Consider the following 288,358-nt stretch of genomic DNA (forward strand, 5'->3'; position numbering starts at 1 on the left):
GCATTTGTAGTTGGCCTTAATGTGTATTACTGGTATGACACCCAGATGTAAGCTGTTGTTACGGTTCATTACTATCCTAACCGTCAATTTCTTCCGCAGTGACAAATGGCGCCGAGGTCATGCACAAGAAAGAGTTTAATGGCACGATTTGTCTCCCGCTTGCCTACACTGCTGCAGCGGGTATAAGCTGTCCCCGGCCGTTGATGCTGCGACCCTTACTGACTGTGAGTAGTCATTCTTTTCGAAGTTCATTTTTCTCGCCTTATTAAATGGCGATGGCTACCATCAGAGTAAATAAAAATGAGTAGGTCATCGTCATAGAAACGTTTGTATGTGAGTGCGCGCCAATACGTATGCAGCGCGTACGCACTCACTGACGATGACCTACTCATTTGTATTTACTCTGCTACCATCCAAGCTTCGATTTGCGCTCCGTTTCCCCGACACGCTTCTACGACGTTCCGCTTCCCTGCTCCGCTGCTTCGCTCCGCTTCCCGATTTTGTATGCACTTAAAATAATTTGTAACTCCCTGTCTACTGAAGAGGAGCAGATATTTTAAGCAATTCTATTGGTGGATTCTTACCTCGCTCACCACTTCACCATATTATGACTCCTTTAGACAAACAGCCTAATCTGTGCTACATCCAATTAATAATTATTATTCTTTTAGTAGCACAAGAAGTCAGGTTGTTGTTACGGTTCATTTCAAAGAAAAAATCCCATGGCCTATGTACCTACTGAATAAAATATTTGAATTTGAATATTTTTCTCCGCAGTTACAAATAGCGCCGAAGCCGCGGAAAAGAAAGGCTTGAATGCGCGATTTGTTTCCCGCTTGCCTACACTGCTGCCGCGGGTAGATGATTCCGGCCGGTGGTGCTGCGACCATCACTGACTGTGAGTAGTCATTCTTTTAAAACCCGGTCCGTGAGCACGTAGAATTTTGTCCAATGACCCATCTACCCATCCTTATCGCTCGCGCGTAATTATATTGCTGTCGCGACTGTGCGACGCCCGCCCGCAGTGAGTGTGCGAGCGCGATAGCAACATAATTATAGGTGTACCAGAATCTCATGGCAAACAAAAATATTGGAAAAGTGTGTTTTTCATATGGCAATTGTCTATGGTTTAATTGTCACCTGTCAAAGAAAATTATGAAATCTGTCAGCCGCTGCAAAATTTTTGTAATCTCTTCTTGACTATTTGTTATTTTTCTGAAAAAGTCGAAAAAGTTCAAGCAACGCATATTGTTTTCAATGTGAATTGTAAAATAAGGCATAATAATTCAAAGTCAATCTTTGATTCTAAAGCGCGTCGTCGAGTTGACAGTAAGTTGGACTGAAATGTTTTGATACATTTAGTTTATTACCCAACTGCTTCAGAAGGAGGGTTGTGTTTTTTTATATTATTCTTACTTAATAGCTGCTTTATCGGGGTTTTCAGGTATATCTCACAAATTGGTGCAGATGTTATGACCATGTAAAGAAAATTGAAAAAGATTTCATCAAAGCAAGATTGAATAATGGAGAAGTTTCCATTAAATAAACTTGAAATAAATATAAGTAAAACTTATAATAATTGTGAAATAATCATGAAAATATCTCTACAAATAAATAAGTTACAGGGCCCTAAAGTTGCGCATAACTATTCACGCCATTTTGATCGGTGTATTCACGACAGTCATTCGGAGTACAAACAGTAAATTACCCCTGATCCAGCCAGTGCTGTTGTCAGGTTCATTTTTTTAAATCTAGCAGTTTTTAATTTTTCAGCTAGGGTCACTCAAGATTCTTTCTTAGTAAAATTTTGTAACCTTTTTTCAAAATATCCCAGACCTGGCCATATACAAAAAGAACGGCACCGCCTATGTTTCAGTTCCACGCGAAAAGTAGGTAATATAAATAATTTATTTCTCAGACATTTCTTGATCGATTTAAAAAAAAAACTTCACCGTCTTTTTAGTTTTGGTATATATTTTAATCCCATTCAGAGAAATATAGTCTTTTTAACATCAGGAACTTCTCCATTGAAATGCTGGAAGACCAATTTATTTACAGTACCTCTTTATCTTGATCATCTGTCTATTGAAGAACAAGAAATGCAAGTGGAGTTCTTAGAATCGCTTTCTAGTTCTGAATGAAGTGATAAGTTAAAAGTATGATGCATAATAAAATTTGTTACTTAAAATAATATACGATTTATTTAATTTCCAAGACATTTTCCTATGTTAAAAACCTGATGTCTAACAACATTCTTCATACACATACCTACCTAAAATGTATATTCGTACTTCATGTTCATTAATATTAAAGTAATAAAAGTAAAAAATTAAACAGTATCAAGATCGTTTATTCCAATTTCCCCAGTATTGCTCTCAACAAAGTTTATTTTCCCTATTTGCCATGAGATTCTGGTACACCTATACGCGCGAGGAATAAGGATGGGTAGCTAGGGGTCATTGGACAAAATTCTACGTGCTCACGGACCAGACATTTTATTCTTGGCTTGGCTTACCAATATTTAGCGCCCTCTATTTACTTATAAGCAACTTTTGTGAAGCGCCATCTATGGTTCTTCCTTTCTTACTGAACTACCGGGAGTCGGGACAAACTAATTCTTACAATGCACCATAGATGGCGCTACATCTGTGCGTGCTGCTTTCTAACGATCAGTAGCCATTAAAACAAGATCCTACCTACTGCGTGTGGAAATACAAATACCAACAATACCGTCGCCAGAGTTTTTCTTGCCAACAGCTTTTTTATTCGATTAACAGCTTCCTTGCTCTGCATCCACGCTACGCATCCTCGCTCCGCTTACCCGCTCCGCTTTCTCACTTCATTTCTCCGATAAACCCGACACTCCGTTACCCCGCTCTTAGATTTGTACAAATTTAACTAGTTTGCAGCTCCCTGTCCATTGAATTATCATTATCATCATCATTTCAGCCATAGGACGTCCACTGCTGAACATAGGCCTCCCCCAATGCTTTCCATGTTGATCGATTGGTAGCGGCCTGCGTCCAGCGCTTCCCTGCTACCTTTACGATGTCGTCGGTCCACCTTGTAGGTGGACGTCCCACGCTGCGTTTTCCGGTACGCGGCCTCCATTACAGAACCTTTCTGCGCCATTGAATAATGTATTGTATTACACCCAGATGTAAGCTGTTCTTTTCCTAACCGTCATTTTCTTCCGCAGTGGCAAATAGCGCCGAGGTCGGGGTTTTCTCGGGGTTTTTGAATAGCGATCATTCAGTTTTTACAGTTACATTAAGTAGGGCAGGTGACCCGGTTTTGGCCATTTTAAGAATTTTGTAGACTTTGAGGCTATATCATTTTACAGTTTTTGTTATCACGGACTTATTTCTTGTAAAAAGTGATTAAATATATTTAGATCTAGCCTAAGGATACATTTTTTTTCATAATGATTCAATGGAAAAATAGTCCTGTAGAAAAGAAAAAAATATGGGAATTTGTGCCATTTTTGGCCAGCTTTACCCCATTTCTGGCCACAGTCATGTGCCAGTTCTGGCCATCAAAATTCATCAAAAATAAAAAGCAGATAATTCAAAGTAATAAAAAGTTTATTCGAAAATAGCATATTTTACGACCATTAGTCTTTATTTAGAGAAAAATAGCTAACATAATATTGACGACAAATCTATTATACTTATAATAAATCTGTAAAGAGGTCAATTCTGTACATTAAATATAATATTTTCAAAATAACTAGGTATCAGGGGGTGATTAGTGATCGATACTGATGCCAAAAATGCAATCAGTAAAATTTTTGTCTGTCTGTCTGTCTGTCCGTCCGTCTGTATGTTCCTTATAGAAACAAAAACTACTCGACGGATTATAACGAAACTTGGTAAATTGTTCTTCATACTCCTGGGCAGGTTATAGTATACTTAGGAATTCCCACGGGAACAGGAATTAGCGGGAAAATCCTTTTGTATGAAAAATTTAAACCGTTTAAGATAACCGCTTGCAAATTTCAAGCGTCTAACTTAAAAGGTTTAAATTTTTCATACAAAAGGATTTTCCCGCTAATTCCTGTTCCCGGTAGCATGCAGGTAGCCAGGTACCTTAGTAAACTTAAAGCTTAGTTACAACAGGATATTGCAAAATTCCCACGGTTACGGGAGTTAGCGGGAAAAAACATTTGTATGAAAAAATCTAAACCGCGTAAGATAAATGAAGGGGGTAAAACGGGATCCACGCGTACGAAGTCGCGGGCGGCCGCTAGTATGAATTATAATATCTCAGCTTGAATTGAAATTACAATTAAGGAGATCAATATTAACCTATAGTATAGGTTTTATGCGGTGAGTACTGGAACAATTTTCTTTTCACAACACCGATTTTTTTTAGTATTTGGTTTCGATGGAGGCATTATAATCGTAACTCTGAAAATGAATAGATTACTTATATCAAAATAGCTAAGTAATTAAATTGAAAAATCACGATAAAAACTAAATGGCCAAAAGTGGGGTTCTACGTGCACCACTTTTGGCCAGTCATGTGGCCAAAGATGGGAAAATTCAATTATTCTGGCTCCATTAGTGGCCACCTCTCATAAACCCACTTAATAAACAAATAGCGATAAAATTTCATGAGAACCACTTAGACAGTGTATTCTTTATTAAGGATTAACATCAACATTTAAAAAAATAAGAAGGATTTAAAAAATAATGATTGTTTACTCACCCGCTCGCCTTAGCCTTTTTGCTAAGACTTAAAACAATTGACGCTTCTCAAAAAATAATGACTTGTTGGATTGAAGTGAAGCTTGACACATCAAAGCTGTTAACGCTATCAGTGTTGCTAATATTAGATATTTTTATTCCCGTAAACCATAGAGTAATTGTCTTTGCCTTAGTTATAACGATTTGAAGTTCTAAATGGCCACAAAGGGGTCGGTGGCCACAACCGGGTCACTTGCCCTACGGGATCATTACTGCCTACCAATCTGCTTAGCTCATTCGTATCAATAATATACAGGGTGTCCCGTAATGTAACGTCAAGCCGGAACTGGGTGTTGAGGCAAGTTGTGCTGGTTATCAGAAAAATATTAAAAAAAATCTATGTGGCATATTTTAAAAATAATAGGCATTTAAAAAAAATCAAAAAATTCTACTCCAGGTGACGGTCCTTTTGCTCGTGTTGCCACAAATCTTCACTTTTTCCAAATTTTTTTTTTTGTTATGTAACCCTGAATAATGCTTCTCTAAATTGTTATCAAAATTACAAAACCAGCTGCTCCAGCTTGGATGAAAAAAATACATTATTCCCAAAAAAAAAATTCAAAATAAAAATTTTGCCTAGTTTAAACTGACTGTACTGAAAAAAAAATGTACTACGCGAGTGTGGCAAGTGACGTCATAATTTGGCGCATTTAGTAAGAATTCCAAAATGGTATAACACTTGGTAAATTTTTGCTATAATTGTCGACAATTTTTGGTTTTTTGGAAATAGTCCCGTTTTTAACTTTATCTACCTTGGTTAAAAATTATTATTCTAATGTGCCCAAAATTCACCATGACAGTAATTAGTAGTTGACATACTGTGACAAAAGTCACCCGTGCGCGCGCGCCTTTACTACCTGCTCTGCCTGCACTTGTACTTGGTAACAGGGATAATAAGGATATGAAGTTTCGGTTATGGATACGGTTACGGATATTAGAATAATATTATACCGGTTTCGGTTACGGTCACGGATATGAAATCATTTCAGATTATCCGAAAGTCTCGGATAATTTCGGTATCGGAATTATTAGAATTTCAAAAATGTAGGTATAATACAAATAGCAAGATGCTGCGTGAGCGTGACCCACATAGCTACTTTATGTACCAACTAAGACGACACCTATGTATGATAAAGGTAAAACAGGCTGGCATATTAGATGGTGCCAGCGAATGCCAGACAAGTTGGTAACAAATATTAAGATTTAAGGTACAATTCCAAGACGGGCCGCAGACCGCAAACTGCAACCGCAAACTGCAAAACTATGAAATCGGCAGCGCGGCATTGCAGCTGTGGCGTGTATACTGCAGATTTCATAGAGTTTTGCAGTTTGGCCTTTATCCGAAACTATCCGTAACTTTTGAATCAGTTTCGGTTATGGTTATGGATATTTTTTTATTTCGGATATCCGATAGTTTCGGTTACGGTTACGGATATCCATAACATCCCTGCTTGGTAAGATGGCCGTCTCCGTCCCGCTCATACCTTTTAAAATGGCTTCTCCACCTCACTTAAGCCAGAAACTTGAATTTTGGGCACATTAGAATAATATTTTTAACCAAGGTAGATAAAATTAAAAACGGGATTATTTCCAATAAACAAAAATTGTCGACAGTTACAGCAAGATTTTACAAAGTGTTATACCATTTTGGAATCCTTACTAAATGCGCCAAATTATGACGTCACTTGCCACACTCGCGTAGTACAATTTTTTTTCAGTACAGTCAGTTTAAACTAGGCAAAATTTTTATTTTGATATTTTTTTTGGGAATAATGTATTTTTTTCATCCAAGTTGGAGCAGCTGGTTTTGTAATTTTGATAAAAATTTAGAGAAGCATTATTCAGGGTTACATAACAAAAAAAAAATTTGGAAAAAGTGAAGATTTGTGGCAACACGAGTAAAAGGACCGTCACCTGGAGTAGAATTTTTTGATTTTTTTAAAATGCCTATTATTTTTAAAATATGCCACATAGATTTTTTTTTATATTTTTCTGATAACCAGCATAACTTGCCTCAACACCCAGTTCCGGCTTGACGTTACATTACGGGACACCCTGTATAACTATGTAGGTACTATTTTATGTAATGGAAATCCTTGGGAGAGGCCTTTGTCCAGTAGTGGACGTCATAGGCTGAAACGAACGAACGAATACCTACTATTTTATAGACTGAGACTGACCCTTGAAAAAGAGGCTGACAAATAGTTACTGAGATTCTTGCGCTACCTTTTCTCAGTACTGGCACATTAATGTCTCGAAGCAGTGGAAGAGTTAATTTTGGGACGAGTAAAAGTGCTTTTTAGAAGTCTACTTACAAAAATAAAATTAGTTTTATGAGTTTATTATGTTTCTGTGAAATATTAATACAATGAATGTGGGCTACACTTAGATTAAAACGGTTTTGTTATACATAATTATACTTACACTTAATACGCTACCAACCGTGCGATGTGGAAGTCATTGGGGGAGGCCTATGTTCAGCAGTGGACGTCCTATGGCGCTATGGCTGAAATGATGATGATGATGATGATTATACTTGTGTTTTTATTTTGTACCTACTTGTTTGTACCTTTTTATTTCTTTCTTTTAATACAGAAAGTAATAAGAGAATAGTTACAAGAAAACAGTTGTTTTAATGGTTCATTTCTAACCATCAATTTCTTTCGCAGTGATAAGTGTGTTCGTGCCTTCATTCCTGCCGCGGGTAGCTGATCCTGGTCGCTGATGCTGATTGCTGACTGGGGTGAGTCTTTTTATTTTTATCAATGTTCTTGTTTTATTTACGGCTTTTTGAATTTTTATTATTATGTGTTTACAGGTACGGTTTTATTTTAGCTACTTTAATGTAGAGTAGGTAGGACATGTGTGTTTTTCAGTATTTTACAGGTGTTTAGGCGGCGTGCTTACTATGTGTGTGTTATTTTTAGCATTTACAGGTCCTTTAGGTTCTAAGTTTTTTTAACAGGATTTTTTTAAACTGGAATAATTTTTACTTAGCAATGTAATATTTTATGATTGTGCATTTTTGCACTGCAGCGTAAATAATACTCATACTGACTTTATCTAAAGTGTTTTCTTATCTATTATGTCTAATCAGATAGACCTACGACCTAACTGCTACCGTTAAATAATTCGGATTTTAGACTTGATAATTAATTTTGTCATCATGAAGTAAATCTGAAGTCAGCCTATTTTATGAATATTCAAACGTACCGTTGCTAATAACAGGAGCGATTCATTAGAATAGGTATAAATTACGTTCGCTGTGACAGAAGACACACGGCCCCATCGGTATAAAGCCTCAGATACACGGGGGAAGTTTGTCGTTTGGCCTTGTAGATTTTCGGCTTACGCGACATGATACGATGAAAACCGCGATCGTGATCTTTTAAAGAATCTAGCCACAAAATATAACAGAAGGTAAACTCATGTATGTACTTCGCTTCGCATACCTGCGCTCGGCCGTCGCGCTAGGGTTGTCTTGTCATGTGTTGCGTTTATTTCGTTATGATAGAAAAATTAAACTTTTAATACTATGAAAGAAAGACAATAACAGATATCCACATTATCGACGTAAATTATGTAGATATGTTTAGTACGTTATTATTATAGTAATAGTTTGCAAACAAATACACGAGAAGGAAGTAGTATGACGTAGTATGTAGTTGGGTGGTTGACACTATTATCCAATAATTCCTAAAAATTGGTAGTTTAAAAAACGAAAATTTAGTTTTTAATGTTGAGTGTAAGCAACTATCTACTTAACAAATGTTATAATACCCCTTTTTTTTGTTCACTCATTTTCGCACAAAAAAAATAATTTCACAAATGCGTGAGCAGCGTCACTCAAGCGAACGCAGTCGCGCCTCGCATTCGTCCGAGACAGTCTTGATAACGCGTACGTGAGCGGTGTCTATGTGTGCGTGGCTCGAGCGCGCTTAGTATGGAGTTTACCTTCTGTTATATTTTGTGATCTAGCTGTCTTTTGATGGCGTATGTTACCGTCGCATTTTTGTAAGAAAATTACGATACAATTATTTTCAGCCGCTTAACTTTTTATCAAATTGTTCTTAGTGTGAATCGCTCATGGTGAATCGTAACTCCGCTTCATTTACGAACGTAGGTAGGTACTCTTACTTTACTAAGCCGTAAAAGTTTTCTTCATTTCCTCTGTTTATTTAGGTATTAGGTACATACACAAAATGAACCCCTGAAAATTTTCCTACGATATCTTGTCTGTTTCATTAATTTTAATTGCTACGAGGAAAGATATTGTTCGATTAACCATATTATTGGCTTTCGAAAGGACGGGAATGCCATAGTCTGGGTACTAATTCTAGATATTTAAAATAGATCTGTTCACTCCAATGCGTGCTAAGCTTTAATCTAGTAAACCAAAGCTCGTGAAATAGGCACTGGAAATTTGCCGTAATCTTAGGTATTCATCTGTAGAGAAGATAGATGATGTTCAGTTCAAGTCAGCCGTGTATTAGGATATTAGATTTACATTTCAGATTAGTGCCTTGTTAGGTCTTTGTTTGACGCGCGCGCTTAATCCGTAGACTAATTCGGTACTTGATGTTATGTAAAGCTCTTGTTAATATACACTCAACATCAAATAAACCGCACCTTCCGCGACGCGAACTTTAAAGATTTTCTTCTGACACAATAATGGTATCCCAACAATATTGGTGTTATTTGAAAGCCCAATAAATGTCTTTAAAGAAAAATACATTTCATTTCTAAATAAATGATTAAGATATACCATAAATGTGACTTGAAAATAGACCTCACTTTGGGCTCACCTATGGGATCAATTAGACCAATTTTTATGGTTATAAAACCAAATAAAGATCTCACGTGTCCTCTTTAACAGAAGGATAGCGATTAATCCCAACTTAACAGTTTTATAATCATAAAAAATGGCTATAGCGTAACTAACTATTTTTTGAAGAAGTGACTCTGGATCCTTGTAAAGACACATTTTTGGGGTAAAAACCTTTCCTTTAATGATATGAAGTTTAGAACTAGGCATTCAAATGGTACCGATGTTGGTGGGAAGTGGGGATGCATAGGGGAGACCTAGGAGAGTTGTGACAGAGGTGAGTTGTGACAAGGACGATTTCTCCTTACTTAATATAGTAGGAAGCTGGTAAAAACGCTTGTTTGTCGCTTTTAAGACGCTCTTCTTGACTAAGTACCTGTGGGCGGCGCTAGAGGCTCGGTTACGTAAATATGACGTCTGTGTACTAAAAAAATGCGAAAAGTAAGTTTTTCGTCAAAATTTTATTTAAGTTTATATCATGTTTTAGTATAATGTGCACTGTTGTGTTATTTTTTCTTAAGTTGCATGGTTATTCAGGTCTCAAAATGTATCACTGATATTTTGTGAGCGCATCCTGTTTAGAAAATAAAAATTATTATTCGAACCAAGTCGTCATTTTAAACACATAGGAGAGTTGTGACAGCCTGTCACAACTCTCCTAGCTTACTTAATTTTTCTGATGGGCCATTTCCACGATGTTTTTAGATGTTTTTTTGTGTGTTAGTAGGTTCATAATTTGTATAATTGCCTGCTGCTACTTTTTTGATTCTGAATGCCTAATAAATATACATGAATGCCATATAGAGGAACTGCTTGTTGGAGTCGAAATATAGGACCTAGCTTATGAAGTGATTAGGTTAAAAAGGGTTAAGGTTTAAAATAATATGCTGCCTTCTGGGTTTACTTCATAAGCCTCTTTCTTCTTAATATATTTTATCTTGAAAAGTTTAGATTGTAAGAGGTCGCACTCTTACAATCTAAACTTTTCAAGATAAAATATATTAAGAAGAAAGAGGCTTATGAAGTAAACCCAGAAGGCGAAGCTCCGTCCATGGATTATACCACCGCGACTATTTTATTTTTACAGAAGAGGAAGAAAATATATTAAGTGACTATATTAGCTAAAAAATATAATTAAAAAAATCCAGTGTGGGAGAAAAATGAAAGCTGGAGAAATGTGGCTCAATCTGTGTAACGACATCCTATAACTATTTGTTTTAATTGTTACTTAAGGATGATTAAAGTACTTTTTTGCAAAAAAATCATATTTGATTGAGTATTATGGTATTTTTATGTCCAATAGATGAAATACAATGCTGTCACAACTCACCTCGGTACCTGTCACAACTTACCTCGGTGCTAGGAGAGTTGTGACAGAGGGAGTGGTCTAAGATTTTGGTGATTTTCTTAGAAACCCTAATACTTTAGTTAACTTTGGTGATTGTTTTGAAAACAGAAGGAACGGCGCTACATTAATTTGTATGATTCATAGTTGTGGAATGTTTTTTGAGCGAGATATGGCCCCTAAAGTAAAAATTGTCACAACTCTCCTAGGTCTCCCCTACGTTTGATAAGTGCTTGTCGCGGGAGGTGCGATTTATTTGATGCCGAGTGTAGTTAATAAGTAGGTACTTAGGTCGCTGTATTCGGGACCGTTTGGTTGCTTTGTTGTTTCTGTTAAAAATAAACCATCCTTTTTATACTGGGTCTTGCCTAACGACACGAATCGAGGAATATTTAATATCACAATGAATATTTTTTGTAATAAGTTAACAATACCCTACTCTCAAGGTCTGAAGCATATCCAAATATTGGAAAAAGTCTTCAATATAAAAAGGAATCCCTAGTGTACCCTTTTTTAACGAGTCTAACACTTAAGAAACATTAATAACTGTCATTTCATTTTAAGAAAAACCTCTTTTTTTCTCCCGCTGGGAAAACTTTAAGGCTCACTCAAACTTTACCTAGTCTACCTAAAGGGATAGGTACCTTTCCTTGGCCATTAATCAATAAGTTTTAATTCGCCCATATAGCGCAGGTGCAGCACTAATATCGATATCCAGGGACCGGGTCAGGTGTCCCCGGGGAGCCTGTCCTTAATTGCGGTTAGGCGCTGGAGATATACATTTTTCACTGTATTGGTTATTTTGGTTTTAAGTACCTACTTAGTACTTTTTGGGTTATGGTTTGTAAACAAAAAAGGGATTTATGATAATGTTTGAGGTATCTGAGTTGCTACGTGAAAGCATCGGTCTGACTTAGTAATAGATCAATCCAAATACGGAACCCTAAAAAGGGGAATGAAACAAAAATGACTGACTTAGTAGGTTGATGCTTATTTCAAACGTTCATTTATTGACAAAAATTACTTGCTGTTTTTGCGAAAAAATCTGTTCATTCGTTTCATAATAAGGCAAAGGAGCGAAGTTCGTGTGCATGCCAGAACGGCCCTATAAATGTTTCTGTACCAGTTATACTTTATTACGGCAATAAGTTCGTAATTGCGTTCGAAGTGGAAATTTTCAAGGAAACTTTGCCTCAATATTTCTGGGGCCGGTCGAAAAGTAATTAAAGACGCACGTAAGAGGGTAATTTAATACTGAAACAAATTAAAAGTACAACGAATGGACCACAAAGGAATTGAGGGCGACTTTCGCAAACCTTTAAATTTAGGGTAAGCACTCCAATTATTTGTAGTTTTGTGTAGGTTTCTCCATTTCTTGCTAGCGATCATTGTAGGAATGAGACTGATAATTACCTACTCCTACCGACTCATGCATAAACATCGAAGTAATGAGATGAGATTACATTAGTATGATTTAGCGAATAGGATTGAATAAGAACATAATTATTGTCAGTAAACTTTAACTATTTTAGTTTTCTGTTAGAAAAAATTCTGCGGTCACATTTGGTGTACAACAACAATGCACCAAAAGTATTTAAAAGTATTTTGGTGGTGCTTTGACGAGAACTAGGGCAATTACCCCACCCTGTTTGCCCAATTACACGCGTCGGATAACGCCTGCAATCGAACAAACAAACAAACTTCCACAATTACTTGAAGAATACGGCCATTATGACAATTGAATTAATTCGCGGTCCCGCCCAAAAACGTCTCGAACGATCTACGTTCTAATTTTGTTTAAATTGTTATTTAAGTAAGTTACTGAAGTTTTGTTTATTGTTTGTCTCTTGTTGTTGTTGTTTGAAGTATTGTTTGTTGTACTTATTCTGTTACGGTAACCATGATCGCCTTAGTGCAGATACAAATGTGGGCTCGCGTTTTGTGGGTATGGTTACGTTTTTGCTTCGGAAAAAAAATCTAAAGTTGTTTAACGAGAATTAGAAGATGCATCAATATGCATACCTCTGTATGTAGGTTTATTTTGAAATAGAAATACTGATATTTTTGTAACCTTTTAAACTTACTGCAATAGATCCCGCATTGCGTATGTTCCACGAAAATATAGCGACTGTATCGGCAATTTCAAATAAAAGCGTAAAATAAATCAAAAGGCCAAACTTTAAATCCTAAAAATAAATAATAAATAAATAAATCTTTGGACAATTTCACACAGCGCCAGCTAGCCCCAAAGTAAGCAACTTAAGGCTTGGTATTTCTGCTACAGTAGGTATTTCGCGCTGTCAAAATCTGCGCGCGCAATACTTCGCCGAAGACAGCGCGCCAAAGAGCTCTCGCGACTACACAGTATAGAAATACGCAGTTGGTTAGGTTAGGTTGACTTCCTTCCGTTCAAGCATCACACTCACAGCACTTTCTAATACAAATCATATCCAAGTGATACAAATTAAAACAACTTTCAAAATTTTTGGGAATATATTTTAGAATCGAATAAATACAGTGTGAGTCACGTTAAAGTGTACATATGAAAATAGATGAAACTAGACCTATTTTTATCGACAAAAAAGAGGTCAAAAAAATTTTGAGATTTTTTTTTAATGTTTTATAGAATTTTTTTTCTTCTAATTACTTATTGTAAAGAAAACGTAATAACTTTTAAACTAAGCGGTATATCCTGATAAAATTAAAACAGTAATAATGCTAAATAACAGGCGATACTAAAAAAATACATACAATACACAAAAAATGCCAACAAATAATAAAAAATGATACTTTTTGAAAAAAATCTGCTTAAAAATTCGTGTTTTTTTGGTTATTTGATAAATTCCTCCAAAAAATGCCCCTATAACAGGTGGTTTTTATTGTTGTGTATTATTCTCTATCGTATTACCTTTGTAAAACCAAAAATTGCATGTCTCTATCCCTATCACAACATTTGCTATGATAGTTTGAACAAAGGCCTACCACAACATTATTCTCCTCTACAGGTAGGGACAATTTTAATTTTAACTAAAATGCTCATTTTACTTCGAAATCTTTTGTTTCTACTTGAAATCTAACTTGTCTTTATCAAAATTACAAATCTAGAGCCATTTTCAGTTTCGTTGTTAACGAAGCGTTGAATGGCCGGTTCCGATACATAAGGCGGAATCTAAAGACATTGTGACCAACTACAGGCCTATATCAATACTCCCTACACTAGGTAAAGTTTTCGAAGCCTTAACAACACCAAAGATACAAAATTATTTCAAGAAATATTTGTCTGATAGTCAACATGGCTTTACTTCTGCTAGATCCACATGCAGCAATTTAGTGACATTTATCGAAAATACTATAGAGTCGGTGGATTCCAACAAACAGGTAGATACGATTTATACCGATTTTAGTAAGGCATTTGACAAGGTTTCACATTACGTATTAAAGCAGAAACTGTCCGCCTACGGTTTCACAGGTTCTTTTCTTAAATGGTTGGATTCTTACTTGTCTAACAGGCATTTTTACGTGGTAGTCAATGGTTATAAGTCTAACATCTTTCAAATAACCTCAGGTGTACCTCAAGGGTCACATCTGGGACCGGTTCTATTTAACATCTTCATCAATGACCTGCCCGAATGCTTTAGTCATTCTACGCCATACTTATTTGCAGATGACCTTAAATTAACACGGACGGTGGAAAGACTGGAAGATGCCTTACTGCTCCAAAGCGACATTGACAAACTGCTATGTTGGTGCGCAAACAACGGCATGGAACTTAACATTAAAAAATGCTCACAAATTACTTTTACCCGGAAGATTAAACCATTTGTTCATAGTTACTCCATGAACGGTTCACCCCTCAATGTAGTTGATATTGTAAGGGACCTAGGAGTCCTGATTGACAGAAAGCTAACATTTGTCCCATACATCGATGCAGTCATCAAGAAAGCGTCAAAATGTTTAGGCTTTATAATGCGAAATTCCAAATCATTTAGGAAAGCAGAAACTAAGATTACTCTATTTAATTCACTGGTACGTAGTTTGATTGAATACTGCTGTGTCGTGTGGCGCCCTCATTATGCTGTACACAGCCTCAGAATAGAGCGAATACAAAAACGCTTTCTTTACCATTTAGCTTACTCTGCAGGCATTGCCAAAAGGGTTGATGGATATGCTTCACGACTCGATTACTTTAAAATAAAAACTTTAGAGAGCAGAAGAACCATTCATGACATATTATTTTTGTCTAAAGTCCTAAATGGTAATATTAACTGTCCAGATCTTCTATCCAAATTTAAATTCAGAGTTCCCACAAGGTATCCCAGAAATCCCATTAATTTTCTATATCCTCCTTTCCGTAAGACGGTACTGGGCTTTAACTCACCAGTCCCGAGGCTCTGTAAGCTTAATAACAATATTAATGGGGATATAGATATTTTTTGCACCTCTTTGAACAGGCTTAAATACCAACTTCATCATCTAAATTAATGTTGATGAGCCTCACTTTTTTAATATTATATACAGGGTGACTGGAACTGAACCCGCCATAGCTAATACGCGTATAGAGGAGGTCATTTGCTAATTATTGAACCTTACTTTCTATGGCTAAAGTTTTCTAGTTTAGGAGATATGTCAATTTTTATACTTTTTTCAGATTTTTCCGAAATTTGACCTAAAAACTGCTTAATTTTTTTTTCTTGCATGATTTTAACCGATTTTTTTATTTGATACTAATATCGAATAAACCTTTAGTCAAATAAAATAAATTTCAGATCTAGATAATGATTCAATAACTAGTTACGAGCCGCCAAAGTTCAACAAAAGTACAAACCACGATAAACAATTCAAGTTCGAATTCGATTAAAAAAAAAACTAATGGTGATAATGGATTGCCATTGATCTTAAAAATAGCTCTACCTTCTCTCCTTTCCAATGATATATCACACGTAGTAATTAGATACTGAAATTTATTAAAAATTCAAAGTTTATGGAAGAAAATGGAGTAATAATACGAAAATTATCCATACAAAGTTTCTTCAAATATCTCATATTTTCTGCTATACTCCTTTTCATAACTATTTTTATGTGTTTTTTGAAAAATGAATTTAAAAATAATAATCACATTATGAAGAAAAGAGTTTAAAAAAATTCAAAACCAACTTTGTATGGATAATTTTTGTATTATTACTCCATTTTCTTCCATAAACTTTGAATTTTTGACAAATTTCAATATCTAATTACAACGTGTAATATATCATTGGAAAGGAGAGAAGCTAGAGATATTTTTAAGATTATTGGCAATCCATTATCACCATTAATTTTTGTTTCAATCGAATTCAAAGTAGAATTTTTTATTGCGGTTTGTACTTTTGTTAGACTTTGGCGGCTCGTAACTAGCTATTCAGTCATTATCTGGATCAGAAATTTATTTTATTTGAATGAAGACATATTCGATACTAATATCAAATAAAAAAAACTGTTGAAATCACACGAGAAAAAAAATTTAAGCAGTTTTTAGGTCAAATTTCGGAAAAATCTGAAAAAAGTATAAAAATTGACATATCTCCTAAACTATAAAACTTTAGTCACAGAAAGTAAGGTTCAATAATTAGCAAATGACCTCCTCTATACGCATATTAGCTATGGCGGGTTCAGTTCCAGTCACCCTGTATATATTTATTATATACACCTTTAAAAGTGTACCGTGTCAATCTTTCATGCATGCAGTGTTTACCGTACTATTATTGTGCACTTAGTTCTAAGTTATTGTTATCTAATTTTTTGTAAGCATTGGTGTAACAATTATTGGTAAACCAAATAAATAAAATAAAATAAAAAATAAAATAAAATGGCGCGCCCGGAGAGGCTTAGTTCAAACGATCATAGCAAATGTTGTGATAGGGATAGAGACATGCAATTTTTGGTTTTACAAAGGTGATACGACAGAGAATAATACGAAACAATAAAAACCACCTGCTATAGGGGCATTTTTTGGAGAAATTTATCAAATAACCAAAAAAACACGAATTTTTAAGCAGATTTTTTTCAAAAAGTATCATTTTTTATTATTTGTTGGCATTTTTTGTGTATTGTATGTATTTTTTTAGTATCGCCTGTTATTTAGCATTATTACTGTTTTTATTTTATCAGGATATACCGCTTAGTTTAAAAGTTATTACGTTTTCTTTACAATAAGTATTTGGAATTATTAAGAATTATTTTATTAAATAACATTAAGAATATCCGTTCCGGCTGATTTACACGCTGCTTTAATCATTTTATTTGATATTTTATCTTCGCCCGATGCTTTGTTTAAGGGTAAACTATTTACTATATCGTAAAACTCATCAAGGCTAGGAATAGAAGACACAGGCGACTCAGGCAGCACCGCAACAGCATCTCTGACATCCCGATGATAATCGTTATCGTCAGACACACTATCGTCGGGTATAAGCGCGTTAAGAAGAGCACCTGTTGTTTCCTCTACACCCACCGTATGAGTGTTGTTAATTTTTATGTTAGAAATATAAGCAATATCTAATTTACGGTTAGCTTTGAATTCATGATATATCGGAGACCACGGACCCTCTTTTTCTAATCTCTCGACTGTTTTCCGCAGTAATACGCCCTTGGCTTTAGTTACAGCAGCTCGATAATGGGACCTGGCAACCCTCAAAGAACATAAAGCATTTTCATATGCATCCCCAGTAACATTTGCCTTTCGAAGTGTGTTAAGCTTACGGCGAGCCCGGCGAAAATTTTTCCTAATTTCTACCAGCGATTTATTCCACCAATCACATCTACGTACACCTCTAGTTGGAGCGCGACCAATCGCAACATCTGCACAATACGTAAAAGTATCGGACATAATTTCTGCACTATCAGTCGCGCTCAGGTCGGCACGAGTAAAATCTTTAGCATGAGACGCAAAAAGAGTACTGAAAAAAGCCCAGTCGGCCCCACGACATTTATATCTATAGTTGTTGCTGCACTCATTAACTGTGTCTTGTCGCGACATTGGTTTAAACTCGTACACTATCAAGCCCCTGACAAGACAGAAATTTGGTAAAATGGTCCTCATGACTAAAAGGTTAAGAACCACTGCTCTAGAGACTCAATACTACAAGGATACACATGAACTCCAGTTTTAAATCCGTTGATATCTGCTGCATCTTCCATGTTTTTGGCTATAAGATTCTTCTATCTTACGGGTTAGACCTTTAGCTACAGACCTTAGACATTATTTTTGTGAAAATTCTTACGCATGGTGGAGGAAGGGACGCTCTAGACACTCAAGTCTACAAGGAGTCACATCAACTCCAGTTTTAAATTCGTTGACATCTGCTGCATCTGCCATCTTTTTGGTTAGAAGATTCTTCCATCTTGCAGCGTAGACCTTTAGCTACAGACCTTAGACAGTATTTTTGTGAAAATTCTTACGCATGGTGGAAGAAGGGACGCTCTAGACACTCAAGTCTACAAGGAGTCACATGAACTCCAGTTTTAAATCCGTTGACATCTGCTGCATCTGCCATCTTTTTGGCTAGAAGATTCTTCTATCTTACAGCTTAGATCTTTAGCTACAGACCTTAGACAGTATTTTTTATTATTTATTTGTGTCAGTGTGCTCTTCTAAAGAGTGTAAGACGATTGTATGTAGGTACTATTAAAATGTAATTTTAACTCATTGGTTTTGTCTCATATTTGAGGAATGTACTATGTATCATGAGTAGAGTCTTCGTTTAAAAGGATGCGAACGATTAAAATTTCAATAGGAAGACAAAATTGATAATTCTTAATTATCAAAAATTTAAGCTTTCTCCAGTAACACTGATATTATTATACTGTGACTCATCAAAGTCATCATTGTCAAAAATATTGACAAATCGCGAACTGTCACGGCCAAAAAACTGACACGCGTCCGTCCTCCGTAAGCGCCACCGCGCGACTGATTGAGATTGTCCAAGCCGTCATGGACGATTTTTTCCACATTTTTTAACATAGCAACTAAATAAGACGCAATATAAAAATTTCATCCGTTAAAAGCCCTCAAGTTATTTCTGAACTTTCGTTTAGTAAAAGATTTAGAATCTCAAATCGCTTATTTTAAAAATAAAACCATAAATAGAAAACGAATAGAGGTAACTTTGGGAATTTATTCTATCGAGTCAACTTCATCAAATCGTGTTTCCATCCGTTAATAGCCCTAGAAAATATCCTCAACTATGCCCAATAAAAATTTTAGCCTTTAATTTTACTGTTTAGTACCTCAAAAATGAAAAATGAAAACCTCATTTTCGCCATTTTCTCTGCTACCCGGCCTTAATGCTTGTGTTATTGTAACACCTTTTTTTGGCAAGATTGAATACTTACCGATTTCCACAAACAAACATTCCAACGAACCGTAAGGTCACATATTACAAAGTGCGCAGTATTTCCTTTGTCACTTGATTGTGTCATTGTTAGTGATTCACTGAGTTTTGATTAACTTCTATTAAAATTAATTACATTGTTTTGGTACACAGAGCAATAAATAACCTCACTTTTTGAATGTCTCCGTTTGACAGATCAATGCGTTACGTTCCATTCTTTTAGTATAGAAGAAATGTATAATGAAATTAAATATTCAACACTAAATTTTTTTAAAACTTAATATTTAGGCTCTTTAATTTAAATTCTAGCTATTTCTAGTATTTTCCTCAATGTTTATATTAAAATAACATTGTAATGTATCTTGATCGATCATGGGTTCGGAACGTTCTAGAAATTTGACATATTCTGAGCGAAACGAAACGCGCGGGAGACGGTCCGAATACTGTGAGTGACGTTTCTTCTGTTTCTAAAAGTTAAATAAATTAATTAAATTTAAATCGGAGGAGCAGTTTTGTGAGTTCTCATATCAAGATTATTCAATAAGAGGCTGGTTGACTCAAATAGAACTTATTAGAAAAAGAAATAAAAAATAAAAACGAAGAAACATTTTTATGGTTTGTTATTGTTGGGTTCGATTCGGACCACAAGTCACGGGTGATGACCGGCGCTTTTTGGAGTGACCTTTTCTTTGCTCGACCGGCCGTGCGCTTGGACGGAAGTTCGTTAGTGTGTGGTGTTGTGGCATTCTGAGTCGGCCCTAAATGTGCCATTCCCAACTCAAACGGGCAGGGCACGCAGATTATTGTTGTTGAAATAAAGGAATTCCGGTTGGACACCGAAATCCCGCTGTACGCCGATTTTGTGGACTCACTGCCACGTGCTGAATTTTATTACTGAAGGTAAGCAGGTCCTATTCCAAGGATTACCTTGAGTTTCTTCTTGCTATTTTGTTGTTTGCATTGGCGGCATTGTTAACCAATGCACTTGGTTGTTATTCGCAGATTGTGTGTGGTTGAGCAGTGCTCGGTGGCGAGCCTCTGCGCTGTTGCTGTCTGTTGTTGATGTTGCTGACGTTGCCTCCATAGCAGGTATGTTGTGGTTTCTTTCTCAAACTCATTCGCCTCTCCGCTGAGTTAGGATGAATTACTAGAAACTTGGCACTCGGTCCCGGGCTACCCTACTTCATAGGTTGGTTCCGTTTTCTATTGAGATTGTCAATTATTTTAGTTTACCTTGAAAAAGTAAATTACCCACAACGATTACATTTTACCAAAAAGTAAATTCCTAAATAAATTTACCATTGTGATGTATTATCGATGAATTTTATTGTGTTAACTATTTTTTGTTCGCTTTGTGAAGGTCGATGATGTAATAATTACAATGATTACATTTTACCAAAATGTTACCTTCTAAATCGATTTACCAGTGTAATGAATTACCGATTGATTTTGCTGTGTTCACATTTGCTCCATCCTCGAGAGCGATGGATTATTGTTTTTAAATTGTTTATATTATTATGTATGTTGCCTTTTGTATAATATAATTTTTTATTGTACAATAGGAGGTGTATGGTACCGGCTGCTCTGTTGGCACCGGCTATCAGGTGTTTGGCACCGGCGGTCCCGCAGTGCCGGACGCTTGCTGCGCCCGACGGGTGCGAAGGGGGTTGAGCCGAGTGGTGATATTAGCGCGCTGATCTTAGTCTAGTATTTTTAGTCTGTACCAACCAAACGGCCCAACGACCCATCCCTTAATTTTTCTTTTTAAATATTTGTGTCAATCACAATAAATTGTTGTCAATTTAAATATCTATTTTTTTATTTTGCTCCGGCAAAAATTTCTTATTTACATTATGGGTGCTAGCTTAACGGATATACTACTTATATACTTTTTTTTTAAATACATACATATTATACATAGTCACACCCAGACCCGTCACAGAAATTAAAATTCATCATTTCAATTTCTGCCCGGCCGGGAATCGAACCCGGGACCTCTCGGCATAGTAGTCCGTTCTGAACCACTACACCAAACGGCCGACAAAAAAGGGATATTTTGTTAACATTTCCACGAAACCACTTTCTTCTAATCACTTTCGCCAACATAGCTTTTTTGTTTTCGGAGAATTTGCTAGAATATAAATTCACCTCTAAATGAAAAGTTTACACCAGTTTCGAATGTGCTAACAGTGATAAATAAATTGGGTATTTCTCACTTGATCCCGACGTAGACTGAATTAACGTTCGTTTGGCTCAAACTTTTGCGTGTAAACAAATTAACTTACCCAAATTGGCTGATTTAGCCAGTAGAAATTACCCAATAGTGATGAGAAACCAAAGTTTTGCTATCGACAGATTTTGTTCTTGGGGATAAGTAACCAGATATTCTATGACTTTAATTTTTAATATTAATAATGATTTGGTTCTGTGATCAAATATTAGTTTGCTGACATTTTTCTACGAGTATATGGATTTTAACTACAATCATTATTTTTTTTTTCATTTTGACTAGTCACGGCTTAAATAAATATAAAAATTAACACTTAATAAAATCGACATTATCGGCGATCTCTCAGTATTGAGACAGCTCTTGACCAGCTAATGTTTAAGTTTCTTCTGGCAACTTTGACTTAAGTAACGTGTAACAATTATAATGAAACCACAATCTCAAATATGTACCCAAAAACACTGTTACTTGGTACAATCGGTATAATATTAGTTCTGAGATTATCGATACTCGATACTCACTACTCAAGTTGCAACACTATACCTAATGTTGTTCTAATTTGTAGTAGAATGGAGTATGAAATTGGCCATTACAGAACTAATAGCTCTAAAAATAGCTCCAAAAGATTGGCAGATTGGATGTGCAAGCGTCTCGGAGTTAGCTTGAAGTTGCGCTGTTGTAGTATTTCATATTATGGCAGTAATATTTCAGAGAATCCTATCTTGTATTAAAAATTAAAGTATTTATGTCGTGGTCCTTAATTTTAGAGCTATTAAAAATACTCTAATCATGGCATTTTCAATTTTTTCAATGTGTGTTGGTTTTCATAAATAAATTGCATAAAATACTGTACATCACAAGATTCGCTGAGGGCATAAACATTCTGCGGAATAAGTAACTAATAAATAGGGCAAGGCTGAAAAACGGCCTCTTTACCTAATGCATATCAGGCGGTTTTAGCATAAACACTGTAGGTAGTAGTACGACAAAAGAATCACGAATTCTTAAACAACTCTCCAAGCAACATCTGTAGCTCATTCAATTTGAATTTATTTGAAACAACAATTCCTTTGATAAATTGTTTTTAATCCGAACAAAAACGGGATTATTTTGATCCAAGGGCCTCTGTAATGAAATTAGTCCAGGCTCGAAAGTGTTGGACTACAAAAAGATCTGGTTGTAAAATTAGGGATCTGTTTTTTGTATAATCCAACAATTCGGCCGCGGCTAATTCCGGGCTGGGATCTTTCCCTTTTGTTTCAGTCACAAAGTGAGGCACTTTAAAAATCCCTTTTCTTAGCATGCCAACTAGGCAACAAATGACATTCAATTAATTATAAATAAGATAACAATTAATGACTTGGCGACTGCGCAACTAAATAAAGTATCTTAAATATACGCTCATGACATTAATGACCCTGTCCGTCACACAACACTTTACACTCACGGAATTCAACCCCGTAACCAACTCGAGTTGTAGCATCCTCATAGCACACCCGCCTATTTGTAAGGATGTCATATTAAAATACAGTTAATAGTTCCTAAGCCGTGTGGTGACGGCAGAGTAGAATACATTTGTCACCAACCCCTACTCTTCCCGCGGGTGTCGTAAGAGGCGACTTAGGGACTACACATCAAACAGAGAATGGGCAGCAGCGCTCTCTGAAAAACATCAATCTTTTAAACTGCGATCTCCAACCCGCCTGCCTAGCGTGGAGATTATGGCAAAACCCTCCACTATAGTGGAGGAGGCTCATAGTCCAGCAGTGGACAGTAAAGGGCTGTTGATGATAATAGTTCCTAAGTTTCATAAAGCTAGGTATTTAGCTTCAGTAAATCAGCAGGATTCATTTATTATCCAGAAATGATCATAATGACAGTGAAACAGGAATAATCAAACGGTTATAATAACGAGCGATGTTAAGTCTACTAGCGTCTCTAATCGACTATTCGGCTCTCTCTGATGGAGGTCCTGAATATTCTATCATGATTAAACTCGAGGCTCCAGTGACGCGATTCAATGGCTTATTGAAGCTAATGGCTTATTTATTAAAGTCAATAGCTTATTTATTCAAGCAAAAAGCCTGTGTAAACGTTGGCCAGCGTTTGTAGAACTCTACTTTGAATTTCAAACGCACATTGAAATTAATTCTAAGGAGTTTTTGTTGCTGCCGATATGAATATTTCCTGTTACTGATTGACTGTTACAAAGCTAGATAGGTATTACATGGTATCCTTCCGTTTGGCCAAATTACTTTTCGCCAAATTTCACTTCGCAAACAACTTATCGCCAAAGTTTCATTTCCCAAATAAACTTTTAGCAACTGTACTTTTCGCAACTAATTCATTTGGTCAAATTATCATTTGGCCAAATTTTACTTGGCAAATGTTTATATAGCAAATGTTTTATTTTGCCAAATATTATATCCCAAATAATTTGTTTGGTCAAATTGACACTTCACATACTTACCCACCGTTTCAGATGATCATGGTTTTTGCATTGCAGAAAATAGTATGGTTGCAGAAAGTAGGTATTGCAGAAAATAGTAGGTTAGGTTAGGTTAGAACAGTGCCGCAAGGCCGCCGAGCGCTAGAATCACTTCTATTGTTAATGAATCATTTGGAAATTTCGATAAAAAGAATGAAATATGAAAATTAATTTAGAACAAATTTTATATTAACTACCCACTAAACAAAATAATAACCACAAGCTAATTTGTATTCCATTTTATGCACCAATCAAATTATTTTGTAAATAGTTTATCGTGAAATATTTTTGCCAAATGAAACATTTGGCAAAACATACTTTGCCAAACAATAATTTGCTAAACAATAATATGCCAAAAACGATATTTGCGAATTAAAAGTTTGCAATAAGTTGTTTTGCCAAATGAGAATTTGCCAAATGAAAATTTGCGAAACGTTGTTTGCGATGTGATAATTTGGGAAACGTTTTTTGGCCAAACATTAGTAATCCAATATGTAGGCTATTAAAACAAGTGGTGAGAAAAATCTGTGCCAATAGGCACCCGCTCAGCATTTATCGTGACATGCTCAAAAGGGCAAGTCATGAAGCTGGTCTTCCGCGGACGCCCTTTAAATTTTAGCATAATGGAATAAAACATAATAATATAGCATAATGTTATATCATGTAATACGGATTACTTATGTGTTTTTGTTGTTTTTTTTTTGTATTGTGTCTTTTTTTTACTGTGTCAATAAACCTTTTCTATTCTATTCTATTAATTTCACGCATTATCTATACAGATCAACGAAAAGGTCGATGCGATTGAGATTCCGCGTGCACCAAAATAAAAAGATTAGTCGTTGAACTTTTCGAACTCTTTTTTATTAATTTTTTACTGTGTAGTTATTATTTTAAAACAAAAACGCAACCTTATTAGCAAATTGCGGAATGCGCTTTTCATAATAACCGATGAAAATATTTCAATGTTACTCTTCTTTTTTTATTTTTTTATTCATTTGCATATAATTTTTGTTCAGTTTATTGTTTCCCTTTTTGTTTTAAAATTCCTCTATATGAATCCGCGGTTTGAATACCTACTTGGCTTCATTTACTACGAATGTAACTTGAAATTGTTAAAATTTTAATACCTACTCGTACCGAGAATAGAATGTTTTAATAATTGGTTACGCGAAATCTTCTTCTATACTTATAATAAATCTGTAGAGAGGTCAATTCTGTACATGAAATATATTTTCAAAATAACTATCAGGGGGTGATTAGTGATCGATACTGATGCCAAAAATGCAATCAGTAAAATTTTTATCTGTCTGTCTGTCTGTATGTTTCTTATAGAAACAAAAACTACTCGACGGATTTTAACGAAACTTGGTACAATTATTCTTCATACTCCTGGGCAGGTTATAGGATACTTAGGAATTCCCACGGGACCGGGAATTAGCGGGAAAATCTTTTTGTATGAAAAATCTAAACTGCTTAAGTTTTCGTGGAATTATTATTCTGTTTTAATGTGAATATACCTATCCAAATAATTGAACTTACAATTAAATTAATGTATTTTGGTTGCATTGCAATTGAAAAAAGTAGTTTTAATTGAGTTGACCAAATAGTGACTTCACTTTCTTGTATTGCCATACAAAATCTATGGGAGTTTCATTTTGACAGTTTTAAAAATAACGTCAATTGATTGGTGGTGTCAACACGTCTATTGCCTAAGCTTTAAAGTATCTAAATAATAACTACTTCTAGCGTAGTTAGTAACTACTCCGATGCACATAGCTTTCCTTCTAACTCGGACTGCAGAGTTAAGCTTGCAGAATCTTTCAACTAGCAGTGCTAAGCACATATTAATAACTTGAAACATCCAGTTAATTGGGTGAATTCTGCTTCGCTAGAACACTCTCGTCGACTTTACGACTTTATCAAGGCGAGATGCACCGACGGCATTGAAGTAATTAAACCCACTAAGCACTTTATAATTCACACCGCTCAACTGCCAGGATATTACGTCCTTTAATTAAATTGAGCTTTCAGTTGAATCAGATAACTAGTTTTACTGCTCGTATAAAAAATGACCATTTAATTAATTAAGACTAGAGTTATGATAAATTAAAGCAATCATGTTTTACTATTGTATAATGATCCCAGATAAATGAGTGATTGTTAAGAAAACATATTGTCGAGATTTTGTTTTTTTCAGTTAGTCTATTTAGCAACTATCATTCGTGTTCTAGAAGGTAGCTTATCACTCGGTCACTCCCAAGAAATAATAAGGCTTAGATTTGTCTTAACCAATCATCTTACTAGCTTAAATGTATTTATGTTTGGCTCAGTTATTATAGGTACTTGTGTAGTTTACAACACGGGTCTAAGAATCTCACTTTCGCATTATCAATAAAATACTTATTCAATTTTCCATAAAGTGAACGGGCTCATTAATATACTCATTTAATATTTCTTACTGAAAGCTTATCTCCTTACTCCTACTTAACTTATTCAATTCGAAATTCTGGAAAACTCCAAGATGGAGATGGAGAAAACGCCTATCAATCTTATTTACCATTTAGCGATACAAGATACACAGGTCAAGTTCAGTATTTTACAAATTAAGCCCTTTCTTAATCCAGTAAACCGATTACCCTGAATATCGAATTCATAGTCAATCATTAATCCGGCGATTATAATAGATTAGCCCAACCCTCATAACCGATGGGGCATCACTTGAATTAAACCAATCGCCTCTTTAGTGATGTCAATATTAATCAAGTAATGTAGGCTTAAATATCGGCGTTTTTAATTAGATAAAAAATATCGATATATCGATCTTATTTCAGTCTGGTAGAGCGTTTTCAGGCGTTTGTGCTTCGTTGCATCGACTCGGTGTCTCATATATTACACGAACATTAGTGACTTTTTATTTAACATGAATACGTCTATCAATACCTGAGATATAGCGCCGTAGATGCTGAAGTAATGAAGTACTCAATACTCAATTCTTTATTGCATCCATAATGTAAATAAAGTAAATGGTAGTAGTTTGACAGCCTGTGATATAAGGTTACTCATATTCACTACAAGTTTAACACTCCACTAATAAACCATCCCCTATTTCATCTTAAAAGTTTAATCGAAATTTTCAGTTGCGGTTAAAAAGAATAGTTAACGCTATTACTTGTAGCACATACAAAAACTCGATAGCAATTTTACCGATAGTTCGTCATCACTAAGCCACCGGCGAAAGGGATTTAACTTAAATAGTAATGGAAAATTCATGGCGCTTCGAATGTTCGATTTGAAATTTCAATGGGGGTAACAGCTGGAAAGGTAAGCACTTGGTTGGGTGCATTTAGAATAAAAAGTGACAAATTTTTCGTAGAATATTGTACAAAACTGTTTACACTACGAGCTCGGGATTATCATGAAGAATTATTTAAAACGTTTAAATAAACTTAATTCGTTCATACACTCAATTAAAAATAAATGGCCAAGCTCTAGCTTTTTCAGGGGAACTCTTACGTTTTTACAGACTATTTAAAATATCTGTTTTTACACAGTAACCGATATCTTTACTAATGAAATTAGGAACGAATGTTCCTTATGCTAGGCTTATTTGGTTGATAAACCGCCTGAGTAAAATTAGCCATAAACCTTTTTTGGATCTCACTCAGCACACTGTTGTCAAGAGTCATCATGACCCGCACTGGGTTGATAGAGCATGCTGTGTGTCGTCATCACATTTTGTTGTTGCTGATATTCTTTTTCCATGAAGTAACTAGTTTATCATCACTAATCTTCTGCTTATTATCCCTACTGTAGTTGCACGTGTTGTCCATGCTCATCTACCATCGAAATCGTGCACACACCATTGAAACACTCGATATTTTGCGTGTCCTACAACTATTGAAATACCATATTCCACAAAGTTCTATGCGTTTAAATCGTCCCAACGAAGTCTAACGCCGGCCTCAGCTCGGCAGCGTCTTGCAGAGACGATAAGACGCAACTCCGTGAATAAAATCACAATATTTTAGACCGCGCCTCACTCGTAATCTTTCCGAGAATACTTTAGAGTTGCTACGATGCTCTGAAATAGTTTTGCTATAAAACTGTATTGCATATTTGGGAACAACGAATTTTCCGCCATTCATTTCAGTACAAAGTCTGCTAGATCTAGCCTTATTGCATCTTGGTCTTCAAGCTTTACTTATTGAACACACTCTTGCATTATCACAGATTGCAATATGCCTTAGGTCATTTAACTACATTTCAACCGTAATAATTTACTTATAAATTACATCATCTTGTATTTTATTTTCACTCTTTTGCTGGACTTCTGCCATTCGATTTCAAACTCTTACCATCAGTTTATTTAAGCTTCTACCGTATTGATTTAAAATTATGTGTGAAATATTGAAACACTCGAAATCACTCGTACGTTACATGCACGGCACAAGTTCGCCGAGCCACTCGTAGTTGTGAGAGGCTCGAAAGTCCTCAAACGAGAATACAGTTTTACGTAGCATTGTGTTTACCTGCGACATAGTAAAACATAATAGTAATACATATTCTCATTAGCGAGTAAATTTTGTACAGCAAAAGATCAGAGCAAACCTTTTTCTGATACCACGCGATTACTTTAACGTTTTAGCTACATAAATAAAATATTAATTTACCTACCACCTACACGAAATATTAATTTAGAAATGAATAATAAAGAAGATTTTGACTCCGCTTGGTTTACTTACGTATACCTAGGTACAAGTTAGAGATATACTGTTATTTTTTACTGTGACAGAGACTTTCGATGGGATTAGGGCTTCGTCTCAATTCTATTTGCATTTTGAGTGCGATGCTGCAAGTTTGATGCTGCTATTCTGTTCTGCAGTGTTCTCTATACCTATCGTAAACGTTTGAACGGGAACTGAATGAATCTGAATGACATTTGCTATCTCACTTGTTTGTTAACTAAGAGTAGGAATGAATAAACCTATTTACTTAATTCTTAACAATTTACTGGAAAAAACGCACTAAATTCCCTTTAGCTAAAACTTAAACTGCATACTTAGAGCCATAAATATTTAAATAATTTTACAAACAGCTTACATTGGCAAACAAAGATTTAAAATTTATTGTTGATTTCAGTTGAGATCTTTCACGTCTTAAAACATTTCAGAAAGTTACTGAAACGATGATAAAAGTCAACTAAAGTCAAAAACTACGTGATAGTTATTTAATAATGTAAGTATCTGCTACTGAAATTATAATTAATATTAAACTGCTGTTACAGAAGTTGAAAACTTTTGATTAACTTTAGTTTTAAAGTTTGATAATCTTATAACGCCCCAAAAATTATTTAAGGTTATTATTTTCATGGCAAATTAGGTTGACAGGCGTTTAACCTTTGTTGAACAATACAGAAAACAATTAAAAAGTGATTTATAGAAATAATCTCATCTAAGCTGAACATTTCTTTCTTTGAATACAAAAGGAGTGTTGGTGATATATTGATGAATTTGTACACTGCTTATCAATGTCTGTTTAGTTAGAGCAGTCACCCGGCTAGGGATTGCAATCCAGCGGCGTTTTCAATCCAGCTGGATTCTTGCTGGATTGACCTGAATCCAGCTGGATCCAGCGCGGATCCAGCAAAAAGTGGAACGAAAATAAAAAGACGACATTTTGAAGTCTTTTTTTAAAATTTTAAGTAACTAGCTTTCCGCCCACGGCTTCGCCTGCGTGAAAAAAGGGCTGTGTTTAGGGTTTTCTTGGAAATCATTCGAAATTTTCTCGCCGTAAAAACCATCCTTGGACTTCAACGAACATTAAAAAAAATGGTCCAGGCGTTGTTGAATTATACGCTTACCAACACATTTTGCGATTCATTTTTGTATTATAGATTTGTACTTCTTACGATAATCTATGAAATACGGCTCAGTAACTAATAATCAGGAGGAAACAGTCTTACAAATTCTTTTAAAATTAACTACGAAAAGGACCGTAATTTAATCTGCAATCTATTTTTTGTATCAATAGAAGTTACGAATGGAAAATAATAATCTTCTGCGAAAATTAGGCAGTTTATAATCTGACAACAGGAGACTGACCATTTCTTTTTCAATCCTCTGGAAGAAAGACAAATTTTATCTATAGTCTTACCCAGGGATTCCCAATTTTTTTTTGCCAAGGAACCCTAATTGATTATACTTTTCCTAGCGGAACCCCTGTACTACTCCGCCCGCACGCCCTGCCCCTCCCTTGTGCGTAAACAAGTCGGTGCGCGCGAACAACGTCGGTCACGAAACGTGGGATAATATTTTTTACGGAACCCTTGCGGCCTTTCCACGGAACCCCAGGGTTCCGCGGACCACCTTTCGGGAACCGCTGGTCTAACCTCCCAACAGCACAGAACTGCATATGTAGCCGGCTGCTGAGAATGCCCTTTGGCCTCTACACTGGTCGGTTTAGGGTCATTAAATATTCATACACCATAGATAAATGTTCATCTCGCACTCCTTCGTAATCTAATTGACCACTTGGCTTTGGCTTCTGTTTATTATAGTTCTCCTTCTCTCTTTTAAGTTCCATCTCAAGCTCTTGCTCTAAAGTCATTTTCTGCGTCATCATTTAGTTAGACCATTCTCTTCTAACTCCATGATATCTTCATTTTCTTGCAATGGCTCTACAATATTTTGTTTATTTACTCGTTTTAACAAAGTTTTCATCTCCTGCCGCATCGCATTCTTTTTTGGCAAAGGAAAATAGACAGATTTTTTAACTGCTTTTTCATACTTTTTTGGATTTATCAAGCACACAAACGTACCAGTAACTTCAGAGAGGCGCCGTTCAACGCACACAACAACAGAACGGCAACGTCACCGCGCTGTTTTGGAAATGGCGGCAATTAGAAACTAAGCAACAGAAATTTATACGTTTGCGGATACGCATCGCTGGATCCAGCACTGTATGCTGGATCCAGCATGTTTAAAAAGGCGCTGGATCCAGCTGGATTGCTGGATGCTGGATCCAGCAATTGCAATCCCTACACCCGGCAAGCGAAAGGTAGTGAGTTCAAGTCTTTTTGAGGCAGTTGATATTTTCAAGTGGAAAATCATCCTTAACAATATTATGTAGTTCTGGTTACATCACATTTCTGCGGTGGTAGTAGCCGAAACGTCAAGCCGTGAGTACATAATGTAACTCAGTCATAATGTCGCGTTGAGACCCATGTTAGTTTCTATTTTAGGTAAATTTGTTTCAAGAGGAAATCTTTTTTCGGATAAACTTACGGCATTCTATAAATAGGCCTCACAGAGTAGGTTACAAGTATAAATTACTTGTAATACTTAGTTTCGACATGTCCATGCCTTAGCACGCCCGGAGGCATTACGTAACACTACTTTGAGGCCTGGAATCAAATAACCCCGCCAACCCTCATCAGGAGGCTTTAACCCCGAGCTAGTGTTGACAGCTACTTCATTGGCGTTTCATGATTAAACAATATCTAAAAGCAGGCTTCAATCACCTCGACATAGGTCTGAAACCTGACTCATGTAACCAAAATGTAGAGTTATGTCCTAATCAGCTTTGAAACAATTATATTCTATTTACTTTTCCTATTCGTACTCGTAGTATGTAATTATTTCAATTAGTAGTCGCTACGATAAGTCGAAGTTTTTGAAGTTGGTTACTTTTTAAGGATTCCAATGCCCCCGTTAATTAGCAAATAAGGCACACATTTTAGCGATGAAAACTTTTTCAACCAAGAAAACAGAGGTAGTTAATAATCCCTTTTTGTAAAGGGTTGCTTGTTTAGCCCGGTGGTGTAATTACAGTAGGAGGCGACATCTTGCAGACTTATTGTGCGCGTTGATGCTGTTGTGACGTGGCTCACGAATTGGAGATGAAATACAAAATTTCCAAACAAAAGTCAGTGATACTCGTGCTGTATTACTGTTTTTGTTTCTTTCATCCAACTGTTGTATCACCAAAGGTTAGGTACCGATAGTTTTCTTCCTAATTTTGGTGTGATTCATGTGATTTTACTAAAAATACTTACCAATTTTAATATCAATCGCCAGCCAAATGCCCGTATGTTAAAATTTTGTTATTTGCCTTGTATTTTCTTTATTTTTCCAAAGGATTATAACGCGTCTAGGTATGAAAATCTAAGTATTTTTGAATAAGCCTATTAATCCAAAATGTGCTAGAATTAATAAAATTTTCACATGAAACTTGCAGCTAAAATTCGTTACATTTCTTGAACCGTGCAATCCACAAAGACAAGCAGCTGTTATTAAAATTGTTACGTCCCACCAGCGGTGTAGTAAATATTTAAGCAAGCGCCAAAAGGATAGTTTTAATTAGCCAACGTTTAATGTAAGTTACGGAGCTTTACGCTACATGTTTCCGGATGTTAGCCATGAAAAACTGTCGAAAATTTCAGCTTTGAAAAGTGTTTAGTATGCTCTAAATACACTCGTCGTCAAATAAATCGCACCTCCCGCGACAAGCACTTTTAAACGTATGCATCCCCACTTCCCACCAATATTGGCACTACTTAAAAGCCTAGTTCTAAACTTGATTTTATTATAGGAAAGGTTTTTACCCCAAAAATGTGTCTTAAGAAGGATCCAGAGTCACTTCTTCAAAAAATAGGTAGTTACGCTTGAGCCAACTTTTATGGCTATAAAACTGTTAAGTTGGGATTAATCGCTATCCATCGGTTAAAGAGGACACGTGAGATCATTATTTGGTTTTATTACCATAAAAATTGGTCTAATTAATAACAGAGGTGAGCCCAAAGTGAGGTCTTTTTTCAAGTCACATTTATGGTATATGTTAATCATTTATTAAGAAATTGAATGTATTTTTCTTTAAGGATATTTATTGGGCTTTCAAATAATACCAATATTGTTGGGGTACCATGATTGTGTCAGAAGAAAATCTTTAAAGTTCGCGTCGCGGAAGGTGCGATTTATTTGATGTTGAGTATAGTTTTCAAAGCGTGAAGCAACGACCAACTGGACCGAGGAAATTAGTCCTCTTTTGGAAAATCTGTTTTTAAAGTAACTAGTGGTTTAGGTTCCAGATTGCACTTTTTTTGGTAAATATCAATAAAAAAAATTTATTACGCTAAGGCTGGCGGTGCACTGATCTTACCTAACTTTAATAGACGTCAAAAATTTGTCAAATTCCATACAAAAATCACTGGTTAACGTAATAGGCTTCATCAATTTTCATCCACACAATGTCATTAGTCATTGTTGGATTGTAAAAAGAGATTGTATTCTCGTTTAGTATAAGAGTTGCCTCTTCAAATAACACAGTGTTTTTGTTGCTAGCTGTGCCACATTTCAGAGGTGTAATCTCCCGAAAGTGGGCTGTTGGCGTTATAAAGCAGTTTGCTAGGAAGCCTGGCTATGTACTTACGACGAACACCGCACAGGATATTACAGTACTCAGCTCGCTAGGCTTACATCTGCATTAATTTGTAGTTACAACTCAAAGATGTGTGGCTTTATTATTGTGTCCTAATTACACGTTTTAGGACGTTCAGTTGTTTTTCGTAAACTCTTGGAACCCATTAGTGGACCATTAGGTGTCGTACGAGACCGCGGTAATAAATTTATTTCTGTTTTCTCGATTCGCTGTTACTTAAAGGATTAATCGATTACTATGTGGATGTCTTTCAGTAAGGATTATTGTTACTCGTGTTGTTTCACATTAAATTTTTACAATATTCTCGCAACAACATTTTCCCATCCCATGCTACGAAAAAATATTTTTTACATTCATTTAAAGAAATTAAAGCGGGAACCAAAAACGGAAGTGAAGCAGGTAAATTCTTTTCTCTGTCTTTTAAAAATACTTTTTCATTAGAAAAGGCACTTGAGTATAACTTTTCATCCAAAAAAACATTCATTCGACCTTCTTAGAATTGAGGACTACGCAAAGTAAAACTTTAGTAAAAAGGTTTATTTTTAAATCACCCAATTATATTTTACTGCCGTGAACTCTCGTATTTTCAGTTTCTGCCAACATTTACAAAAACGAAAGAAAGATAAGACACCGTTACAGAGAAATATGTATTACCCACATATCTTATGGTCCTGACATTTCAGTCAGTACTTACTTGCTCGAATCTTGGTTGTAGTTAAATTGATGTTTCGTAATAGGCACGTTCATACTCTACGTTTTGGTCGCAACGCAAAGTAACGACGTAGGTAACACAACAAGATGCCACAGAGTTAAGTTTGATAGAAAAGCTGCCAAACAATCTTGCCAGAATAGCAATTTGACTATTCTCTATGCTGTAATTATAGACCACGTCATATCGATATGTGCTCCAAAGGTGTTCTCATCACCCGAGCAAAGTTACAAAGTCTCCAGCCATCAGTCCGCGCGGGCAGATGCTTCCATAATATATGAGGCGGCGGGCGCCATAAATTCCCCGGGATAATAGTGTCATAGCGGATATTTATAGGGTGTCGCCGACGTGAAAAATGTTATAGGTGTTCGCGTTACCGCTGATGTATGTCGATTGAAAAACAATAGGTGAGCCTTGGGCCGATATTTGTCGTCAAACATCGAATAACATTGCCTAATTAGGTGTGGCCATTTTGCAGAGATTTTTGAAGGGTTTCTATTCTTCTTCTTCGATGCTACACTCTTGGCAGAGTGGTCGCGGTCGTCACACCTGGTTTGGTGTCAAGCTTCACAATCCGTCGCCATTCCTCCTCCTCGGGCTTCTATCACATTCTTTATTTTTGGATTTGCACAAAATAATATGTGAAGCAATACATACATAATTCATTATATCTCGTCATTGGTTATATTATCTATCATTGTGCTTAAAAATTAATGAAATTGTCTACACGTTTTAATACATTTATTTCTATAAAAGTTCGAAAGCTTAAATACATACTTACCTGTGAAGCTATATTTTCGTCCTAAACAGATTATTTATTCGCACCCCTACAGTTGATTGGTGGGCCGATGTATTTTAGGCACGTCCGATCTGTCAATCTGTTATCCGTAAGCCATTAGAGTGCTGATGGAATGCTTTTGGAATTTTTCGTGGAATAGCTCTAGTGGTTAAAAAATAAAATAAGCGGAAATTGATGCAAAAATTTATCACCAAAACTTTTCGGTAGGCGTGGAAGTATTTTTTATGCATAACAAGGCAGATATTTGACCGCAATCGCACCTGGTGTTAAGTGAGATGCAGTCTAGGATGGTATGAATAGATTTAGGTGTAGCACCCAACTCGATGTAACTCTTTATCCTCTAGGAAGTAAGTATTTTTAAACTTACAGTTCCATAACTGAACCACCTCATTTCCCTCTTCGACTCAGTTATTCTTTTCCGAGTCATCTGTTACAAGCAACTTGTAGAATGTTTTAATTTTATTTATTTTGGAATATTTCATTAATTTGTTTCACACTACGTATACTTAATAAGCATTAAAAAAAATGATCTATATTTTTAAGCTCAACTACGTAACAAAATAAAATAATAATTTGTAAAGTACTCGTATAAGCTGTTTCAAGGAAATCTTGTTAGTTATTATCCTCCCTAATGATTTCGGAAAGTTTCTGAGCAGTTAGGTAAACAATTCCTTGAAGTAATGAATAAAATTTCATTCAGCTTTCTCATAGCTTCTAGGAATTGATTTCATTAAAAATGTATTTTTATCAGAATTAATGAATTTATTTAATTTGATAAATTTTAATTAAAGTAATTTAAATGAAATAATTTCCAGCACCAAGGATAAAGTTTTTCGTTGCGATTTTCTAACCTCGCTGGTTTTACATTAGGGTAAGTCCAGGATAGATGCCCCACTTTTTGAAACAGCTCTGTAACTCAGTCAGTAAGTTTTTATCAACAATTGACCTTAATATCTGTAAACTTTAGTCTTTCGTCTATGATATTACTATAATTATTTTAGTTTAAGTTATACCGATTCTGAGTAAATACCATTTTAATTGACCTCTAAAAAGTGGGATAGACGCCTAATGTGGGGGATAGAAGACTCACTGTATGATTGCTTCAAAGGATAGATGCCTGATGCAGGGATAGATGACTCGTTAATACAGTTTTTTAATTCTAAGGATCAAATGCATTTTGAAATCAAACAAGCCAAGTATTATTATTTAAGATTGTTTGTTATTAAATGAATTAAAAATGAAATTTAATATTTTTTATTAAAAATAGTACATCCACCCGAAGTCGGGTAAAAAGGTAATTCGATCAGAAGGGCCTCTATTTATTACTTTCCTAAGGTTAGCCGTACTACATTCTTTTTTCTTCTTACTTGCTACTTGTGACAAAAAGATCAGGTTAGGATAGATGCCCCTAGGTGCATGGGACATGGCCCTAAGGGCATCTCATCATTCATCATCATCATTTCAGCCATAGGACGTCCACTGCTGAACATAGGCCTCCCCCAATGCTTTCCATGTTGATCGATTGGCAGCGGTCTGCGTCCAGCGCTTCCCTGCTACCTTTACGATGTCGTCGGTCCACCTTGTAGGTGGACGTCCCACGCTGCGTTTTCCGGTACGCGGCCTCCATTCCAGAACCTTTCTGCCCCATCGGCCGTCAGTTCTGCGTACTATGTGCCCTGCCCATTGCCACTTCAGCTTGCTAATCCGTCGGGCTATGTCAGCGACTTTGGTTCGTTTACGGATCTCCTCATTTCTGATTCGATCTCGCAAAGAAACACCAAGCATAGCCCTCTCCATAGCACGCTGTGCAACTTTGAGCTTCTGTATAAGGCCTATAGTGAGAGGCCATCTATACCCAAAAAAAATTAGGCAACTATCCTTTTAGCATAGGATAGGTGCCTTTTTTAATAAAAAATATAATAACATTAAAAATCGAATAAAACATAGCTATCCCGTCTAATTTATAAGATAGTCTATCAAATTATATAAAAATCTGCTTCATTTTACAGCTGACAAAAAAATTATCCATTAAAAGATACTTACCAATTTTATTTCGACGCTCGCTAAGGTTTGGCCGCGGAAGATTTTTGCTCTCACTGGCTAAACGAACGCACTCTTTGATGGTTTGCGAGGCTCATAGTGGTACGGGGACCGGGGTCCCTTTCTATTATACGTACAATAACTTTAGGCTAAGTTGCTTGTAACATAGTGTACTTAAAATCGCGGCACCTATCCCACTGGGGCATGTATCCTGGAATTACCCTAAGTGTGTCTCAATTTTAATAAGATTCGAACGGAGGACCTATGATACGAAGTCTACATTTCAACTGATGGACTATAGAGCCTTCTTTCCTTTCCTGAAGAGGCTGTGTCATTTACCTACGTTTAAAAGTAAATTTATACATAAGCTATTTCACGCACCTACGCCAGGTCATAAAGTCTGTCACCAAGCTGCCACGCTCGTATGAATAATGTGTTATTCTACTATCACTTCATACATTTAAAGCGGTTGCTCTAGTTTCGGCGGGCATTTAAAAAGTGTTTGGCACACCTATGAATGCATTGGCGCCGGTCATGTTGAATTCACGCCTTTTGTAGACGATGCGAGGGAACAAATGGGGCAAGAGTGAGTCAGGTCTGGCTAACATTTTGTTTTACCACCTTTATGTAACCCGTGTAAAAATTACTCGTTCATTGTATTGCTGTGGCTGGCTGTGATAGATAACCATTTCTCCTACTTCTTGAAATCATGCAACTCTTTAATTAAATTACTTCAACAACGAAGACTAAATATATTTTCGCAAATCACGAAGAAAGATACTTAATAAAGTTATTTTGCTTCTCTAAAACTAACCCATTAAAGCAGGACGATGTAGTTAAATTAAACTTTTTGTTGCCACTTCGTGACGCGCTGTGTTGCCGCAGAAAAGCCACAAGAGTGAACTGCACTTAAGGCGATTAGAGTCCTCAATGACCTTGGGCGTTTGACCTTCACGCCGCGCGAAACACCCGCGCACCCCGCACGAAAACTCCGATTTGACACCGATCAAAATTACACGGGCATAGGTAGATACAGAATAGAAGCTCTTTTTTCATGACATTACTGCCTATTATTTTAAACTTGAATTGATGAACCTTGATGTCGGTATGTATCATTTAACTCAGGCGTAAAGGTATTTAATAAAAATAACACAATCCATTAACATTTTGTACGGGATATTTTTTTTTATTTTATTAAATTTTTCGTAAATTTTCTAATGTTTTTGTCGGTTCAGCCGTTCTCGAAATTTGAACATGTAATATGTAGGTAACTTCGGGTGGAATCTTGCAAGCTGAATTTGTTAGACCAACTTCCTGACGACAACTGTAGGTATTGGAACACATAGTAGTATTGTCAATGGTTTAAAAAAGCAAATGTTTCATCTTTTGTCTATTGTCATTCTCCTTGTGTCACTTATGAAGAATAAACTGAAAATGTGTGCCCACTTGTTACTAGCGTTCTTTTAAAAGAACGCTAGTTTTTACATACATATTTTTTACTAATGTGGGTAGTGTAAACAATTTTTATGTGCAACATTTGAAAGATGAGGTGTGTCGCAGTACTGTCCAAGTCTTAAAAGTACACTGACGTAAATAACTATAAAGTTTTGGAGCGATTGTTTTGAGATAAATTTATCATGACTAATTTAAGCTAAGTGATAGAAAAAGTGAATTCCGTAACAAGTGGGTTAATCTCGTCTTTTTATTAGAAATCCTTCAACAGCTGATTGAGTTAAAATTTTGGATATACATGTAATTCGGATGAAAATGCAATATTGTGATGACATGGAGTCGATCTGATGATAGAGCTGGATTGCCAGTGGCCCCATAGCAACTCCGGGATTAAACGATTCCATCGAGTTTAGGCTCGTTTGATTTGTATTTATTTATTTATATAAATATAAGTAAGTAATATTATGTAAGTAAGCTACTTTAAAAATCACGAGTACCTACCTACTTCAATTCTCAAAGGCAAACAGGGTCTGATGATGGAGCTGGAATGTGGCCGTAGGAATAGGCTAGTTTCTTAAAAAAAAACACTTTTAGTTATTAAAAATTACACTATCAAAAAATATTGGACACGGGATATTTTTATTTTTCAACAAACAAGTAATTACGAAGTTATGATGCGATGAAATTCCACGTGACGTCACAAATCGCAACAATTTTAAGCACGCCTTAACGTCATGGGCCTCTTCTGAACTTTGGCGCGCTTTATCTCTTTAAATTTTCATAAGTTTAAAAAAGTGAAAAATACATTTAAAGTATTTTTTGGTAAGTTGCCCGACGGACTAATTCAAACTCTTGCTCTACCCAGGAAACATCCCTATTCTTCGAAATTATTACGGGCTACATAACGAAAAATCTTTGCTACTACGCCGCAGCAAATTCCGCATCATAAAAAAAAAAATTAAAAGGAAAAACCTTTTTTTTAAAACAAGTTTTTGTATGCTAATAATTTTAGTTTCATGACATGCTCCCAAAATTCATCATCTTATAAGAGGATTTCAGTTTTTATCGACGAAACTTTTTAATTATTATAGCCTATAGGTACGTTTCATGGTTAGGTAATTTAGGGAAGTTTATTTGCACTTAACATGAAAAATATGGTATCAATGTACTGTGTACCTATGCACCTTCAGTGGCAACAACAAGGTCTATTGAGTACCTCTCATTCTACTAAAGGCATGAAATAAATTAATTTTCACCAAAAATTAAAACCAACTCCAAAACGAATCACCAAAAGGTAGGCTGTCACCGACTCCGAAAATATCAATCATGATATACGGACATTTGTAATCAGTATCCACATTTTTTTAATAAGCTCTTTAGAAAAATTTATCAATACCACTTTATCTTATTTTTTTTAACTGTGGTATTTTCGCGAAGAAACATATTGAAAATCTAATTCTAAATGGCCCATTTGCGCCGAGCCTAAGTATGAAAAATATAAATTTTTTTCTTCACGTAAATCGATTAAGTTACTGATTCTGACTCGCTCCTAATTTGGATACTGATTGCAAAGGCCTAGTAAATAAATAACGGAATATATTTTTAAATTTTACTTATCTAGTGCCGTTTTTTTTGGAGTCGATTTTTTTACACTAAAAGATTCTATTTAGGTAGATAATAGCGTCCGAGCATGCCTTAATTCAATCGTATCGTCTGACTGAACGTGCTCTATGAACAACTCTGACATAAAAACTATTGTCAAACAAAGACTAGGTTGCACCATCTTATTTTAAATTTGACAAAAGTCAAAAATCTGTCAAACTCCATACAAAAAAATACCGGTTATCACCAAAGCTACGGTCAAAGTTAGGTCACGTCAGGTGGTGCAACTCAGCCAAAGAAAAAATTCATTTTGATCGCTAATGTCAGTTTGCAGCGAGTGACACAACCTCCCCGTCTGAAGGCCAGCGGCCGACTGCCGCCCGCACCCCGCGAAGGCCCCCTCAACAGCAAAACGTTCGGAATTTATCAAAAGTAAAATTTATGAATGAAAGTAATGTTCGATTGTAAAACGCAACGTGTCATTTAAAGATTAAAGAATTCCTAATCTATTCGTGCAAAAATCTTTTAAATTAATATAGCCGTTTTGGAGGAGTAGGGAATTTAAGTAAAAAATCGATGTCCCGTATTTATTTTTTTAATCCAAAACAAAGAGACGTAGCGAAAATTCAAACGTCACAAATGTAGTCCTTGAACTGTTGTATAACATATATTTTTTTCAACTATTTCTGTCCAGCAGTAAAAGAGGAGTAGGCTTTACAAAATGCCCATTTGACGCGGATTGAGGACTCTAATCGCCTTAAATTTTTGCGGTTACACATCTATTTACTATTCAAAGGGTTTGTATACAGAAAAATAATAATATTAACGCAAAGTGTATAATGTAAAAAAAATATTTTGATATGATGTAAAAATTATTTCTACAATTGATTTAAAATTAGGCAACTCAAGGTAGTTCTCGTGCCTCGTCTTAAGGCAACAATTTGCATGTAGCTATATTTCAGTTCTGCTACAGTCATATACACAGCAACGTTACCTGAGGTTACTTGGATTTTTCGCCATCCTACGGGCCTCCAATAAACTGGCCAGTGTGGTCGCCCCAAGCGAAGTCCGACAAAAACTAAATAAAAGAGTAATAAAACAGCTCATACAAACCGCACTGCGCCTACCGCAACGGGAATGAATTTTAATGCAATTCGGAGACACGCGCCGACTTTTCAAACTTTTTTGTCGTTACAGTTATAATGAAAAAAGACAAGTAAAAGTATATAAATGTTCTTTGTGATGAAGGACTGCCATAATAGGGATTTGAGTCAATGAATTCGGACATTGAAAATATCAAAGGAAAATACTCACTTGAAAAATGTTGCCTTCTAAAGTTCTAACACGTGTAGTCCCTTAACGGTATTTTGGGTTGTAATTTGTCATTACATTCCGAAAGTTGTTAATACTTTTATATATTCCAAAACCAACTAAAAGTGTATAAATTCGGCTTTACCGAGCGGCTAAAACTTTTTAAGAGCGCCTAAAGGTTCAATCTCGTGGCCCTGCTTTATAATATACCATCAGATAATGAGGCAAGGATCCGGTGCACCGGCTGCCGAAAACTCACTTCAGGTGAAATATCAGTATCTTAAGCAGAGGGTGGTCAATTTACATTTAAATTGCCCGGACACTCCCGCGCCCCGACTTAGTGCCCACGATTTACGGCGGCCGTCACTGCTTGATACTTTTTGTGGCCTCATTTTACTTTGAGCACGTTTTATAGGTAAATACTGTGAAGTTGAGCCAAGTTTTATTCATTTATTCAAGTTTTATATCCCTTGAATTTGAATCGGTTGAATAAGAGCGGCCAAGCGATTTAAAAAGCGTTTTCATCAGTTTTTATGGTGGTTCTTTAAGAGAGCGAACTTAATTCTAAAGTCAAGGTAAACGCAAAAAGTTTGTTAATATGATTTTCTTGTACGATAAGATGCTGTGTTACTTTATAAAATCTCTCTTTCTAGTCTTTACCTATACTTACTTACAATCTTCTAATTGAATTAGTAGAGTCCATTGTGGTAGAATCACAGTCTTTAAAACGACTAATTAATTATGCTGGCATATAATGATTGAAGCTCAAAATACCAGATACTAATAAAGGTATCTAGCTAGAATATTTTTATTTCATTTTTAGCGTTAAGAGTCGCATCTCAAACTAATTTGAAATTATAAATCACTTGAAAAAATCGAACTGCCTAAGGCGGGAATTGAACCCACGACCTTCCGCTTGCCGGGCGACTGCTCTTCCAACTGAGCTACTTAGACACTGGATGAACCCGTCGAAATTTTCAAGTGTAATACGCTGTTACGGCCAGCGTTTGTTTCATCAATGTTAAGTATACCTACCCTACATCTTTTCAAGTGATTTATAATTTTCAAATTAGAATATTTTTGTCTTAAAATATCTAGAAGAAAAACAAACTTGCACCGCAATACTCAAAACCCAGCGCAGTCAACCAATGTGTGTCAAGTCGTGGAAACACGAACTAAGCACAGTGCGACAAATCGAGTGCTCATCAAACATTTAATTTGCAAATTCAAGATGGCAGCGAGTGAAACGACACCGCTGCACTGTCGCTATTTCCGCGTAATATCCGCGCCGGCCGCGCGCGTCCGCTCCCGTCCGCTGCGATCGCGTGCGAGTATGCCAATGGAACTAGACAGTAGGGCTTAACATGGTAATACTAATTGAATAGAGCAACGATTTAATGGTCTGTAATGTTTCTACTAAAGCTGGAATCATAATCGTCATTTTCGTATCAAGAAGCTTACTAGTAAGCTTAGCTTATCGCAGTAGAACTTTATAATTATTTTCAGCGACATCAGTTAATGACTTTCCGTAAATTAATAATATAAATAATCTTCATCATCATCTTCTTTTCATCATCATCATCATCATTTCAGCCATAGGACGTCCACTGCTGAACATAGGCCTCCAATGCTTTCCATGTTGATCGATTGGTAGCGGCCTGCGTCCAGCGCTTCCCTGCTACCTTTTATTTCCTTATGTTTGTAGTTTAAAGGACATCACATCAAACTAAACACTGTGGCATCTTATCCCTGCTTATGGCTGCAGTACGCTTTTGCTACAATAATGTATAGTCTGATGTGTACGTGGAGTCTGTACATCACTGCGTTTTCAATGCACATAAAAGAACGCATTCCATTTGCATTCCGCATAGGTTGGTTCACTCGTACGTAATTTCCTGTAAAATTGATGCCGTCCGTACCACCCATATGGTTTGAAAATAGCTCAGCTCATCTTATTTGCCTCAATTCAGTTGTAGAGCGCGCCACAATCGCACGCGTGACGTCAGGCGCAATTTCCGCTCAATATCCGCGGATCCGTGCGCGTCCGCACTCTGCCGTGCGATCGCTCGCGAATCACTGATTAAATTGTTTTACTTCGAAACTTATAATAAAGTTTGGAGCTATTTTTAATATTATGGAATTTCGATAAAAATATATGACACCAAAAATTCGAGTATTCTGTCACTGAATTCTGTCGATTAACTAATTATTACAAAATGCTTTGCGCTTGCAGGGTTTGTAAAATAATGTGTATTTTTTTAATCGAGCATACCTACATTCCTACAACCTAGAGAAAATATTTTTGAAGCATTCGATTTCCAAGTTGTATAGGAAATCATACAAATCTTAAGCTATTAGCTTAGATAACTAACTCTTACTACCTTCCTATCTTCTTTCATTCAATGTCTATGAAAGCAGTATTTAAGAAGCGATGTACGACTGGACGTGTCGGGTATCCAAACTGTCCTTATTTCTATCATTTTATTAAGACTTTGTGCAGAAGACGTTGCCGTTACTGCCCTAATACCCCATTAAAAGATTAACCTACCCGACCTCGCGTACAGCGGCCGCGTCGCGCGGTGCGATAAAATAAAAAATTCAAGTCGGTGCCTTCTTAAGCTCGGATATCGGTATCAGAAAACTTCTCCAATATGAGACCATAAATCCTCGTGTTCGTGTTGAATGTTTGGCCAAACTTCTCCTGGTTTACAACTCGAGTACTTTTCACTTCCCAAGAATTATGATGCCATGCTTTATGCGACTACGAGGTCGAAATCGTTTTTGGAGTACACTTTCATTTTATGTGACTTGCAATTTGTCAGTTGGATTCCTATGGTGTGCTTTATTATATTCACAGCTGCTATTTATTTTATTTCAACTTGATTATAATTTTGTTCACGGTGTTTTCATTGTTCTTTATTTAGGAGTCTGTCCAGAAATCGGTGATGTCTAATGAAAAAACTGAAAGATACTTCAATGCTAATAAATCACTCATAGTTAGATACTGACACTACTAATAATGATGTGTAATGTGAAAGAGAAGAAATGCAAGATAGACTAGCTTAAAAATTAATTATACTGTGTGTTTACTAAGATTTTAAGTGTTTTGGATACTGTGCATTCTAGTTGGTAACATCCATCTAAATGCTGCAATCACTATGCAAAAGTAGGTAGGTTCGTACTTAGCTAATTGAGATCGGATGTATTTTGAAAGCACATCCGATATTAGTTCATCACTAATGGCCCCCATCAAGCGAGGCAATTAATCGCCCATTGGAGCCCGTATAATATCGGCAGATGAAAGGCCTACTGCACTAGAATTGCAAATGGCCGCCGGCGATCGGACCCGCTAATCGCTGGCTAGACTGCACGCCAGTGTTAACCTGAAATTTGCTTCTGTAGCCACCGCTACCATAGGTCCGAGACTGAATGTGATCTCTTCCAGACATTCATTTATTGAAAATGAGATAGGTTACTCGTATTATCTTGTGTGATGCTCCACGCATTTGCATGGATAAATAGCACTGAGGTTGAGACTCCCAATAAATACTTCAGTAGAGTTGTTCATTTAAAAAAATATAGTTATGAAAATAAAAAGTGTCGATAGACTTAATGGGCAATGTACGAGTAGGTAGGTGACTCGCTAAAGCACATATACATATAATATTGTCTCTTTGTAAAAAAAAAACTTTTTGGTATCTGTATCGCAGGTTGTATCGAGTCAGCTCTATTAATATCATGTTAATGAATACCCGGCAAAAGCACACAATAAAATTTGATACTAGTGTACAAAAACAGTAACAATAGTAGCTTCACCGTGGAACAATCGAACTGATTGCGGCCTGTCTCGGCTGTTATACCGCCATCAGCCCGCGTGCCACGTGTTACGGCTTCGATCCATGCATGCTACGTTACTTGCTGCTGAATTTACTTTTTTAAATAAAACTTAGCTCGTGACTGAATTCTGCCCTCCCTCAAAAATTTTGTCTGACTACGTTGTAATTAGGTTAAAAGTCATGACTGATAATATAAGTCTGAAAAGTTTTGGTGTTTTAAAAAGTTTTGTTAGGATATATTTTATGAAACCTAATATTGATCAAACCTTAGAGCTTTGCCACACTGGCGGATTACAAGCGGTTTCAACGCGGAGTGGCGGCGCGCGACTTTTTCCAAGCATTTTGTCGATTCGCGGCGTGCCCGCTGCGCCACCGCTCCGCTTGCAATCCGCTAGTGTGGCAAGGCCCATTAGGTATCGTAAAAGAAGTATTTTGCATCAATAAAGGAGCTACTTCTAAGATCATGTTCGAATTTAATGTCCTTGAATAAATCCAAAACAATTCTAAACGTGACTTCGAAAGAATCTGTTGTCCTACTACAGACCGCTTGCTAAAGTTTAGATAAGCGACACTGTAGTTCTGAACGATCAGGTCTCAAAGCTCTCTGGTAGTCTGATCGTATTTGGAATAACATTGTAATAGTTCTATGAGTCCACTGCAACGTTCTTAATCACATAGTGAGTGAAGTAGGTATAAAATAGTTTGATAAACAAGTAGAACCGTTTCGATTTTAGTCTATTTCATTTTAATAGTAGTGTAGTAGTAACCCACTGACCGATCGCGGAATCTTATATTCATAACGGCCATAAAATTTCGCGCAATAACATCTGCGAGTGCGGGGCCCGCGCACCTACGATCGCAGTAAAAACTTTACTGGCTATAAAACTAAGCTTCCCGAAATTACGGCATTAGCCGAGACTGCCGGTCACTGATTATTACATGACCTCGCAATAAAAGAGTGGACCGACCTTACAAGGGATTTTGTACATCGTTATTTAGTGGGATATTCTGGGCTATTTTTGTAATGTTCAATTTCGAGGATATGGGGCTTTCATGTTATGATATCGCTGAAAATAATAGTAAAAACAAGTGCGAAATTCCAATAAGTAGGTAGCCGTAGAAAGGAGATACATTTTTGTTACGCGAATAGCGCTGTAAGCAAGTTTTACATGTACCACTTAGATACTAAATCTTGCTATTTACTCACCATTTATTCTCTAAGAATACCTTAAATGAATTTATCTAGAGAGGCAGGTAAAGTGAAAACTCAATGTGTCTAAGTGAACGTTACTAAGCACGCGAGTCTTACGAAGCACTTCGTACGCAGCGGGAAGCGCTCGTTATGGGCTTTCTTCCTCGCCGTTGTAACGCTCGCTAATGCGTGTACGGGGAAAGTGAAAACTAATGCATTTGAGCTAGGACACCCTTAGCGCGTGCAGCGAGAAAGCTTTGAACAAAGCACACACTTTTATCATAATGCTTTCTAAACTTTATGATAGGAATATAATATTTTTTGGACATGGAATATCTACTGTATGGATGGATATGGTTATACGTTTTAGACTAGGTTAATTTTCCGCGGTTGAATATTGCTCAGAATGAAATTCATAATTTTAGGATTGATTTTTTGATTATCTCTTGAGACAATTAAAAATAAAAGATATTGTTTTTAAGTTTATTTCTAAGATTATCCATGGACCGAGCTGGTCCATAGATAATCTTTCGATTCATTTAGTTCCCTATTTCACCATTACTAATGCTTGGTATGACTCGTATTTGCCCTTCGTTATCATGACAAACAAGTTCTACAAACATTAACCCACTGATTAAAATCAACATCGCTGTCTTCACGAAAACAATTAGAGCGCCAGACTGCACAGAATCACGCAACCAAATCTTATTACTTTAAATAACATTTGTAATTAGTAAATGCTAATCCGGTGATAAATAAATTTAATCAAACAAGCGCCCGCAATCCGGCGTTATCGAGGAAATACGTCGAGATCTCCGAAATGTTGTGATTAGCATCCAAATATCCAAATGCAAGGGAGGCACGCGATCACGCCCCATATGAACCGGGAGCTTAAAGCTCTGGAATTAAGGCCAGTTCAGACATCGGCGACCCAATCCGTGTAATGGGCCCGTTCCGATGCTCACTATCTATGTAACAATCCATCAAGTTCCTTTATTTGTTAATGGAAAGGGATCGTACATAAATTAGTAGACAGGAAACTGTTTGTGTTTTTTTTTCGGCGTGGAAATGCAAATGGTCTTAATGTTTTCGTAATAATATTAATAGTAGAGATAAAGAAAACTCTTTTTAACTTCAGTTTTTGATGAAGCAGGACTGTCTTCAGCTCTTTTATCGTTACGATAGTAGGCATTTATCTGCGTATTATATATTACGTATTGCGTTTAAATTAATTTTAAGCAATTTCTTTGGATACAAATAGAGAACATTTTACTTGAATAGTAGTCACATAGCCAGCGAGTGATAGTTGCCCTCAAAAATTACACACACGAGCAAGTGTACCCCAGCCTTTACATAAGAGAAATAATAGGCAGGCGAATGACTTCCGGCGTTCGTGCCCGATGTGCCACGGGCTGATACCCGCAGCCATTACCAGAGTAAATACAAATGAGTAGGTCATCTTCATAGGAACGCACGGGCGCGGTTTGTATGTGAGCGCGCCAACACGTATGCGGCGCGCACGCACACACTGACAAAATTTAGCGGTGATTAGCGGTGAGGTGCACCGAATTTTGTCAGTGTGTGCGTGCGCGCCGCATACGTATATTGACGCGCTCACATACAAACCGCGCTCGGTGCGTTTCTATGAAGATGACCTACTCATTTGTATTTACTCTGCCATTACTCCATCGCGGCGGCCGAATAAAGCACGGGTTCATATGCATTCGCTTATGTGTATATTGTACGAGAACTGCAATTTAGTGCCGATGTTACAGCATTCACTAAAGTCCTGCCAGGTTTCTTGTGATTTACATAATATATTATGTAAATATTTTGGATTATGTGTGGAAGTTCAAAGTTAAATTAACTTCAATTGTGGGTTTAGTTTGTTGTATTGCATTTTCTAATTGCTTATTTTGTACAGTATACATACGAGTATGACGTGTGCTTGTAGTCTATCAAGACGGAACATCAATCATAATAAGCTCGGTATTACCCTTTTTCAATAGCATTCTGCCGTTATGTACCTTTGAGTACGAATACATACATTTTAGTATTTCGTGTTGCTGCTGAGCAAATATCTTGCTTAAATCCCTACAAGTAAATATTTACGTAATACCTGAAATAATTGTTAGGTCACATAAAAGATGCTTAGCTATTAAGGAAATTGCACATCTATTTTACACTAGTGTTTCTTAACTAAGTATTGGAAGCAATAAAAGCTAACAGATACTCGTAGCATTCACATACATTTTGTAATGGCTATAAATAAAGTAACTAGAAGCATGCATTTCGACTGTCTGTGCCCATTTTAAATTAAAACGTACATATTTTGTTTCACTTCTAATAGATGCATTAAGTGTAGCAAATAACGCTTTCATAGCTCTTATTGTACCTACTTTATACAACAGAAGCCTATGTAAAGTTATGTAACTCTTAAATGGGCGACAATAAAATTACATAGGGCCAAATCGGCACTCCAGCGCAGGCTTATGTTATTAACGAGCTGGCTTATGATGGATAGTAGTTCCATAATAGAGCCACAATTCAGAAGGTTCAGCAGATGTGCCTCAGTTTGGTGGTTTCTGTTAAATAAAAAACGTCATCATAAGTTTCCCCATGGAACTGCAGGATATCAAATTGTATTTATGAAAATTCAAGCTTTCCTAGTGGACGCTGCATTATGTATGCCATATGTATGTGATGAATTTAAATAAAAATAGTTTAAATTTAGCAGACGCAGTTTTATTGCAGAGAGATTACCACAGACAACAAGATGGCGACATAGAGCGATTTGTCTATTAACTAGAGACGTATCTACATACTAGTGTAGATCTGCTGAATCGGTAAATAGGGTTCAATATTAATAAATACAACACTCTCACCTAATTTGAACCCTTGTTCTTAAAACATAACTACTTTAAAGTCAATACAAATAACATTTTGCATCTAAAGTAAACTTAAAGACATATTAATAACTCTCACCAAAAATTAACAGTTTTAGTAATGTGCAAGTTTCATAACACCAATTTTACTTCTAAGATACTGAAACTTGTCTCTAGGTAAAGCTTTAGTGAATACATCAGCAAATTGCTCCTTAGTACAAACATAATTGAGATCAATTTGTTTCTCTACATATTTCTCCTTTATAAAATTATATTTGACATCGATGTGTTTACAACGCTTATGGTAATCAATATTTTTGATTAAACAAATTGCACTTTGGTTATCTATATTCAAACAAATTGAATCCTGATTGAATTTACCAATATCTAATAACAGTCTTTTCAACCACAAAGCTTCTTTTGTCGCAGAACAGGCGGCCATAAATTCCGCTTCAGTGGTGGAAAGTGCAACGCTTTGCTGACGTTGTGTTGCCCATGTTATTGCTGCGCCGTTTTTGATAAACACATATCCCGTCAACGACTTTCTTGTAGACGTGTCTTTAGCAAAATCTGCATCACAGTATGCCTCTACTTGGTTCTGCTGTGATGTTTTATAACACAAACCATAGTCTTTGGTTTCTTTCAAGTATTTCATTATTTTCTTGACAACATTCCAAACATACAATGAAGCAATATCTTACTTATGCATCTGGCAGTGGTAAGCAGACCAGATATCTACTCACCAGACTGAGTCCATACATAATATCTGGTCTGCTTACCACTGCCAGATGCATAAGTAAGATATTGCTTCATTGTATGTTTGTAGGACTTGTTCTTCTTGCATTTTATTCATTCTCGCTTTAGATCTTGTAATAACTCCTGACATAATTTCTGTTTTATCTATATTTTCTTCAGGTTTATATAGAGAACATTCATCTGAACAGAAATCATTTGAATCATTTTTTGTAGTATCAAAACTTTCAGTTGTGTCATAATCAGAAATGACAGTGTCATTCATGACAGTTTCTTTACTTTTTCTTCTTGAAGCCGAATCCGATAAAGGTTATATTACATAGTCTTGTTTAACTGAGTTTTCTAAAAAGACCACATCTCTGCTTATTAATACCTTTTTCGTTTTGGGGTCCAGAAGCCTGTATCCTTTAGTCTGTTCACTGTATCCAACAAATATCATTTTCTCTGCCTTTGTATCCCATTTCTTTGATTTTTCTTTTGGAACATGAACCAATGCTTCGCAACCAAATACCTTCATGTGAGTTAGAATTGGCTTTTTACCGCTCCACATTTCTTCCGGTGTTGCAAAAGACAAAACTCTTGTAGGACATCTATTTGTAATGTAGGATGCAGTAGATATTGCTTCTGCCCAATACTGTTTTTGAAGTTTTGCATTTAACAGCATACATCTAGCTCTTTCCAGCAATGTACGGTTCATTCTCTCTGCTAAGCCGTTTTGTTGAGGCGTGTACGGAGCTGAGGTTTGATGCAAAATTCCAGATTTCTTCAAAAAGTTTTGAAACTCATTGCTTAGATACTCTGTACCATTATCTGAGCGTAAGATCTTTATAGTCGAATCAAGTTGATTTTCAGCAAACGCTTTAAATTCTTGAAATTTTTGAAATACTTCTGATTTCTTCTTTATTAAGTATACAAAAACTTTCCTGGTATAATCATCAATGAAGGTTACGAAGTAGCGAGCACCTCCAAGAGATGGTACCTCCATTGGACCACAGACATCGGAGTGAATAAGTTCTAGCTTCCTTTTTGCTCTTGAACCTTCTGAAGGGAATGGAAATCTTGTCTGTTTTCCTTCCATGCATGATACACATGTCACTTTATCTGCGTTTTCTAATTTTATTCCAGTACTTTCTGACATTTTCTTCAAGTCTTCAAAGTTCAAATGTGCCATTCTCTGATGCCATAGATAACAATCATTTTCGGTAGTAGCAGATATGTATGCCAAAGCTCTAGGTGTATTTAGCCTGTACATATTGTTTACTTTGGTAGCCGCCGCAACTTGTTTCTTTGTCTTGTTTAGTACTTTACAACCTTGCGTGTCAAACTCTACCTTACAGCCACTATTAATGATTTGACCAACTGAGAGCAGGTTGGTAGCCAGATCTGGAATATACAGCACATTCTGTACTTGGATGGTTTCTATTTTACCTTGCGTATTGACCACATTCAGATTCACCTTACCACAGGCCTTTACGGAGAGCTTCATGTCATTGGCCACTCTTATTGTGGAAATCGGAGGTAGAATTTCATCATACAGTAGGTCACGGTGCTTGGTCATATGCATTGACGCTCCAGAATCAATGTACCAGTTACTGTCGTTGTTTGTGGATGCAGACAACACTGCGACATAACCAGAATCGGAGTTCTCACTTGATTTTGCGTCTTTCTTCTTCTTGTTTCTACAGTTTTTGCTTATGTGCCCATATTTATTACACACAAAGCACCTTGGGCCTTTACCACTTTTATTCTTATCGAAAGTTTGACCTTGTTTGACATACTGCGCCTGATTCCCTTTGTTTTTCACAAACAGTGCACTGGACTCAGAGTTTCTGACATCTTGCAGAAGCTTAGTCTTCACGGAATCGGCTGTTATTCTTACACCAGAGCTCTCGAGTGCCATAATCATCGGCTGATACACTTCGGGCAGGCCAGCGAGTAATAGAGTGCCAAGCCACTCGTCATTCACTTCAAACCCGATGTTTCTTAGCTTGTGTGCGGAGGTCATTATTTTGTTCACATAGTCTTCTATGTTCAGACAACTTTCAAGAGTGGTTGTGATCAGATCTCTTAGCAATCCAACACGGCGTGTCAACCCGTTATCATCGAACGCTTTGGCGAGGTTATTCCATACTTCTCTTGCAGTTTTGGCCTCTTGAATATGTACGTAGTTGATAGGATGTACAAGTAAAATTATTTTCGATTTGGCCCTTGTGTCAAGTCTGGAATCAACAGGCTCCTTCGCCGTTATACAGCACCAAAGTTCCTCATGTTCGAGATATGTTTGGACTGCGAATTTCCAAGTGGGATAATTATCTCGTCCTGTCAGCTTTTCGATTAACGCCATTGTATTATTTGACGACATTTTTGCTGAATTTTAAAAATGGAACCACGTGAAATTTTTTTGCAATATTTTTGCGTATTTCTCACTTTGCTAACTGTTAGACTATTTGTATTATTCTACTGTTCACTTTTATGCAAAAATCAGGTGGCCTGGGCCCATAACCTGATGAATTTAAATAAAAATAGTTTAAATTTAGCAGACGCAGTTTTATTGCAGAGAGATTACCACAGACAACAAGATGGCGACATAGAGCGATTTGTCTATTAACTAGAGACGTATCTACATACTAGTGTAGATCTGCTGAATCGGTAAATAGGGTTCAATATTAATAAATACAACAGTATGCCACCAACTAAACTGAAAACCAGCGTCGGGGCACGCGTGCATGCACGCGTGGCTCGATTAATGCTGAGCGAGCGCCTTTTTGACACAAAATATTCGTGTATAGTTTTAAGTTCCTTTGTTCTATTTTTTCTTTTTGTGTCAAATAAAGTTTTTCTTATTTTATCTTATCTTATCTATATTAAAAAAACTTACGGTTAATATTGTTACCACATACTTATATCGCTATTGTTATGAATTAATGGTAATTTTACAATGTCTGAATCTTTGTTAAATACGTTTCTTGCACCAAAACCGTTGAATATGAAACGCTATTTAAAATTCCCCATAAACTAGAGTCAAGCAAAGGGTAGTCTTAAAACATATCCAGGTTTTTGATCGAGTGTTCTGAATTTACTTCCACTGGGCTAGTGGCAAGCGCCCGTTTTTACCAGGCTGTAATTTATGTAGATTGCCCGGGCAAAGCAACTGGAAACATGAAAGACTGACTTGTTTGGCTAAATTGGAGGTATAAATTTTGTGGGTTTTATTATGCACTTCATTGTTTAACAGGCAGATTTGGAGAAAAACAATTTTAATTCGACTGAGGAAATGGACTCGAATTAGCCTTACATTTGAGATAATATCTTAATCTCATAGAATCAAATACACAGGACCGCAAAGAAAAAGGGTCAATTAGAATAAGTATGTTCAAAAGTCTTATAAGGTACTTGATACAAATAAGGCCTACCTAACTTTGAACGCTTATATTTCAATAAATATTAACGCCAATCAACAAAAACAAGGTTAATTAACTTCTTCCATCCTTTAATTTTAGCAATATTACAAAAAATAACACAGTTTTTAACTAAATCTATTCAAAATAAGCAAATTACGAAACCACTGATTTTGGCTTTAATAAATCACCTACACGGAATAAGGCCTATATGATTCAAATGCCTCTAGACCTTAAAATTGAGGTTGTATTAAACAAAATGCGGTCTTATAACATTAAACACGTCGATTGGTTTGCGTTATCAAAATTTTACATTACTAAGTAAACAGAAATATACTGTATATCTCTCGATAAACTTAAATTCCACTTATTAAGAATTATACATAAATTATAGATAAAATTAAATATTCATAGTAACAAAGTAATGATTCCTTACATATATTATTAAAAAATATATCAAAAACAAACAGTATTATTTTTTTGTATAGGGCTTATTAAAACACCGTGTTCGAATAAGGCCTACACATAAAACCTTTTAAATAAATCAGTTTAGGAACATCATTAAGTCTTGAATTTTTGTAAACAAAATGAGATCTCAATTTTTTTTAGAACCAGGGCATAAAAAGGCTTCTGAATCATCTTTACGAACTCTTACACAATCTTTGTGATACCACCTAAAGCAGTTCCTTATGGTCGCATATCTGCTACTTTGTTTTCGAGACAGGTATGATAATACCAGCTTTTATTCTTCTTTCCTTTAGAATTATACATACGGCTTCTTTTCTTATTTTGTATTGGTTTTGTATTTTTTTTCTTTTTTTGATTGATTTTCGACACTGTTTTCTTTTTCTTTTCTGTATTGTTAGTAACATTCTTATTAAATAAACATTTTGTTACTCTTTGGCTCATTTAGTTTAATGAATTTGTCCATAATCAGGTGTTAACACAAGTATCTAATATGGCCTACCATGCTGAAATAAGGCCTAGGCCTTATTAGATGTCTCGCTCTTGTTGTCTTCAAAAACTTACAAATAATGCATTTATAGCCAGTAGTACAAATTAAGGTAATTATTAGCTAGTAAGATATATTTAGAAACGATTACTAAGAAAAGATTAATCTAAAACAGCGTCATTTTACCGAAAATTTAAGATGAAATCGCCGGATTTTTATAAGCGAGCACGAAATCACCCACCACCTTAGAAGAACGCGTGTCAATTGGTGCTGGGATCGTGGATCGGGACGCTCTTGCACTCTATTGGGTTATAGGGCATACGAGTACGTGTCCTTGAAGTATTTTCCCGGTTGGATTTATTTATCTGTGTTTTCTGATGTATAGGCCTTATTAGAACGTAGGCCTTATTTGTATCAAGTACCTTAATTTTAATAAATCTACACTAATATCATAAAGAGGAAATCTTTGTTTGTTTGTTTGGTTGTAATGAATAGGCTCAAAAACTACTGGACCGTTTTTAAAAATTCTTTCACCATTTGAAAGCTACATTATCCACGAGTAACATAGGCTAAATTTTATTTTGGAAAAAATAGGGTTCCGTAGAATATGTAGATAATGTAGTCCACGCGCGCAAAGCCGCGGGCGGAAAGCTAGTGTCATATAAATAAAAAAAGTAGTTTTTCCAGTATTTTTTCTTTCATAAAGCTAGGTCAGGTACTTTTGAAGATTTAAAAGAGTTTCTAACCAACCCTATTTTATTGCAGTCCAGTATAGTTTTTAATTTTTGTCACAAAATCCCTTTTTGTAGGTTTGTGACCTCAAGTTATTATAAACTGCACGGTACAAGAGAAGATTAGCTACGTAAGCTAAATAAGACCAGTTGTTCGACTCGAGTAAATTAGCTCATGCTAACGAACTTTGCAACTTGCATAGTAATTATCTCCCGACCGAACCCTACTCGATTAACTTGGCTAAACAACTCGATAACTAGTTTGATTGTCGTGGAACAACACAAGTTAAATAGCTATGTTTAAAAGATAATTATGCTCTACAACTTTCTACGATTACCTTTAAAATAGCGATGGGTAAATACTAACTTCCTGTAGGCCTAAGATACGCGCCGCGATAAGCTTTTATCGCGCCATTTTATCGGTCGATTTTCCGCGATATCATTTGTCGTTTAAAATCATGGGTAAGATTTTATCACGGCGCGCCGCGCATCTTAGCCCGGCTAGTATCCTTATCATTTCCATTCGAATTTAAGATTATCATTATTTTATTGATTTCTAAAACTGTGGCAACTAAGTAAAAAATACGTAAAATTGAAAAATCACGTAAAATTATTTGTATAAACCTTTCTTAGATGTAATTTATCAAGCAACCTGTTGTAATTTATAAAGCCACCGGTGTCCGTAGACTATTGATTTTTAGTGCCTACGTAATTCTATCATCTATTTTGTATGAATCACGCTTCTTCAAAGGCATTTATTCCGCGTCGTCCCGCGTCTCCGAGCACACAATGTGCGTTATCGGCCGCCTTTATGTAAGACGCCATTGTTCTTTCAAACAATACCTGTTTATAATTGAATGTCGCCCGCGTGTGGAAAAATTAAACGGCGTATTGAGCTTTATTTGGAAAGAGAAAATACCTATTAAAAGAGAATAAACCACTCGTGTTGTGCTTCGGTGCTAAACGATTTTAGCACGGCCACAAAGCCGCAAAGCATATTCATAGAAATTATTCAGTCATCTGATATATTATTCAAATTGGTGTCGGAGATTAATGATTTTGCGATTGTATCGATGCTGTATCGCGATTAGTTGGCTGTTTTTGATTGCAGTAACAAAGTCCTATGTGCGGCTTTTTGCATTTAAAAACTCGGTATTTTGAGTATCTAAAAAGCTGTTCATTCGTTCACGTTTATAGTGAGCACTGTGATGTATTATTATCACTACACAGATTTTTCGAAAAAACGTTTAAATCTCCGATGGCTGAGCATGCAAAAAGCGGCTTATTCACCAATACTCCAATACTCAAAACTGCATGTCTGCTGAAGGCCAAAATGTCATATATTCCAAAGCCAAGCAAAGCCACCGCATATTTAAGTTTATGCCTGAAGCATAAATTACGCAACTATTACAAAGTAAATGTCACTGGAACACCCAAAAACGTCTTAATTTACTCAACAAGATGGAGAGATACGGTGCGCCTTACCGAAATACGCGCGTTTACGACCGCGCACCTCCTGTACAGTCAAGCTCGTAACATCTACAATCGATTTTAAAAACAAAACACAAAATTATTCACAAATACCGTCTGTATGTTCACATTTTTAGGTAGACCTGTAGACTGTTGTTTCTTATAGTTTAGGTTGTTGCTTGGAAGAGATGATTTTCTCTTTCTCTGGCTATAAGACCGATTTATTTGCTTAACCAATACTTAGTCAGCTATTTCGGTTTATGTGGTGTGCACATAGACCTATACTTCTCTTCAATAGATAATAATAGTAGTGAAAATAACATCCTGTGCGTACGACTATTGCCGGTGAGTGTACAACGCAATACACAGCGCGCACTTCACAGCGCTATAAAACATTTTACAAGTGATCCCGCGCTCTAAGTGCGATATAAAATTGTCGCACTCCTTGTAAAGTGGCTTTTCAACCGACTTCAAAAAAGGAGGAGGTTCTCAATTCGACCCGTATGTTTTTTTTTTTTTTTTTTTTTCTATGTTTGTTACGCGATAACTCCGCCAATTATGAACCGATTTGAACAAATCTTTTTTCGACGTATAGGTAATACCTCAAGGGTGGTCCCATTTAAATTTAATAATAGAAAAAACAACCCCCAAGGGTGGAAAATTGGGGATGAACTTTTTTATACGCAATATCTCCGCCGATTATAAATCAATTTGAACGATATTTTTTTTGTTGAATAGGTATTATCAAAAGGGTGGTTTCATGCGAATTTGAAGAAAATATTTCACCCCCAAGGGTGGAAAATTGGGGATGAACTTTTTTATACGCAATATTTTTAATTTTTAGTTTTTTTTTGTGTTCACGCATTTGAAGTCGGTTTTATTTTTTTAAAAAGTTAATTATTGTTAAAAACATTCTAGTTTTGCTGTAAATCTTTGGGGAATATGAGCTTCGGTGCTATATTTTGCGGAGTTTTCTTTTAGGATAGTATTTGTGTTCAACAGGTTAACAAACATTTTGTATAAATAATAGCCTTTAAAATGTAGAATTTTAAATTGAAACTTAATTAATTGGGTATACATTCCTTTTGGATTCAAACAAAATTAATTGGAGAATGAAAGTATGTTTTAACGAATGAACTGATATTAATTAATGCGTTAATATTTTATTAAAATACTCAGAAAGGCATTTTGTTAATATTTTTTTAATTTCAAACACGTTTAGATATTATTCTATAATTTAGACTATGGCCTACTTTCACTACTTGCTAATAAAGACTTACTTTCACTTTATAACTTTACATACCAGCTAACTTTCTGGACTTTACCAGGAAGACTAGAGCAGCGTAGCCTAAAACTGTTGAGCTAGTGATTTCCAAATTAAATTCCTGCTCGTGCAGTAGTGTACAAAGATGCGGTCCAATCTGTCGGCAAATTAAACTGGATTGCAAACCCGGAGCATCGCTCAAAGACTGCAGATGTAACTTGTCGTAAACATTCCTAATGTCTTGTTCACCCATCGCAGGTATTCCAATTTGCAACAGAAATGCCCTATCCAGAATCCCGATCCTTGTTAACATTAGTTTCAGATCCAGAACAGAACTGTTAAGGTTTAACTTATAAAAAAGGTAGATGCAGTAGGTTCCTTTTTCGACAGGGTCGTAGTGGAAAAGTAATGAAAACACATTAGAATGAGCTTATCTAAAATAGGTACCTACTTCACAATTTACGTGGTGTTAAAATTCACTTTGGAAAAGTCAAACAGTGTATAAAAGAAAAGTTATTTATAAAAGAAAAACATTTATTTTGGTTCGGACATAAATTCAATTTACACAATTTGTTTAAAGGGTTTTCGTTTCATAATTTATTTAGGACACGAAAAGCTTCAAAACTCGAGTTTGGCGAGTGAAAACCATTTCATTTATAAAATAAGTGCCATTTAAAATAGTAGTCGAGGTTCAATAATAATCGTAGAGTGATCCTACCGTATAAATACTGCGGCTCCTAGCTAGGTTCAGCTCTGCGGCTTTGTAATATTGGTGGCGGGATGGATGGCTCCAATATCTTGCATTCTTGGCTCCAATACTAAGAATTTGTATTTCACCTTTCATATCGGGATGTAGTTTCGTCGATAAATCTTTTATGTACCGCTGCAGTCGAATGCAAAGTTTCGGATATGAAGGCTACAAAGTATGTTTGCGTTTGCATAAATTGGAAAACGCGGTTCAAACGCTTTATAAGTCGATCTGCTTTGAATTTAGATGAGCATGATTAAAATTGCAATTTTATTGTCGATACTGAAATGACTAATTGTAAGTTAGGATTGGCCCAGTTTTAATTCAATTAATGGTGGGTGTAACCTTCGATGCTGGAAGCTTTATTTCTGATGGAGACATTAAGACACTTGCTACAAAATTCTTACCTTGGAAAAATCTTAAAAAAAAGTTTTCTTAACTGTGTTTTTGTACACAGTTCCAATTACAAACGGCACAAATCCAACCTATTCCCAAATAGTCGAACCCTAAAACATGGTCGAAGAATAAGCGCAAATAATCCTTCAGTTGGGCCATTCGGGCCGGCATTACGTAATCCGAAAATCCCTCCGGTGTCACCACGGGTTGTTTATGCTGATCCTATCCTGGGAATAGATTTTTTTGCCAAAGCCAGTGACGTGCAATAATACTGATCTATTTACTGATACCGCGGTGATAGTGCACGGAGACATTAATATAGGTGGAGATATAATCGCAATCGAAGTTTCATTGATCCGAGCTGCGCCTGTGGGACAATGAAGCATCAAATTGGTTTCAAGATTGTGACAGCTTTGCTACATATCTGAGATCTGTATCAACAGACGACAGCAAATCAAACTAAAGCATGTGGCATCTTATGTTGTTTGTTTTAGTCTAGAATAAAGATGCTCTTTTGGAATAAAAATGTATAGATGTGCTATAAACTGCAGGCACACTTTTGTCTCAATCAATAACTGGTGTTGTTGTAGGTATTGTGTTAATAGATTGGGGTACCTAAAACCTAATTTGTTAAATACTTTCGTTTATTAGTGTCAATAACTTAGGGAGCAATAACTTTAAAGTTTTGAATTCAAAATCATCTTACAACGATACTAAAAGTGTACCCATCTACCGACCCATTAGCAAGAACACTGAGTAATTAACCCCATTAGAGAGGATCCGATCGCGCCGGGATTTATGTCTAGCCAGAAATATATTGTGCAAGGGAAGCCTAGGCGGTCAAGCCGCTTGAACTAAGGCTGTAGAAGAAAAATTTTTCTAGTAGCAAAATTGTCTGAGGCAGTCAAAAATCAGCTACGAATCTATGAATCTACTTATTTCTATTACTTTAATGCTTTCGAATAATTTTACGATAACCTAATACTCGTATGACGATTCTCTATTTCTGAAAAATATAAAAGCTATATTATGTCAAATCAAGTCAACCAGTGTATGGTCAATTAATTAATTCAAAAACATTAAAGTCGCTTTGTCTCCTGATTTAATTGGAACAAGCCTCTACAAATCTAAACCAAACATAGAATATTTCAGGTCTATTAGTTGATTGGGAGAGTATTTACTCAGGCTATTTCTAGCTTGATTTTCCTCAATTATGGAAATCAAATGTTTCTATTTCTGGCTTTCAATTTTATTCTAAGTTAATATAAACATTCCTTGTGAATGTAGTGAAAAAAAATAATTTATTGATAAAGAATTAAATTTTCTCCTTACTTTGATTATACTTAGACCATGATTTTATCTGCTTACACCCTGTCCATATTTCATTTCCAATCACCAGTGTTATTCGATAGCTCGTTCAAAAATAGATTGTTCAAACACCAATAACGAATTCAAATTAGAAAATCTTTCATCTTCGACAGTCTTTCAGACAATTTTTCCTTTTTCTCTCATCGTAGTAACAAATAAACAACCTTGTTTATCCAATTTGTCCTGTCTTCCGTAAAAATGGTTATAATTTCCCTTTTGGCTGCTATTTTAGACGTCGACCCAGTGTACATAGATCAAGCAGACTCGCCCACAATACTACTCTGCTTATTGGTGTTATTTTTAAAGTTCATCATCATCATCATCATCATCTTAGCTATAGGATGTCTACTGCTGAACATATGCCTCATTATTAGGTGTGGGACGTCCACCTGCAAGGTGGACCGACGACATCATAAAGGTAGCAGGAAGGCGCTAGACGCAGGTCGCTACCAACCGGGCAATATGGAAAGCATTGGGGGATTTTTAAAGTTGCTATTTTCATATTATATTCTTTGCGTACCTACTACGCGACGGAACTAAAAGCTTAAGCTGAACCCATTTCGAGTTGAAAAGATTACTTAGTGCCTACGTGTGGTGAACTAGCGCAAGGTTTAACGCTACTCAGTCGGTACTCTGCGTTAACTGTAGGTAGGTTTTTGAAAAAGTGGCGAAGGGTTTATTTATCAGTATGGCACGGCTCAATCAGTCTTACGGCTTAACCACATAATGACTCTTCTTTTTGCATAATATGAATGATTTAAACCTACAATGCCCTATTCAACATGACAAAAATACACAAAGTTATTTTTACATTGTTTATTTTGTACACATACCACACAGAAACCCACTGAATCTATTCCAGTATTGCATGTTAGTTCGGAAAACAAATATATCACTCGTTTGTGAAACACTTCCGCAATTCTCGAGCGATAAAGAATTCATGGCTCCGAAAATGATGCATCGCGTGACTTTTAATCTATATGTGTAGATTCGTTTATCATTTTTTTGCTATAGCTATTTTTACTTACTAATAAAGACAAGCAGATTAGGAAACTTTTATTTCCATGTTATATTAAGCCCCTCCGCAGACTATAGACTTTTTGTCGGCCAATAGTTTGGTCAGGCCGTTAATCAGTAAGAGCATGTATGGAAGTGCGCACATTACACCGATTAAACTATCAGCCGACTAAAAGTCTGTGGTCTGCAGGGAGTCTAATTAGTATGAACATGTATGGAAGTGGTAATATTACACCGATTTGGCATTGGCTCATTCTTCATAAAAATTAGTAGCTAAACTATCGGCATCGGCCAACTAAAATAATTAAAAGTCTGTAGTTAGCAGGGTGTCATATTCAGACTTATTTTTTGTAAGTAGGTACTTTGTCACAAAACAAATGTTAAATCGTCTCCAACTCGTTAATACCTATCCCTTTAGAGTAACAAAGCGACACACATTATGTTTCCGGGCTCAATTAGAACGTGGCAGCCATGGGAATTGTTTGTAAGCCTGCACATCTACGTTTTAATGAATATTAGTGCTAATTCAGAACACATACGAGTACAGAGTTGAAACACTTTATTGAAATTGGAGCCCTAATTCGGAATTTGTTCGATAGAGTTCAAGATTGTTTGCATATTATGCATTAACTTCTATTGAAGTAAAGTTTTATACATGCTTTTCTTTTATGTATGTTTTCTTAATTCTTAGATACAAAAACCACGGTTGGAGTTGTTATTTTAAACACAGGAGCCAGGCCTGTCTCACTCCGCGCGGTACATCCGATAATTACCTACAGCGAAGCGCCCCGCCGGCGGGTATTATATCAGTCGAGTGTCACGCGCGCGCTCGTCAGGACGCTGGCGTGCGTTGTAGTATGATTATAATTCTATGATCGAAGTATTATTTAAAAATGGACATAAAAGAAAGAAATATTGTGCGGCGTTCGGGTGTTCAAATTCGAAAAGTAATCTACCGGATTCATCTTTTTTTTCGCTTCCCAAAGATGCTGAAAGGTATGTTGGCCAAGTGGGTAATCAATAATTCCTAGGATAGTATAGGAACCTAACCTACTATGACTACTGCTCAGAATGCGTCACTGCTGGACAAAGGCCTCTCCCAAGGTTTTCCATAATGAATGCATACTTACCTACATACGTACCTCATTACAAATAAGTAGATTAATATTTTTTCACTAGACAGCAACCCTAACAGCGTAAGAAAAGTTCAGAGGCACGCGATAGAAAGAGACAAAACTTGTAGGTGAATAAAATTGTAGGTACGTAGTGCTGTGCGAGCTGAATTCCACTGTATCGCGTCGTAGCAAGACTCGCATTTATTTAAATCGTCTTGCGGAGTAATCCTTCTGTACCTGTACTATTACTTATTCTGTGCAGGAGCTAGCGATAAATTTAATTATACACTGCTTAGCAAGCCTCTCGCACTCACATGAACTGTCGCAGACACGTTAATTAAGGCCGGGTAGCAGAGAAAATGGCGAAAATGAGGTTTTCATTTTTGATTTTTGAGGTACTAAACAGTAAAATTAAAGGCTAAGATTTTTATTGGGCATAGTTGAGGATATTTTCTAGGGCTATTAACGGATGGAAACACGATTTGATGAAGTTGACTCGATAGAATAAATTCCCAAAGTTACCTCTATTCGTTTTCTATTTATGGTTTTATTTTTAAAATAAGCGATTTGAGATTCTAAATCTTTTACTAAACTAAAGTTCAGAAATAACTTGAGGGCTTTTAACGGATGAAATTTTTATATTGCGTCTTATTTAGTTACTATGGTAAAAAATGTGGAAAAAATCGTCCATGACGGCTTGGACAATCTCAATCAGTCGCGCGGTGGCGCTTACGGAGGACGGACGCGTGTCAGTTTTTTGGCCGTGACAGTTCGCGATTTGTCAATATTTTTGACAATGATGACTTTGATGAGTCACAGTATAATAATATCAGTGTTACTGGAGAAAGCTTAAAGTTTTGATAATTAAAAATTATCAATTTTGTCTACCTATTGAAATTTAAATCGTTCGCATCATTTAAATCGCGACTCTACTCATGATACATAGTACATTCCTCAAATATGAAACAAAACCAATGAGTTAAAATTACATTTTAATAGTACCTACATACAATCGTCTTACCAGGCCTGTTCATCTCCGCGAGTTTGCATCGAAAACAAAACACGTACGATGGCCCACCTACAGGATACTCTTCGACAAGGCGTCACATACGAGCGAACATTGACTCACGCACGCGTATTCTTGTGTATGATGGAAGAAAATAAAGAAAATGGTGTACTAAATACTGTGCAGTATTTAACTGCCTAAATAATAATAAAAACACAAAATGTACTTTTTTAAGTTGCCTCAAGACACTGAGAGGTAAATAAGTAGTTAATAGTATTCATGATAATTCATGCTAAATCATGTTATTTCCTCCGCCATTTTCCGCAGTTTGGCACCTCACGTCACATCATTTTACCTAAGTCAGCCCTATAGATTCGGCGCAGTGCCGATCACTGACGTTTGTCAACAAAATGATGCAGAGACAGGCTAAATTACACCATATTGTTAATGATATTGAGCATACATTTTTTTAAATACCTTCGCGAGGTAAAACTTCTGTACGTAGTACTTATTAATATTCTGTGGTCTTACACTCTTTAGAAGAGCACATTGACACAAATAAATAATAAAAAATACTGTCTAAGGTCTGTAGCTAAAGGTCTAAGCTGTAAGATAGAAGAATCGTCTAGCCAAAAAGATGGCAGATGCAGCAGATGTCAACGGATTTAAAACTGGAGTTCATATGACTCCTTGTAGACTTGAGTCTCTAGAGCGTCCCTTCCTCCACCACGCGTAAGAATTTTCACAAAAATACTGTCTAAGGTCTGTAGCTAAAGGTCTAAGCTGCAAGATAGAAGAATCTTCTAGCCAAAAAGATGGCAGATGCAGCAGATGTCAACGGATTTAAAACTTGGAGTTCATGTGACTCCTTCTAGACTTGAGTCTCTAGAGCGTCCCTTCCTCCACCATGCGTAAAAGTTTTCCAAAAATACTGTCTGAGGTCTGTAATAAAAGTCTAAACTGCAAGATAGAAGAATCTTTTAGCCAAAAACATGGCAGATGCAGCATATATCAACGGATTTAAGACTGGACTGGCACCACCTTGCAATGTCATCCTCTCATTGTTATCTGTAATGTAAATTATTTTTAAAATGTATTTAAAAAATAAAAAATGTTCGTTTTATTATTTCAAAAATCTGACCTCTCAACTCAACTACACTACACAAACACCTTTGTTCGCAACTGTACTGACGAAACCTCGATATTATACCGTTCATTTAAGATGGCAAGCTTTTTGCTACGGTAATGCACTCCAGGTAACCGTGTGTGATGCTTATAATTGCTCATAGTGATTTTCGATACAGAGCCCCGTATAGCCTGACCAGGAACATAAAAACCCTGGCATAGAGGCGCTTCAATTGCATTTGATAGTGCAACACTGGGTACAGTCGTACCTGTATTAAATTAATAGGCTAACTTTATGTATCAGGATTCAGGATTATAGACTTATTTAATATTTTCATAAATTAACAAAAAAATATTATATTATAGGTAAACTGGTTTAAATAAATTAAATGAAACCATCAATCGAGCAAGTAGGATTTTATAATTATTCATCAATAATCAAATTCTGAACTTGAATATTCAACTACAATGTCTGCTCATGAACGCTTCAAACTCGGTACTTCTTTCCCAATTCCATAAAATTCAATACTTACAAAGTGACAAAACACTTTAAAATAGGTAGTTGAAACAAACCACAGCTAATTTTCATAGTTGACTGTACTATACGATAAACATGTCAGTCAATTTGACAACCTTTGTCGGAAACATTATTCAATGAAAATATTGTCCGAACCCTTAGTATTTCTCTTCGACAAATACTTTAACACATTGTGAACCACTTTTCTTTCACGACTATAAAAAGATTTTAGCAATTTAATTCACAAAATCAATTGCGCACATTTAAAATAAAGTTTGTTTACACTTTGACAGCAATAGACTGACATGCAAGGTGACATGTCAATGAAGTTTTCAGTTACTGTTGCCATTAAAAGAAATTAGTACCATTAATTTTCCGCAACATGGCGAGGGTTTTTATGTTCCTGGTCAGGCTATACATACGTTATACATAAATTATGGAAAGAAAACACCCAGACCAATACAAACAAATATGTATGCAATTTTAGTATGATATTTTTATTTATTAATAAACAAAAAGACTGAACAAAATTGATGCGTGTACTGATTAATGTAATTAACCACATGCTGCATGCAGCTTTGTGAATTGCAACAACTATAATTTATTATCCAAGCTCTAAATAATCGCTAGTACGAGTAACTGATCATAAAATGTTTTTCCAATCGCTCAAGCTCCCGAGGATCTACCGATAGGTCGGGTGACGTAATCTTGAAATTCTTTTAGCCGGCGCGGAACTTCCGGAAGGTCGGGTGACGCCACGCCTCTTTGAACCGTGTTTACTTTGGCAGTTATATTCTATATTTATTCGATTCTAAAATATATTCCCAAAAATTTTGAAAGTTGTTTTAATTTGTATCACTTGGATATGATTTGTATTAGAAAGTGCTGTGAGTGTGACGCTTGAACGGAAGGAAGTCAACCTAACCTAACCAACTGCGTATTTCTATACTGTGTAGCCGCGAGAGCTCTTTGGCGCGCTGTCTTCGGCGAAGTATTGCGCGCGCAGATTTTGACAGCGCGAAATACCTACTTTAGCAGAAATACCAAGCCTTAAATCATTTAAATAAAAATCTTTTAGTTTATTAAGTGTAGTTAAGAGAGTACTTAACAAAGTTACAGTGCATTCTCTCATTTCGCCTGAACTAGGTTGGAAACAATATGCCAAGTTATAAAGTAATATAACTTTAGGATTGTTGATGCATTCAGCGTTAGGGGAAACGAGGACACTCTTGAACGACTGTTCATTGTTCATATTTAACTTATGATATTGTAGAAACGATACTATACTAAATTAAATTCATTAAGAGCCATTAAACACCCATTTTAATACGAAATACGCAATGAAATAGAGAGGCCACTTCGCTGCGCAAGCTTAAAATTCGAATGAGATTTTTTACGTTTTTCCTATGCGGTGTTAGCGTTGCCAGACTAAAGAAAAAAATCGGTCACACCACGAATCCGTAAAAATATTTTATGCATTATTCAGAGATAGATTTTGAGATGCATGTTACTGAAAATTTCTTTTTTAAATAAAGGTATATTTTCTCTTTACAAGATGACTCTATTCAGTTTTTATATTCTATTATTTTTCGTGAAAAGTAACTAAAGCTTGTAATGTACCTATTTAGTCTGAAACTTTATTTTCAGCTTTAAACTTAATTCGGGTTTTAAACTGTCGACGCGACGTTATTTATACAAGAATTTTTACAGCTGGCTAATAGGTTAATGAAAATATTAAGCTGAAACATTAAAGACCTGAATTCAGAGTAAAACATCTTTATTGGTACAAAATAAGTGAATGAAACACGAGGACGCCACCTTGCTGTAAACTGAAATATATTTTTTTAAGCAGAGCCTTATTTCGATTTAGATACTTTAAAATCTAATTATTATTGGGTACTGGAACAGCTAGGGACTGGAATTCGTTGCCTGCTGCTGTCTTTCCCGAAGACTATAATCCGGGCCTTTTCAAGGAGAGAGTGAATAGGCACTTAAAGGACAGATATGCACCATTCTAGACTGCATCCCACTTAACATCAGGTGCGATTGTGGTCAAATACCTGCCTTGTTATGCATAAAAAAAGAACTACGATACTTACAGAAAGGTGTCCTATTCTGGCATATTATAAGAGGCAAAAAGCTATATTTAGGTATCTATTTTTGTATTTAACAAGAAACTTATTCAAAGTTTGAAACTTGTTAAGTCTATATTTAGTTTCCAGCGAAGGTATTGAATAACATTTTAAATAAAGAAAAGGATACCGTATTTAGCTAACCGCTCAACACCCTTTGTTGATCTTAGATTTAGTTTGAGATGTTACAAGAACAGCATAAGTTTTACCTAACTTCTTAGTCAGAGCTAGTTAATAAAGTGTTTTCCCTTCTTTGAAAATTCCGCTAGGATTTTCTTGCTAAAAGTATTCTTATTCAATTTATTTGTACTGTAATTAATTAAACTGCACAACAACTACTTTCAGGAGTTATTTCATTCGCCTCCCTTTGTAGAGCCATAATTTTACGTTTTACTTCGCAAAAATATTATACACGAGATAATTTTATTGCATTTTCTTTTACTGCTGTGGCTGTTTTATCTAAATTAGTGTGTTAAATAAAAACACGGAAAGTTTTAAAAATTAAAAACAATTTCAAAGTGCTTATAATTATTTTAATGCTTTGAAGTATAAGTATGTAGGTTAAGACCCAGTTTACGGTTTGTGCTGTGTTTTTATTTTTTCTCTAATATGAATTCTTCTTCTTCTTCTCTCTTATCTGTCTTTAATCATTTATGTTTATTTATGTTAATCGCGAAAATATTCTAGAACCTACGAGCAATAACCAACGTTACTCCCCCGGATAGGATGATCCAGTTATAGCGGCCAATTATTTTAAAATGGGGTCAAAGCGCGGCTTCCATGGCGGATCGTAACGAAATCACTTGATTTTGAGGCAAAATGCCGCGGACCGATACGCCGGAAATATGAAACTAAAATTGAAAATATGGATGAAGTGGTCTGCGTAATCCTTTTGAATAACCTTTGGTTGCCTATGATGTGAGTGACATTTATTAAGAGAGACCTTTTGATGTATGATAACGTTTTTTCGACGGTCACGCTTAGGTATAATGAAATACATCGCTTGTTCCCATCAAATCACATCGTCACTTTAACAGAGTTACTCGTTTCGATGTGACTCGTTGGTAACAATCGAAATACACAAACAGTAGTAGCAAATTGCGAGATACTTACCTACATAATTACCGATTCCAGAATTTTATAACCTATAGTAGGTAAGCGTTGTTTCAGTTTGTTTGAAAGTGACGAGAGATATTATAATTCTTTAGCAAGTCGTTAAACTTTGAAACGGTTTTACGGTATTCAGCTTCTAAACTAGATTCTAGACTTCATAAGCAAGTTATTGAGTACGAGTCACTGCACGTCGCCGCCATAAAACGCATGCTAATGCCGCGGCTAATCGACTTTATGAAAAATTCCTCGCGCCATATGAAGTTCACTCGAACGTGGGAATATGGTAGGTAGTATTGGTGCGGATCTCTGTCGTTAGCACATCAATAGCTTGGTTTTCTGTTGGATAAAATGTGAGTCAGTTGGCCTGATTGACAATATACTCAGACCTATATTAGAGGAGTGTTATGTGTTGATTCGGTTATGTGCTGCGTTTTAACTATCTAAAAATTATGTACCTATTTTAATTTCTTGGGGGGCTAATAACATAGCACTAATAGGGTAACTTTCTAGTAGGCATATTCTACGCTTTGTTATCTTGAAATTTCGCCAATAACGGAAGCTTTTGTTATAAAGAATAAATAGGATTCGAATTTAATAATTAATAATTAATTTTTTTCAAGCTTGTACTAGTGTGAAAACTCAACATGAGTTTTTTATACCTTTTCTTTAAGAAAGTGATTTTGCTCATTAGTCATTGTTATTATTGAAGTAAGAAAATCGTGTTCTATAATTTGTTGAACTTTTCCTTTCGTGAGTGACCCAGTTAAAATGATAAAAAGCCACAATCAACGAAATTATAACAGTCGAGTGGACATCTCAACTTTCCATTTAAGCTTTGGCCAGGAAATAGTTTGGCAAACAGGCGGCACAAACGTTTGAGACAAATGTTTGCCGAATAAACACCGCTCCATGGAGTTCTGCCGGAATGTTTTTGTAGCTTGCTTTTCACTGCAAAGTGGAAATTATGTCACGAAGTTTGAATTAAAGAAATGATGGTGAAACTCCGCACCATTTTACTTTTTGGTGTGTGAAAGTAATTTTGTTTGAAAGTAATTTTCTGTACTTACATATTTGTGTGATAATTCTAAATTATTATAAAAAAGCATAGCGTATAAAAAAGGTTTGTGCCTGTCTCCCTTCGGGTAAATGATATAGGCGTGTTAATAAATGATTACCTGAATTTGATATACTTAATATGCAAAATCGGATAAAAATGACATTAAAATAATTATGTGGTGTAAAATCATTTTGTGATCTAAATTACTACTACAGATGCTTTCAGCGAATCGTAACCATAAGTACAGCAAATAATACCTACTTTCTTTATTCTTTGTACAAAAGCAACTTTTGAGTGTCTGAGCTAGCAGCAGCTTGAGTAAATGTTTACAGCAAACGATTGTTCCAGCTCGAGTGAATCTTATCACTGAACAATCCATTCCTCTGTATAGAGGTAAGATAACTATCCTGAAGTTAAGTTTGTACTGTAAAAGCTATTTGGAGTGTACTTATTTAGGAAATAGTAGTGGAACTTGTGTGATATCTAATTTATTTGTGACCCACATCGGCTTTGTATAAAATTAATTAAAACTACGATAACTATTATCTCTACCATCGTGATGCTCAAAAATAATTTTACTTATCAATTTAATTCAAACCGCCACCATGACACCTACTCGTGGTCGTCTAAACATTATGAACTTTTAAGTACCTTGAAAAAATCGAATTGCCTAAGATGGGAATCAAACTTTCGCTTACCGGACGACTGCAATTAAAAAGTACCCATGCACCAATATGATAGTAAAACACAAACAGACAAGTTCAATATCATGTTCAATGTCGGCCGTTTGGTGTAGTGGTTTAGAACGGACTACTATGCCGAGAGGTCCCGGGTTCGATTCCCGGCCGGGCAGAAATTGAAATGATGAATTTTAATTTCTGTGACGGGTCTGGGTGTGACTATGTATAATATGTATGTTAAATACATACAAAAAAAAAAGAAAAAAAAAGTATATAAGTAGTATATCCGTTAAGCTAGCACCCATAACACAAGCATTAAGTTGCTTACTTTGGGGCTAGCTAGCGCTGTGTGAAATTGTCCAAAGATTTATTATTATTATTATTATTAATAATTGAAAACAAGTGTTGAATAGTTTCACAAACAGCGGGTGCAGTGTGGAGAGCTTCCCGCAAACAGTGTCGCTGCCTGATGTGTCGCTCGCCTCCTGAAATAGATAAATGCTTTGCGTTAGTGTTGGGACATGATTGTGTATGTTCTTATAAAAAAACAGTGGGATAGTCGTCAGTTTGTAGTTTGATTTTTTATTCTTCAATGTTCGATTCACACAACAGTAAAGCCACAGTTTCGTTAAATTGTTCGCTCAGTTTAGTAAGTTAACAGACCGGCAATTACGGAGGTATCACTAAAGCTATGGAGCTTTCATGGGAACAGAGTACATACATGTGTGAAATGAATCACTGACACAACACTGAAGAACTGATACTGAACTGTGGCTGATAGGCACGAACTTTACGTCTGGACTTTAATAGGGCGTTGAAACCAAACAGGTTGAGTGATCCTATTTATATTAATTACTATCAAGTTCGGTATTATTGGAAATAATAATTTGAAACAGAAAATCTTTGATGAGGGATTCTCTTGAGCAGAAAGTGAAAGCTTTAACCATTTAAGTGTTAATTTATTTGTCACTAAAATAATACCTTTGAAATTGCGAATTTCCAATTAAATATTACAAAAACGATTTTCCGTAGAACGACGCCACCTGGGAGGTGTCGGGAGTAAAATGATTACGTTATAAATGACACAGACGAAAATGAAGAGCTAATCAATAAGAGCCGGGACGTTCATTGCCCTCAAATTAATTTATAATAATTTATATAATTTGTTAACTTATCGTTATTCAGCTTATTTTTACCTTCAAACCACAATGACTACTCATAATGCTACGAATACAAAATACGAATTTTATTGTAGTTATAAAATCATATTGATGCGGGATTAGGTACTCATCGATGAAGAAGTAGTTCTGATACTTTTTTGATCGAGTTGATTTTGCTGAGCATAACGAGGCATCATCGCTTTAAATTCAATTTATGAACATCATTTAGCAAGTATTTGTGCTTTATTACTTCCACGTGGTTGTCAAGTGAGCTGGCTGTTCTGTGCAGGTAGTGCAGCGCGGTGTATAACACAAAGGCGTCGCGGGAGTAATTAATGGACGCGCCATAAATTGATATAAATAGCCGCAGCGGACGTCCCGCACTTTGCGCCATTTTTAACGGACTTTCGGTAAACCCCTGTTTGAGAAATTATGGAAAGACAATTCTTCGAAGGCTATATGGTCTCTTATTAAGCACTATACGTGATGGAGGATGACAGCGACAAACGTTTCTATGGACGGCTAGACGCCATACGCTAATGTCAACGTCTGAAGGAAACCACAACAGTACATTTCTACAGCAAGCGATATGGCGCGGTCTGCAGCATTTATAGGAGACCAATAATGCCTTAAGGTTTAGCCAAACCAACGCGATCACACGCGATCAGTCGGCGTGCAGCGATGGCGATCAATGCATTAAGTCTGATCGCCATCGCTGCACGCCGGCTGACCGCATGTGATCGCGTTGGTTTGACTGAATCTTTAGGCTGTAGACTTGATGATGTGCTCTACATATTAATAACACGTGTCGCGCTTCTGTACACAAATGACATTGCCCAGCCCATACGAGGTATATCAGACGAAACGCCAATTAAGTTAGTGCTGTTCACACCCAAGGTGACCCAAAGCTATTACGCTTACAACCCACACAATTACACATTCGCGAAAATGACAAAAATTGACACGGTCATACCTACAAATAAAGCTAATTTAATAGAGCACTATACCACTACCTATAGTTGACTGTCAAACTGTGTTGCAGCTTAGTCACGTTTCACGTCAGATACTTATTTCTAATAACAAACTAGTATGTAATATCGTGAATTCGTGATCTATTTATCTAAGAACTAGTCTGCATCAAGATTCCAACTGTAGGTTATTGTATCCTACTTGAGGTAAGTAGTACTACAGAGTATACCTTTGAGTCTGGACTCATAGATATTCGAGTATTATGATTATATAGGTATACCATGACGACAGAAATCCAATATGAGGGTGAAAGTGTCATGTCTAAGCTCTACAATTTAAAAGTGATTTTTTATGCGACAACAGAAACTCCCATTAATGTGATCCATTAGCGATCCCTGTTAAGTCGTAGTGGCGTGATTGATGCATAATATAAAGTTCCTAATGTCTTGTAACTTGTAAGCCTTGACCTTCCAAAGTCGTAGTCTATGTAAATCTAGTCAGGCAGGTAGCACAGAACAAGTTTTTTGTGAACCCTAATTTAACGATTGGCAAACTTCTAAAGTCAGCATTGGCTGACAATGCTGACATAAATATCTACATTACCTTTGTGCAAATAAGTTTATTTCGCTTTGTGAACACGCTTACGCATTTTTAAGTAAAAATCGAGTTCTAGTACTTTTCTTTTTTTTAAATTATGGCAAACTTTAATAAATATTCATTTGAACATATTATTCATTATACCTTTGGATGACATTGTATAAAGAAGTTGGCTTACACAATATTTTATGAAAAATGAATGTTAAATCCACCTCTGTAGGTTTCGCTTACATCATTATGACAAAATGGCCCATCCTTTGATGTTTCACTACATACAAATTTCTGCCTCTGATGAGGATAACATATTCTTAGTATTCATTATGTATTTTAAAAAAAATGTCGATAGAATTTACATTTTCTTAGTGATGTTCTAATATACCTTCTACTTTTTACTTTGTAACTATTAGCACTGAGAAACGTCAGTGTATATTCTGTATTTATAGAATACACAAAAATATTGCGCTATATTGCCTAGTGCGAGAACCGCTACCAACACTTCTTCACAATCCACCATAGCATGTAATTAGCTTAAGACTGTCATTCCGTTTTCTGTAAATCTGTCTTGCTTAAATAAAGATTTTATTATTTATTATTATTATTATATCATTCCACTTTTAATCTCAGATCAGACGGAAAGGTAGAGATGGAATATCAGAAGTTCTCGAACGCTATAATAGTGTCTGAAATAGGGATAGTTTTTTATTATATTATCTACTTCCCGCGTTCAATATACAAAATAATAGAGAGCCAGAAATAATTCCACAATATTGTTAGTATATCATTTGATGTATTGATTCCCCCCGTATACATGACACGATTGCGAGGGCCTATATTTCACGGGCTCGTCTGCTGAATATTTGACCGCGTCCCTCGTTGGATGAATATATTACGTGTGATCTACTTTATTTATGACTCGCTACCTAAGTTGTTAGTGATAAGAGCCTGCTAAGTCCAGAAACTTGTTAGACACGTGCCACATTGCTCTCTTCAACTTAATCTTTAGGTTTCTAGCTAGATATTATCCTAATAATTTTATGCCAATTTGATTAATTGCTGTGTTTTTGTGAGATAAGTAACTTATTCATTTTCAAAAGTTGTAAGTGATAAACCTCTTCATAAGGAAGGTAACTGTCTTATGTACCCACTCACCAAGGGATCTCTGAATATCACTTATGACTGTTTATTATTCATTATTCGTTCTTACAAGTGAAATATCAATTTCATGTTATAAATTAATGAAATCATTTTAACCATGCTCAGTGTGGCGATATTATTTACCAAACCATTAAGCAGAAAAAAGCTCGTTAGAAAATAAAATAATAAACTAGTATGACACGCTAATTTATTCGCCTAATACCCAAATACGGAAACAATACTCAACTCCGCCTTGTTAGCTAATGGGACCATAAAATATTGTATGTAACTTGTATCCCTGGCCATTAATCATCATACCCTATTATGTCGCCATGCTCGAATAAATAACAGCCCTTTCACTGTATCGTTGTACCTATTCGGTCGAATAAAATGTCGTGGACAAAAATCATACACAATTTCCTAACTTATCTTGTTTGTCGAGTCTATTTTGATCTTCACAAGTTATAATTTGTGTTTTGTTTAAGCGGATGAAACTTACTTGTTTAAGATATAGTTTAAAATAGGTGGAGGAAAATGTTTTTCTCTATATTAGACTCAAAAGCAGAAATTCCTGGTTTGCAAAGCAGATCAAAAGCCAAAGTCAATCGGAAATAAAGCGTGTGCCTGTCAATATTATCTAAACAACTGTCTGGAAGAGATCGCTTTATAGCGATAAGACCGTCTAAAATATAAATTGACCGTATCTTTTCTTTATTTCTTTTTCTGGTATACAATAAAGTGTGTTCTATCTATCTATCAATGAGAGAAAATGTTCCCTCAATTAGAATCTCCTGAGTTATTCGAGTGACGTCAGCAGCTGTATAAAACAGGAGGACAGTAAACAATGTAATCAAGCAGCCTTCTCTGGAGACCCGAACATGCCGCGTGGTCACGATCCTACTGCAGTGCCTCTCAGCTCTCAAAGCTCGTTCCGACTAACTTCAAGCTATCCAAACTTTGGGATAACTCTGCTATTCTGCGACATGACCGAAACCAAAAGAACAATTATTATTAAACATACTAGCTTTTGCCCGCGGCTTCACCCGCGTGAAATTTAGTTTGTAACAGATCGTCATCAATTATAGCCTATATGTTATTCTGGGTTATAAACAATAATACTGTAAAGTTTCATCAAAATCCGTTCTGTAGTTTTTGCGTGAAAGAGTAACAAACATCCACACAAACTTTCGCATTTACCTATAATATTAGTAGGATTATTTGTAGTATAAAGTAGAACCAAGATTTAACTCTCGAATACACAATAACCTGATTGTAGATTAGTTTCAGCATTATAATTCTGTAGTTTCAGTCATAAGCGTGTGGTGTACTTTTTTTTTTTAACTTTGGACAATTTCATACAGCGCCAGCTAGCCCCAAAGTAAGCAACTTAATGCTTGTGTTATGGGTGCTAGCTTAACGGACATAATACTTATATGTATACTTTTTTTTAAATGCATGCATATTATACATAGTAACACCACAGTTAAAATTCATCATTTCAATTTCTGCCCGGCCGGGAATCGAATCCGGGACATCTCGGCATAGTAGTTCGTTCTGAACCACTACACCAAACGGCCGATTTGCGTGTGTGTAATAGTCTATGTTGCGAGACGATGACTAAATGAATGAAATCTGTTCTGGCTAAATTAAGATACCTTTTCGTTCCTTTGATCTCCATGTTACATGACTTAAACTGATTTTCTTTTGATCACAGCTATAACGTGGCGTAGTAATCCTACTCCTTCACCCATCTTTCATAATTCATAACAGAGTACTTAGAAGCATATGATATGCTTATTCTCGGGTGATACATATTCGTTAATCGACATTCGGAATACAACAGATTGCAATCACGTCCCGTGGGCTCGGCGAATGGGGTCACAGATATCGCTGTACGAGGCATTCGCATTATTTAATCAACACGTGTGTGGATCAGTCTTTGACAAACTTTGGTGTTTTCAAGCTTTAGATGCATAGTTAGAATTATATTCTAGCTATGGGATTAGGTACACCCAAAAATTTTATTGATAAACCTTTGTAAAACGCTCTTGCCAAAAACCGTAAAAATCATTGTACGGACAAAGGACACATACATAGTCATTTACGAGTAGTAACAGATACTTTTAAGTAAGAGTAAATGCTTATTTTATCACATTTATACAATTGAACGAATGAAATAAATACTTATTGAAAGTAAACATTTTATTTCCTATTATTACCCTCAACAATCCAACACGCATACTTGTGCGGTTTCCTTCACACTACCCCACTGTTTTCTTTAGGTTTCAGCTCGTAGGCGAGTCTGAGCGCGTACCCCATCAGAATTCCAATTTATACGCCACGTAATCTTTAAGTACTATGCTAATGTTACAAGTTATTTCACGAAAGATAATAATAATAATAAGCAGGGCAGCTTTGTGGCGAGCTGTTGGTGAGTAGCGACACCACGGGGCCAGTTGTTAATCCGAGTGCTCCCGAGAGTCGGTCAAGACCCTCGTCTTCGGCTTGCCGAAGTGGAATCCGAGAGGGTCTGCAGGACTTTCACCTCTGGCTTGCCTTAACCGGCCGGCCAGAGTGGAGTCGCTAGAGCTATATGCTCCAGGGGTGGAAGTGTTAAAGGGCATAACGCCGCGAGTAACCTCGGAGAAAGCGCAGCACACCTCTCTACACCCCTGAGCTGGCAGACGCCAATGTTGCCCCTCAGTCCGGTCTATACGACTCATGACGCCAGGGGGGGCCCATTTAGTCACTGGCTAGTCACCGCCTGCCATTTTTTCAGTCAGAGACTATGAACCAGGCAGGTGTCCCGTAGTCTCCATCCATAGCCCAGCAACCAGTCCCTCCATCCTTCATCCATAACCCTAGTCCATTCTCCAATAACTGCAATAGCTCCTGTGCACAGGCTGGGGATGGTCTCTGGCTACATCCCATGATATAGTCAGAGACTAGATCCAGCATGTGCACCACTTTCACTTTTGTCGATTATTTTGCGCTTAAAACGGCCTCTACGTGTTGGACCTGTATCCCCACGCAAGCCTTATAAAGGACCGGGCCACTTTTGACCCGTGAGCTCCAAAGCGTACAAACATAATAATAATAATAAAATCTTTATTTGGCACGGGACAAAAAAATGACAATTACAAGTGTAAAAAAGTACATAAAGAAGAAAAAAATTAAATAAATAAAAAACAGTAAAATAAACCAGCCAGACCAGTAAAGATCCCGAGCCAAAAAGGCGCCCGCTCAGCGATATTCGGGACTTATGTGAAAGTCCCGACGCTGATTTTCAGCGAGTACCCTTCCCTAGGCCTCGGCTGTTGGGTGGGACCCAAACCGCGTCCGCCAAACAAACTAATTATTAAAAACTTTAATAGGATAATAAAGAGCGGAGAGGGGATGCCCAACAGTCGAGGCCCTGCGTGGCGCTCTGCTGACATATAAACAAACAATAAAAATAAAATAACATTACAGACACTAAGCTAAAGACAAAATCAAGAAAAATACTAAATTAAGAATATGTAAGTGTGTTGTGTGTGTGCTCCTGAACGTGCCATCAATGCGTTAGTGTGCGTAAGATAAGACAGCTTTCTATAAGTAATATGCTAACGTTCTTATACGCGACTGAAATATTTATAGACATAAAAAATTCAGCCTTTACTCACTGTTCTACAAAATAACGGCATCGAATCATAAATAAGAATAATGCACAAAAGGAAATGTAGCCAAGACGGTACAGTAAACTATAGTGTAGTACGGAGTACCTACTATTTAGTATAGTAAGCTATAGTGAAAATGGGAAAGTTTGAAGTACGAAATGCCGATTGCTGGCGGGGATAAAAACTCCTTGAGTGGGCTCTACATACACTATTTAGTAGTACAACTAAAAATACGTAAATGTGGTCACAGATCGTCAATATTTCAGTACATTGAAGCTGTATTTAAAAAAAACATGTTTCTGGTCCAAATAACTTCGTAGTCAACTTCTGTTTCAATACTTATTCACTTCCATCTTGAGAACTCGCCAAAACTCCAACGAATAGTCCATGAAGAATAAAATCATATAATCATCGGGACGTTCTCGCCGATATTCTATTGGCAAAGTCCGGGAGAGTTATGAATAAATTATTTTCCACGGTCCCCGATTTTAATTTATTGTTTGTAGTATTGGACCTTGGAACGCTTTTAGGTTGGCGTATTTAAAGAAAAATACAAGGGTCTAAAAATATTCTCTCAGAGGAGGAAATTTCTCGAAGTATAATTTGGTAAAGTTTGTACGGTTTGTTTGAAAATCCAAATGTTAGTTGGGAACGCGAGTCGGCTTGAAAATTCGCTGTTAAGTCGAAAGTCCTTTAAGAAAGGATTCTATTTTACTTTTGTTATCTTTGTTTTGTTACGCCAATTGGAAAATGGTTATGTAACGTAAAAAGGCATGGCAATAAGTTTTAATCTATAAAAATAATATTTTGTTATTATAAACAATCTTATGAGAAAAAGTAATCAGAATAATGTTATGGTACATTTGGTGATCGCTTCACTACATCTTTAAGTTACTTCTTTAATTTAACTCTTTCTGTTTGCATTACTATTTATTGCTTTTCTCTGTAATAAAACATGTTGTCCATTTTGTTTTCATAAAAATAGGGTCAGACTCGTTATGAAATGCCACTGCGATGAATATAAGCTCCACAGCTTACAGGCGTAACCCTACGCACTTCATGTTCCATCATGTTCAAAATAACTTGTTGTTAAGGCAATTTGTTTGCAACTTTGACCGGTCTGATCCTGTCCAAACTACTTGGGCAAACAACCGGCATTACATGTGGCAAGGAATCGCTTTGAATGGTGTCCTTGAGAAGCTGTAGACACTGTTGGAGATTTAAGTTTATGAACATACCTTGTTAAATGTAACAATATTTATAATGCACTAGTGGATATTTGAAGCTCAATGTCACTAGCGCTTTGGAAGTGATTAATACCTCATCTCGATTTGGTAGAGTTCTCGACCTCCATGCATATTTTGTGAGTAGGTTTGTTTGTCGCTTGATGGAAAAGTCCCCCAAAGAGCCCCTTAAAAATCCGTATACATTGACACTTTAAAAGTGTTTGTGTGTTGCCCAATCCCGCTAAAGTGATAGCAGAGTAAATACAAATGAGTAGGTCATTATTAGGTCATATTGGCGCGCTCACATACAAACCGCGCTCGGTGCGTTTCTATGAAGATGACCTACTCATTTGTATTTACTCTGGTGATAGTATACCTTGACACTATTTTACAGTTAAGTCCAAAATACCCCATGTTTGGAATAAGATCATTGCCTTGCAGGCCATTATCGGCTAACATTACTTGTACTTTATCGCTTGTACGTGTTTACTGTAACACTGGTGTAAGTTAGTAACGCCACAGTGTGCCGTACATTACTCATAGGCTTACAGTGTAATTCCACTAATGGCCGCATCGAGCTGTAGATCAGCTCCTAAGTCCAAAGCTCTGAAAGGCTTGGCTTAGCTTGACCTCTTTGATTCCGACCTATCAGCTCACCTTTGTACAAACAAAATTACTTGCGGATATCTTAGGATTGCTAGTAGAGTAGTTCTCACTAAACTACTCTGAATGGCATAATGTCTTAAAAATTATTTAGTTCACCTAATAATTAAGCATGAAGCTTACAAACAACACAATGACATCTTGTTTTGTCCAATTATTTATTCGCTTTCAGCGCTAAGCACTATTGAATAATTCGCTCAGAATTGCAAATCAGGCATCAAGTCGGCGGGTAGGCTGACAATTTATCGCAACTATTTAGCAACCGTTCTCCGGAGGGTTGATTAATTTCGTTATGGGTTGAGTTCTTAAAATCCAACCCTTAGCGGAAGTTGTGCCTTTTCCAGCTAAAATGTGGCCGTTTCCCGCCTCCGCTGAACCTTCCCAGTTTTTGCTGACTGCGCCCGGCTTTAAAGTCAACTGTTTGGAAAACCGCTATGGCGATTCCATTGGGAACTGAATCGCTTCAAGTTTTGTTTTTGCGAATTCGGAAAATGTAAATTGAAACATGCAAATCTTGTTAAGTGAATGAAAATAATTAATCGAGCGCATATTTAAAACTGAATAATTGCGTAGTGTTGGTATATTTTAAAATAAATAATGATAAATGTGAATCCTTTTAAAATTCAGCGACTTTTTATCAGTAATGGACAGAGCATGATGGTTATAATTTACCAACTAAGAAAACCATATTAAAATAAATGGACTAACGGCCGCCCGCGTGGATCCCGTTTTACACCTTAGGGGTGGAGTTTCGTAAAATCCGTTCTTAGCGGATGTCTTTAACATAATAAGGAATCTGCCTGCCAAATTTGAAATTTGTAAGTTTCAGACATCAGGTTTGCCTGATAAACTCTTCTATTGTAAGAATTCTGTCTCATTTTATTCTCTATATTCTATTTCTACTCCAGATAAATTATTTGCTATTAATTCTAAAACCATTTCACGAATACCTCGAATTCTTGGAATTGCAAAAGAAAACCTTATAAAAAGTAATTCTTTCCTCATTTCTTTCATAAATTATACTCTTAAGAAAGAGCAAGTTGAAATATATTCCGGAATCAAATCACAGAGTTGTAAGTGGTACAAAAGTACGTAATATTTATCGCCATATTTCTGAAGCGGCGATACAATATATCTTACAGCCAACAGAGATGGAAACAGTAGGATCAATTTGCGTTAATTATGAATGCATAACTATTACTTATATAACGCGTTCCTCCAAAACTCCTGACCTGATCGCATAACGCACCCAGTGTGGCAAATCATTTAAAAGAATGCTTTTGTAGGTGTACGTACTCAAATAACAAAACTTATCTTTCGTTAGTTGTGCCTATATCGTGAAAAACCAAATTGATGAAATTTCAGTAGACACTTAGACGTGTTTCATATTGTCATAACCCAAATTATATGATACGAGTATCAATAAATTAGAAGAAAAGTAGCTTACTTTACCTGCCTCTGTTGTAGTAGATCATAGTTCAAGGAAGTGTTGGAACAAAATTTAATACTTCCTCGGATCCATCTTCGCACTAAATCTCATTTCATTTACAAACTCTCCAACTTTCTTTCACTAGTTTCCATGTTTTCTTTGCAAATAGTTGAAATGTTGTTATTGCACTCGTTTGTATAATTTATCGAGCAATTTGTTGTGTTGCAGCGAACGTTTTGCGATACGCTCTACCTATTTATCCGAATAAAATATGTTATGAGTTTGAACAGTTTCTATTATAAAAAAAACTTAAGAATGTAGCTGGCGAAACTTTGACGATAGAAGATTTTTATGAATTTGGTGACACATTTTACTTTTCCCTGAGTCGGAGAAAAAACATTGAACCTAGGTTACTCAACGGCCATATTTTTTTTTGATAATACACAATATTTCTTTCCATAATAGCAGTAAAAAGTCGACCTTTAAATGGAGGATTTCCTAGCAATTGAGACAATGTGTTCTAAATGAGTCGGATACTGATGAAAAGTGTATCCTACCTAATCCCGCAATTTACGCGATTTGTTTGGAGATTTTAAACTTAATGTCTACATTTTGTTTGCGTCTTCATTACAGAGCATTACGGTGATGACTTGACTTGATGAGCCCTTTCAAAGATTATGATAAATGTTTGAGGTACAAAGATCTTATAGTTTGGTTTTCTGCCTATTATAAACCTTTCTTACATGGAGTATCTGTAGCTTTACTATGGGTTTACACCAAACGCACCAGCTAGATAGTTTGTAAAAAACTTTTTTTATGCAGAACAAGGCAGGTATGTTCTGTCTAAGATGGTACATAATATTTGCCCTGTAAGTGCTTGTTTACTCTCGCCATGAAAAGGCCCGGATTATAGTGTTCGGGAAAGACAGCAGCAGGCAACGAATTCCAGTCCAGTTAACTTCTGTCGATTTTAGTTTTTGAAAGCAACCGTCAGGAGCGCTGTCAATCTGCCATATGTCATACATTTTTACGCAGTAGCTAGCGAGCACGCTCAACGTAAACTCATGGCAAGCGTAATTTAATGTCTTAAGTATGACGTTGTTACTAATTTCAACACTTTGGGTAGATAATTACATAACGCCGTTTTTGCCATCTTCGACATACACATTATTCAGTCTCTAGAATCCATAAAGCATCTATGCAGTCTGTGTAATAAGTTATTACCAATAACCGTCTCCATCAGCCACTAAAGAAACCTCGTCGGCGGCGCCGCTCTGATATTCTGCCTACGCGCAAGGTGTCCTTAGTCTAGTCTTTGTCACCCGGCAACCCTTACCCGGCGGCCGCTCAACTTCATTAACTCTTGTTTTCTGTCCACTTTGTTGTATAACGTTGACGTAACATTGACGAAGATGTAGGAAATTCAATTTAAATACTTGGGTACTTGCTTGTTTCGGTAAGTTGTTAGAAATTATTTGTTGAATTAGAAAGTTGTTAATATTTCAGAATATGAGTATTTCCAATGAAATTTCCAAAAACTAAAAAAGCGTTTATTGTTTTCGCAATGCGACGAATTATTTACAGTTTGCGTCGCGTGTAAACTTGCAAAGTTTATTATGTTAATGGCTCTTTTTCAATTTGAATGTAAATCCGACGCGGAGCGGGAGTCGCTAGATGCGCATTGTGGCTCAACTTGTGACATAGTTCCTAATACAATTACATCGCTTCAAACTAATTTCATTTGTCTATGAGAAACAATTGAACAAACATTTATTTCGTGGATTCAATCGCTGCTTATTGTTTCTGATTTGATTGAAATATCTTCCACCTGGTTAAGTTTCGGTTTATCAACGCGCCATCTGTTGAATATATAAAAAAGTAAGAAAATTTAACTTTATGGTTTATGTTTGTTATGGCAACATTGACGGCCATTTTTTTTTATTCTAATTCGTCTTCTTGCGTGTGTCATGTATATCGAAGTAAATAAAACAAATTTTCTGTTATTTCAAGAACTGATTTTCATTGAAGAAGCCTATATTCCAATAGGTTATGGGCCCAGGAGATTCTGGAAATAGAAGTACAGACGAAATAAGCAAAGAAAAAGTTAGAATCGTGTATGAGAAATCTTTGGCAAAATAACCTCAAAATGGATTCCATGCGGGCAACGAATTTTGAAAAGTTTGATGGAAACAACTTTCGCCAATGGAAATTTCAAATAAAGTGCGCTTTGAAGGCTAAAGGAATAGATATCTCGAAACCAAAACCACATGGAGACTGTACAGAGTGGATGAAAAGCGATGGCATGGCAATGTTCATTATAACTTCCTCAATGGACTTCAAACAGATTACACTTATAGAAAATTGCGAAACTGCATTAGAAATTATGTCTAAGTTAGAATCCATATATGAACAAAAGAGTGAACTGTGCAAAATGTTAATACATGAGAAATTTTACCAGTACAAGATGTCACCGGGTGACAGTGTAGCTCAACACATATCAAAAGTGGAAACCTTAGCTAAACAACTAAAAGAAAGCGGTGAATCCATCAGTGACATGGCAATTATCACAAAAATTTTGGGAACTTTGCCCTCCAAATATAGAGCACTGCGACAAGCTTGGATGTCGTTGGACCCGAAACAACAAACTGTTGTTAATCTAACTGCACGTTTATTGGACGAAGAGGCGAGCTTAGCAGGTGAAGAGGAACAAGAAACAGCCCTCCTTGTTGCCAATAAGGGGTGGAAAGCAAAGCCCAAACAAAATAAACCAGTAGCGAGTGAGAGCAATACAACTCAGAATAATACAGCAAATAAACATAGATTTGAATGCTATAATTGTGGAAAGCGGGGGCATTTTGCTAGAGAATGTCGTGCTCCTAAAAAATCCAAGAATAGAAAACCTCAGCAAGAAGGTGCAGATATGTTAGCATTTTATGTGGAGAGTAATTCATGCAATGCTGAAGAGAATACCTGGATTTTAGATAGTGGTGCCTCTGCCCACATGACATATAGAAAGGATTTCTTTCTGGAACTAACTGAATGTAGGCAGAAATCATTGACACTTGGAAATAAACAATCTGTGGAAGTATCTGGTATTGGAAAAGTTATGATACAAAGATATGTCAATGGACAGTGGGAGATCAGTGAACTGAATGACGTGTTGTATGTTCCAAGTTTGAGAAGAAACTTATTCTCTGAAGGTGTGATAATACGAAAATCCTATTCTATTGTAAAGAAAGACACAAGTGCCCTGATTTATAAAAACAACAAAGTAGTGATGAGTGCAATTATTAGAGAAAATAATTTATATGAGTTGAACATTAAAACAGTGGTTCCTGATACATGTAACTTAGTTCAAAATAATCAAAGTGATATGAAAATGTGGCATGAAAGGTTAGGACATATTAATCTAAAACAAATTAAAAACATGAGTGCAAATAGTGTTGTGCAGGGACTGGAAATGATTGGCAATGAACAAGGCAATTTTGTGTGTGAAGCTTGTGCATATGGGAAGCAATGCAAGTTCCCATTTCACAAATCTGAGCGAGGAGAACTACAGCCAGGTGACTTAGTTTATAGCGACGTCTGTGGACCTATGAGCATCCCATCTATTCAAGGTATGAGATATTTCTTACTTTTCAAGGACGCTGCAACAAGTTACAGGCATGTATATTTTATTAAACACAAAAGTGATGTAATGGAAGCCTTCAAGAAGTACAATGCTATGATCAAAAATAAATTCATGCACAATGTCCGTATACTACATACTGACAATGGAAGAGAGTATGTAAATCAAGTTTTTAGGGAGTATCTGGAGCGAGAGGGGATAGTTCATGAGCGTACTGCACCATATACACCCGAACAAAATGGTCGAGTAGAACGGGAAAATCGTACCATAGTAGAGAGTGCACGTTCAATGCTGTATGCGCGAGACGTCCCATTGGAGCTGTGGGCAGAAGCTGTACAATGTGCGACATACATATTGAATAGAATGTCCTCCAGCCAGACTCCAAATACAACAGCTTTTGAACTGTGGAACGGGATCAAACCTCAATTAGGACATGTTAAGGTGTTTGGCAGTATCGGATATGTTCATGTTCCAGATCAAATGAGAACGAAGTTGGAGAAGAAGAGCAGAAAGATGATACTTGTTGGTTATGACAACATGAACTACAGAATGTATGACATAGATACAAAGAAAATAACAATCTCAAGAAATGTTATGTTTGACGAACATCATGTGCCAAGCACTAGGAAAAATATTGCACAAATAAGTATTGTTGATGATGAATTTTCAAATGAGAGTGAAACACAAGAATCGAATGGGAATGATACTCTAGTTGACAGCCCGTCAGCGGAGAGTGAAGACAGCATGATGAGTTGTACCGCTGATAACAGTGATGACCCGGACTATGAACCATCTCGAGAACTAGAAGACTCAACAATACGCACAATAAATTTAAGACCACGAATCAATAGAAACTATGAAGCAAATCTCGTAGAGCTTTCATTGCCTCAGACCTATGAAGAGGCACTGAATAGTCCACAAAAGGATGAATGGTCTAAGGCTATAAAAGAAGAATTGTCTGCACATAAAGAAAACAATACCTGGACTGCGGTCAAAAGGTCTGGTCAACGAACCCTTACTACAAAGTGGGTTTTTACTGTAAAGAGGAATGAGAATAATGAAATTGTACGCTATAAGGCTCGTTTATGTGCACGAGGTTTTAATCAGATTAAGGATGTTGACTATCAGGAAATATTCTCTCCAACAACCCGTTACGATTCAATAAGAATTATGCTTTCTATTGCTGCAAAGTATAACTTAGAAATTCAACAATTTGATGTAAAGACTGCTTTTTTAAACGGGTATCTTGAAGAGGATATTTTTATAGATATACCTGAGGGCTTGTCAATTAAGGGTGATTTTGTGTTAAAATTAAATAAATCGCTGTATGGCTTAAAACAAGCATCTAGATGCTGGAACAAAACATTTACAGATTTTTTGCTTAAATATGGTTTTGTTCAATCTCAAGCTGATAATTGTATTTACATAGGAATTTTTGATGGGACTAAAGTATTCTTAATAATTTATGTCGATGATGCCCTTGTAATATCTTCAAATAAAAAAACTTATAAAAGAGATTTTAGAATATTTAAAACAAGCTTTTAAAATCAAAGAGTTAAAGTTCAAGTATTTTGTGGGCATGCAAATAGAGTGTATGAATAACAGTATGTACATTCATCAGGAAAATTATATTAATCAGATTATTGAGAAATTTTGTATGAGTAATGCAAATCCTGCCAGCACTCCAGCAGATGTCAATGTTATTATTTCAAAGAAATTGGATGAAACTGTTGTTGACTTTCCTTATAGAGAGGCTATAGGTTGCTTACTGTTTCTGAGTTCTGTCTCAAGGCCAGATATTTCATTTTCTGTCAATGTATTAAGCAGATATGTAAACAACCCAAGTCCACAACATGTAAATGCTGTTAAACGTGTAATTAGATATTTAATTAAAACTAAAAATTTGTGTATAAAATATAATGGAGAAAGCAAAGGTCTTGTTGGGTTTTCAGATTCAGATTTTGCAAATGATATTGATACACGTAAATCCACTACGGGATATTTGTTTATGATGAATGGAGGACCCATTACATGGTCCAGTCAGAAGCAGAAGACCATTGCTCTTTCCACTACAGAGGCTGAGTTTGTAGCTGCCAGTGAGTGTGCTAAAGAGATATTGTGGTTGCAGCAGCTATTGTCAGATTTGGGTGAAAGTTATGACTGTATCACATTAAATGTGGATAATCAGAGTGCAATCAAATTAATTAATAACCCTGTTTACCACAAGCGTACCAAACATATAGATGTTAAGTATTACTTTATAAGGGAAAAAGTTGAACTAGGTTTAGTTAAAATTAATTATGTTCCAAGCAATTGTCAATTAGCAGACATTTTGACTAAATAAAAGCGCTGCCCACTCAAACTTTTGCATATCTCAGAGATCAGATTTTAGATAGAGTTGAATAATTTTTTTGTTTGATATTAGTTTGAAGGAGTTAAATTTTAGTGGGAGTGTTGAATATATAAAAAAGTAAGAAAATTTAACTTTATGGTTTATGTTTGTTATGGCAACATTGACGGCCATTTTTTTTTATTCTAATTCGTCTTCTTGCGTGTGTCATGTATATCGAAGTAAATAAAACAAATTTTCTGTTATTTCAAGAACTGATTTTCATTGAAGAAGCCTATATTCCAATACCATCAAATAAATAAGTTTCAGTTCAATCAACTGTAAAAACATTTGACTGCTTAACTTCTACTCAATCGTAAAAAAATACAGTTCTATTGAAGGTGAAAAAGCTCACCGATAAATAAAATGAACACTATTTCACAGAGCTTTTTGATGAAATACGAGTACATGTGAGATTGAAAAATATTTTAGTAAATTTTAGTACGTGTAATGTTAACTGAATTCAAAAGCTGCTTTTTTTGCAAAACATAACAGTTAGGATTAAAACGGCGTATCTAAAATAGACCAAAATGTACATCCCGAACCTTGTTTTAGACTTCTCTCGCGTTTTACGCGGCTTGTTACTTCGCTTCCGTGCTTCCGCAGCGTGATCGCTACGAGTTTTTCAGCACGAAATTATGTAGTAAATTCGAGTTTAATTCCTTTATATCGAGGCAACACCAGCCGAGTACAAGGCCGCAGTGTTGGTGAAAACAGTAGGTTTTCTACCATTTTCAAAAATGATATTTATTAATAACTTTGATGTACGTCCGTACATACATTAATACCTACTACAGTCCACGGTTCCATGAATGTACGCGCTACTTACTACACTATTAACCGATCGTATGCTAAGATTCCCTACTGCTCTGCTCACTGCTTGCGAGAGGTTAATTCACATTTTGCAGTTTTTTTTTTTCAAATCTAATAGCACCTTCTGTTCTCTCTCTATACTATACCGAACTCGATGAATTTAAACTTACCTTTAACGGCCCAAGTTCTTTCCTCCGTCTTAATTTACCGGTACCTTGTAAAGCCTATCTTAGCGATAAAAGTATCTCGCTTTTTTGTTTCAAATTGCTGTGCATTTAAAATTAAAGCAGTTGTTTTTTTTTTTTTTTTTTTTTTTTATCCACAACGAGGAAGCTCTTGACCTGTATCTCACCTGATGGTAAGTGACGATCAGGCCGAAGGTGGAAGCGAGCTTCACCCGGAATCCTCAACCACGGAGGAACTGGCTATCTTACCTCTAACTGCCGGAACACAACAATGCTGTTAACATTGCTGTTATGGCGACAGACTTAGGTAAGATGGTGGTAGCTAGCCAGGCGGACTTAGAACAAGCCCTACCACCAACCAAACCGAACAGAAAAATCTGCCCCCACTTGGAATCGAACCCGGGACCTCTGCGTCTGAAGCAGGTGGTCTTACCACTAGACCATAGAGGCGGTTAAACGACCGGCGACCATAGTTGTATTTTACGTTACCTACATAATTACTACTTAAAATAATCTGATACAAGATGCTTAAACGAATTTATTGTGTAAAACTTTTCTCTATCTCCTGATAATTAATGATGGTGATACATTTTATTACTGAATTTTTGTTCGGGGTAATTTTCAAATTATTTATTTTAGACACAACTTTAAAAAAAAAACTCTTCTTTATTTTGAAATTAATATTCATTTCAGTTCCAGTTAAACCACAAGGCTACGCAATTTTCCATTAAAAGGAAATTGTATGTAAATATTATGTTAACAGTATTTCATACTAACTTAACCTTCTTTTCTTACAACAGGACCCTTAATGGATTCATCTTTCCAGCACAATCTGTCATTTCAAATAATCTGGATTTCACGACTCGCGACATAATTCCAACTTTCATTTGCATAATAATTTTTATCGGAGCAGCTATTTGCGCATAGATCAGCAATCGCTCAGTATTCCAGCGCCGACGCCGATAATGACGTTACTGCATAATATTTTTTCTCAGCAGGTCACCGGGTCACGGTGAAAATATTTTTGCAAAATGTCGAGTTGTTTTTGAGTTTCATTAACTTCTAAAATGCTTTAGAATGTTTTCGTGAGGCATGAATGAGACATTTTGGTTTTGTCAAAGAACGTTATAACGTACCAGGGTTAACATTATTACAAAAAAAAAGAATGTAGGCAGTAGTCCAGTACGTATCGTTCGTTCGTTTCAGCTGAAAGACGTCCACTGCTGGACAAAGGCCTCCCCCAAGGATTTCCACAAAGACCGGTCCTGCGCCGCTTGCATCCAGGTACCTCCCGCGACCTTCACCAGATCGTCGGTCGTACGTAATTCATCTTTATTCAAATTGGATAGGAAAGTGCGTTTTTCAAATCGAGTTGATCTGGAATCAAAATTAATAGGTATACGTAGCTTTAAATAATTTTAAATTTTACGTAGGTACATGTGTAATGTAATGCGTCGACGTAACTGGCAAACAAACCCGGTAAATAAAATTTGTTTATGATGATGATTTTCGGTAATAGACATAAAAGTCCTCCGCGTACATAAAATGGCATTCACAAGCCCTTTTAAGTAATACAACTCGACGTTACATTTTGCGTACTTAATGTTACCCCTTTCTAGAAGCCATAAAAGTCCGTTCTATTCAGAAAAACATCCTGCACAACTGCTTGTTATTATCGCGCATATATTTTGTAATAACATTCCTAAATATACACTCGCGCAATCCAGCGCTATTAAACGAAAAACATGGCGTATATTTTTTAATAATTTGACACGCAACCGTGAAGCAGTGCCGCTGGAAAGTGGCCAAATGCATACACTGTATTGTAAGTAACGCTTTGTGTACGGTTTAGAAATATGGAAGCTGTCAAGTGTGTGTTATTTTGATCGTATACCTACTTACTCTTTGACAGAAACTATAGTCTCATAAAACTTAGTGAGTGACTACTGTGACTAAGGCCTAGAGTTACATACAATTGATTAAATTAATTACATAAACAAGCGATTTTGTTAATTGTTTCTTATAATTACTAGCCATATGTGAACCTGTCACACAATAATCCGTAAGCTACCAATTATTGGTATTAATTTGAAACGTTCTGTTATGTATAAATAACTTCAAACAAGAGTTACGAGTATAATTACTGACACAGATTGACTTTTTTTCATTTAGCTGCCTTTTTAGGCTTTTTAAAATTTAAATTGTATACCTAGGTACCTAAGGTTCATCTACGAAACCTAGTTTTTTTTACACAATCGGCAGCATTGATTGTCATTGAAAGTGTGTACTACGAACTACTTCTAAGATATTATCGTGCTCCAACGAAACATAATAAACTGTTGAAAGGGTGAAAGGGTTTCCATCATTTTACTTTTATTGCCCTGTTACGTTTCTCTTACGTGAGTTCCTTTTGAAGTTTTAATGCAAATATTTTATTAAGAATATACGCGATAAAGCTCTGGGAACAAGAGTGCAGTGAGTAAACAGAAAGGTATGAAAACTAAGCCGATAAAGGGGAACTACCGTAAAGTTGAAAGCAAAATAAAAACGGAAACCGTGCGTGTAACGTATTTTAACATGAAGGTTCTGTGTTCTTTTTTTCTAATTTCTAAACTAAGCTCTTTGAAGCTTTAATTAGGTATAAGGACAACGTGAGTAAGAAAAAAATGCTTAAAAATTACTTACCATGAGTTAGTTTTTTGTAAAAAATTTTGCTAAGTAGGCTGTATATTTTACTGTATTTTAACTCGAGATAAGCTGTTTATTTTGACTTTACGTCGACTGTATCCCTGGTCAAATTCAAATATAAAATCAAAGATGTTTTTGTTCATAATTAATTTCATTTCCCGCTTTAAGGACGACTACACAAAATTTGTAGACAATATTTTGTCCCCAATTGGTAGCGGAACACCGAAAACGAGGCAGCAAGTACATCGAAGGGGCGCCCTAAAGGGGATTTATGTATCGAACTTAAAGCACTCCCACGCGCAAGTTAAGTTACTTCCACGAAAGGGCTGGCGTCAGTGGCCGATACATTTTTCATGGCGCATTGTTCGAGGAAATTGACTGAATGCAAACACTGTATGAGGGTAACAATTTCCCTAAAAGTCAAGTTGCGAAAAAAAAAAAGTCATTTACAATAAAACTTTTATTTAAGCACCTACTTCTCGATCTCAACCTTTTCCGGTTACAGTTGAATAAGAATCCGAGTAAAATCTTGGCTTTTATTCTTAATAACTGAAAAATGTAGGTAATAAGAATAAAACCTGTACTAACAAAAATAGAAACAGAGTGAAGTCGTTTGTTCATTAATATCTTTTAGTAATGGAAATTATTTCAATATGTTTGAACTTCTGTATAAACTTTTGCTAGGTCAAAGCTACACCGTGGCTACACGATACTTAAAGAAGCCTTCATCCGTTCAGGTTTAGTATTTATTTTACTTCTTTTTAGGCTAGTTTCTCACGAAGGACAATAAAGTAACCGTTCTTGCATATTTTATCGACTACTTTAACTTTTTGGAGGTCAAGTTGATAATTTTTAAGTTTAAAAAAGCATTCTGTTACATCGAAATAGTCAAGCAATTGGCCGCCTCAAATTTTGAACCAACTATTGAGAAATTAGCCCAAGAAACGAGGGACCTTTGCACTACCTATAGCACGCCATCGATCTAATTCAAAACATCCTACTAATATTATAAATTCGAAAGTTTGGATGGCTGGATGTCTGGATGTTTGTTACTCTTTCACGCAAAAACTACGGAACGGATTTTGATGAAACTACAGTTTTATTGCTTATAACCCAGATTAACATAGTAAGTATAGGCTATCATTTATAACGATCTGTGACAAACTAAATTTCACGCGGGTGAAGCCGCGGGCAAAAACTAGTTTGTCTTTAAATAGAACTTTGTTCTAATATGTAATCTTAGCTTTACGTCTCGACACGCAATACTTCGATACAATTTAGCCATTAGCTAATTCGAGGCCCAAATCAGACCCGACCGAGATTTACCTTTCTGGAAAGGAACTCCCGTAGTGTTCCTAATTTGGGGTATTCGGCCTTCCATATAACTCGATTAGCTAAGATATCGGCATGGATTAAGCTTTGAACTTGAATGAGCAATAAACGTAGGTATATACTAATTGATAGTATCAGGCGTAACTTTGCTAAGTAATTTTATCTACATATTTTAATATCCACCTACGCTACAAGAAATAGTTAATACAGGGTGACTTTGTTATCAGTATCCAATTTTTTTTAATAAGCTCGTTAGAACAATTTGACAATACAACTTTATCGTAATTATTTTTAATTGTGGTATTTTTCGCAAAAAAAAATATATTGAAAGTCTAATCCGCGGGTGCCCATATCTTAAGTTTTAAAGGTTATTGCTTATTTTCGCTCACCATTATGTCTATTAAGCTTTGCAGTTAACTGTTTGTACGTATTTTTCCATGAACGAAGCAAATTTTCCACGTGAGTCAATTTGGAAACCGCGCGCAGCGGATGAAAATAATTAAATATGAAAAAAAAAGTTTTGTTTTTTTTTTACGTAAATCAATTAAGTTACTGATTCTGAGTCGATCCTGAAAATTTGGATACTGATACAAAAATCACCCTGTATCATGTGTTTTTTTATGCCTTATTTTAATAAAGCTCGGCTTAGCCTAGGCGTAGACCATAGATTTTTAGTTGGCCGATAGTTAGGCCCGATTTTAATTTGTATGAAAGTCAAATCGGTGTAATGTGCACACTTCCATTATATGCCCGCCCATACTGATTAACTGCCCGACTAAACTATCGGCTGACAAAAAGTTGGTGGTCTGTGCCTAGGCTTATCAAATTCAAATTTAAATGATTTATTTCTTGAAATATAATTATTAATTTTAGGTCAGATCAGTCATAAAAGACGATGGTGCTTTCTATAGTCAGGCGAACTAATAGCAAACTCTAGATGTTATTAAAAGTTGAATTTCTGCGTAGCCTACAACTGCTTTATAACATAAATTATGATCAGACCTTGATAGTACGAAAACAAGAGCTGAAGTTTGTTTGCCGGCTGATCCGTAATCAGGCGTCTAGACCGGATCCAATAAGCAGCGATTATTGCTTCTACAGGATTATCTGCCCATAATCGAGGCATTACAACAGCTTTGCCGATAGTAATGATATATGTATTGAATTAGACTAGACGAATTACGATGTTTCTGGGGTAATTTATGGTGCCAAATTATATTCATGTTTTTTATAAAAAAACGACGCTGAAAAAGTATAAAACAAGATTTTCAGAATACTAAACTGAACAAAGTTGCTAATGTAGTTGCATAGTAATTTTCATGTTTGGAAAAACACAGTCGCACGTTGTCAAAGTGCTACGGTAGGTAGGTATATGTAACGTGTGACTACGCCTCTTATTATTTGTACTATTTTGGTGTTAAAGTGTATTTGTGGCGCCTAATATTAACAAAAGTTGAATTGATGAACTAATAAGTAGAATTTGTCTGTCACAGAAAAACAATATCGCGCGCGTATTTGCTCACCGTTTAGACCTACCCTGGACTACGACAAACATTTTAAAACCAAAATCAGCTCAATCGGCCCAGCCGTTCTCGAGTTTTAATCAGACTAACGAACATCAATTCATCTGGGGGCACGGCAGTGCCCCCGCCAAGTCGAGCGCGAAGCAAACACTGCCGTACCATCTTTACTGGAACCATTTCGCCGCATTTTCAGGCCTCTATTTGAGAACCTCTGGATAAGACCAGAACGCAGAAATTTTTGTCATCTAGTAAGCTATAATCACATACTTAAAATCCAAAATTTCAAGTTTGTAGGTCATTTAGTTCCGAAGTTAAGCGAAAGCAAAGTTTCGCATTTACGACACTCACTCACTCACTCACTGATGATCATCAAAATAGAACTAGTACTTCCCATTAACTCAGAGAGCTGAAATTTGGTACAGAGTTAGGGTTTAATGACTACATAAAGGGAAAACTATAAAAACTAGGAAAATCGAAGATCTGGAGTAACACCACATTCATAATCAATACTACTAGCGCCACACCGGCACCGTGGTGTTCGCCTGTACCGCTCATCGCTAGATGGCGTGGCACTTGTTATTAAAACAATTTCTGATTCGTTGTCCATTTTAAAGGTCGTTGAGTTTATTTGTGTTTAATATCGTAAAAAAAATGTCGATGATATTAAAAGAAAAGACGCCGGCGTTAAATAATTATGCCAAATTTCTACAAAAAGAAGTGAAATCCCACCAAAAACATTCTGTAAAAAATTAGCCAAGTCTCGATGGAGCTGCCTGTTTATCTCTAAAAAGTAATGAAATCTTAGACAAAGTCGTGCCAAGTCTATGGTTCCTTACTGCGATTTCTTTATTATTATATTTAATGTTGTGTGACTTGGCCGTTGAACAATCTTTATTAAGATAATCATACATAAGTATTATTGAAATACGCAGCTTTATTAAGCCTACAATTGACTGGTTATTGAATCAACGTTTTCCAAGTGCAATTTATTTTCCATCGTCAATGGGTAGCGATTTTGGCGACAAATTGGTACAATGGTGTCATGGAGCATCTGGTTTGGTACCCTTCAACGGCCAAGTCACACAACATTAAATATAATAATAAAGAAATCGCAGTAAGGAACCATAGACTTGGCACGACTTTGTCTAAGATTTCATTACTTTTTAGAGATAAACAGGCAGCTCCATCGAGACTTGGCTAATTTTTTACAGAATGTTTTTGGTGGGATTTATATTTATATAGATAGATAGATGTGAGTACAAAAGACTTCTATTAAATACTCGTACCATTAAGTATGTACCCATAAAAAACCCACACGCTTTGCTTAGGCAAACGTAATTAATCTGATTATCATCTTATCGCTGAAGCGAGGGTATTAATGACGTCGTTACAGCCGAATCAGGTCCCATCATTGACTTGTCAGGTGCTGAGTTATCGCTTATTTGCGCCAGCGGCCTGGATGCGGATCAGTGTGATGTGTGCCGTAATGATTTATTGACGGACGCCTAATTTATTGCCACAGTAAGCAGAAACACATAATATTCGATTATGTATTTAATATTCGCGCAGCGAAGGTAAACCTAATGTTGGAAATTAAAACCAAGTAGGTACGAAGTAGGATACGTACTTTGATTAAACTCAATACCTACAAGGCTTGCGACTTGGTATTATTATTTTACATGTTAATAAATAGAGATTATTCTGAAAATTACACCAGATAGAATTAAATTGTTGCAATGTACAATTTAATTTAACTTAATCAAAACTTTAAGCATGCATGCATGTACCGTAGTTATCTTTACACATTATCTATTTTTGCTACTTATGAAAATAACTATAATTCCGGTCCAAAATCAGCAATCTCAACTAAGTTTTAATTAAATTTGCCCGGATCTGTTTAGTTGTAGCTACATTTGAAGCTAAAATAAAACAGACAGCTCATTACATAACAATTTAAAATAACGTGGATCTTAACAAGGCTGTCACATCAATCTCAATTCTATGTATTTAGTCCCAAAGAATATTATGTAGTTGTAGATCTTCCTAATTGCTTCTGTTACCAAATAAGTAGGCATTTTGGGCTTACCATGAATCGTTATGGCCTCTTCAAAAAGTCATTGTCTCTTCTAATGTAGTTCATAATATCAGACGTTATATTAATCGACGAAGGAAGCACCTTTTGAACAGGTGACATTGACAAAATGTGCAGAATTATCACTATCAGCTATTTGATTAACCCACTTCTCGTTCCCACCGCTGCAAGCTGTGTAGCCAGGATCTACAGCTTGACCGCCAATAAAAAACCAATAAATGAAGGTCAAGTTTGTCCCAGGGGAAACTTAAACTGTCATTGGACCCGCAACGAAATTAATCAGAAGAACATAGAAGGAGTTTGAAGTTAAGGTTCGACTTCTTTCGATTGCATTTTATTAGACTGAGGTGTCTGTTCTCGATGAACTACAGCACCCATTCCATACTTTGAATATTCCCTCAGCACCGACTGCCGAAACAGCCAACTCCGTTTGTTAGCCAGACATTTACTAGCAAAATTCTAGGCTAAGCTTCAAACAGAATTACCCTGAGCACTGGAACGGTATGTGCCTCCATTATTATAACGCGCTGAATGCTAACTCACACGTTTGCTCATGCAAAATTAAATCGGCTAAAGGTGAATCCGCGTTAAAGCTTCGTTAGATAATTTTGTAGATTTTAAAGATTCTGTGTAGCTAATTAGGTAGGAAATACCTATGGAAATTGTCCGAATATTAAAAGTGGCCGATGTCTTTCATAAGCATAGTTTTGTTTAGTTATCACCAAATGGGTACACACTTTATTCCTCCATTACTCCACGAAATTAAAGGTGCTTTACACATTCGCATTATAAAGGCTTAAAAAGAAAATATTGGAAAACTTCGCACTTGCTCGTACTTACCATATTTGACCTACTAACTAACAAAGGAATCAAAGGAAGTTGCCGCCGCAGGTATAAACGAGCCAAAGAATTTACAACTTGTAAGCAAACAATGCCGGAAGGTTGTGGTGGGAATGAAAACGATACGGGTGATTGTTGATAGCGGTGCCGCTAGAAATACTCCTACATATTACACACAGAAACAAATTATATATTTTATCGATTCTTTAATCCTTTATTAACACAAAAGCTAACACGAAAATAATTAGGCTTGGTTACAGCATTTTACTTTAACTTTAACAAATGTTAAAAGTATGGGAACTCCATCCAAAAATACCGATTATGTCACGGTTAAAATAAGGTGGTGCAACTCAGCCTTTTCAATAATAGTACGAGAGCCCACGACCAAAACCATGTGTCATAGCAATACGGCAAAAACCCTATAAAATCGTTAGATTGTATGATTCTGAACCCGACTAGGTGTGTAGTAACGGTCGAAAGTGTAGCAACTGAGTAGGAGGCCATTTCTGCTGTGTCAAAAAAATAAGACAGTCGGTATTATAGCAATACGTCTGATAGTGAAAATGTACATAGATTCTATAATTGTATTACGAAAAAGTTTGTTTTCAGACATTTTGCGCGTAGCATATAGCCTGTGCGCATTTTTGAAAATGTCAACAAATTTAGCCGACCTGTATCATAGCAATACGGATAATTATTTTTTTTAACTTTTCGTATTGCTGCCATGATTACCAAAAACCTGTTTTCAGACACTTTAAGTGTATCAAAAAGTTGTATGATAGAGAAGGTGCTACACTTAATTTGTCTGATATAAATTTTTTGCACATGTGGACAACTTATTTTATCATGTCCAACAATTTTCAGACATATTGCTATGATACCGATCGGTAAAATTTGTTAACATTTTCAAAACGGTCTCAAAATTTAATGCGTTCACATTTCCGTCTGAAAATTGTTTTGTTCGCATCAAATAACCAAAATTTACTAATAAAAATGATTTTCAGACGTATTGCTATGAGACATTTTTTTTGTCTCATTTTTAATTTTTTTAAGTGATTTTACGGGTTTGCGCTACACCACTAACGTCTGAAAATAATGTTTCCGGTATCTCAGAACTATCATTCAACTACAGTCTGCAAATCAGACATATTGCTATGATGCAGTTCGGTAAAATTCTTTGACAATTTTGAAAATTCGGTCAGATCAAACGCTACGCGGAAAATGTCTGATATTGGTATTTTCGAGTTCAGGATAATCGTATCTATCGATTTGATGCGGTTTTGGCCGTATTGCTATGAGACAAAAATTTTGGTCGTGGGCTCTCGTACTATAAGGTATAAATCTGTCAACTAACAATTTTTTTTTAAATGTCCTTCAGCTTTTGAATAGTTACCTAAACGTATTTTCACAATACATACCTACTTACATGTATAATAATAGACTCAGTGACCAAATGACTAAAAGATTAATGTTAAGTCTCTCTTAAAAAATGTAGCGTTTGAAACAACGAAATACGTCAATGTAAGCACCCATGTTTTCCCTGTAAAGTTAACTGGTAGCATCGACGTCCCATGGTTTAAGTAGCCGCTGCTTTGACAAGTTTGACGGGTGTACTGGCAGCTATTATTGCGGCGAACGTTTAATTAAAATTTTACTTTAACGAGGTAAAAACTTCCAGTTCGGTCCGTGGAGCAATTATACTTTTTGTTTTGATGTTCACTTGTTAAAAGAACTTTGTGAAGTATTTACATAATTTAAACCATTTTTTTGCGTTTTGTTTCTGGTTTTTCGTCGGCTGGAAAATGCGTTTATCGCTTTAAAGCCTTTTATGTTTTTTGTAATTTTTGTAAGTTTTTTGTAATTTAACCGTAAATATATTAATTTCTATACCAACTTAATATTTTCATTTTAATTTTCGTTTAAAAGTTCGGTGAGTGTATACGCGTGTCTCGAATTTAACAGTCTCATTTTACTTTAAATGCTATCAGAATAATAGGCACATTCATTAATTTATCACAATGCATGTTTTATCGAGGAGGATGTTTGCAGAAAACTTTCGTTTCTGCAAACATTTATCTTGAATATAAATTTCATCGTCGTTATTTACTCCGAAATAAGTATCTGTAATTTATTTTGAAATAAATTGTCTTTCGTAATTTTATTCATCTCAGTAAATTAAAGATTCATGCGTAAAGTTCAAATAGTATATTCAGACAATGAGTATTTGGCTAGTGGTATCTTAAATATTTTGTTCATTTCAGCCAAATAAATTTGTATTTTTATGAATTAAGTAAGAAAGTCCTCAGTAAAGTGTCTCCGTTTCAGGCGTGATTTCTTTACGTTTGTAGCGTGAATCGTAGGAAATAAACGACGGTTCTCAGGATGAAATCACCTTGTTGTTGATTGGTTACTCTTACTACCCATAAGAATACCATGCTGCTCATATTGCGTGGCACAAAGAAATGGGCTTACTATTTCAACGTATATTGCGACGGTGGTGTCGCACGTCGCTTCGCGGATTCACGCGTATTATTTACGGCGGCGGCGTGAGGCGGCCGCCATTTTTCAAACGCCGGCAATTTCAGCGTGAGCGCTGCAGACTAGTTTTTTCAGCGGGTGTAGACACCGCTGTTTCAGTTTAAGGGGCCAACTAAAAATAAGTAACTAATCAAAGATCGTAGCGTCTTATTCTATTGCTAGACTATAATTATAATTAAATCTAAGGAATGTGGATACGGTGGAAGATGAAAATCTCTTACTATTGATTTTGAGATCTCTTTCTCTCTTCAATCTTTAGTAGGTTCTATCTACCTACCTACTTATAATAATTACGCTCTACGTAAAAGTATCGACGGATAGGCGGAGAAAATAAAAATTATTCGAAAATAACATAACTCAGTTACCGGTAGCCTGCACGTTTATGTTATAAAATGGAAAAAATGTATTAAAATTCCTACGTTATTCCGCGGAAACCTTAATCCGTTGACTTCCAAATCTCATCATACAACAATTTGAACACATAAAACGTTAATCGCGAGAGTGCAGTGTGTAAAGCACGCGTATTAAGGTTTAGCCAAACCAACGCGTGCAACCCGCGTGCGCGATGGCGATCAAGGCGTTTGAGTCTGATCTCCATCGCCATTGTGCACGCCGTGTGCAAGTTTCACATGCTCCTAAGTCCCAAAATTCCGATTTCGGTCTACCATGCGCCGGCTGCACGCGTTGGTTCGGCCGAACCTTTACTGCGACTGCAGCGGAATCCGGGTCAGCTGAGGCTATGAAAAAATTCCGGACACCAGTTTATTAAGACTGCTTTTTATGGGCAATCTCTTTTAATTGCATTACGGACGTCTAGTTTCTTTAAAAAGCGGAATGTTAACTCAGAAGTTGACATTTATAAAGATGGCTTAGCTCGGACGTATCTTTAAATAGACTGAGGTTTATTTGATAGAAATTGTGTGTTAATTGGATTAGGATATGCATTTTACTTAAATTACTGTACTTATATTTTCTACATTAGAGGATACCCATTTCTATGTGCAATTTTAAACCCTTCGATAGATCTCTTTTCTTTCATTTCAGAATTTAAACTTCAACAAAACACAATAAGCGAGTAATCTTTCATTCAAACGGTTTTGCAGCTAAAAGTATTTTTTACTAATCCTATACGGAACCCTGCTAAACTTTCAGAGTCGCTGCAGCATTTTTTGTCTTTATTTAGATCGTGTATGACAAATGTTACTTAATTTCAGTATTTTTATTCTTGTTTCAAACTTGTAACGCGTGGTTCATCTAAAATATTTTTGTTTACACTTTATAGCATACAACTAAAGTGAAGATTGAAGCTATGGGCTCGTTAAAACTGATCAATTAACGTCCATGTAGGTAGGTAAACCAAATCTCTTTTAGAAAGATATATTTTGTGAAATAATTTCTATTTAATATTTTTAAAAGGTCGAGTATTGGTTCGTTACTTGAATTAAACTCACTTTTTTCAAGTAGGTAAAATGCGTTTCCTAAAGCGACTCGAACACTAGCGCTCAAGGACCAGCAAATGTAAATTGCGAAGATAAACCAGTGCTCGCTGTGTTTGTGCCATACGCGACATATTTGCCGTAGAAATGAGCAAATATTGTCTAAGCACACCTGAAACACACACTGGTGTATCCTGAAATAACCTCTAAAACAGTGACATAAGACACCTCGTTCTTTAATTAAGGACTTGCTATGATTGATTGTTGTTCTCTATTGATTAATATCGCCCACGGTTCAATGACGTTCAAATTGATTGAGTCGTTTCTAATCATATAAACCAGATATCAGAAGGCTTATTTGCTCTCAGTGATGCACAATCGTAGCTTTGTCATGCAGATAACGGTGTTTAATTGTGACTAATAAGCAGGCTCATCAATCAATTGAAGCGAGTAGGTATTATTATATCTATGAATCCGAACCCATGAATATGTTCACCTGTTACGTATGTGTTTAGTTACAAGTAAGAGTAAAATAAGCTTACTTTTAATTTTGTTTTTGACACAAATCCCCACCAGATTCAGGCCTGGCATTTCTTGCTCCTAAATTATTTCTTCATAACATACACATTACTTAATAATGTAGGTACGAGTATATCACATTAGCATTCATTCTAGCTCCACTCGAACGGCCAAGACAACTCAATTAACAGTTATGAATATATTGAATCATCTCGTTTGAGTCCGTATGTAACTTGTAAGGTGCTATGAAACTTCTATTCTGTTTCACTTTGGTCCATTCCCAAGCCGGAGAGCGGAGGGCAGTGATAAAGCTGCAGCTATTAGTTTTTTACGGCGTCCATCGCGACACGAGGGGATAATTATCACGAGCGCCATTCCCGTAAAAAATGAGCGGATTTTAATGAAAGTGTCGTTAATTTTTTATGGCCGCCACTTAACGGGTGAAACTGTGTCCGTTATCATTTTTTGGTGTTAAGAAACTTTTCTGCAGTTTTCGGCTGCTTAATTTGTATTTTATTAGTATACTCGCGTATTACAGTTTTGTATAATAAATTTATAGGTAAACGGAGAACTCGGTACGGAGTATGTTAGAAAACTTTGTTAGGATGAAAGCCCTGTTTTTTCTTGTGTGATCCCAGAATTGTTTTAGTCATAGTTGGAACGTATTTTATTTGCCATTTTGCTTAGATTAAAGGTCATAAAAATAATCTTCAAAGAAAACATGAACATCTTACAACTTCAAGTAAATATGGAGTAAAGCGTTGAAATACTATTATAATTCCGATAAGAGCCACCTGTGGACCCATCACAAAGGATACGTATCTCGTATAAAATAGGTGGGTTGATGCTTCTTTGTTTTAAACCGCAATTTCACCCTTCATAAAATATTTTTATGGTAAAATATTTTCCCCGGGGACATTCTTAATTAAGTGCGGGATAGGATCATATTTTTTTACCGCCGATATATTCGAAAGGTCTATAACTAGGTCGAGTAGGCATTTTAAACATTGGACGGACAGCTGACCCAATATTATTTTAAATTCAGTGTGGAAAATTATTTCCCGTGATCCTGCTAAAACTTTTTATAAGTCTGATAAATAAGTTAACCTACTTTAACTTTTACCCAAAAAAGTTGCTGATCTGTTTATCTTCATTTTCATACTTACTAAGTATAAGTACAAGCTACACCAAAATAACTAATGAAGGCTTTACCTTAAGTGACTATTTGGTGGCTTATAACGGCTGTATAAAGCAATTAACAAACTGTTATGTGCAACCCACATAATTTATCAATGACCTTCTGAATTAAGTTAACATGCTCTGTGGCTATGAAATTACGCACCCAAAGCATTTTGCTCACACAAATGGCTGAACAGACCAGATAATTTACTTCTGTAATAAAAAAAGCTTTTATAAATGTTGTAAATACTTCTTTTTAATATCTTATTATAAGTTTTTGGCACTTGTTCCATAATCATAATTTCAGCCCATGGAGCGTGGCTAACCTTGATTTTCCACTTTTTTATCCAGTTACTGGTAGGCTCTGCTTGAGCTTGATTGTGTACAGTTCATTCTTATCGTCATAAGTACACCATCTGCTCGTTACAAACTTACATCACAATCAATTTTTCGTTTTATATTAATTAATCAGCCGATATTTAAATAACATCGCTGACATTTCCTAGGAAGTCGTCAATAATCAATAGGTAGAGTTTTCGTGTAATTTTCTTTATATAATAAAAACTTAACTGAGCATGACTGTACTCTTTATGAGCGTATTCTAATAAACTGACCCATCTCTCCGGAGAGTAAGTCATAATTAAGTGTTTATACAAAGATGAAACTGATACAGGCCGTCCTTATTACGGCACCTCTTTATTGCCCGCGTTAATGTTGGGATAATTAACGTTTTTGGTCCCGCTTACGGCACAGTGTAAATAATGCAATATACCATAGCTCGACCTAATTAGGATTTAGGGAAAAATATGTTACTTCATTAGTAGCTGAAAATCCGTTCGCTGAAACAATTTGGATTTAGTTTCATTGTACTAGAAAAAGATCAAATTTTTTTATCTAAAAAAAAGAATTGAAAGAGCGATAATAATAAGACGATTTACATTTCCTATTACAGAGCGAAAATCTTATAATTCTAATTACAAGTATACCTTGATAATAAAATCATCCTAATTAGGGCAAGAAAGTAGAGGTCTGAGAGGCCCCCGGTAGTTGCCTTAATTGGGCCGTGCCAAACACCTGTGCACCGGAGTAATCGAGGTAAATCTTGCTCTAATATGAAGTAAGTAGTAGTTTTACACCCGTATTCACAAACATTGCGTGCTTAAGTGAAACAGCAACGCTATGCGAAGTTGAACCCACAGCGTTGAATAGAACTCTGTGATTGGTTCGTGTCCTGTTCGGAGTGACAACTCCGCCACTCAAGTATTGTCTATGAATAGGTTTTTGGGACCCTGTGCGTCCACATGCAATGCCTCATAGTAATGTTTGTGAATGCGTGTGTTACTGAACTTTAGTCTAGTGTGGTGTTAAGTTTTGACTACGAAATCGCATTATTCCCTTAACATAATGAAGTTTGGCCAGAGAAATGCTGTGGGAATTACTTTTACGCCCGTTATTAAAGTGTTTTGGGAACTATAAAACATTAATGTTGGGATATCAAAATGTTACGGAGTTTATTGCTTTTGTGAATTTCAGGCGCGAATACTGAAATTCTAACACGTTCAAATGATTAAGTGTCTTCAAAGATAATAATGGAGTAAACAAAATTTTAAATTTAGGCTCTTTATTAAAATGATCTAACCACTTTAAATAAGATATTGATGGCAATTGCTCTTCCAATGAACGAATTTCTTTCCAAAATGTTGAAAACACTATACATAATATTAGTATTTGTGTTGTAGACTCTAGAAAAATATACCTATACTTCAAGTCGGTATATTCACAGCGTTGTTGCACGAAATAATGCAGCCGATATTTTGCAATAGCAAACCATTAAACGGCTAAACTCTACATTTTAGCGCAGTTTAGGTAGCGAGCGCTACAACATTTTTATTTTCAAGCAATTTGCATGAAAGCAACAGAATTTAAAATTCCATTCCATGAAGTTTACGATCTTGCGTTATTTACCTAAGCCACTTATTATTCAGGCACCTTCATGAAATTGAACTTAAGGGTTATTACGGTGTTCAGTGGCGGAAAATAAGCCTGCTTTATTATTTACTTCCGTGCTGGGGGCTGCTGGCTGATCTAATGATCTATGCCATTAAATTATTTTGGTAATATACGTGACATAATGGCCATAGCAAGTAGAATTTCGTGTGACAATACTTTGTTTGTTGCTGTTGTTGTTTCAGCACAAAGGCCTCCCCCAAGGATTTCCACAAAGACCGGTGACAATACTTTAAATAAATATACATATTACATTTTTTATGTACACTTTGAAAGTATTTGTAGACAGAAAGCTTGTCTCATGACTCATCCATAGCTATTTTAAAATGCACAAAATGCAGTGTTGATAATACAAACTGACCAACAAAAAACTTTGCCACTTCGCCTTTATGTAAGACCTTACCAGAATAAGAACCATCACATTGCTTTATTGGTGTGGTTGATCTGCTGAACTCGTATCTCACAGGCAGAAAACAAAAAGTTTGTATTAACGGAACTGAGTCTTCTGGAGCACCTCTTACTATGGGTGTGCCGCAGGGATCAATATTAGGACCTTTGCTATTTCTTATTTATATTAATGACCTTCCTTACTTTGTAAAAGATCTGTGTGATATTGTGTTATTTGCTGATGACACATCTCTCATTTTCAAAGTTGATAGAGGTAAAGTAAATTTTGACGATATTAATGATACACTCTCACAGGTTCTACATTGGTTCACTGTTAACAACTTATTGTTAAATGCAAATAAAACTAAGTGCATTAAATTTAGCTTACCTAATGTGAGGCAGGTTTCCACGCAATTAATGGTGAAGAATGAACCATTAAATAGCATAAATTCCACAACATTCTTGGGAATCACTTTAGATGCTAAACTTCAGTGGGGTCCTCATATTGAAACTTTGTCAAAAAGGCTCAGTTCGGCTGCTTTTGCAGTGAGAAAGATAAGGCAATTAACTGACATTGAAACGGCAAGGCTAGTATATTTTAGCTATTTTCACAGTATAATGTCATATGGCATATTGTTGTGGGGCTCAGCCGCGGACATTGAAACTGTGTTTGTACTGCAGAAGAGAGCAGTGCGGGCCATTTATAACCTTGGACCCCGATTTTCCTTGAAAGAATTTTTTAAGGAAATTAACATACTGACAGTAGCTTCACAGTTCATTTATGAAAACCTTTTATATGTTCGCAAAAATATAGAGCAATTCACGAAAAAGAGCGATTTGCATAACTTTAATACAAGAAACAAAAATAAACTTGCCGTTCCAAATTTCAGACTGCATAAGATTGGGAATTCATTTATGGGGAAATGTATTAAATTATTTAATAAATTACCACAAACTGTTGTAGAACTACCCATTCATAAATTCAAAGCACATATTAAAAGTACCTTAATGAAAAAGGGCTACTATAAAGTCGATGATTATTTAAAAGATAAAAATGTTTGGGATGCGTAACTGCCTAGCTCGCATAAATATTTATAACTATGTATTTTAAAAACCTGTAAACCTTTGAAAAAGAGGCTGACAATAGTGTCTGAGTTTCTTGCGCTGCTTCTTCTCAGCACTGGCCCATTTATTGTCCTGAAGCAGTGGTAGGGTTAATACTGGGACGTGTAAAAGTGCTTTTTTAAAGCCTACTTACAGAAATAAATGAGTTTTATGAGAGTTTTATGAGTTGGTGTGCTCCATGGAAGTCGAACTGCGGACTTTTGAGCTAGGAATTCAACTCTCTAACCAGTGGTAAACGGAGGCTTATTATTAACTTAATATTCTTCCAGCTCAGTGGGCGAGGTAGGCCCATTTACATATCTTAATGCGATTTCTTTCGCATCCCCGCGTCAAGGTCCCGTTTGCTCGCTTCAATTTAACCCACGCGTTTCTGTTAATGTCACAAAATAAGAAAGCAAATAAAGTCTTTTAAATTAATACTCGTACATGACAAAAAGCCAAGGTACTGCACGAGTCTATTGCCGCAATCTATTCAGTTTTACTAAGAAGGCGACATAAATATTATTTGGATAAAATATCATGCTATTATTCTTCTACCTGTAAGCAGGTTGTTACAACTGAACCTCTGCCCTGGTATCAAACTTTTGGAGTCATTATAAGCGTCTGACATGGATTAATCGGTCTGGGCGGCGTTTATTCCTTCGAGACACGTAGTCATATTTTTATAGCATAACTAGCGGCCGACCGCGACTTCGTAAGCGTGGATCCCGTTTTACCCCCTTTGAGGTAGAGTTTCGTAAAATCCTTTCTTAGAGTATACCTACGTCATAATATCTACCTGCATGCCAAATTTCAGCCCGATCCGTCCAGTGGTTTGGGCTGTGCGTTGATAGATCCACTATGTCAGTCAGTCAGTCAGTACTCAGTCATCTTTGAGTGATATACAGTGTGTCCGGGCATGTAGTGATCAAACTTTAAGGGCGTAATCTATGGACAATTTCATCGATGAAAATACTTCAAATTTGGGGCCTGACCCATTTCTCGAAAAATTAGATCGATTTAAGTTTTTAATTTTTAGTTTACATCTCTTCTTTAAAAAACAAGTGAAAGCGTGGGTAGCTTAACATTAATAGGCAAATATTTTATATCATGCGATAGCCAATAAAATTATCTATTAGTAGAAGAAGAAAGCAGACACAAGTTTCATACATTTTATGGGAGTAAGAATGGATTTAATTAGAAAAATACATTACTTTTTTCACTTCTTTTTCAGTTATTTTCCAACACAAGAAAAACCAGGTCGTTAAGATATGTTTTATTTGCATTGTATTTTTAGTATTTGAGCTATTCTACAAAACGAATGTAAATTTATTAGTCTACGTCTATTAGTTTCGACGTAATTGTTGAACAAAAATACCCCTTCCCAGCGGTTTGCATAGTAATAGGAATAGGTTGTGTGATTCTTTTAGGCAGTGCATTTTCGCATGTCGCGTGCGCTATGGAAACCGCTGGGAAGGGGTATCTTTATTCAACAATTACGGCGAAACTAATAGACGTAGACTAATAAATTTACATTATTTTTGTAGAATAGCTCAAATACTAATAATACAATGCAAATAAAACATACCTTAACGACCTGGTTTTTCTTGTGTTGGAAAATAACTGAAAAAGAAGTGAAAAATGTAATGTATTTTTCTAATTAAATCCATTCTTACTCCCATAAAATGTATGAAACTTGTGTCTGCTTTCTTCTTCTACTAATAGATAATTTTATTGGCTATCGCATGATATAAAATATTTGCCTATTAATGTTAAGCTACCCACGTTTTCACTTGTTTTTTAAAGAAGAGGTGTAAACTAAAAATTAAAAACTTTAATCGATGTAATTTTTCGAGAAATGGGTCAGGCCCCAACTTTGAAGTATTTTCATCGATAAAATTGTCCATAGATTACGCCCTTAAAGTTTGATCACTACATGCCCGGACACACTGTATATTTAGTTAGTTTGATGAAGACTGTTATATCCTAACTAAACTATGAAGAAATACACAAGGTGTTGTAAGTCATAATATAGGACCTTGTGAGATTCCAACTCTAAGCACTAACCCTGGAGGCGTTCAATTCAAATGTCTGCTTATATTGTTGCATTTTCATGACAAATACGGGATACAATCCCTGATTGGTACCCTCGGGATGTTTTAACGAGAGCACCTGCAGGAAAAAAGCATTGATCACTATTGTAATCCACAATGAAGCGCAATAAGAGAACACTTTCATTTCTGAGGGGAACAGTCGTTTGCAGATTTTATATTGTTCTGCATTGAAATGTCGCATTCATTTTTTTGGTTATCAAGTTTTAAGTGAGCTTCAATTCTTTTAATTTACGAGAAGTTTTTATTTACGTTTAATTCAGGCAGTTCACGCTAATATTGATCCTTATAAATATTTATACATTTCAAAACAATTTGGTATAATCGTAAACATTGGAAGTTTCCATCTTTTGTTCACGAGACAGTCGAATACAAGCTTAATTTGAAAGCTTCAGAGCTTTCAAAAATATATCGTACATACGCTTCTACTTCTGTTCTACCCTGCAAAACGATTTCGATTTATTCAGTTCTTTACGTCTCTCTTACTCATTTTTAGTTGCCAGTGTAAGTAAAAGAGACAAATCAAGAGGATGCATTAGAATTGTTGTACGTATTAGGCACCTCAGCGGCCTAAGGGCGTCGTTTGTTACGAACTTGGCGCCCTTGAACAGTACAGCTAAGTAATTGCGGTGCTCCCGAGCCTATGATATACGACTGCTGTAGTTTATTCGTTGTCAAATGGCTTTATTGTGATTAATGATAAACTAGCTCTATACAATTTTGGACACTAGAAAGTTTTTTCGAAGAATTTCTATTCTGTCTATTCACGTGATATCGCTCACAGCAAAAAAAATATCATAATGGTGTTTCATTATTGATAGATCCTTTCAACTTTTTTTTACACTATAAAAGCGAACATAATTTTGTGAATAGCTAAGTGCCATGGAAAGGGCCTACGTACTGAATAAACTATTTGAATTGGAACTTGTCTTCACGTCACTGAAATTCCGCCCTAAAGGTAGAAAGAGTTCATAGAAAGAGACACCATTTCCCAGCACATTCGCATGAGCATCTTTAGTTAAAAGAAGTTTGTCCTAGACGTTGCTAATGGCTCTTATAGATAGTTTAATTTTATAATCACAGTTTTATCGGAATATCTAGCGCGCTGGAGCTAATTGAAACAAAACTTTAATGGCCACTGGACGAACTTTAGCCCCACTCCGGTATGAATCGCAGCGTTTAGCCGCGCCTGCTCTTTTATCGCTGGATTAACAACTTTCTGAAGACTTCGTTGAGTGGAAGAAATGGTTTTAATATTTAGTTAGGAATTATCCTAATTAGTAGCTAGATATAGGTACTGAAATGAAAATGAAAATGAAAAAATAGATTTATCTAGATACTCACTGCATTTTCCTTAACATATTATAATAAGGTTAACTTAGTGTCTGGCCTCTGATCATCACCATCAACTGTGCTAAAAAAAAAGGTACCATCAGCCTGAATGGACATGGCGCACAATTTTTGTTGAAGATGCCAAAAAAAACTACAAAAAATTTGAATGAATACTGTATTTTTACTTTTTTGATATCTTTAAAAATGACTGAAATATTCAAGCTCAAAGTGCGCTCTTTCGCTAGGAGCGATTTTCCGCGCGGATTTTGAAAATGTGACGTAGTAACATGAAAAGCTGCATGTAAGATATTATCTGTGTACAATGGTTAGAATGGTTAGTAGGGGAGCCGAAGCGGGGATTTCGGGACTTACTAAAGAGTGACAGCACTAACATTTAAGGAAATACTTTGTACCTGGTTGAGTACCTCTAAGTATGATTTTTAGGGTTCCGTACCTCAAAAGGAAAAAACGGAACCCTTATAGGATCACTTTGTTGTCCGTCCGTCCGTCTGTCAAGACCCTTTTTCTCAGGAACGCGTGGAGGTATGAAGCTGAAATTTATATCAATTACTCAGGTCTACTGTCCCTTGAAGCTGTGAAAAAATCAAACTTCTAAGCCAACGCAATCAAAAGATACAGCCGTTTATGCCGCAAATTTTCGACACTTGCAAGGGAATCAAAACCTACAGGGTGCTTCCCGTGAACTCAGAATCTTGAAATTTGGTACGAAGCAACGTCTTATAGCATAGATAAAGGAAAAAATACGAAAACCATAAATTTTTAGTTACATCACATAATATATATTTTTTTAATAATTTTAAACTTACTACCCATTTCCTCATAAACGCGTAGAGGTATTAAATTGAAATTCATACCAAATACTCAGGTCTATAATACCTTTAAGCTGTAACAAAATCAAACTTCTATGTCAACGCAATCAAAAGAAACAGCAATTTAAGCTGCATATTTTGAAACTCGCAAGTACTCGCAAGGGAATCAAAACCTAAAGGGTACTTCCAGTCGACCTAAAATCTTGAAATTTGGCATGAAGCAACGTTTTATAGCACACATAAAGGAAAAATTCCGAAAACCTTAAATTTTTAGTTACATTACAAAATATATATTTTTTAATAAATATAAACTTATTACTTTTTTCCTCATGAACGCGTAGAGCTATCAAGTTGAAATTCATATCAAATACTTAGATCTAATTGCCTTTAACCCGTGAAAACCAAACCAAACCAAACCTTGAACCAGATTTCTAAATAGTGACTAAAAAACTTAGTAAATAAATAACTTTAATAAAAGAACTTTCGCAAGTCTGCTGCAAGGCTAGTATAAGTGTTTCAGTTATATTATAGATAAATGATATGTGTTAATATAAAATAAAGGATTACTTGAACGATAAAGAGATCTTTGTCTTAAATTTATGCTCCTCCATCTTTCCCGATTGTAATGTTATGAATTTCATTTTGCAATAAAAATACCATAGTTATGACTCGATTGTCGTAATGAACGAACTTTGTAAACCTTGCAGGTTTGTACGGAACCCTCGGTGCGCGAGTCCGACTCGCACTTGGCCGGTTTTTTTTATATAAAACGGCATTAGTTCTTATGCCTCTCACCCAAAAAATACCTAGATTAAGCCCGAATTTGAGGCCGCAGCCAAACTTTGAGTGACGATGGAAACTAGCCTAGATGAAGGACACATGAAATTGAACTTCTGCTTCTTCATTGATAAAGACTTATCATTTACCATACCTTATCATTTTGTATTCCATTTTCAAGTCACTTTTTTTTCGCTTACTGTAAAACAAAACGTGGGATTGTTTTTAAATAAATAAATAAATAAATAAATAAATAAACCTTTATTGTCACCATAACAAAAAAAATACAACTTTAACACAGCTTAACAATTAAAATTAAGGTGACAAGGGCATCCGGCTCAGCGTAAGCTGTACGGCACTAGGTCCATGCAGCGCTGGTTTTCAGCCGGTGCCAGTCTCCTGCACAGTAATACAGCGTACATAGGTAGGTGCAGTGATATAAAAAAGAGAAACAAGATTAAAATAAAAAACCACACATTTTTCATCACCAGTCTCTAAGCCTCTCCCACACCGTCACACCGTCAGCTCGTTAAAACAAAATAAAAAACAAAGGAAGAATCATTACCTATATGCGACTTCGTTCAAAATTAATTGTTTTTGAATAAGCGATTCCTTCATGGAAGCTTTAAAACTTAGCAAACAATCTTTGCTTCGCATGGGTGGAGGAAGATTGTTCCAGATCTTTGATGCCGCATATTTAAAAGAACCTTTAAAGCCTTGTGTCCTGTGTATGGGTATACACAATTTATCTCCCACTCTGCCACGAGTGTTCAGACCATGTGCGTTCTTTGTCCACTCAAGTTTCTCGTAGAGGTAATGAGGTGTATGACTTTTGACAATTTTATGCATAAGAGTCATAAAATGTAATTCTCGTCGTGCTGACATCTTAAGAACCCGTTCCTTATTAAGGTAAGGTGTAACATGAGAACGTTTTGGTATTTGGAAGCAGAATCTAGCGCAAGCGTTTTGAACACGCTGAATGGCCTTCTCAGTCACAACCAGAATGCGAGGGTGATAGACTACGTCACAGTAGTTGAACTGGGAAAGAATTAAGGAGTCTACCAGTATAATCCTAATCCGTACGGCCAAAAAGTCTCTAATGTGGTATAATATTTTGAGGCGATAGAACGCGCCACGAATCTTAGCACTAACGTGCTCGACGAACCTCATCTCTGAGTCCAACATTAGACCCAGATTCCTTGCGACATTTACGCGTTCCAACCTCTCATCATTAATAAGGATAGCCGGATTATTTTGACATATTTGCCTACACTGATGTCTCGAACCTAAGACCATAAATTTTGATTTCGTGGGGTTGAGTACTAAATTGTTTTTAGCTGCCCATTTAAAGATGCTGATCAGATCCTCATTGAGTTTTAATTCGGCTTCTCTGATGGGGGCGTCCATAAATTACGTGAGACAATTTTGGCCATTTTTCAACCCCCCCGCCCCCCTTGGTGAGATTTGGTGAGATTTTGCCTGACCCCCTCCCCCACCCCCCTAATCTCACGTGATATTTAATAAAATGTCTATTTTGCAATGTCTATGCTTCGAGTCTATTAGATTTATATGAAAAAATCAGTAACCCAATGTCGTGCCACGCGCAGTGCAGGGTTCCGTAGCTTCCCGTCGTTTAGTAAGACAAGCAATATTGCTTCAACCTAGGACCAGTTTTTTGATTTATAGTTAAAATAACTAATTGTTAAATTTTGCTACTAATGGTTAAATATTAATAAAATGTAAACTAATAGTTAAAAAATGTACTAAAAGTCAGGTTAAACATTGTTATAATTTTTTTTTTTCTGTTATTTAACCACTTGTCATTTGACATCTGTCAAATTTGACTATTGGTTACTTTAACTACAAATACATAATATTTTCATACGTATGTAATGTCATTTTTTAGGGTTCCGTAGTCCTGAACCCTTAGTTTTAACATGTCTGTCTGTCTGTCCGAGGTTTCGCTTGGAAACTATTGGTACTGGGGAGCTGTAATTTTGTGAAGGTATTTATATTAATCACGCCGACAAAACGGTAAAATAAAATGTTCATAAAAAAAATCTAGGGTAGCTCCACTGCATGTAAAGTGGGGATGAATTTTTTCAAGGAAAACTATAACGGTTAAGATACATTACTTAGTTTAAGAGTAATAGTCATTTGACTCATGTATTATACAATTTCTTAAGCAGTAAAAATTCCTTAGAAGAAAATATGAAAAGTGACTTTAGATGAAGTAATTGCTTGCTTCTGAAATATATTGTGGTAACGACAGACAAGTACGGAACCCTACACTGCGCGTGGCACGACACGCACTTGGCCAATTTTTTACGCAATAGCGATGCCGACGACGTTTTTTTTTTAATTTCGAATTTTCTTAATTTCGACATTTATTCTGCATCTTTAGTGTTCACAAATGCAGATGGAGGCATTTTTAGTTTAATTTGATTAGACGGTTTAGAATAAATTGTCATTATCATCAAAAAAAATATTTTTTTTTTTACTTCAATAACCCAGTTTTCTGGCAATTTCACTCTATTTCTTGCGGGAAAAATTACGTGATATTTTCCGAGACCCCCCCTCTCCCCTACGTGAGATTTAGTGAGGTTTTCGTTGACCCCCTCCCCCCCCTAAAAGCCTCACGTAATTTATGGACGCCCCCTGATGTCAGTTGGTTTAAAAGATGTGTAAATCTGAGTATCATCAGCATAGAGATGCAGCTTTGAATGTTGCACACAATTCAGCAAGTCCGCCGTAAAGATGATGAAGAGAATTGGACTCAGAATTGAGCCCTGTGGTGTACCTCTTTCCACTCGTTCAATATTTGACCTGATCAAAAGTCCATTTTTGTCCTCCAACTCAACAAACTGCCTCCTATTTGTCAAGTATGAGTGGAACCAGTCACATGCAGGCACCGAAATACCGTAAAACCTGAGTTTGGCAAGTAGTAGTTCAGCACTCAGACAGTCGAAAGCTCGAGAAAAGTCCAAGAGCACCAGAAAACTACCCATTCCCAAATCGGAAGCCGAGATGATATCATCAGTGAGTTGTAATAGCGCTGTAGCCGTACTATGACCCTTGCGGAACCCGGACTGGACCGATGGTAAAATTTTTTCTTGCTCTAAATATTTAGTCATCTGTTTGCATACTACCCTCTCTATAATTTTGGATAAAACAGGTAATATACTAATTGGCCGCAAATCCTTATATTCCTGCACTGAAGATCCTTTTGCTATGGGTTTTATTTTGGCCAGCTTCCATGGCTCAGGAAACACTCCAGTAGTGATTGATTTATTAATTACATGGGTAATAAAAGGCAATGTAACTGGAAGAGTCATACGTAACATGTGAACTGATATTGTATCATGACTAGCAGCACCTGTTTTTATACCAGTTATAGTATTTTTCACATCTATTTCAGAACAAGTACTTATATTGAAAATACCTTCACCGAATTTATTTCTCTGGAAGAACGTCATAGTGTCCTGATCAACGTCAGAATTTCCCGGTACATTCAAGAAGAACCTATTTATCTCGTCAGGTTTGTGTAGGTCACCTGGGATTATTACCGAGCTCTCATCTCCCAATAGAGAATTACTCTTTAAATTTTTCCACATTTCATTTGGATTATTCCTGTTTTTATTCACATAGTAAGTGAAAAATGCAGCCTTTTCCCGTCTCAAGGTACTGGTAACCAAATTTTTTAATGTCCTATAATACTCCCATTTAGAGTCCTCCCCTGTCTTACGAGCCCTGGTCAGAGCTTTATCTCGCAGTGTCATCATTTTCTTAATGTTGTGAGTTATCCAAGGACAATTTTTATTTGCATTTGATTTTTTGTAACGCAGTGGTGCATGTTTATCAAATAAAATTGTGATAAGCTCATTGAATTTGCTAACCATCGCATTTACATCTCCACAATCATAAATATCTGTCCAGGGTAGGTCGTGGAGATCAGTTATAAACGAGCGTTCATCTATACCTGCCAGAGAACGGGCCAATACATATCTGGAAACGGGCCTAGGTTTACATATCCTCAGTTCTGTCATTACTAAAGCATGGTCACTGAGTTGAGGATTGTGATGTACAGTACAATTTTGGACCAGAGGTGGACTATCCGTAATTACAAGATCTATAAGAGTGGAAGAAGCATCATTTACTCGGGTAGGTTCCCCAACTATCTGTGTCAAGTTATGTCCAATAAAGAATTCTTTTAAATCTTCCGTTTGTCTTCCACGTCCCAAAAAGTCAATGTTAAAATCCGTTAGAATAAAAATGTGTTTACAGGATCTGAATGCGTTAACCGACTCACCCAAATCCTCCAAAGCTGTTTTATATGGAATCGATTCTGGTCGGTAGGCCGTGCCTATTGCTATCTTCCCAACACCTGGTAGTCTTAACTCTAACCACATTTGTTCCAGGCTCGATGCCGGATGGGATCGGATTCTTATTTGTAGGTCTTTTTTAATGAAGAAACCAACTCCTCCACCCCTAGCACCTCCCGACCTTGACTTGTGTTTCAAGGAGTAGTCTGGTAAGACTATGGTAAACTTATCTTCTCCTTCCTTGAGCCAGGTTTCATTTAGTGCCAGAACATCAGGCTTATGCATATCAACACACGCAAATAATTCATCCCTCCCCGTATTAAGTGAACGTACATTTAGTAGTCCCAATTTTAAATTATAATGCCTCTTACGAGTCATTGGCTTGACGGTAGAGGAGGAAAATGAGACAGATTGTGTTAAATTTCACCCAGTAGTAGAAATAAAAAAAAAATAAAAAAACAAAGATTTTACTATTCTTTAGTGTTTCTGTGTGATGAGAGATGCATGCCAAAATGAATACATACAAAAAGAAAAAAAAAGTCACAAAACATCTAGTAACATTATTATCTATAATAGGTACCTATCTATTTATAAGAGGCTAACAGACCCGATAATGCCCTGAAACATTTGGACACTGGAAACAAAATAAAATAAAATATATCTATGATTAGTCAAACAATAACTTTGTAAATATTTTGTAAATTAAATAACACATAGCAATTTTGAAAGTTTCGTTTTTAAGTAGCTTTAAGTCTTTTGTAAGTAGAAAAAACTTTTAATACAACGTTATCTCAAAAAATAAAATCCTAATAACTTCCCTAAATATATTCAAACAATATTTAAAATTAAGTTTATGATGCCGCCATAAAGTTTAGTTAATCAAATTGGTAAACATTTTACATTAATTTAAACAGTCATTGAAGTAATATGAACTATGTAATAACATTATTATAACTCATTGAAAGTAGGTACTTTAGTTCCAGTGTCTTCCTTCAGAAATTCATTTTTAGAAATTAGTTGTGGCGTTACATTCATAATAGCTACTCGTAGGTACTTAGCAATCTCCACTTACATAATATTATGTAGTTCGAGCACTAAAAAGAAATAACTCCAGTATGTACCAGTAATTACCCCTAAAACAAAAAAAAAATGAAATAAATAAATCTACCTATTCATTTAGTACGTGTACTTATACTAGTTTCATTTTCATTAAATATCTGGTTTAAATCTCAGGTCTTTTAAACGCACATCTGAACGATGTCTGGTTTTAATTTCTTCAGTTACTCCGTGACCATAGCGCTTGCAACAGTGCCGAAATATTAGAAACTCAAAACTAAGGTACATAGTAGCAATCCCGTCAGTAATAATAATAGGAAAATGTCTTGAAAAATAAGTAAATCGTATATTACTTTATGTAACTAATTTTATTATGTATCATACTTATAACTAATCACTTCATTCAGAACTAGAAAACGATTCCAAGGATTCCACTTTTCTTCAATAGATGATCAAGATAAAGAGGTATTTATTATAAATTGCTCTTCTACCATTTCAATTATTCTATCTTACATCTTACTTGATGAAATCTTTTTCAATTTTATTTACATGGTCATAACATTTTCACCATTCCTCTGCACCAATTTGTGAGGTACACCTGAAACCCCCGATAAAGCAGCTATTATAAGAATAATATTTAAAAAAACCCTTCTGACGCAGTTATAGGTAATAAACTAAATGTATCAAATTTCATTCCAACTTACTGTCAACTCAACGACGCGCTTTAAAATCAAAGATTGACTTTAAATTATGCCTTATTTTACAATACACATTGAAAACAATATGACTTGCTTGAGCTTTTTCGACTTTTTCACAAAAATAACAAATAGGCATGAAGATATTACAAAATTTCTGCAGCGACTGACAGTTCACTTGATTAACTTTGACAGGTGACAATAAATCCATAGACATTTGCCATAATATGAAAGACACACTTTTACAATATTTTTGGTTGCCATGAGATTCTGGTACACCTATACCTATCATTTAATGAAAAGATAAACTAAATTTTTTCAGCACAACGAAAATCAGCTTTGGCGCGTAGCAATGCAACGTGACAACTGCAGTACGGACTTCTTTATGCGTCCACTACACATACAATAAAATTCGAACTATCGCACATTTTTTCTTTTTAATTCTAATTCAGTAAAAAATGTTTTTGAAACCTTCATTCAAAATTCAAAAGTTATTATCATATGACAGAACTTATGACCAGACTATGTACATTGAATAAAATATTTTTCTTTTTATCATCAAGCTTAGCAGTCTAATAAGTTACTATGACACTCGAGTTAATCCACATTCAGCACCATAGCCTCCCCTTCTACAAGGCCCTCTACAAATGTCAAAACGTCACTTAACCCTTTTAGCACCAGTTCTTTTGTTTTTGAGAAGATGTACCCAAATTTTTATATCAATTAAATTATAGTCCAGTCGTTTGGTACAAATTAACGTGGTTACCTGGAAAGTGTTCCGGGAGTTTTGAAAATTGGTGATTAAAATAGATTTCGCTATGCTCTCTGTTAATCTGTTAGTTAAGTGTGATTGCCGCGCTCGTTGCGAAATTGGAAAAATGCTGCCTTAGAGAACATTTTTTATAGTTACATTATTTCCTATTTCGTCGTTACAGCCAAATGACGTTCACTGCTGGACAAAGGCGAGAATCCTTAGGGTTTTCCATAGGTTTTTCATAATGAACAGTCCTGCGCTGCCCGCATTCAGGTTCTTCCCGCGACCTTTACCAGATCGTCGGTCCACCTAGTAGGAGGCCTGCCCACGCTACGTCTTCCAGCCCGTGGTCGCCACTCAAGAAATTTTCTGCCCCAATGGCCATCGTCTCTACGAGCTATGTGTCCCGCCCACTGCCACTTGATTTTAGCAATTCTGCGTGCCATGTCCGTCACTTTGGTTCTCCTGCGGATCTCCTCATTTCTGATTCGATCACGCAGGGAAACCCCGAGCATAGCCCGCTCCATCACCCTTTGGGTGACCTTGAGCATTCTTATGAGGCCCATAGTAAGCGACCACGTTTCAGAACCTTAAACTTTCCTATTTATTTCACGACTAGCTTTTGCCTGCGGCTTCACCCGCGTGAAATTTAGTGTCACAGATCGGCATAAATTATAGCCTATATGTTAATCTGGGTTACAAACAATAATATTGTACAGTTTCAACAAAATCCGTTGAGTACTTTTTGCGTGAAAGAGTAACAAACCTGAGACACAGGAATCTTCCTAGTTCAGGTATAAACCCACCAACATTCTTACTTTTTGTTTTTCCTGATTGTTTGTTATCATAATATTATCTGTTATGTTGGTGAGAAATAAACATTACTTTACTTTATTTTAAACTTCCAGACATCCAAACTTTCGCATTTACCTATAATATTAGTAGGATACAATTATGACGTAATGTTGAAACAAACAAGACAAAAAAAAATTATACTTCAGCAACGCGAATTTTTATATACTTCAGCATATTTAGGACACCCGGCAGCGTGTCCTGCCATGATCAAAGAAAAAAGAACTCGCAATTTAGCAGGTACATTAATTTGACTGTTTCACAACTCTAAATCTATTTAAGTTACATTACATGAAATTTATCACATTTATAAAAGCTTCTTAGCTTGTCTATGTCCCAAAAATTATAAAATTAGTTGTCAAATGAAAAAAGTAGTTGTCAAAAACCTTTTTAAGGCGGATTTTTTTCAATAAGGCGGGCGCGCGCGCGGCTATAAACGAGGTCACAAAATTCGGAAAGAACATAGCGAAATCTATTAATTCACCAATTTTCAAAAATTCCGGAAAACTTTCCAAGTAAAATTAACAAATAACTGGACTATTTACTCGTTATTGAGCATAGAGACACAAACTTAATTATTTTTCTAGAAAATTTATATTTAAGTGCATAAATGTAAAAATGGCTTCATATTGCACAAAATTGGCAATAGGTGGCATAATAATGGTTACTTTTTTAGCGCCTAGTTTGAAATGGGATTGAACGATGACAACTAACAACAGTTGTCAGTTAGGTAAAATTTTATTTTAGTTGGAAAAAGACAAAAAGTGGTAAATGGGTTAACGTGCGGGGGCTGCAAAATCATGTTGTGACGTCACGCGCGAATATTGGAAATTTTTGAAAATTTTAAAAAGTCCGTAAACTTCTCGAGGCTCTATCTTCGGTAATACTGGATGGATTGAGGTGAAATAAAAACTAGTGTAATGTGTGTGATCTAAACTTTAAATTAAGTCATAATTTAACTTAATATTACAACTTATGCGTGTTGTCCATTATCTTGATTCGAATTGCAAAGACACTGACTCTCTCACACAATATCTTGATGCAGCGTAAAACGCTAGGCCCTCACGTTAAGGTATCCTTTGTGTAGAAGATATTCGTTGAGACAGCTGACAATTTAATTTTGGTATACTCTGCAATAAAAATGTTACGTTAAATTATTCAAATTGTGGAGATGGAATTTGCAAGGTGAATAGACTGGCAATGGGCGTGTTCAATCTGAAATTCATGATAGATTTAATTTTTGAAATAATTTATTTCAAAGAATAATACAAAACTGTGATAAAAAATGCACAGTTTATCTTTGATTCTTTGTGAAATGGATTTTAATACTTTGAGGTGACAAGCAATCTGTTTTCTGTCCTTACCAGCACATTTAATGATCATAATTTATGCAGATGGCGTTGAGGGCCAATACCTGATATGCCTAAAAATAGATTTATACGTTTTTCATGCAAATATGCTATTTAATGTGTCCCTTGCTGGTTTGGAAGGACAAAAGGTTTATTTCGTTACTTTTTGTGATTTTATGTTATAATTTATGTACAATTAAATGCTGTTGAAATATTGTTAAACAAATAAAATAAATAAATAACTTAAAGAGTCAGTCACATGGCTGACCCATTTTCGTAGCATAATTGAAAATTGAATAAACTTGTTCAAACTGTAGAGAGATCCAATTTGTAAGTTGAATGGGCCGCGGTTATTGTCCAAATTTGGTTATGCTATCTTTAGAGATGATCAAAGGATCTCATTTCTAAACCTACAAAGCTTAATCTCACGCTATCGTCTCTATGAAAAGCACAATTTGTATAAGCGCTTTATACTTTATAATATGGATATTATCAGAAAATCAAGTTCTTGTTATTTATTAATCATATTAGTATAAAGCGCTTATAAAAATTGTGCTCCAGACAATCTCCAGATTGTCGAACTAAATAATAATAAAAATGGATTTCCCCGATTTTATATTGCTTGGTCGTTTTTCCTTTTCATTAGGTACTTAAATACAGAAAACACAATCACTTTACTAATCCCACGTAAAGCTAGGCACCAACAGGAAGTACTCGGTATCTCACGCGCATCTTCGGTTCAAGTTTATTTGTTTCTTTATTGGAACATAAAGCGTTCCGCAGGTTATAACTCCTGCTAGAAGATTAACGCGCCCACTCACGTGATTTATTGCAAATATTTTTTATAATCTAGACTAGACTTAGACTTTATAACTGTTTTTATACTTAGTCAAAACAAATCAATCAATTTGTAAATATTTAGTCTATGTAGGTAGGTGCATTATTTGTATTATGTAATTATATTTAATTTTGTCAATCAAGCTCTACGTTTGCTGATAAAAATTATCTTAGTCAAATCTTCAGAACTTGGCATTCGTCTAAGATGTCAATTCTTTTTTTAAATCTACATACATACCTTCATATTCATAATATATCCGGCTTAACTTCGCGTTTAGTATTAGATAGGTAGTTTACTAATATTGGTTTATTAATATGCCAATCACAAATGTTCAGCACCTAGCGCTTACAGAAATTAATATGCTGATATTAAAACTTGCTCTTTCTGGTTAGCGCATTCTGTTGCAGCACTTTGTGTTTATTGTTACAAAGTTGAATACTTACTGACTTGGTTGATTTTTGTTCCAACTTCTTCTGCAATGTTATTACTTTACGCCTTTGTAGTACCTACTTGGAGTGGGATTGTGGGTGAAATAAGGACATTCTCCTACACCACCCACAATTCTCACTCCAAGTAGGTACAGATTTCTCTAACTGATGTAGCCTATTTCGGCAGACATGTTTGACCTATGCTATGTCAAACGTTTAATTACTTACTTGACAACGGTTATTAATTACCGATGTGATAAATTATTTGACCTGCTCAAACTCCGTACAGACCTACATGCTACTGATACATCACTTCATCACCAGCTCAACTTAGTTTACTGCTGGACATAGGTTTAATTAAGACCGATTCTTGTCTAAAATTCTATTTTGGATCTCGCCTATACGAGTATTGGTAATCTATCTTGGTAGAATACGTTCTACAGCCAGGGTCACGCCCAATATTTTTCCGGGACAAAAATATTTTAATTTATACTTGACATCAAACGCCTCACGTCTGATTCAATGCAAGAAGTCAAGAGCAACCCAAACATTAGCATTTTGTATCAATATTCATGGAGGTGTAAGGAGCATTAAACGGGCTCTTTGTCACGGGTGTTGATGAATATCATTTTATATTCATAGGACTTGTTTGGGGTGTATCGCGTTTGAATGTCTGCCTTAAAATGAGGGTTTTTTCCAGTGAAATCTCGTCATATGCTTGTGTATTTTTTAGGGATGATGAGGAATGAAATAACGCGGTCCTTGGCAAGACAAGTAGATTTATGTAACAACAATTAATACATAGTTTAGAACGTTCATTCTAAAATATTGAGTGTAAATTCTTTTCCGCTGTAGCCTTAAGGGTTTGCTACATTTGTTGCGTTCTGCGGTTAGCGGTCAGATCAAAGTGAACAGAGCCCGCATCATGTATGAACAACATTGTCAATCTGTATACATTTTGTATTGATGCGATCTGACAGTGCAGGCACGAGCAAAGAACGCAAACTGACAGGTGCGGGGCGCGTTCATTTGACCTAACCGTAGACCGCAGAACGCATCCAATGTGATAAAATTAAATGATTTAACGTTTAGTTTTGGACAGAGTTTAGAATCCAAGCATTGTTTGTCATCATCCCTTATCATTAATTTACTATGACTCACGCAAAGCCCTCACGAATCCAACGAGGAAGTGAAATTACAAACAGAGTTAATTAAGAAAATGACTAGAAACAGAGTTTCGGAGCGCCGGAGTTTTTCACTTCTATAAAAAACAAACCGTGGAACTGTCTTAACTAATGGCAAAGTTGTGTCGGCACCTATAGCCGCGTTCTTGGATTTCTGTTTTTTTAGAGATCTGTAGGCAAATCAATTATTAATGTAGAGGACAGTATTTTTAGACGGTAGAATTTGGAAGTATTGCCCTCAGTCATGAAACGTTGAAATATTAACACTTAATTTTACATCTAAATTCGATTTGACATGGTTAAAATTATCTTCATCAAAGATAATTTCATTAGTAGTATATGTATTTAATGCTCTTTTAGTAGATGTTTAGATCAGTAAGTGCATTTTTCCCCAGTGGTTATTGTAACTTACTTACAGGGACAATATATTTTATTTTGTGGAAATTACATTTTTTTAAGCTTGTACACACGCGGCATTTCATTGCCATTTCTTCCTCACAAACTCTAAAAACCGACTGCTAAACCCATTCAGCAGTTTGTAATCCTCTACCAACAGACATTTTTGTTTTCGTACGGTTACGTACGGAACCATGACCTTCTTTCAGGTGAGGCACTTACCACCAGGTTAACTAGCCCGCCAGGGTTGAGCTTAATCAAGTTTGCGACTATTCCCGGAATACCTCGGACCGACGCTATAATGCCGCGGGGACAAACTTTAAATTTCTTTCCACCTTGTCCCGAAGGTCAATGTATGGTTCAAATGACAATTGAATTAAGTTTACCTAATTTTAAATTATAGCTATATTTGAAGTAACAGCCAGATCTAATTTTCTTCGGTTGTAGTTCGGCAATGCCTTTTTCGCTACTATCTGATAAATTAAAATGAACTTATTGTTCCCTACTCGTTTTCTTCGAACCAAATAACAAAATACACTGTATTTTATTCGCATAATAGCAGTATAATGAGGCATTCGATACGATTTGAAATTATAGATAAGCTCATAAATACTGTGGCTTTAAAACAATGTCCCAGTTATAGATCCAATTGGCTTTTCGTAATAGTTTGATCCTGATATTCAAATACCCCACTGATTTAAATATTAGTCCAATTTGACAAATTACTACCTACGAAAACGAAATAAGGGGTCTATTCGTAAAGACGATGGCTGAAACTTACTCAAAAATTAGACTGATTAGAAATAAATAAAGAGGAGAAAACCTTACAAAAACTTTCATTATTACTATAAATTTTAGATCATTCACTTGTTTATTGAAACTCTAGAAATTATACTCTACAGTGCAACTAAAACTAAGTTTTCTTCTCAATATTATGTGACCCGTTTCTTGAGATCATAGATACTAGGATTTAGAGCCTCAGTCAGAACTTTTTAATTTGATACGAAGCAAATTATTGACAAAAAGAAACACTCGTTCCTTTGTTTGAAAGTAGCAAAAGTTGTTAAAACAAACAACTTTTCTGGATATAATTATCGTGTGGCGTAGTGGACCCCCGGGTAGCTAATTCAGTCGGGGAAATAATTAAATACAGATTACTTAGCTGATTGTTAATCGAACTGAATCCACAAACTCATTTGCGACACGCAAATTGGTAATAACATTCAAAATTAACTAAGTTTAACCGTTGCTCTACTTATAAAATATTTGGTTTGGACTTTTGTATTAGTAACAGCATTATACAATGCCTAAAAATTGAATAGGCTCCGAAAGTACTAGATTGATTGGAATTTATTTTTCACTATTACAGTCTTAAATTTTTTTAAACTGTTATTATAAGAGCAGATGCCATTTTGGTATTTGTACCCGTTCTGTTGTCTAGTTTTATTTATTTTATTTTGTACTTTCATCGAATAAACACTTTTTTTTCTTTCTAATTTTTTTTTTAAATATCTATTTAAACCATTCGCAGCCGAGGCGAGCCGTTAGGCCCAGAACAGACGGTGAAACGCAACTGCGACAAAACTGCAACTTTCTGATGATTCTGATGAATTGAAACTGAAACTTTCAAACTGGTCGCGTCATGTGTGGTCTCTCAACGGACGCTATGGCAGAAACTTAGATGCAACTCAAAAGTAACTGGGTATTTCTCATCGCCACGGTTCTCATCGTCACCTTCGTGGCAAATTTTATTTCTGACTTATTTCAACTTTTTGTAAACAAAAATTGTAGCGCTTGATGTGAAGAGTGTATTCTCAGTAAATCAGTCAAATAGTGAGTCTCGTTTGGAAGCTTTAACGTTTTGAATTTTTTGATGCCACGAAAGTGATTCTGTACTTCACAGCAATATTTTTTTCAAACTTTAGTACTGTAAATGACTCTTAAGTGTTTATAAAACATATATTTTGTCTTATTTTCATAGATGAATAGCAATAACATAGTATAAATAGGTACCTACTTAAATACAATATAAAATTTTACCGATAACGTCACCTACTAAGTTACAAGATTCTACGCAATTGGTTTTAAGGGTGATACTGGTGGCATTCTGAAATGCTAAAGAAGCAAAAAAGGATTATCAGTACCTCAATAAAAAAGAACTCTAACTGATTATCAGTCCCTCAACAAAAATATATTTTTATTGAGGCCAGAGGGCCTCGTATTTTTGTTGTGCAACTTTTAACTCAAATTTCAGATTAAATTTATCTTACAAACAGATACACAGTCACATATACAGTCATACAGACATACATACAGTCATACAGACAGACAGACAACAAAAATACGAGGCCCTTATTTTTTTATTGATGTACTGAACTCTACTTACCACGTATAATTTATTAGTTATTAAAATATTGTAAAAACATAAACACCAGTCACTATATTTTAAAATAAACCAAAGCAAGAAATCACTTTCGTGGCCTAAAATCACCTTCGTGTATAAAACACCACGAAGGTGATGCCACGAAGGTGACGAAAATTTTAGTTTTTTATGAATTATCCTTAAATTTGAATTTAACGGTTCAAGTCGAATACTACACAAATAAGCCTAACATGTTAAGTTTTCAATAGCCTAAGTTTCAATTAAATTGTTTAAATTTTAGAGGTAGAAAATATTGTTCAAGCAAGCGACGGTATGTCTATGGATAATCACAAAAAGTTACGTATTTTTTTCGCGGAGCGACGATCGACCTATCTCACCTCCCCAATGGCCGGAGCGCGACTGACGTTAACCGAATAGAACGCTGTGATTGGTTGCTGGTGTTCGGTTTAACGGCAATCTTGTATTATTACTCAAAATTTTAGGAAACTAAAATCGTGTGACCAACGTATTTCGCTTTCTCAATTCGAAATAATTATAAGAAGATATTTTTTTGACTATTGTGTGGAAAGTATATTTAATTACGATGATTTTAATATATGCTACACACAAATTGAATGAAAATTGTGAATGCAGTAACCAAATGTTTCATTGCAACCGAAGGTGTGACACGATGAGAACGCGAAAAATGACCCCGTTTTTTATCGTTTCATGTGATGTTTTCGTATTATTTTTGCTTCTATTACGATAAAATTTATTTTGTATGTAGCTAAGTAGATGTTTTATAATCTGATATCAAAGTTATTGTTCTAACTTATACCGTTTATGAACTATTATTGAGTGACCATCAAATTTGAGTGAAAATGAGAAGTACCCAACTAGCAGTTGCAGTTTCGTTGCAGTTGCGTTTCATTTAAGGCATATGAACTGAAAATAAGTAAATAACTAATAAATCGAAGCTATTGCACATCCATAAACAAACCTTTAAACTACACTTACTGAGTATTACTAGTATTGCGGCTAAAATTGTTCCTGATGCCTTTTCGCATAAGTTCGCTGATTGCGGGAAAATTCGCGTGGGATTGTGTATTTTGTGTCGTACACGATAAGGTTGATTATGGTAATGTGCTGCAGTGCAGTCGCCCCGCTATCCTTCTAATGAGGCACTCGCGTCCCGCGGAGTGCTCTCCACGCTTTATGTTCGTAATACGCTTTTTGTTGACAATTTCGAATGAAACTTCGCAATTTGTGGAGCTAACGTGGAAATATTTTCACTTCTAAGGACTCTGTGATTAAGGGAATTAAAGGTTACTGGGGCATGCGTTAAATGCACGCATTTAGAGAGAGTGAAAGTACAGGAGCGTTTGGAAAATAAATAAAATTATAGTTTTTAAATGAACTGCGAAGCTTACAAAGCAGGGAGCTTTCGCTGCTCTTACAATGTTGAGATTGCCAACGAGATGGACTCATACTTTTATTTGAGCCGTTTTCCTCGTCTTCCTTACTTTTTCTATTTTATTTGTTTATTTAAATCTATCTAAAAAAAGGTGTCAGTAAAGAACAACGGGGGTCTTTTGCCGAAAAGTATTGAAAAAAATATTTACACACTCTGTACTTAACAAGACTTGTGGGTTAGAGTACTTGGAATACTTGATTTAAATGCAAATAAAATGGGAAACCGAGAAAAATACAGACATTAAGTTTGTTAAAATATGCGCATACGACTTTGTACTTATTTCAAACAACATTTATAACTGGTTTCCATTACCACGCGACGGAAATAGTTACCGTAATGCACAGAATGCGAATATATCTTCATTTCCATGTGTATATTAATGCCGGAAACGCTGAAATAGAAACCTTTTAACGCAGCTTATGTTTCCAAGACAAACGGAGTTTAAAATTGTTTACGTAAATATTGTGGACTTGTTACAGTTTGTGTAGTTTATTAGTTTTTTGTATCAAACGCATTACTAAACACCAGCAAGCTAAAATAAAATATATTTTTTGACTATCCATTCAAGGATACTAAAACAATTTCTACTTAATGATTTAATCTTTTCTTCATTGCAAACCACATTCATAGAGACTTTCAAATATTTTTACTTAAAACTTATTAGAGAATTTCTACAAAAATTTCCTAGAAAATTCTTCTAAAATAAACACAACCAAGAATAAACCTCGCAGCCTAAATGCAAACACGTCCTCTTTGAGTAAAAGGTCGTCTTTTTATTTCAGAATAATTATGTTGAGAATAACCTCCTCATCAGCAGTTATACAAATCGTAGTTACTTCAACGAAATATCTTACACTAGTTTTAAAAATTATGCTGTCCTTATAATGATTACCTTCTAGCTTTGTGCTCGCGGCTTCGCCCGCGTGGAATTTTTCGGTTTTTCATAAACCTATGACACTCAGAAATAATGTGGTTTTCTATTGGTGAAAGAATTTTTAAAATCGGTTCGGTGGATCCCGAGATTACCCCTTACAATTTAACAAGTAGGGGAAGCCCGGGCAGCACGGATAACTTAAGAAAAGTGGCAAAAAAACCACATAAATATGCAATCAAAAACAGTCTCTTAATTAATAATTTGTATCTTAGGTAATTATCTTTGGAATTGCAAAGAATAAACTTAGAAACTTAAACAAATTCTACAATAAAGATGTCATTTAAAAAAAAGTTCCAATTATCCATTTTGCCCGACCCCCCTGGGCAAGACAGATGTGTACAGTAATAACTGCTTTAATCATTGCAATCATCACAATAATAACTGCCTATGCCTGAATATAAGGTACAATCCTCGTGTGGCCACTTTTTGCATTGATTGCACTCTATCCAATCCTCGGTAGGTGGTTCAGTGTATTCTTCTGAGCACACAACATAAATATTTTGTTTTCTCTATCAGATTTTTGTTTTTGGTCATTTTTCCTCTTGACAAGTCTTGTTTGGAAGTTCTTGTTTTCAGATGTGTGGTTTTGTTAGGGCCTGCTATTCAGTTATGGCTGTCTTTACCTATTCGTTTTGCCCATATCCGTCTTGCCCAAAGCACCAATATTTAAAAGTTGTGTACCCACCCATTAAATTTCTACCGGTGAAAAAAAGCAACACACACAAATTAAACTTAATTTAACATGCAGTTAACTAAACAGAGTCTATAAGTCAACACTTAATACGTAATACAAGAAATCAACACACATACCTTGCCAAAAATCGTAAGAAAACAGCCAAAAACTTTTGATTTCGAATTGACAAAAAGTTCATGCATGTATTGTTTTGGTGGAACTATCATGGCGTAGCTGTGTTGCTGTTTTACAGACCCGCAAACGTCCAGTAGCGCCATGTGTTGTAAGGTTTTTAGTAAAATCGATTATTCTTCTTACCCACATTATGCTTCTTGCCCGGGCTTCCCCTATACAAACACACAAACTTTACCTCTTTATAATATTAGTATAAATTGCGTCTTTAAATTATCGTCTTGAATTTGGGATATTCGTCAAACACGGTTTTAAAGTACCAGCACTAATCGCGTAGTGAATTTATTCTCACGGATAAGTTTGCGTTGTTTTATGTTTCGTAATATTGTAGAGCTGGCTTGTGAAGTTCGGTGACGGGATTTTGTTTCCTGACGTAGTGGCGACATTAGAAAGCTTTTATTCTGTGACTGAATATTCCTTGAAATAATAACGTACCATTTATATTGTTGGACATAAAGATGTTTATTTGGCCATTTCTTGGATGTAAAACTGTAAACACCAATAAAGAAAATGACATAAATCCGGTTACTAATATAATAATACCGTTTTAAGTAAATGTTTGTGGTAGGTAGGTACCTACGTAAATAAGTTTGTAAAGGTGGTGAAGGAGATATCTAAAACGAATGCTCTGCAATTCGATGATTCCAGGAAATGGTCAAGGCAAGTGATTGGAAATATTCTTTAATCGATGAAAAAAGTTATTAATTGATTTGATTTGAAGTTATCTTCCAATAAGTAAAATTTTATAAAAAAAATAAAACCGACTCCAAAAAACCTACACTAAAAAAAGTAGAAAAATAATTAATAATTACCTACTTATTTATTAGGACGAATTATTAATATTTATGTAGGTATACCATGATTGATACTTCTGGAGTCGGTGCCAAGATTATGAAACATGTAAAGTTTGCCTGCACCGACTCCAAAAGTATCAATCATGGTATACCTACATAAATATTAATAATTCGTCCTAATAAATAAGTAGGTACCTAATTAGTAATTATTTTTCTACTTTTTTTAGTGTAGGTTTTTTGGAGTCGGTTTTTTTTTTTTTTATAAAATTTTACTTATTTCTTGCTTTTTAGTTAACTATTTATTACCTTGATGTTACCACTGAAGGTAGGCAGTACATTGAGACCATATTCTTAATGTCTAGTGTAAAATAATATTCCCTACAAAATACAGGTTACCATAATATAGGAAACCTAAAAAGACCTTAAACCGTCAGCCCACCTTAAAAACCTGAAAGAATACAACTGTTGGTCTATTTGTACTTATAATATTTAAAGAATTATCCTACAACTCCTAAGCATTAAGGAGTTGTACCTACCATGACCAGTTTTTCTTCAAATTCGCATGAAACCACCCTTTTGATAATACCTATTCAACAAAAAAATAATCGTTCAAATTGGTTCATAATCGGCGGAGATATTGCGTATAAAAAAGTTCATCCCCAATTTTCCACCCTTGGGGGTGAAATATTTTCTTCAAATTCGCATGAAACCACCCTTTTGATAATACCTATTCAACAAAAAAATAATCGTTCAAATTGGTTTATAATCGGCGGAGATATTGCGTATAAAAAAGTTCATCCCCAATTTTCCACCCTTGGGGGTTGTTTTTTTATTATTAAATTTAAATGGGACCACCCTTGAGGTATTACCTATACGCTGAAAAAAGATTTGTTCAAATCGGTTCATAATTGGCGGAGTTATCGCGTAACAAACATAGGAAAAAAAAAAAAAACATACGGGTCGAATTGAGAACCTCCTCCTTTTTTTGAAGTCGGTTGAAAACTTATTATCTTCTGAAAAACAAAGTCGGAACACACGCAAAGTCTAACGTCATTCTACCGACCGTTGAATTGTTTATAAACGTCACGCTTTTGTTAAAAGCCTTTTCTGAAGTGCCGCTTAATTGCCTTTTTTTTAAAATTTTATAACACTTGTTTTCAATACACATCATTTAAGTCCAGTCCGCATTTTTAAACGTGATAACAGCTTTGACTTTGCTGAAATTTAGGTAAGACGTTATTCCAAACTGATTAGATTTTGATACAACTGTTTTCAGATAAAATTGAGATAGTAGGCAAATAAAGCAATAAGAAACCTCCACTGCTACGAAGCTTGTGATTTACAGCAAGTAAAGTAACTAAGTGATTTCAACATGGGTACCTACTTTTATAATTAGGCAACATAAACTTTTGCAGATTGCTCTCAAACTAAGTTACTGAGTTTAAAAAAAATCAGATCATATTTTCAGTTATTAATATGGCTTTTACCGTAGGATTTGAGTAAGTAATTAGAAATATTCTGATCACTCACTCACTGTAAGAAAACTATCAGCTTCACCGATCCATTAACTTCACTTACTTACCTTTCCCAAGTCGTGTCAAAGGAGATAAGCCCTCCATACATCTATTAGAACATAGCGGCCGCTTTATTATGCTGATTGAACTGACCCCTGTAATGGAATTCAATCTGCGGCCAAGATACAGCTGTTTGAGCCACTCCAATACGGAAACGAACACTAACGGTATTGAGCAAGCGAAACTATTTGCATTGCTAAAACAATAATACCTATCCATCAATATTATTCTGTGTTATGAATTGTCAATTAGTAAATTTGAAAGCCTAAATAAGAGTGTTTTGTTGTAAATATCGTGACTGTGAATCAATTCATAGTCAACTGACTTTTGATAGCAGGTATTTAAAATATATCTATGCTAATAAATCTTAAATTTTCTTTTCTGTAAATATAACTTTGTTGAACGCTATCTTGACACAAAGAACTTTAAAAATACGCTTCAAAACTAGCTCAACAGCATCGCTCTTAAACTATGAACAACTTCAAGAAAATTTTGTAACTGTTCTCAAACAATGTGGAGCATGAATAAAATAATAATTCTGAAATAAGAGGCGCCTGCTTACATGAGTCGCTTGCTTTTACATTATCCAGCTATTCGAACTTTTAGCTCAAACGAAGCACGGCTCTGAGACGTCGTCTAATGAGCTTAGACAGCGATACGTGATATAGCGTTATTAAGAAATCTTTTAAAACTTCTAATACTTCTTCCTGATTTAATGAAAATTGTAAGTAAAAGTAAATAACTTTATTTTAATCTCTATAACATAATACTATTACCAGTTAAGAGTAAATGATAGGATCTTTTATAACGCTTAATACTCCGACCTGTTCAGTAAAATGTCATCAAGATAGAACTCTTCAGAATAAATGTGAGGTTTTTCAACAATGTATGTCTCGTCTGAAAGCATTAATCATTTGACAAAGACTTGACCTTATAATGAAGATGGTAATGTCAAAATAGAAAGTAACACAGAAGAGACGCCGCATCCGGCACGTTCAAGATTTTTAAAACAATTTCAATTGTTAGCTAATTAGTTGTTTACGTATTGTTAAAATATTGTGAAATTCTTTGACATCAACACTATCCAGTGTTTTGAATGGATACACACATTGCTACAACACGAAACACCATACAGCCATGTGTATAATTCAGTACCTGAACTAAGCTTATCATTGGCTTACTTTAATTTAGCCTGTTGTAGGTAGTTGAAGTGTGGAAATTGTTGTTGAAACGGAATTTGTATCACGTCAGCCGAAGCTCATTAAAGCGAGTAGGCTCCCAGCTAAAAAATGTTCAGTTAGATAATACGCGAGTCAAAATAACGAAAACTGTATTTTTTATAAAAAAAACTTTACTTTCTTACTTTACAATAATAATGTTACAATTGTTATAAACTAAGTACTGTACTATGGCTAAGGCTACTAGTTGGATGAATACTGAACGAAGAATGACCACGGATCGTGGTTGTAGCTCCTATTTATAGGAGGTTTGCGGCAGCGCCCTGTTTGTGGAATCTTCCAGTAAAGTCCACGGTGTTATGAATTTCATAACGACGTCTTTGTTCTTATTTTTAATGTCTGCATTGTTGTGGCTGGGTTGACTCTCCCCCCCTAATTTTGAAGTCCGAAGATTTAAACAAATCTTGGATCTTAAACAATTTACAAGAAGACACTGCAACATTAATATGATCACTTATTTCTTCAGTCATTTCATCAGAACACTTCACTTTAACCGTTTGACAACTATAGGCACTTGTATTTTAACACTTCCGTTTCACAGGTATTTCCAGTCATCCGTTTCGTAGACTTCAGCTTCATTATTAGCAAGTACCTTCCGCACTAAAGGATGGGTGTAGGTAGGGAATTTTTTGGTAATGGGAACAATTTTACCTTATTTTAACCTTTGATTTAACACAAAAATGATTACATTGTTAATTGTTTGTTAATTAACTTTTATAAGGTTCAATGTCCTTTATATCACTATAAATTAAGAGATCATTTGGGACCAATACAATGATTTTACTTGTTTATAACTACAAATACAAATTAATTCACATTTCTTTACATGATTTAAAATAATATTATAATCGTAAATAACTTTAAAATCTTTCAATTAACATAATATGATCTAGTAGATTGTATAGCTGCTTTAACAATCAATATTTTTACTTAATAAAATTAATATGCAATTGACAATTATGACCGTCCACCTTCCTTCGATGAGTGGAATTTGTTAAATTTCAATTAATAGGTATAACTTAACTATCTGAACTTATATCCGAAGGTGATGACGATTCTGTAACAACCAATTCCTCTATGTGATATGTTCTACCATTGGAAAGTTTATATTTATTATTTGGCTCACAACTAACTATTTTAAAAGGACCCAAGAAACGAGACTTTGTTTTATGTCTATCTGCCATACTATTCTTTAAATAAACTGTATCTCCAACTTTAAATTGATTTGGCGGTCTTATTCTTTTATTCAACCTCTCATTTCTCTTATCCTTTTGATCTTTTAACCTTGCCGCGATATTTTTGTTTAAATTGTCAATAAATTCCTTTTGTTGTGCCGTATAATTTTGAATAGTGACACGGAGGTCATCAAAACTTCTAAGTTTAGGTTTTCGACCAAAATGTACCTCAAATGGCGTCATACCTATCGCAGAATGCATTGTGTTATTGTAAGCATGTGCTATATAAAATATCTTTTGGTTTCGATCTAATTCCGTATCTCGTTGTAATCTAAACAACTCCTGTATAGTACTATGTAATCTTTCAACATCCGAATTGGATTTGTGGTGTTGAGGACTTGTGGTGTGATTTACTATATTATAAGATTGAAATAGTTCTGTAAGTATTTCGCTACAGAGTACTTGTTCACCGTCATGAACTATTTTTGAAGGTGTACCTATCATTGCGAATATTTCAGATAACGTGTCGCACACTTTAGTTTTCTCTGTTGGTTTAACTATAGCGTATTTAGAAAATTTATCTATAATAGTTAAATACCACTGTCTTTCTAGAGACATAAAGTCAATGTGCCATATTTCCATCGGCTTTTGTGGTGTTTCCGTTTCGCTAAATTGTGTCGTGTAGGGATGTCGATTATACTTTTCCTTTTTACACAATTCGCACTGAAGAACAAACTTTTTTATTTGTTTTCGCATGTGTTCCCAATAATATTTTTCGCGCAGTTGTTTATACAAACTTTCTATTCCTGCATGTCTATTATCTTGCAAATGATAATTTTTTATTAGTTTTAACTGTTCTTCTTTCTCATTTATTTCTATCAACGATTTTGTATACCTAACTGGTTTAAATTTGGAATGGTCGAAATATTTTCGATAAACTTCCGAAACTAGACAATATAATTCCTCATTGGGTATTATAAAAGCATATTTTTCTTTTGGTAAATATTCTAACATAAATTGTTTAATTACGTTTTCCTCATCATTTGGAGGAATGTAAAAATACCATATACCATTCTCTCTAATAGCTTTCTTATATGGTGCCATTTCAAAAATTACGCGCCTTAATCGTTTCGGTGGATACGCATTGATGATGGGAATCCCTTCATCACTGTCATCCTGGTTGGAACGTACTGTTATATTATCACTATTGTTACTAGTAGTAATTGAACTATTAGTTAGTGCTAAGTCTTCCTCTAAGTTAACGTTCATCGAATCATTTGAACTATCTGTATTAAATATTTCAATCCTACTTAACGCGTCAGCAACATAATTATCTTTTCCCTTAACATGCTCTATAGTGTAATCATAATCTTGTAACTTTAATTTCCATCTAGTTAAACGTTGATTTGGTTCTTTCAATTTAGAAAGCCAAATTAAAGCTTTATGATCTGTTCGCAAAGTAAATTTACGGCCATAGATATAAGGTCTAAACTGAGTTACGGCCCATAATATGCCTAATAATTCTTTTTCGGTTGTGTTATAATTTTGTTCGGTCCTACTTAAGGTTCGGGATGCGTAAGCTATTGGATGGTGTTCTTGACTCAATACTGCTCCCAGTGCTATGTCGGATGCGTCAGTCGTTATGACAAACGTTTTATTAAAATCTGGAAACGCTAGTATTGGGGCATTGGTCAATAAAGACTTACAAGTATTTACAGCTTCAATGTATTTGTTGTCATTAATGTTTATTACCGCGTCTTTCTTTGTAGCTTCCGTAAGTGGTTTTATTATTTTACTCAAATTCGGAACAAATTTTCTATAGTATCCAATTAACCCTAGAAATGCTCTTAATTCCTTTAATGTTTTTGGAATGGGAAATTTTTTAATAGCCTCAATTTTTTTTTGATTTGGCTTAAGACCATCTTTGTTTAGGATATGGCCCAAGAATTCTATTTCTTGCTCCATAAAAACACATTTGTTTTTGTTAACTTTAAGGTTAGCTTTTCTCAAAGCTTCAAACACCTGTTGCAACCGATTAACGTGTTCTTGTTTTGTTTTTGAATAAATTATAATATCATCCAAATAACATAAACAAATATTTCTATCCATCTCTTCTTTTAAAACGTTGTTCATCATGCGCTGAAATGTGGCCGGTGCATTTTTTAATCCAAACGGCATTCTTAAGAATTCGTAATGGCCATCAGGCGTACTGAAGGCAGTTTTCTCGATTGACTCTTCACTCATCAAAATTTGATGATAGCCTGAAGTTAAATCTAATGTTGTGAAAAAATTATTACCCTGTAATTTTGAAAATAATTCTTCTATGTTTGGCAGCGGAAACTTATCAGACTTGGTTTTTTCGTTAAGACGTCTATAATCTATTACCATTCGCCATTTCGGAATCCCCGATTGGTCCATTTTTTTTGGTACTATGTGCACTGGTGATGACCAAGGTGAATCTGACGGTCTAATTATGTTTTCTGTTAATAATTTACCAATTTGTTTCTTTACCTCACTTTGTTGAGTCTGTGGTAGCCTATATGGTCTTTGGTATATTGGGTCATTGTCAATTAAATTTATTTCATGTTTTATTTTAGTGGTTGCACTGTTAGTGACATCCTCTGTAAATAAATCATCGTAAGTTTTACATAATTTTTGCACGTTACACAAATCGTCTTCAGTCATGTGAAATATTAATAACTCATGGTCCGGCATGATGAGTTTTCTTTCCCGTAAATCTATTTTTGCTCCTATCTGTTCTATCATATCAGTTCCCATTAGAATATCGTATTTGTCACTGAAGTTATAAATATAAAATTTCATTTTTGACTCACCATTTCCGAAATATCTTTTCCAATACGGAGTCTCGATTACGCCGTTGTGTGACGTAACACCGTGCGATGTTTTAACTGTGAATTGTTCCGGTTTGAAATGCCTTTTAAAATATTTTTGAAAGGTACTATTTGTAATAAAAGATCTCTGACTTCCGGTGTCTATTAAGATTTTTAATTTGGGATTATCTGTTTCAAAGTATGGTAGGTAAGATTTTACGTAATTAAATTCTATGTGATTTGATTTTGTTGCGGGACTACATAAAAATTTGAATCTGCTTGGTCACTTTCAATAGTTTCACTAATGTCATAATTATATTCACCACTGTTAAAATAATTTGTATAGTCTTGATTACTTGAATTAGCCACATTATGTTCTTCTAATGTGTTTTCAGGTTGCACTGAATTTAAATGATAAACTTCCTCTGCTACGAAACCTTTCCCTAAATTGATTTGTCCCGGTTTTAACTGAGGAGCGGTCCTCATGCTTACGTCTTGCGGTTGAGACTGAGGTACTTGTCGGTGTTGTTGATAATTATTTTTATGCTGTTCAAAGAATTTGTGCTGCGGTCGGTTAAATGGATTGTTTGGATTAGGTGTCCAATGGTGTCTCCGATGGAACGACCCATTGTTGTACGGTACTGAGTTAATTACCCTTTGTTGCGGATTATGCATTGTTAACGCCGAATGGTTTTGTGGAAATGATTGTTGGTTAATGATTTTGGGTGCAGGTATAACGTTTGAAAACTTTTGTTTTATGTTGTCGAATCGCCCCTCCGCTTCTAATTGTAAAATTTTAGAAACCGTTTCATTAAAGGTACAATTCGAGACGTAAATCTGATCATGGTACGGCAAACTATTGCGCAGGGCATTTTGGGCGGTGTTAATGTAGGGTTCCATGACTTCGTCCACTAAAACTAAATTATTATTACTATATTTATCATATAATTTACTTTTAATAAAAAATAATTTTTGTTTAAGCTCAAATATAAGATCCTTATAGGAGCCTCGTTTTTTAACGTTTGATAATTCTACTAATAACGTATTAAATTCTCTATTGTCTCCACATTCGGATTTCAGACAATTTTCTATAATATTCCAATCAAAATTGTGGTTTATCATGGTTACGATTTGGGATGCTCTTCCCTCTAGTTTACCTAATAGTAGCATTACATTTTGAGGCGTATTCCCTCCTGCTACATTTAAATACTGCTTTGCACTGTTTAAATAGTTGTATATAGAAAAAGCGTCTCCATTGTAGGACGGGACGAATTTTATTAAAATGCTAGGATCAACGGTCGGCATTGCCGCCTGCCTAGGATTTTGAATTGGGCTTTGTGCTGATGGCACATTGCTAACATATCCCTCCATCTTAGGATGAGGGTCGGTCATATCTTGTTCACAACAATAACTAGCCTTAGGTCTAAATACAAAACTTGCGGGTTTAAGGAGTGGAATTTTGGAAAATGACAGGAATGCTTCAGGCACTTACAGCGTGAAGATGGTGATGCTGATGATGACTCGAAGCATACTCGTTGTATGTATCTTGACTTATTTGTTTTGTTGTGGAGCCCCTGGTTCTGAGTGACTTAGGAGTCAGAACGCAGACTCTGAGCGACCTCGGAGATTTCTTCGGAGATCTTGAACTTCAAGGTTGCGCGAACTTTACAGGGCCCCACGTTGGGCGCCAGTCAAAATAACGAAAACTGTATTTTTTATAAAAAAAACTTTACTTTCTTACTTTACAATAATAATGTTACAATTGTTATAAACTAAGTACTGTACTATGGCTAAGGCTACTAGTTGGATGAATACTGAACGAAGAATGACCACGGATCGTGGTTGTAGCTCCTATTTATAGGAGGTTTGCGGCAGCGCCCTGTTTGTGGAATCTTCCAGTAAAGTCCACGGTGTTATGAATTTCATAACGACGTCTTTGTTCTTATTTTTAATGTCTGCATTGTTGTGGCTGGGTTGACTCGCGTATACTCATTTGTAATGAAAAGTGGAGCTGCTACGAGAATAATTAAAAGTACTATACAATTATTTTCGTAGCAGCTACTACTGCTACGGTACTACGACGTGCGTCTACGAAAAAGAACTGCTACGGCGTAGCGTTGTCAACGTGTGTTTAGGTAGATCATTTTAATTTGTAAGTTGAGTTTTTCTACTTGTATTAAACCTTTTCTTCAATTTAATTATTTTATTATTTTAGTCGGTGTCTCCTCTTAGAGTGTTATTTGTCAAGTACCTACCTAAATGTTTAAATATTGCCATGAATGTTATAGAAAGCACTTTAAATGAGGCTGGCCCTTAAATTGCTTTCATTGATCAATTTTGATGATCCTAAAATTTAGACGACTAAAACTCCTTTAGGCTTTTTTGTTCAATGAACGCTAGAAATTAATGGAATAAAATAATGTTTAATCTAAAACAAAAAAAGAGACAATTAGCCTTTTGATTCATTCATGATTCTAAACAATAGCTTTGAAACCTGTCAACGATGCTAATTTAACTAAATTATGTTTGATAATAATCTTGACTTCGTAAAATTTTCTTAACAATTTGTATTTAAATTAAAAAAGCTTTTTTAATTTAGTAGCTTTCTAAATTTCGTTGTAAATTAGCAGTTATTTAATAACCACAATGAGCTGTTTAATGAAAGTAATAAAACAATGAAAATGTTATCATTCTTTTGTACATCACAAGTTTGTTTTTCTATGTTAAACACGAGTACAAAAGCAAATAAAAAACAAAACCGTATTCATTTGTTTAGACTAAATTAATTATAATACTAACAAATTGTCCAATTTTCCGGTCCGTGGTCGCCACTCGAGAACTTTTCTGCTCGAACGGCCATTAGCTGTATGAGCTAAGTGCCCCGCCTATTGTCGCTTATTACTTGGCAATTCTGTAATCAGTGACAAATGTCTGACCTGTTATATTTAAATAGGCTTTTAATATTAATTTTTGAAGTTAAGTGACAGGTCCCCGATCTGTCCCGGCGCTTATGATAATTTGTATTCGGCGATCTTTCATCGCTGCTCTTTGTTTGCGGTTTAATTACTCACCTGCGCGGGCACATTTATTGATATTAATGGAATTTAAGATTTACGCACAATCGCCGGTATTAAACATCCTGTGATAATCCAGGGGAGGCGAAGAATGGTTTAGGGCCATTAAATCTGATCGCTTTTGTTCCTCCCGGAGGATTAATAAATCACAAAACAGTCCCCTCCTTCCTCTAAACGCAAGGGCCGCGAATTTTTCTGCAGAAATTACTGTGTTGCGATAAATATGAAATTCCACAAGGACCACTTTCAAAGGATTTTCCACGTGTGATTTACGGGTGATAAAGATTCCTGTAAACAGATATTTTAGCGAGCCTTATTTACAAGGTTTTAATAGAATTTACAATTTAACTGTGGAAAAGTAAGCAAGACGGTCCTTTCAACTTAATGGAACTTTAAATTTCTATTTAAAAACATTTCTTGGTAAGCTCAAACTTTTATTACAGCCAAAATATACAGACACTAATTTAATTAAGTAGTTATCTGCCTAAACCTCGTGTTTTTTAATGTTCTTTTATACATTTCTTGCACCTTTATTATGACCTAGCTAAGCTGATCTTGTTGACAGTTATTTGATAAATATTTGTAATACCTACAGTTATTATTAGAATCAATATTCATTATGAAATTTAATTCACATAATTTATCTAGCAAACTTTTTAAACTCTAAGATATTTTAATAATTCCGAACTTCCTCACATAGAGGTAAAAATGTGTTATGAACAAAAACAGCAGCTATCTTACAGCAATTTTTAACCCTCCAGCGTCTACGGCGCTATAAATACTTTCAAGAACGTTAAAAAATTCAAAGTTTGCAGCTCTAAAACGAGTAATAACGAATCGCTGTAAATGGGCATCCTCGAGCCGGCTGTACAGCGGTTGTTGTATTCAAGCCTGACAGAGCTGGAGTGTAATTTTAGCACGGCATACTCAAGTAGGCAATTACACGTCTATGGTGCGAAAGACAGCGGAATCATTTGTGGAAGTTGCCAATGGGAATTAATTGCTTTTGCTTTGCTGTAGTTTGCTTGTATATTTGATAATGATGTTTCACAATTTTAATTAGGAACACATTATCCGTGAGCAGTGGGTATAGTTAAAGGGGTAAAAAGTGAAAATCATGTTTGGAAAATAAATTGAGTAATAATTCTGAAATTGGATATAAGAATGCCTCCTTTCTGAAAAAGTCCAAGACCAGATTCCCTAAAAATTCAGCTGATATATCAAACTGTGATGGGAAAATAATTAAAAAATTATCATACATAAATACCTAAATGGTAAAACTAACTTCAGTTTTTGTATTGGACCACGCCCCAAATGCACAGCCGACAGTTTAAAGGCGGCAGGAAGTCAATCGCGTGCGCTGCAGATAGCCGATATTCAGGCTTTATTGGCTCATTACATGGATTTATACTTGACGAGCCTCCGACGCGCGTGCCGCGGTTATGCTTCGGATATTAGGGAAACAAAATACAATCTCGTTGAGTTTAACTAGCTAGGCTAATAGCAAATGTAGTTCATCGACCAAAACTCACCTGATTATGAAGTACATTTCCAGGAGTAATCAACTACTCGAGTAATAATTTATCTAAACGCTCAAATGGACGCAACAATATGATTAAACGAATAGGTATTTAGCTTAAACATATTTCAGTAATTGTAAATACAGCCCGACGTTTAGTTTGAATTTTGCGCTGTACGCAAATTGGACTGAAATATCATAAGTGAAACAATCGCGTAAATCGCTTCAAAAATATATTTCGTATCTCTTATACGAATATTCTGAATAAAACATGTCTTTCATTCACAAATGGAAACGTTTTGACTTTGGATCTCCAATATACCCATCTGTCTGAAATAAATAAAACACTTTGTACAGAACCATTGACATAATTTGCATACAGAATTTCAAGACGTATTGCTCCAACCATTATTCAGATTCAAAACACACCTCGCTCGCGATTCGTTGCGAAACGAGTATTCCACGGTAATATCGTAGCCGCATATGAAGGGAATCTTACGCCTGTTTTGTGTGCCAACTTGTGAAAACCCTTCCGTAGCACTCTAGCAGTAAGAAATAGAGGTTATTTTTAGATGATTTGGAAATCGGTGATATCCTTGTAAAAGATTTATGGCAGCTAGCGTTTACATATGTCTCGTTGTGAATTGGCATCGTAAAAGAGTCGGGTAAGCGTCATATAAAACTCGCGGCCCGCTGGAATGCTAATGAAGGCGGCTATTGAGCTATGAGCGTTAAATGTAACCCTTTAATGACATTTTCTCGACATAAAACTTAATGGGGCGAATAGAAAACGACTGTTAAAATAACATAGTACGAGTACTAGCATATGACAGAAAAACAATGTCTTTCACTTCTTTGCGAACCCCTGATTTTCAACAATAAAGCAAACACCGTTTACCGCATGACGTAATTTTGTTTACCTACTAGTATGTGTATCACACTCCAAGGTCAATTCAAGGGATTTATTCATCCTACGGATCCTCACATGAGAGTTTTATTCGTGTTGTATAATAAATTGTTTCCTCGTTAAATGTTTTTGAGAGAAACCAAAGTTTTGCCAATAAACGATTTACAAGTCCCCTTTTAGAGCCAAAAGTAGGTTCTATTTGTACAGCCGCGTACAAAAACAGACCCCTGTAAACAAATCCGATCAAAAGAATCCATTAAAAATGTATAAGGAACCTTTTTGAAGCGAATGTTTGGGCCCAGCGGAAGTCAGTCAGGCCTGAAAATTGTATCAGCTGTAACGATGTCGTAATGTACATACATAATTATTCTGAAGGAAAGCCTAATTATCCTGATTTTGAGGTAAGTAAATAATGGTATTGAAGACAATTTTGTTAGCAAATATTATTCAATTATTTTATTTAGGTGTATTTTGGTAGGTGTCTCAAATATTTTTCATGTCTCGATTTACGTAGTTTATATGCAACAATAGATAAAACATTCTCATTTACTCGTACCTGTGTTGAAATATTTAAAAAAACTGGCATTATAAACTAACAACGTGCAGTACATTTATTAATATGGGTTCCAATGTGAAAGTTATCTATCTTTTTGTGTAGGTATACCCGATTCTGCTCTTGCAGATTTATGTCTGCGTATATCTGTCCGATGTCTAATCCCTGTCGTTACAAATAAGATGTCCTGACAGCTTGAGGTCTACACAGTATAATGATGTACGTAAAGGCGATTACACCTGTCTCTTTCGCTCACCCAGATACGTTAGTACAAGTGACAGAGAAGAATAGACTCGAATCGACATAATTTTCTAGAGAAGACCCTTTGAAGAACATCCGCTGTAACTCAGAACCGTCCTAATGAATATTAATGACATTATATTCGGCCGGGTGTGTGCTCCTTGAGATCCCGGATTCCTTGGATCACTTATCCTTAATTATAATTAATTGAGAGACGTTTCCCTGTTGATCCTTAAATTGAAGCCATTGGTCGCAGACGTTCCTAATGAAATTATGAAATTAGCAGTGAAGAGCATATGTTTTTACTGTCATTCACGCCACGTTAAATCACGTGCTGGCGTAAAAAAGGCGTCAATAGTACGAGTATCTTCACGTGACCAATAAATTGTACCTAGAGCACTTGAGCTAGACCATCAAGCCACACTACGTTTGGACCAACACTAAGTATAGCACTAAGCCAGGATATATTGTAGTTGTGTGGCTGTATGAAATAACAAGAGCACTTATAAAACTCTACCAACTAATACAGATTAACTTAGTAGCACTCGTATAAGTAGGACCTTCGTAATGTAACAACGGTCAGAGAACCGAGTAGTGCCCTATTTTGCTAGATTTTTTTATTCTTCAAATAGTTTAGAAATCAAAGCAAGAGCAAAGTAGTAATAACGAGTTCGCCAGCCGGCGCCCTTTGACGATTTTATCTCGACTTGCTTGAATGCTCAAATCAACAAATTTCTAGCCCAGTCGCCCGTGAAGCATTCAAAACCGTTCACTTAATATTTCAATTACTTATTTATAGAGGCCATTTTTCACAGCATATTGTAAAAGAAATTTTGAAGGTATTTTAATAAACTATTTGATATGAAGGGTATTGTAATAATAAGCCTTTGCATCGACTGAAAGACCTTGGTGCTTTGGTATCGGTTTTCTTAAACAATGTTTCATTTTCTATTGTCTTACAAAAATCTATGTAAAACTGACGGAGAATAAAAAGATTTTAGTTGAATGTTTGATAAAATATTTACAAATATGTTGCTCTCGCACAACATTTCGCCCCTTACACGTACGTACGGGCCGTTTTCAATAAAGTGTAAATATATTCAATTTCGAACGAGCATACAATTTCGTGGCGAACTTTGAAGGCGTCTTTCACTCCAATGTACGTGACGACGCCGTTACCAGTATGTAAACGTACAATGACATGAAAAATATAAATAAACAGTGTAAATAATATTGATATTGGTCAGTGGCTAAAGTAACGTTTTAACGACTTGGGCGTGGTGTATCATATTATTAATGCCAGAATTTTGAAATAGTTTTGGTAATAGATAGTAAAGAAATTGTGACCTATTTCTACGAAAATATACTTATTTCAGATTTTATTAAAGAATCAGTTTGTTCTAAATTAAAGTACATATTTAGTATCTGCATAAACGAGATTCCCGTGATCCGCTTATACAAATTGAAGTATTCAAATGAGATTAACTGATCTTATTTCTGATAAATAAACAATTTGATTCTAGACTGAGCCGGGGAACAAATGGAATACTTGAGAAGTTTCAGTTAAAGGGCTCGACGTGCTTAAGTCATTTCATTTTAAATGTGACAATACTTTATACAAATAATTTATTTTCGGATGAAATTTTATATGTCTTGCCAAACTTACAATACAAGACAAAAAGGGATTTTGGTAATTTGGAAGTTTTAGTATACTAAAAGTACGCATAAAAATTGGAAAAGTAGGAAATTATACTTTGTGGCGTACTATGGGTTAGGCTTACATCCAGCAATTGACTGCTTTGGCTGCACGGATGATGAGAATAATAAAGCTCCGAGAGCAAATGTACTCTATGATGATAATATACCTACTAGAACAAGTAAACGTGTCACTTGTGGCATTATCTACGTGGCAGATATTTTACGCAGTTGTTACGACATCTTCTACAACATCAAATTAAAATTAAACAAGGCGAAAAGTTTCCAAACGGCCGGAATTGAACAGATGCATCATCTGTAATAGTTAAACTTGGATTGTTTCGTTCTAATTAGTTTCACGAGTCCCGAATTAATACGAAAGTCCCAAAACACCTGCCAGCACTAACTCAGTTCCCGGATTGGGTTATTAATTAGTGTCCAATTCACAGTTTCAAGTTTAATCTGAATTCTAAAACTAGATTTGAATGTCTACTTATTTATTCTGTCGCGTAATCGCGTAATCTGTCGGGAACGAGCAACTACATTAAACATTGATTTGAATTATTAATTTGTTTAGCGATAATAGTAGGTATTTTCCGAGCATATTGTGTGACCTGTATCTGATTTATTGTTTCCAACATCCAACATTATTACACCGTAATGAGTTTCACAGAAATTAATTGATTGCAATAACGGCTAGTTAATGATTTTATATTATTTACTAGCTGACCCGGCGAACTCTGTTCCGCCTTAAAGGCAATAAATAAGCCATCGCAATTTTTCCTTATTTGCTCACCGTTTAGACCTACCCTGGACTACGACAAACATTTTAAAACCAAAATCAGCTTAATCGGCCCAGCCGTTCTCGAATTTTAATCAGACTAACGAACAGCAATTCATTTTTATTTATATAGATTAAAATTTATATTCGTTATTTTGTAATTTAACTAACTTTGAAAACTTAATAAACATCTCTTGAAGGATACATTGGCTTTTTTGCATTTGGGGAAAACTGACGAGACCGTGATGAGCTACTTTTCTTGTTTCTTAAAAATATCTAAATTTTAAGTTAATATTAACGTCTGTTGCCTACTTCATCAGACCCTAAGCACTACACAAGGTTAAAGTTTTTGTCGATACAATCGGTTAATACACAATACGCTAAACGGTTTATAAATTTTAAAATCTTTCAGTTCGCCGCTGGCAATTTGCTTCGCGTTTATTTCATACTTTAACTCATTCGAAAGCAGAACTATTTTAACAAAAATGATTATACGCAAAGTTTGTAAATAGCTTACTTTGCATGCGATTATTTATGAAAGAAACAATCGGCGTTGAATATTCAGTGTAAATTGAAAAGTTTCTTGAACGAAATAAAGTTCACGCTGCTCTTATTGGGGCCACGAAACCAGCGAGTGGGCGTGGGAATAAAGCGGGCACTTACGTTTTATTACGTGCGGGAAGAATGTTTTCGGCATGAAAGAAAATATTTGTTTTAAGTTACGTGAACTAAAATAGCCGCTGCCTATTTAATCGGTATGTTTTTGAATTTGTAGTAACTATGTCATAGAAATGTTTATTGTTCTGATATTTCAGTCAGTATATCACGAAACAGCTTATCAATAAAAAAGGGTTTTTGTATAAGGAATCCATATTAAGTCACGTTTTTTTAAGCAAACAAAAAATATGTTTTGCATCAACACCACTGTTTGATGAATAGGCATTAGGCGTACCTACTAAATTTGTATTTCTAATAATTCCATAATCTATCCATATATTTATCCATTGAACCTCAATGTCATTTACAGTTTACAGTCCACTTTCTCGCTTTCACAGCCCATATCAAAACTAAATTGTCATAAAACCTCGATATGGGAACATAATGCGAAGGTTCGTAACAATCACAATTCAAACGTCAAAAGCGATAAAACCCTGTAAATTCATATCAAAAGAAAACCTGATTCAATATAGCCGTTAAAAACATACACGTCACTGGCAGATCCTCCGTTATCCTTTACAAAGGCTTCTAGAAAAAAATCCTCTTGTTCGCGATCCGGCGATATATCGCGGGACATAAAATATTTAGGGCGGAGCAATCGTTCGCTCGCTCCCGAATGCAAAGCCGGCCTTACTCTGAATTCAGGACCTTGTGTAATAATAATGTTAGGGCCCGACTTATAGAGAAATATTGCAGTGTTTTTATTGTACTTTGTTGGACCGTGAAGGTCAAAGGTCTGTGATTCCATAAAGATATCAGTTAGATAAAAATAGTGCTCGCGCAAAACTCCAGAGGATTAAAATAAATGAAGCAGTAAAAAGAGACACTTCGAAGAAACTTTTTAGTTACAATCAGAAAGATAATATTTTATGGACTATTCTCTTGATTTATATTCTCTCTTTGTATAAATCATAATGAAAAACGTTAACTTTTTAATCAAACTTCCAGTCAAGCCATGGATGAAGTGGCTGTTTGGCAAAGATACGAATCTACGTATGAGGTTTTTGTGTTTAACACTAATTGTGTTAATATTATTGTTGTATTGATATATTTGGAAGGTCCTAAAATTCATTGGTAACCTTTAAAAAGTAAAAAAATCCAAACCTTGCCTTTACAGGAACATCATTGAACAAAAATATTCTGTGTTATATTCTCCGCCCATACAACTGATATTTCTCGAGCTTGTTTATTTGCATAGCATAGTACCTATAAACAATACAGTTATTTGACTTTACATAGCTTTTTGTGGCCACGCAAATGGCAAACTCTGGATTGCATTAACATCTGTATAGATAGTCGGAATTGTTCCGCCGTCGGCAGCGCGTCCTTTTGCATAATTGCACATAATTTGTGTTCCAAAGCTTCTAAAGTGTCGAACCATTTCAGCTAAATGAGTTTTGTTGGAAACTTAATTATAAAGCGATAAAGCCAAATATCATAAATACAGCATAATAGTTTGAGGATAGACCAGCCATGCTATGAATTTAACCTGGCTGTCATGGCCCCGTATTTACCTATAACTACACCTGAGTAAATGGATAATTAATTAATTATCTTATTGTTCAGTTCAGTAAACAGAGTATTGCTGCCCAAAACTAAAAACTTAATGAACATGTTTTGGTGTAAGTTTTCCTTAAATTGTAGAATAAAAAAAATCTATAATGGGGTTGATGCATAGTTTGAAAAATAGATTACAAATTTTGATGAAAGGAAACAAGTTGAATGATAGCTTGATATCAAAACTTCAGTTTAACTTCAGGATTTAAATGTTACTAGGTAGGTATTATGTATTTTAATGGATATCCAAAATATTCTCACATTTCTAGTGCACTCCCATAGCTGCAAAGTAAACGCAATGTGAGAAGATAAACTGAGTGCACTCCCATAACTGTACGTAAACGCTACGTGAAAAGATAAACCGTTCTTCATTTCGCTTCGGTCGCAGTGCCACCGCGGCGATTACGCTGCGGGTGCGCCGTGATTGGCTATTGTTTCTGCAATCGACCTTCTATTGCAGGAGTTCCCAACCTTTTCTGGACCAGGGACCATTTTGGTTTCTTTATTGTTTGCAGACACCGTTTAAAAAAAAAACAAACCAAAGTATATCTCAAATAAACATTATTTCATCTTGATTTCTTTAGCTTGATTTAGAAAATCAAATACGATACCAAATCAATTAATTACATTCGTATTAATTTCATCTTTGAGCTTGCATTCTTCTGTACAAGTTCTGTAGTGATTAGGTAATTAAACCTTCTTCTAATACCTACGCAAGTCTCTTGCTTGCAAAATTTAATAACGTTCACGGACCCCATTTAACTTGTTGGGAACCCCTGTTCTATTGGGTGCAGCCAGACGATGGCTACAGTTTCAAAAGAATAGAGGCGATGGGATGATAACCATCGAGCGCGGTGCCGTTTTTCGTGCGGCAAATGGACAGGAGATAAATGGGATACTGTTTTTCGTTCTATGCATTTGCTTCTAATGTCAAGAGTTGCGGGAAGTCACTGGATGTAAATGACCCAAAATCATTCAGTCCTATGTCTAACAGCTGACAATATTCAGTGCGATGGCGATGGTGATTGTGTTGAGCTTTTAGAAATTGACTTCTATAGTCTTGCATGACCATGTTATTAAGTTGGACCTTTTATCCATAGAATTTGTCACATTTACAAGGAATTCATTATTGAATCTAAATATCTCATTCTAATAATAGAAACCTACATAAGTAAAACAAGATGCTACATAAATGTCGCTTTACACAACTGTTTTACAACAGAATGGTATTCCAATCACTTGCAAGCTCAGTTCCGGAAGTGCGTTAAACTTTGTCGCAGAGACTGAAAGCGCCACTGAGTAGGGAAGTCACGTGAACTGAGTCAAATACCAGAATTTGCAATCAAACTTAAGGTTCATAACTCTAAAAGGTTCTAAAGTATAAACTTATAGGTACCTATAAGTTTATAGTCCTTCTTGCAATAAATTATTGCTTTATTGCTAAAAATCATTGCACCTATTAGCAAAAAAAACTGCATCTCTATGGCGACATCGGAATAGTTACAGCGTTGCATGCGCAGGCTGAAGTTGGCTACACGAGTATTTCCAGTATGTCCGAGCTCACGAGCTATCAATATAATATGTAGTTATGTGGTCACTCTGTAGCCAACAACGTTTATTAAATAACTTCCGTAGAGTTGAGGAGTTCTTGAAGTTGGCTTATATTTACTGAGAACTGCTCTATATGGCGTTCCATTACTTTGATTACATACTCTCGAGCTCTCTCTGTAACCAACATTGAAAGACGTAGGGAAGTTTGGTCAGAATTTGAAGCAAGGATTTTTATATTATATTTTATCCTTCAGTTGCAAGTTCATACTACAAGATACGGAATAAAAATTTGTGGTTTTCAAATACATACTTAGCTAGAATAGTTTCATCATCATCATCATCATCATGTCAGCCATAGGACGTCCACTGCTGAACATAGGCCTCCCCTAATGCTTTCCACATTGATCGATTGGTAGCGGCCTGCATCCAGCGCCTCCCTGCCACCTTTACGATGTCGTCGGTCCACCTTGTAGGTGGACGTCCCACGCTGCGCCTTCCGGTACGCGGCCTCCATTCCAGAACCTTGCTGCCCCATCGGCCGTCAGTTCTGCGCACTATGTGCCCTGCCCATTGCCACTTCAGCTTGCTAATCCGTCGGGCTATGTCAGCGACTTTAGTTCGTTTACGGATTTCCTCATTTCTGATTCGATCTCGCAAAGAAACACCAAGCATAGCCCTCTCCATAGCACGCTGTGCAACTTTGAGCTTCTGTATAAGGCCTATAGTGAGAGGCCACGTTTCCGAGCCATAAGTTATCACTGGTAACACACATTGATAGTTATATTTTGTTAATTTTGTTAATTTATTCGTCTTGGCATTAAATAACGAGAATAAAAGTTAAGTTCTTAAATATGAAAAACAATTTAAGCTTTCCTGTTTCCGACGGAAAAAATGCTTGTTTCTCCTATTAGACACGTCGTTACGAGGCATCCTTCGTAAATCGCAGTTTACGAGGTGCACCTCGCCGACCCTCCACAGACTAATGCGTGCCCGGCTTTACGCGCGTGTATGGCTTTACTGTTACTCCGCTTTAACGACCGCCCTGATTGCTAGATTTCCATAACATCACGAGCGCAGTTTATAGGGCGAGAGTGGTTAGTGCTTATGTAATAAAATGATTCAAGTGTGTGGGTTATTACTTAATGTTCTTAATGATTCAGGGACCACGGGTAAAATAATTCCCGTGGGCAAAAAAGGATACTAATATTGGATTCTTTACACCCATCATGATCATCATGACCCAGGACATTTAGAACTGCAGAAGCACGACCACTCCAATTTACCAAAGGCAAATTTATTGTGGAGGCCTGTACTCTACACGTTGGCCAGATGGGTTGGGGGGTGTTCTTTACACACTGATTACCTTCATTATTTAACGAGCAGTAGGTACTGTAGGCTAAGAACATCTCTTGATAACTTCCAGATAAGAGACTGCCTCACTTTATCACAGGTTCTAAGGAGCAGTATTTTAGCGGAGTCAATACAAATATTAATCATGAAATATATTTCGAAACATCAGAAATATGAAGGTTCCTTCTCAAAGACCTTCAATCACAATTATAATGATTACCATTCGTGTCTTATTTCCCAGACCTCGAGATTGTAATTTAATTATATATAAATTGTAATAAGGCAGGTGTGCTCCAGATTACAAGACGTATTACGGATATTACAGGGAGAAGGCGCGTAATTTGTCATGTTTTGGGTCGCCACAAGGAATAAGTGGGTACAGTAGGCTCCTAAGTCAAACATACCCCGGTCAAACAGTCATTTGTGTGTTGATTAGGGCGTAGTTCGAATGTTTATAGTTAAGAGACTAGCTAGCTCTGGTAGAGGACAAGTCAAGTTACCCAAGAACTGATGTAAGTGGTAGGTAATGATAAACTGGTAATTTTCGTTAAATAGGACTTTCTGTATTGTACTGTCTTACGAGCAATTTTACTCGTAACGAACTTAAAACGTTTCTTTGACGAATTTATAACTTTTGTTGCTCAAATAACGAATTTGTTTATGGCGACGTAATCAGAGCCGTAATAGGATTACAGCGAAATTGGCAAAGGTTCGGGAACAAAGAAGCAAATTAAGTGACATGATCTCTGAGTGGGAACGGAACGGCGAACGTTTTTTAAGAATAATCTTCTCGAAATTACTTTGTATTTTAATTTGACTGCAAATAAGATGAAAGTGGGTTTTAGCATCTCTTTGATTGTGATTATTGTAAACTCTTGTAAGGCTTGGAAAGATATATTATTCAAAACCAAAAAAATCAAGCTGTAAAATTGTCATAATACTTACTACAGCAAAGCATCCCGAGAAAAATATTTCCGGAATTGATTCTATTACGTCACTTTTTATTAATGAAACACCGCACCGTACCACAGCGACATAACTGAAAGCTGAGAGCAATAGGTATTGCTGTCACGGTAAATAAATAATCGATGTGGAACTAATTGTATCTTCTAACAAAGCTACTAAAGCCATTTTCTGTTCGCTGTTGTCACAAAACAATACAGGGCTAATTAGATTTAAACCGTCAAAGCGTCCCAAACTTGTTCACTCGTCACGCCCATTGGCCCCAATAAAGCCATTCCATCGGCGGAGAAATAAGGAAACCCTGATTGATGAGTTTTCTTTGTGACGATAAATGAATATTTGGGTAAATGCGATATTGTGGATAAGAAATATTTGGAATGCTGTCCCTTTCTACGGCTTCCGCTCGGCGCGGACGGTTTAAATTACTCATGACACCTGGGGAATAAAGCTTTAGATTGATAAATTAATGCCGGGATCGGTTACATTAATGTTTTCAGAGATTAATTACCTCATATTTACAAATAAAGTTCGTACAAAAATTTAACAATTGTCATCATTGTCCCTTATTTATCTAAATATATAAAAGGAGAAACTGACTGACTGACTGACATATCAACGCACAGCCTAAACGGCTAAACGTAGGCACTTGAAATTTGGAAGGGACGTAGCTTAGGTACCGTAGAGGTGCACTAAGAAAAGAATTCCCGAAATTCCCACGGGAACGGGCCCATAAGGGGGTAAAACGGGATCCACGCGTACAAAGTCGCGGGCGGTCGCTAGTTCGCAAATAAGTATGTGTAGTTTGTTACATGGTCAAGGAATCGGTTAATGGAGGAAAATTTTACTGTGTGTGATCGTTAATAAAGCATGTACGTATAGTTATTTTCACCACTCTAATTGAGTGCTTTTTACTTTTCACAGAAAATTGTATTTGAAAGTAAATTGAAATCAGATGATGTTCACTCAGAAAGCAGACTCCATATTAATATTAATTACTAAATTAGGAGCTTAACACGCACAGAAGCTCTACCAAATAATCAAAATATTTGTCATATCAGTTATTTAATTAACGAATTCTTACCAGGTTTAATTAGTAAAGCTACGGTTATATCCGCTCTGCCAGACACCTGAGTACAGTCACGGACAATATCATATTTATTCGGGCGTTCTTAAGCTCATACAGTTAAGGATAATTATTCAATGGATGATGTTTGCTACCGGGTGTACGAAATATGTTCATTTGCAGCACACCATGAATAATATTCGCTTTGAGTGAGATTAATTATCGCAAACGGTGTAATTAGTTCCATAAACATGTATCTTGATCTTGTCCTCAATAATTTACGTATTTAACACAAAGCAGTATGAAATCTGGCTTTACACTAGAAATAGTGTGACGATTACGAACGGTACTAGAATCAGTTTAGTAATACCTCTGTTCTTTGATCAATATTCTGTATAAAGTAACAAAAAATAGACCAAGACTGTTAATGAAATAATAATACACAGGCCTGCAAAACTAACGTTTTTTCTAAACTATGGAAGTTAGAGACTTTCAAATAAAAAAGTTATCAACTAAATTTAATAAAAGCTTTATTTACTTTATAACTTTATTCAAGTCCTTTTCATTTCTTAAACTAAATATATCTCGGGTACCTACTTCAAAAGTTATTGCAAATCTAAAAGTATGATTCTTAGTTTTTCAGCTCTTTGCTCTTACTTCTTATATCAAACTCCAAATAGTACCTGAAGGGAACGGTGTTTATTTACCCACATACGCATTTGTACCCCAGTGACAATACGGCACTCGGCACCCTTGCCCTACGGGTTTCGTGTATTGTACGTTTCATTCACTTTGCGCAACCAACTCTCTTGAATAACGAGGTTATTTTGGGAAATCTTTAAATATAAAATCTTACAGAAAATAGGTGAAAGTAGGTACAGATTATTGAATCATCGTATGTTAACAATAAAATTATGCTAATAGTTAAACGATAATTTAAGTTAGTAGTAATAGAATTACACTGTTTTAATTTAAAGCAAGCCTTAGTCATGTGACATGATTTTACTATCTCAGAAGGAGAAGTAGATATAGAGTAGGAAAGGAAGTTCTTGTTAAATAAATGATTACTACAGCAAAAAACTTGCAATAACTTTTATTGTTGTAGAGTAACTATAAATGGCGTAGCACACTTATCACCCCGGAAAGGGATCGTAACCGTATCGACTCGAAGCAGTCAGTATTCTTTGTATGAAACTCCATACTGCAACGCACACTGATCCGCACTGTAACGTAAACGCCTCGCCTTGCGGTTGATAGCGCGCGAAAGGCGATAACAGCTTGCGAAAGGCAATACGGCGTGGATCCCTTTCCGAGTTGATAAGTCTGCTATGACCTTAATGCTCGCTTAAATCACCACACTAGTAATTGAGGCGTCAAAGCAATATTCTCCAGGATCAATACGTCACACAAGCAACTTAGGCTAAAGACTCCAGCCGCCAGATGATAACTCTAGCCCGAACAATATATTAAGTGTATCAAAGAGCTATCGCAGGCTGCTTAAGCACAGAGCGCGGTACAAAGTAGCTAAGTGCATTTACATAATGGAGGCAATTCCGAGGAAGTAGGCCGCGCCTGGCCTCCTTATCGTGCGACTGCCGTTTTAGCCCTAATGTGGTGTAGCGGGCGACAGAGGGCGTTTTAAATGGAGTAGTTCACATTTGGTTAAGTTCCGGTATTTTTACTCGGATTCAGTGAAGGGCTCTAAATTGATACACTCTACGCCTTTTATCAAACGGTCTCCCAAGAACTGTTTCAATAACCGTTCATTGAAGAACTCATTTACAAGTTCAGTATGCCAGTGTTATCATAGTCACCGCTGAATACAACGACTCTGAACAGGTAGATTTCAAAATGTAGCAAATGGGCAAGACGAAAATAACATCAATAAATAATCCTTGCCCATCCAAATGAAATATGTGGTGGTAATTCAGCCCTTGATGCTAAAAAAAATTGGCAGTCGATCGATCTTCTCATGTACATGAGAAGATCGATTGTGTAAAGTGAACAATAGAACTATTGTCTGGTCTGTTTACTTATGGTAAAACGTATGATAAGTACATTATGTAACTTCTTTTATCAAAAATATATTATCATAAGTACTACCCCATACTGCCATCAGTAACATAAAAATGCTCCAGGAACATCCGGTACCGCGCCGTATCTCACTGACACATTGGTGCGTGATTTCCCCCAAAATATTTATGAGGCAATTAACCGGGGCATTTGTTTCCCACTCCGCCAACATCTAAGGAGCACACACGTACAACTTTAATCGTGTTTCTGGAAACATCCATTTGATCATTTAGAACGGGAATACGTGCGTGTGAGTGACACAACCGTTCACTGCTCGCGTGATACAATAACAATTTACTACGTGCAAATATTAGTGGGAACTTAGTTTATGACCTCAAAGAAAATTAAAATCGTGCAAAATAATTGTGAACAGACTGTGATTAGTCGACGTAAAACCGTCTAGTGAATTATGCATGTACTTTCAAAAACTGTATTTTAGTTATTAAATGAAGTACCTACTAAATAATAAAAATAATTATTATAACTACTGCATTTTACTAACCTATTATTAAATAAGGTAGATTATATCTACTTCATGCTTAGGCCAAGAGAGCGAAAAAGCTCAAAGCTCTACCTATCCCAAGACTATCTTCATAATTGGTTTAAATTAGACATTGATATTTAAATTTTGAAAGAATTTGCGTTGAACAAAATCAGTTTTGATAAATTATAACAAATAAAACTATTTTATTGTAAACTCAATTCCGTATCAGTAATAGGAGACAAGCCAAATGATATGATAAACCAAACCATTTAATCTGTTTATCTTTTGATTTTTAGCTCAACTACTTATACAGTAGGCAGTTTCCTGTTTCTGTTCGAAATGTAGTTGACAATAAGCAATTTGTATATTCCAGGATTGTAATGTTAAGAACTGAATATTATTTTACAAGAAAAGAAAAACCGGAGTATCTCATAGAAAAATGATAACAAAGGAGACGGAAATCACGAACGGGGCAAAAAGGGAATCACTATTTCTGTGTTCAGACGATCCGCTGGAATAAATTTTATTATTATGCCGTTCGTATTGTTGCAGGATGATGTGCTTTGTGTCCGTGATAAATGATAATCCACGACGACTCATTTAAAATACGATTTTGAAGGTTGGGGTAGGAAATGAACTTTTTAAATGTGATACTCTACATAGAAAGATGTGGATTTAAAGTTATGACTTGACCCGCAAAAACACTTTTGTTGTTTATTAAATACTAGCTTTCCGCCCGCGGCTTCGCGCGCGTGGGCTACATTATCTACATATTTTACGGAACCCTATTTTTTTATAAAATAAAATTTAGCCTATGTTACTCGTGGATAATATAGCTTTCGAATGGTGAAAGAATTTTTAAAAACGGTCCAGTAGTTTTTGAGCCTATTCATTACAACCAAACAAACAAACAAAGTTTTCCTCTTTATAATATTAGTGTAGAAAATAAACCTTTCCGCTTTTCTTATTTATCGAATGTCATTACTTCTCAGGAAACACCACGAATACCAACTGCAAAACTAAAAATCAAGCAGTATGTATTTCTCCAGATGTCAATTATTTGTGTGGTCAACTGCTATTTTCATGTATACTCATAACTTACGCAATAGACATCACCTGATGGAAAAACTAATTAAACTAAATATAATTCCCTATTAATAATATCTACAGCGATGTTTTTAAACGTTTCCCGTAAACAGAGTAAAGGTTGATTGACTTTCCGCATGACCCAACGTTTGCCTTCATCTGCATAATATTCAATCAAAACACGAATTCGTTCGTGTTTGTAAATGCCATTTTTAATTACCGTTTTTATCATCAATTTTGCTGTATAATTGGCCTGTAATTTGACTGAATAATAAGGGTTTTTGGTAGATGACGGAAGACTTTATTTTGTGATGTTAGGTATTAAAGTTTCTAAATAGTTAAATTAATTCACAAAAAAGTTTCAGACGAAAAGTGAATAGCGTTTCAAAGACTCATTATACGATGGCTTTTACATCACAAAAAATATTCACTGTTCAATAAAGCCATTTCTACATTTTTATTTTGAATGCCTAGTACTTATTCAGTGCAAAACTTTGTATTGTAGCGTAACCAACAGTGCATCAAGTAACAAATGACAACCGCAACAAATCGCAGTTTTCCAACCAAACGCTGGCAGGAAGCATTACAAAAACCGCTGAAAACAAAAACAATCGACGCGAGGCTCACCTGAACACGTTACAGCGAACAATGCGCTCGCGAACAATGGCGCGAACAACTGCTCGCAACAATGTTCGGCGCAGGATGCGTCGCTAACTAAGCCTTGCGTGAGGACACATGTCTGTAACTTATAGCATATTTTCTATTATTCGCCTGTGATTACAATGCAGCTTCACCCACTGTGGAAGTAATTTACAATATCTTTTTTAGGCAGTGGACGTCTTTCGGCTGAAACGAACGAATTATGTTTATTGAGAGAACTAAAGAGATATTGTGTTAATTGTCAATGAGGTCCAACATTTTTATAAATCGGGGGTTTCAATATCATCATCATCATCATTTCAGCCATAGGACGCCCACTGCTGAACATAGGTCTCCCCAATGATTTCCATAATGATCGGTTGGTAGCGGTAGCGACCTGCATCCAGCGCCTACGCTAGACGTCCTACATTTTCTCATACTATAAATTAATCTGAGAGAGACTTGAAAATTTATAATATCTGGCAACAGATCACGTGTCTGAGTCTTAAAAACGCTTAAACTCATGAATTATACCAACGCTGATGTCTATAGGAATCGAGGCGCGACTGTCTCGACGTTTCCGGCGTTTTAAACAACGCTCGCAAACAGGACGCGTCCTCTGAATGCGACGACTTTACTCGGACGTCTTTGTTTGTATGAAATCGCTGAAGTTTATTAGCTTTTGTTCGCGCGGAACGGACGTGTGTGCGCTGTGCAGGTAGTGGATAGAGCTTTTCACATTATTAACTAAACATTTATAGAACAAAAGGCTTAGAACCTTGCGACATTTTTATTTTAATAGTTAGCTACGGACGTTTTTTGGTTGAAACAGAACGAACGAACTTAGCTACGGGTGATTAACTTTAAATTGCTCAGTGAAATAACCGGCAAATTTTTAAGGTACTAGAAAATGGTTTGTTATCGCATGTTTTATAACCACGAGTTTTTTAACTAAGAATTTTTTTTTTCCTGTTTTATATTATTGCTACATATCGGTAATTTATTGGAATTATCCAATCTAAGCCCTCAATCACTCTTAAATGGATTTCCTTTTTTTCGCACCATGACAGTCATATATTGGCAAAAGGCAAATGCTCTCTAGAGCGACATTAATAAATGACTCGCGGAATGAGAGAGCAACAACCGTGACTCATAAATATTTCCCCAACACATTACCCCGACGCACTTTATTTGCCCCATCTCCCCACTTCCCCAGCTCCCTGCATTTTCGTCTAAGAGCTTGTCCACATCAGCTGCTAAAAGCGCGGAATCGTGAGAAACAACTGACACCCAAAATTTCACAAATTAATGCACGCTTGTGTGCTGCTGTCTCAAGTTTAGGCCTGAGTTACGAACCTTATCTCTCATGTTAATACTTACAGGTTTCATGAACCTGTTCAATGTTACGCCTAAAAATGTTTACATGTTTCCGAATATTTAATTTTTTCTTTTATAAACGCAAAACTGAAACCCATCCACCCACGCTCAATTCTGTACACGCCTTTACATACGAGTAGTATAAACGCCCTAACGATATAAATAAACTGGTCTTCCAGTTGATCATACTTACGTATGCAACTATACTCCCCTCCTGTTCCAATTGACCATTTCACGGGGCTCAATGCGCCGGAGGGTTAGAAAATGCAATTATCACGCACCCTTCATACTGCGTGCTGCTGCATAAGCCCATGCACTCGGAAAATTGCGTTACTAAGTTTATGGCGGCAGATACGAGTATAGTAATGCATAATAAGTGCGACTTGCGTAATAGAGAAAATAGTGCTTCTTTTGAAGTACATTTATTTATTTATTTGTTTGTCACATGGATGGTTAACACAGGCACAAAATAAATAATAATTTCGTGATACAGGTTACATTGCTAAGTTATTAGATAATATTTTAGGCATATTGATAGATACTTGAGTACTTGCCAGTCCAATAAATATGCAATAGATACTCATAAACAGCTGCTGTCTTGCAATTTTACTGCTCGTCCAATTATGGAACTGGTGGCTCAAATTTTTGATAAAGCCCAACAACTTTGACAGATTGATGAATGCTTCCTCAAAAGAGCAGGCTGAGCCAATCCGTCAAGTTCCTAATTTTGGCGAAGCCTAAGCACAATCGCTCAGATCGGCTGATTAGCATTTAGAGGGTCGCGATATTGTCCGCCATCAATCAGACAGGCCAGTGTTGAAAAATTAATGCAATATGCTGCTTTAAGTTTGGAAATGTATGAAATTTTGATCACTTTTTAAAAGAGCATTGACTGAAAATATTTGTTTCGTAATTATTATCATAATATTTAGTATGATGACTGATGATGATGCATGCATGATGTATCTATAATGTCATAAATATTCCTAATTTGTGCAGATATTGCGTCTACGTGTATACGTACTCGTTATCAACATTATTATAACCGATAGCTTCCCTGGGTCAGTTTACTCTAACTAAACTCACCCCCAGCACAAAATAACAATATCTGTCAACAATATCAGGGCTGTTTCCTGCTCGGATCCATGGCAACAATGGACGCCAATACCAATTCAGGGTTGTCAACTGTTTACCGACCATTCGTCCACTTGATACAGCCCAAATACAAACGTAAGCACAGGTTTCTGGCTCAATTAAAACTAATAAACTATGTAGTAAGTATATCAAGGATATTTAATATTTGTTATGTAACTACCACAATTTTAACACCACATGAATGTGGCAAGTTTAGTAAATTGCTCGTGTGTGTGACACAGGTGTCATAAGAGTGCACAGGCACACAACTCTGTTATCATTATGTTAGGAACTAGATAAAGAATAACTTCTAACATAATTACAAACTACTCCGCAAAATAGTAACTCACAATATTTTTATTACGAGTATAATCTTACCATAAAATGTACTGGCTGTTGTGTCGATGGCACACTAATCCCGTGGGTTGGTGAATATAAGCCGTTAACATGCCAGCAAACAGCGGGCAGGGTTCAGGGTGATGGAGCGATATTTGCGATCTGAACAGTCTGTTTTATTTACTCTGTGCGGGGACATGATAATCCCGAGGGCTGTCGACTAGAAGCCGTTAACATGCACCCGGCAAACTGGGGGTCTACTACGAGATGGTACCGGTAAACCACATCGATCATGCTGTTGCATCTGAGGAGTGTGTTCTAGAGTGAGAAAGAGTAATCAAAACTAAATAAATCCAAATCGTTTTGCAAAGTTCACTCCTTGCATTAGATACATATTACGCTTGGTACCTTGATGCTCAAGCATGGTTGATGTTCCGGTTACCGACTATGTCTGTCTAACCGGCTTTGTTATATGACCAGGCGATGGTCGATGTTTTTAAGAGCCATTTTACATTTTCGTGCGAATTTCTAAGATTTTGGAAGCATGAATTACTATCTTAAGCAACACCCAGAGATTATTTAATAACTGCGAAAGATAGGTCGATCCTTGTTGTTGACCATTAATGAAACGGATTCACTAAAACTCTTTTGCTTAATTCACAGTGCCCCATCTCCCACAACCATTTTACGAAAAAATTGCCGCAGACTCATTTTCAAAGTCCTGTATCTATTAATTATGCTCATATAATAAGCTTAAAAATATAAAGTAATCATCGGACATATATTCTTGTAGTTCATTAATGAAAAAGATTCTTGAATTTCATTACCATTATTGAGTAAAATCTAAAAATAATTTGGCAAATTTGAAGATTAACGTCACATTTTGATCGTGGTTTTTGGTTTAAAAACACAGCAATAACTGCAATAAAAGTATCCCAAAATAAAGAATATTCAATGTAGAATTGATTTCTACAGTTATTGTTTAAATATTAGTAACCACTTTGTCAAAATATTGATGTGAATATCAGTATAAATTACAATGCGCAAGCCGACATCGATTAGTATGGCGCGAGCGCCCGTCAAGGCAGGACGTGTGTCATTTTTCCCGCCGTGACGTTTACGTGCGTTCGTGTCGTGAAGCGGTGATTTGTACGGCGACCAAATACATTTGATACTATGCCGAGAGGCTGTTTCGAGTCGGCCGGCCGAGCAGAAATTGAAATGATGAATTTTAATTTCTTTGACGGATCTGGGTGTAACTATGTATAATATGTAGGTACCATGTATTTAATTTAATAAATAAATTATAAAAAAGTATATCCATTATGATAGCACCCTTAACACAAGCATATTGGTTGCCTACTTTTGGACTAGATGGCGCTGTGAAATTGTCCAAAGATTTGTTTATTTATTTATCCGCTTTGAGTTTTGTTTCGTGAAGAAGAAAAAGAAGCGTTTTGTTCTGTTGTTAAATCTATACTAATAAAAGAGGAAAGATTTAATTGTTTGTTTGTTTGTTTGGAGGCAATAGGCTCCGAAAAAAATTTCTTTCACGATTTAGAATCCTAATTTTATTCTATGTTGGCTATAAAATATTTTCAAAAACTTTAGTCCAAAATCTTTGATAAAATTCGACGTTTAATAAATAAATTAGATAACATATTAATACTTTTTTTTCAGTACGATTTTAGTACTTGTTTTTCAGAAATTCTACGATTTAACTAAACTTCTAAAGTGTTTATATTTTATGCATAATTTATTAACTTCTAAAATATACATATATCCTATTGATAGATGACGTGCTTCGTATTTTATTAAAATTATTACCTGACTAGGTTAAAAAGGTGTGGAATGTTATTTTGGAGATAACTTGGTTCCATAGAAATATAGAGAGATGCTAAGTAATGCGCTGAGTTCGTAACTCAGTGTCGTATTAGAAATTCACACACACAAAGAAATCAAATTATGTGCTCATTATCCATTGCGGTATCAGTATTCAACGTTCGAATAATCTTTAGTACTATGCAAGCAATATAAACTGTTTACATAATGACGTCGCTACTGTCATCATTGCTTTCACAAGCAATATGTTCCAATTTGTCCCTTGTCACATTTCCCTTTAGTTTCTGTGATCTGTGCTTGTTTCTAAGTTGATATCAATGAAATATTCCTTAGTACTTTTGATTTAAATTATTTTTTTTATTTTGACACGTGTTTGAAAAATCAAGGTCAGATTACAATAAAATAACAAGTGAAAACGTAACATTGCATTGCAACTCGCAATTTCGCAATATTGATGAGGAGATTCCATTGGAAAGTCTGTATTCATTCCTAGGATTCCCCTAACACCATCAAATTCAAGAGAATTCAAGAGAGTGCAGTTTCCCATCTCATGCTTAGGGACCACGGTTTAAAATAGTGTGGTTGCATAGAGCCTGCAACGGGCAACCGCGTGCGCAGCTGCTCATACTAATTTTCGATACAAAAGCAAGTGTTGGCGCCCTCACGAGTTTTAGCGGAGTTCCATATGGTAGCGGGAGTAGACTTAATGGAAATCTATGCTTCTCCGACGACCAGTTGTATGTGGAATACTCCAGAGTATGCGCACACAATAGCCTGGTGATTTTAGCACCTGAAGGAAAAACAAAAAAACATTGTTTACAAAGAAATCTGCGGCAGGTGTAGTGTTTTAATTTTGTTTTAGAAAGATCTCATAATTTTGTAAGTATTCAAATATTTAAACATAATGATGTGTAGATTTTATATCAAAAAATATAATCATTTAACAAAATTAATTTTCTTAGAATATTTTAATTCTATTAGAACCATTTTCCACTTCATCGCAGAAGAAGTCGCGGGCAAAAAGCTAGTATGAAATATGTAGTATTGCCCGCGGCTTCACCCGCTTGAAATTTAGTTTGTCACAGATCGTCATAAATTATAGCCTATACATTGTAATTCTGGTCGACGCCAGGGATGGATGAGCGTCGCTGTCGCTGGCGACAGGGTCTTCTGGTTCAGGGTTCATGGCGTAGGTCTCAGGCAAAATGAAATCCACTCGTAGAAATTAATAAACTCAGTGTATTCACGAAAATAATTACACACAGCACTAGAGTCGTATCGGAACTGAGTGAACCAAAGGTCTTGCGATAGGAACGTCCGACCCGAGTGATAGTTGAACACAGACTGCCTAGTACTGCTGTACTGTACTGTAAAGTTTCATCAAAATCTGTTCAGTAGTTTTTGCGTGAAAGTGTAACAAACATCCAGACATCCACACAAACTTTTGTATTTATAATATTAGTAAGACTAGTAAAAAGTAAGATAGTAAGATGAATTATTTTAGTTATTTGTTTATTTCTTAGCTCTGTCTGATAATGGATCTGGAGAAGATGCAATGGCCACCTCCGTAACAAAACAATAGAACCCTATGGAGTTAAGGCTTGTGTGATTCGCCTTGACGAATATTTCGTATCCAGGGTCCGATGATGGAGCTGTAAGGGGGCAGATTTTTTTTTCACTATGTGACTGTCTTTATTTTGTACTTAATATATTTTACATATTATACCTATTCGTGTTTCATTATTTGTATCCAGGGTCCGATGATGGAGCTGTAAGGGGGCAGATTTATTTTTCACTATGTGACTGTCTTTATTTTGTACTTAATATATATTTTACATATTATACCTATTCGTGTTTCATTATGAATCGAAATATAAAAGACTTAATAAACTCTATTAAAAATTTAAATTAATTAATCAAGTTTGAATACCTCATTCTACCTTAAAATTAATAACTTAAATCAAGTCTTAATAAGGTCACGGCTCAAGATTTTTTTGTCCATTTCAGCGTTCTTTTTACTCTTTTGACGTTGCGTTGACAGCTTTTACCTAAATTCGCGCGGAATATTTTTGTGAAATGGCTCTTAATACTCGTAGATACGCTCATTTCAATTAAACTTTTAAGTTGTTTTATTTACAACTAGTGGTCGCCCGCGACTTCGTACGCGTGGATCCCGTTTTACCCCCTTCATCTATCTTACGCGGTTTAGATTTTTTCGTACAAATGTTTTTTCCCGCTAACTCCCGTTCCCGTGGGAACTTTGCAATATCCTGTTGTAACTAAGCTTTAAGTTTACTAAGGTACCTGTATGCCAAATTTCAAGCGTCTAACTTAAGCGGTTTAGATTTTTCATACTAAAGGATTTTCCCGCTAATTCCTGTTCCCGTGGGAATTCCTAAGTATACTATAACCTGCCCAGGAGTATGAAGAATAATTGTACCAAGTTTCGTTAAAATCCGTCTAGTAGTTTTTGTTTCTATAAGGAACATATAGACAGACAGACAGACAAAAATTTTACTGATTGCATTTTTGGCATCAGTATCGATCACTAATCACCCCCTGACAGTTATTTTGAAAATATATTTCATGTACAGATTGGAAAGTCATTTTGATAAGTTGACAATAGTCAATGGATGAAATTACTTCCAGTAAAATTATCAACAATTCATTAAAATATTAATCGTGTAGTAAATTAAACAAGTAAAACTATTTATGCAATTTATTACATGTGTTCATTAGTTAGTTCTTAATAAGATAGATAGTATGTTTGTTTTCCCTCATAGAAAAACCCGGCCTTGAAAATGAGTTATTGGGAGCACTGCAAGAAACGCGGACTACCCTTCGTTAATAATTCTGCCGTAATATTATCGTAATCCGTTTTCCTGCAACAATGGCCGTCCTAAGACTGCTATTACTCACGGAAATGTATTGGATTGCCTTTTTTATAACGTTCCATCTCGCAGGTGCAATATTTTTCAATAGATTGAAGCTTCAGTATCTAATGACAATTTATTGTATCTACAACCCGAACGAGCTAACTGCGTACCTCGCTGGAATTCGACTCTCCGTCCCACTTACCAGCACACGTCCTTACCAGAGCGTCGATGTGACGTCACGGCTGCCAGATGCGCAGTTAACTCAACCGGTTTATAAAATGAGGAAAATAAAAATAATGCTCATTGCAAACAATTTTTCAATGCTTAAAATACTTTTCTCTTTCAATGCTAAAATTTCCACAAAAACAACTCTATCTTAATGACTTGAAATAGAATTCACTTCGACCGGTCGCCCCGCACTGAGCAAACAGAGGATTCGCTTAAAAAGCGCGAATTCCCTAATTGTATTACTGGCCGAGAAGTTTTAATTAATATCGGATCTCGTTCAAGCCGTATCGGGATAATTCTGATCCTCGACGATTTTAGATCAAGTTACACTCGAAATTTATTCTGTCTTTTTGTGTTGAAAGATAATGAAGTGTACCAAAAATAAGGTATAAAATCTTTTTTATTTATTTATGATGAGAAGGTGCAGTATGGTAGCACTAAAGCGAATCCTAAATTAGTCGAATTTCAGCTAGTTTTGTATTCAATAAGCATCATTATTCATGATAAAGATATTCCATTTACTGCAAAACAGTGTCCTGTATATTTACGGTCGGTATTTAATAATCTAGATTTGCACTCCCCGCGGGCGCGATAAATCACAAGTAATTGGATATAAATATACCGCACACGACGCACTCGCTCGCGTTGTATTTGGAGGGTTTGTTGTTTGAATGAGTTCGCAAAACTCATCTCGAAGATGATATTGATGTGATGTTTATTTTTGATGCTATCTATAAATGAAAAAGATTTGCTATCGTCACACATCGAAAAGAAAATATCAACTCACATCGTTTACATAAGGCGACCCGAGGTTAAGAAACGATGCCTAACACTATTTAGTGATATTGATAAAGAAAACATTAACATTACTCTGTATTCAATTTGTTCAGTAGATACTAGAATATGATAATTACTAAAATATCTTTGGTAACTTTAATATTTTAGATCATGGACCTATAAAAAAAGTCGGACGGATTCTCATCAACAAAATACTGTGACATTAGGATACACCAGCTTGCCTGTACGTACAGGCCGGCACGCACACATTCAAACCCTGACGCACCACTTCGAGTGCAAACTTCACACAGTTGACACATTAATTGCTCAAAAACGCTGTGTTAGAGCTTTATGTGGGATTGCCCCTGACGTATCATGCAGACCACACTTTTTGACTATGGGAATATTAACATTAGCCTCCATCTATATTTTGGAGATAGCAAAATTCGTAAAGTCAAATCATGAACTATTTACTGAAGCAAAGGACTATTATAGGACTAATACAAGAAATCCACATAGACTCATATTAGACATAACACCTAGAACTGCATGTTTTCAAAGAAATTGTTACGCAATGTGCATTAAGATTTTTAATAAAATACCTGCTTGCATGAAAGAGCTTCCTTACACTAGTTTTAAGTCGACATTACGAAAATGGCTCATACAAAATGTCTTCTATACAATTGACGAATTCCTAAATAATCAATCTCTAATGTAATGTAATTTAATAGTGTGACATTTTATTAATTTTGTAATGAATATTTGTATGCTAAAATTTAGCTAAATGTGAAATGCTCAATTAAACTTAAAACACCTATGTATGTACCACATTTATTACAAATAAATATATTCTATTCTATTCTATTCACATTTAGGCGGCGAAAAAACAACACGAATACGACATTTCTTGTGTGATGAAATTGTGTAAAAACCGTTCTGTTCGAGTAAAACAAAAATAAAGGAATCACATTTCACAGGTAAAATAATAATCCAATCACTTATTTCCCGACATTAAAATATTGAAATTAATTGATATCAAACGTCATTCACTCGAAAAAATAATACGTCAAAGACCAGTGTTCTCAGTTAATTACGTGGGAAAATTACCCGAAATATGGGAAATTAATAATAATTTTAGGACTTTTTAGTTGTTCATTACGCATACTATAGAAATAAAATAATTTATCAGAATAATTGTGTTTTAATGGGATATATTTTCATAGGCAGATTTGATCCTTCCCAAAAATGTGGAACTGCGAAATTCAAATTTTCTTACATTGATTGCAAGTCAGTGTCAGGTTGTATGTTAAAATCTATCAGAGATAATAATAATAGTATATTGATGATGCATAAGATTATGATTATAATGTACACAAGATTCGTAATTTGTAACTGCGTGAATCATTTTTGATCAACATTATGTACATACCCTGACACTGACTTGCAAACAATGTTAGAAAATTTGAACATTAAAAATTTCGCGCCTACCTCAACGCATTCACTTTTCATCCTTTTCAAATGGCACGGAATAATTCTGTCTACATTTCCAAGTAACATCTGCCGATCTATGTTTTTCTTAAAGTAAATGGGTAAAATGTTTTGGCTAACATGGCATCCCTAAATTCACTCACACAATAGACAGACGCCAAACTTTTGCGTCACAGTTTTGTTGTAGCGTGAGTTCCGTCCGCCTTTTTTTATAGGTCCATGATTTTAGATAGCATGAATTTTCAGCGTAACCAGTGCTTATTTTATTAAAACTGGTAACAGAAATACGACCTAATAATAATTTGTTTTCGCTACGTTGTTAGACAATTAATCAATATAAGTTTAATTGAATCACTGTTAAAGGACAATGTTCGTTCTCCATACATTGTTCGCCGTTAGATCAACAGTGCCGAAAAAATACTTTCTAGGTTCTAAATGACACAAATCTTTATGTAAGAACAATTATTCCTGGCGGACCAATTCTATAAACTTATTGATAGCAATTTTGTTATCATAACCTCTTACTTACTAGTATTGTATTATATTATTTTATGCACATCGATTTGGGAGATGTTCTGTATTGTAGTTGTCGCAGCCAAATTGTATTATAATATTGGACGGGTTTTGGAAACAGCTCGGCGTTCCACTTTTATGATTTACTTACTTACATTTTGCACGTAAATAAATAACATGAATCCTATGTTTACTTTCCACTCTTGACATTTAACACGTGACTTACCAAACTAACTATCTCCATGGTTACCGTCTTAGTCTATGCATGACTAGGGATTGAACAACTTTTAATTGAATTTTATTAACAATTCTCGATAATTATTATCGATTGAAAAGTATTTGAATCGAAAGATATATTCAGTTTTATCAATATCAAAATATTCAATTTTAATAATAAAATAAATATTATTTACTACCACCTATGAAATGTTCTGAAAATTGCCTGGAGCGCTCCCCCAATCCTGGGTTTTCCCTTTCCAAGCTGAGAGGACATCATTTTGGTTCTATCGATACATTATAAAGGTAAGTACTTAATATTTGAAATGTATTACCAATTATTGTTATAAGCATTTTGAGCGAATAAAACTTTCAATTCTATTAGAACTTTAGACATTTCTCTCACTTTAAGCGGCATTGGATTTTTCATCGGATTTTGAAACTGTTACAGATATATTAAAGATGATCTCATATTATTGTCATTGTCTATATCAGTGTTATGATCACAATTCTTTTTATTTTATTCATGACCTTCGACCAGTTAGACACATTAGATAGCTTCTTGTAGTATCGTGCAATATATTTTTAACTTTTAATTAAAATCTAGTCATACTGTAGCAATTTGGACGATTTATTTTATTTACAAGATCGGTATCTTATTGTCTATGATGACCGCAGTCAACATCACTATTACATGGATTCCTAACAATGAAGTACGGCTATTTTCAACTTTTAATTAAAATCTAGTCATACTGTAGCAATTTGGACGATTAATTTTATTTACAAGATCGGTATCTTATTGTCTATGATGACCGCAGTCAACATCACTATTACATGGATTCCTAACAATGAAGTACGGCATTGCCTTGTGCCGATTTTACATAGATTTTATCGACACAAATTATGGAACTTCATAGGATATGGAGCAGGCCACGCCCTAAAATGTCCGGATGTCGTCATAGTATTATGGAATACATATAAAAGACTTTTATTATTTCATTTTCTAATCCTCAAGTGTCCGTTACAATCTAATTAATATTTAAGTATTCAAAAAGTAAGAGATTAATTTTGATACTTTACTGCTGTGCCCAGGAATCTAAGGCGGTTTCTGACAATGTCCTTTGGTTTCAGATATTTTCAAATTCCAGTTAGCAAAGAAACATTAATTGCGCGAATTTTAATTTAATTAATATACCATTGCGAATGAATTCGTTGCATTAAACGTGCCGAATAATTTATGTAATTTTGTCGAGCAAATGAATCGTCCTCCACCGATTCAATGCTTCATCCACGAATTCGATTGTAGTGAAATATTTGAACGTATTGTTGCATAATGACTTCAAATTGAACTAAATTTCATGTTCCATTTGATTTGCTGCAGATAAACAAATCGCTACTGAGGTAGGCTAGTAAAATGAAATTGTTTGGCTTTCGAATTTTCAGAACTAGTGATCAGTTTAAATTGTTGCGGTTTAAAACACAACGGCAACAGCATAAATTAATAAAGTTAAAGCTCCATTATGTTTTCTAAGGTTCAAATTCTATCAAAGCGGATAGGAAAAGAGACCACAAGACCAATAATTATGTGTTTTGAATAACCAATCAGATTTCGTAATTCCACATCACCACTCAGCCCGGAAATCTGTTTAGTTATTCAAAACACATCAAACCTTAAGTCTTCTCTCCTCTTACGAAACCGAGTTAAGAGACCTGTCGGTCTTTAGTGGGACAGTACCATTTAAGATTGTTATGCGGAAACCCTACGAGTATGTAGGTAGATTACAAATAGCGAAGGGTTAACATGATGTCAAAGGGTTTTTGTAGCCTGACCGTTTCCATACAAATTCATCTGCCCAAACGTAGCTGAAGAGCGTTTGTTGCTAATTGAAAGCAGGCTGCAATACCAGCAACACGTAAAGGAAGCAAAAACAGGGTCCGGATAGCATTCGCGCGGCGTTTCCTGCGAGCCGCGTCGTCGGCCGCGATATTGCGCCTTCCGACACGGCGCGATATATCAGCGCAACACACGTATACCGTCGGCCTTTTACCTTTTTTCTCTTTACCCTGCTATAGAGCTTTTGTTTTACCTATTATGTGGTTGGTACAACAAGCAAAAATTGCCTAAGACTAGGCGCAGACCACCGATTTTTAGTTGGCTGATAGTTGTGCCCGATTTAAATTGTATGAAGAATTGGCGAAATCGAATCGGCGTAGAGTGCGCACTCCCATACATGCCCATACTGATCAACTGCTCGACTAAACTATCGGCCGACGAAAAATCGATGGTCTGCGCCTAGTCTAATCCAAATAGGCTACAATGCCAACGACTTTTAAAAATACAAAATTTGGGTTCGAATAGCACCCACGCGTTTTTCTGCGAGCGCCATTGGCTGCGATATAGGGCTTCTCAAAGTGATTAGATACTTAACTAGCATTTTTCCATTCATTGATAAACATAACCATAGTTAACAGTTAGTTTTAACATCAAAACAAAAATATTAAATGAATCCATAAAAAGTAAGAAGGGCCTTTCATATTTTCCTCGTTCAACTCAATGTTGGGTCACCAGTTTTTGTGATTCACAGCTGAATTTCATTCTTGGTACGCATCATTGACTAGCGTTAGCCACACGTTACAGGACAACATCCGCAATGTTTAGTAAAGCATATTCATCATGGGAAAACGCAGCCTAGCTTAAACAGGACTATTCCCATTTCTCGTTCCCATCGCTGCAACTCCTGTGTAGCCAGGATCTACAGCTTAACAGCCAATAAAAGTCAGTCACAGCTTGGGAGAGAGATTTCATTATGCAATGTCTGGTAATATTCCCTTTTCAATACTTACTTTTGAATAACCGCACCTCCAAACACGACAGCGTGTGACCAGACCTTTACTCTCGAATCCCAACAGCATTCCCTTTGCTTCTAAACTCCTTAGTCACGAGTCAAATGTGGCCCAAAGCGAGTTATCCTCGAGTGTGAATTTTGAGCAGGTCCATTAGATCAGCTGTGCAGGCAGTTGGCGTCGATGCTGTTGACCTCGTTAGTTGCCGTTACGGTAAATTGGGTTATGTATGAGGGTCAGAACATGCACAATGGGGAATATTTATTGCGTTAGCCAAATTTCGTGGAACACTTAACTTGGTTATATGAGAAACAATGTATGAAACTTGCAGTTTATGCTAAAATGGTATCAAATTTAAAGCTTCGCTTGTGGATTTTACATTAAGCATTTTGACTGAATTGGTCACCGAACTGAATTGCAAATTACAGGGTTTTGTAACAGGGATCAAAGTTAATACTAAAAAGATGTGACGCAGTTGAGTTAACCCTCATGCATGACAAAACGGAGATAACGATAAATGAATTTGTTCCAATCTTCATTGCTGATCCTTATATCATAATCGTATGACGTCATTAACATACTCAGGTACATTAAGCATCTTAGGTACCAGGACATTGTAGTGTTGTTCATGCGTCCAGGCCCAGTCCCAGTCGCGTAATGTGTTTAGCTGTGGTCCAGCTAACCACGCATTAGCTCGTCAAAGGATGGATTAGGCAGACTTGGCCGCCTCACGCGTGCACGGATCGGATTAGTGCCGTGATGGCTACGTAGCGGCCGTGAATGTCTTGGGGGTTAGAATTGTCTGTAGACGTAAACTTTTGGTATTTAATTTAGTTTTATTTAACAATTTTCGATGAGTTTACTTACACTGCGCGATCGGGTTCCAAAACAAGCAAAGCTTATACCTACAGTATCGAACCCGCCAACGACGTTTTGTTTTCAATATAAAACGTGGTTTATGAAATACTAGATCTTGAATTGATCACAGTTAACAGATGAAATGTCCAATAAAATGAACATTGAATTGTTCCCATTGTGTTTGCCAATTATCGCCCAAGTTCCCGGTTGTAACGCAAAAGTGCCATCTACAGGTTTCATTAACGGTCCCTCACCGGCCTCATACATATTTGAGTGGAGTGAGTAATGAAATAAAAATTCCCTCTCGTTTCCATTCCGCCGCGTTCAGGTAATAACCGGTTTGCGCCGGTCACCCTAATGTCTTAGGGAAGTCCTGTTGATGAAGCGGAAAAACTTACGTTCATTTGCATCGCGGTGTCAGTACCTTTGATATGGGTCTGAAAGTAAGATAATGTATATTTGAAAGAAGTTTATTACCTTTAGTATTGGGAAACTAACATTGTGGTGAAAGAATTCAATTTTTAGATTAGCTTGTCACTAGAATACATACCTACTAGTAAAAATTAATGTTAACGTTTTGCACATCTTACAATAACTATAATAAACATCAAATGTTAGTCTTATTCCATACAAAAACACCGGTTATGGTTACAATTACGGTTAAAGTAAGATGGTGCAACTTAGCCTTAGACACTAACTTAATATGTCTACATACGAGTACAACTACAAACAAACTAACTTCATTAGCAAGCTGTGAAATGCTTTGCACGAAACAGCTAAGCTGGACATTCCCAATGAAGCCGTTCCAAGAGCCGCCCGGACCGTATCAGCTGGCCGGCGGAAGATTTAATACCAACTGGAACCATTTCTTCAGCCGCAGCCTTGTTTTTGGCACAGCGCGATAGACATTAGGTTAGGGCATAAGTTACAGGCGATGAGCGGTAGCTTCGTTTTGCCTCTCATATTTCCGTCTAAGAACCATGTTTGCAATGAATACCTATTTAAAGATCACGTTTCCATGTGCCGAAATATGTTAAACTCAACTGCTTTGAGGCACTAACGCGTATCAGGCCAGGAGCGCATGAAACTGCAGTCATTTTGACAGCCCATTTTCAAAGATTATTTATTAATGCGAGCTAAGCAGATGTCTTATGGTGCGTCCACATTGGGCGAACGGGCTCGCGCGGCACGCTGGTCATCCTGCTCACCCTGCTCTTGATTGAGCAGGATGTCGAGTTTGCCGCGCGAGCCCATTCGCCCAGTGTGGACGTACCATTATGTGTAACTTCATCATAAGGTAACTAATATCCCTTTACACACGACGATACACGTACGTGAGAGTAACTTTGAAAAAATCTCATGCCCATGTAAACTTGTTTTTGCGGCCGCAATCGGCAGCGATCGCTCGTGAGAGATATTTACTAGCACACAGTGCCGCTCATTTAGTGTTGGGATCTGTCAGTGCTCGTTTACTCAGACTTAAAGTTGACTGCATTTTTTGGAACGAGAGGCGGCCAGTGGTAATATTGATTTTATGTGGTTATTGTTGTTTTCGGATAAGTGTTATAGTTTTATTTTATTACTAAAACAGTTATTATTCGAATGGAATACTTTTATTGTTATTTCATTGCATAAATTAATAATTATTACTACCACAAAATTAAGTCGCACGATCGTAGCTGGTCGGTCAAACCTCGAGTAGTTGATTGAAAACTATTTTATTTGTTATTTGATATTATGGCTTAGTGTTTAGTTGTTTTTCTATTTTAGTGCATCCTAAATATGAAGGATGTGTCGTAGCATTATTTGGAAACGCAACCGACTATGAAATTAAAGATTTTGATGACTAAAAAGACCAGGAAACACAATTTCTGGTTTTTACGGACTTTGAAGAGTAGAATACCAAATATGAAAGATCAGGAGACGAAGTAGACCCTGAACATGAATCAGCAAGGCTGGTCAGACATTTTAAAAATACTATGTGGCAAGCAAAAGCTGAAACAAAAGCCACGTCCGCAACAAAATACAGGGTCAATTTGGAAGAAAATTCAAACAAATTGAATTCGTACTCCAACTGAGTATCTCAATTGATTATTTTGATGACACATTTTACAAAGAGATGGCTAGGTGTACAAACTTGCACTACATGCGTTAAATCGATAAAGAATTAAAAACTATTAGAACCGAAATTGCTATAGTGGTCGGTGCACATATTTTCATGAGATGCCTTCCGGACCCATGTTTGCATATGTACTGACACACTAGTATAAAAAATAGGGGCTTATCGCTAACAAAATAGTTCTTAACCGATTTGTACACACACGACATTCCCTTTAATGTATTTTACTATGACCAACCAGCAGAAACAGAACAAGACAACCGCTTTGGAAGGTGCAAACCATGATAAATAAAGGATCAATATACCTGCAAAGAGGTCCATCTTATTATTCAATCGTTGAACGATATGAGTGGTGTAGATATTCTGGACTAACAAATGGAATGCCACCAAACCTTTATTACAAGATAATAGGGTTTGAAAGTTCTAGTTAAAATTTTGGACCTGGCAGTTGTTAATTCGCGGCGGCTTTAGAAAATTGATTGCACAGCTAATGGTTATTCAAAAAAAGACATTTTAGCATTACTAGATTTTCGTTTCAGCATAGCTGAGGCTTTAAACAGATATCCTAATAAAGAGCTTCGTGTCGAAAATTTACTAAACGACTCGACATCCATAAACAAAATAATATAGACTTTTAAGGTCAGAAGGCAAATGATAACATAGATGAGAACGATTACCTGGCTAAAAAGCACCGAGGTGTTACATGTTGAAAGGATGTTCTAGCTGGTCAAAAATTAAATGTGCTAAGTGAGATGTTTACCTGTGCCTTTCTCGCAAAAAAGCTGTTTCCAGTCATATCATCATAAGCCATAAAAATGACATTTATTTCTATATTATTAATTATAAAGTAATTTTGTTCTATTTTACAATCTCTTAATAATCATCTCGGACCTCATATTGGTACCAACCAAACTAATAAAGGTTTTTACTTTGCAAGTTTGTCAAAAGGTGGATATTTTTTAATTAATTCGTTTTTTGTAAGACAATTTGCTAAAAGAGGTTTAATTGCTTGTTAAATTATAGCTTACTCTTTACTTATAGGGGTCTCTTACCAAATGAATACTTATGTGCTCATAAATTAGTAGTTTTCATTAAATAAATTAACTAAATAGTAAAACACTCACTATCGTGAGACTAACAAATTATACCGAAGCCTCACTATCGTGAGGGCATACTTTCAGGAAAACTGAAAATTCAAAATTTTTTAAAGTATTTTTCTAATCTTATTTAAACTCTAAAATAACCCCTAAGTAAAGTTTTATTAAAATATTGACACTTTTTTATTCTCGTGTGTAAAGGGATATACAACTCTGCTCATATTTTCATGCATGTCTTAGTACTCGTATTCCGTGCCGTGCGTACTTGACATCCGTAGTTTAATTTGCTTACAACTCGGTCGTGTTAACTGCACACCTAGCTGCCATAATGTCACATCGACGCTCTGGTACGGGACGGGGCGAACGCGGGAAGATGTGCAGGTAAGAGGGAGGGAGAGTCGCATTCAAGCGAGGTGCCCAATTGGCTCGATTGGATTGCAAGCACGTGTTCGGTTATAAGTAGGTTTATAAAGCCCCGCGTCTTCCTAAAACTTGGGCCACACATTCCGCGTACAAGCCAGGTCCAGCGGCACCTGCGGCACAATTTACCGACAACTTTACAGCGGCCTGGCGACTTGCCGCCCGTTGCCGCCCTTGTGACTTTATCAAGCCGCTGCCTTAATTTCGGCTGTTTATTATGCTAGAAAGGTGTGAAAAAATGCCACTTGCCACGCTTGTTCGTGAGGTAGAGCAAGTTTTATGTAAAGAATTACATGTTCGTAGAGCGCCTATATTAATTTTCGAATTTAATTTTACGCAAATACTAAACAATATTATTCATCGCTAATTTACGTAACGAATCATGTAATAAATGCGCATGAGAAGTCGGGGCGAGCCTCTAGTACAGAAATAAATTAAAATGTGTACCAATGCAATACCCACTCGATTACAAAAGCATTGCTCATTCAAATTGGGTAGAATAAGCTACAGGCGGTGGCGACAGTGGAGATGAATACAGTAGTTTTTATTCAAGCACCAATATTACGTAATTGAGCCGTCAAACTAGTTTACTGATTTATCCATCAGTATAACGTCAGCTGTTAAGAAAATTTGAGATATTCAGCTATCAGTTCTGAACCCTGAAGTCAAGATTTGAAGAATTAGAAGGACAATAAATTAATGAATGTAGGTCTAACACATTCTAATACTGATAATTTAAACCCCTATCAATACTTCGAGTCAACAAAGTGAAAGTGCTAAGAAAAAGCAGTGTAAATGTGGTTGAGACCGTCAATAGTGCAAAAAATATTAATTGATAAAAAACTGGTCCTTTTGATTAGAGCTACTGAATATTTCTTCATAGTATGAGCTCTACCCAATATTGTGGAAACTGAAAATTGAATTCGCGGCAAAAGTACCGCGTCGATTGGTTTGGTCACCCAAGATCCCATATTGGGTTTCATAAATTAATAATCTAAAGATTGAAAGACTGTATTTTGGCTTTGATGATTTTTTCTTACGGATTATAGAAAATAGGGCTTTACAGAGCAATAGAAATGTTTCTCTGTAATGTGAGCAGTATTTCACCTCATTTGTGAAGTTTAATGTTTGAAAATAATCGTCTATTTGCTTTAAGGCCGGGTAGCAGTGAAAATGGCGAAAATGAGGTTTTCATTTTTCATTTTTGAGGTACTAAACAGTAAAATTAAAGGCTAAGATTTTATTTGGGCATAGTTGAGGATATTTTCTAGGGCTATTAACGGATGGAAACACGATTTGATGAAGTTGACTCGATAGAATAAATTCCCAAAGTTACCTCTATTCGTTTTCTATTTATGGTTTTATTTTTTAAATAAGCGATTTGAGATTCTGAATCTTTTACTAAACTAAAGTTCAGAAATAACTTGAGGGCTTTTAACGGATGAAATTTTTATATTGGCTCTTATTTAGTTACTATGTTAAAAAATGTGGAAAAAATCGCCCATGACGGCTTGGACAATCTCAATCAGTCGCGCGGTGGCGCTTACGGAGGACGGACGCGTGTCAGTTTTTTGGTCGTGACAGTTCGCGATTTGTCATTATTTTTGACAATGATGACTTTGATGAGTCACAGTATAATAACATCAGTGTTACTGGAGAAAGCTAAAATTTTTGATAATTAAGAATTACGAATTTTGTCTACCTATTGAAATTTAAATCGTTGGCATCCTTTTAAACTAAGACCCTACTCATGATACATAGTACATTCCTCAAATATGAGACAAAACCAATGAGTTAAAATTACATTTTTATAGTACCTACATATAATCGTCTTACACTCTTTAGAAGAGCACAATGACACAAATAAATAATAAAAATTAGGTCAAATATAGGGGCAGCTGCACGTCACTGAAAGACGATTCTGTACTCGGCATCTGGGCTGGAGAACATGAATCCTTGCTTACAGATGCAGATGTAAATAGAGTTATAACTGGACAAATTTTACATGAAATGTTTAACAGAAATCAGTTAAAAGACACATACATGGAATACCAATAAGGTTGCGGAGGGAAAGCTACCTATTATAAACTAGCGGCAGCCCGCGACTTCGTTTTACCCCCGTTAGACATGATGTTTTACTTCGTTGTTGATAGATGGCGTTTCACGGCTTCCCCCGAATGAATATTTACGAACGTCATACCGTAGTTTGTCCAGTGCTGTAGATTTTAACCAATGACGATAGATGGCGCTTTTTAGACACGTCTTATTTATTTATTGAAATTTATTTGCCACATATCGTCATAATGTTAATCTGGGTTATAAACAATAATACTGTGAAGTTTCAACAAAATCCGTTCAGTAGTTTTTGCGTGAAAGAGTAACAAACATCCAGACATCATGACATCTAGACACCCAAACTTTCGCCTTTATAATATTAGTAGGATATTTCACAATCCAAACTAATATTTACTATTTAGCATTTACTTACAGTAAATATTAGTTTGGATTGTGAAATATTTAAAATAAAAAAAAGAATAAAACAAAATAGGGTTTCAAATTACCTATCTATATCTAATATTATTTTTTTTTTTTTTTTTTTTTGTGGTAATGATTTCTGCAATCAGTCGCCAGACTATAATCAGATATGTTGAGTGTCATTTTATTGTTAAAGAGCAGCTGGCCTATGCCTAAGCTGTCTTCTTAAATTACGTGGTTTCTTTTTAGCCTTTTAACCACGTTGTCATTCTCCAGTAATCCGTAGGCGAGTGGATTGGGGTGATGAGTAAGACGTTCGATGTGCAGTTTCTTGTATCGCTCTATTTCTGCGGCCACGGTTTCAATGTTCAAGTACTCGTGTATTTCATCATTCCTCGTGAACCACGGGGCATTCGCAATATTCCTCAATATGTTGTTCTGCACCCTTTGCAGGCACGCGATATTACTCTTGCTGGCAACTCCCCACAACTGGATACCATATGTCCATATTGGCTTCAGGATGGAATTGTATATCAGAAGTTTATTGTCCAGGGAGAGAACCGAATTCCTGCCCATCATCCAATATAGATTCCTGAATTTGTGGTTAATTTGGTCTCTTTTCATTTTTATGTGGTCCTTCCAAGTCAGCCGTCTATCCAAATGAAAGCCGAGGTATTTTACACAGTTGGTCTGAGGCAGAACATTCCTTCCCAGGCAGACGGGGGGACAGTCTCCTCTCCTCAAAGTGAAAGTTATGTGGTTGGATTTCTGCGCACTGGCTTGTATACGCCATTTATGAAGCCAATCTGACGTAGCATTCAGCAGTCTCTGAAGCTTTTCACTTGCTGATATAGGGTCTTTGTCTGCAGCCAAGAAAGCAATATCGTCAGCATATGTAGCAACCGTGACATCATCTGAGGTCGGCAGGTCTGATGTATAAATATTATATAAGACCGGTCCAAGCACCGACCCTTGGGGGACACCGGCGTTAATGGGATACAGGGAAGATCTGGCCTCTCCTAGCTTGACCTGGAATAGTCTGTCAGAGAGATAAGATTCCAGGATGTGAAACACTGAGTGTGGTAATCTTTCCTTGATCTTGCAAAGCAATCCCTTGTGCCAGACTCGATCAAAAGCCTGTTGTACATCTAGAAACGCAGCGGAGCAATATTTTTTACTTTCGAAGCTTTGCCTTGCAGAATTGTATACACGATGAACCTGTTCGATGGTCGAATGTGCCTTTCGGAAGCCAAACTGGTGCCCAGGGACAATATCAAACTCACTTAGAAAAATACTGAGTCTTTTCAGAAATATCCTCTCCCATAGCTTTGAGAGAACTGGGGTTAAGCTTATGGGTCGGTATGACGAGCATTCATGTGGCGGCTTGCCGTCCTTATGTATCATCACAATCTCTGAGACCTTCCACAAACTTGGATAACAGGAGGTTCTGAATGTTGCGTTGAACAAGCAGGTCAGAAAGACAATACATTTTCTTGGCAGTTCCTTAAGAATACGCGGGGTAATCAAATCAAAACCAGGTGCCTTTTTAGGATTCAGTAGTTTGATTTCTCGCGCTATTTCCCTCGGCGATGTGGGTTTGATAGGGAGGCATAGTTGGATATCTTGCTTAAGTATGTCATCCAGGTCAGTCTCGTTGCCATCACCTGTATTTGGTTTAAACACTTGAGCAAGGTGAGTGGCAAAAGCCTCTGCTTTGTCTTTGTCGGTTCGCGCCCAGGACGACGAGCACCTTATGGGGTGGGATGATTGTTGGGGTCTGTTTAGGAGTTTAGTGGCCTTCCACAACGAATGCTCCCCCCGTGCAGATGGTGACATCAGTTCAAGGGTTCTCCTCACACTATTATTTTTATGTTCTTCCAGCTTTGATTTTAAGTCCTTAATAGCTCTATTGAGCATAAGTTTGTCAGAGGGATGGCGCGACATTTGCCAGACTCGTCTCAGACGCCGCTTCTCGGCTATTCTTTTTTTAATTTCAATAGGCTGCATTGTCATGGAATCTAATGCTTTGTTGGCCAATGGGGTGTTTTTCCATGCTGCTACCTGAATAGCAACCGTGACATGTCTACAGGCTTCCTCAACATCCTCACTTGTCTTTAGTGGAATCTTCAGGTTTATGTGCTCGTTAAGAGATGCACGAAAACCTTCCCAGTCAGTTTTCCCGTTGTGTAATAATGTTGGTCCTTCACGTTCTACTACGGTTGTGGACACAGTTAAGATCACTGGGGTATGATCCGATGATCCGTCCAAACTGGACTCTATATCGAGGAAGACATGACTCAACCCTTTAGTCACAAAGAAATCGAGCAGATCTGGTAGCTTTCTTGGGTCAGTGGGCCAGTAAGTGGGTTTTCCGGATGAAAATGGGTAGCAATGGCATCGATCGATACAACTCTTCAGCTGCCTTCCTCTAGCAACAGACAATCTGGAGCCCCAGAAGGTGTGTTTTGCGTTCCAGTCACCACCGGAAATGAATCTATTGCCCAGAGTTGCAAAGTAATTCGAAAACATACTGTCTGTTATGTTATATTTAGGCGGGCAGTAAATCGCCGAGAGGACAATAGGGCCTGCACGGTCTTCCAGTCTGATGGTGGTGGCCTGCAGGTGGTTAGTTGAGTAAGCTTCGAGGAGGCAGTGCTTCAGGCTAGACTTAATCACCAGTGCAGACCCAGCATGAGCGCCGCCATCTGGGTGAGGGGTACAGTATATTTGAAATCCTTTCAGACGGAAGGAACTTCTACTAGTAGCGTGCGACTCAGAAATCAGCACTGCATCAAGTTTGTTGGAGATAATTATTGCTTCGAGCTCATTTATGTTAGAAGATAGTCCATTTATATTCCACGTTGCTACCCTAAGTGACGCCATTTCTTATTTTGTAAGCTTAGGGATGATGGCAGTGAGGAGACTAAGCAATGTGCTAATTTGTTGGAGGAGGAGGTCTATCTTCTCAGATTGCTTGATTAGTATCTGTTCTACTGTGGTAGTTTGTTGACTGTGATTGATAACACTTGTTGTATTTTGTTGACTGTGATTATTGTCACTTAATTCCTTTGGCACTTCATGATGTGTAGATTTTTTAAGGATTCCCGCATAAGTCTCGTTATCTGATTTGTTTGACGAGGTTTTTGGCAATGGTGCATGGTCTACTGTAGTTCTTGAGTCAGTTTTAGTGTCAATGTGAGTCACAGCGTTTGTCTGTCTTTGGTGACCGCCTCGTTTGGTTTTTCTGGCTAGAATTTCTTTATAGACCTGGCAGCCCTTGTAGTTAGCTGGGTGATCACTAGAACACAGGGCACATTTTGCTGGCGAGTTCCTATCTTTTTTGGAGCAGTCAGATGTTTTGTGCCCCTCTCCGCATTTGACGCAACGATACGGTCTCATGCAGTTGTTTTTGGAGTGGCCATACTGTTGACATCGTTGGCACTGGACAATAGATTTAGACTTACGAGGGTCTTCTATTTTAACTCGTTGTTGGAAGATATATTGGATGTCTTTGATGGCTTTATTGTTGACATTGGGCTCCAGGTTCACGAAGAATGTGTACGAGGGTAGCTTGTCGGCACCAAATCGTGCGTTAATAATCTCGCCACGAACCTTGTTCCCCGTCTTTTCTATTTCTTCTACTATTGCGTCGTGAGGTGTCGTATGGTGTAGATTTTTGATGACAATTCGATAGGGTTTAGTGTCCTTTCTAGTAAAGGTGTGTCCTATTAGTCCTTTCTGCCTGACTAAGTCAATCACTTTTTTGTAATTATCAGCTGAGTTCACCATCAGGCGCAGTAGATTTTTATTCACAATTTTGAATTTAAATTCTGTGGTGGGGATTACTGATTCAATCAGCTTTTTGAGCTCATTGACATTCTCGATTCCATATAAGACAATGGGTGGTGGTTTATTGGGTCGATTAGCACTATAAGTTGTATCTTCTTGATCAAGCGGTAGACCAGTGAATTTATTTCCCGTCGGTGTGGGTGAGGGCAAAGGCGGTGAGTCATCACGTATTTTTCGCTTTTTATTTGTCGGCACACGTTGCCATTCCGGAGGATGCTGGTTCTGTTCCCCAGGATTAGTGGAGAAGGTTGGAGTGCTGGGTGCTTCCAGGCCGGCTGCCGTTGTTTGCTCATGTCCGTATTCAGTGCTTCCGCCAAAGGAAGAAGATCTCGGTCGAGAATCGAGGATGCCCTTGTGAAAAACTTGTTGTACGTAGGTTTTTTGTTTTTTAGTAGTGCTTCCAGAAGCATTCACTATCACGGGAGCCTGGTCGCCCACTCTCGCGCAGTCTTCGGTGACATATTTCCCACTCGCTGGCCCGGGTACCAACGAGCGCCGGGGGTTAGCCGGATCGCATGACAAATCAACATTCGTATCGCTCATATTTCCATATTTAAGAGTGGGGTTCACACATGTCGCTTTCCCAAGGCGACATGGCCACACTTTTAGGGGGGATTTAGTCCTCCTTGGCTTGTGGTTCACCAGTGGTCAGGTTAGTTAACCGCCGCCTGTTGCTCGGCGTTGTTGCCCATTTTGCACCACCCGGGGGGCACGTGTAGGGTGGGCCTAGGAGAAGGTGGTAAGTCCTACGGACGCGAGCAACTATACCCCCCAAATATTATAAAGAGGTAAAGTTTGTGTGTTTGTATATTTGTTAAATTGTAAGGGGTAATCTCGGGATCTACTGAACCGATTTTAAAAAAATCTTTCACCAATAGAAAGCCACATTATATCTGAGTGTAATAGATTATATAAAAACCGAAAAATTCCACGCGGGCGAAGCAGCGGGCGGAAACCTAGTTTATTTATAATTATGTAAGAGCATAATTATTAAAGTCGAAGTCAAACATTATTTATTTGTGTGGACCTATATTAACGAGAGATTACAAGGCGTCAAATATTTCAAGAAAAAAATTAAAAACTATATTATAATGCTAAATTTTGCTCTCATGGAGCCTTTACCTACTCTGACAAATTAAGACTTAGAGAAGAAACTAATAATAAAACCATTTAACTGTCCTGCAATGAAAAGCTTGATCGGGTACAACACCTCAAGTTATTTCAGAACTTGATTTCATTAAAAGACTCCGAATATCAAATCACTTAGGTATCTAAAGTCAAACGATTCTGAAATGTCAAGTGGTATAAAGTTGGGACTAATGAATAACCCATTAAGATAGTAGCGCCCTCCTGTCAATGACATACCTGGAACGATAGAGTATTGGACAACTAATGAAAATGCTTTGTCCTAAATGACTGACGGATATCGTAGAGACCTGAAAGTTGGAAGGTGTGTTCTTTTCTTTGTATGACGTAGGCATCTCATAAGAAAAGATTTTCCGAAATGGGGTCATGAAATGAAGGGGGTGAAAAACGGGGGCAAAGTTTGTATGGGACAAAGTGATTCCTTGGTTCAATCTACTTGAAATTTAGCTTAACAATTCCTTAATATAATTCATGAAAGACGTGTGGAACGGGTAGAAAGTAATTTTGGCAGTCATTTTCTTCGAAGTTGATATCAATACTACTTAGTGCCTTTGATTTAATTACTTTTTATTTTTACAAGTGTTTGAAAACTCCATGTCAGATTGTGTTCAATGTCAAGTGAAATCTCAAATTGAAATGTCTCAATCTCAATGAGGAGACTCTGTATTTATTCCTAGAATTCCCCTAACACCGTCAAATTGCCCTTTCGAATTCAAGACAGTGCAGTTTCCCATCAGTCTGCTTCGTAATGACTATAAACAAAGCTCAAAGTCAAACTCTAGGGACCTCTGCTTAAACTCCCATGAGTGCACAGAGGTAAGCAGGTAACCGCGTGTGATGCTCATAGTAATTTTAGATACAGAACCCCGTACATACGTCATAAAATGTTTTTCCAGTCGCTCAAGCTTCCAAGGGCCTACCGATAGGTCGGGTGACGTAATCTTGAAATTCTTTAAGCCGGCGCAGAACTTCCAGAAGGTCAGGCGACGCCTCGGCCACTTTGAACCGTGTTTACTTCTGCAGTTATATTTCATATTTATTCGATTCTAGAATATATTCCCAAAAAGTCTGTAAGGTGTTTTAATTTGTATCACTTGGATATGATTTGTATTAGAAAGTGTTGTGAGTGTGACGCTTGAAGGGAAGGAAGTCGACCTAACCTAACCAACTGCGTATTTCTATACTATGTAGCTGGAAATTGTGGCGGGAGCTCTTTGGCGCGCTGTCTTCGGCGAAGAATTGCGCGCGCAGATTTTGACAGCGCGAAATACCTACTTTAGCAGAAATACCAAGCCTTAATATCACGTTGTAAGCAGATAACAACGACCTATTCTGATGCTACCTTTCCTGTATTTTTGCCGTTTTATCGATTTTATGCGATAAACCTATATATACGTTTATCGTCTAAAATCATCGATAAGATTTTATCACGGCGCGCCCGGCTGGAGTAGGTATATTCTCAATAATACTGTTTAGTTACGTAATCGGCATTGCTTCTTAGATTGTCAATAACGTTGACATTTTCGACAATACCTTACGACGAACTACATATTATAGTTACTTCCCACATTACATGTTTGTAACGCATTAAAACAAAGCAGCATGCCGGTCGTGCGCCGATAAATTGCCAGCGGGTAGTCGCTGAGCAAACTCGGCACGTCACTCAGCGCGGGGCCAGCGATAAATTCGTCTACTTCAGTGCCTCTTCGCGTTAGATGCAGAACGGAGAGAACGGCTAGCTTGTTCTGCATAGAACTATGGTATTCTGGGAAGTAAATATGTATGTCACATACTATCAAAATTCTTCTCAGCTTTAGCCTATATGTTGTCCCGAAATGGTGGTAGAGCAAGCTACATATGGGACGTGTCTATGTGCCCTGAAAAGGACCTAGATTCTATTAAATACTTTAATGGCAATTCAACACAACCGATATTTATCTACACTTTTACCAGGATTACCACAGTCTACAATGGAATCCCAAATCGGAGAATACATAAAACTTATATACATCTGCCTAACAATGCTAACACTTAATCAGGAATTTCGTTTTCATAGGGGTCACTTAAAAATTAGGGATTGATGGTGAAAATGGGCATTAGATTATATTACAACGCCCTAAGCTGAAGCTTTTTTCCATTATTTTATTAAGATGCTTTGTTGAGCTGGTTTGTTTCAAGCAAAATTGACAGTGTGTTTTATTTGGTCTACAATCAGGCCCACATATTTTTTTCCTGCGGAAACGGCCGAAACTCTCGTATGGCACGCAACATCGTGTTTAGCATTCGGATAATGTTGGACCTACATAGCCACTAAACGCTGTACTATGCCGGCGGTGATAAACGACGCGTGATATGACTGGTATCAATCATAGAGACAGCCAATTTTGCGAAAGCTATATCGTGTGTGATATTCAGATTATGTTTGGTTCAAATCTAATTTTGAATTGCGTATTATAATGCATTGATTTGTTAAACCAAAATACATTTAGAGCTTTCAATTCAAGCAGAATATTATGTACCAATATAGATTATGTACCAACATAACAGTTATGATCATTATGACAATTTGCTTTGCGTGAAACCGTCTCAATTTATTAAGAACAATTCAGGAATACAACAAACTTATGTACACGCGTTTGTTATATTGCATTAGACAATAAACAGGCGGAAAAATATAGGTATTCGTTCTTAAGCGTTATGATGATCCGTAACTAAACAAAAAATATGGTGTACCTAACCTAGTACCTTAGCACAATAAATTATATTGCCGAGGCAATGTCGTTTTTTGTCGTGAAATAATACGTCGTACTTCAAAATTGTTTATTGTCTTCTTTATTTTCATTGTTCTTACTTATTCTATCTATTACAGTCTGAATAAGGGATTGATTCCATTAGAATTCCGTTCCCATTTGTTAAATTACCTGAATAATTCGGTTAGATCTGATTTTGTCCAAAAAGTGTCCGACCTAATACTTGTCAGCTCTGATTTTTCACAATATTTTGACTGACAGTTCATCCACTTATTGTGAACTATCTCATTCTGCAATCAGGTACATTTGATATCTCAAGAAAATGCTAGTCATCGGTAGGGATTTCTTTAGTATTAATATTATTTGGGTTTTTTCAAGATGAGATCAAATCAGAGGACAAAAATTTCAATTTAAACCGTGTGAATATTTAAGTGAAGATTTTAAAACCTCGCTAGATAATAAGTTCTCATGAAAATTTTAAGACCGTTACCCAGTAAGATCCATATGAGTCAATGTCAAAGCTACACCATTATGGAATTTAATGAAACTTGCCAATTACTCACTGTTCTTAAGAACACTGATTGCTTGCACCTCCAGTCGGATACTTTCCAGACAGAGTCCGTATTGTGGCCATCATAAATCGAGGCTGGGCCGCCATATGTTCAGTGATAACCCCCGTTACTCTTCCCGGACGAATGGCTGGGTTCCCGATCGCCGCAAAAAATACTGCCGCCACTCCATAGTTTATGTCTATGTCTTTAGGATAGTAGTTCGTTAAGAGCCATCTGGCCGATACTACAGATTTATTTTATTGTTGTCAAGGTGTAACTGTTGAAATGGACGACACTGTTAGCAAAAATACAAAGCAATTTTTCACGTTTAGTGGCTTTAGGAGTCCGTAACATTAGATAGTTCTCTTAAAATGATAACATAAATCTCATATCCTATCTTTGGATTAATTTCTCAATTACTTACCTCAAATGTTACTTAATGCAGTAAAATTTACCTGCTAATGATTATAATCTACATGACTAATTAATACAATTTACTCCCGCGTTAACTATTGAACACTATTATAGGAGGATTCAGTAAGCTCGCATGAAGCTACGTAAAAATTATAGATCTTTTTAGTCGAGTGACATGTAACAATAAAGTATTAAACAGTCGTTCTGGTCACATCGGGATGGTACCTAAAAAGTTTGAGTCTAGATTTCCAAAGAAGAGGTAAAGGAAAAGGGATAATAAAACACAAGCAAAATACCCCAATACTAAATATTATGTAAACTTTTCGTAGCCACTTTATTGGATGTTAATTAGAGACGATGGGAATTGACATTTCCTTACATAATTCGAGAATGTGATGTAGGTACGATAAACACATAAAATTCGTGCAAATCTCTGATTTGCATTCATCCCGCTACCCCACTTATCTCCGCTCATTACTTCTTCGCTTTGGGAAGATACGTTTCCTGTTACAGCACCCATTTCCGCACATCTACATAATTTCTCCTCTCCGTATTGAGAAAACTGAGCCAGGCCGTCTTGGCTTCCAATAACCTACAGTTTTACAATTCATTAGAGGATTATATAATCAAGAAGATACTTTTAAAATGTAGTGTCGAACCAACCCTACTACATATTACCTACATTTCGGCAATATTAGGCAAGGCACTAATCCACAAATTGCCCTGATAAATGCTTAATTCGGATCCACAATTAAAACAAATCACATCAGATAGAGCTAAACTCGTAATTACATTAATGAGCGCTATTATTTAGTTTAAGTGTCGTTTGCAGTGAATACCAGGTGATCAGTCTTCTTTACAGTGTGTTTGAAAATTAAAGGAATTGTAGTAAGTTTGTGACTACAGTTTGTCTTTGAATTTAGGTCGTTTAAATACTATTGTCATCAAAATACGACGTAAGCAAAACGTGCCTGCGATGTACATATTTCTATTGAATGAATTGACTTGTCTCAAAATGGGTTACAAAAGACACACGTAGATAGTACCTACCTTTTTACCTAACTCTTTGTATTTTATTGTTGGACTTCTGTTATTTGAAATTGTTGTCTGTTGTAAAGATTCCCTAGTATCGAATTTCTTGTTATTTCAACGAAATAATTTTAGGATTCTGTATCAAACTTTAATCAACTTATGGCTACGTATTAAATTTCACAAAGTTCTTGAAATTATGAGCTTAACTTCCGATTATTTCGTTAGAATTAGATTTCCTTGATTAAATCGTAAATAATGTTTTATGCTTTGCCTTTCGTCTAAAATATTTAGAAGTTTATTTGCCGAAATTGAATTCTTATCTGCCTTGTACTGCTACATCGATACCATCTCTGTGATCTGAAAGTTAAGAAATTCAACTCTCTAAACTAAAAATAGTTAGTAGTTTTTCGACGTGACCTACAAAATAAATTAAAAAATCGTATATTATGCAATTTTTCCTTTTTGGTTTGGACATTGCAGGCATAAATTGTCAGTAAGTACTGTTTGAAGACAAAATATAATTTCGTGTTTTAGAGGGCACATCAAGCCTTGATGAATTGTGACAGACTCAGTGGGGTACCTAGTGTGGATGAACTTTGAAATCAGGGTTGTAAAAGAAACTTCACCTCAAAGTGAGGACCACGTTTTAATGTTTACATTAAATTTCCAAAAGAACTAAATCCAAGTTCGCAGGACAACTACCAAACAAACATTAGTCATCGCACGAGCTCGACAAGGCAAAGTTCTTTTACCCTTCACAGACTCCCGCATTGCAGGCCTGTGTTTTACTGTACATGTAATTGTCTACAGCCCTTCCCTAACAAGCCACATAAAACCAGTTGCGAAAGTCCGCTTAGTGGCGTTAGTTTGATGTAGGTAAACAGTGATAGTAAAATATGTTGTCGCATAAGCGGCTGCTCTAAGCACTGCCCTTGACCTTGCCTGACCTTAAAAAGGGACCACGTAATCTGGGTATTAATATTGATATAGTTTTGGATATGGGAGTCTGTTATAATTCCTAAAAGCGTTTGCGAACAACATTTTTACCCGACTGCGCACGAAGGTGGGTTATTGAAAAAGCTATTTTTTTCTACAAACAATGTTCCATTCTCAATTAAATTCCTCTTTGTTTAACAACATAATATTTTTAAAAATAGATCTCACGTCCGAACTTCGTTACTGTTCAGCTTAAAAATGTAAATGATTAAAAATCCCTGTAAAAACATTTTCTCGCAACTGAGCACGCATAATCACAGGGAATAAAAATATTTTTCCCCAAAGAGACGGTGATTTAATTTTTACGAGAGCCTGAGATGCTGCCATTTCCAGGAATCCCTGATGGGTGGAATATTTTAAAATAACACGTACGTAATTGATTGAAAAGACTGCTTTAAAATTTTCATGAGATTTATCTCGTGGGGATGGGTCAACAACACTTTTCTAATTCTAGTGGTGGGTAAGACTAGATTCTGTTGACATAGAGGTCCTCTAAGGTAAAAAATTCACTCATCTGTCACCGCGCCCGACAGAACCTTAACTGGCGTCTTTGCCCACGGTCTACACCTTCTTAACTTTTAAGTAGGTAGTCCAGTTTAGTCCAGTCTGCTAATTGACTATTAGAAAAAGTATACACTAATCCAGTTTTTCACGAATTTCCCATTTTAGGCAAATAATTTTGTTACACTACCAGCAGATAAAAAAAATATTTTAGCTACAACATTGGTGCGGGGTTAATCAAATGAAAATTTGTCCAAAAATCCTGTAACTACATTTGGGACTAAATCACTTATTCCGGTTGCGTTCAAATATTCTATGAAACGTGCTTCGGAAATATTTCAGAGAGCAAAATGAAACGGTTCCACGTAGTGATTTTATTTAAAAACAGGGTTTAATTAAATCCTTTATTCGTCGTCCGTCCGGGTGCGGTCTGCGGGATGACGCGGCGAAACGATCACTTGCGAATCGCTGCGATTAATTGCGAATGTTTGATTTTTATCTCTACGTACGAGTTCCCTTTTTGCAATGAAAATTAATAAAATATAGAGTTGGTTATTGTTAAATTGATTCCGTTATTGTTGATAAATATGATTGAAATATAATCATTTGTAAGATACATAATTAAAAAAATTATGGGCTGAATTAAAGAACAATTAAGAAAATCCCATCAAACCGCTCGCTGTGCTTAAATGTCATCTCATGTAATATTCAGTTCCAAACCAGAATTCCAATAACCCAATACAACAGTCGCCGAAATCCTTACATTGTCAGAGAATTAATATCAACGAGTCTATTATTCAGGTCGAATTTCAGTTGCATTAAATTGTAGACGATCCGTCGCATCCCGCTTGCAAACTCTATAAACATGCCTGGAGACAGCTTCAATAGATTGCAAATGGTGTGCATTACGTTATTCTGTCCTGTTTACAAGGTCATTTTACAATAGCTCTGCATCCCATTATGTTTCATGTTTAAGAGCATATTAAACTAAAATATCTAGATATACTATAATATCTTTTAAGCTGTATAACTACGATCTTGCAACAAACATGTATGCTGCAGATTAAAGGTATACTGAGGTATGAGAGCGGCACGAGAGGGGCGACATTGACATAATCATGACGTGACAGAGCATCTGAAGTCTCGCTGACGTATGACCGTCACAAAAACACTCTATCATGCCGCTCCCAAACTAACCTCACTTAAGCGCTAAGTATTTGAATTTTGGCCAAAGGTTGGAATGTGACTTACCTACGTTTCGTTTGCATTCCGCACATAACGTAGTAAGTTAAAGCTCTCAGTTCGCATGATCAGCCGATTCCCCAAACATCTTGCTGTCGCCGCCAGAGCATATATGCGCCTCGTCCGATAGATGGCGCGCGCGCGTGACTGAAATTCGAGCGCACTCCCGCGTCACCGCGCGCGGATCAAATAGGTGAAACGGTCGGGGAAGTTCGAGCGCAACTCAATTTACACATCAATACTGCAGTTAGTGGGTACTCAATGTCCTTGAAATATCTAGGTTGTGAAGCGATATCGCCTTGTAGGAGAAATTATAAATTAATATTAATTACGTCAAAAAAATACTGAATTCATGTTTAATTCCAATTAAACAATTTGCAATAGTTATAAAGCGTAAAGCAAATTTAAATTTTAGACACATCAGATGTGGTCATGTCATGCACTACCTATCAAAAACTCTACTTCTCCTTTATTTTGAGACATTCCTCGTAAATAAACATTATTAACATTTTCCAATAAAGATGTTTAAAAAAACCGTCACTGATGTAGTTATTTTATTGTCATACACCAAAAATAAATGCTATAGTGGTGTGTAGTAAACAGAAGTCGTTATAAAAATGTAATCCCATCAGGAAGAGAGGCACTAACAACAGACCGGCTGATGCGATGAGAGTCCGAGTGCACCCGCGCCCAGACATAAAGCAGCGGGCGACGAGAATATACAGGGTGCGCTTAAAGAAGGATGCTTTCAAATATTTAAAATATCTGTGTTAGCGACTTAACATATAACTTTACGCATTAAATTATCATAGGATTGGTTTATTGTCGCTTTATAAAACAGGCTATAAGCTATGTATTTCGTGACAAAAGTTATTAATTGATTACTATAGTTCTAGCGCTTTATTCAGTGCCTGAGGTAGTGCGGGTCGGAAGGGGGACATTGACATGATATTATGACGTGACGGAGCACACAAATCTGAAGCACATTTGAAGTGTAGCTGACGTGTGACGTCCCATACCTCACGCATGGACTGAGTTAAATGCTAGAGCTATAGTCACATAATGTACAAATAGTAGTAAAGTTATATTGTAACTTTTAAACATTTCTAAACCAATAATTTAAATTAATTTCTACAAAAATGCCTAACTATCAAATATCTATAGTAAAAAATAGGTAGCTGTTCCGTAGTGATTTTATTCCTTAGTTTCTAGGAAAACCTCAGCCTGTATTCTGTAGGCTCTAGAAAAGCTGTAGACAGTGCTAACAGCTGCAAAGTACAACCGTTCCATGTTTTTCCATTTATTTTACCCAGTCCTATTTACATTCAGCTCCGGAACGCTTTCTTATTAACAAGCACTAGGAACAAAGTCTTTACTTACCGTATCTTCCTTGTACAACTACTCTAAGAGTTACTAAACACTTTTGACGGATATTGAACCTTATTACAACACTATAAGACCGCTGAGCAATTCCTAATGTATACGTAACCTTGCCCAAGATGTATCCGATTCAACTTTAATTTTCCAAAGTAGGTAGTCCATTTTGATTAAGAGTGTTTTTAGTAAAACACTTTCAATGGAATTGAATTCTGTTCGTTGCAATACGATTTAGTGGAACTTTTAGATTTCTTATTTATATTCTTTTCTATTTGAAAGACTTCTCTTTATATTTATTGGGTTTTTGTGACAAGCAGCTGCTAATATTGGAAATGTTTTGTGACAATACCGAAAAGATGTGGGACAAGTTTTTTTTATTTATATTTATTATATTGTAGGTATAATATTTTCTTCTCATCTTTCTTTGACTGAATTTCTTCAGATGTTTTATAAATATCTTAACCACCACTGAATAAACTTACGGGTTTTAGGTTGAATTGATCTAAGAAATAACATCTCTTTTCTAATCTACACGCTAACAACTTGTTTGTGAGAGGCCAAACTTATATTTTTTCTCTCTACGATAAATTCACACAAACATGGCCTAGATGAGATAGATTGTGAGATAAAGGCCAGTTTAATCAAACACATTAAAGTAATGTACAGGCCACGCTGTTTGTTAAACTTTTGCCGGAACTTTCACGTCAAATTGTCAGTTCATAACTCTAATAGGAGTAGCACACTAAAGGAACTTTTAATGTAATCTCAAACAGATTTTTCCGCCTAAGGGTAAAGCACACAACTGCCCTAACTGGGGTAGTTTGCGGAGCGTAAGTCAATCCATCAGCCGTAACACGACTCAATCCACAAGCCACGCAGTTTGTCAACACGTTGCCGCTCGACGTACTCATAAAGCAATCTGAAACTGAATTACCGAGGCATCACTCGGGGCGGCCATTTTACGCCTCTGCCCTGGGAAGTTTTATATGGAGCCAGGAACTAGTTCCAGATTTATTACCTAACGTTGGGAAAATAGGGCACTTGAAAAAACTTATTCATCAGGATACTTTCACTTTTTATTTTTGTAATATGACACCCTCTTTTATTGGAGTCAAATAAACATTTTATTTGCTGTTTCGACCCGTTTGCAAGATACTAAACTTTTCATGAAACATTTCCAGTTACAAACTTTTGTTTGATAGTAGTTGGTCTGTCAGTTGTACTGTTAAATAATGGAGATTATACACATTATGCAGATATTAAACATACTGAGCATACAAATATAAAACCCCTTTCCTATGTGATGATAACCTTCAAAATTCCAAACCATTGTAGAAATGTATCGTACTTTACTCGTAGCAACGCGATTAAAATCGTATAAAATCACGAGTATAAAATAACGAGTACAAAATGCTCAAGATTAAACGAAAACAGAAGGGCGAAAAGTCGCATTATTTCGCTCTTTAGCGCAAGTAACGTCACAAAAGACACTCTATATGGCGATAAGATACCGTCCTCTCCCGGGACTCCGCGAGAACCCTCCATTTTCTCTCGAAATAATATTCGCCACTCTTTATGTCGCATAGTCTATCTCGTATAGGCAGATAACGGACCTTAAATATAAATTTGCGTCACAGCGACTGACATAGTCCAGGGAATTCCTTGTACCTATTGATGCGAAAAATCGAACTTGGTATACCTACAATCGGTGTCATTTTCTTTAGCAATTTTAAGCTTGTTAAATAAGATTATTAAAGGACAGAATCATTGTTTCCGTCGTCTCAATATAATAACTAAGAAATTTCCATCAAATATAAAAACTAACTAACAAAATAATTACTAAAATAAACACAAATATTATTGGGTGTTTCTATGTATGAGGCAAATGAGATCAAAAGTCAAAACCTCGTGTTAAACTCTAGCCAACATTGGTCATCATGGCTAAATAATAAAGTATGTAATAAGAAGATCTAAAAACAAAAGGAAACAAGCTAACCTGAAAATTCCTGTTCTCACCGGATTCAAGTTTAAATTAGTTTTTCTCAATTAACATTGGCCACGACACAATTTGCGCTTCCAATCAACTTGAAACTTTTAGGTTTTTTCATGAATAAAATTAAGATACTGTCAAATATTGGACGTGGGATAGCGCGGAGTAAATTGGATTAAGCATTGCGTTATTTGTGGGTTTCTGTGATTTTTGTGCTATGTAATTTGGAGCACCAGGGAGCACCAATGAAAGTTATCATCATAATACATAATTTTAAGAATCCAGGTTCATGGTGGCCTGGTTTTGTTAAACAATTAAAGAGAAGTTTTGAAATATGTATATAGTAGCGCTATGTCACTGTTGTTGAATTACTAAATTATAGGTAGATTATAATTTTACTTTACAACCATAAACTGTTAAATACGTATATTTGTTTCAACAGATTACAGCTATTCGTTCATGAATATAAAGTTATGAAAGCCGATTGCTAAATCTTCAAGGCCTGTTTTCTACTCAAATAGAACGTACAGTCTATGAGAGAAGTTTTTTATAAGGTTTCCTTGTGCTCCGTGTGAATAGAGTTCAAACTAGCCGTGTTCGTGTAGGTACTTCTGAGGTTAGCAGACGATAACATTTTTATTGTTGACTCCTATGTTTACTTCAGAAATAGCGTGAGTCGAAGGCTCATGAATAAAGGCATCGTCTCTTTATCTACGAAGCAATACGCCATCCACTTTCACCGTCTACTGTATTTTTTAGAGTTCTGTTATTTGAAAACTAATATTAGTAACAAAAAAGTTAAAAATATAAAATTGACAATTCTGTGTTCTTTCCAAATCACAGTATTTTTCTTTAAAAGTAATTATAACTTTTTTGAATACTCTACTGGAAAACTTGTAATTCTTGGCTGAAATTCTTCAAAGGTCACAATGAGATAATGAACTCTGGCTTTATAATAAACGAGCTTTATAGCTTTATTTATATACCTACTGCGTAATTCGGGTTTACGATTGTTTGAAAAAGCTATTTTTTGCACATAAAAATACTATAGCTAAGTAGGTATTTAATTTGTGTAGGACCGCTTAAAAAGATCAATGTCGTAACCTTATTATTTAAAACTGAAATACGAATACTACGACTAATAGTCCACGAAATATAAATCTAAAATCGTCATAATAAGAATAAAAAGAAGGAATCAAATTAATTCTAATTTTGTACGGAATCCTAAAAGCAAGAAGTCGGATACAATCGACCAAATTTTTATCTCCGTAGCACAGATTTCCTGCTTTCACGAATCGAGTAAAATATTCACGTTTCAGCCGAACAATATGTGGAGGGAATTTCGGTGCTGCATGAATTAATGAGCTCAAAATGTTTCGTCAAACAATTTTTAACAACGAGTCGAACAAGGCGTAAAGTTTTATTAACGAAAATATTGTAGTTTGCTTTATCAAGAATAGCTGACCCGGCGAACTTTGTTCCGCCTTAATGGCAATAAATAAGCAGACTTTTTTTTTATTTCGAACGGGATAAAAAGTATCCTATGTCCTTCTCCTGGCTCTAAACTACCTCCCTGACAATTTTCAGCTAAATCGGTTCAGCCGTTCTTGAGTTATAAGTGGTGTAACTAACACGACTTTCTTTTATATACCTACTAGCTGACCCGGCGAACTTTGTTCCGCCCTAATGGCAATAAATAAAGCAGACTTTTTTTTAATTTCGAACGGGATAAAAAGTATCCTATGTCCTTCTCCTGGCTCTAAACTACCTCCCTGACAATTTTCAGCTAAATCAATTCAGCCGTTCTTGAGTTATAAGTGGAGTAACTAACACGACTTTCTTTTATATATATAGATATAGATAATTTTAATACCTGAAATAAACAATTAATTGAGGAGCTAACTGACTGACTATAAGCTATTACTTAATCTGAGCTATAAGTGCCTTTTTCCTGTGATGCGGATTTTGGCACGCGTGCGGATCTAATAAAATAATGAAATGCGGGCAGCCGCATGCGAACCAGATCCGCACGAGTGCTGAAATCCGCACTACTCGTAAAGGCACGAAAGCGCAAACAAACACCACAAATTAACCGTCTGCTTTTAAAACAGAAAGTCTGAGAGGTCCGTTTTACGATGGCTCTATAGCCTCAGCCGGGCATCGAACATGTTTAATTCAGGACTGGCAGCCATTATCGAGGGTTAAGTGATTGAACAGCTATGCCGGTTTAATGCCTGATCTCTTATCCAATTGAAATAATGGCCATTCAGCTAAAGGTCACGTGTTGTATAAATGAGTAGTTCGGGAACGGCCCTGTCTGGTGCCAGCTGCCGTTACCTAGCTTCGGTTTGGACCTAAATGTCCGGATTATGGTAAACTTCTCTAAAAGATCAAACAGAAACTAGCCAGATCGGTTTCGACTAGCTGCAGTGAGTAACAAAATACAATTTTATTTTTCTTCACTTTCTGTTGTTTGCAAATGTAAAATCTAACGCAAACGCTAAAAATGCTGCAGTTAAGTGATAGAACTTTGATATTATCTAATTACTGGACATAAGTCACATTCAATAAATCCTAGTAGAATTATGAAGCACAACGTATTAAATTTCATCAGATGAGAAATCTGGCGTAGCCTGTGGATTTTAATAAAAGACGAGCGTATTTTAAGTTTCTATTATAGCAATTTTAATAACACTTAGCTTAATAATGTTTACTTTAATATTGTGTAGCGATAAATTTACTGCCATGCCCTCATAATTAGTAACGATTGTAGGGAGATACCTAATATCACAGTATCCATTAGTGTTAAATCCATAGTGAAATTTGGCACGAGATTGAAATCATCATCATCGTCATGATCATTATTTTAGCCATAGGACGTCCCCTGCTAAACATAGGCACAAACATAGGCCTTAAAATGTATGTACCTAATTCTAAGTTATTTTGAATTCAATGATAATAATGTTTAGGATTTTCTGTTACAAATGGAAGCCAACGGGTTGAGAGAAAACTTAACAATAGTTTACCTACAATGCTAAGTCAATTTACCAACAACAGTCTCGGAAACGGAACGTTAGCACAATCGTAATGAACCGGCGGGCGATGTGAAGTCCGGCGGAATGCAGAGAGGGTAGTGCTTGGATATGTACCTACTCACCTTTCTCTTCAATTGAACTGCATTACCTACTATGGGTCCACGATCAGTGTTAGATTTAAACTATTGGAATTTTAGTTCTTAAACTATTGATGAGTTTTTTCGTAACAGGACTGTTGACCTCGCAAATTAAAACTTACTATGTTATTTATTAAAAGTAGACTTTTTATTGATTAAATTAGAATTTTCAAAAATATTCTCGTTAAACAGCAACTATTGCGGTTTAGAATCCTGTTATGAGTGAAATTTATTATTATTAACACGTGTATTTTATACCCGTAGGACGTGTGATATCTTGACGCAACGCCATAGCTGAATAGAGGTAGGCAGCAAACTCATACCTTATTACTGTTAGAAAACAAAATAGCCTTACGCCATTTAAAAATTGAGTCAATAAGAAAAGGTATAAAATTCATATTAAAAAAAACAGTAGAGGAGGATACGTTAGGAGTTAACTATTAAAATCGTGAAATTTATTTCACTCGTTTCGTTATTTTGTTATGCTAACCTAAACCATATTTATAACACCATAGCATTATTTTTGTTTCATAAGTTTTTACAACCTTTTTCAAACAACAACACGTATCGTCTAGACTCCGTGATAAATATAAATTTCATCGCCGTGATTTTTGTTTTGTGTAGATCGGCTTCCGTGCGTGTCAACATTACTTTTTATTTTATTTCGCTTGATATTTTCAGGGCTATAAACATTTTATGTTATACCAATACTTTTACGGCCTTATAAGTGTCAAGTGTGCGCAATCGACATCAATATTCTTATTTTATTTATTTATTTTAAGATATTTTTCTACTGCGACATATTAATTTTTTTGGTTTAGGCTGAGGAAGTTCTTTTGCTTTTCATGAACGAGTTTAGGAAAATCTTAATTCTGAGTAAAACGTACCGTCTAGTTATGTAAAAAACAGTGCGAGAAAAGGGAAAAGTACGTACGTTGACTGAATTTTATGGCTGTTTTGTAATTTCAAAATCTTCAGTGTATGACGAAAGTTCCTGTACTACCGACAATAATGATACATAAAAGGAGATAGGAACAATAATTTCACATTCGCAATGTTTGTTTCAACTTTTCATTGAAAACTTCCCTAAAGTTTACACGTTTTCTTCGTGTGGTTCTAGACCTATAGTATAAAATCAAAGCATTTTACCCAGATAGTCATTACATTAAAAATAAAATAGCTAGGAATAGAGAAATACAGGAATGTCGAAATGTAATTTTAAGGACTACATCGCTTCAGCCAAAAGCTCACAATTAATCAATTAGAAAAGGCTAAGCTGACGTGCTGTAATCTTTACTGCATGAGTGATTCGACGCTCTAAAATTATAAAAAAAAAACTAAGTGAATTTAGATTCACCGTTTCTGTTTACTTACACTGTGGCTCTCGGCATTCAGGACGAGTGTAATATACAGATATTATACAAATACCGTGCGAAAACTTTTGCTGGGTTGTTATGTAAGCACATAACATCGTTAAGCTAATATTTGTCTCAGTTTGCCTAATCATGAAACTTTTGGGAGTGTAGTTACATTTATTTGAAAACTTAATACGGTACGTGGTAGTACTGGTAGTAGTCCTTGACATACAGCAAAGTTTTTAATGAATATTCAGTTCATGGAATATGTTTCTGGAATGTTCAATCAACAAACTACCTTCAAGTTGTCAAAACATACTTAATAAGCGCCTCCGTGTTCTAGACTTAGTTGGAAGTTATAGGATCAAAGGCACGTTAAAAAATATTTCTGTAATGGTACCTTACACATATAGTTAGTTTGATACCTTTTTTGAAATAAGTGGTATTCCGATTAAGCTATGTTAGATACCTATGGCAGCTCATAAACTCTGATGCGGATGTGGGTAATTTTTCAGTTGCACCTACGCGTTAGAAAATCTCATACAATAGCAAAATTACTAATTTTAGTAATAAGTAGGTAGATAAGTGGTAAAGATCGTGAAATCACGGAAATCCGAAAAAGCTAACATTTAAAACCTTGGTAAGGGCGAGTTGACTCCGCGCCTAACGCTTACCCGAGCACCGTGAAATCTTCTTGGAAAATATTCCTTGAAATTTTCATGAACTTCTTGTCTTGAATATTAGATTCTTTCCCGTTTATTTCTTCGACTCGCCGGCCATAAATCATTACGAGAGTTTAATTCCGCGATTATTCTTCGAGATCCTACATTTCAACTGGTGTATTTTTTAACTTTACAAGAGAGGACTAACTGATAAAGAGAATTATTAAATTCTTTGGCTGGGTTGCACCATCTTTTTGGACCGGATGTTGCAACTTTGACAAATGTCAAAAATCTGTCAAACTCCATACAAAAATCACTAGTTATCGTTATAATTACCGTTAAAATTAGATGGTCCAATTCCGCCTTAATGTAACAATCCAATAGAGAATCGTGGTCTTGCAGTAGAGACAAATGACCCTTTGTTGATGATGACCAAATGTTATGATCAATACTTTATTTTATTTTTGCATTGAAATAACACTTCACCTAAATTTAAGTACTAACAATTCCCAAAGAGCAATATATTTAAAGTTTCCAAATAGAAACAAAAGAAAAACACCGTTTTGTCTACCTTCGCAATTTACAAATTGTCCGATTCAAAACATTGAAGAAACATTCAAATATTAAGAGCACGAACTTTCCCAACTGAGAACAATAAACTAAAATACATTCACCACATCAAACGGATCCACCTTAGCAATCCATCAGGGCCTGTAACTTAGCGCCAGCCGACAAATATTTGTCTCGACAATCCGAATCGAGAAGACGAAACAAACACGAAACCAAAATGGATTTTCGAATTCCCCTTATTACCTAAAGCGGACTCATTGTGAATTTCCCGAAAGAAACACAAAACAAAGTTTCCGTGAGCGAAACGAAAGCATTAATTTTAAATTCTCAATCCTCAACTTGGCCTACATCAATACTGGCGCTGTTTGAAGGCAACTTTCCGTCAGAATAGAAATTGTTTCTACAAAATCAAAAGTCGAGGTTAGAATCCATTAATGTCTAACATTTGACTGCGTTGAGGATTGACGTCGACGATTCTTGTTTTAAGGTTAAATTGTTTTTAAGTGAGCATTGAATGTTCATAATTCAGTAAATACTTTGGCATCACAGTAGAGAATAACGTAATAATAACGGAATGAATAATTTATAAAATGACATACAGATTTATTTGGCGTGATGTGAGACAGATTACACGGTAACACAGATTTATGTAATGAAATAGCTAATAAGCTCGTACCAAAACTACACATACCTACATTTTGACCTAATTAAAACCTAGCAATTACTAGATTTGTAGGTCGTAGCGCGAATTACCTGGTACCTGAAGGCTTCACCACAGAAACAAATTACGGCCTAAAATTACTCAATTCCAGAGGCCTACAAATCTTCAAGCTTCTTTGTACATGCTTTATACGAGGCTTCATCACGTTCGCGTTTCGGTGCGGCAGTAGATCACGGCCGTGTCAACTGTTACCGCCCTGATTTACACCTCCGAGGTATTTCTTAGTGCCTGGTACTTGGGGAGATATTTTGTGCCTTGTTTCGTAAAGTACCTTCGCGTAGATTCTAGCTTTACCATTAAGCTGGATTCAAGATGATAAATTGTTTGCTTTATTGATGACATAATCTATCGTTTTGCATAAATGCATTAAATAAAGTACCTACTCCATAATCGTTCTGGACGTCATTTTCTGAGGCTGAGTTGCACCACCATAACTTTAACCGTTATAAACGTCAAAAGTCTGTAAAACTCCATACAAAAACACCGGTTAAAGTCAGCCTAAGTCTTAGCATATTAATGCGTTTGCTTAGATTAGAGTGTATTGACTTTAATAATATAAAAACTACGAAGAAAAACGTCTTGTAATACAAACAAAATTATAGATAGCACGACATTACACAACCATATTGGCTACAAATTCGTATCTTATTCAACCGCGGTTTGATAAACTGTAAAGCATATTCGATGACAAAATGGCCTGTTTTGTCAGCACTAAATGCACGACCGTGCAGTGCCGGATATTGATACCTGACCCAGTTCGGCGCGGGCAACTTTGTCGCAGTCACTGACCAGTGTCCAGTCCATTTTGGTATTCGAATCGTAAAAGTTTCGGGGGAAATATCAAAATCTTTCTATTTTTGAAATATTTTACATCGTAGAAGTATTCATCATCATCTTTTCAGCCCCATTGACGCTACCAACCGGGCGATGTGGAAATCACCTATGTTCAGCAGTCCTATGGCTGGATGAATCTATGATTATGTATTGTTCATCATTAGTTACTTTGGTCATTTGCATACTGACATTGGCCACTAACATCAATCCTACGTCAAACAATTTGTGTTAAGATCAAAATAGATTACAGCCCATTCACCCCGAAATATATAGACGTACGAGTATACCTTTATAGCGGTTCCGTGTAACAATGAGTTACGTACCCAAGACAGGGACGTCCCAGCGGCCCTGCCGCATCCTTCCTGCCCTCGGAAGGCCCTGCCCTGCGACCTACTTGCAAAGTCGACCTTCGTTCGGAACTATCAGACGTGGAAGGAATCCGGATGAAAGGGAAATTGGCGTAATCAAAATTAATAGTTTGGAAATATGATAATCACGGATAGAATGTATTTTTGTATAGGTCGCCACGATGCTCCCTGGTGAGCCTCTAACAATAAAATTTATACTGTGCTAGTGTCTCGGCAGTCAAATATTTAGCAACATTATTACTATACGAGTTTGTTTCATTACTGAAAATATTACCAGGCCTGTTCATCTCCGCGAGTTTACATCGAAAACAAAACACGCACGATGGCCCACCTACAGGATACTATTCGACAAGGAGCGATACGAGACTCACATACGAGCGAACCATTGACTCACGCACGCGTATTCTTGTGTATGATGGAAGAAAATAAAGAAAATGGTGTACTAAATACTGTGCAGTATTTAACTGCCTAAATAATAATAAAAACACAGAATGTACTTTTTTAAGTTGCCTAAAGACACTGAGATGTAAATAAGTAGTTAATATTATTCTTGAGAATTCATACTAAATCATGTATTTCCTCCGCCATTTTCCGCAGTTTGGCACCTCACGTCACATCATTTTACCGAAGTCAGCCCTATAGCTTCGGCGCAGTGCCGATCACTGACGTTTGTCAACAAAATGGTGCTTGACTCTTGAGACAGGCTAAATTACACCATATTGTTAATGACATTGAGCATACATTTTTTTAAATACCTTCGCGAAGTAAAACTTCTGTACGTAGTACTTATTATTATTCTGTGATATTACCTACGCAAAGAATGATAATTACCACCCCATACACCTGAAACTCTCTCTTTCTGAATCTTTTAACTTTAAATAACTGTTTGATAAGGCTAGTCTTCAAAAAGCTATTTTCCTGAACACAAGCGTTCAAAATACGGTCACAATCTCTCTAGAAGCACAAAAGCTAAATACATTACTAGCCAATCAAACTGAGTTTCTTTCGATCGCAAGGGAGCTCTGGGGGATACGGACGGTTTACGTGAAATGCAGCCTTGATTAAAGCTTTGTACAGGTTACTGGACCAGCACAATGCAATTGACTTAAAGAACTGAGTAACTAAACTTGAGATGCACTGAAAATACTGGTTTGGTTATTGTTTACACAAAAAAGTGACTTTCGAACTGGAGAATACTACAAACTACTAAGTTTGCTAATTGGCTATGAGGAATAAAATGTTGTGTAAAATAAACAAACTATATTGTGGTGAGCTAAACATGGTTTGGTTAAATTTAGAAGTCACTATTTTTGTGTAATCAGCAACCAAACACTTTTCTCAATGATTGACAAAATGATTAAAACTTGATAAGTTTTAAAAACATACAAAGAACTGAGACAATAACCATACCAAGGGAAATAAAGCATTTTTACAAGCGAAAGAAATTTCATTCCAGCTTAGAAGCAAACTAAGGCAATCTAATCTCGGGAAAATTTGAATATTCCAACTATAGTAGCCAAATAAGTCGGTCGACATTCGGTAAACCGCTGGAAATCATAAAAACATCCCGCTTCTTGCATTTCTCGCCCGCTCTGCTCTCGCGAACTATGTGAGGCGCAGAGCAAACTTGCGTTTCGTCTAGCTGGCATTTAATCTTTGTGAAACTTCACAAAAGGCATTTACTTGAAAAGTTCAAAGTTTAACGTTATCTGTGTTCTTGTGCTCAGAATTGAAAATGAAAAAATAAATCCTATCCGTAATTTGTCTAGCTTTTGGGTTTGTGTCTAACGATTGTGTGTCATTATGTGTACTTACATTAATATACCTATACCGAGTAAATAATAGTAGTCACCTACTGAGTTCACCGCCCAGATGTCTGTATGTATGTCTCTACTCGTTGTATTGGCATAATACGTAATATATTCCCGGATTATGGACGGCTGTAAGAAATACTCGTATTTGCAAACACTGTTTTATTCAATTACACTGCTAAGTCGACGGTCTACAAAGTATCCACAAAAGAATTACCGAAATCTTGTTACCGGTGCAGCGGATTAAATGGCTGTAGCCGCGCGGCGCTTGCGGCGCTGCAAGGAATTAAACCGCGGGTGAGAGGACCAGCGTTCCTTGAGCTAATTGAGAAGGATTAAGATAAAAACTGCATAGAAATTATTTTGAAATATTCAAAGCCCTACTTTACACTGGAGTTTCATTTAGGTCAGGATAATCTGACTTGGTTTTGGCAGACAGACAAGCCAAAAATGTAAAATCGTGATTGCATCTTTTCAACTGTCTGTCTATGCTCTAAGGCCTCAGCCTCGAACTTAGCGGGCAGCGGCGCGGGAGCGGCGGCGGGGCGGGAGCGGCAGGATCTTATGCGTAAAATCAAATAGACCGGTTCTCGAAAACAGCGGCGCGGCAGCGGCGCCGGAGCGGGTAACGAGCGGGCAGCGGCGAGGGAGCGGGCAACGAGCGGGCAGCGCATTCCTTCTTTTGCCCACAATAAATCGAGCGTTAGGAATAAATTTGAATCGAAATAAAATTGTCGCCGTTGTTCAGACATTTCGTTCGCGAATAAAAACAAATATCTCGACAACACAACCCCGAACACAACACTTCGCCGCTAAAGCGCCGCGCGAGCTGCCCGCTGGTTTCGAGAACGGGTCTGCGTTGCCCGCCCCGCTCCCGCGCCGCCGCCGCCGCCGCCCCGCTGCCCGCTAAGTTCGAGGCTGAGGCCTAAAAGTAATTTAAACTTGTATTAATTAAATACTGATCAGAGTTAAAAGTGACTTTGAAGTACCAGGCAATCGATTTCATATTTTATAAGTTAGAATGCCTAGATTAAATCTTTAATTACTCTTTTCTTTGAAAGTCTGAAGTTAGGTACAGCTTTTTGTGTAGTTTTTGGGACAACAATCTAAGTAAATCTTATATAAAAAATTCTTTTTTTTGTGTGATTCAGTAGGTCTGAGAATAGGAGGTAAATTTTTCGTACCGCTGCGTGATAAGGGTTTTTCCAGCGTAACGAAGTCACGGGCACAGTAAGTCATTACATAACAAAATTACCTTAAATTATTTCATGACTTACAATCTTTTGAAAATGGCATTGAAAAAACTATATGATATGCAGAATCAATTTTAAACGTCTTACAATGGAAAAGTATCCTTTAATTTTGTCACCGAAGCAGCGCTCGCCCGAACAATATTGGGAGCCCTTCGAAGGGCTATTACTTCCGATCATAAATACATTTACGGCCACTATTCGTATGCAGATAAAGCAGGTGCCGTAAACAATCAATGGAGCGACATTACGCCGATAAAAACAAAGGGTTCCACGATAAACTGGGAGCCATAAAGTAACGCTCAACAGATTGGCGCGGCTCCTAAGGTTAACTGCGTAGGTCTAGTTACCTAAAACCCCAAGTGATCGAAATCCTGCCAAACGAATAAGCTTAAAAATACCTGTGTTATACAGGATGTCCCAAAAAGTAGTGTCAAGCCAAGGCCCAGCGGTAGAGCATCACTAGGGCTATCCAAATCACCCCCATGTATGTTCCACGATTTTTGATAGTTTCCGAGTTATGATTGTTTAATTTTAGTGACTGAGTTTCTTGCGCTGCTTCTTCTTAGCACTGGCCCATTCATTGTCCCGTAGCAATGGTAGGGTTAATACTGGGACGTGTAAAAGTGCTTTTTAAAAGCCTATTTGCAAAAATAAATGAGTTTTATGAGTTTTTGTGACTTTTTTTTTAATTTCTGTGCTTAGGCCCTTTTTTGGTCACTGTGGCGCGAATAGTCAAGTTACAAGCCTGATTTTTTTTATTATTATTAGATGAATACTAGGCCTAGCTGATTCAGAAGTATTTACATCCATAACACGAATGTAAACTAAAATTCTCTATGTTGTAAATAAAAATCATAACTCGAAAACTATCAAAAGTCACGGTGATTTGGGTAGCCCTAGTGATGCTCTACCTGTGGGCTTCGGCTTGACACTACTTTTTGGGACACATTTTTTTTGTAACTACACCCTGTATAAATTGCTGTCATTCGGTATAATTATTGAGCAGCGTGCTCAGGTGAGTCCTCAATATGCGGGGAGATTTGCCGCGAAGATCGGCTATGAAGCCATCTTTGGGCACACCAGCGCCGCCAAGACAGTTAAGAATCGTGGCCATGGTCGAAATCGGTCGGATAAATCATCATAGTATTAAATGAAATAAGTAAATGTTTATTTAATTCGTAAAACGAATGATAAACCGAAAATACGCATGTGAGTGAAACCGTTTGCATAGCTTTTAAGTTAACTATAAAGTGTTCAAAGTGTGTGTGTGTCAGCTCACTAAAATATTATGCAAAATATTGTTGCTACACGGGTCAGTAATTTGACCTGAAGGGTCTGTCGGCGCATAAATTATTCAAAAGGAAGGCTGCCGCCTCGTTACAAAACTCAACTGTCTTTCGAAGGGTCGCCAATGTTTTCTGTTTTGACAAAATTAATGTAGTTTACCTACTGAAAACTGTTTCTTTGATATTTTCACTTTTGCATTTATGTACTAGCTAATTGAAAACCAAAATCTTTAGAGAATGTCTAGCTGAGTCAAAGCCTAATGAATATAAACTCAGGGACTTGTTACAAAAAAGTTAAGCACACTTGAAAATTGGTTTAAATTGTTTCTATACGAAGTGACAATTTAAACAAGTGTTCAACGGGCGTTTAACTTTTTGTAATAAGCCATTAATTTTTATTACAGTTAGATAGGTACTAAAAACGTTTTCTGTTTTAATATTTATCACCGTCATTTTTTGAATTTTAATTAACGAGTCACATTTTCGCAGACATCGAAGAATCCAATTTTGGTTTAACGTGAAATTAAAATTAATGATTGGACTTCAGCAACTTTCTCGTATTTAATGAGATAAATTCATGAATTTTCATGAAACACTTAGAGCCGATCTTGAATTTAATAGCCGTATTCAAATGGGCCTCGAATCATTTATCTTAGGTTTTGTTTGATTGCTTTTATTTATTTTGGTTAATAAATAGGCATTTATTTGCGTTAAGAAACGTTTTTTAATTAACTGGGCTAGGTGTATTTTATGAGTTTCTTCGCCTTTCTAATTTCTACTGATAAATCAACTTGTGATCTGAGTACAAGGTGAAGGGGATACCTAAGATAAAGAAAATTGTTAACAAGAGACTCAGAGAGTCATATTAGCCAGGAATTGAATTCATTAATTTTGACTGAAAGTCGATGTACGCTTAAGTGTTTTTATTGATGCATTTAAGCATAGTTAGTAATTAGTTTAAGTTTGTAATTGGTAGGTAACAAACAAGTTTATTTGCCAAAAATAATGTTTGCAATTCATATTTATTATTAAACTATAAAAATTAGTTAATGTTTACCTTTTAACTTTACCTTTGGCTCTACCTTTCATATTCAAAATTAAGAGACCCTGGCCGTGCTTTACACTCTACTCGTACAGGCCCGAGGCAACCGACGTATCAGGAAGGTCCGCGTTACAGCCTGCTAATAAAAACTTGTTCGCCACAAAGCAGAAACAAACTTTTAACGAGGAATCTAGAGTGCAATTTGAAAAGGAAAACTGCAAAAAACATAAATTTCCATAAAAGAACGCATCACAGCATCAAAGAAAGCGATCCAATCTAGCAACAGATTTGCATCTTGGTAATTTGGATCTTATCGGTTTTCATTTAAGATATAAAATAACCTGCAAGTTTTGATAAAAGATTTTGTATCCAGTATCCGAGGAGTGAGTTCCGAACAATCTGGAGGGCCCTCGATCGCTGGAAACTTAAGAGGATACTAACGAAGGGCCTTGTAGTATTTTATGACGTTCGATAGCTTAATGCTTTGAAGTGGACATGATATTTGCGCTCGTTGCCTGTAAATTTCGTTATGATTGTGAAGGGTTCTTCAAAATTGAAGACAGATTCCTGAAAACTTGAGATTCCTGATAACTTGCAATACCTTAAAAATATGATTCCTGAAGATTACTAAAAACTTAAGATTTTTAAATTTTCAGGAATCGAAAGTTTTCAGAAATCTTAAGTTAACAGGAATCTTAAGTTAACAGGAATCCAAAAGTTGATAGATATTATGAGACTAGTCGTTTGTGCAAAACAAGTTCAGTTCAGCAAAATATTTATTTCATAAAATAATGTGTCTGTCTTGGTTACAAAAGCGAGAGAACATCGCCTTATTTAATCTATTAAACTGAAATCGGTGCAAAGTTATGCTGGCTGTATCAACTGGACGATTGTCGACGCCTGCTTAGCATTCACGAGTGTACACTGTACAGAGCAAAAAGCTAATGGACGAGCAGGATTTAAACGTAATCTATTTTCTTTGCGATCTATTTTCTTTCTTTATAGTCGCGAAACGGCTTTAATTATTCACGCAGTCGTTTTGTTGCTCGTGCCACTTGCTATTGAGATTCCATTCCTGTGCAATTAGAATTGGAAGAACTTCTTATCAGAGCTAAATATTTAATTGTTTTCGCTCGAGGCTAATCTTAAATCTCATTAACCAGCACTGCAGAGTCATCTTTGCAAATTAGCAGGAAATCTTTCCATTATACAACAGAAGATATTTGTCTCACTTATATAATTCCTTTCTTCCATCGTGATTTAAGTTATTGCAACCTGTGATACTGAATCAATGCAATCGAGGGTCCTGTTCTAACTGAATCGATTGAAGAAAATCGAACAGGCTAACAATAAGTAGGTAATACGCATACTATTCTATGTATATTCATGACCCGAGCACAGTAGTTCGTAATGAGCTAACCAGATTAACGTTAGGCAAAACTAATATCGCATCTAAAACGCGCGAAACAAGCCACAATTGCGATCACAAATCAAAATCATCGGTATGTGATTAACAATCTACCGTTAGTCAGTAGTACGATGTGATGTAGTGCGGTTTGGTCAAAACATGTAGTGATCGAAATGAAAACATTGCATGTGGTAGGTACTACTGAAATAAAACAGCCCCAACAAAGTAAGATAAAAATCATACTCATTCGCACATAAGGGCCCTTTCCCACGGCAATTCAGTTTTGGGGCCACGCTCTCAAAACAAAATCTTTAATAAAATCAAAATCCCCATTTAACTTCAATTATCTCTGATAATAAACTACCAGACTTAAAAATAAAAATTATAACAAACATAGTAAAAATTAAACCCGGGATGAACACCGGTTTTAAATTAAACTCCCATAGTAAATGTCAATTTCAACTAGGATTTAACTTTTTGTAATAAACTAATAAGGGGGCTAGTTGATAATTTAGCAAATGTGTTGACTTATGTTATTTGACTGTAGTCACTCGTGTTATTGTTGGACGTTAATTATATTATCGACCGATGCCAACGTGTTATCTGATGGAACATGATACCGTGATGTAGGTAAAGCTCGAGAAATGGAGGTCTGTGTTGTGTCAAATTGAATTGGTTTCCATTATTTATGAGTTTACTTTGTACCGTCAACAGCATATTAGATTAAAAATTATTTTTGTTACAATACAAAATAGCACGCTATTAAGGATACCTATTTAAAATATACCACAATGCTATTTATTGCATGCACATATTATTATTCTTATTTATCTTATCAATTCATTACATTATTATTATTTGTTTAATTTGTTTTCATTAATATTCTACTGACAAAATATTCGATTGTTTGTTTGTATTGAATAGGCTCCAAAAATACTGGACCAATTTGAACAATTCTTTCATCATTAGAATTTTTACATTATTTCTGATAGACTTAGGCGGTACGAAGTTCGCCGGGTCAGCTAGTTTTTTAAAACCGCTTATTATAACTTTTTATTTTCGTGGGAATAATATGAGTTTATTATTTTGTCTGAAGTACAGTCGATAGTATATGAGACTAACATGTTTGTTGCAAAACCACAATATGACAATAACAACTCTGGATAAGATGCCAGATCTGCCATGTGCCGTCATCCGTATATATACGAACGGGGAGTACCTCTCAATACTCGCCAAGTCTATTATTTTCCAAAAAAAGAACCTTTACTCAAATATCTCTCATTGATTTAGTCCGTAACTGGAGTCTGAGAGGCACTCATATCCAAGTGCTTCTAAACGAAGATTAATGAACATGGATGAAAAGGGTACTACAGAAAAATTAGGGCTCATTCCCGTTCTATCACTTTTCTTTTCCTTAGTAACAATTCATTAATTTTGAATCAATTCTTCTCAAATTAAATAAAGTGGCACTTCGGTTGAACAATATTTTTATATAAATAAATACTTTGTATTCTATTGTAGGTGTTTAGAAAACTCAGCAATTAAAATATTTTTGCTGCTTAAAAACGACTTGCCAATAAATTAAGTGCTATTAAAGCACGGGAGCATCTTAGTTTCAATAACTACTTATCCAATTCAAATTCGGAATTTCTACGGCCATCCGACTCGAAGGACCAATTTTGTGGAATGGTCGATGTGGACGGACAAGTTCGGGTGTAAAATACTATTAGTTTTTATAAATTTTGAAAAGAAAGCGTTAAAATTAGATTTAGATAGCCATCGGAAAATGGGCGTAGTAGATATCTAAAATTTCGTACCTAATTACGTGAGGTCTGAGGCGATATAAGAATTTTTAAGGAGGATTATTTATTGTAAATATCATACAATATTTTGCAAAAGAAAAAGCATGATAAAATAATAAAACATACCTACCTACCTACTTTTTTATTTCATGCTGAACTGTATTGCAAAAATGTTATAAGTATACAGTTCCAAAAATATTAGTTTTATGTTGACCCTTGTTGGAATATGACATGACTTAATTTAAGATGGGTAGCTAGTTAATTTATAGCCAAAGAATCCTTACTACAATATTTTGGATGTCGATAAAATATTGGAATTTTCCTTTTTCTTCTCAAAACGAAAATTTATTACAAAAACAAACAAATATCTAAGCGTGAATCTAAAAAGCCTTTGATGTCAAGCGTTACACAGAGTCGGTGGTATCGCAGTTTCACGTCAAGTGTACAATAATGGTTTTAAATAGAGATGAAACGGATATCCGGTAACTATCCGGTAGGCCGGATATCCGGCCTAAATTTACTATCCGGCTGGATACCGGATAGTAGCTCACTATCCGGCCGGATACCGGATATTAAAAACAACGACGACAATTTCCTATAGTAAAATGAAATACATTAATCTTTGAGGTAAATACCAATAAAATGGCTTATAATAATGACGGCTTTTATTTAAAGTCCAAAAAGTTACAAAAAAGCCATATTAAGGCCTTTCAAAAAACTAATTTCTTTTTCTGGGCTATTCATTCTAATGACGAATACATAAATAAATAGTAAATATCTGATAGATGTCGAAATATTTCCAAATAAAATAGGTGATCTTTTTGATGGTCTGATTACATGATGCAGTTCAGTCAGATTACGCAGCAAGTAAACTAATTTACTTTTCGCTATTCAATCGCACACTCACGATGGCAACCGAAATCGCCCGAATTGATCTGCCCCCTAGACAAGTGGCAAAATCTGTCGGACGGATAAGATTTTCGAAAAGTGTGACTTGCCTAGTCTACTAGACCCACTGATCGCGCTAAACTCGTCACGACATCAAACGAGTCAATGGGCCAACTATCCGGCCGCCGGATATCCGGCTATCCGGCCTGGCAGCTCGCCGGATATCCGGTATCCGGTATCCGGCCAAACAACTATCCGTTTCATCTCTAGTTTTAAACATTAACTTACCTCATTAAAGTTTGGACGTAATTCAACGAAATCTGATAGACATTGACTTTGTGTTGGTAAACCTCGCCTCTGCTTGTTCTTTCAGCTGAAAGTTAGCAATTTATACGAAGAGAAGTCAAATGATCTTTTGTTAAGTAGGTACACTTTATAAACTTAACTGGATATCATAATTAATTCAGATAGGTTTTTTAGGTACTTTCAGTATTCGATTATTACCTGAAGCGTTCCCTGAACGAATATGAATTAAATTATAATTTATTGATAAAATTCTACTAATATTATAAATACGAAAAGTGTAGGTGTATGTTTGTTACTCGTTTACTCAAAAAGTACTTAACGGATTTTGATGAAACTTTACAGTATTATTGTTTATTAATCAGTATTTCTTTGCATAAGCTGTCTATAAATTAGGTATCTAATTGTGCTTTTACAATAAAATATGAGAACTCGTTCACAAATGGACAATATTCTCGACATTAAAATAAAAGAAATGCAATGAGACAGCCTGGCAAATTTATATCCATCTAATATAATGGAGCCGCAACAACCCCTAGAACTTGCAAAACAAATGCAAATTACTCCGCTATGAAAGATAGATTTCCGCGTTTCAACAAAAATAGCAGGTAAAGTTATAGCCACCATTATCCTGGAGGTGATGAAAAATGGAACTGCATAATTGATGGAGGAAGAAGTTGGTTCGACAAACTCGTTTAGAAGTCAGAACCCTGACGACGTTACTGAGGCAACTAATCTGCTGGACACTTGCCGCTCTGTGTCAACACTGTCAGTCAAAAGTTGATCTGAGAATTTTCATTTAGCTTTGCTTCTGTAATACAACATTACAGAATTTGACGTAACTCAAGACTGAAATAAATCTGTAATTTATTTTTCGATTGAGAGCCGCAACGATAATTGGATCACTTGAGAATTTGAAGTCAGTTTTTACAAAATTACATAACACTGTTTGAATTAAGTAAGCAGGCAATGATTAAAGGCACCGCTTACTAAGGCCGGGTTGCACCATCTTACTTTAAAATCTGTCAAACTCCATACAAAAAGCACCGGTTATCGTTATAGTTACGGTCAAAGTTAGGTGGTGTAACTCAGCCTAAACCAAAATTAAACCTAACGTTGAAATGGCACGATACAATAGTACCCAACAAACTGCCTCGGTACATTTGCATCTAAGAAATAACTTAGTATAAGCCTGTAAATTCTTATAAATAAATTCAAATTGCTTATTACTGGCGTAGAAAACAAAATACCGGGAAGCCTTAGTAGCGCGAATGAACCAGGTAGATTGGACGGCGAGGCAGGTAATGTAGTCGCAAAGTTGCCCGACAGACAATTACAGCGGTAGTGGACGCTGTCTCTGAGGCACTTTGTTTGCCTTTGCTGAAGTAAATAACGTTGGAAATTTCATAACTGCGAGCTTTACAAAGTTTGTGAAAGTATTTTAATAATCTTAAGGACTAAACATAAATTATTATAGAAAAATAAAAGCATATTAACACACAAATCACTGAAGTTGCTCCATTTAATTTGTAATGCTTTAAGTTTAAAACATGACTTTATAGCAATTCTTGTTCTTCTTGAATGTTCACTACACTCGACGAATGTTTGCTTCGCTGCCGCGGGAAGGGCGCATGTTGTTCCCGAGCACGCGCGGCGATCGCGTGAGATGTGATAGTACACTCGACCTAACAATAAATCAGTAATGTACTATAATATAGGAATTATACCAAAAATACAAGACTCTACCTAACTACTGAGGAAATATTAGATAAATATATTTATTGTAACACTTCTTATTTTTAATAATGAATTATAACTATTTTTAAATTACTAGCGATTGCCGCTCTATTGTGCGTCAAGCATAGTGACTGTGGTTGATAGATATTACGTAAAGTACGGCCAACTAGCAGCGATACAAAAGGTCGATTCGACTGTCGAACTGAAAATCTGTTCTGTCTCTTCCCATCTTGTGTATTTGTCGTAATGTCTCGTTCTCCCGCCAAAATATGTCAAAGTCAAACCCCTGCTATTCCAAATGACCATAACATTGGGTTTGTTTACATTTGGTATCGCTTCTCGTTGGCCGTACTTTAGTAGATAAGTTGTAGTCACCGAAAGCAATCAAATCTCGAACTTATATAATAATATTCAATTGTCTTTTTTTGCAGAAGACTGTAGGTAGGTATCGCTAAAACAATTGCTGGCGCACCTCAGTGTAAGGTGGCGTGCTAAATTATCGACAGCGGGGGATAATGAGTGCGAACTGGAGCGTTGGGGCGCTCCAGAAGTAATACTTCCCCTGATAGGTGCAGAGCAGGTTAGGAGAATTAACTACTTTTAAACTAACAGCAGGTTTCCATCAAGTGGTTTCTTTAAAAGGGTACAAGGTAATTTCATTTCAAACTTTGAATTTTTCAAACTGAATTCTACGTTGATGTTTTATTTTTATGGCAGTTTTAGATAAATTGATAAAAAGGATCAACCTTGTGGTCGTGTCTTTTAAGAAAAAACTGATCGCTAAATAGGCAGACGAGTAAGTATTTACAGATCTTGATTAAGATTTATAAATGTGTTAAACTGATTGGAGTTTCTTCTGCCACTTTTTAGCATCAACTGATATGTTGTCGCAAAGTGGTGAAAGACTAAGCTTTATTTATAGTGAAGGAAAACTCTCCGGTAGTCAATACCAAAATATTAAAGAACTCGAAACTCACAAAGGGTAAATATACCAATGCTTTAAACCACTTTAGCGGGCGCCATTGAGCGCAAATAACGTCGTCCAGCACGAAAATGTTCTGAATAAGTTAAGGAAGCAGCCGTGGCGCTCCAATCTGTAAATGCGTCGGCTCCTCCAAGACTCGCTGCTGGCGACCACTTGACCGCAGCCGGGCCGCGAGCCACAGGAGAGAGCGAAATCTATACTAATATTATAAAGCTGAAGAGTTTGTTTGTTTGTTTGTCTACTTGAACGCGCTAATCTCAGGAACTACCGGTCCGATTTGAAAAATTATTTCAATGTTAGATAGCCCATTTATCGAGGAGCAACAATGAAAAATGTTGCGAAAACGGGTTTTCACGCGTACGAAGTTGCGGGCACAGCTAGTGAAACTATATTCGTCCAGTTACAAAATGATGCGAATAAGTTAAGAAAGCAGCCTCCTCCAAGACTCGCGAGCAACAGGCATGAATCTTCAGGTAAAGCGGCGGCGAAGCGAACGTTCGTCAAGTTTAGTGAACCATTTCATTTATGTGCAAATTCGTTTCTCGGTATTTTTAGTCTAAAATAATTAATTTGAAAGGAAATAATTATCGTGCTGGAGATCTGAATTTACAGGTTATTGGAAGATATTCATAAGACTCAGTTTCGTTATTTATATTTCAAGACAAAAATAACCATTACCGTTTATAAAATAAGTTTGTCGCTTTAACAAAATTCTGAGAGTGAAAAATACAAAACATCTTGTGATTTTTCCGATTCTAAATAAAATTCTTATTGGTATTTGAATAACCGATAATACAAAACCGCTCTCTTGAATAAATTACGGCACGCCAGAGCGGCTGTAGGATGGAGTTGTTTGTGAACTAGCTCGCGGCCGCGGGTCGCTCGGCTCTCGGCGCTCGGCAAATATGTGCGCGCTGACGGCTCGCGCCAGCCATCACTGTCAGGCGTTAAATAGACTTAACTCCCTGCTCAACTCAAGCTGGCATAACGTCGGAAATGCTTCGTGTACGAAACACTATCAAACTGTCATCCCACATGACATGGTATGAGGACGTCTATAATAACGGTCGATTAATAACTGTTATCAATCATGAGCTTCAGCTTCATACACTATTGCATGAGCAAGATCAGTGTTATACCTAGCTAAAGCCCTGTGCGACGGCTGTAGCGACTGTGCGACGGGCGCCCGCAGTGAGTGTGCGAGCGCGACAGCAACATAATTAGCTTGGGGTCATTGGACAAAATTCATAAGCTTACGTGCTATACAATTTGTGAAACCGTAATTGTAATCTGTTTTGCGTCTTTAATAAATAAATAAATAAATAAATAAATTCTACGTGCTCACAAACCGGGCTTTAGCTAGCCTAGCTCGCGCCCGGGGTCTCTCGGCAAATATGTGCGGCGCTGACAGCTCGCGCCGAGCGATCACTGTCAGGCGTTAAATAGACTTAACTCTGTGCTTACCCTAAGCTGGCATAAACGTCGGCGTCGGATATGCTTCATGTACGAAACACTATCAAACTGTCATCTCACATGTCATGGTATGAGGACGTCTATAATAACGGTCGATTATGTTGAGTAACGTAGGCAACATTAAACATTAACTATAGTTATCAATCATGAGCTTCAGCTTCATACACTATTGCATGAGCAAGATTGGTGTTATACCTAGTTAGCTAGCCTAGCTCGCGCCCGGGGTCTCTCGGCAAATATGTGCGGCGCTGACGGCTCGCGCCAGCGATCACTGTCAGGCGTTAAATAGACTTAACTCCGTGCTCATCCTAAGCTGGCATAACGTCGGCGTCGGATATGCTTCATGTACGAAACACTATCAAACTGTCATCCCACATGTCATGGTATGAGGACGTCTATAATAACGGTGGTTTATGTTGAGTAACGTAGGCAACTTTAAACATTAACTATAGTTATCAATCATGAGCTTCAGCTTCATACACTATTGCATGAGCAAGATCAGTGTTATACCTAGCTAGCTAGCCCAGCTCGCGCCCGGGGTCTCTCGGCAAATATGTGCGGCGCTGACAGCTCGCGCCGAGCGATCACTGTCAGGCGTTAAATAGACTTAACTCTGTGCTTACCCTAAGCTGGCATAAACGTCGGCGTCGGATATGCTTCATGTACGAAACACTATCAAACTGTCATCTCACATGTCATGGTATGAGGACGTCTATAATAACGGTCGATTATGTTGAGTAACGTAGGCAACATTAAACATTAACTATAGTTATCAATCATGAGCTTCAGCTTCATACACTATTTCATGAGCAAGATTGGTGTTATACCTAGTTAGCTAGCCTAGCTCGCGCCCGGGGTCTCTCGGCAAATATGTGCGGCGCTGACGGCTCGCGCCAGCGATCACTGTCAGGCGTTAAATAGACTTAACTCCGTGCTCATCCTAAGCTGGCATAACGTCGGCGTCGGATATGCTTCATGTACGAAACACTATCAAACTGTCATCCCACATGTCATGGTATGAGGACGTCTATAATAACGGTGGTTTATGTTGAGTAACGTAGGCAACTTTAAACATTAACTATAGTTATCAATCATGAGCTTCAGCTTCATACACTATTGCATGAGCAAGATCAGTGTTATACCTAGCTAGCTAGCCCAGCTCGCGCCCGGGGTCTCTCGGCAAATATGTGCGGCGCTGACAGCTCGCCCCGAGTGATCACTGTCAGGCGTTAAATAGACTTAACTCTGTGCTTACCCTAAGCTGGCATAACGTCAGTTATGCTTCATTCATGTACGAAACACTATCAAAACTGTCATCCCAAGCACGAGATCGTCTTTAATAACGCGCAATTTGCTTGAATTACGAAGCCATTGAATAGATAATATTTAGAACGTTGCCTACGCCAATATACGCTCCTCACACTTATGGATGAGCAAGTTAACTCTTAACCTTCTAGCACTTGTTTCAGTCACATAACCTCCTACCTGGGGTCTCTCAGACTCCTACTCCCTCAGGTCTCTAAAGTAAAAAACTAAGTTGTCTAAGGCCCAGAACAGACGGTGAAACGCAACTGCAACGAAACTGCAACTTTCTGATGATTCTTATGAATGAAACTGAAACTGAAAGTTTCAAACTGGTCGCGTCATGTGTGGTCTCTCAACGGACGCTATGGCAGAAACTTAGATGCAACTCAATAGTAACTAGTAGTTGCAGTTTCGTTGCAGTTGCGTTTCACCGTCTGTTCTGAGCCTAAAGGTACATTATGTTATAAATTCACCGGAGTATGTAAGACCCCTGGTAGGCGGTTAGGGGTTAAATTTAAGTACAGTAAGCGTCAAATAGTTCGTGACGCTCAAAGTAGCCAAAAAAAGATCGCATCACGTCTTTGTTAGAATTGGAACAAGGTGGTGTTGTCAACTTTATGGCCACTTTGGGTGTCACGAACTGTTTGACGCTGACTGTGCCTACTAGGTATTTTCCAAAAATAATCAAGGTAACGCACTGTTTGATATAAAAGTTTTATACGATAAGTAAACAGGAGTACCTATTTGATTGAGCTCGTAACGTTATCCGTAACACTTACAGAGATATGTTCAAATATTAATGGAGTAAGCTCTGAAAATATCTCATATTTCCTTCTGAGAAAAGAGACGATAATATTTGGTCATTATTTGAGAGATCGTATATCTGAGAGCTATCCTCATATCATGTTTGTGTGGGTTGTGATATTTTTACGCGATTAAGGTAACGTAATGTATGATACGAATAGGTCAATAAATACCGAAAATAACTGAATTACTTAGATCTAATATTCATTCCCAAAAAGGCACTCAAAACCGTACTTGAATCCGGAATGGATCGTCACTTGTTCTACGATGGCCTCTTCCATAAAATGGAGGTGGCATAAAACCGGAGCGAAACCAAACAGTGGGCAATTCCCGAATCCATCGGACTTTATAACGCGGCCGAGTGGCGTGGAGAGGTTCCGGCCGAAATGTGCTTCCCACGACAAAATGCTCACTTTTTCGTTGAAACGGATGAGTTTGGAATCGACGATTCTCCATCACAAAGATAATAATGTCGGTAATGAAGCCTTAAAATAAGAAGAAGCGCTCTCGCAAGTAGGACTGATGATTATGTGTATGAGATTAGAGTTGACTATCGAATGGCAGGTACAGAGTGTAACGAAAAGACGTGTGTTATGTACGGCGACTTTATTGGGACTGTTTTTACACTGCAAAATTTGCCTAGCTACTCATTCAATGAATGAGACCGTGCGCTTGTCTATTATAAACATAACATGCCGCCCACCAAAGTACGACAGGACTTTCATTAAATTATTAGCATGCACATAGTATAGTTATACAATACAATAGCAAGTTACTACCAATATCACATAACTAAGTAAATATTATGATCGCAAGTTAACATAATTACACAAAGAAATTAAACTCACGAAGTAAACAGTAGTTAAGAAACAGTGACACAATGTAAGTATAATCCAGTAGGCTTTCTCAACATTGACATTTACTATTAAAATTAAATATTCGTACAAACTGAATTAATCTTCAACATAGATAAAGAAATTTACTGCATCATCATTAATAGGTAGTTCACACAATTTACTAACCGAACGTTTTACAATTTCATTACGATACCTAACACTGTATACTCTGGTACAACCATCATTTCCAGGGTGTTGAGCTACTATCCTACCCAATGGCCACTTGCCGGGTGGTAATTGTTCGTCCTTAAGTAACACAACGTCACCTACTTTGAATTCTGATTGTTTTTTATGCCACTTAGGTCTAGTTTGCAATCTAGTCAAATATTCAGTTTGCCATCTATGCCAAAAATCTCTAACTAACTTTTGAGTCATTTGCCAACGGTTTAAACGGTTAATATTTATGTGTTGTAAATTAGGAGAAGGTACGTTAATTGGGGCCTCGCCTATCAAAAAATGACCAGGCGTCAAAGGTTCTGGTGCATCTGGATCTAAATTATCGATTGGAACCAAGGGTCGTGAATTCAAACAAGCTTCTATGTCACAGAGTGTGGTTGTCATCTCCTCGAACGTGAGACTAGCTGTGAGTATTCTTCGAAGGTGGTATTTTATAGATTTTACGCCTGCTTCCCACAAGCCACCGAAATTAGGGCTGTAAGGCGGAATGAAATGCCAGTGTTCCTTCTTTTGCGAGATGTTCCGTTAAATCTTCTGGTAGTTCTAATTTTGTGGCGTTTAATGCTTGTGCCAATTCCTTGTTAGCACCGACAAAATTTCTGCCTTGATCACTCCACAAATGTGTACATCTACCCCTGCGAGCAACAAAACGACGAAATGCGCCGATGAAAGATTCGGATGTTAGATCCCCAACCAATTCAAGATGGATAGCTTTAGTAGCCATACAAATGAATATGGCAATGTACGCCTTATTTTGTTTAGCTCCACGTCCTCTTGACATCAAAACATACAAAGGACCAGCAAAATCAACCCCACTGTGCAAGAAAGGACGTGCTGGTGTTGTGCGCACACGAGGTAAGTCACCCATCAGTTGTGTTTTGACAAGGGCCTTCTGTCTAGCACATATTACACACTTATGTATGTAAGCCTTAACCGTATTTTTTGCTTGCAGGATCCAGTACTTCGAACGCAGGTAAGTCAACACTAGCTGCGTTCCACCGTGCAGTGTTCTTTTGTGTGCATCAGCAATAATCAGGTAAGTTAATTTACTTTTGTTTTTCAGGATTATAGGATGTTTGCTGTGTTCCGGTAAGACAGAGTTACGCAATCTGCCGCCCACCCTGAGGACATCATCTTCGTCAAGGTAAGGATTCAATGTTTTTAATTTACTATTTCTCTTTACATTTTTGTTAGCTTTTAAATCTTCAATTTCATCATTAAATTCTTCTTGTTCAATTTTGATGCATTTCTTCAAAGCAATGTCTAATTCTTGCGTAGTTATTGGCTCATCTATCCCTTCTGGATTTGTTTTACTGTGTAAAAACCTTATGCTGTATACTATTACTGTTAAAAGTTCATTCAAATTGTCAAATTCTTCAAATTTTATTATCTTTTCTTCATTTATCTTCAAATTTGCATGTATGTTTCTTTGTTCTAAGTCTGTATGTGACACATTTGGTTTTGTAAATATGATTTCTTGTTGGCTTAACCATTTTGGTCCATCCCACCATAGCTTGCATGTCTTCAGGTCTGAGACTAGAGCGCCCCGAGAAGCAACATCAGCAGGGTTTTGCTCTGATTTCACATGATGCCACTGCTGGTGATTGACATTGTCCAAAATTTCGACGACGCGGTTCGCAACAAATGTCTTCCATCGAGTCGGTTCTCCACTTAGCCACGACAACACTATCGAAGAGTCAGTCCAAGCAAATATTTGTGAAGCAGGTATTCGCATTGCTTGTGCTACATGCCTCAGTAATTTGGACAGTAGCACTGCTCCACAAAGTTCCAGCCTAGGTAACGAAACTGGCTTAACAGGAGCGACTCTTGTTCGAGCTGCAAGCAGTTTAGTGGTTATAGTGCCATCGAAGTTAATTATTCTGCAATAAATAACTGAGGCGTATGCTTTCTCAGATGCGTCTGAAAATCCATGCAATTCTATCCTCTTGGTTTCTTTGTTTGAACATCCAATCCATCTTGTTATATTGATGTCTTTAACGTTTTCAAAGTCTTGTCTTAATTTTGACCATTCTTCTTTCAATGCCTCGTCAAGTTCTTCATCCCAGTCTACCTTCTTCAACCACAGTTTCTGTATCAGTATCTTCGCGTTAACTATGCAGGGTGCTATCCATCCAAGTGGATCAAACAGTCTTTGAATTTCCGCTAGTATGTTTCGCTTTGTGATTGAGGTGTCCAGAATGGGAGGTAAGTTTATGTCATATTTGAATTGATCGTTTGCTAAATTCCATAGGATGCCTAACGCTTTAATAGTTCCATCAATTTTCAAATTTAGCTGTACTTTAGTTGAACGGTCTTCCGCTTTGATAGATTTCATGAATTCGGCACTATTAGACGACCATTTTTGCAATTCGAAGCCACCTCTTTTTAGTATTTCAGTCATTTGTTTGCATGCTTCTATGGCTTCGGCTGCACTGTCAAACCCAGATAGTACGTCATCCATATAAAAGTCTTCTTTCAGTATCCTTGCAGCGACAGGAAATTCTTCACCTTCATCGTCAGCTAATTGTAACAAGGTCCTGACTGCGAGGTAAGGTGCTGGTGCGGTTCCAAACGTAACGGTAAGTAAACGGTATTCTTTTATGTCTTCATTAGGATTGTCTCTCCACAGAATACGTTGGAAATCGGCATGTTCTTTCTTTACTAACACCATTCTATACATTTTTTTCAGGTCAGAAACAAAACATACGGCGTGCATTCTCCACCGCAGGACTATGCTTCTCAGATCCTCCTGCAAAACCGGTCCAACCAACAACTCATCGTTCAGAGATATCCCGTTCGTGTCTTTACACGATGCATCGAAAACTACACGAACTGGAGTAGTCTCGCTTCCGCTTCTTATGACAGCATGATGACTCAAATAAACTGCTTTGTTTTCATGTTCTTGTTTTGGTATTTCTTCTGCATGATTTAAATTTACATATTCTTGAATAACTTTCGCGTAATCTTCTTTTAATTCTTGTTTCTTCTGTAATTGCCTTTCAAGCTGTAAAAATCTTCGCAATGCTATCTCTTTGCTGTTACCATCAAATCTAATGATTTCTGAACTTCTGCTTTAAATGGTAAGTTTACTATGTATCTACCGACTTCATTTCTTTTGTATGTTTTCTCGTATATGTTTTCGCATTGTTTTTCTTCTTGTGTAAGCTTTCTTCCTCTTCCAGTATCTAATTCCCACATTGCGCTGAGCATTTCATAAAAATCAACCTGGTGATGCATTACAAGCAGTGACGGCGTTTCAGGTTCTCTCTCACCTATTTTGCCAAACAAAATCCAGCCAAGATCAGTCTTTTGAGCACACGGAGTTCCAGGGGGCCCTTTAATTATGTCAGAATGGACGATTTGTGCGTACTCGTTGACCCCAAGTAACAAGTCTATCGGTGCTGATTTGTTGTAGGTTGGATCAGCTAATTGCAAGTTGTATAGGTGAGGCCAGTCTCTCACCGCGATTGATGAAGAAGGTAATTTTGTCGTTAACTGTTTAGATATAACGTAAGCTTCTGATTGCAGACAAAATTCCTTGTTATGTGTTGAAAGTATATGAAGTTGAACTTTGCTATTTATCTTCGTCTTTGTAGAACCAACTCCAACAATGTTCCCTGTGATTGATTTTCTTTTCAGTTTCAGTAGCTGAGTCGCCCGTTCGCTTATAAAAGATGCCTGCGATCCTGGATCTATTAGCGCTCGAAAAATCATGGTATGTCCTGTTTCACTCTTCACTTTTACCATTGCTGTGGCTAATAGAGCATACACCTGGTTTGTCTTGCAGTGTGACGTCATCAATGTGTTGACTTGGATTTCATCCTCTTCTACATTTGTATTAGTAGCATGTGCAGTAGGTTCATTCGACTTAGTTTGATGCAGAAGGGTATGATGACGCCTGTGACATATGCGACAGGACATTTGTAATCGGCACTTCATAGCGGAATGTCCTGTCCACAAACAATTGAAACACAGGTTTTGATTTTTTGCATAATTACTTCGTTCCGTAGTTGACATCCTTGTGAACTGTTTACAATGACATAAAGTATGATTTTCGTTACATAATATGCATGTTCTTACTGGAGAAGTTGCTGCGTGGAATGTTTTCTCTCTTGTGGTCTTCTCTCTTGCTCTCTCTGATGCTCCCGTCGTGATTGGATTAACTAACTCTAACGTACGAAACCTTGATTCCAAAAAACACTTCAAATCAACCCACGACGGTAACACGTCAGAGTCACTCTTGAAAGCGAAAGTCTCCCAATCTTTACGTGACTCCTGATCCAATTTCTGTACTACAAGAAATATAATTATAGGATCCCAAGAATCGGTTTTAATATTTAAGTTATTTAATGTATTTATGCATTCGTTAGTATTATCGAGTAACATTTTAATTTGATTGGCAGACTGAACACTTAACCTTTTATATGAAAACAACCTATTTATAAGAGAGTGCACTATTAAACGTTTATTTCCGTAACGATTTTTCAAAGTGTCCCACGCATCCAAATAATTGGCTTCTGTCACACGAACATGTCTGAGGAGTGCTTCTGCTTCGCCCGCTAGGCTGGTCTTCAAGTAATGAAGCTTTTGTACGTCGGAGAGTGCGCTGCTGTTGTGTACTAAACTCACGAACAAGTCTTGAAATGTCGGCCACTCTTCATAGCTTCCATGGAAGGTAGGTAATTGTATACTAGGTAGCCTAACTTGCGACTGAAACGTTGATACATTGGGCGAATCATTATTCATAATGCAAGGCGAGCTTCTTTGTTGTTCCAGACTTTTCTTCTCATCTATCGCCGTGATCGCATCACGAATGTTGCCTTTGATACAGATATACATGTCCTCAAACGTTCCATATTGATCTTCCGCAAAGTAAGCTATGTCAGCTCGTTGTTCGCGCGGCGTGATCTTCACGAGTTCATGATGTGTGGTTGTAAACAACTTCCAGTATTCGTCTATACACTGCATTCGAGCTTGTAAATATCCTTTAGTCAACCTTGCTTTAGGACATTTTCTTAGATTACTTTCCGTTTTTCTTATCAAACAAGCTGTTTCTTCAAGTTGAAGTAGTAATTGTTCCATATTTGTAGTAATTGATGTTTAACTTCACTCGTAAAAATGTCCGATGAATAAGTTTTCTCTAAAACTCAGTCCGGCATTGATATGCAAATTAGGCAGATAACGCTCAACTCGTAAACAAGTTAGTTGGAATCTTCATTTCTCCTTCGATATCTTAACTGCTTCACCATAAGGGCTAATTTGCAACTTCACGTAGCACAAATAAATCGGCACCTTCCATTAGCGCGCAGCGTATTGTATTCGATCGCTCCCAGGTGCACGAATATTTTGTTTATTCCACTGCAAATATCCGGTTCGTTACGGACCACTATGATGATTATGTGTATGAGATTAGAGTTGACTATCGAATGGCAGGTACAGAGTGTAACGAAAAGACGTGTGTTATATACGGCGACTTTATTGGGACTGTTTTTACACTGCAAAATTTGCCTAGCTACTCATTCAATGAATGAGACCGTGCGCTTGTCTATTATAAACATAACAAGGACTTTAATGTAGGTTGGTACATAATTTATCAGATAACATAGAATGTGACGCACTGACGTCTTCTTATTTAAGAGATTTACTTAGAAAAAAATAATCACAAGAAACCGTAAAAAGTCCCAACAAGACGTTTCCGTCCAATCGAGCTACTCCACACGTTCGCTCGCCGATTGAGATTGATTCCTTTCGCTCGCAGTTATTCTGCACCTGCTTGAATGAGAGAACAATTTCATTGCGACCGGTGAATGAAGCGGGAACCGTAAATGAATAGTGAGGGAACTTTTATTACGGAAAAAATACCAGTGAATAAATTTTGAGCGAGTGGATGATTGATTTTGCCGAAAACTTTTGGTTATGAACGCTCTTTATGAAGACTACTTTCATCATATTTTGTAAGTGGCTATTTTAAACTTATCAGATAACGATGTATTGTTTTAACTATCACATCATTGCTTACAAGACTTGCCAAAGCTTTAATCTTGCAGCGTTATTTGTCTTGATTCATTAATTATATAAAATTTACAAATTCGAATCCTGTAGCCTATACAAGTATACAACCGCACGCACACTCAAATTTTAACAAGCTACTCACATACGCCGTAGCTGTTGTGTTATAAATCTTTTTCGTTTTTCATAAAACTTTCCCTAACAAAGTTTAAATATTTACCTCGGAGACAGTTACGTTATGATTTACATATGTTTAGCTTTTTGGATTTCAGCACATTTTCATATTAGGAAAATCCCCAGGAAGGATTATTAAACCGTGTAAAACATCAAAAAGTAGAGTGTGCAAAAACCTAAACAAATTCTAATTTATTCGCAGAAACGCCTCGGCTCTAAAACTATCCCTGGGTCAGTGCGGAGCGGACTTCATGAAAATGAGAGGTAGCAAATTATTTTGAGCTGTTGACAACATAAGTACCTACCTACCTACATACGAGTAGATTTGATACGCACCTATAGCAAAAAATCCAAAACTATGATGATAAAAGAAACAAAAAAGCAATTCAACAAGTTACGAGTACTCGTATAGCAATTAACTGATTGAACATTCCGGTGATGGTTAACCAAAAAGTGGTTAACCATCACTTTAGTAATTTGTGGTGCAAAATTTCCGCTTCAAAAATACATGAATAATTGAGTATTCTTCACTAGTAGCACAGAATACATAATAGTAGCAACAGAAATTGCACTCCTTTGTTTAGGATCAGATGCCGATATTTTAACGGTAATAATAATAATGCAAAATATCCAACGCATATGGTGCATTCGAAATCGCACCTTACTACTACGCTCACAAGAGCGCAATTTTTTTGTGTTCAGAATTGATCTACCTCACAGCTCAAGCGTCAGGGTTGTAAAAGCAAAGTATGTAAAATAAATAAAAACTTAATTTTAAGAAGCATTTATTTTATTTACGATTGGTAAACTTTAATCTAGTGGTGTTTGTATAATCGTACCATATCTAAAGTACCTATTAATAAACTTCAGTGTTGCGATAATTCGAAATTGGACAAACAGTTTTAAAAGGTGTAGTGTCGGAAAATAGTCACGGTGAACTTAAGTTAATGTTTTTATTAGCTAAAATATTTTTTTTGCTAGTTTTTTGTGTTAAGTATTTCAAAATTATTTAAAAAGTGTAGTTTTTTTAATTATTTAAATTACTACAGTTAATCATTATTCCTAAATATTACGATTTTCCATTAAAGAATACTAACAGTGCTGTTGGAACAATAAACCTTGATTGCGATGATGGTCGACCGAGGGTGTATAGAAATACGCATGTGTTCACAGGTGCGTGGCGGCCCTGACTGATTTGCAACTTGAAGTTGTCGCGCTGTAGGTAATTATCTCGGCCGCCATAGGCGAGTGACGGAGGCCTGCTAGTAGGTACTATCACAATGATAATAATCAACTATCCATAAATATAAAAACAGCTTATTATGATATCGATCATCGATTGATAAAGCCTAGATATACGCGCAAGAAAAGTAAAGCAACTTGAGTGGACCATTCTGGCTCACTTGAAGCGTTAGATCAAGTAAAAAAACAATTTTGATACTGAATACTCAAAAAATATTATATAATTGTTAATTAAAAAGTTTGGAACTAAGCCTTTGGAATCCATATTAATGCAGAGGCAGGTCCGAATGTTATATTTAGCGGCGAGGGTCGGGTAATGGCCAAGACAAACATAGGTCATGTGTAATCCTGATTCAATTTGGGCACGAATCTATTAAGTGGAGCTTGCGACCGCAACATCAGTTGTGCTTTCATGTGGTGCGTCTTTATCATACCGGCTCTTTTCAACCGACTTCAAAAAAGGAGGAGGTTCTCAATTCGACCCGTATGTTTTTTTTTTATTATGCACTAGCAGTGCCTCGCGATGTTACCTACAGTAAAACGTAGCCTATGTAATTAACCAGGGTGTCAGCTAACTCAATACCAAATTTTACTAAAATCAAAAGAAGTAACAAACATACACACTCACAAACTTTCGCCTTTATAATACGAGTATTAGTGTAATAGTGTGATTTAATTAACCTCATAAGAGGTTACATAGCAAACCATTTGAAATATGTTGTTTATTACGTAGCTATTTCAAATGGTTACACAAGTATTTTTCCTAAAACTATGTAATTTTTAATAGCAGAATCCTCAGCTAAAACTCAAAATCAAACTAAAGAATCACCAAGCGTAGCTGCCTCTTCAATTCTTTTATTACATGAATATTCATATAATCTGCTTCTAGTGGGATGTGCATATTAATTCGATGACAAGGTTCTATTGTTTACTTACAATTTATGTTACTGATTCCACTTCCAGCTTTCGAACTATACGCCTGGAACAACATTGCTCGCTCATTCCGACGCCAGTCTAATCAACGAAAACAGAGCTCGGAAAATGCCATTCTAATCCAAGTATGTAAATTTAATATCCGACCGTGTTTGAGACTACACAACTGAACATCATCCGCGTCTTACAGATGAATGAGATTACGTTATTCCGCCCATATACGCTGCTTCAGATAATTCTACATACGAGTATTAGTCTGAATTAGGGAAAACATAATAGTTTTCCTGAAGATTACAAGCAACTCCAAGTTACAAGTCAACTCAATCAACGCAAGACATTCTAAACTATGTTTGCCCAAATTCCATTACATGTTAGTAATTAAATGATATGAATTCTACAATTTTACTAGGAATTTTATTGCCTTGAAAGTTCGTGGAACCTATCCACAAGCCAGAGCTTAAGTTCGAATAATCAAAAACTGAAACCACTTTCACAAGAGTAAAAACATTAAAGGCTTTCATTTCAGGCTTTCAGTTAAATAAACACCATTAATGTACTCCAAATATTCGCATGAAAAATGTTGATAGAGTGCCGTATGTAAATGCAATTCAAATAACCATTCAAAATAATGCGGAGAAATTTTATAACAAAATAATCAAGCGAGCTCAGTTTTCCATATTAGGTCAAATAGTTTTTGGTTACTTTTTAATGGGTGTCGAATAACCAACTCTATTGCAGTGTGCTAAAGTGTAGTTCGGAAGGAATTCGTTCCACACACATCCGCTGCCACACCTGAAAGCTTGTGTTTGGAGGAAAGCAGTAAATGAATTGGTATTTTCCGGGAAAAATTGGGTTTGTTTTAAAGACAAAGTCCAACACTGGCAGAGGACACAGCTCAAGTAGAACGGCTTAAGGCTGCGTTGCACTGGTTGCACCATCTTATTTCATTTTTAACAAACATCAAAAATCTATCAAACTCTATACAAAAAACACCGGTTATTGTTATAGTTCCGGTTAAAGTTAGGTGGTGCAACTCAGCCTTAGAGTTGCGGCTACAATTTTGTTGAATGTAGCATTAGTTACTTTAGTGAGTTATGATAACAGAGGATTCTGTCACCAATCAAAATGCTTATCTTTAACATTCACTATAAATGGCATTTATTGTTTGAAATTAGACGTTCGTTTTCTTTGGCCTACGCTCGGTAGCGTCCATGTTTCAGGGAAGTTAAGTTTTCGTAGTTAACAAAGTATTTGGGGTTTCGCTTTTCCGCGGCGCCTCCGACGTTGTCCTCTCCGCTAATTACTGTTTCTCTTTGTTTATTCCGAAAAGGTTGGAGGCATAAAGTGCGGTCAGACTTCGTGAGTCCTTTTTTATTTTCAGACTTTTTTCAGCCAGCCTATCGACACTAAAGTAAATTGGCATTCTTTATACCTACGTTTTGTAAAAAGGTTGATTATTTAAAGGCATTTCATAAAGCTTGCCGTAATTTTTGAGATAGAGAAAAAAAATATTCTCAGCCTTTCTAATGTTTATTAGTTAGTACGAATTGTTGACCTATCACTACCGAAAGTTCTAATACTAATACATACATCCAACTGGAATTTTATCCAAATAGTTGCAACGTTCCCTTGACAAACACCCCTCTTCCTTACCAGTGAACCCACCCATTCCCAAACTGAATTATTTCCGAACACACAGATTTGCATCGATGAATCAATTCGGTCCCTCCATAAATTACGTGTATTCCCGACCGCCGGCAATTAAATAGCGATTGTGACACATGACCGCCGTGGGAACCTGCCGATGAGTTATCGTTTGCAACAATGGATTGCTTCAAGAAGCATTTGGTTTCTTTGAATACTGTTTCTTTTATTCCTTTGTTGGTTATTCTTGGCAGAAAGTTGCAAATATGGTGCCATGAACAGCAACTTTTAAACAATCGTTTATTGAATGGTAGATAAATTTTATACAGTCAGCGTCAAATAGTTGTGACACCCAAATTAGCCAATAAGTTCGAAACACGTCTTTGTTTACTGAAAAAAGGTTGTGATATCAACTCTTTGGCCACTTTGGGTATCACCAACTATTGACGCTGACTATAGTAGCTACATCAGGTAGGTAGACACAAAAAATATTTTATTGAATATATAGTTACTGTGGGTAATGAAACTTTATGGATACTTTTTAGATTATTATCGAATAGGTAGCGCTATATCTAAAGCAATGTGTGTGCTGACATAGGTAATACATAAATATTGAACCTTTACTATGAAAATCCAATAAATAACTATTGTTGAGCATCAATCGTTAAGGTTCGCTCGATCAAGCATAATGTCAAAATCATAAACCCGTATATTTAACAAAACTGACATCAGACACAAAGTGCTATTGTGGCGTGCAAATTTAACAAAATAAGCCTTTGAAGTCACATTAAGTTGGCTTCGAATAAATCAGATTCGAGTTCGAGTTCAGATAACGAGGCAGTGGACACAATCAAAAGCTTTGACATTATAACTTATTGTTGTGTTTCATTTTGTTTTATAATGATAATTTTGAACAGAAACTGTATTATATTTCTGACTGCTTTTATTATGCTCCACTAGTTTTGAACCGACAAATTATCAAAAAAGTTATCGTCTATTTTATTATCATTATTATATATCTGGTAGGGTAAAAAGATTATGAGACATGTAGAGGCTCCTTAAGAGCAAAATGACGATTTGTAAGAACTATTTATTAGTCTAAACAAATAAAGAAATTTTGACTTTGACTTGACTTATTATTAAAGAACATATTTTTCACGAGCTTTGGCACATTTGAAATGTAATTGTGAATTTGTAAAGTTTCGAGTCTTTGACATCAAAAACATCTGGAAGTGCTTGAAACCCCTCAAAAGGGAACAGAGATGAGAATGGATATTCGGATCGTCACCCAAGTCGAAGCCGAGCAGCCGCGATGGTCTCGTCAATGACCCTTTTGGAGTCAAACGGGTGACACGATACTCTATCCATTGCAGAGATAACAGAATCACACCATTTATTTCTTCTAGATGTTCAGGCCTAAGATTAATGCACGATCCGAATAAGAAAATAATAAGTAATGTGATTAACCACGTACACAATGAAACCGTTTGTTAAATCCTACCCCATATAGATTCCAACCGAAAAACACACATATTTTATAATAATGTAAGTCACACCCGTCAACTCAAGACTAAGAATCGAAAGGTGTTCTACTATCATTCTATGAATCGAAAAATTACTAAGCAAAATAACGATATTCTGAAACGGGTACAACGATGATGATACAATAAAATTGTTCAACCTCCGAGTAATTTTATGTTACCGAACACTCATATGGCTTATGTAGTGGTAATAGGTGTGATATTGCAACAATAATAGTCTCACTTGAAAACCTTCAAGAAAAAAAGCTCTATAGTCATATATCTGCACGGGGTGTTTCCCCGTATAACCATAACTGTAAAACTCGCTGCGTAACATCCACGGAATCTCATCGTACCTCCGCCGTTTGGACCCATTGATCCGATGCTTCGCGCCAGAAAAGGTCGGGATCCGTTAGCATCTTCAAAGGGCTCGTTAAGCTTTTACACATGTTATGATTCGAGCCTATTATGTGCAACACAATACTGCCCCGATTGGGGTTTTATGCCCGGAAATTTTCTAGCTTTATTATATTCCATAGTTACTACAACACTTAGGTTGGGTTGCACCATCTTACTTTAACTTTGACAAACGTCAAAAATCTGTCAAATTCCATACAAAAAGCACCGGTTATCGTTAAAGTTACTGTCAAAGTTAGTTGGTGCAACTCAGCCTTAGCTCTTTATTAACGTACAATTTATCTTTTAATGTAGTTTACTAGTAAGAAATGTTGTGTCAAAGCGTTGCCCGACAGGATGAAACTTCATTGAGAATTCCATTTGCACTATCACAGAAAATAAACGTATATTTAACTTTTCTTAAGTCTCGGTAAAATGTAGATGGTTTGACCCTTATGCCAGTAAATTCTGTTCTTAAAAGGCCTTTTAGAGTCAACTCAGTTAGCAGCAAACTTAATTCCCGGAATCCTCAGATACCGCTTTGTCTAGCGGTTGGTTACCGGGAACTCGGAGCTTTTAGTTTTCTTTACTATAGATGCACTGCACAGAAAAAAATCCTTGATTTTAGCTCCAAGAACTACTTACCGAGAATTACTTATTGAAGCTACATTTATTTGCAAACGTAATAAATACCACGTAATGAAAGAAGAAAAAAACTTATCCTAACAGAAATGTTCATGGAATGGAATTTGTTTTAGAAATCATTATAGCTAATTTTGAAGCAAACATTCTCATGCAGTACGTGCTAAAAAGAGACCTCGTTAATAGCAGTGGCTGTTTCAGATCAATTTCTTGTCATTCCATGATGTAATCTACTTTAATTAATCCGAGTATAAATCCAGAATACCCACGACAATATTTTCTGGCCAAATAAATGCGATGTTCTCCGAAATGAATTGTGCTATAATCATCAATAATGATTGCATAAAATATGCATTTAAAATACGGCGGCAATGCGTCGTTAACACTGGAATGGTAACTGGGTATCAGTTCCATTACAACGTAAGAAGAAGCAGAAGGAGTGGTAGTCGAAAATTCGTTTTCCCTACCTAACTCGCTCGCGGTTTCACTGTGACATAATTCAGTATTCATTTAATAACGATTGCCTTTTTTTCTTTTCAGATATGGCTCATCATTTGGATGAAATTGAATACAGAAGACTACTTCGAACTGAAGACACCTTCAAGAAACAAACACATTTTAGAGGCATTCGGTTAAAGGACTATTTTTAGCAGTGATTAATAAAAGTATGAAATTAGGCTTGATTCTTCTTCTTTTATTGTATAACTGAAGTCACAATCCTGATATCTAAGTGTCGCCATAAATTAATATGCCTTTTATTGTGCCATTTAGTTGGCACCCTTGTAGAATGGGATGACTACCATAGAAAACCTACTGAATTGATCCAAATTGTGTAAAAACTCGAGTATTGTATATCAACCTTTACGAGTCGCGCGGCGCAGATTGAATACAGTCAAGCTCTTAAATTTCCGCCGCGGAACACTCCGCTGCGTGTATCATCCCGATATCTGAGCATAATGGGAGCAGCCAGGCGAGCAAAAAGGTTATAAGTATTTTTAAAGATTACAGATTATTTACTAACCGAGAACAGGTAATACGGTAGATATTAAAATAGATATAGCGGAGCTTATCTCACCATATTGTGGTCAAGATCATTGATCTTTTCGACTCATAACAAAATTATGTGTCCTGTATGATTAAAAAATTTGATATGGTAATTATACCTGATAAAGTTATAAATTAGACGTATATAAATTATACACACAACAAAATGATGTTCATATTAATACATTACACGAGTAGGTATTATTTTATTCATAAAGTTTCTACTAACTTCTTTATCTACATAAACATCTACATACACGCCTACGCGTGTATAACTTTTATGCGTCCAATTATAACTTTAACCCCACCACTGCTATTGTTTGGGACTATAAGATCAAAGAAGAAATTATTGGGGCTACAAAAAAATAAATTCTAATTATTTACTTTATAAAGTAAAAGAAAAGAAAATTTTCATTTCAGTAAGATAGGAAGTGTTATCATTTTTTCCGGCTTATAATAATACCGTCAAAAAACAAAACAAAGAGCAGTTATCCAATTAGACGCGCGGTATCCGCCTGAACTGCGGGACCAATCTGCCTCTTTAGGATTCTCCACATAGCCCCACTTTTGTTTCACCGTTTCACTCCGAAATATGTTCCGGCATACAAAATAGGCCATCCGTAATTCGGTTCCGTGGAATGTCAGAGTTTCAGACAAAAACACAACGGAGATACAGATAGTGGGCGCTGGTCTGGCGGTGCAGATTGGCGACTATTTTTGTTGGGGTCAAGTTAAAAATTGAAAAAAATACAAAATACTTTTTGTGGAACCCATCTACAGAAGATCGTCCTTGCTACATTACAAGAAGAAGGTAAGGAAACTTTTTTTTTAGGAAATTACATAAAATTGAATTTACTAGGGAATAATCTCTAAGCGGATTTAGTGCTTGAAAATGATAATTATGTAATGAACAATTCTATGGAGTCGAATTTAATGGAGTCATTTCTAGGGATACTTTTCGGACCTTTTTGTTTTAACAATCTTATAATTAAAATTTTATTATTTCTGAAAATATGGTCATTGCTGAGTATTATGCCCCTGATAGATTAAACTTCAGGAGCTTGGCACTCAACTCACGCGCGAAAATATTGCTGAATAATTAATTGGCGAAAAGCGAGCATTCAGTTTCGTTCGGAAAGTTTGGACGAAAATAATGTTATCGCTTATTGAGAGTTAAAAAACATACGATAGTGCACTCGGGACTGGATGAAATGGGAAAAAATTTATAAAGATAAAATATGTGAAAAGTAAATGCAATCAGAAAAATACTTCTTTCGTTTTGCTTTTTTATAAACAATACAATACGGGCGTCTCATAGTCAACCACATTTAATGACTTTAACTATTAAAATAAGGACAGCGCTTACTAAACAATAATTAGCAAGTACTCCTACGTAAATTACCAGAAAAGTGGGGCAAAACGGTGGTCCTCTTAAATTAGGACCCGTGCTGCGGCCGCAATGTCCCCGCGGAGCGATCGGCTGACCAGAGCGCCCTCCCTTTAATTGTTTACTCTTACCCTAAGGGGATTAATGAACTAAGGCATCGGGGGCAGGAGTTGGAAAAGTGGGAAAGTCAAGACTGAATACGAGTAACAATATCAAAGCCTATTACAGCATTGCATTATGGAACAAAGTTTAAGGAGGCTACTGAAGAGATTATGTTTACTACTGAAGAGAAATATGTTTAGTAGCTTTATTTTTATTTATCTAGGTGCACTGCACAACAGAAATATTAAGGTACACAAAGTACCACATAACTTTGTGTACGTAAATATTTCTGTTGTGTTGTTCATTGTGTTGATATCATGTTTTTTTCTTGCGCACAATAGAATATCGCCTTTGCCTATTTGTTTAAATAGAAATATTGAAAAAGCAGTGAGGTAACCAAATAAACAACCTGTCACGAAATATGAAACCGGGAATTCAAAAATCATAATTAAGGAGATAGCCTGCCTTAAGACAGAACCAGCAAACAGAAGACGTCTCGAGTTGCGGCGCGTCTTTGTGCCCTAACAATGCCTCCGCCTCCTCAGCCTCATCCTCCGGCCTGCGTCCTCCGTCCTCCGCTAATGAAAGCGCGTTTGTTTGGGACGAGCGCAATCTGAGTTATAACTTTCTTTCAACCACTACGAGCAAGGATAATGGCTTTCTCCTTTCTAGGTATGCCTAGTGCTAGTATTCAAATGCAATGAAATTTGCTCTTGTTGTTTGTTACATTAAACCAGGGTTTTATAAACGAGCATTATAGTGACTTAAAAAAGATCAAATACAAAAGTAATGATAAGTTCAAAGCAAAACAAATAAACCTTTAGTAAAATATAAAAAAAAACATACGGGTCGAATTGAGAACCTCCTCCTTTTTTGAAGTCTGTTGAAAAGAGCGTGGATGAAATCTAATTTACACATTTGTACTTTAAAATACAAAGCAAACAATAACTTGATATCAAAGCGATTGAAATCTTGAGCAAGAACAATTTTTAAATAATATCCATTGATGGTTTGTTAAAGTTTTACAGTCTCGAGATTCTTTTTGGATTCCCCTTAAAATTGAATCAACTGTAAATCTGGACATAAAAACAAAAGATTTGATCGTTTTGTTTGATAACTCTGAATCCTTTGATGAACTTATTTATGGATGAATTTCATTAAAACAATAACAATATCGATGTTCAATACGATTGTTCACACAAAAGCTGTACAATGGGGTTAGTTAATTTTTAAGCATATTATAGATGTGGATAAGTGGTTAAGTTTTAAATAAGTCCCGAAGAAACCAGAGAACTCAAGTGGTTAGATAATAAGTTAGATATACGAACCTAGCTGTAAGATTCAAATGTATCAAATCTTAGTTCGAAATAAACGGCCACTTGGTCCAGACGTGTGTTTTTAAAAGCTTCCTGCTACGTTCCCTACGTAACTCTTGATTGAAATTATTTTGAGTGCAAACCTAATAAAAGCTATAATACCTACCTACCTAGACGTTATCAGCTTAATAGATATATTGCAGCAGTCACACAAATGGACCCCAAAGGAGTTTAATCAGACGGCGCCGCTTCAGTAAACGGTGAGTGGGACGCGGCGGGCGTTAGTACTAATTGCCGAAGGAATCAATCGAGACAATGCCGGCTCATTATGAACCATTCAGCGGGAATCACTCATTGTACGAGCTCTCAAGAAATGGCACTGGCTATGTGACTTGGGACTTCTAAGGTGAGAGTGTCTTTCAGGTTTCAGTTCTTAATTGAAATAAGTTTCTTAAGCATTTTTATAACGCCTGTGGCATGCTCATTCATAAAATAAAAATTCATAAAATTCATTTATTTTTGCAAATAGGCTTTAAAAAAGCGCTTTTACACGTCCCAATATTAACCCTACCACTGCTTCGGGACAATAAATGGGCCAGTGCTGAGAAGAAGCAGCGCAAGAAACTCAGTCACTATTGTCAGCCTCCTTTTCAAGGTTTTACAGTCTTTAAAATATACAAATTATAGTCATAAGTATTAATGCGAGCTAGGTAGTTAAACATTCCAAACATTTTTATCCTTTATATAATCATCAACTTTATAGTAGCCCTTTTTCATTAAGGTGCTTTTGATATGTGCTTTAAATTTATGAATGGGCAATTCTACAACAGTTTGTGGTAATTTATTGAAAAGTTTAATACATTTCCCCATAAATGAATTACCAATCTTGTGCAGTCTGAAATTTGGAACGGCAAGTTTATTTTTGTTTCTTGTATTGAACTTGTGTAAATCACTCTTTCTAGTAAATTGCTCTATATTTTTGCGAACATATAAAAGGTTTTCATAAATGAACTGTGAAGCTACTGTCAGTATATTAATCTCCTTAAAGAATTCTCTCAAGGAAAATCGGGGTCCAAGGTTATAAATGGCCCGCACTGCTCTCTTCTGCAGAACGAACACAGTTTCAATGTCCGCAGCTGAGCCCCACAACAATATGCCGTATGACATTATACTATGAAAATAGCTAAAATAAACTAGCCTTGCCGTTTCAATGTCAGTTAATTGCCTTATCTTTCTCACTGCAAAAGCAGCTGAACTGAGCCTTGCTGACAAGGTTTCAATATGAGGACCCCACTGAAGTTTAGAGTCTAAAGTGATTCCCAAGAATGTTGTGGAACTTATGCTATTTAATGGTTCATTCTTCACCATCAATTGTGTGGGAATCTGCCTCACATTAGGTAAGGTAAATTTAATGCACTTAGTTTTGTTTGCATTTAACAATAAGTTGTTAACAGTAAACCAATGCAAAACCTGTGAGAGTGTGTCATTTATATCATCAAGGTTTACTTTACCTCTATCAACTTTGAAAATGAGAGATGTGTCATCAGCAAATAACACAATATCACATAGATCTTTTACAAAGTAGGGAAGGTCATTAATATAAATAAGAAATAGCAAAGGTCCCAATATCGATCCCTGTGGCACACCCATGGTAAGAGGTGCTCCAGAAGACTCAGTTCCATTAATACAAACTTTTTGCTTTCTGCCTGTGAGATACGAGTTCAACAGATCAAGTGCCTCATCCGAAACACCATAATGTCGCAATTTTTTTAGTAAGGTTTGGTGGTCTACACAATCAAACGCTTTTGAAAGGTCACAAAAAATACCAACAGCGTCTTTTTTACTCTCCCAAGCATCAAAGACGTGTTTCAGTAGTGCTACTCCAGCGTCAGTAGTACTTCTACCTTTGGTAAAACCAAATTGTTTATTGTGAAGTAATTTGTTGAAAATAAAATGAGAAAGAAGTTGATGAAATATAATTTTCTCAAAAATTTTGCTAAGTACTGGTAAAATAGAAATCGGCCGAAAATTAGAGGGGTCACATTTATCACCAGCCTTAAACAATGGGATTATTTTACTTAATTTCATTAAACTAGGAAAGCAACCTTGATCAATGCATGTGTTAAAAATGAATGCAAGGTGAGGAGCTATGGTGTCAATAATTGTCCCAATAATACTGACAGAGATTCCCCAAAGGTCCTCGGTTTTTTTCATATTCAATTCTCTGAAGGTTTTAATTACTGTATTACAATCTATATGCCTGAACTGGAGTAGAGACTGGCACTCGGTGACATTAGATTTTAAGAGAGACTCTGCAAGAATTGGCGATGAATTCAATGCTTTAGTTGTTTCGGACGCAATGTTTGAGAAGAATGTCTCAAATGTGGTTGCAACATCTGTATCTGAATTTATAACTTCATTCCCGACTTTCAGTGAGAAGGTGTTATCCTTCGATTTATTTTTACATGTTTGTTTATTTATTATGTTCCACGTAGCCTTAGCTTTATTATTAGAATTTAAAATCATGTCTCGAAGATGATTCGATTTAGCATTATGTAAGAAACTAGAGCTGTGACCTTTTGTTTCGACTCACATGATAGAAAAGCAAAGCCTAAGAAATTCCTTGGCTATACTAAATTGTGTTAAGAGACCTCGATAATATTTGAGTAAGCCAACCTTTTTTGAAGCATTATCAATTTGTTGGATTTACTTTCAGCAGTAACAAATCGACCCCAATGGAGTTCAATCAGACGGAGCCGCTTCAATAAACCGTGATCGCGAATTCTTCGAAGTCCTAATTATTGAAGGAATTAATCGAGACAACGCCGTCTCATTACGAACCGTTGAGCGGGAGCCACTCATTACATGAGCTCAAGAAACCGCCCCAGGAATGGGAACGACAAAAGTAATCTTTCAATTCAAACAAGTCGGTAATATGTTTGATACGTAAATTACTATGAATAAGAGTATGTAAGTATTTAAAGGGTGCTTTTAAATATTTCTAGAGTCGAAATGAAGCATGAAAAGATTCTGCATAGTACACAATATGTAAATATTGTCGTCGACGACTGAAAACCTCTTAAGTCGAATTTTTACCAAAAACAATTTAATGTTATGTAAGAAAACCCCTCAACGCACATTTTGAGTTCGCGTTCAATGAAAACCTCGTAAAAATAGTCAGGTGACTGATTTTTGTCCCTCGCGAAAAATTATGTTTTCGGTATTTCCAAGGCTCCCGACGACGACGATATGCCAGTGTTTGTAATGACTTTTACATCTGGTTCCCACCCAGCTGCTCTACCGATACAAGTAGGGGAGAGGGGGGCATAGTGGAAGGGGTGGGCAAAGCGAAAAATTTGATTTTACCAACACTCTTTCACCCAACGGCACTCGTGCTTCACGTAAGCCAAGCACAGGGCCGACCAAGGTCATTGACCAAAATCAGTTCGGCTAGCGCCACCGAGCAGGCTACATGACTGCGCGATGTAGATCGAGTGAGTTTCTTACGAAATTCAAGGATTTTGGAGGCTGGATATTATTGTGAAAAGTGAGTAGTGATGGTATTTTTATTATTTAAATCTAATATCTGTTCATCATAGATTCCTTTGACATTTTGTAGATTAAACAAATTTTAATACTTTCTTAGTTATCAATTGAAAACTGTAATTATTATCAAAAAGGCAAAGTGGAAAAAATTACAAGGGGGCAAAGTGGAATGATTCCCACATAGAAATATTTAATTAGTTTTTTCAGATGGTTCATAATTATTACAAAAGAAAAACGAACCAAGGCTCATGGACAGAAGATCAAATGAGAAGAGCGATGGAGGAAGCGAGTTTTAGTACGATTAGTTCGGTAGAAAAAAAAATGGTATCCTATTTGGAACTCTTCATCGTCATTTGAAATCTGGTGATGCATCGAAGAAGATTGATAAGTTTCGTCCGGTATTTTTCAATAAAACTGTAGCAAAAAAGATATGATCTTTCAGTAGTAAGGGACAAGGTTTTTTATGGCCTAAAACAGTTCCTAATTACCAAATAAGTAGTTTATGTTATTTCATTTAATTGACCTCATTAGCAAAATGCTCAAATAGAGTAGATAAACGCTTAATAAGTACCTTTTTCACTTTGCCCAAAGTGCAATTCCACTTTACCCTTGTGATAAGGGCAAAGCGGAAAATTATAAACTATAAAAAAAAGTTATTTTATGCCAAAATAGTTAATAATTCGTTAATTTTTTTTAGAGTTATCTATAATACAATACTTGTAGTATCATTTTGACTAAAACTAGTCTTCATAACTTATCTGGTTCTTTTTATTTTTTCGATTGAAATTAAGTACTCCACTATGCCCCCCCTTCCCCTAATCTCTTAGTGGGAGAGTGGAATAAAATCGACAAAACACCATTTGAAGCGAGTGATTGGCACAGCAAGCCTTACCTATGAGGAAATATCTACGCTGTTGTATCAAATTTAAGCGTGTCTCAGCTCAAGGCCGTTGTCACAGAAACACTCAGTTTGCATACAATAATATAAATCGATCACTTAGGAGTTAGTCCAAACTGCTGAAATATTTGCAACGAAGTCTTCGAAGCTCTAATTACTGAAAGAATCAATCGAGACAATGTTGGCTCATTAATAAGTTTTAAATTCTATCAGGACTTTACTAAGGTCTGAAGCTCAATTCTGTCTAGGACCTAGGTCCATTTAGTTTTATAGATATTGTTAAAATAGCGATGGCTTTTCTGCGTTGGAGCTATATAAAATTTCTAAGTTTTCTTTCAACTAATTATAGCTAACTTATTAGTTGTCTAAAGTTACAAGTCACTGTGTTGTATGTTCAGAAAATAAATAGAAAGGATAACCAAAAAAACACAATAACTCTTGCATCGCACACAATCCACAATCTATAGTTGCTAAATAAACCAAAGCACAGGTCTAAAATGCTACAAAGTTATCTTGAAAACAAACCGGAATCCAAATTGTATTCGGAATGAAACATTTTATTGGAAGCGCATCAACGTGAAAGCTTTTTATAATAGCGTTATTTACTGTGGGCGGATTTGCAGTATTTACTCATGAAACCGTTAGTAGATCTAAACTCAATTTGGATTTAGCATTGTATGCCACAAATCCAGAATAAAACGAATAAACAATGACTACAATATTTCAGTATAAAAATATCTTTTCATAGCAAGTTAATCATTATTTTCTGTTAAATCTATTCTCTACTTTGACGAAACATTTTGATGTGTATTTTAACAAATTCTAAGATGTAAGATTTTGCGCTTATCGTCATCACACACTGAAATCAAACCTCCATTCATCCAGAAATAGAAACGTCGTAGTTTGCAAGGTTTTCTACTGGAAATCAATAACAACACCGCACTACTTTTATTTAGGACAGTTGCGTGATCGAGGCACTACAATTTTTACACCGATTAATATTCAAACCTGGATTGTTTCTGCGCCGATATTACGTAGATTATTATTTTGCAGATTCTGTGCCGAGAGCGGCCTAAAAGTGGTCAAGGAGGTCATAGATAATGGTCCAGGAAATGTGATATATCTGTGATGGACAGACGGCTTTGTCCTCGGAGGTCGGTGTCCTCCGTAATGGCTCCTGATGGCTCCTTGATAGCTATTCTTTTGTAAGTTGTTAGCGATCTATTGTGCGTTTTGGTCCATTTTAGTTTTAGATTTATTGAACAGCAGTGTTTTATGTAAAGGTCAAAATATATTTTTCTATTTTAGTAACTTAATACTTTAATGGTTTTCTCCGGACTCGGTGCACAAAATAATTAATTGAAATGCAATTATGTTCATGAAAGATCTTGAACGTAAATGATTGAATGTTATATTCTACAAGAGAGCGAGAAAATAATAGTTTGAAGGAGATTATTATTCGGGACTAAATTAGGTGCTCAACACAATGAATGACGTATTAACTACGAGTAATAATAATAGGTATGTTAGAACTAAACTTCAGTGAGAATATGATCCAGGAGAATTATTCAGTCTAGTTTCGGAATAATTTATGATATCAAACAGGAATCGGGAGTGTATGCAGTAAGAGGTTTGTTGGGAGGCACGGCGGCCATTTAATTAAGCCGAAACAGTCGCTGTCACCTCGCAGGATTTACGTGTGTGCTCTGTATGACTACGTTTGTAGTAGTGACGTACGAGGCGCTGTATGGGGTACCACCTCTTATGTATGTTTATCTGTTTACTAACTTGATTTAGTGTCTGTCTTCCAGCTAGAATACAGTGTGTACTTTATGTGATCAGTGACGTTAGAGGTGAGGAAGAGGTGATACCTCAAATGAATTCACTCAATAACGAAAATACTAACTTCAAGAAGCCGCATCTTGAGCGACTTCTTAAATTTACATGCCTACATAGGTTCTTGGTTTGTGTGTTTATCTACACTAATATTATAAAGAGGAAAACTTTGTTTGTTTGTTTGTTTGTTTGTTTAGTTGTAATGGATAGGCTCAAAAACTACTGGACCGATTTTAAAAATTCTTTCACCATTCGAAAGCTACATAACTCACGAGTAACATAGGCTAAATTTTATTTTGGAAAACAATAGGGTCCCGTAAAATATTTGGGATTTTCATAAGACGTGGAAAAGCGCCATCTATCGTCATTGCTTAAAATCTTCTTGCGCCTGACAAACATTTTTGAGGTACGTAAATATTCATGAAAGCAAAGCTGTCAAACGCCATCTATCGACATCATTAGTAAATTAATAACTAAATATTACATGTACTATGAATAGCGCTGTTCGTAAATAATATTGAAAATTTAATAAATAAAGATATTTTATGTAATTGAACCATTCACTGTATGTACCTATTTGAATCATTCACTGTGTTTAAACGAGCAAGTCAAAGTGTTAATTAGTGACTTTTTACAAACTTCCTTGCAAATTCTTACTATGTGCCGCCATCTACCGAGATGAATATTAGGGTACGGTTCAGCGGCGGACAAATGGGATGGGCGCGTGGGCGATTGTAGTTAAATGGGATAAGAATTACTTCGTTTTTATTTTCTGTATGTAATTTGTTAATTTTTTGGTAGGGTCTTTCTTTATTACTTTGGTTGCTAGGTACTTACTTATTTGATTTTAATGATAATTACTATAGGTACGTATAATTTTAGTAGAAAGAAAGGTAATTGAATGACTAAGTGACTCACTCACTCATCACGAAGTCTCAGAAACTACAAGTCTCAAAAGAGTTCTCATAGGGGTTAATGGTCTATTCCACGTGGCTTTGACCACCAAGATGATCAAAGTGGACTCCAGTTAAATTATTTTTTTAGTGTTCTTTGATCACCTATAAATAAATCATACCTCTGAATTATCACATACATGTCCAATTTGTTTATTGCGGTTTTTAGAAAATATCAAAAATGTTACAAAACAAAATATTATTATGTACAACAATTGGACATGTGACTCAATTCAGAGGAGGTGTATTTTTGTTTGTAGATGATCAAAGGACACTAAAATAATAATTTAACTAGAGTCCACTTGGCTCACCCAGGACATCGTATCCGTGGGTGATCAAAGGCACAGAATAAATTCAAAGGACACTAAATTGTCGCTGTAAGTCCACTTTGATCATACACCTCCTTTTAGAACGTAGGTAGTCACTAAGACGAAAGCAAAATTCAACCCTTATGGGAGTTAAAAAGGGGGTTAGAAGTCTGTATTGCAGTCCTCGGTTTTTAAAGTAAGAGACTTGAAAGTTAAAATGTATGCTCACTATGATCTCTAGATATTGTGGAGGTGTACATAATATACTGTTCGGTACACTGTGGTACTGTGTACACATCGGTTTGCCGACGATATTGTGGTCATGGCAGAATCGTTGGAAGATCTTGGACCAATGCTCGAAGACCTTAATCGATTTTCCCAACAGGTAGGCCTGAGGATGAACATGGACAAAACGAAGCTTATGTCAAATGTCCATGTTGCGCCCTACCCAGTTTCAGTTGGGAGCCCAATTCTCGAGATTGTCGACAAGTAGGTAATAGGTATGTCTACCTCGGACAAACGATCCAGCTAGGTAGGTCCAATTTCGAGAAGGAGGTTAATCGTCGAATCCAACTCGGCTGGGCAGCGTTCGGGAAACTACGCAACATCTTTCCGTCCAAAATACCTCAATGCCTGAAGACTAGAGTGTATAACCAATGTGTGTTACCAGTGATAACTTAAGGCTCGGAAACGTGGCCTCTCACTATAGGCCGTATACAGAAGCTCAGTTGCACAGCGTGCTATGACGAGGGCTATGCTTGGTGTTTCTTTGCGAGATCGAATCAGAAATGAGGAGATCCGTAAACGAACCAAAGTCGCTGACATAGCCCAACGGATTAGCAAGCTGAAGTGGCAATGGGCAGGGCACATAGTACGCAGAACTGATGGCCGATGGGACAGAATAGTTCTGGAATGGAGGCCGCGTACCGGAAAACGTAGCGTGGGACTTCCACCTACAAGGTGGACCGACGACATCATAAAGGTTGCAAGGAAGCGCTGGACGCAGGCCGCTTCCAATCGATCAACATGGAAAGCATTGGGGGAGGCCTATGTTCAGCAGTGGACGTCCTATGGCTGAAATGGTGGTGGTGGTGGTGGTACATATACTGAAAATGTATCATTAGAAATCAACCACGGGGGCTAAGGAGATAAAAGGAGGGTTGGAAGTTTATATTATGAAAGTCCTATGTGTTTAAAGTAAGAGAGTTGAAATTTAAAATGTATGCGCTATAGATGCTAAGAGCGGATTTTACGAAACTCCACCCCTAATGGAGTAAAACGAGCTCCACGCGTACGAAGTCGTGGGCGGCCGCTAGTTACATACAATAAAGTGATATATTTTCCATGAATACTACAACGCCTCCTACCTCTTCGCGAGTGTTATGCAAAGGCTAACAAGGTGAAGATCTCTAGTTAGCGCACATCGCGCATTGTCCCCGGACGCATGCGCCCGCAAACATTACTCCAGGCGTAATTTGCCAACTCGCGCTCTTAGCAACTTCTGTTTAGAGCTCTCTCTTAATCATCCAACTTTACCGGGATGCAGACTTACGAGAAGTCTTAAAGGACTGATGAAAATGAGCTGCATCTTCAAAGAAAAAGTCCTCAAAAGTAATTTCATCGCGGTCTGACTTCCTGATTCCCAAAGACATAATAGAGCCACAGAAAATAAACTCAAGTTCCCATTCGGATGAGGTGGTTTATTAAGGGGAGGCGAGTAATTAAACTCTTGTCAGAATAAAGCGAAAAATTGAGCGCACCAGACCAGACATTGTAATCATTTGAATAGGAGACCGACATTAGTGGAAGTAGGTAAGGCTTCTCAGAATTGGCTTTCATTTAGATAATTACCTTAGGGATGTAAGCTATGATTTAAGTTGTTTTGGATTGCCAATAAATACTGTTACAAATTACTTAAAAAAACCACAGATAATAATATTTTCAAATCATTAATTTTGGCGTTCCGAGAGGCAAAAAACATGCCATGAGCTTTAAGAGTACCTATTTGTGTGATAGTGTCAACTTTATTCCGGGATCAGATTTTTTTTTCAATTCAGAAATTGTGTCTCCCACGCGTCAAACAAGTTTTACACATCTCATGTTTATTAATTCCGCCGCGTCTTTGTGTAAAGCACGCAATAGCAGAGATGAAAAACATTTTTGCCGCATTGTGTCAGAGATAATTGTTTGTCCAGCCAGACCACATATACCTGAAAATTCCTTCACACTTTGGAAATTTACTTTCAACCGTATCTTAATCCAAATAAGGTTGAGGCTCGGAAATCAGTTCCTGCAGATGATATCCTTTCAGAAAGTGGCCAAAGGTACACCCATGTAATGACGGTTGAATGATTCCATTTATCTTTCGTGTTTTATTATTACAACGTTACATACAGGAAAGTCACACTTCGGCCGTTGTATTAAAAGCTGATTCAGCACGTTTTTGGTTCGACAAAGTATAAAGCTTTATATGAGCTTTGAGGGAAAGCTGAGCTAGAGTAATGAATGAATTAATTGCCGGAATCGCGAAGGCTGTTGCGGCTTTAAAGTTGCTGGAATTAAATTACAACGGGAATATTTTTTGGACAAAACCCAAGCGGCTCATTACTTTTGGAGTTCCATTATCAAGGACAAAAATATTTTTGTGCTCTTTAACAGATTAAAAGGTAACATAATAATTTGTACAATGACGAGAAAAAAATTTGGAGGAAACTTACACCGATCAATTAAATCCAAAGTGATATTCTACGTTAGTAGTAGAGTGTTTCATTATCCCATGCAAAAGTGAAACCTTGAATGGGAAGTTTCCTTGTTTTAAATACAAATACGTATTCGCATACTAATTCTAACAATCTAATTCCATAGTCAATTCGAGCAAATGAATAATTTCACTCACTCACGTAATTGCATTTTGAGATTGACATGTGCTTCCCGCCGCCTCGCCGCAAATCAATTGCTAGCTAATACAGTCGTTCGGGACACTGAAATGCATCAGCCAATCACTCGGCGGCGGCTTGTGGCAGGTTTAGATATTAATTAATAAACTAGAATTTAGTTAAACTGGAGTTACAGATGTGGTAGCTTTTGGCGTAGATTTGGCCAATGTTTTTTACTATTTCCAAGCGAATCTGAGATTTCATTTGGCGTGTAACAATTTAAACATAAATTGAATACCTATGCCTATGCCTAAAATAGAATAAACGTATAAACTGTTAAAATTCTTAAATAGAGGAAATTAAATGATTACTTAGTTCCTTACGCGTTCTATCTTAACTGATTAACCAACTCTTCTAAGTTATTGTTAAAAAAATTAATGATAACAAAATAAAATTAAAAAAGATTGATAGCGGTATTTTTGTTTAAAAATACTTTTTGCCATTTTCTTAATTAACACTCCTCAGCTAAAATACAAAGCGTCAAACAAAAACAATTAAAACTAAACGAATGACTCAGATAAATGAGAAGAAGTTATTAAAGACTCTTCAGAAGTGCGAGATTCTCCGTAACAAAGGCGGCTGATCCAGAAATCCCGGGATCACGGGATTTGTCCCGTTCATTTACTCCCTATGGCCGATATTTTCCGGTCTACGGGATACAATCCCGGTCGCTTTTTGTAAGACTTTTTCAGTCTTTCAAGTATTGTGAGGATATTTCTGTTTCTAATTTCCTACTGTTTTGGAGCAGGCTTTTTTGGATGGTAAATTGGGTCACTTTGTTTGCCGTTTATCGCAGCTATTTGCTTTAATTTGTTTAAAATTATTTTAAGCGTATTTTAGCCGGCGAACTTTATTTTATTTGTCATCCAAGAGTTTCACTTTCGCATGCCAGCTTTAAGATTCGTAAACGAAAAGTAACTAGACGTCGAATTAAGTTTCAGGAGTAAGTTATTGTAAATAGTCAAAGTAGTAAAACCTACCCATTGAGAAACAGGGTATTACAACTATCAAATTTTATTACTTTATAGGCATAACTTCTACGAAAGCACTTTAAAAATACACTAGACTTTTAGCTTTGAAAACTGAAATAGTTTTCCAATAAAAATACATTTTAGAAATTGAAATGAAATAAACTAAAAGTAAAATCGAGTTGGCGAGTAAGTAATGTTACAATTTTTGTAAATTGCGTTGAAATAAAATAATGTCAATTGATGGGTGGTTTCAATTACCTAATTATTTTATAAGCTGTTGCCATCATTGGTGATACCTATTACTAATTTTTCATGAATATTTTCGTCAATGCGCTATATTTCTTCATATTATTATTGCTGCTGATTACGACGGTAATAAAATTAAGCGGTATTTCACGACATTTGTTTAGCTGACCGCACAAAGCGCGCACAAAAACTACAGTAAAAAAAATTGTCAAAGCGCTGCGTCGCGCGAATCCGCTTCATTTGCCTTTTAATCTTTGTTTATAGCCGCCGGCGTAATATAAATTAATTATCAGAGACGCACACCCCTCTGGAGGTGGATGCAAAATGGCTGCGGCGCGGGGACCCGCTTTAAACGGATATGTGACCGCCATTATCACTCCGGGCAAAGGACGATTGTAATTCTATTTATGTATAAAAATGTGCAGGCTTTACATGTTGTTCGCGCCTTGCAGACGCGATGGAATTTTATAAATAAAACTCGGAAACTGCTTATTTCGTTGTATTCTTGAGACGTTACATTTACATTTTGATGTTGTTCGATCGGAATCCAAAAGAGAAGTGATTTTATACAATGGTTCTCAATATAAAGTATTGACTGACAAAAGTTATGTGACATTTACATTAGAAGTAGATTTTGCTATTAGAATATGTCGAGGCGCGAGTAGGGCCGCAACATACTCCCCCCGGTTGAAGGCTCCAGCTCTTCAACTCTCGAAGTCTTCATCGCTGAGCAGCGGGCAGAGCCGCACTAAGGGCTGTCGGTAGCTGCCGGAGGTGGTCTTTACGTCAGCAACACGGACAATACCATCAGGGCCGGGATGCAATTTGGTTACTCGCCCAGCACGTCAACAGAGAGGTGGGAGAGATTCCTCGTGAAGTAGAATCTCGTGTAGAGTCTCCTATCTTTATCTTGCTCTTGCTTTGTCTCCATTTTGTTCTGACTTGCAATTTGGTTAAAATTTCTAACTTCTTCTCCAAAAATATTGTAGTTTCTCCAACAGAGCGTAGCGCTGGAGTCGTTTTTCATCATCAGCCTCCAGAGATGGTGACGGCAGCGCATTCAGTGGTCTTTCTGGTTAAGAAGTGCCCTGGGGAAAGGAAAAGGGAATTGTCAAGGGATGAAATTAAAGGACACAAGGGAAGGCCATTTAGTATAGCTTCCACTTGTGCAAAGTGTTGATTGAAATTTTCTAAAAAGTTAAATGAGACGTGTCTATTACACGTCTTAAATGATATTTGGCCGATTTGACACCAGCCTCCCAGATGCCACCAAAGTGAGGGGCGTGAGATGTATGTAGGTAAATAAAAATTTTGTGCTTTCTTGAGCAGCAAAATCAGAAAGAAAAAATATTTAAATAGGTATGTAATAAAATGTAAAATTATGTAATTTTTATCATTTAAGTAAGAATATTTCGGCTGGCTGACCTCAGCGGGGAATAAAATATTGTGAGTTAACTCAATTACAGCTGCCAAATGAATACACTTGTATCTAAAATAAATATGAATAAACAAAAGTAACATTTCGACAAGCGAGCATCGCGTCCCCTACGATTTGCAGCACTCACTTTAGATATGAATGTTGTACCTTGCACGCGTCGGCACCGAACGCACTGGCGCACAGTGCTCCGGGAGACAAGTCTGCCTTTTGTTGGCCAGATCGTTATCTCACTGCCACTAGGAGAATGTGCGAGCTAGCATGCACAATATTACGAATGCTCTCAAATGTAAAATTAGATAGTTAGTGTGATTTATTTATTTAATTTAATTGAAGTTTGATAAAGAACATGATAAATTAATTATTGAATTATTTTTACAGATTATAGATTGATTGCAGTGTAGTTGATTGCCTATGCATAAATTGATAGAACCGCCAATTAACCAACCAAACTTCGAGTTTTGAAGTTTCGATTTATTTTTTCCTAATGATTTTTGTTGACATATTAGAACATCCCAAAATAGATCTGCGCCTATTAAAAGATCGATAGGGCCTGGCTGATTAAAATCAGGGTCTGCCAATTTAATATTTTTAGGAAATTTTAATTGATTTAAATTGATTGGAGACTTTGGAAGAACTCCTGTGAGCTCGTCAAGAACAAAGCAATTTAGATTTGTTTGGTAATTATGACGAGTGGTGGATTTTAGTTTAACAACACAGCTTTCATTGACTGAGCTTGAGTTGTTTCCAATTCCAATGACATTGATGGAAGTTGGATTAGAATTTAATGACAGTTTTTGTTGCAATGATTTTGTAATGAAAGATGACTGACTGCCTGAATCCAATAAGGCTCGAACTAAAGTTGCCTTTTTTGTTATTGGATTCGCGACTTCTATTAGGGCAGTAGTCAAAATGACATGTGTATTTTCTTCTTTAGAGAAGTTGACAATGGATTCCGATGGTTGTATTTGAGCATTGTTGGCTTTAGTGGCATCAACTGAATGCAATAGTGTGTTATGTCGCTCGTTACACTGCCTACATGGACCTATACGACACTCGCGGGCCGGGTGTCCTTGACGTAAACAGTTTGAACATAATTTATATTTATAAACGTCTGTTAACCTATCCTGTATTGATTTTGATTTAAAAATTGAACATTCGTATATTTTATGATTTTTGTTGCAAATAATACAGACGTGTGAATTGTTATTATTAGAGTTTAAAGTTGCACTATGTGAATTTGTTTGAAATGTTGATTTATTGCTATTTAAATTTGAATTTTGATTTGATTTTATGTAATTATTAGTGTTGTTAGAATTATTATTATATTGATTACGACTAGTAGATTCTAATATGTGTGCCCGGTCAATTAAAAACTGCTTAAATTGTTCTAAGGTGGGAACATCTCCTAAATTGCTACGTTGTTCTTCCCACTTTATGAGAGTATGGTTATGAAGTTTAGAGCAAATAAAAAATATAATTAATGTGTCCCAGTGCTCTGTGAGCTGACCTAAGTTGGCTAGGGCACGCAAGTTTTTGGTGACATGATCTACTACAAATCGTAGGGAACTTTCAGTTTCGCGTGTCGATTGTTGCAAGTTATACAATGATTTAAGGTGATGATTAATGAGTAGTCTTTTGTCATTATAACGCTGGTAAATTAATTGCCAAGCATCATTATAATTGGCAGAAGACACCTCAATATTTGAAATAACACGAGCTGCATCTCCCTCTAAATAGGAAATCAAATAGTGAAACTTTTGAATAGATGACAAGCGTTCATTATTGTGAATTAAATTAGTGAAAGTGTCGCGGAACTCTAACCAGCGGAAATATGATCCGTCAAATTTGGCTATTTGGATTTGAGGTAGGCGAACACTAGAATCTGCGTCAAAAGATTGAGCCTCTAAAAATAAAGATTCGCGGCGTTTTTTGTCTTGACTTATTAATTTCGATTCATTTTGTTCATCTAAGAAACTCTTTGCCATAGCTATGCACAAAATGAAGTCTTGCTCAATGCGTTCACGCTCGTCCATCTCAGAATCCAAATTTTCAGAATTTATTAATTCGATCTGAGTTTGCAGCTCGTCGTATTTGGCCAACTGACCCTCGAACTTGCTGAGCTTAAGTGACAATTCAGCAATCTCGATGGTCGTCAGCGAGGGCTGCTTTGTAATTTTGTTTAAGTAATTTCTAAATCTAGTAATTTGCCCTTTGATTGAACTACGTTTTACTAATAAATCCTTTGACATCGAATGCCTCGATGCCAAATGCGGTGATAAAGTGGCTGGATCAGTCATTATTTGTTATTAAAATATCAAATTGCTAATAAAATATTATTTTGAAATGTATATTGCGATATTGAAATGCGTTTAGTTAATAAATTGTAGAATATTTAGTGAATTTACACGATAAAAAAATATGCGAGGTAGTTCCAATCAAAATTACAAAGCCGCGCCCCAGAAAGACACAAATTTATAATAAAAAGAATACGTATCTCACGCCCTCAGCCCCGACGGCAGCTAGGAAGCCGGTGTTGACGCGTTGAATCAGCTGATGTCCCGTTAGCCGGCTCGTTGAGGTCGGCCGCTGGCACAACTGAAATATTCGGCAAAAAATACTAAAAACCGGGAAACTACTGGCGCGATACGTTATTGTGATTAGGATTTGGCTTTAATTACTTGAAAAAGAGATAAATTACAATGATTTGATGATATTTTGAACAATGAATAAAAATTATGGGGTAGACACAATTTGCACAAGTGAAAGTTTTTACTAAATTGGATAGGATTTCGGGAATAAAAAAGGTTTAGGTGTGGTTTAATAGTGTTGGGATGATGTAAGGAAGGAATAATCAGGGCACTTATCTGAAATCCAGGCTGCGAGGTGAAGCTTTTGCTGCGTCACTGCTCGGCTGACTCCAGGTGTCCTTGGCTTAATCTTCCAGAATTGTCCGAAATTGCAGTCCTGTCACGGTCGCCAATGTTCGCGCCTTGCAGACGCGATGGAATTTTATAAATAAAACTCGGAAACTGCTTATTTCGTTGTATTCTTGAGACGTTACAATTTTGATGTTGTTCGATCGGAATCCAAAAGAGAAGTGATTTTATACAATGGTTCTCAATATAAAGTATTGACTGACAAAAGTTATGTGACATTTACATTAGAAGTAGATTTTGCTATTAGAATATGTCGAGACGCGAGTAGGGCCGCAACACATGTTTTAATAAGGTTCACCGTCAAAATGGAATAAGAATAATAGGATTTAATGCTGCATTACACATTTCAGGGTAATACATTAACTCTTTTATCACCCTGATATATTGAGCATAAAACAAGTGACCATAGCGATTAGGTAACGGATAACCTTCATAAATTCCACAGGCTTTTTGCTGATAACTTGAGACTCACAGATAGGTACTACGGTTGGTTACTTTCACGATTACTTATTTTTTCCATACTTTATTTAAGAAGGTAGATTGCAGTGGGTTATAAACTTTCTTGTGTCTATTGACAATAAAATATTACAGCCCAAAACCTTTGTTCATAGTGGCATGAAATGAATCAAAACTGTTGGTTTTGTATTCCAGAGCATACTCTGTGTGCGCACGTTGTAGGTCTAGCCTTATTTACTATCTACTTGTTCTGAAATAACGTTAGTGAAAGTTGTCTGAAAAGAGATTTATCTCCACAGTCCGTCCAAGTGAAATACGGCCTAAGTAAACGCCTCGTTCCTTTCTTGTCGTCGAAATACTGGCAGATTAGCGCGGCTATTTCATACAAGACCTGGGATAGACCGTTTAAGCCGTAGGTTGAAATATTTGGACGGCAAAGAAAACCGTTTTGATTGTTTATCGAGCCGGCTTATCCAATCCTCGGTATAAAAGGTACAATGGAGGGAGCTAAGAAATCATAGAAGTATAGACAAATAACAGATATAATACTCCATTTAGTAAGCTATAATAAGCTATAATGGTCAGAGGCCTGAAAAGAGCTTATATGAGTACTCGTAAGTAGTTACTTCTGTGAGCAAAAGGTAAGTTTGGGTAAATTAATTTTGAAAAATCTTTAGATTTTAAAAATAATACAATTTTACCTTACATTATTAAGTGGAATTTGCCTTGCTTAACAAGTATCAGCTAATGTCTTTTAATATTTTCAGCTCATTAATTTTAGTATTACATTACAGCCAACCAGGAATCTATAACATCTAAAGGACCGAGAAAAAGGGCGCTTACAAACTCAATCAGTTTCTTTTAAAGCCTCCAATCCGCAATTCGTTCAAATAGCTATTTCTTTGCTTTTATCCCTCACAACACAAAATCATCCCAGCGATTACGGCGCGGTCTATGAAACGAACCCTTTCCAAATTACTTTTTATTGTAGGGGCTCTTCAAAATGGGAAAATAAACAATATCGAGAATTATTCCTCACATAGCAAGTGAGTACAAGTATCGATTTTAGGCTTCAGGTTTACAAGCGCACAACTTTGTTGTTCGCGATTTCTTGCGGCTGATGTTATGATACCGAAGTACCTAACTCCTAACTTTACAAACTTGGAAATGCATGCCCATTAACCCATTAGAGGTCACACACAAAGTACCAATATATTTTAAACTTTTTCTTAATTTTCATATTGAAATTAGAGCAAAAAAACACAAAATACAAGAAAATCCTGAAAAAAAGTTGTTTTCATGAAATTACAGGGGTGTACTCAATTGGGTACAATGACCTCCTAGGTATGCAAATTTTCAAAATGCGCCTTTTCGACAAAAAATGTTTTAAGTGACTTCTTACACTACCAACGCACTGTTAAATGACAAAGAATATACCCCAGCTCTTTTTCAGTTTTGATGGGATATTTTCCAACTCATTTTTGAATAAAAGCCATCAACTATTGGTACAGCCGGACGCATTTTCGTTGTTTATATAGCATATCTCTTCTTCTAGTGATCAGTAAAGTATAGTAGGTACATAGTCTCTCAAGGTAGCTTGTGGTACTCACATAGTACCAAAACCCCTAAATAGGGCTTTATAGGAATCCCAAATATATTGTGTTGATTGGATACTGATATAATTATAGCCAATATAAATATCATAATGATAATGAGAAGCATCGTAGTTATCTATTGGATATAATAATATTATTATAATCAGCTTTTTTTCAAATACTGTGCAAGTTTGAGGCCCTTCAGCTCTTCATAAAATATAGCAAACTTATCACCACAGACTTCGGAAGTAGGTATCTACAGCGATTGAAAAATTATGACTTTTGATTGGGTGCGGATTTGTGGGAACCTATCGGCTTATTTTTCACGCCAGTGGTTCATTATCAATGTCGTCCTATAAACTGCCTTTGCTGCCACTATCCCTTCTGTTCATAAATACCCTTTAGTACGTCTTACGGTATGAAAAACGTCGCCATATCCTCTTTTTCAGTCAACGCACTTGTATCAGGTGGTATAATTATTAGCCAAAATACGTTCATCGTCATAACTATCCTGTAAAACGGCTCCAATAACATCTTCAAGTCCCTTTTAGCTCTTTTGAGCTGTAAAATGTTACGAAAGAGCAAAAAATAAATATAGTTTTTTTACTTACGCATGTTGTCATTGTACCCAACCGAGTACAGTAACTTTTACATGACCCTAGTTTCATTTGAGATGTAAATATTATATTATATTGTGCTTTATGTCTTACTCTGATATGTATTCTAAAGTAATTAAACAAAAAAATCGACTTATGAGCAGTAATTGTTATAAAAAAATTAAAAATTAAACACCTACCTCCACTACGTTTCAGTGACACAACTTCAACTGTTACTTTTTATCAAAAAAAGTCCCACTACCCGCGTAATTTTTGTCAATAAACTTTAATAGTGTCATAATGACGTAAAATAACAAGTCAACCCATGTTAATTTTGTCAGATTTGCAATTGACACGTAAAAATATAGCTGTACCCATTTGAGTACAGTGACCTCTAATGGGTTAAACAAATGAACATTGTTCTTAGCTAAATTACTTGCTTACATAAGTTCCGGAATATTTATTTGCCTATTTATGAATATGAGTATTTGTATAACTTTAACATCCTTTTACATCTTTGGCCTGGTGTTTTTTATCAGACTTAAAAGCCCCAGTTTTTGGGACTGACTGACTGACACTTCCAAAAGAAGTATTCTTATCGTAACGGACCTTTAAGTTTTAATAATCGTCTTTATAAAGCAATCCAATTGCGAAGAAGATACTGTGCCTCGAGCGGCAACAAATCGCCGTTACTTGGCACTGCCAGCTTTACGGCCGGCCGTAACTGCCGCTGTAAAACGTTATGTGCTTTGTACACTGCTCTATAATAATGAGCTTAATGTTTAACGCTTTGATATGGATCCGACCCAATATCGTTAACTTTGTTTATTGTTAATATTTTATAGGTATCTATAGCACAATAATAAAATTTAACTGAAGCACTTTAAGCTTCGAGGCATTATTCTTCAATTAACTCTAGCCGAGCCAAAGTATAAAGGAAACCCAGGATGAAATGTAAAAACAAATTCAGAATAATTTTCCATTTGTATCAAATTCAGCGTCAGACCGCGACCTCATTTCAGGCGATATGTTATCGTCTACCAACGTTATAGGTAACTGGAAATGGCGAAAACATTCACGCGTGCTAACACAATGGCGGTATCACTCTATTGTAGCGAGGTGCCACAATACAGCTAGAAACAGAAGGTTATTCTTATTCAATGTAGAGCACTTACTTAGAGCACCCGCACGAATAGCACCTGGCCTAGTTTTGAATTAGAATTTGAAGTGCACCAATAGATATCGTGAGAGAGAGAGAACAAAATATCGGCAGGTGCTCTAAGTCCAGTTTGACTGTGACAGTACTGAAAGTATCCATTTGATGTATTATCTTTAAACATTACCACAATTTACTGACTGTTAATACATAGTGACAAGAACCATGTCAAGTTTATGTTTGAGTTTAAAATAATTGTATTTCAGCACAGTTATCTTACAGTTAACAGCACATCAGACTATTCATTTTTGTTGCAAACTCCCTGATATTAAATGAAAATGAAATATTTTATTCAGCGACACAAAACAGCATCAAAAATATGAAACAAAAGTTAAACTAATTAGAGTTAGAATATTACGACTGCATAAGATGCCACGGTGTTTAGGTACTTATTGCTATACGCCTTGATCACATACATATTGAGCACTCATAAAACTAGTTATTTGTAACAATTTGATTCCATTAGACTAGGTACAATAGAAAAGTGGACAACTTTACTGAAAGGAAAAGAAAATTAAATAGCCAATAATTTGATTCTATATTATGTTGAACAAAACACTATCCCATAAAGTTCCTTTTACAAAAAAAAAAACTACTAAAAACACTAGTTTCAGACTTTAACAGCGAACATGATCCTCAAGCTCTTAATACTGAGAAATTCTCCGCTGTGGGCGTCACTGTGTAAGTAAGAAATCTCTTGAAGAGGGAGCCGCCGCAATCACGCGTGTTACACCGGGAAGTTTCCTCATCCCGTGATGTACCGGGAGTAGGGTTGCCGGGAACTGGATAAAATTACCTCCAATTTATTTTTTATGCTTTTGCCCGCGATTTCGTCCTAGTAGACGTCGAAAACGTTCTCATAGGTTTTTAACGTCTTCTAAAATCTTAAATTATTTTTTTATTTATTTATTTTATTAAGTTTTTTAAATACATTGATCGCCATCGCTGCACGCCGGCTGATCGCGTGTGATCGCGTTGGTTTGGCCGAACCTTTACTATACATTCATAGCAGGGCGCACGCAGCGGACACCCGCTCCAAGTTTAAGCGGAGGCCCCTAGAGTATGACTCAAGATCTTTGTGTATGGTCATTGTGAAGCAGACGTTGATGGGAATCTGCACTCTCTTAAATTCTAAGGGGTAAATTCATGGTGTTAGGGGAATCCTCGAAATAAATACAGACTCTCCTCAAGAACAACCAGTTAGGGCTATATTTCACCGGGACACCAAGGCGGCGCAACCAGTCGCCGGCTACCAACAAAATGTATACAGCTCTATAGAGAGTTACTCACCTGGTGTCCGTTTGGTTGCGCAATGCTGCATACATTTTGTTGGTAGCCGGCGACTGGTTGCGCCGCCATGGTATCCCGGTGAAATATAGCCCTTAATATTAGTTGCCTCGATTACATTGCGATGCAATGTATAAACTTGCAATTTAACATTAAGTCTTCAAACATGTATAAAAAAAAATGGACTAAGGAGTAATTAATATCAAAGTTGAAACAAATCACCACTAAAATAACTTTCTACCCCTTTTTAACATCGTTAGGCGATTATCCCATACAAACCTTGCTCCTCTTTTTCACCTCCTCATGGGTAGAATTTTGGAAAATTCTTTCTTATCAGATGCCTACGTCATACAAAGAACACACAAGTTTCAGGTCTACGATCAGCGGTTGTGCCTTGATCCATCAGTGCTGCAGTGGCGCGCGCAGTAGTTTTTTTTAGAACTTTTTTTTACTTTTAAAGGGGAACAGCGCACGCAGCAGCAGCTCTCAAAAGGAAAAAGTCCCCCGATTTTGAAACATTCTTCAATGGTGCTCCGCTCCTATTGGTCTTAGAGTTATAATATAAACCTATAGCCTTTCTTGATAAAAGGGCTTTCTAATACTGAAAGAATTTTTCAAATCGGACCTGTAGTTCCTGATTAGCGCGTTCAAATAAACAAACAAACTCTTCAGCTTTTTATTATTAGTATAGATTTTTAACGAAAGTCATGAACAGTACAGTTGTTTAACGTTAGGTCTGACCAAAGACAGATAGGTAAAATATTAATACATTAGGAGCTTGGAATGCAGACGCCGTACAAAATGTTCTTAATTTAACAGAATTAAAGAAGACTTATTTTGTAGACTCATTGGTGGGAAGTTTGGAACCTGTCTCAAGAATTATAAAAGTAAAAGGAATTCATGAGTTAGGTATAGCTAATGCTATCTTGATAAATCTGTCATTTATAAATATCTTGGACTTAAACACAATCCTTCCGCCAGCCCATGGTTCTACCTGCCTCACGGCGTACGAACCGAATCTCGGAAGAGAGCATAGGTTCTGCTTGAGGCTCTTTTCCTTTTGCGCTATACTTCGCTTCTCATTGTCGATTCTCCCACATCTATGGCTTGACACCACAAAACAGGCTGCTGTCTTTGATCACTTTCTTTGCAAAACTTCGTCTTATTGTGTGCCAGTTGTGCACGAACTTGCGCAGTGCGATCCAGTTATTGCGACTACTCATGAGTTCCTGGTGATAAACAAGTACTTGCTCGGCTCTCTGTATCGCATTCAGCATCTTAAGTCCAGCTTCATCTCAAAGGTCACATTTCCAAAGTCCTTGATCGCGGCTCTTAATTAACCATTAGGAAACAACGTAGTCCGGTTCCACCCAGCCGAGTGAGAGCCTCACCGCCACACCGGGAAGAACTGGTACAGTATTACTAGCATCCCACCGCTCCTGCCAAATGGCAACGGCATCCTCTCTAAAGCATTATGTACCAATTATAACTGTGGAAACTCTGCTGATTTCTGTCCAATTTTTGTGTGATTATTTATCTGAGTATGAAAATTGTTTGTTTCCCAAATATTCATAAATAAATAAGGTGCGTTTCAATTTCCGGCGCTCCCTGAGGGCCAGTTGGTGTCCCTCCTCCACAATTCGTCCCGCACGAACGACTTCCAGGTCGGCAGGCAACACTCCAGCGAGCACAGGTAACGCGGCCGTCCCGCACGACCTGAAGCCTTCGTTAATAAGCGCCGGTCTCTGAGAATCCCTCCAACCACCTTTCTCATCACAAATCGACGAGCATCGGCACCATACGGCCGCAGCGTATGTCAGTTTGGCCACATGAGTGCCTGCGTACAGCACACTCAGGACCGGGTATCTGACGTCCCATATAACTTGCCAAAGCCATTGGCAGCTCTTAAATCAATCAATCTCGCATGCGGCACATAGGACCTAGCCTCGTCGAGGGTCACACCTAGCGTCATATGAGTAACGTTACGTGTACCCACTCAGGACACGGCAGCAGCAGGAGGTCGTTGAGGAGGAGGTTCCATAATGTTGGGCTTAATACTGATCCCTAAGGACATCACAAGAGTTATATAGATCTAAGCATCTGTTACTTTCTTTCCATATGTTATTTCTGATTGTTACTTGTTGTGTATGCCTCATAATAAATAAATAGTCTCGCTTTCGGGCCAGAGAGAGGTTTACCGTTGCCCTTCGGAAGGATCAATAGTCTGCCTACCTTCCAGATGTCTGGAAATGTACCTTGAGCTATGCAGATGCGATACAACCGTCCGAAGCCTCCTTCCAAGCCCAATTGACATGTTTGGCGGTGATACCATCTGATCCAGGGGCTGTGTAAGGTAGTGCGCGGATAATATTATAGTCGATGGATTATGTCGCTCCCTGGAAGAACAAAGCTGGGCGTGTGCGCTTCCTTCCGCTCAAATCGCTTGCATGTCGCGCATCATTCCGTGCTAGACTGGAACTCCTTGTAATGGTGACCTGTTTCTCCTCACTTACCACAGACGGTCTCCTTAGAACGGCAATACTTCTCGGGGTGATAAAGTAAATCATTTGGTTACTGTCGGGCGCGGCCGGCCCTGCCCAGCTCCTTGCGACTTCATTTACTTTATTGCGCGCGAGCGGCAAAGTGCCGCTGTTTGCATGCGGTTGCTTACTCCGGAGACTTCGCATCTAATGCACTCCATTTTATAATTGCTTTAAGTAGCGGTTTGTAAATTACATGTATCTATACTATAATACTATATACTATTTACTATATTATAATCTATAACTGGTAAAGGTCGCGGGAGGAGCCTGGATGCGAACTACTGGTCCGATTTGAACCAAATATTTTTGTGTTGGATAGCCCATTTATCGAGGATGGCATTAGGCTATATCATAACGCTAAGACCAATAGAATTATTTTCGGAGGTGTTTTTATAAACATTATATTAATCCTTATCCAAATAAAGACTTGCCATTTACATCATTTGATGTCAATAAATATCTTAGGAGAATCACAGTTTTAATATAACATTGCAGCAAAATAATTTTATCAAGTACTGCGCGCGCCACAGATGGATCAAAGCACAGCCTAAACCGCTGATCGTAGAGACCTGAAACTTGGAGGGTGTATTTTTTGTATGACGTAGGCATCGGATAAGAAAGGATTTCCCCTAAGGAGGTGAAAAAGGGGGGCAAAGTTTGTATGGGACAACGTGATTTCTTCGTCCAATCTACTTCAAAGAAGAACGGTCATCTCTCTCTGTATCTCCTGGTCAGCTAGATAAATTCCATAGCAGCTGTAATAGACATTTAGGTACATACATTGTAGATAAATAGGCATTTTGTATTAGTTTTTGTGTAACGCCGGAACAAAAACAAAAGGCAATATTTTGATGTTAGACACAGATTACGAATATAAAAAATATATAATTTAACTAATTAAGACATGAAAAAAAAAACTGACGTATGTCTCGTTTCTGTCGGGCCTGGAATTTTTTTGAATGGGGCGTGACCGGTTTAATTTGCATAAACATCCTTTAACAGAATTTAAAATGGAAGACGTGTTAACGATGTTAAAAAGGGGTAGAAAGTTATTTTAGTGGTGATTTGCTTCAAAGTTGATATCAATTACTTCTTAGTGCTTTTTTTGACACATGTCATGTTTGAAGACTCAATGTCAAATTGCAAGTTTAAACATTGCATCGCAATGTAATCGAGGCAACTAATATTAACTGATTGTTCTTGAGGAGAGTGTGTATTTATTCCTATGATTCCCCTAACACCGTGAAATTATCACTTAGAATTTAAGAGAGTGCAGATTCCCATCAACGTCTGCTTGGCAATGACCATAAACAAAGATCTTGAGTCATACTCTAGGGGCTTCTACTTAACCTCGGAGCGGGTGCCCGCTGCGTGCGCCCGCCTATGAATGTATAGTAATGCATGACGGCCATATTGCGGGCACCTGCTTGCGCTGTATTATTATAACTAATTTTCGATACTAAGCGCGCGCGGGCGCCCCGCGACCGTTTTATCGGAGGCTCTGAAGGTAGCTGGAGTAGACTTGAAGAAAAGCTGCTTCTCCCACGGCCAGTTGTATGTGGCATACTGGAAGATCGATGATTCAAATCCCTACACTTTTAAATATTTGTGTTTCTTTGCAAGATCGAATCAGAAATGAGGAGATCCGTAAACGAACCAAAGTCGCTGACATAGCCCAACGGATTAGCAAGCTGAAGTGGCAATGGGCAGGGCACATAGTACGCAGAACTGATGGCCGATGGGACAGAATGGTTCTGGAATGGAGGCCGCGTACCGGAAAACGTAGCGTGGGACTTCCACCTACAAGGTGGACCGACGACATCGTAAAGGTAGCAGGGAAGCGCTGGACGCAGGCCGCTTCCAATCGATCAACATGGAAAGCATTGGGGGAGGCCTATGTTCAGCAGTGGACGTCCTATGGCTGAAATGGTGGTGGTGGTGGTGGTGGTACATATACTGAAAATGTATCATTAGAAATCAACCACGGGGGCTAAGGAGATAAAAGGAGGGTTGGAAGTTTATATTATGAAAGTCCTATGTGTTTAAAGTAAGAGAGTTGAAATTTAAAATGTATGCGCTATAGATGCTAAGAGTGGATTTTATACGAAACTCCACCCGTAATGGAGTAAAACGAGGTCCACGCGTACGAAGTCGCGGGCGGCCGCTAGTTGTATAATAAAAGCGAAATACCACTCACTGATTAATCACGAAATCTCAAAAACTATTACACTTAGAAACTTGAAATTTGGCAGGTAGGTTCCTTAATAGAGTGAAAAAATCCGCTAAGAACGGATTATATGAAACTCTACTCATAAGGGGGTAAAACGGTACTAAGTCGAGAGCGGTCGCTAGTCTACCTATATGCGGGTATTTATCAGTTTAGTAAGATACTTAGTACTTCTATAAGTTTGTAGATGTAAATAGGAACGTAAAATTTTAATACTTGTTATAATCTGACTTTCCAAATTAAGAGGATAACAATTCATACAAATTCTTAGGCTATGAAAAGAAAAGGGCCGGGACTGAGGGCAAAGGACCTGGGATTCCAAAGGCAAATAAAAAGGAAAACCATCCGATTTTATTTGTCCCCAAACGTCTTTAAGTGAAGAAAGTTGAATGCTCAAATAAAAGACGAGTTTAGTAACCTTGTCAAACCTTCACACGACGTGATATTGGCGAAATCATGATTTCCAATGCCCAAGTGTTTGCCAAAAAGAAAGCTGTAAGTTGACAGTTTACATAGGTAAACTGTCAACTATAGGTAAGCGTATATAGATGACCCACGCTGAACTGTCCCACCAAACTCAATGACAGGGGGGCGCTACCATCGTTCAACTATATGGTTTCCAACATGGCAAAAATCGGAACCAGCGATCCGGTATTGACGGTGGCGCCCCACTGTCAATGTCACGAATAGGCCAGTTCAGTATTTTGGAACTATACGTCGAGTGTAGCAGTTCACCTTCTCACCGTATGATAATAATAAGAAAGATTGAAGATTTTCTAAAATATGGTAGGTAGCCCATAACATATCTATCTTCGCTTATGTCAAACATATTATGACGGCTCATCAAGCTTAACTCTGTAGTATTTTATTATGCAGTTGTAATCGGTGCTATTTGGATTAAAAATTAATACTTTTTTCAATACTCAATACTCAATATGTTTATTGCTTCCATAATACATAGTAGGTAATATAGGTGCAGTTACAGTCTGATAATACAGTTAATTATGGACCCTGTTGGGCGCTGCAATTTAAAATATAAAATATAAGAGAGGAGGCTTTTTTAATTATTAGATTAATAGACTCATCTTATTTTATCATCTAGATATTCTTTTATAGTGTAATAACATTTTGTACTTAAAAGCTCTTTTAGTTCTTTTGAGAATTTGTTATCATTATTTTCTTTCAATAGATAATTGGGCAATTTATTATAAATCTTTATGGCCATATTATAAGTACTTGAAGAGGATAAATTTAGGCGGATGGTTGGTATCATTAACTTATTTTTATTTCTTAAATGGTATTGTGGACATGATTTTTCACGTTTTGTAAAAAACTCAAAGTGGGAACGGACAAAATTACAAATATTTAAAATATAAATACAAGGCAAGGGCAATATTTTGTACTTTTGAAAGTAAGGCTTACAACTGTGATGTACTATAAACCCTGTGTAATTATTCTAGCTGGTGTCGTTTTGGTTACTTTTATGACACGCTAAAAAATAAGTCAATAAAATAACATTTATTCATTTATTATTTCGCAACTCTTTTCTAAAACGTTTAGTAAGAACGGTTTAGTAAGTAGGTTTTAATGGATCAGGTCATAATACCATGGTCTGTAATGGCTGAGACTACGATTTTGTTAGATGTGTAGGAACTACAGAGTCGTGTCATCAAACAAGGACTTTGTTCCCGTCGCGTGCGGCGAGCCATTTCCTCCCGAGAGAAAGCAAACAATTAGAACGGAGGACACTCAGTACTGCAGCCCAAGGACGACAGCCAGTCCTAGCGATTGTAAAGTTGTTTGATTTATTAAAATTTATTTCTCTAAAGCTATCTATATACTTCTAAAGACATAAATAAATAGAGTAGGTAGCTATTTATTATACCTGTTGCCAGGAAAATATCTCTTCTGGACCACCTGAGGGGATGACAGCTGTTATAGGACAAAAGATTTGAACTTAACTTAGAAAAGCTCTATCTACACTAATATTATGAAGGGGAAAGATTTGTTTGTTTGCTTCTCCTATTAAATAACCTGCCATAGTGGAAATAATTGGGGGAGGTCTATGTTCAGCAGTGGACGTCCTATGGCTGAAATACACAAACGCGTTGTCAGTGTGTTGTGCCGCGCGTGTTTTCTATACAAACTGAGGTACTTGCATATAATGATTAAATCTGTCGTCCCGCGTACCGCGGCGGAGCGCGATGCAGTGTGATAATCGCCATAAATAAAAGTTTTGTACTTATAAATAGAAAAATTACCTATTTTTTGTCATTGTTTATACTGTATACGAGTATACTGAACTGGTGATTCTACTTGCGCAGTGCTGATGACCAGCCCGCCCTGATTGGTCCTCTGGGCGACATTACGGTCTCTGCCACGACCCTCTAATTTTAAAGAGGACTATCCGTGTTTACTTTTGGCCTTCTCTTAAGGTAATTTACAAGAACCATTAGCCAAATTATTGTTTGGTTGCCCATTCGTAACAAGTAACAAAGAAAACATTAAGTTTATTGAACGGTAATCACGGCTTAGGACTGAGTAGGTACAATTTAATGAAAATTGCTCTTAGTTAGATTTCAGATATTTAATTCGATGGATTAGAAATTTAAGTCAAAATAGTTCATCGATAGTCGGTTAGCATTAGCGTTATAGATTAAGTTTTCTTTATTTGGCTGATTGTTGCTTACATAAAATAAGAATAGGTACTGCGTAAATTTTTAAACATATGATGCAGATCGAAGACATAAAAACTTCTATAGAGACTAATAGTGAAAAACCTACACTCATAAGTGGATAAGAAGAGGTATAATAAGATTAAACGTCTTACATCGTAATAAGAGGCCATAAACACTTCGTAGGGATCCCAAAAACTGCAGTTTGCGGCCGAAAGCCGACGAAATTCCTTTTCCCGTCCTTGTTCGAGCAATTCCTGGACAGACTCGCCGCGGTAACGGCGCGGCTTAGTGTTATCGCGGGAGTCCGCCGAAAGTATTTGTAAATAGTGGTTACAGCCCTCATTGTCGTACAGTCAAGTAGAATTAAAGGCCGATTTGAACCTTACGCCTAGTGAGTTAAGGATCAGTTGCGAGTGACTCGTTGTTGGATGACTTCAGGACTGCTAAGGTTATAAAAATACGCACTCAAAATAAAGGGTTTGTTTAATCACACGTACAATAAAGTAGAGGATAAATGTCGCGATACTGGAATGAATGAATGGAACATTATTCTTACTAAAAGTACGAGTATGTCGTACCAAAAGTAGTAGGTACTATGGAAAATTATGACACTATTTCATCAAAGTGTATTTTGTTTTGCTACTGTTTAAAAATTAATATTACAAATAAAATAAATAAATTACTTAACATTCCTTGCTATGTATAGGTATGTGTGCGTCTTTTATTCGCCCATAAAACGTATTTTTTAATTAGTTTAAACATTATTCACGTTTAAAAAACATATTTCACGCTTTTGCGTGTAAAACTGCGTGGGGCGAAGCATCTTTGGCCTCATAAAATTCAAGATAATTACGCATAAACCTCAGCTACATATCATAATTACGAGGGTGAAGCCGCCCTTTAATAAGGGTTCACTACAGAAGGATTAGGAGGTTAAATATGTTAAGTGTAATGTACGACTGATGATGAAAAGGTGTATTTAGGATTTACCTTAGAACCTACATCGATTAAAGCTTTTCGTCTGTGGCTGAAAATCAGTTTCGAGACAAGCCCCGACGCGGTCTTGGTGTATGCTAAGCGGGTGCCTTTTTGTCAGAGGGGCACAAGCATTCAGAAAAAATAAACAACAGTTGGTATCTTAAGTAATGCTAATGACTTTTTTCTTTTCAACCGACTTCAAAAAAAAGGAGGAGGTTCTCAATTCGACCCGTATGTTTTTTTTTTTTTTTTTTTTCTATGTTTGTTACGCGATAACTCCGCCAATTATGAACCGATTTGAACAAATCTTTTTTCTACGTATAGGTAATACCTCAAGGGTGGTCCCATTTAAATTTAATAATAGAAAAAACAACCCCCAAGGGTGGAAAATTGGGGATGAACTTTTTTATACGCAATATCTCCGCCGATTATAAATCAATTTGAACGATTATTTTTTTGTTGAATAGGTATTATCAAAAGGGTGGTTTCATGCGAATTTGAAGAAAATATTTCACCCCCAAGGGTGGAAAATTGGGGATGAACTTTTTTATACGCAATATTTTCAATTTTTAGTTTTTTTTTCTGTTCACGCATTTGAAGTCGGTTTTATTTTTTTTAAAAGTTAATTATCTATTGTAAGTTTGAAATGAAATAACGTTTTGTCAATCACGTTTATACACATAGGTTTAATGTTATTCAATACTATCCTTAACAACATATCTAGAGGATAAATAGCACAATACTCATCACAAATAATACAATATCGATGATATAGGGGAGAGTTCGGTATATTGTACCGCCGGGTAAATTGTACCACCCTCATATTTCGTAAAGTATTTATTGAATGTCTGTAATTGCAACATTCAGCGATACACAACTAAATTCAATTAATATCGGCCATGTGGTTTTTGCCGTGACAACAGACACGTGTGTTTTATTTTGAAAAGTATTTTTTCATTTTTTTCAACTAACTTTTTACAATGCATGTTTAGTTTGTAATTTTGTTAAATTTAATCACAGGGTGTTTCTAATATATTATTTAGAAGCGTAAATTAGTGCGGATTACAATTATTTGAAACATTTTTCGATATTTATAAGCTATATTTTTTACCGATTTTTTAAAAGCACTATCACCTAGTCGGCTAAATTGTACCACATCAAGTTGTATGGAACTTTACCAAAGGATTTTGAATTTTTTTTAGTAAATCATATTTTGAAGTTATAATAGCGTAGTTATGTTTGACTAAAAATAAATGAAAGCAAAATACTGGCAAAGTAGATTAGGTACAAGTGTGCGTTACGATAATTGGAATTACAAAACTTGTACTCAAAATCGTGATAATGTGTAAAACAATATCGATTGTCTATGTTATTAACTACTGTTCCTTTTCGTTTCCTAATTTGTTAAGAATGTATCGTATAATATTTTGCCATAGTTTTTTTATAGGCTTGAAATTTATTGAAATCCAATTTAGTAACCCTGTGGTACAAATTATCGAACCGGTTGGCTAAATTGGACCGAAGCTCTGAGCTCGTATTTTGTTGATTTGTGCTAAATATACAACAATCATGTTAATTAATACTCATGAAATAGTAAGTTGAATAATTTATCTTTTATTATATACCATGGACATTAGCAAAAACAAAAGAAAACTATGTGTAAAATGGGATTGAAAAAAACTGGTCCAAATTAGCGGACTCTCCCTTACATAATAAAATTAAGGGAGTGGGAAGCTCATTAGATTCATAGAAAAGAACAACCGACCACAGTTGGCCTGGGACTAACGAACTCACCCGCATACGAAGGTCACAAAGAAACCACGCAAAATACAACACTAACAATAACAACACTATCGTATGACCATAACCTTAATATAGGACGTACCATAATTATAATCAAGGACGTTCCGTTGTGTAAACAACAGTTCAGTCACCTGTGAATGAATACCAACAAAACCACCCACGTTGTTGACAGACAGCGACTGTAACGCGGTATAATGAGACACGTGGCTAGACGTTAAAAAGATGAAATTATTTAGCTTGACACGTGGCTGAAAACGGGTAAACTTGTTATTGAGGTTATTATAACTGAACTATATTTTAAAGACTAGTAAACCCCTGAAAATGAGCGTGCAATAGTGACTGAGTTTCTTATTGTCCCGAAGCAGTGGTAGGGTTAATACTGGGACGTATAAAAGTGCTTCAAAAAGCCTATTTGCAAAAATAAATTAGCCTTTATTAGTTTTAAAAAGAGGGTGACAATAGTGACTGAGTTTCTTGCGCTGCTTCTTCTCAGCACTAGCTCATTATTGTCCCGAAACAGTGGTAGGGTTAATACTGGGACATATAAAAGTGCTTTTTGAAAGCCTACTTGTAAAAAAAGATTAGACCAATCTTTTGTCTGTTAGTAAAACTTAGCGTCGGCTACACCTCCTTAACTTTTACCGTATTATAACCGGTGTTTTTGTATGGAGTTTCACAGACTATTTGATATTGTTATAGTTAAAGTAAGATGATGCAACCCAGGCTTAAAGAAATCTGTTTATATCTTTTTGATAATTCGTTATTGTGGAATTTTCATTTGAGTTCAGTACTTCTAAGCTTTTGGCAAAGCCGCCGTTCAATAACTCTAGTATTGTGATGGCTACGAGGCGGGCATGTAAACTGTGTGAGTTGCTGTATTGATTCAACCTCGGTTAAGAACGGAACAAACAGATAACTTTCACATCCCCAAAGAGAAATCTAACGCTTTATTTTGTAAGGAATAAACAGATTCAAAGGATCAAACGATTGATCCGTCTTTGTTGGCACGCTATAAAGTATATTTTTGTAAGCGTCCAAATATGATCACCTTGGATACTCCGGCACAAACATAAACGTGCAATAAACAAAGGCAATTTGTGTACCAGGTACATAAATTGATTCACCATACTGGAACTAGACATGAAAAAAAGATGAATATTTTTTTTACCCGACTGGACTAGAAAGAGGTTTATGTTTTTTTTTAAGTGATAGGTGGCAGACAAGCAGACAGATCACCTGATGGTAACCAATTGCCAGTTACCAATTGAGTCACAAGTGCCCTGCCAACTTTTAACACCCATTCCCCCCTGATTGGGGCTCCGGTCCCCTCACTCACTTGGCGAAACACAGTGAATGAGTATGGTTTTCTGTGAGGCCGTGGTATCACTCCGATCGAGCCGGCCCATTCATGCCGAAGCGTGGCTCTCCCACAGAAAAAATCATAATATTGTATTTATAACCGTTTGACATAATTACACAAATACCATTATTGATATTAACATTAATTTTTAGAATGAGGATCAGTACTGTTGTAGAAAATTCAATAAAACTAGTATCTACGTTAATCTTTAAGACATAAGAAAGATATATCTTTTTGAATTATCCAAATCGGACCATTACTTACGAAGATATTAAGTAATAAACATAGGCCGTTTTTGCCGCTAAAAGTCAACGTACGCAGGGCCGCATGACGTCATTATATCCGAATCGAGCGCAGCCGGCGTACTATTGGGATGGAAAATATTTTTTTCCAGCTAAACTATCAGTTTTCGAAAAAAACTTTTAATAACATTTATTCATCAAAATAAAGTAACCTATCGACCAGTAATTTTTAAAAATAAAAATTGTGAAAAATAAGTATCGCTATGTCCAAAAACCACATTTTCATAGGATTCGATGCAATGCGGAGACGCGGTTGGGGTGAGTGTAACTTAATGATTGTTTGTATTGAACATAATAATACATAATATGATGCTAATAATACCCGGTTTCTGGCCTGGGGGGGGGGGGGGGATAAGTCATACCCAGCTTATAGCCTGGGGGGAGGGGGAGGGGCAAGCCTTACCCAGCTTCTGGCCTTGGTGGGAGGGGGGGAGAGGCAAGTCATACCCAGTTTCTGGCCTGGAGGGGGAAGGGGGGGGGGGGTAAGTCATACCCAGCTTCTGTGCGAGGGGGAGTCATACCTAGCTTATATGCTTATGGACTGGGGGAAGGGGCTAGCCTTACCCAGCTTCTGGCCTGGGGGAGGGGGGGGTCAAGTCATAACCAGTTTCTATGGGCTGGGGGGAGGGGCTAGCCTTACCCAGCTACTGGCCTGGGGGGAGGGGGGGGGGGTCAAGTCATACCCAGTTTCTGGCCGGGGGGGGGGGGGTATGTAATACCCAGCTTATGCTTATGTGCTGGGGGGAGGGGCTAGCCTTACCCAGCTTCTGGCCTGGGGGGAGGGGGGGGGGGTGTCAAGTCATACCCAGTTTCGGGCCTGGGGGGGGGGGGGTAAATCATACCCAACTTCTGGCCGAGGGGGAAGTCATGCCCAGCTTATGACCTGGGGAGAGGAGGGGGGCGGGGGAGTCATACCCAGCTTCTAGGCTAAGATTAAATAGATTTCCAGGAGGGAGCAGCTGTCCTTTCCTGCAGCAGCTGGCCAGCCCATGGGAACGGCGAATAGTATACGTAGGTTTAACTCATTGTAGGTATTGCGTGTACATCGAAATGATCTTCATAGCAATGTCTTGTAGCCTAGGCAGAGTGTATCTGCCTTAGCTATACCTTATTGTTAGAAGTAAATAAATTAATACTTATACATTTTTATATTTTACTTGGAAGAAGACAACACTTAAGAACACTTCATTTGAATAAATCGAGAAATATACCACCACGGAGAACCCAATCGCGTCTCTGCGTTCCATTGAATCGTATGAGCGTATGGATTTTTTGCGATATTTTTCACAATTTCTATTTTTAAAAATTACCTATCGATAGCTTACTTTATTCTGATGAATAAATGTCATTACAAGTTTTTCTCTAAAACTGATAGTTTGGCAAGAAAAAAATATTTTCTATCCACGCAGTACGCCGGCAGCGTTCGAATCGGATATAATGACGTCATCGTCCCCGCGCCGGGCGGTCAGTGAACTTTTTTAGTAATTTGGCCATAACTTCGTCAATTTTTGTCGTAGAACAAAAATTTTTGGACTGTGTATTAAGGATTTCTTAGCCCTATAAATCTGCATTCACAGCTAAAAATCGAAATGATCCTCATTCTTCGCTCTCTTATGTTGCGAGATTGGAATCAATATTGCGTTAATAGACGTGCGGATCAGAAAAAAAGTACTTACTAATGTACAAAGCAATGCCGGCTTGCTATTTAATCCTATTACATCTTCAAAATGAGATCCCTCATACAGGGTGTTAGGTAAATGGGTATATGAGCCGACACTAACCCATGTTAACATGGTCATATAAATGGTATGGTGAACTCAGAAAATTGATATCTTCATTTTAATTATTTTAATTTTCATACAAATCGGATCTTATAAAAAAAAATTGTATGAAAATTTAATAATTTAAACTTCACCATACCATTTATATGACCATGTTAACATGGGCTAGTGTCGGCTCATATACCCATTTACCTAACACCCTGTATACCTAACGCCTGAGGGAATGGAACAGCTTGGCGCAGTGTTTATTTTATTTATTTATTTTATTTATTTATTTAATTAATATTATTTAATTAATTTGATTGAATTCCAAAAGAAACCTCACTGGGTCCCACTTTTGGGTATTTTCAATGGGAACATCCAATTTAAAATGCGTCGTGATGAATTGGGACAGTATAATCTGGACTATTAATTTAAAACATTGCCAACGAATAGAATATAAACGTAACTTTGTTAGTGAATAATAAATTAAGTAAAATAGCTGTACTACATCATAAAATCGGACTTTTGTTGGATATAGGCTACTTATTTGTATTTAACAACAAAAAGGTTAGATATCATCTACAAAATCTACAGTAAGTATCAATAAATTTTAATTTCAAAATATGCTATTTTCATTTCAAAATTCTAAATGGTAAAACAAAACTTTCGAACTTTAAAAGTTTAGTTTAAAAATCTTGTTGGGTCACGCCATTTTTTGCTCGAACTAAAAATAAGTGCTCAAGTTTCAAAGCAAACTAGCTAGTTTGCAGTTTTGCTAACGAAGTTTTTTAAAACGTTAATTTGACACATTTGCAAAAGTTTAGTTTTATTTTAGTTTAGGTTACGTTTATGGATAATAACAGTACATTTTGTTTTTATAATATAGGCACTTCAACTTGATTAAAAGCTAATAACATGTGTATAACAGTATAATAGTACATAATGATAGTGCTAATCTATTTCATGCGGTTAAGCATCCGAAATCCTCGTACAACGCCTGTCCGTCAAAGAGTTGGGTGGAACAAAAACATGGGGTTTACGACGCTCCAGCCATAACCTGTTAATTACGTCTTTGTGGCTTCAGCCCTTTGGCACAATGTACTTAACGACTCAGAAGGATCGCCTTTGAAGCTGATGATATTATTATGTAATAATTTAAAGTAGGTATATAATCTTCTCGTCTAGCCTGCAACTACTAAAACTAACAATCAGAAGTATGTAGTGAAAAAAGAAAATTGAGTAATAGGAATCCACCTGGTAAGCGGTGTTTTATTGACGAACTAAAATACATATTATACTCCCAAAAAAACCTGTCAAATACCTACACTACAAGCCTAAGACAATTCTACCAAGCGCATTTACGGAATTATCAAGTGGAATAAAGTTGCAACTTAAATAAAGCACATGAGTTATTGTACGCGCCAGTCTTCTGTGCCTATTTACGTTGTGCCCCGGGCATCGTAAAAATAGCGGCCTTTGTACGGCGTTGATAATAATAGAACCCATCGGAACCATAACGCTTTGATGTCCAGAATAAAATCCAGAAACAATGGGCGGTGCTTAAAACTACATATTTGTCTTTACGAGCCGCTTGGCTGCAGAAGGGCTGCCTTGGTCATTACTGAAATTATTATTTTAACCCGTAAATGCGATTAGCCTTAATAAATGAATACTGAACTGAGTGAGAAACCCATACAATATAATCATAGCTTTAGGTTTTCAGTCATGTTCGTATTGATTGATGCTGAAATCATCATTATCAATATCAGGTAATTTTGTCATCACTACAAGAGCACTACTCTCTAATTTGCCAGACGCAAATGATGGAAAAATTAAGGATTCAGAACGACGTCCAGTTTGATGTGCCTGCCCAAGCATGAAATAATGTTTATATGCAAACAATAGCACTATTTCAAGCCTCCAAAATCCTAATCAAACACAGAAACAAAAGCACGAAGCATAAAAATTTGCTTCGTTCGTAATTTCGATCGTACAGTTATCCTGCTCGCCTGTGTTGACTAGCACGATCCCCGCGCCCAATCGAGAATACACGAATATTAAAATGTACCACAAAGGCTTTTGTGCGAAGGGTTTTACAATGTCCCTCGGTAAACAGATAGTGTAATCAAATCGGACCTAGCAGCGCCGACAATAGAAGCAGCGATCGAAACTGCTGATTAGTATGAAAAGGTTGGCAAAACTATTGTTGTTATAAGGGTACGCCCACACGACAGCGGGCAGTGGCGCTTAAGTAAATATGCTTAAAATAGAGAGGTTAAATATCCCTATCCATCTATTCGCAGAATAACGTAGAGTAATATTTTAAATAAAAATAGCGTAAGAACTAGCAGAAAAAATCTGTTAGAGCAAAGACAATAATTATTTGTCTGGTACACTGACCATTAAATTATACTCTTTTATACCATTACTTCACAATTCGTTAGTTTCATTATTCTAAATTGCTCATTCAACTTGCAAATAACTGAAAGTATGACAAATTAACGTTTAATAGTGTTTTATTAAACCCAGTGGAACATGAAATCGGTTTTAATTTGAACAATAAAAATGGTAACGAACAGTTCTCGGGGCACTTTAGATTTTCGTCGATACTGTAACGGCTGGTAATTAAAATTACTAATTGTCCAATTAAGATGGCAATTAATAAAGCTGGTTATCATTGGGGGCATCGCTATTTTGGAAATTAAAAATATTAGGTTACTAAATGAACTGCTGATAGCTACCAGTAGAATAACGTTACAAGGGTTTTTGTTTTATTTGTTGAGATCCGTAGAAGTAGCTATAATGTAGGACCTACCAGTTTTAACTCATTAGTCTCACTCACTCACTCTCCCGCTTACAACTCTCTTCAAAGTTTCTATAAATAAAAAAAATAAGCGGCACAAAGCTCACATTGTCACATTGATGTGGTATTTGATTGTTCGCCTTGCCCTGTTGTCGTGTCGTAAAATTAACCCGAATTCGCGGAGATTCGCTCTTCATGTGCATACAACTGAACGAACATGAGTAATAGGTGCGCGTTCATATTATGTATCTGTTTGTACTCGTAATTGGCTTGATTCCACGTATTCTGAAACATAAGGTTTCCCTAATATTTCCTTTAGTCCAGTCAATAAAGCATTATAGATGGAAATCCGTGGAACACAATTTTTGTCTTTGGGACTTTATTTAGACTAGTTAGGAGGTGAACATAGCAAAAGTCCCCGCCCTTAGCCCTTGAGCCGCCGGAGAGAGGGGAGTTTAAAGGTACCACTTTTCGGTTTTTCGCTTAATCCTCGGAAACTATGCGTCCTAGTGACATGACTACTATGAACCAAAAAAAGCTTATTCAATTTTCTACAGGTGAGATAGTCAAGTTTTTCTATATCTTGTATAGTTTTCCCGGCATCTGCTCTAGAAGGTCTGTAATATTGGAAATTTTATTTTTGTCTTACATGTTCCCATCATTAGAAAATCGACTAAATCAACATTGAGCTAATATTCTAGACATGCGGGAGCATGTTAAGCCTAGTTCCAGGGAGGGGACTGCACCGTGCGTATATTTAGACGAACCACTTGGAGCCACTTTTGACTCCCCATCACTCAAAAAGTACTGTGCATTAACACTTCAAATTTGGCTCATGTGTTGAGACTTGCAAGATAAATATCAGCTTCAAATTTCATAAACATACCTCAAACGGTTCTTTAGGTATTGACGTCCAAAAATCTACATGGCTGACCTATAAGACCAAATTCTAACCACTTCCAGATGACCTTAAAGGTTCAAATTTGGTATCCAGATAGGTAGTTGTGTGAATACAAAGGAACAAGTAAAAAATCAGTAAATTTTAATATTTCACAGGTGATAGATAGATTTTAGTGCCCTAAATGTCGATTTTTGAACGTCAATACCTAAATAACCGTTTGAGGTATATTTATGAAATTTGAAGCTGATGTTTATCTTGCAAGTCTCAACACATGAGCCAAATTTGAAGTGTTAATGCACAGTACTTTTTGAGTGATGAGGAGTCAAAAGTGGCTCCAAGTGGTTCGTCTAAATATACGCACGGTGCAGTCCCCTCCCTGGAACTAGGCTTAACATGCTCCCGCATGTATAGAATATTAGCTTAATGTTGATTTAGTCGATTTTCTCCTGATGGGAACATGTAAGACAAAAATAAAATTTCCAATATTACAGACCTTCTAGAGCAGATGCCGCGAAAACTATACAAGATATAGAAAAACTTGACTATCTCACCTGTAGCAAATTGAATAAGCTTTTTTTGGTTCATAGTAGTCATGTCACTAGGACGCATAGTTTCCGAGGATTAAGCGAAAAACCGAAAAGTGGTACCTTTAAACCCCCCTCTCCCCGCCGGCTTAAGGGCTAAGGGCGGGGACTTTTGATATGTTCACCTCCTAACTAGTCTTAATAAAGTCCCGAGGTCAGAAATTGTGTTCCATGGATTTCTCTCTACACCGTCGTTAAAGCATTCATTGACTGGACTACTTGTAAAAGGAATAGTTCGTCATCTCATTTTCATTAATGGCCTTGGTTGGAATGGAGTATTTTGTCAAAACAGGAAAACATTATTGGAGGAAGATTGAACCTGGGCAAGTTTCTAGATTGGCTGGGCCGCTACAGGTAAGGAAGGTTTGGCCAACACTACCGGTAGGCGCTTACTTGCAAAGTCCTGAGTTTTGAGATTGGGTCGGGGTTCACATCCAATAGTTTCAGTGACTGGGGACGTAGGTAGTTCCCGCGTCTTCTAGAAGTTTCGAAACGAGCAGCGCCCTCTCGTGGCATGACAGCGTTCTCATTTTTGGTTGGCCAAAGAGTATGGAATAAGGAAATAAGGATGCGCAGCCAGTATTAAACAATCATCAAATAACACCAACGTTTTTGTACGTTGTTACCCTTTTTACGTTAGCTACAAAAGAAACTACGCAAGTCTTACAGTAGTTTTCTCTCTTACATTTTTATTGACATACAGAGAATGCCTTTTACAGTTTTTACTGAAGCGGCATTAAATAGAGCATTCTGTCGTTTAAGAGGTTTGTTAAATAGGCCACTCTTTCACTGGTGACCACGAAAACCTCTTTATGATACAATCCAGACAGTAATACCTAAATGGAGAGCCGCTTATTTAAGTCGAGTGGACCTCCCAGGACTGGCCAGTTGCGGCCGGGTATTACAATAGGTCTCTCAGTGACCACTGTTGGTCACTGCGCACTCTATTAAACTGTGTCGAGAGTGACTGCGGCATGTGGCATTGACGTGCTAGTAGATGAAGGGGCACTTAGCCGATGTGGGAGGGTCCTATCTCATGGGACGGCGCTTGCTACGGCCGGCTAATTCACCGCTGCAACCTCAAACTTTGTTGAGTAGTGGTGCAGGAATACTAGCTTGATTCGTTGTTACCTTTACGTGGAACTTTTCGGTGATAAAATTATCACAGATTGAATCCCATATCATCTGAATTTGTAATTTGTTTGCTGATTAATTAACAATAACACAGATTCAAAAAGAATATATTATTGAGCTAGATATAAAGTAAGAACATCATCACTTTTTCCTACTTCACCGCGAGAGGGGAGACCTATAACTACCTAATCGACTAAACGCCTTGTAACGAGAGCCATAATATAAAAAAGATTAGGCACTATTTCATGTTATAAGTATGTGTGTTAATGTTCAGCAATATCATTTATTCGCCACCTCGGCAAATAAGCCCAATAAATATCTCGCACATTAACGGTCGTCAAGATATCACTGACATAACTCGTGCCCCAGCCATCGGTTGGCTGGCCGCCAGCGGCAGATGGATGACGAAACAATAGGATTCCCATATTCCAGGGAAAAGGGGAACTTTTGTGGATAATAAAACAACGTGATATTCCTTTCAACGCTTCAAGTTATTCATGAATTCTAAGTAACGTCCAAGAAATTTTTCGCGTGATTCCTAACTTTATAGTGAACGACTAAAAATAAGTGCATTTTAAAGTTGTTTACTTTAGTTTTTCTTCTTCGTTACTACGTTTCACTTAACGTGATGTTGATTTTTGTAAGGTAGTTTGTTGTAGGAGTGCCGGAAGATAGACGTTATAAGAGCAATCTACTTAATAAGTATTCTATGTTATCTGCATTTAATGTAAAGAAAAAACGCATCGTTAAATTTAAGGTGGATTAGGTTAGGCACAAGGTATTAAAATGTATTAGTACTAAAATCAATATTTTTTTTGCAAAACTAAAATCCTACTCCACAAAAAAGTTGTACATGAAACTGAAAAGAACCTCAACTACCGCTATTGCGTATTTACAGGCGGAATGGTGCTGTCGAGATGTCATTTTGTCTATGACCCCTTGACCCTTCAAGAGCCATAACACGGGCCGAAATGACGCCCAATGCCATCGTTTGTTTGTCTACGAGAAGGGGCGTTTGTTGACTATCACACCCTACTTCAGACGAGCGTTTACGATCTTCCAAAGCCATTGATTTACAGTCGCTTTGTTTTTTGAGGCAGGAAAACATCTGATTCGTAGGCGACCCGCGGATCAAAGGAATTTCATTTGTTGCCAAATGTTATGAATTCGATGTTTGCAGAAAAATATTCAGTTTGAGAAATAAGATTTCTAGAGATTGAGGGGATGGAGCCTTTAAGGATTAAGATTGTCAATCAAAATAAAAAGGTATTGGTGATTTCTGTCTACAGCGAAACTGCAAAAACAGAGAAATATTCAACTTGTTGCCACGTGGCAGGGAAAGCTATATTTGGAACATACATATACGTAGAAGTGCCCAGGGACTAGGAAATAGGACCACTCCTACACATTCAGTGGATGTCGTAAATGTTAACTATGGGACAAATACGAACATCAGACCTCCTCAACATGTCTGGTCAGTGGGAGGAGAGTAGGCCAAGTCCTCCGTAGAGACAAATAGAGGATTTGGTTAATTAGTGAGGGCGTGCTCTTACAGTGGATACTAACTTGTTGATGATTATGATAAGTGCCCTAAAAAGGGCCTACATGCTAATAAAGTGTTTCAATTTGATTAAATCCAGAACAAAATCTTATGCTAAACATTTTCTATTGGAATAAAGACTTATTTTTCCCCAAACAAAACTTCTTAATGCAGGAAAATACTCATTCCTCGGTGGCTTCATTAGCAAAAGCAATTTCCAGGCCACAATAGGTTGCTTGGGAGGCAATGATCTGGAAATCCAAACGGAGTCACGACCCTCCATCTTTTCCGGCTCTAACAAGTGCTACTGTAGCTGTATTTTAAACACAAATGGTAAGCAAAAATAATTTCATCATTTATTGATTTGTTACATTGAATTTTGTAAATATTTATGATCAAACTGTTCGATTCCTAAGTGGAACAAATACAGATTGATAAATTACTTTTATAATGGTTCCAAGTTAAGATAGGTAAGTAAGGATTCTTGAGACAAAATAAGAAGATTGATATCTGCCATCAGAGAATATCAAAATACATTTCATTAATTACATTGAAATAATGTCATAGCAAAACTGTCAGTATGGAATGAAGGAATGACGGTTATAGTGCGACATGGCTATTTGTATGTGAGGACATTTAGATTATCACTACCGAAGGAAGGAATGACAGTAATATTGATAGAGTCTGGAGGCCTACGAAATAGCACTACTTGAACATAAGTACTGCTATTTCCTAGGCCTCCAGACTCTATCTAGATAGAGATCAGTATCTATGCGGCAGTCTACCGATAGCGACCCTGACCCGGCGTATCCCACTGGGCTCTCTTCATCAAATTTAAGTTTCGCCCGAATTATTTACGAGCACTCTGCGATGATGTATCTGCCGCGTGGAGTCTGGAGTTTATTTTGAGCCCCAAACTTTTGTTGGGGTTACGTGCAACGAGAAAACTGTAGAAACATATTTACATGTAAAATAAGTGACTTTTCGAACACTAACTTAGAGATAGAAAGAATTTCATGAGGATAAAACGTATATCTAAATTACTAGTAAACCGTAGGTGTTTGTGAGCGGTTAAGGTATTTCTGACTCGTAGTACATACTAAACTTTACATATTTTGATAAATAAAGAAAAATCCCTCTCAGTTCTCTAACAGCTTACTCATTTAGATTTAGGTCTGTATTTGTATGCCTTATAGAATAAATATAGAGATGGAAGGATGGATGAGTAGTCGTATCTAATGAGTAACTTTAGCCGTTTTTTACACTTCTATGCATTTCCCATCCACGTTTAGTTTTGGTAAGTGGCTATTCTAAGAATATGGGTGGTCCCACCGCAGTGTCCGTTCAAGTTTTATAGCTTTCAGATATACAAGTACGGGCATAGTTCTAACGATATAAAAACTACTTTTTGTTGTTTGTGCGGCTACCATGTGTTAGGGGAAATAAAAAAGTTTATTGAATACTTAAGTTAGAGGTATGCATTACAAAGGACTCCGACAAAGTGTTCAGTTCGATTGGAAGTGGATATATTCAGAGAGAAAATTGTCCTATAAATAGAAGTGACAAAACTTTTAGAGGCTTTTAATGCGGAACGGGGCCTATTCGATACTTTCAAGAAAAACTACAAACTATTATTGCATTGAAAATAACCTAACTTTTCTTGGGAGTAACAATACAATGTAGTAATTTTCGTGTCTCTTTTTATAGAAACAAAATTAGATTGCAAGTCATAAAGCGCCGTTTCCTCGTAGCATTAAAGGGATATCTTGCCAATATCCATTTTTTCCCCGCCCCAAGGATTAATCACAATAAAAACATAATAAAAAAACGGCGTTAAACTCCCTCTGGACACGTGGTCCGACTGCTTTGTCCGATTAATCGGACCACGTGAACTTTTTTTTCCTGTTGGTTCGATTAATCGGACTACAAGGAATCGCAATTCCACTTCGTCCGACTAATCGGACTTGATATAAATTAAGGGTGGTATGCAACAAAATCGATCCATGGAAACTATTTCTCGTGACAATTTCATATTAACTACCAATGCTGCTGCTCTTTGGTCATAATAATAACAAGAGCTTCCTCGTGAACGGCTTGGCATTATTATAAATATATTATTAAATAATAATAAATTTAAATCAATATTGATTTGAATAAATTAATACAAATATGTAAAGGTATAAATATTTTTAATTAAAGATTGTTTCATTCAATGTAAAACGACCTCCTTTTAGTTCAATTCAAAGTTCAACTGAATTGAACTTTCAGGAAAAAAAACCGTAAAGTCAACTTTCTTAAGTAATCTTTCAAGGAAGTTGAAATACACGGATTTTTTTTATAAACATTTCCTAAATGTTCATATTAATATAGATAAGTAGGTTATGTAGGTAGGTATTAATTTGTTTTCCAAATTTTCAATAGGGATGTTTCCTGGGTAAAAAGCAAGAGTTTTAATTAGTCCGTCAGTTAGCTTATCAAAAAATACTCGACACCTATTTTTCACTTTTTAAAACTAATGAAAATGTAAAGAGATAAAGCGTGCCAAAGTTCTAAAGAAAAGGCCCGTGACGTCAGTGAGTGCGTAAAAGTGCTCCACTTTGTGACGTCACGCGGAACTTCAACGCACTGTAACTTTGTAATTATTTGTTTGATTGGCAATTAAATAATTTAAGTCCAATATTTTTTTATATTAAAATTGACGGACGAAAAAAATTTTTTTAGGAAACTAGCCTAAAAATCTATCAAAAATATTTAATAGATTTATTATAGTTGAATTTTTAGGAAAATATATTCCGTTCATTTCAAATTTCTATAAAAATTATTGAAACTATGGATTTTTTTTCCTGAAAGTTCAACTCAGTTAAACTTTGATTTGAACTAAAAGGAATAGGTCTGTTATAGTTTTTCAATCAAGAAAATGCAATTAAATAGTGTTGCGTTAATGAAATAATAAATGTATCTTTCTTTCTTTCTTTCAAATAGGTTGGGCGGTTAAATGTCGGACCATATAACCTTAAGAACAGAAAGTCTTGATAGTCCGACTCCTTAATCGAACCAACAGGAAAAAAAAGTTCACGTGGTCCGATTAGTCGGACAAAGCAGTCGGACCACGTGTCCAGAGGGACTTATTTATGAAACGCTCAAGGTCCCGGAGGAAGGGCCGTCACAACTTCGTTACGCGGACGCGTCGCGCACGGAATACAAAACGCACGGGGTCTGTTTCTGGAGGGAATTAGTCTGCAAACCCTTAAAAAAGGGTTCAGCTCTGATCCTGTCGTAAAGTAATCAAATTAGGTCTAAAAATACAATACTTGATATAAGCAGTCAACTCTAATGGTGCAGTTCAGTTTAAACGAGTACCAAAAACAACAAGAGGACTATTTACCTTCTACAAAAAACATAAAACCACTAAATTCAGACGACCTACTAGTATCCACTCACTGAAATGTCCCTTCTCAACATTTCAGGGCAGTTTTAGTAAATATCAGCTGACAGCCGCCTTAACCTTGGGCGTATTTACCGCCCGCCCTGTCCGGAAGGCTCAGCTCAACTTACGACCGGACGCTCTTTATTTAGGTTTTTGTCTTAGACGATAAGAATTAAACTCTCCAAATTGTTTTTGATATAAACAATATGCGAAAACAAGGTAACTTACTTACCTATTGTTTGCTGAATAGAAAAATAACAACTACTACATTTGTCTTATTTAATACGTTTGAATTTTGCGTTTGAACGTGCCTAAACGAAATCATTTTACGAGTAAGAAAATAAATTGGTGTTTTTTTGTATGGAGTTTGACAGATTATTGTCTTTTGTTAAAGTTAAAGCGAGATGGTACAATCCAGCTCAAGTGTTACTTCTGGGTCATCAAGTATCCTATCCCATCCTATACCTACTGCCTAACCTTGGAATATTTGATAGTAGGTACTTATTGCAAAAATAGATTTTAAATGTTTTTAAAATGATTTGTGCCGTATTGTACAAACAAAGCATGCTCTAATACCGGTGGCGGGCGTTTGGGCGGGGTCCAAGTCGTAAATGTCCAATTGGCCGTATTAATCTTACATTGACACAATATTCATGGCTGGAACTTGTTTATTAGTGTTACGTATTGCCAAGCCGAATAAAAAATTGCATGATTGCTATGGAAATACGCTACGAAAGTTTCATGACAGATTTTTAGAAGGCATTTCGTTTTCTTGTACCGTATGGGTTGCAATAACGTATGAAGTCACAACCTTGCCTGATGGATAGGAGCTGGAAAATGCTCAATTAGCCCGTAGGCTTAATGTGCCTACCAAAGCACTAAATTCATATTTTTTTCGGACGAACAGGTTAATACATTTTTAAAATTATTTATTTTTATTGTAGATTTATAGCAAACAAAAATTGTTATTTACAACAACCACAAAATCAAAAAGTATCAGAATCTGTGCCCCGTACATGCCGTGTGTCCAGACAGCGCAAACAGAGCGAGTTCTGTTTGAGTTGCAAACGCGCGCCACTCACTCGACCTGATGTCGTCTAAAATCGATTACAGGGATTAACCGAGTGTAAACCCATCGTAGAAAAGAAAGATCACTGCCGTTATGAACCGTGAAAGCCACCGCAAATAATTACTTTGACTGTATTTTTCAGTCTATCATTAGTCAATCTAAAAAGGTTTGAAAATCATTCCACCTGTTGTTACTAAGTTCCAGTGGCACATCTTTGGTGCAGATTGTATCACACACTCAATGTACGTATGTATTTAGTTCACATGGTACATCTTTACTAACTTGGGAATGTACTATAAAGTTTAAGGGCTGTAATGCCGATGGAAATAAGGGTCAGGTATAAATAAACCAACAAGCATTAAACTAGCAATTGGTCCGACGAGTAAACACACGCACCCGGTCGTAAACTTAAGTGATCATAAGCGCTATCGATCAGTCGGACGCGCTCGAGCACGTTACAACTTGGAGCCTGTTTACATCCACGATTCCTGGATACCAGTAAGGGTGAGTATAAACTATAGCATTTACTTGTAACAGAATAACAAGCCGCTCTACAAAAAGTTCCATTGTCAGTCTCACCCTTTCACAAACCAAACGGCGTACATTTTACCTGTATTGTACCATTCGTAAGAACGTTACATTACTTAAAAATGCTCTGGTTCTCTGGTTTATAATCACCCTTACGATCTGATAATAAATTAATAACATTCGAGAACGAGGCAAATGTAGGATTTAGCGTACACTTCCCACGCAAGCCAGATGGATAGAGCAGACTCTGGTAAAGAGAGCTCGTGTTCCTGAAGCGCAGTGCTGTCGAAACTAAGTTACGTGATGGTGAAGGCCTATGGCACATCAAGACAAACACTATAGCAAGCATCTTATGTCTGATACCAAGGTTGTTTTAAAAATTATGGTGAAGTGATCAGTAGAAATCCGTATATCGAAAAAACACGTTACTACCATGCTACACAACTACCTACCAAATATCTTGTGTATTTCGACATAAAGCAATTTTTACTTCTACTGTGCAATTGCGATATCGTCTTAAAACATTTATATAACAGCGCTCTTAGAACGCATTACGTTTTATACGCGTCTATCCAACGCGTAAATATTTATTTATTGCCATATTTACGGCGCACATAAAATAAACAAGCAATAGGCACGTTTACTGACGATCGTAAACACTAAACGCATTTTTCTAACAGAAATTTGGAAATTACAAGAGCCAAGTGAGACATTGCGAGACTTTCTTTAATAAAGCCTACGCAGTGGATAGGTACGTCTGACTTCTTTGCGAAAAAAAAATCTGGATCGATTCTGATGAAATTTTACAATATTAAGTTATAGCTTATTCTTCCTAATAACAACCTGTTAAATAAGATGTTAAGCTTTCACGTTCCATTTCAACCAAAATAGAGAAACACGGGTCTCAATGCGATATTATTATATGAGTTACATAATTTACTTAATGTAATGTCGCGTTGAGATCCGTGTTTCTCTATTTTAACAACTTGATATTCGAGTGAATTCGTTTGTGAGTTCAAGTTCAATATCGGTAGCCTTAAAAGAAAGCAAAAAACAACAAATTAAAGTAATTGACTTTAATAAATTATAATATCATAATAATTGCACCATCTTGAGATTTATGACAGTTAGTGAGAACGTTGTGGTAATACCGCCTGAGGTCTGTAAAGTACTCGAACCACCTGCGCTCTCAAACTTTGCCGAAATGGAAGTTTTTTGCGGGAACACGCTGAAGTTGTAAAGGCAAATGTTTTAATGCATTCCCAAATGTAGGAAGTAATAGTTTAGTTGGTAAAAGTGGTTGAACGCTCGTAGAAATAATACGTTTTAGGTCAGAGCGGGATGCTGTTAGTAAAAATTTACCGTACATCGAATAAATCGGTGTTTTTCATACAAACTTACTTAGATTTTAACTTAGTACTTATTTAGAATTGTTTCGTTCATGAATGCAAGAAAAACCAAGGTTGAATGGCTAAAAATTAAGTTCTTTGTGCCAGCTTTCGAAACAAAATTCTGTTTCTATTAGAGCATTTGTCATAAAATGTACATAAGTCTAAAAGTATAATAACAATACCTATGACAAGTTTACCAAAAGCATCTAACCCTTAATAAACACTCACTTCTTGAATACAAACATCCTCCTACAACAAGTTGACTTAGCTCTTTTTAATATTTGAGCATATTGCCACTCGAGCGCAATCTTTTTACATCGCAAAAAGCAAAAGTGTGCTAACACAGAAATACAACAAGGCCCTCGTAAATAAAATTCCCGCGAACAAAAACATAAAGAACGAAACACAGCTGTATCTAAATTGAAATCAAATGAAATCTGGCTAGATCTGAGCGACGTGGCTGTACAGTTGTACAGTCCTACAAACAAAGAGCGAGATAGATAGCTTATCCCATCATCTGCTAAGTTTTTCCTCATTATTTATCGGTCTTAAGGTTTTCGCTAAGAGGCTTTTTAGATAAAAGAATTGGATTCGGCCTGGATCGGGAGCATTGTCTAAGGATTACCCCAGTAATTAAATCAACTGTTTGGCTGCTGCTTCTATTCTATCAAAGGTATAACGAATTCTATTGTTCAAGCTAATGCTATTATCGAAACTTAAAAGAACTTAAGAATCGTATTACGTTGGTATCTATTAAATCTTGACATATTGTATCTTGTTAACAACTTAATTTTCGACAAAACCCATAAACCTACGAGTAAATTCAATTATCTTTCATTTATCCATGGTGTGTGTTGATTGATTGATTGATAAATTGGTATGACCCCCTGCTAAGTCTTTGATCATGTCACATTAAGTGTCAATTTAACACCCACCCACGTTTACTTCAGTCTATTGAAGGTGCAAGCAATTTAGCTGAAATATCGAAAACTTACTAACAAAATGTGGACATAATTAATTTAATAATTGATATGATGCCGATTCTAAAGACACTTGCTGAGTGGTATTCATGTCATATGTTAAATTTGTTTTCATCAAATGAAAAGACAATATTTGGCAGTCTAAGTCACGGCAGCTAAGTAGTCAAGCGGTGATTGTGCCCGATTCATTCGTGGACTGATCTGACGTCACTCCAAACCCAGTCGTGCCATTCGGGTCACGTTGCAGTAATAAGCTCCGGGCGTTCGGACGGGCACGCACGAGCGGGACACCTCACAGGGCATTTTGCATAATCGCCCGACAATACACCCACTAGTCTATCACCATTAAAGATATTAAGCAAGAAGTTTTGCCTTGGAAAAGCATTACTTCAATAAAAATAGTTTACAAACCTAATGTCGTAGATGGACGCTACTCTATGAGCATGCTTACCAACTTTAACTACTCGTGTTCAACACACTAACATTTACCACTGAGCGATTCAAACTCTCAACTGTGGTTAGGTTAGTGTGGTATTCCGCGCGTGAATGTAATTAAGCTACAATTAATGAAAAACAACGAATACTAATTACCTAACTAACCACATCACATGTTTCAAATGTTCAGACGACTAATACCTATCCAATTTACAAATTCAAATTTCTTTAAGAAGTAATTCCGATCCAATCGAGTACTAACAAGGTCCTTGATAACCGGAGATAAGGCGGCCATTGATTCACGTCGCGGTGCGCGAGTGGACCGAGCTAAGGCCCGGTTTCCACCAAAACCTCTCAAAACTTCTCTGCTCCGCTCAGAAGTTTTTTGAAAAACCAATCAGATTCTATTAGGTATTGCAAATCTCCACTCCGCTCCGCTTCGGTGGAAATGGATCGAGCGGACAAGAGCGGAGAAGTGTCGGGCGCACTTGTTTTGCTAAAGAATTTGACCGCAGCGCGGCGCCGTGTGGAGAAGAGCGGTGTTGTGCAGAGATATGCGGAGCGGTGCGGTGTTTCATCATAGATAGCAAGCAATACATGACAGCTGATAGCTACGCACAGCTCACACATCTCCTCTCTTCTCCGCACAACTCCGCCTTGGTGGAAACCGAGCCTAAGGAGTTAAGGACCCGCTGATTTTACGCATAATTGACTCATTTATTAGCAGACACGATCCTCCCACTGAAGAGTTTCCAGAATTTTCCACGGCTCTTGGCGAGTCGTCAAGTGGCGATTAATGAAAAGCTTATGAGGTATTCAATCGATTTGAATAGGATTAAATTGAATAGCTACGGTTGTTGACATTCCAAAATGATTGAAGGAGTAATTAATGCGTATTGCGAATCATTATTTTGTAACAGACTGAATAAGCTTGTAGTAAAATAAGTATGCATGAATGCAAAAGTTTGTGAGAGTGGGTGGATGTTTTTTTTACCCTTCAAGCAAATTGTAGGTGCTTACTAATATTAGTTTAATTAAGTATGAGAATAGAAATAGGTAGTTTATCGAATCCCACGCACGGGAAACAGTAGGCGTAACTAAATAAATGAATATTGTTTGATCCCAGATTTATTATCGAGATTATACGTCAATCATGTTAAAGTAAATCCTAATAGTATGATCAAGTAAGTGATGTGTCTACGGTACAAAATAAAAATAAATATTTTTCTTACATAACGAAAAGCATCGTAAGCGAGACCAATCGAATAATATTATTATTAAAACCCTTTGTTGGGTCTGAGCCTTTGTATTAATTCATTTACACGTTGTACGGGTATAAAATACGGTGTCTCGATAAACAAAAATATTCAACCTCGTCCATTATATTGATGTACTACAAAAGTGTATAATATTTTTCCTCTCGGGTAAGCCGAAGCGTCGACCTAGAAAAATATTTCTTAACACCACGTCATTGTGTCAGTTTGTTCGAACGCGCTCCGTATTTATGACGAAATAATTCGCGGCAAAGTATAAAGCTGACAAATAAATACGGATGAGGCAAAAGCTGTGGTAAAACATTTTAGAGTTTATCTTAGATAGTCTTTGATATGTACTAATTGAGTATTTTACTAGATTCTGAACAACCCCTTATAGAACTAGTTTCTTCATTTTATTATATTATCTCGTATGTGATTATTACTTTTGTAATTTTATGTAATTTTTCTTCAATAATTTTTCTAACAAAATTTCACAATGATTTCTGTTTTAAAAAATGAAATATCGTTTATAGTTAGACTTCTTTGGTCTATTCGTTTCACATCACATTTGGTTTTTGACAAAACACTGCAAAATGCCTTATAGCCTGTGCTAACATAAAATCGTCTGCATAGCGCAAAACCCGCCTCGGGAATCGTAGAAACATTTCGCTGACACGATAACAATACGCTTACGTGCCGATCGCGATGCGTCGGCGACACGAAACTCACAATATGCGATACCGTATCGGCATGCGGGCACTCTATGGCACTTCGTGAGAGGTAAGATGCTTATTTTACATGAGGGTACTATCTTCAAGTGCTTGCAATTCAATATAGTTATTTTTTGGGTTTCGTGAGAGCTCCAATCGTACTTCGTAAAAAACTTGGATTACAGCGAGACTTTTCACCAGTAGGTAATTAATTATAGACTCAGACCGTGACGCTATGTAAATCTACGATATAAAGAGAGTCGATTCTGAAAAATCGCTTAATGTGAATTCAATTCACACGTTTCGTAAACGACTGTATTTTCCTGTAACCCTTAATGGAAAATGTCAGAAACTGCAACTTAGTAAAGGGTTCGAATATTACGAAACTTGATTTCGCCGAAAATCAGGATCAATAATGGCAACTTTAAGGTTTCCTGCTGGAACCAGAGTCGGAAACATCCGGATCATTTCAAAGGAGCTTATTTCAGCGCGCGCGGTGTTGATGAGTTATCACATGCTGCGTGCTTTGGGTTAAGTAACTAACGTAGTTAATTACAGTGTAATAGTAAAATAAGTGAGGGGAACGTGGTTTAATTTGCTGTTGACCTAACAAAGGAATATGTACAGAACGAAATTTAAATCATTGGTATTCTTTCAATATAAGACTACTCATGATACATAGTACATTCCCCAAACAAGTATGAGACTGTGAAATGACTGAAATAACAATGAGTGAGTATCTTTGAAAAACACACATTAGGTTACGCAGTAGGTGTCTTAACTAACCACAATAACTATCACCACAAAGTTAGAATGTTGATGAAAGTAAATAACCAAAATTGCACAAGTTTCCTAAACTATTAAACTTATAACGCACACTTGCAGTACAACAGAGTTGAACGTTTATTAAATAAGTAATACAGTACCGTGGTTGCGAGACGCAATATAAGTTTCAGAATAAATATAACACAAGAAAAGACAGTAAATGTACTATCTTCTACCAGTCGAATCATTTCTTACTGGCTTAGAAAACATTTTCACTAATATTTGGACTAATAGGCACCATCGTCTTTTTAGCTCTTCAGTTATATCTCGTTCATAATAAGTCATTTACTTCAAGCTAAATGAACTGTAGCCAAATCATTAAAAGTTCTCAACATTAATAGAATTCTCTTTTTTTTACTATTAACATGTTTCTATACTAATTTACTAATACTGCTCTTATTTGACTGTGGTTCTTCTAATTGAAACTTAGGTCACCTTGTCGTTGTGGTAACTTTCTGTAAATCACTTTAGTATTTTCAATAAAACTTCAAAGACATCGTAATGTGTTTCTCAAGTCTTAATGAACGAAACTTAAGTATCCACGAGGACCATATCAAGTGGTTTAAGAAGTTGCTTAATTAATTTGCTCTATAACAAAACGTTACGCAAAGAAATCATTTTGAAGTTTAGCCTGTCAAACTTGAATATATTTATCTAAAATTCTATGTAGGAATTCTAGGATTATATTTTTAAATCGTTAATATTCATATGCGAATCAAAAACGTTAAATCTTTTAACTCTCATGTGATCTCGTCATATTTTTCAAAAGTGAACATCCATTTAGTTGCAACGCATTTCAATAAGCACGTCGGCTATGAAGTGGCGGGCGAGCGCTGCCCCAGTTATTTCGCAGTTTAATTACATTCGCAACGCGCTGATCAGCCCGCGGCAATATCCTCCCGCGGCCGATTTCCGCGGCAATTTCCTCACGTGGGACGAACGCGCGTGTGTCGCCGGCTTTATGTTACGGCAGCCGCATACGTGATCAGGCGTTATGTGCTGTTTATTTACATAACACGAAAGATATTTCGGGAAAATTGGCCATGAAAAACAGATTTTGATCTTACAGGTCTTTATTTTTGACAATTTACTTTACAAAAACGTTCGTTTCATAATGGGGTTTTACCTCGTGACCTAAAGCCTGCCAAAACAATGCACAAAACTAACACAGCTCTCCAAAGAGATGTTAAGCCAAAGCTTTATTCAGGAACGAATCGAAAAAGAAAATTCCGAATCCACTTGCTCCCGAACGGACCTCGTGGCCAGATAATCTCTTATGTAATGGAATGATGATCCAACTGGAGGATAACAAAAATAGTACTAAAATAACAGGTGAGTGAAACTCCTGTGCGATGTTACCATAATGTCGTACCCATAAGGCTTATTTTAGAAAATTCGAAGACGGTGAAAAGTATTTTGATGGCCTGAATGTAATTTCTAGTTATTTATTTATTGCTACCAGAACCTTTTTCTTTTTTTAGATGAAAAGATAATTTCCCTCGTGACCTACTTAGACTTGACTAATTGGATTTTACTTATTGGCGGTCATGATATAAATAGATAGATTCTGGCTACACAACAACTAAAGTGTGGGGCATGTAACGTCTGTAGTTCTGTGCCAAATAAGTACTTTTTCTACTTAAAAAGTCCCAATATATATGTTTGTACAGTTTGATTTCCTGCAGAATATTCCAAATGGAATATTTCTACCGTGCGTATGAACTTTTCAAGAATTTGGACAATTTGAAAAATTGGTTTCGATCGATAGCTGCCGTTAAGTTAGGACACTAAAACGTCCCTTTTCCGCGATCGGAATTTCTCCTAAAGCCTCTAGAATAATGAGGAACAAATGAAATTGTGCTGGGTCAGGATAAGCCTAGGCTTCACATCAAACCCAAGAAAAGGTCAGTCGCGAAATTAATATAGGTGCCCTTTTGGCCATTTTACGAAAAAATCAAATTACGCTTAAATGAAATATTTCAGACGGTCCTAATATTGAAACTTAATAATCTTATACAAAAAATTCAAATTTTCTATTCGAGATATTTATGTTAAGAATTTAATAAAATTGAAGGTTTACCTACGTTATTTTTCATATCAAAATGTAATACTAGTTCATATCAAAATTTAATACTAGGCCTATTAAAATACTTAAACCTACTGATGTAGTCCGAA

The 288,358-nt window shown here is 36.4% G+C and overlaps 3 long non-coding RNA genes across 3 annotated transcripts; 2 read left to right on the plus strand and 1 right to left on the minus strand.

Annotated features, from left to right (window-relative positions):
- Positions 1 to 814: 814 nt before the first annotated feature.
- LOC135073675 (uncharacterized) lies at positions 815 to 230,562 on the plus strand. Its single transcript, XR_010257691.1, has 3 exons — positions 815 to 898; positions 7,418 to 7,491; positions 230,420 to 230,562. It is a non-coding gene; the product is annotated as an uncharacterized LOC135073675 (long non-coding RNA).
- LOC135073673 (uncharacterized) lies at positions 20,287 to 21,091 on the plus strand. Its single transcript, XR_010257690.1, has 2 exons — positions 20,287 to 20,373; positions 20,847 to 21,091. It is a non-coding gene; the product is annotated as an uncharacterized LOC135073673 (long non-coding RNA).
- Positions 230,563 to 246,091: 15,529 nt separating the features above from the next.
- On the minus strand, positions 246,092 to 250,043 carry LOC135073427 (uncharacterized). Its single transcript, XR_010257622.1, has 2 exons — positions 249,360 to 250,043; positions 246,092 to 246,510 (listed from the first exon to the last, which is right to left on the minus strand). It is a non-coding gene; the product is annotated as an uncharacterized LOC135073427 (long non-coding RNA).
- Positions 250,044 to 288,358: the final 38,315 nt, after the last annotated feature.

This window comes from Ostrinia nubilalis, chromosome 7 (assembly GCF_963855985.1).
Source record: "Ostrinia nubilalis chromosome 7, ilOstNubi1.1, whole genome shotgun sequence".
Lineage (NCBI taxonomy): Eukaryota > Metazoa > Arthropoda > Insecta > Lepidoptera > Crambidae > Ostrinia > Ostrinia nubilalis.